At 43.0% G+C, this 288,358-nt stretch overlaps 5 protein-coding genes and 7 long non-coding RNA genes across 16 annotated transcripts; 6 read left to right on the top strand and 6 right to left on the bottom strand.

Annotated features, from left to right (window-relative positions):
- Positions 1-23,725: 23,725 nt before the first annotated feature.
- On the bottom strand, positions 23,726-26,742 carry LOC309380381. Its single transcript, XR_014172897.1, has 3 exons — positions 26,688-26,742; positions 26,417-26,538; positions 23,726-24,005 (listed from the first exon to the last, which is right to left on the bottom strand). It is a non-coding gene; the product is annotated as an uncharacterized lncRNA (long non-coding RNA).
- Positions 26,743-65,907: 39,165 nt separating this feature from the next.
- LOC309379915 lies at positions 65,908-70,596 on the bottom strand. The gene is made up of 2 exons (XR_014172670.1): positions 69,937-70,596; positions 65,908-66,111 (listed from the first exon to the last, which is right to left on the bottom strand). It is a non-coding gene; the product is annotated as an uncharacterized lncRNA (long non-coding RNA).
- LOC309380378 lies at positions 68,406-68,815 on the top strand. The gene is made up of 2 exons (XR_014172895.1): positions 68,406-68,476; positions 68,507-68,815. It is a non-coding gene; the product is annotated as an uncharacterized lncRNA (long non-coding RNA).
- On the top strand, positions 70,048-83,029 carry LOC309379917. The gene is made up of 3 exons (XR_014172672.1): positions 70,048-70,132; positions 81,345-81,572; positions 82,813-83,029. It is a non-coding gene; the product is annotated as an uncharacterized lncRNA (long non-coding RNA).
- Positions 83,030-85,439: 2,410 nt separating this feature from the next.
- On the bottom strand, positions 85,440-225,489 carry ARHGEF28 (Rho guanine nucleotide exchange factor 28). 5 transcript variants are annotated; one of them, XM_081929334.1, is made up of 37 exons: positions 225,364-225,489; positions 211,815-211,858; positions 197,580-197,721; positions 194,532-194,825; positions 182,761-182,944; positions 181,120-181,300; positions 177,821-177,893; positions 173,150-173,202; positions 171,626-171,674; positions 140,362-140,492; positions 139,133-139,356; positions 138,195-138,399; positions 137,680-137,791; positions 136,790-136,832; positions 136,341-136,464; positions 135,088-135,220; positions 133,604-133,659; positions 132,238-132,304; positions 130,723-130,870; positions 130,515-130,636; positions 129,201-129,347; positions 127,982-128,232; positions 126,544-126,666; positions 124,834-124,951; positions 123,956-124,210; positions 121,947-122,023; positions 120,895-121,073; positions 119,917-120,005; positions 119,102-119,284; positions 118,183-118,314; positions 116,733-116,818; positions 115,738-115,776; positions 115,592-115,639; positions 113,054-113,536; positions 111,384-111,684; positions 89,301-89,414; positions 85,440-86,718 (listed from the first exon to the last, which is right to left on the bottom strand). In XM_081929334.1, the coding sequence occupies exons 2-37, from the start codon at positions 211,845-211,847 to the stop codon at positions 86,558-86,560; spliced, it is 5,160 nt and encodes a 1,719-aa protein (XP_081785460.1). In that variant the 5' UTR covers positions 211,848-211,858; positions 225,364-225,489; the 3' UTR covers positions 85,440-86,557. The 5 variants fall into 5 exon arrangements, with proteins under 5 accessions (XP_081785460.1, XP_081785459.1, XP_081785457.1 ...); XM_081929333.1 differs by lacking the exon at positions 225,364-225,489 and adding an exon at positions 217,285-217,371 and having other exon boundaries at positions 129,201-129,341; positions 132,250-132,301; XM_081929331.1 differs by lacking the exon at positions 225,364-225,489 and adding an exon at positions 217,285-217,370 and having other exon boundaries at positions 132,238-132,301.
- Positions 218,064-220,732, top strand: LOC309379925. The gene is made up of 2 exons (XR_014172682.1): positions 218,064-218,127; positions 220,599-220,732. It is a non-coding gene; the product is annotated as an uncharacterized lncRNA (long non-coding RNA).
- A 1,955-nt stretch (positions 225,490-227,444) lies between the features above and the next one.
- On the bottom strand, positions 227,445-229,463 carry LOC309379930. The gene is made up of 2 exons (XR_014172687.1): positions 227,819-229,463; positions 227,445-227,607 (listed from the first exon to the last, which is right to left on the bottom strand). It is a non-coding gene; the product is annotated as an uncharacterized lncRNA (long non-coding RNA).
- Positions 229,464-231,066: 1,603 nt separating this feature from the next.
- Positions 231,067-245,894, bottom strand: UTP15 (UTP15 small subunit processome component). The gene is made up of 14 exons (XM_081929409.1): positions 245,846-245,894; positions 245,458-245,621; positions 243,450-243,628; positions 242,869-242,961; positions 241,709-241,893; positions 240,851-241,029; positions 239,584-239,709; positions 238,703-238,838; positions 238,010-238,094; positions 236,857-237,006; positions 236,179-236,280; positions 234,650-234,783; positions 233,405-233,463; positions 231,067-231,910 (listed from the first exon to the last, which is right to left on the bottom strand). The coding sequence occupies exons 3-14, from the start codon at positions 243,537-243,539 to the stop codon at positions 231,717-231,719; spliced, it is 1,533 nt and encodes a 510-aa protein (XP_081785535.1). The 5' UTR covers positions 243,540-243,628; positions 245,458-245,621; positions 245,846-245,894; the 3' UTR covers positions 231,067-231,716.
- A 47-nt stretch (positions 245,895-245,941) lies between these two features.
- ANKRA2 (ankyrin repeat family A member 2) lies at positions 245,942-254,678 on the top strand. The gene is made up of 9 exons (XM_081929448.1): positions 245,942-246,054; positions 247,196-247,584; positions 247,972-248,130; positions 248,921-248,986; positions 249,877-249,974; positions 250,834-250,959; positions 251,118-251,184; positions 251,279-251,359; positions 252,314-254,678. The coding sequence occupies exons 2-9, from the start codon at positions 247,293-247,295 to the stop codon at positions 252,367-252,369; spliced, it is 945 nt and encodes a 314-aa protein (XP_081785574.1). The 5' UTR covers positions 245,942-246,054; positions 247,196-247,292; the 3' UTR covers positions 252,370-254,678.
- A 2,541-nt stretch (positions 254,679-257,219) lies between these two features.
- Positions 257,220-263,667, bottom strand: BTF3 (basic transcription factor 3). Its single transcript, XM_081929458.1, has 6 exons — positions 263,514-263,667; positions 262,980-263,048; positions 260,379-260,492; positions 260,018-260,219; positions 258,716-258,772; positions 257,220-257,515 (listed from the first exon to the last, which is right to left on the bottom strand). The coding sequence occupies exons 2-6, from the start codon at positions 263,046-263,048 to the stop codon at positions 257,469-257,471; spliced, it is 489 nt and encodes a 162-aa protein (XP_081785584.1). The 5' UTR covers positions 263,514-263,667; the 3' UTR covers positions 257,220-257,468.
- An 8,987-nt stretch (positions 263,668-272,654) lies between these two features.
- Positions 272,655-275,932, top strand: FOXD1 (forkhead box D1). The gene has a single exon (XM_081930881.1). It carries the CDS (start codon positions 273,154-273,156, stop codon positions 274,501-274,503), a length of 1,350 nt encoding a protein of 449 aa, XP_081787007.1. The 5' UTR covers positions 272,655-273,153; the 3' UTR covers positions 274,504-275,932.
- Positions 275,933-279,365: 3,433 nt separating this feature from the next.
- On the top strand, positions 279,366-287,847 carry LOC309380456. The gene is made up of 2 exons (XR_014172941.1): positions 279,366-279,771; positions 286,562-287,847. It is a non-coding gene; the product is annotated as an uncharacterized lncRNA (long non-coding RNA).
- The last annotated feature ends 511 nt before the right edge of the window (positions 287,848-288,358 follow it).

Below are 288,358 nucleotides of genomic sequence, written 5' to 3'. Positions count from 1 at the left end.
CATTCACCCAGCTCTGTGGACAAGTAAGGAAATGGGGGATTACAACCAACTACAGCTCTCAGGTCAGCCAAAGTTCACTTCTTGATTGAGCCTTCAGCTGATGGCGACAATTCCCAGATACTTGTGGAGGATCCGTTTGGGAGATAGATGTTCTACAGACATTGCATAAGATGGTGCTGCAGTATGGAGTTCAAGCCAGTTTGAGACATAGGCAAGGCCTATGTTTTTGAATATAGCAAGCCTTTGATAACTACTCAGTAGGTTGTCCTAAGTGGATGAAGCACCTCCTTCTTTGAGAGTAATATTATATTGGTAGCAGTAGCCAGTTTCAGATAGTTGAGGGACATGGGAAAATCAAAACAATGTTTGTTCATCAAAGGATGAGTGCTGATAACCATTTACCACTTGGTAACTTGGTAGTTTGGAGTGTTAAGATAATTATTCAGCATTATCACCATCATATTGGATCCAGACTAAGTCAGTTGAACTTAGCCTAGTTACAGTTACAGATAGGTAGCCGTGTTGGTCTGCCATAGTCAAAACAAAAAAAATTCCTTCCAGTAGCACCTTAAAGACCAACTAAGTTAGTTCTTGGTATGAGCTTAAGTGTGCATGCACACGAAAGCTCATACCAAGAACTAACTTAGTTGGTCTTTAAGGTGCTACTGGAAGGATTTTTTTTTGTTTAGCCTAGTTAGTTATGACTTAAGTTGCACTGAAACCAATGGGACTTAAGTACACCTAACTTGGGGTTAGATTAAGGTTACCAGATTTTTTTCAATGAACCCGGGGACACTTTTCAACTTCAGTGGATTTTGTATGGGGACTGATTTGTAAATCTGGGGACTGTCCCTGGGAAACGTGGACATCTGGTAACCTTAGTTTAGATTCAACCAAGTTCTGTTCAGAATAGAATTATAGGGTGGGATTTGACTAATGAGTCCTACTAGTGGAAGACCACACATGGACTTCCGTTAGCACAATGGGACTCACTTTCCTCCTCTGCCCATGCACCACTTGGCGCCCTTGAAATTGGCTTGGGTGGGTCAGAAGAACTTTCTGACAGTAGGAACTGTCCAACTATGCAACAGACTTCCTTGGGAAGTAATGGACTTTCCTTCATTGGAGGCTTTTAAGCAGAGGTTGGATGATCATCTTTCATGCATGCTTTAGTTAAGATTACTGCATTACAGGGGGTTGGACTAGATAACCATTCCAACTCTATGATTCTATGAGTGTTAAATCACTCTAATAATTGCAGCTCTGTGAGGGGAATAGGGGTTTTCAGTTCCTGGGATTTTTTTGGTGGGGTGAACCATGTATGTTTAAAGTTGCATGATACTGCTTTAATGTAGAGTACAGATGGGGCCTCTAATTGTGCAAGATTCCCCGACTGCATGAAGTATTGGAAGCGACACCCCCATGCCATGTCCCCTACCCAGTTTGAGCCCTCATGTGTACTTCTGGACACCTGCCATGGGTTCAATTCAAGAAAAAGAAACTGGTTAATGATTGACAAGTTGCTTTGTGAAAACAATGCACTGTCAATGTGCAGAACACAGGTGGGCTTTTTCTGTGGGGAGAGCCCTTTCAACTTTTTCTTATATGATAGGAAGTCTAGACATGATGTCTCACAAAAGATAGGTGAGATATTTAGAGCAGTTCTGGTCAAAAACAATGATAGCCTGTTCCAAGTTCCTGCCAATTAATTAGCAGCTAGAGAGCTGGAAACATCAGTATCGAACAAGCACCTCCAAGGACAGATGGAATTGCCAGGAAACTCAATTGAAAAACTTGGACAGCAGCAGAATGTCTCATTTGTTTTGAGTTCATTAGTCTGAAAACTTGGCATCCAGCTTCTCTTCCCAGGTGTGGATTTTTATATTTCAAAAAAGATGGCTGCAACTTGGCAAACAGTAAGCTATAACACACAGTGTGTTGTGTGGACTTTTTTTGGGGGGGAGGGGGATTTTTTATCCAAAGGTTTGTGTAAACAGAAGCTTCTTTATTTAAAAAGCATGACTTTTTGCAAACAGTTAAGCAGCTGCACCATTTAAAAAGGCCAAAGAAAAGAGGGGAGAGAGGAAGAAAGAATCTTATCTAGCATCATTTCTCATTTTGCCGAATGGATATCATGTTATGTAAAATGGATATCATGTTATGGTGTAACTAATTCTGACCTGAAGTATATTCTCCATTTGTCATGGTTTCCTACTGTAACTTGGCTACTGAGTATCATATTGACTTACCACTCAATATATAACAGAAGATGTTAGGCAAGAAGAGATCCACCCTTTACTTCTCTTTTTATATGTGTATATAGCCCTGTTGATGCAAGATATTGTGAGATATAATAGTATGGATGTCAGGGGCGGGTGTAGTGACTGCAAACCCATTTCCCAGTATCTCTTCAGGGCTGTTGATATACTAGTGTATTGATATGCTAGGCCCACAAGACATCAAGAGGCTCAGACCCTGAATTTCTTCCCCTTTTTCTTTCTATCTTAGAAATAAAGTTATGAAGCAAAATGTGCAGGCACTCTTCTAAGTGATGCCTGTGAGATGAGCCAAGCTGGCTGCTCCCATATTTCAGTATTTTTAGCCACTAAGTGAAGTCAGAGCTGTGACTGCCAACAGAGGTTTTAGACACTAGCAAGAGGAACCCCTAAATTCTTAAGAAGCTGCTATTTCCTTTCCCCTTTCCCTCTTCTGCGTCATTTTCTAGTCCTTGGAATCTCTGTAGTTCGCATCTGTTTTCCCCCCTAATATCCAGGATGCATCTTTCCTGCGGTGGGTTCATCTGAGATCCAGTACTCCCTAGAGTTTAATTTCTCCAAATGCTACTACACAGTGAGTGCAGGTGGGTGCTAAAGATCCGCCCCCTTAAAAAAGGTGGAATATGAAAACTTTGCAAAGAGGCTTATGCCTGTCTCCTGCTGAGCAGCAGCTACAAACCAGGTACAATGGTATGCATGCCTTCTCAAAAGTAAGTCTCTTTGTGTTTAGTGGATTTTACTACCAGGTACAGTAAGTACTTATAGGATGGCAGCCTAGGCTTTGGTTTAGGGTTGGAATTGGGGTGGGTGGGTGACAGGGTTATTGAGCCTTTATTAACTACTGTGCCAGGCAGAAATTCAGCTTCACTTGTTCACATTCTGTCTGTCAAACATTTTATTGAGCTCAGTGGTACTTCCAGGTTAGAATGTAGAGGACTGCAGCCCTAGAGCAGCCCAGAATTCAAGGAGAAATTCAGATGAAGAGAATTTCAGAAGCAACCCTAGAAATGTGGGAAATGGAGACTTAAAGCAAATGGCAACAAAGTAATGAGATAAGCAAATATTATTTGGAACAGACGCTACAAATGACCAAACATTGGTGGTATTTTTTTCTGCACTAATGAAGATGTATGCAACCACAACAACAAAAATGGGGAGTTGGTTTGGCTCAGCTCCACTTTTGTTCTTCCAGCAGCACCACCCTAGGAAGGTTTCCTCAGAAGTCAGTCACTGAGTTCAATGGAGCTTTCTGCCAAGGAAGCATGCATATAGACTTGCGGCCTAAGTGAACTCTTTCTTACTTACAAATGATTTGGACTGAGGTTTCTGGTGCCTTAATCCTAATAGATAACATCTGTACTGCATAAGTACAGCCATGATGCAAGTCTGTGATGGAGTCCAAGCTGTGGGCGAGATGTCTGTATATTGTTTCATAATATGAATAGGAAGTAGTTCTGTGCTGGGTATCTGGACTGCATTTGAAAAATAACCCAGCCAGGTACTGTTGTAAATAGAGGGCAGGCCTCTCTGTTGGCTTTCCATTGGAAGCGTGATAGCGGTTGAAGTTTTATTAGCCTGCTGGTGCGATCGACATGGTTTCCAGGTTCACTTTCATTGCAGAAGAGCAACTAGCCTTTAACTTTTGCTTCTAGGTGTCCCTTCACTTACAGCAGATGGAGGCCAACTCTACATCCTAATAAAGCCAACCCCGAGGGACTTGTTAAGTAAATCGATCCCGAACTTTGAAGCCGTAAAATAATAAGGTGATTAGGAACAATCTAAAGCCACTTGATAATGTGATGTTGATTGGATAGAATTGGCTTTCATTACTGCACTGGCAAGAAAACGGGTTTCTGGGCGGAGGGAAGATGTAGAAAGAAGGAATTTCCCTGTTTTATATGCAACCGTTGCTTCTCCCCTTCCCCCTTTTGCATCTCAATCTCTTCCAGATACTCTTGTATTCAAGATGAAACTGTACCACGCTTATTTTAAAGTGTTGCAAGGCAGACACTTAATTTCTTCCAGCTGTTCATCTCTGGTTTAAACTGCCAAGATGAGGCTGAGAAACAGAAGGGGAGGGGTGAGAAATAACGGTGCCTGCCTCCCTCTGAAATGAGAAGGACATGAGCTAGACCCCAAGGGAGTGAGAGGTACAAGCTAGGACTTCAACCTGCCTTTTCTTTTCAGCACAGCTCTGTTGAGTTAACATCATTCATGCTGTCATGGCAATAGCAGTAGCTGACTATTTTGGGCTAAGAATTTACCACAGAAGCCCCCAGAATAAATTTGCACAACATTGCAGCTCTCGTTCTGCTTCTCCAAATGTGGTAATTATTGTTTCTTGCTTGTGACTTTGTAAAGACCCAGTATATGTTTGATTTGAGTTCCAATGACAAATATTTCAGTGAGAAAATAAGCTCCTCAGAGAAAAACCATCATGACTTGGTAGTCATTCCCCCTCCCCTTTTATTGGTGACATTAAAGGGGCAGGAGAGGACTTGTACTGCCCTCAAATTGCACCAGTTGGATGCAGTCCTTCCACTCTTGTTAGAATCTAGATGTTCAGGGCTGCTTCACAGAGTATGGAGGACAGGTACAGCCTTCTTCACAGTGATCCCAGTGGGTTATTTACCTGTGGTGTGAACACAGTTTTTCACCCTGCTTTACATAACATACATAAATGCAAATCAAGGGCTAGATAAACTCACAATATTTCCCTTCCTCTTGCACCTCAGACCGCCTTTCCATTTTAAAGTGGCATGTGTATGTTCTTATAATCATATATATTTTATCCTTTGCCTCTTCCCTGATAAGAAACACAAATTAAAAACAGTTGCAAAACTGCCTTTGGGTTTAAGAGTGTAGAGGTGTGTTTGCAGTGCCATGGACACTAGCCAGTAGATGCCAATCACACCCTTCTAGCTTTGTTTGGGCTGGATTCTTTCAGCAGCTGGGCTTACTGCTCCCACAATAGAAGCAGGCTAGTTGTGGAGGAATGCACTGCTTATCTTGGGCTAGGAAGCAGTGGGTGGCCTGCTGCCACCTTCTTCTACTTCAATATTTAATAAAAAGCCTTGCAGCCAGCCATGAGGCCGGGTTGCTATCCATAGAGTTGACCACATGTGTCCCCAGGCAGCTTTTGAGGCCTGCAGATAATTTCCAAAGCTGGCAGATATCACAGACCCTGTCGCCTGTTCCCCTCAACACATGGGTTGAGCAAAGCTTCACAAAGTGTCTATGGCTGCAGCCAACCATGGTCCCCAAACTTATCGCCAATAATTCAGAAGGGTTGCTCCCAGCTAGCCTTGCCACCTGCCCTCTACAACACAATGGTCCCATTTTGGTCCATGTGTCTCATCATGCCACTGGAGGGGGGAGGTACGGGGCATTGCAACCCCTTCAGCCACCTAGCCTTGGGAGTTTTGTGTAAGTGTGTGTGCGGAGCCATAGAATCCTAGAACTGTAGAGTTGGAAGGGACCCTGAGGATCATCTAGTTCCACCCCTTGCAAGGCAGGAATATGCAGCTGTCCCATATGGGGAACGAACCTGCAACCTTGGTGTTATCAGCACTAAGCTCTAACCAACTGCAATTTAAAAATTGCAGGTTCCTAGGTCAAGTCAAACATGCAAATCGCAGCGGCACTCTTGCGAATGACACACAAATGGATCCCGCAGCAGTGAAGGCATGTCAGAAATGGATAGTGGAAGAGGAGAACAAAAGAAATTGAGCATCACTCTTGTTTTGAATCCATCCATCCATCCACTGTTACATGCCACCCCAAACTCTGAGCAGTGTGAGATTCCAGGGGTTCCAGGTGCTTACCCAGGATTTGTGTTTGCTTTTGGAAATGAGGCACAGCAAAGATTGTGGGGTGATATATGCTTTATTCACACATATACACAACCTGAGCCTATGGTGGAGAGGATCACAGCATTAACACCCCAAGAGGATCTTGCTTCTCCCATAGCCACAGCCTTGGATTCCAAAAGAAATCAGGCATCACTCTTTCTTCCAGCTGCCCGGCCTGCAGCCAGCCAGCTTCTAGCTTCTACCACACATATCTCAACTTTCTACTCTGTTTTTGCCTTTCTAACTACCAGGAAGGGCAGCCCACCCATTTGCTCTCTGGCACAGAGCCACTTCCTTTGTTAACTTAATGGTCCATACTTAGAGACATCACCTCACCAGGAAGCTAGCCTGACTATTCCAGGAATTGAATTGGTGCTGGATCCAGAAATCAGAAGGGGTCTTGAGCATAAAGCCTACCACCAGGGCATTTTTTCAGCCGGAACTCACCAAAACTCGGTTCTAGCACTTCTCAAGTGAGTGCCATTTCCATTATAAGAGAACAAGGGAGATGTTTATGATGAGTTTCTAGACAAATGGAACTGCCCACCACCTACCAAAATTCCTTAGCCTGGCTGGAGTGCCCAACACAGCATCAATCCAGGGCATTGTGGAAAATTAAAACGGAAAGTTGCATACCCAGCCACCCAGCATGGATGGCCCAGGACAGGTGTCAATGTTGATGTTTCTGCCCTGTTGAGGCAGTGGAGCACCATCAACTGCACTAGAATTCCAGGCACTGGTGCTGAACCTATCAGGATAAACTTTACTGCAGGCTAAGTTGTCCATCCCTTTTAGAAATCAAGAACATTCCACATGGAACTGCCCATACTTTGCATCAGCCTGATTTTATTCTACGGGGAGGAAAAACAAATCCAGAATTATTGCTAATAATGTACAGCACATGCTATAGTGCGGAAAATGAACCTGAAACTTAATCAAGTGCTGGCGCACTCTCTCTCTCTCCCTCTCTCCCTTTTCTTTGGCTATGGCAAATTAATGTTATTACATTTCTTTTTGAATGTGGGTGTTCTCTGGTCCTATGGAACCAGAAACATAGGGAGGTTTTGTAAACAGCAAAGTAACAAGAGACCAAAAGAACCAACTGGTCCAGAATAAGAGGGATTTTGAATTACAAGAAAGAGGGCCAGCTGCTCTAGATGGAGAAAATTAAATTAGCCCTCATCTGCTGCGATAGATGTAAATTTTGGCATGCCAGTGGTGTTGCATTTGACATCAACAAACACATCAGTGCCAGTTCACTAGCGAGTAATTCAATTCCTAACAGCAGTGATTTAATCTGCCAGAATAAGGCTGGTGCTGGAGAAAGCTCTGAGCAGCATATGGGGGTGGGGGAGTCTACGCAAAAACAAATGTGCCAAATACTTTGCTAATTTTGTTATAGAAGAGTGGAGAAAAACATGCAAGAAGGAGATTTGTTTCTCCTTTGTGCCAGCCTTAAGACTTTGATATAACACATAAGCATGTGCATACTTTTCAGGATGTCTCTCAACTGACTTCAAACAAACCACATACAAACCACACACACGCTATGCTATGACTGTGCAAGTCCCTAAATACTTGGTCTGATTAGGACTCTAGAGCTTTTGAATGCATTTTGCAATCAGGCCTGTAATTTAAAAAAAAAAAATGACTGTGCATGAAACCATAAAGCCACGGAAAGTTTAATTTTCATGTCGTGTTTCTGCAGAATACAGGGAATGACTCTATTCATGAAAACAAAGGCGATCAGTGGTGTAATGCTGGTTTAGAATTTCCAGTAATACTTGTTTGTATGGTATTGTAACCACTAGCAGATCTACCACCTTGAACCAGAATCTCTTCTCAAGCATTGTCCTTTAAAGTGTTACCAAGGTTACTTAAATATCAGTCCATGATTGGCAATTAGGGGAAAGTTGGCAAGAGCTGGGCTGCAAGATCAAAGCAGAGCTCCCCGTAAAAGCTCCACCCTCTTTGGATAAAATTTGATGTTTATCATATTGTGGAGAACAATGAAGTGAAACCAGTAAATATGAGAAAACAGAATGGTTTAAGACACCTCATCAGAACAACACGGGTTTTGTGTTGTTGTTTCTTGCCAAAACATAAGTAACAAAATTATGGTTTGTATTCCAGTTAGCCCTAATAGAATGATTTAACAATACTTGAACAATCTTTATGATAGTACATATCACAGCCATTAAAAGGATGAAAATAAGCCAAAATGGCTGCTGATAAGGCAGGAAAGATAAAGCTAGAATTTATAACTCTCTTAATAGAATATAAGGATCCAATGCATCTTGTATTTTATTGTTCCAATATAAAATAGACTCCCATTACTCTATAAATTTATTGTCCTGCTGCCTTCCTTCTGTGACTTTTACTGTGTTTGTTAATTTGGTCATAAATGCCATATCCCAGATTCTTGTAATCCATTCATGAATAGTAGGTGGACTAGTTACAGCCCCTGCCCTGCCACCCTGTTAAAGGAGAATGCCATGCAGGCTGCTGTCAACAAATGAACACTCACTTCTGCAAATAACAGGTTGAAGAACCTCAGGCTGTGGGGTGGGGGAATGTGGACCTCGAGGCCACTCTATCTGTCTCTTGAGACAGGCCACATCCTACCCTAGCAACTCCCTCATTGATCATCATTATATTCAATCATCATTTATTACTTACATCCCACCCATCTGACTGAGTTGCCCCAGCCCCTCTGGGCAGCTTCCAGCATAATAAAAACACAGGAGAACATCAGATATTAAAAACTTCCCAATACAGGGCTGCCTTCTAATCTCTTTGGAAAGTGTAGTTGTTTATCTATTTGACTTCTGATGGGAGGGCGTTCTACAGGCAGGGTGACACTGCCAAGAAGGCCCTCTGCCTGGTTCCCTGTAACTTCACAAGAGGGATCCGCCAGAAGGCCCTCAGAGCTGGACCTCAGTGTCTGGGTGGAACAATGGTGGTGGAGATGCTCCTTCAGGAATACAAGGCTGAAGCTGTTTAGGGCTTTAAAGGTCAACATCAACACTTTGAACCTCCAGGAGATACATCCTTCCTCAGAAATCTTTCTGCTATGTGGGAGCTCAGAGTTAATGCTGGCCCAGTGGCAAGACAGAAACAATGCAGTATCTGTCTCTCTATCTAGATTTGAGATACCAGCACTCATATATGGATAAAAGTGCTGTGGGTGCCAGCACAAAATGGCTGCCATGGTGCTCACTGTACCAGTGAGGACTTGATGATGCTGGCAATCTGAAGCTGCCGTCATGATTCAAGGAGCTTCTAGCTTTTAATCACTTCAAGTTTTTGGGTGTTGTTTTTTTTAAGGCTATTCCTATTACCAAACAGTTGCCAATCATTGTTGAAAAGAAAGCAGACCCACTGTGGAGCATGAAATTAAATTTTCCAGATAGTAGCAAGTAATTGATACCACAGTGTGACCTTTGCCTAAATGAGCCAATTTAGAGCAGCGTGGGGCTGAAAAGTCAGGCAGCGCATAGGCCCACGTCCCACAGACGGCCTTTTGTGTGGGGCTTTCTAAAGAAACCGTTCTATTACTGCTGCTGTTAGCTTTGGGCAATTAGCACAGCCCAGCTATTGATTAACAATCTAGATTCATATACCGCCAACATACTTCGATAAAATAGCCTTGTTCACTTGGACCACACAAGAAATAAGGATAATTCTCCAGGCGGGTGGGGAGGGGAGCATTTTATTATGGACCTCATGGCACAATCCTTGGAAGGAGCAGGGGCTGAGGGTCAAACTAAAGGTAAAGGTAAAGGGACCCCTGACCATTAGGTCCAGTCGTGGCTGACTCTGGGGTTGCGGCGCTCATTTTGCTTTATCGGCCAAGGGAGCCAGCGTACAGCTTCTGGGTCATGTGGCCAGCATGACTAAGCCGCTTCTGGAGAACCAGAGCAGCGCACGGCAATGCTGTTTACCTTCCCGCTAGAGCGGTACCTATTTATCTACTTGCACTTTAACGTGCTTTTTAACTGCTAGGTTGGCAGGAGCAAGGACCGAGCAACGGGAGCTCACCCTGTCGCGGGGATTCGAACCGCCGACCTTCTGATCGACAAGTCCTAGGCTCTGTGGTTTAACTCACAGCACCACCTGCGTCCCTGAGGGTCAAACTACACAATGCCAAAGATGGCATTAGAAACGAAGGGTGAAATCCTAACACCTGGCTGGCAGCAGCAGCGCTGGAGGGAGTAGCATAGCCAGGGCTACATTACCTGGCCAGGAGCCCGACAGTAGGGGAAAATAATCCTTCATTGTGGTGAAGCTTAGATGCCCAGATTGAGTCCATTGCCATCATGGGACAGCAGTAGGGTCCAACAGATCTTGTGCCAGCTCAACCCTGTCTCTTCCCTGTCCATAAAATGCCCCACAGTCTACTGCCAACCAGTAGTGGGAATGCTGCTTCCACCCACCTACTGTTCAGGTGGGCCCATGGGGATGCTGTTCCCTGGCAGAGCTCCCCCATGAAGGGCATTGATTTCTTTGGGAATGCGGCATATAGGGAGGGGTGTTATAAGCCTGCCTTCCTCAGTCACAATCTTTCTCTGCTCCCTTTGACACCCCCCGGGTGTTACTGTGATCCACTGAAAAAAACTGGGGTCTGTTTTTCTAAGGCTGTGTATACACCAGAGCAGTAATGTGCATGTGGGTGCACAAATCTAGTTTTTCTGTGCACTTTTGTGCATGAGCATTTTCAGCTGGACTCTGTCTCAGTGCTTTCTGTCCACACTAGTGGACAGTGTTTCCTCCTGACTCAAAAAGTTAACATTGTCATTATGTTGTTATTCTGGTTTGAGAAACTGTATACATGCCAACTAGAAACATCCCAGCTCCACACAAATTCTTCTCAAAGCTTTGATAGCAGTATATGAAATATATGAAGGATACGCCTCCTTCATTTCATTTTGCTTGCCATCAATCTGTAATCCGGATTTCAATTTAAAACCCTACTGAAAGACTGAAAAAGACAAACACTTCAAACCCTGTGATTTAAAAAAGCAACTAGAAATAATATTGGACCACTTGTTTGAGGCTACATTAATGATTCCAGCTGTATGCTAATGATGCATGAAAACTGCGGGGTGAGGGATATGATTTCTTTTGCTCAGAAAATTACAAATTGTGAAATTTAATTTTCTCCTCTGATTTCCCATGCTTCCTTGACTTTGCAGCATGTAGTCAAACTATGGAATCTGCTCCCACAGGAGGCGGAGCAGCCATTAACCTAGATGGCTTTAAAACATTAGACAAATTCACGGAGGAGGGCTATGAATAGCTACTAGCCATGATGGCTGTGCTCTGCCTCCGTAGTTGCAGGCAGTACACTTCTGAACACCAGTTTCTGGTAAGCACAGGAGGGAAGAGTGCTCTTGTGCTCAGACTCTGCTTGCTGGTTTCCCACAGGCATCTGGTTGGCCACTGTGAGAACAGACTAGATGATCCAGCAGGTCCTCCTTATGTTCTCATGTTCTTTTCTTTCCTTTTAGGGTTTTTGTTTACTGGCTGCTGGTGTGTGCGTGCAGTACAGTGGTACCTCTGGTTGCAAACGGGATCTGTTCCAGAGGCTTGGTCGCAACATGAGCAGAACCCACATCTGTGCGTGCACGGCTAGCGATTTGCTGCTTCTGCGCATGCGTGTGCCATCATTTTGCACGTCTGCGCATGCGCGAGTGGCAAAACCCGGAAGTAACCCTTTCTGGTACTTCCAGGTTGCCGCGGGACACAACCTGAAGCAAATGTAACATGAGGTTTGACTGTATATCTTAAAATAGTTACTGCATCTTCTTTCCCACAGCACCACACCAAATGTCACTTGCTTTATTCCTGTCTGCATCTATCTGCAGAAAGAGAGAGAGAGAGAGAGAGAGAGAGAGAGAGAGAGAGAGAGAGAGAGAGAGAGAGAAGGTAACATCACTACTCAATTTCAAAGATGTTTGGGATGACTCCCACTGATCTTTGAGGTGACCTAACCTTTGACTTCTTATTTGTGAGCTCTTGATAACTTTGACATAACACTCAGTGCTGTAGACTCTGTAGGCTCTGGGGTCTTCCTTCAGCCGCCTTTGACTATATTCCTTCAAGTTCCTTTTCAAGCGACAAAATGACAGTATTCCATCTGTACCACACAATCGATGGGTAGGTGTGGGAAGCAAACAGCCTTGCTGCAGCAGCAGCAGCAGGAGGAGGCAGCAGCAGCCTGCATGAGCGATAATAGCCATGCACTTCCAAACCATCATGCCAGATACCCACTAAAGCACTGGCGTGAGGGAGTGCACAACCTGTCAGGTATAATCCATAAAACAGCAGTAAAAGGATAGGCCTGGTATTTGCAGCTTTATCTTATACTCTTTGTATAAGGAGCTCATAGTGACTCAGGGAGCATATGGTTCCCAGGCTGGTTTTCTATCCAGGCAGCTTACAGGGTGAGACATGCTCGGTTCCCACAGGGTGCTTGTTCGACCAGAGCTTTTTCTGTTGTACTCCTCCTTGCGAGGCCAAAATCAAACAGTGCCTGGGGGCTGTACCCAACGCTAGTTCTACTCAGAGCAAACCCACTGAAGGTAATGGAACTTAGGTTCATTAATTTCCATTAATGGGTCTATTCTGAGTTGAACTTGGTTGGGTGCAATCACTAGTCAAAAGTACCATTTTGAAATGAGATGTAGAAAAGGTGTATAACAACTAAGGAGCGCACAAATATTCGTGCATATATAAATATACTTTCTAACAGCAAACTCAGATGGAGAGGGTCAACAGGATTAAAGGTAGAATGGGCCCATGAAGGAAGAAAAAAGATTGAAGCAACCTGATTCTACATAGGGTTGACATACAGTGGTACTTCGGGTTAAGTACTTAATTCGTTCCGGAGGTCCGTTCTTAACCTGAAACTGTTCTTAACCTGAAGCACCACTTTAGCTAATGGGACCTCCCACTGCTGCTACGCCGCTGCCGCCGCCGCCTGATATCTGTTCTCATCCTGAAGCAAAGTTCTTAACCCAAGGTAATATTTCTGGGTTAGCGGAGTCTGTAACCTGAAGCGTATGTAACCTGAGGTACCACTGTATTTCAAAAAGTAACCACTGAAAATGGATTGACTTGCCTAAGATCCAGGACAAAGCGCCACCTTTCAGAAATTCCCCCCAGATGTCAATTCTGCCTTTGAAATCCTGGTAATGTCTGGGGAAATCCAGATGTATGGCAGCCCTATTCTACAGCTCTCTAAACCAGCTATAATATTGGAAAAGGCAGTGCCTCAACCTTACAATGGCTCTTGGAAGCGTCAACACGTGCATACATAGAATATCTACAGTATAACCTAACTGGTCACATTGCAGCTCTGACTGCAGATTGTTCTGAGACTCAAAAAATCAGCTTATCTGCAGATTTAGCAGGGAGCCTTCTGGCCAACTTGAACTATAGCTGAGCAAGGTCTTTTTTCATAATTAACCTTTGTTCCGATGACTGTATAATTAAGCAGGCATCTGTTTTTAGATTTATTTTAAGTTCACTGTGGCTTTCTACTTGTTCATAAGAAGTCTTAGAAAGGAGGCTTAAAAAATTCTCATGCTGGTAATGAAAAATCAAGAGGGCCAAACAACATACAAATGGCACAGCTACTTATCCGTTTAATCAGCCTGACAAGACAAGAGGTATTAACTACAGAATAATCCACAGAGCATTGCTAGTGAAAACTACCCCCGAGATATAAGGATGGGATTCGTTGTTAATGAAAGTGACCCTGCAGACCTACTATGCTGTCTGTCCCCACAGAAATTCAGGGATTACAGGTGGTGGTAAAGGGTTCTGAGGGAAGTGGTGGCAGCCTACAGAGCTTTGACTATGATTGACCTAACTTGAGAGGCTGCTGTTTTGGAGGAAGGGAGGAAGCAGTTTCTTTACCCCTCCCCTTCTGCTGCACTGTACAGTCGAACCTTGGAAGTTTAACGGAATCTGTTCCGGAAATCTGTTCAACTTCCAAAATGTTCAGAAACCAAAGCAGGTTCGGATTGGCTGCAGGAAGTTCCTGCAGCCAATCGGAAGCTGCGGAAGCCCCGGGGGATGTTCAGATTCCAAAGAACATTTGCAAACCAGAACACTCACTTCAGGGTTTACAGTGTTCGGGAGCCAAAACGTCAGAGTACCAAGGCATTTGGTATCCAAGGTACAACTGTAGTCTGTTAAGGGTGCTGGGAGTTATTAGGAGACCACCATTCCCAGCATCCTTAACAAACTAAGTTTCTCAGTATTCTTTTGGTGGAAGCCACAACTGTTAAAGTGCCATAAGAATGCTTGAAATGTATGTTGTGGATTGACCCCAGTTCAGTTGCAAGTGATATTCTGTCAATTGGCCTTTGTTAATTTTGACCTTTTTTAGAGCCTGCTGTCACTGAGATTGGCAGCAAGTGCAGAGCAAAAGCGGTTCCAGTGATACCAAGTGAAACTCACATAAAGAGTCGCTCAATATCCAATTAGGAAGACAGTCATCACGACAAAAACAAACATAAAGGGCATTTTGCATTGGATATAATTAATTCCAGGATAACATCTCAGAGGCAATGTTTGAATGACATCCAAGATATAAACTGTCATTCAAGCATACAGCACTTATCTGTGTATTCTTCCATCAACACAAGTGAAGGGGGGGAGGGAAGCCTTAAGGAAATCTTTTTAAAAATGAGGAAATTAGACGTGAAAGCTAAAACTCTATAACTAAGCAGTTGTACAGCATGCAGTTGATTCTAAAGGGCATTCAATTATCATTTTTAACCCTGCCAAATGCAAGTGTGGCTTAATTAATTACTCTGTGATTGACATGTATTTTGAGTTATGAAGTTACTTTGAATATATTGTAATAGAAGCAGAACAAGATGGTTGTAACCACATAAAAATGGAAAGGTTGTTATTTTTCAGTTGCAGCTCCTTTATTATGGTGAATGGGGCACTGCTCTGCCAACCTCAGTCTGCTGCCTGTCAGCTCCTACCTGCCTGCCTGCCTTCTTACAACCAACCTGGGGGGGTGGGGGTGGCCCTGGCTGTGAACTTCCTCCTCTTTAGTCTCAGTTTTACCCTTGTAGAACTCAGGAGGAGGAAGGGGACAAAACAAGACTTAATACACATCCACACCATCTCCAACACCTGCTTCTCTCTCTCTCTCTCTCTCTCTCTCTCTCTCTCTCTGATGAGCCATATATCATTTCAGTTTATTGGAGGGCATGATGGTTTTTACATGGCTAAAACCCAGCTTGCATCTATCCATCAGTGATACAGTCAGGTTTTAGAACCAATTTTCCAGGCAGCATGTATTTGCCATTTCACAGTTCTTCCACTGGTACAGTTTTTGCCCCCACCTTCAAACCACGCCTCGTTCTTGTTATGTGCACCCATGTCACAAGGTCCTGCCCTTCTCCTCCTTGTTTTTATTTTGTCTTGGTTGCTGTTCATTTCTGGCAGAGCCTTCCTCTAATTTCAGCCACTTCCAGTTCCTCTGCTTGTCTAGATTTTGTTCCCTTTGGTGTCTTGCATTCTGATGTGACCATTAGTGGATTAGTGTCTTTGTGTGCACTTTGCAATTCCCATTCCTGAATTAATTTTTTTGGTTGCAGAAATGTGTTTGTTTGTGAAGGTCTAGGGAGAATTAATGGATTGATGATTCAGAACCTGTAGCAAGATATGCAAAACAGGCAACAACACAAAAAATCTCCCCCCAGGTAAAGGAGGTGTGTGGTTCTTCTACAACAGTATGGGAAAATATTGGATAAACAAGATTGTGGAAATGTGTATCTTCCATTTTTTTCTGATGCAAAACCAGCACACACAACTTCTGGGATGCACTCCCGGGAGTGTCACATGACCCACACTCACTCTCACCCTGAAAAAAGCATGGGGGAAGGAGTGTTCACATGGCACCCAAAAACGCATGTTTTTCAGCACGCGTAAGATCACAGTCCTGAAAAAGTGTCTTTTCAGTCAAGAGTGTGTGAGAGCGCAGCACCCAAAAAGGCTCCCGAGATCTCCAGGGCCTTTGGAAGGTATAAAAATGTCCATTTTTAGCTGTGGTGCAAATATGCCCAAATCTAGCTCCATTTACCATTGGCTCTGTCTCCCCGTATTATTAGCTTTGGCTCCACCTACTGTTGACATGGGTGGCGCTGTGGTTGAAACCACTGAGCCTAGGACTTGCCGATCAGAAGGTTGGCGGTTCGAATCCCCACAACGGGATGAGCTCCCGTTGCTCGGTCCCTGCTCTTGCCAACCTAGCAGTTCAAAAGCACGTTAAAGTGCAAGTAGATAAATAGGTACCGCTCTAGCGGGAAGGTAAACAGCATTTCCGTGCGCTGCTCTGGTTCGCCATAAACGGCTTAGTCATGCTGACCACATGACCCAGAAGCTGTACGCCGGCTCCCTCGGCCAATAAAGCGAGATGAGCGCCGCAACCCCAGAGTCGGCCTCAACTGGACCTAATGGTCAGGGGTCCCTTTACCTTTACCTTACAGCTGATTACAAATTGTGAAAGGCATTGCTTGAACTGCAGTGGGGCAGGCATCAAAGGGGAGCCCTGTTTCCTTACCTTTTGTGTTGTCCCCTTAGTCACTGACTTTTGAAGGCTGGAGGCAGGGGGCTACGGTGTGGCTAAAATTGGGGGAGGGGGGTGTCAAGGGGCCAAAGTTTTGCTCCCTATCAAATCAAAGTTGACATGTGCAAACCATCCAGAGGGCTGGACCATAACCCTGCCTTTTTGTGTGTGTGTTTGTTTTAATCCAAAACCCACACTGCGGTTTTCTGAATCCCTGCAAAAGCTGCTGTAAATTAGCTTCATGAGGACCGAGGTCTACGTGGTGTGCCCGGCGCAATCAAAGGACTGAATTTTCTATTATTCATCAGCCATGAATCTTTAATGGCTCCTCTTCTGCACAGAGAAGCCGCTTCCCTCCCACCACCATCATAAAAAGCTGCACGCAGGCTGCCAAAAAAATTCGAGCGGCTCCAAGTGTGCAAGCCAGCAGCACTGCAGACATGGAATTCATTTGGAGAGGGATGTTGTTTTTATATGCGCACGAGGAGGCTGAGGCCTGGAAGGCACTGTGGCACAAGGAGAACAAATGAATGCAAAAGAGAAAAGGGAGGGTAGAGAGAAGGCGATTTCAACACCAAATGATGTCTCTTCAGTTGGTGGCTAGTGGGTACTATTATTATTATTATTAATGACCCAGAGACAATTTGGCTTCTCCTTGCACCTCCTGCTCCTCTGTAAGCTTGCTGTTGGGCATGATGCCAGTCACCAGCATGGTTGGTGGCTCATACAGGGCATACGGGCAGCAGGAGCAGCAGCTTCCAAGTCCCTCTGGACAGTCTGTGCCCACGAGGCAGAAAAACCCAGCTTCTCTTTTCCAGAGCTTGACGCTCTCATTTTATTCCCATTTTGCATTCCCTGCTGCACTTGACACATGGTGTCTTAACCCATCGGCTTAATAACTGCCTGCGGGAGTGTCCTGCTCCCTGTTTCCCAAGTGTTTTTTGGTGTGTGTGTTTTAAGAAGCTAATATTTTAAACAGTTATTACTAGGTATTGTTTTCGATCTAGCCCACATGCTCCATTTTAAGAGTGATCTCTGTGTTCCATTTGCAGGGCCCCCTTCTGCCCCCAGTCTGACGAAAGGTACTGACACAAGCCTTCATCAGTTCTTGGACAGGCAGATATTCTATGGGCAACATTACCACGTTTTATTTCCTTGGGCTGAGAGAGCACACAGACACTCCACAGGCATGCCATCTATGTGGGGCCATGGGAGCCAAGCACCCCCCCTTTTCACTGTGGGGGCCCTCCTACAGCTGCGACTAGGCCCCATCATGCATTTCGGAGGGCAAGATAGGCCCCATCGGGTCTCCTTCTACTGTGTGTCAGGGACTGGACTGAGGAGGAATGCTGGAGACCGCCGCCCCCTCCTACACTTCCCAGAGAAGAGGGAGACAGTATAGATTTCGAACAGTGGTTTGCAGAAGGTCACAGTTCAGAGGCTGCAGAGGGGAGAAGCTGGGAAATATTGGGAGAGGAGCAGGAGGAAGAAGAAGCCCCAGGGGAGAGACAGCTGACAGACGGTGTCTTTAGAAAGCATTCCAGACCCCCCCCCTCTTCCAGGTACTGGCAAAGCTTCATGCTCCGGCACCGGGGGGCAGAGAGCAGGTGGGGACGGGGCTGGCGCTTGCCCTGGGTGTGGCATGCATCCTGGGGGCGTGGGTGTGCCGTGGGGCATGGCGTGCTGCCTGCAGGGGCGTGGTGCCCAGCACGGGCGGGGGACAGCCATGATGGCACCCCACCATGATTGCGCTGCCGGGGGCGGTGTGTTTTCCGCCCACACGCCTCTTTCTTTGCCAGTGCTCCTAGGACCTGGTGGGCATTGAAAGTAGGAGAACAGAAAGCTCAGAGGCAAAAAGCACAGATCTGCCAACGTAGAGATGATGTATAATAGGACAGACGGAGGGGACGGGGCTTTACTTGGAGTAACGCCATTACTGCAGTAGAGGCACTTTTCAAAGCCTCTCTCTGTGATTATTGAATAAAACACTTGGTAAGAACTCTTCTCGTTTACCTAATTCTTGGTTGCCCACCGTGGGAGGGATCAGATTCCCTGAAGCCTGACACCGTATGACATCACACACCAGGGCCCCGCAATGTTGGGCAAAACCTGGCGCACCTGCACTCCGGGTGCCTTTGTGATATTGGCTTCATTTACAAACATACAAGAAGACAACAACTGGAAGCAAGTGGGCCCTCTTACAAGGCAGAGGATCCCATACTCCACGTCTGCCGTCTGCCCTTCTGGTCATTCAGTTCAATGCTGGCATGAGGAGGCACTCTCCTGTCCACCTATTGGCTGTGCACATGAAACAGGGGGTGGAATTGTGCCTCTAGCAGCTGGTTCCAGATGGCTGGCTGGATCCTAAGCTCCCTCCTACCCTTGTGGGCTACTTGGACAGGTGGGCGGGGCCATCCGGCTGCCAATCATCTAGCATCACCACAACATAAGGTGACGGAAAAGGAAAGAATCAGGAGTGCACTCTCAGTTCTTTCTTCTTATTTATTTCAACAACTTAGTGTTTAAGTGGTCCTGAAGGGAGTATTGATTCTTAATCTTGAAGCGAACCATGTCTGCAAAGGAAGAGCTCTGCCACAAGCAGGGGAGGCATTTGGCCCTGAATTTAAATTCAGCCAAATTTGAAAAGTGCTGAATGAAAGCCCCACTGCTGGAGCAACAGTCAGGAGCTTCCTATAATGCTCCCTTTCTTTTGCAGGCACAGCTTTACCTGCCTCACACCAGATATCAGGTGTGATGTCAGAGGTGGGGCAGGTAGGCATGTCTGGGAGCAAATGACCTCACGGGCCAAATTAGGACTCCTGGTCACATGAGCAGGAAGCATAACCAATCAGAGTTCCCATTCACTAATCGAGACATTTATTTATTTATTTATTCATTCATTCATTCATACATACATACATACAGACAGACAGACAGACAGACATACATACCCCATCCATCGGGTTGGGCTTCTCCAGCCACTCTAGGCAGCTTCCAACAAAATATTAAAAATACAGTCATACCTTGGGTTGAAGTTGCTTCAGGTTGAGCTTTTTCAGGTTGCACTCTGCAGCAGCCCGGAAGTAACGGAACACGTTACTTCCAGGTTTCGCCGCTCGCGCATGCACAGATGCTCAAAATGACGTCACACACATGCGCAGAAACAATGAATCACGACCCGTTTCAGGATGCGAACGGGGCTCCGAAACGGATCCCCTTCACATCCAGAGGTACCACTATACAATAAAACATCAGACACTAAAAACTTCCTTAAACATCCATTTGTGTATGCATAGCGTCCCCTTTTAGACTATCGCCAACCCTGTGGCCTCTGCAAAACATGGCCACTGGGCACATCAGAAATGGGGCTGTTGCTGGCTGCATGAGCCCGCTCCCTCTTCCATGCATGCAATAACCAAGTGGAGACAGTTGGGAGGGCCATGGCTTAGTGGTAGAGCACATGGATGACCCAGGTTCAAGTCCTGGCATTGTCAGGTAGGATGGGGAAAGATTCTAGCCTACAGCTCTGTTGAACCACTGCCAGTTGGGTCGGTGTAGACAATCCCCATGGTTAAGCATCCATCTTTTGACTTGCTATAAGACAGCTGTCTACGTATCCTGGATATTGAATATTTATAACTGCGGGAGGGGTGCATTTGCCTGAATAACTGAATAGGGCTAATGCTGTTTTGAAACTGCTGCTTTTCATATTCTGCCAAGCAGTGTCTGGTACCCCACCCCTGTAAGTGAATAGCCCATTCAGCGAACTATCCACAGCCATTAAGAAATATTAACATTCTTTTGTCAAATCCCAGACACTAATCAGGCATCCCTTTAAGGCAAACCCATCACGATTAGACCCATTCACAATTATCAGTCAGCGGAGCTCATAACACTCCTCTCCGCCTATTTAATAGGCAAAAGTACTCATGTTCACTGTGGGCACAAGCCACTGTGGTTACACACATAACGTCAGCGATAATTTACAATTCCCAAAACTATATGAGAACAAAAACACTGCTACCCTTCAAAATTCGCACTTCTCTGAATTTTGCGATGCAGCTCCCCAGCCAACCAATGGGTACAAAAATACATATAGTGGGGCAAAGTGTGCAAAGAATGCACATATTTGTAAAAGATAGCATACAGAAATGCATTGTGTTGGTGAAACTTGCTTTGCAAAGATGCGTATAGTAGGCAAAATTGCATACAAACGTGTGTATATTAGGATAAATCTGCACTAAGCGCTAATGGATTTTTGTAAGGACTTTCTAAAAATTGCAATCTGAAGTGGAAACAGAGAACTGAATTTAAGGCTGAAAAAATGAGGTTTGAGAAGCAAAGGCAGGGGAAACAGACCTCACCCCCATGGTCAAAATACACTTGCTACTTGTCATTCTAAGTATGTCTGTGTGCACCCCAAATCTGTGCCTAATGTTGGAGCTTTTCTGGGGGGCGGGGTTACAAATTGCTGTTTCCCTTGATTATTATTTTTTGTTTATTTTTATTTTGTTGGCATTTTTTCACCAATCTGGCTGGCTCACCTTACTTGAGAATTGAAATTCACAATTTTGCTAGTGCACAGAGTCCTGAAGTTTGTTATCAACGTAAGAAACTGTATGACAGCAAAGAACAAGCAGCAGCTATTTAAAAGCTAGGTATTCTGGCCTACAGGGAAAAGCATCTCTGAAGTGAACATTTAATCACAGTCCAAGATATGGGAGTTGCTTGCTCTAAGCTGCTGGCCACTATGCTACAATGCTCTTGTTTGCTTAATTGAAACCACTATACAGTGGTACCTCGGGTTACAGATGCTTCAAGTTACAGATGCTTCAGGTTACAGACTCCTTTAACCCAGAAATAGTACTTCGGGTTAGGATGAGAACAGAAATCGTGCAGCGGCAGCGGGAGGCCCCATTAGCTAAAGTGGTACCTCAGGTTAAGAACAGTTTCAGGTTAAGAATGGACCTCCAGAACGAATTAAGTTCTTACCTGAGGTACCACTGTACCTATTTCCCCCTGTTAAACTTTGGAGGGTATGCCAAAATCTAAAGTGAAGCAAGATGTTCAGTATGAAACTCATTGCCATCATCTCCTAGTTTTACAAATTGGCATGTCAATAAATAAAAAGGCTGCTGTAAAGGTTACAGAAGCGCGCTCAGAATTCACCCTCTTTTCTTGAGTTGCCTGAGGTAACTCTGTTGGAGTTTAAAGCAGTTACTGACCCTCCTTTCCAGTACACCTTCCTCATTCCCAGTCTGTATCAGCTTCCTTGTTCAATAAGTCTTCAAGGGAAGGAAGTGTATTCCACCTGGATGGAACTTGATGGAAGCCAACCAGCTGGCCTGGTCTTGTCCTTTTCTCCCTCTCCTGACACCTTCTCTGCCCTCCCCACATCTCACTATTGCTTCCAGAACTGGCAAGTCTCCCCAGAGGCCTTGTCCTTTCACAGTAGGAGGAATTAAAGTGTCAGACAGTTAGGGAGCAGAACCCAGCACTTTTTGGAATATTAAAAAATGAGGCAAATAGCAGATTTTGGACAATTATTGATGTAGAAACAATGCAAAGTTAAAACTTTCCAGGATAGCCATCCAGATGTTGTTTTATTATTACAACTCCTATCAGCCCCAGCCAACACAGCCAATCATCAGAGATAATGGAATTGTATTCCAGCAACATCTTCAGGGTGTCCCATTGGTTACCCCTCATTTTGTCGGGGTATTGGTCATTCATTTTCAGAACACTGTCTTTGTGAGTTTCTGCATGTAGGATGAAACTCTGGCTGTGAAGCTGGATTGTTTACACAGGTGCAAAGATAAGACAGTGAAGTCATGGACATGCACAGTGCGTTGTGTGCATGTAACTAAGAGAGAGTTTCGTTTTTGATCTGCAAGCAGATCTGCTGCTGTGGGGATCCACAGCAGTCTCTGTAAATAGCAACCATTAAGCTTAATGACAGGCAAAAAGATAATCTGCTTAGAACAGTCATCAATCAAGACTCAGGGCCAATTTCCTCAAGCTTTGCTGTGGTCTGTATTTCAACTCTGCTAATGCCCGGCACAGCGGAAGCAGCTTTCACGCCACACATTTATACAAAGGCCAGGTGAAAAAGAAGTGTTTCGCCCTGGTGTTCAAAACTAACCAATTGTCTGTGCAAATCTAATCTCAAGGTGATGGGGGTGGGGTTGCAGAGAGATAGTATCCTACAGCTAGGGTACTGCCACTGAAAAGGCCCTGTTTTGAGTACAGGCCTGTATGGTGATGATATAAATAAAAGGGCTCCATGGTAGATCTCAAAACATGGGCAGGACAATATAGGAGGAGGTCTCCTTAAGATAGAAGGAACCAAAGCTGTTTATGGCTTCATATATCAGAATAAGCACCTTGGGGTGAGCTCAGGCACCTTGGAGATGTTGTGTCGTCTTGTACAGTCGTGCTAGTCAACACCCTCATGGCTGCATTTTGCACTAGCTGTTTTCAAGGGCAGCTGCACATAGAGTACATTACAGTAATTTCCATCTGCTGGAGGGAGCAGAGGCTGACATTAATCAGTCACTGTAAGCAGACTGGATCGTTTGCTCAACACTCTTCTGTCCTGTGTCCAGGACTGACTCATTGATCACTACTCTCCTGAAGTGTTGCCTCACCCGTGGTCTTTATGACTGCATCACTCATTGAGAAAGGAAGTACCAGGAAAATAAAAGGATGGGTAATCCCATCGTATAGCCCCTGATTCCCTACAATTTGATTCCTGTACGCAGATTTAAGTCGAATTTTTTGCCCTGGCACACATGAAGATGTTTGTACAACATTTGCATTTCAGAAACACATTGAAAGCAGATTTGGTTGCCTAAATAACATTGCTGTCTTCTGTTCTGCACACAAGCTAGGAGAAGGATCATAGGCAGGGCTGTACATCTGTTTTGACTCCATGCACATCTTATTCCATTTAAAAACTGTTTTTAATTTTTGTTATGATTTATATATTTATTTGTAGGCCATCCTGAGTTTGATTTTATCACAGAAAGGCAGCATACAGATCTGCAAACGAATCTCTGGGAATCCTTTCTTCTCTGGCTAAGCAAACTTATTGTCCTAATTACAGTGGAGATAAATTGAATGGGTAGTACGGTATCTATGGGTGATAGATAGCTAAATAAGTCATCTTTGGAGTCAACTCTCTGTATGACTAGTGTTAGGCATCTATGCCAGGGGCTCCCAAACTGTAGTCCACAGGCTACCAGTAGTCCAGAAGCTTCATTCAGGTGGTCTGCGGCATGTCTGTAAAAATAGAATTAAAAATCCTACAGCATTACCATAGCACATTACAATTGATATGATAGTTAGAAAAATCAGCAAGTGGTCCAAGAAGACCCTCAACAATGTTCAAGTCATTCATGGCGGGGGAAAGCTTTGGAAACATGCTTAAGGAAGAACTTCTGGCCAGGAGTGGGAATGACTGTTCTTGATCGCCACATGGCTTCCATCTATGCCTCTCTCTATATATAGATATCTGTCTCCCATCATATTGCACTGCTGCTGTTTTCACTGTTGACAGAAGCAAATGAAATTTGCAGGCAAAGGAGCCTCTCCAAAGCTTAAGCTTGCCAAACTGTGATGGAAGCAAATGCACATCCAGGGACTTTTTGTGTGGTTGGCCCAGAAGCTGCAGCACAATTGCTGACAAGGGTTGAGATCCTGGAAGCACATTTCTCTTCTGCTTAAAGATCTGCACCAACTGCTGATATGCTACCAAGCCAAGTTTAAAGACTTACTATTAGTGTATCAAGTCCATAATAGCTTGGGATCAGTGTTACTGGAGGGATTGCCTTGCTCACTATGTGCCCAGTTGACTGCTTTGTTTAGCAGAACTTGCAAGTGCCAGATAGTGCTTGTGCCACATCTGTGAGGAGTGGAGCTTTCAGAGTGGCAGCCCCAGTGCCCCATAACTCCCTTTCTCTTTGTGTTTCTTTAAGAGGCTTTTTGGCCTCTTCTAGTCACAATCGTCTCTCAGAGTGGTTGACAACCATGATTTAGATTCCCTGCATCTTACGTAGTTCCTCAATATTTTCTTTCCTCAGCCCATTCTCGCAGCATCTGCCCTTACTCTGTCACAGCAGTCATTTTCACTGGACCACACTGCTGTGGGACCCCAAGAAGACTTCGTCAAGGCTTACAGCTTGTGTTGACTTAGGATTATACCTCTGGTTCCACTATCATGCTTCAGAAGCTCTAAGTGATGAGCTAACTTGCTGTTCAGGCAGTAAAACCTCAGAGGCCACGATGCTTTGTGTGGGAAATGAAAACAAGGTAGCATCTTCCCTTCCCTTATTCTGTACATTTTCTTCCCGTTAGGGGTACAAAGACCAGCTGAGTCCCTGACACCTTGTTTGGTGATGTGAAGACAGGAAAGAGATTTCTCAATTAGCTTTAAATTAACTGCCTCTTGCCATTCTGGGTTCCCAAAGGATCAATGTAGGGGTGAGCTTGAAAGGATCTTTATGCAGCCTGCTGGGGCGTCTTCTATGTGGCTATCAAAAAGCAGAGGAGAGAGAAATTGGGAGCTGCTGTTTCTCAACCCCTAGTTTAATGGTTTAATTAGGAACCCTTTGCAGTTCCAGTCTCAGCAAGCACCATCTGGCATTTGGCTTCAGATATGCTCCATATTCATTAAAGAGGGACTGTAGAAAAGTGGAGTTTTCTATCATCTCATCTCCTTAGGGCCGGAGACTTAGGGGAGAGAAGAGAGGAAAGGAGAGGCAGTGAGATTCATCTTCAGAACTGTAATATATTTGTAGCTCGGGGTACAAACTGTGAAAAATGTAGTTTATTTATAAAACACACTTTTGCAGCAGCAACAGCAACAACAGCTGTGTACATAGTACAGAAATAACAATAGCAATAGAAACATTTTTTTAAAAATCAGTAAAACAGATATTAGTCTACCTGAGTGATGATTGATGTTTCTAGGATAGATGTTGTGGTTAGATTCTTTAAACTGGGGGCTGGGGTAATTGTGATTAACTACAATTCGCTTCTTCCTTGACCACTGGCCGTTCTGGCTGGGGTTGATGGGCATTAAAGTCCAACAACATCAGAAGAGCCACATATTAGCCACCTCTGCTTTAGGCCTGCTAGTATTAAAATGTCTGTGTTGTTTTCACCATCCTGTCTTACACTGCTCTTTTGGCCATCATTCTCTGTATCTGAAGTTTGGTGCAGTGATTCAGATATTGCAAAGAAGGGAGGGTCTTAGTGAAACCCACAAGTGCAGTCTTTGACTCCCTTCCACTTGAATACAATGGTACCTCTGGTTACGAATTTAATTCGTTCCGGAGGTCTGTTTTCAACCTGAAACTGTTCTTAACCTGAGGTACCACTTTAGCTAATGGGGCCTCCCACAGCTACTGCCGTGCCACCACTGCGTGATTTCTGTTCTCATCCTGGAGCAAAGTTCTTAACCCAAGGTACTACTTCCGGGTTAGCAGAGTCTGTAACCCAAAGTGTTTGTAACCCGAGGTACCACTGTAATGCCCTCCCTTGTAGCCTTCTATAAACAGGGAACTGATACAAAATTATTTAAACTCTGTTTGTTTGTGGCACAGTTTGGAAATGGTATGCTGTTCCCAACTTTGCTACATCTGTGCCCTACTGTGGAAACCACAGAAAACCCCTTGTATAAATTAGCTTACCTGAAGTTGTGGATAAAGGCATAATGGTGAATTAAAAATCATGCTCTCAAAGATGTCATCGTTTGCTCATTTAAGTTGACACCAAGCTTTCCTCCTGTACATTTGCACAAGAATCCATGACCCTGCAAGACAATAATAAACCATAATCCTGAACAACTCCTCTGTGGCTACTGAGGCACAACTTTAATTAACAAAATTGGGAGTAAAGCACAGGCTCCCGATTGACTAAAATCTTTAAAGCCTATTAAAGTGTGATCCCTTTCGGTCTTACCGCAATAATTGTCAGGCTAAGCGAGAGTGATGAAATTATCCTTGCTGTATCCTGCTAACCTTTGAGAGGGTAAAGAAAATGTACTATGATTTGGATTTGTAGTGTCTCCTCCTTTCACAGTGGGTCATAGAACATAAAATGTGATTGTCTAGGAACTTCATGGCATTAAAAAAACAACTCATTGTTGCAAAGAAAATAACTCCGGATTGCAACAGGCTGTGAAATTGAGAGGACTGCTACATGGCACATTCACAGAGACAAAAAGTGGGAAAGGAAGCAGCCAAGAAGTGGTTGCAAAAATATAGATGAAAAGAATGCAGCTGTTTAACAAGTCATCCAACCATCAAAAAGGAGGGGTATAAACTCAAACCCGTGTCTGCTTTTTATTTTATTTTTAAAGCAAGTTAAGTTTGACTTATTGCTGCTGGTGCCTGGTGCCTGCATTTTATATAACCAAAGAAAGAAAAACATAGTCTAATGTAGTCCGATGGCGGGTTAGGGATTATAACATATGAAACAGGAATGGCATGGCCTGAAGTTGGAATGCCGTGTCGTGAACTACATGAGACTGTGCAACATCAGCCCCTGTGATTGGCAAACAGTATGCAGCTTCCAGATTGGCCAAGTATAATAGCTCCTGCCTTTGCCTGGTTGGCAACAGATCAACTCTTCCTATATGCTGAAATCCAGATCTTGGCCACCTGTTGTTTCCAGCAAGTTCACACCCTCCAGATTTGGGTACAGCCATATTATGGCATTGTTTCAAATAATACCTAGTTCAGATGGGAAATATGCCTATTAATCCTCAGAGCCCCACGCTGTACACTTGCTGTATTCAATACAACACAGTGCATGTGAAGCTGGCTTGGGGCAAACTGACTACCTGAATAGACTATCCCACACCAATAAAATATTAAACCAGGCTCAGACCAGTACTAATTCTACTGCTTACAGATGCTTGCAACAGACTTGTGCTAATCTCTCTGAGCTCTACATGACATGTCTACATTAATGGATAGGTTTGCCCCGCTTTATCCCGGAAGGAAATCTGCTGGTGCAGAGACAACAGGATAAACCTTCTAGGTTATAAGTGTTCCGGCTGAGAACCTTTGGGCACAATTAGAGGTCAAAGTCTTTGTGTCCAATCTTGACACCGTGAAGTCAACAAACAGTTTGCCCTCAGGCATTAACAAGGATCTCTGGTCATCCCCCTGAGCTGAGTTCAAGAGTACTTTTATGGGCACATGACTGTTATCTTCTAATGAATGACTCTTTAGAAAATAACAAGGCAAATGCTTATTAATGGTGAAGGCTTCATCTATTATCAAAGTCCAGGCCCCTGCAGAGGTCAGAAAATGACTGGAGGAGGAAATCTTATTTTAACCATCTGTCTCAATAATTCAGCGTGTCAATTTTAGTTGAGAAGACAGACTTTGTTTAGGTTTGAGTCATTTAAGAAAAAAGGAGAAGGAGAAGGAAGAAAACAGAATTTTATAAACTCCTCAGGAAGAGCCCTTCATCAAAATCCAGGAAAAATCTAATCACATGTTTAATTTGATCAGTGTTCAATTTTAAAACTTTTTTTTCTACTTGTGAAAAGTACGGCTGCCTGGCTGTATATTGAAAAAGCTTCATACACCCATTTATTTTTAATTTTATTTTTAATAGATTTATTTCCACCTTTTCTCCACAGAGTTGGTGGTGTGCAATCTTCTCCCCAGCTCCATTGTATCATCACAACAACCCTGTGAGGTAGGCTAGGCTGGAAGGCAGTTGACTGGCCCAAAGTCATTCTGTGGGCTTCTTGACAGATTGGGATTTGAACCCTGCTCTCCCAGGTCCTAGTCCAGCACTAGTCCATGTAGAATTATACACAGTAGTATTTTGCTGTTCTTCCCCAAGAACAAAGCCCAGGTTGTTGAAAACAATTTTGAGGAGGAAAATGCTTCTCTGCACGATTACTGCCTCACAGCCTCCGACACAAAGCCATAAGCAGCATGCAGCTTGAAGTCTCCAATGAGAGCCAGTGTAGTGTAGTGGTTAAGAGCAGTAGTCTCGTAATCTGGGGAACCGGGTTCGCGTTTCCGCTCCTCCACATGCAGCTGCTGGGTGACCTTGGGCCAGTAATACTTCTCTGAAGTCTCTCAGCCTCACTCACCTCACAGAGTGTTTGTTGTGGGGGAGGAAGGGAAAGGAGAATGTTAGCTGCTTTGAGACTACTTAAAAAGGGAGTGAAAGGCAGGGTATCAAATCCAAACTCTTCTTCCAACACGCAGCAGCGGCTGGTACACAACAAAGAGGTGCCAGAACTCACCAAAGAGGTAGCAGAACTAAATTCTGGTGAGTTCGGGCTGAAAAAAGCCCTGCATCTACCAGGCATGTTTTGAGATACAACCAGGGATGAGTTTCATAACTCCTCTTCCAGCAAATCTGGAGGAGCTATTTTTAAAGCTACAATTCTACATGCACATATCTGGCAGGAAGTCCCACAGGGTTTAGTAGAGTTTATTTCTGCATCATATATGATAGCATCATCAGATGCTCTTTGAAGGCTCCGCAGTCTCCTGTCTAGCTTCAGTGTGGGAGGACTGGAAGATCCACAATTAATTGTCTCGTCATTTGGAAATATATTCTTCTCTTATTCAAAGAGTGGGGACAATGATATAATTTGCAAAACCCCAAACCTGCTTGCTAACTGTGATAATAAGAATTTAACACCCCAGACAGCCATTATTGCCTTTATGACGTTCATTGAGAATCAATTGTATTTTGAAACTGTTGTACTGACTGTTGTCGGGATGAGAAGATCTGTTTTTGTGTTTATACATAAATACAAATATTATGGAGTTTAATTGAATGATAATTGGATTTCTAATGCTGTGCTTTTATTGTTTTCATTTGCCATGTGTTTGGTGTTGCGTTGTATGGCTTATGGCCAAACAAATAAAATAAATTCAAACCATCAAAAAACAAGAAATCCAGACTTTGTTATATCCATCTGCTGCTATTGTTCTCACAAAGACAGCCTGTTGCGTTAGTTTTAACAACACATGCATGACAGATATTACTGGTTGCCATATTTCAAAAAGGGAAAAAACCCGGACACAGCCCTACAGATATCCACCAATTCAAAAATGAAGGTTGGCTAATACTTTAACTGGGTAAAAAGCCAACTCTTTAAACCATACAACTCCCATGTTACAGCAGCTCCACTGCTACCGGTCTGTTTCTGGGCAGAAACTGGTTATCACCCATAAAGCCCAATACGGTTCAGGTACAGGCAATTTGAAGGACCATATTCTCCCATATGAATCTGCCTGGTTTCTGAGATCTTCAGGGCTGATCTTAAGGCAATTGGAGCAATTGCACCAGGGCAATCTAGATGGATTTTATTTATATCTATAAGATTTTGCAGACTTTGGCTGTGAACTGGGGCCCTACAAAAAAAAGAAGAAGTTGCACCCCACTGCTTCAAATTGGGCCCCACTGGCTAGCCCTAAGAGCGGAAACTGCGGCACTGGGGAGCGAGCAGGCTGGTGAGGCCCCCTAGATTCAGAGGCCTGAGTTGCCCTGCCCTTGCATGAAGTCTTAGGTTTGCAATTTTGGGAGAGGGGAGACTGCCCGCTGGGGAGCAGGAGGGCTGGCGAGGCCCCCTAGATTTAGAGGCCCTACGCTTCATTCTACTTAGCCTATACATAAGTCCGGCACTGGGCTAGGCCCCTCCTTGTTGTCCTTCTGCTGGCTGGTGAAGACTATTTTATCTCAACAAGGTTTAGAGAACAGCTTGCTTTTAGTATGCTGTGCTGTCATCACCCCCCACACCTGCATTTTAGTAAGATATGTATATTTTCTGCTGTAGAAATTCTGCATTGCTTTAATTCAGACATAGGCAACCTTCGGCCCTCCAGATGTTTTAGCCTACAACTCCCATGATCCCTAGCTAACAGGACCAGTGGTCAAGGATGATGGGAATTGTAGTCCAAAACATCTGGAGGGCGAAGGTTGCCTATGCCTGCTTTAATTCTAGATAGTTTAATTCTTTTTCTAATCATACCCTTTGAAATGTTTTTAGTTTTGTATATTTTATTTTCATTTGTTTTAATTTTGTGAGCCACCTTGAGTCCCAGTTCTGGAATAAAGGCAGTATCTGCATTAACTACCACAACATAACAATAATTTATACTTCTAGAGAAATAGATTTATTTGCTCTATAGTAGCAGGCAACTGATCTGTTGCAGGGATCATGCAAAATTTCACATACATATGATGCAAGCCATGACCTAGATACTTGACTTGAAAATAACACAAATCTTGGTTGTGTGTGTGCTTTTAAAGTTGAATTATAACTATTATAACACAAGTTTGGCTCCAGCTCCACCCTTTCCTAATTATTTAGGTGCCAAGCAAAAAGATTTTTTTTCAACTAGGTTTTTAATTTGAAGAGTGTTAGATATTGTGCCCTCTTTTAGTGGATGAAATATGTCAGAATTATTATTTTTTAAATGTATATTAGTGCTTTTCGCTTTTATTTTGTTTTTGCTTTACCACTTAACTCTTGACTGAGTCAAACAAAACATGTAAAAATGGCAGCTTGGGTCCTAATTGCTGCTCCATTCGTGTGAGGGGAGGGGGTGATTTCCACCAACTCTCCCTTTTCAGTGTTCAACCTTCCCTTTTCTCCCCTTTCAGTGGAATTTCAAAAGCATTTATAGAAATTGCAAGATTGCATAAAGAAGCATTATTACAGTCATGCTGGTAGCAGCTACATTAGCAAATGTTGCAAAAACAGCTCTCGCAGTAAAACTTGTTTCTTTCTCCTAGATGTTCTCAAAGCTTTAAAAATTCCATTCATGGCCCTCTTTCAGATACATTTCTTTGCTTAAATGAATTTAAGCAAAAAAGGCAGCATTCTCAGACAGGTGCTAGGGACCCCACAGGGCTCACTGCTAACATCTGCCCTGTTCCCCTTAATGCAGGGCAGCTGGGTCTGGGAAACCAACACTTAATTTCCCACAATGCCCCCAGCATTTCCCACAATGCCTCCAGGCCTTTGGCTGATTAATATTCTAAATGTTTTTGTGGGAGGTGGGGCTATTGTTTTGTTGTTTCTATTTTAACTACCGGTATTTATTTGTGCTATGGTACTGTATTTTTCTCTTGTGAATCACTCTGAGTTCTTTTGATGAACAGCAGTACTGTATATAAATCTAATCAATAATTATAATAACAGTAATAGGTGCATTGTGGGAAATTAAAATGGTGGATGCAAGCACCCCGTTATTACCAGGTAAGCCAGCACTACTATACAGCAACTGCCTTTGTTGCAAAGCAATATATAACGCATGCTTAGAAGAAAATGTTCCACCGATTTCAGGGGAAGCTATTCCCAAGTAAGGACCACAGCCACAGGCAAACATCTGCAGGGCTAACTGACATTTATGAAGTTTGCAGAGTTATGAGAGGAAGCGAGGCAGGGTATGAGTCACTGTGTCTCCAGCAGGACCAATCAAGTTTCACGATAATTGGTCTCGGATGAGTTTCTGCCAGGATCCTGCTGACTTCCTCTTGATTCCCTTGCTCTAGGCCACCTTGAGGGCAGCTACTATCTATAGCCTGTTCTATCGTACTAGTAGAAGGCATCAGATCAGAAACAGAGTAAATGGGAAAAGTAAGGGATTTCCACCAAACAAGGGTAATGTCACAGCAACAAGTTTCCACACTGAGGCCATGTTACTAAGGTGCGATAAATGAAGGTTGGGGATGCTAGACCCGCCTGCCCACCATGGTACTGGTATGTTATGCTAGTGGGAAAACAGATTATGAGTAAACATGCAGAGGATTGGACTGTGGAACTTACTAGCTGAAAAAGACAAGTTCATGGGCGCAACTTTGCGCAGACTTGAGTATAGAAGCCATGTACAATTCCATCTGTTTGTTGATCAGGTGGCTTATGAGAATTTCTTTCAAACCAACAGAGAGATCCTGTAGGTATGTTTCCCACAATCTCTGTAAAGGTGTCAGTGGGAGAACAATCCCAGCTCCCAGTTTGGGAGGAGTAAGGGTGAATACAGCAGCAAGACCACTACTACTGCTTCTGAATCAGAGCCCTGCTGCTCATGCCAGCTGGGGTAGAAGCTGGGGGGCAGTGTTTTTCTGAATGTTTGCTGTGCCACCTTCAGATTACTGCAGCAAGTCCCTTTCCAGCTGCTGGACCAGTTTAGGATCCAGTGGTTCCTTGGCTGCCCCCACCCTGTTCTGGGACCTTATGCCAGATACCGTTGGTGGTAGCTTATTAACAGACCACACCACTGACAGGTGCAGTGGGGATGTTTGCAGCGACAGCCACCTCCCCGCTACCTGTGCATCCAAGCAGCCAAAAACATTTGCCAGGTCCAAACTCCCTCCAGCAAGGGATATCAGAGGTTAGGATTGCTCTGCCTGCCTTTAAAATATACAAAGGACTTGAACTGCAATCCTTAGGATGTTTACTCTGAAAATGGGCCATTTGAGTCCAGTGGGATTGCAGCTTTCCTTGCCATTGTCTGTGATAAAAGACCTTTTAGCTGATTAATCAATTACAATATTTATTACCAACGCAAAATCCTCAGGCAAGGTGCCTTTTACAGTGGCTGAAGGAAGTGTGAAATAACCATATGAGGGAAGGCCATCTTTAATATTGTTATGAAGGTTGCACACAAGTTACAATCTCTACTGAGCAGCAGCAAGTTTCCAGGGGGTTCCAGGCGCTTACCAGGGTTGTGTTTCCATAGGGAATCAGGATGCAGCAGAGACTGTTGTGTCTTTAAGAATGGCTTATTAACACATATTTACACCTGTGTTAACTTTGTAGAGACTTCAGAGCATTACATCTCAAGAGGAGCTTGTTCCCCCAGAAGTGCAGCACTGGATTTCCACACCTGGAGTACTGTGTTCAGTTCTGGGCAACACAATTTAAGAAGGATAAAGGAAAAAGGAGAAAAATCTTTCACATTTTAAAAAAGGAACATTTGGACATTATTTGCTTACAGGAAACACATGTGATCAGGCTCCACAGAAAAGTGTTAATAAATAAAAGACTTGGTCAGGAATTTATATCTTCGGATACAGTTAGAAAGAGAGGTGTGGTAATTTATGCAAAAGAGAGCCTTTCACCTAAATTTCTGTTTAAAGATGAGCATGGAAGAATTTTGGCGATAGAAATACAACATCAAGGGGAAAAAATATTGATATTAGGAATTTATGCTCCAAATGAAGGAAAATCGTGTGCAGAGGAGGGTCACCAAGATGATCAAGGGTCTGGAAACCAAGCCTTATGAGGAACAGTTGAAGGAATTGGGTATGTTTAGCCTGGTAAAGAGGAGACTGAGCGGAAATATGATGACCAACTAAACACCAGGAAGAACTTTCTGACAGTAAGAGCTGTTCGACAGTGGAACTGAATCCCTCAGAAAGCAGTGGACTATCCTTCATTGGAAGTTTTTAAGCAGAGGTTATCATGGGTGATCTAGTTGACATTCCTGACCCTTGGGCTCCCTTCTGACTTTAGATTTACAGCATATATTAAAACACCACAAAATACAAATGCAACATTGCAACATATCAGAACTGAATATTAGAGAATAGAATAAAATACAGAAATAAAAATCCACATTTCAAAGCAGCATAAAGGTAAAGGGACCCCTGACCATTTGGTCCAGTCGTGGCTGACTCTGGGGTTGCGGCGCTCATCTCGCTTTATTCGCCGAAGGAGCCGGCATACAGCTTCCGGGTCATGTGGCCAGCATGACTAAGCCACTTCTGGCAAACCAAAGCAGCGCACGGAAACGCCGTTTACCTTCCTGCTGGAGTGGCACCTATTTATCTATTGCACTTTGACGTGCTTTTGAACTGCTAGGTGGGCAGGAGCAGGGACCGAGCAATGGGAGCTCACCCCGTCGCGGGGATTTGAACTGCCGACCTTCTGATTGGCAAGTCCTAGGCTCTGTGGTTTAACCCATAACGCCAATTAGCCGCAAAAACAGAAACATCAAAGACATTACAAATAAAAATCAAACACAAAAGTACAATAGAAATCCCACATGTTAAAGCATCGTTAGCAGCTTTGCACTTACTTCCACAGTAACATTTCCAAAGCACATCCTTAGTGGTCCTTCTACATACAAACCTCTCCCATAACTATTCCCCCCAACCATGCCCATAACAGTTAATCCCCAGCCATCCACTTATCACAAGATAAACAGCATTGAACATAATTTACAGCCAGCTCATTCACCCACCTACAATGCATTAGCAATGATGAAATTGAATACATCTATGCAATCCTGAATCAAAAAAATATTTGGAGAATGAAGCAAGCATGTAATAGTATATATATATATATATATCCATAGATCTATTTGTTTTTTAAGTACCACTAGTTAAGCTGGGACACTTGGATACCTGTTCCTTTCTCTTCAATGTCTCCTTTCATGATAAGCTGTTCTAGTTACTGAAACAAGTCTACTTCAGGGGATTAGCCTTGATTAAGGTGTGCAGTTGTGATTGAAAACTTCTCTCAGTCATAACAGTCTAGACTGCCAAGGAAAGCTGAAACTGAATACTTACGCAGGGCCCAAAAACGTCTAGTGAACTTTCAAGAGCAAAGATGAAACGTGCAGTAAATAACAAGCATTAACTTTAAAGGCTTCCCTTCCCCTTATTGATTATTAATTCTCTTGAAGTCACTGGCTAATTGTATCAGTGATATTAATGACCTTCTTTCAAAGGAGAATTCTGAAAACAGCACATTATAAAGAGACACTCCAGAGTTCTATCTATATCTTTTCCCCATGGGGTTTGAAGACAGTTTGATAGATGGAAGATGTCTCTCAAGTTGATCCTCAAATTGCAGCACTAAAGTGATAACTGAATACGGGTTCCCATAATTGTGGATCCCCCAATTCTGGATAATAGCAAACCTCCACATGCTGTGTGGTTTGGGTTTCATGTCCAGGGAGCCCACCACAAATACTGATGCCAACTTGTCAATAATCACTATGGTGGCTGTCTGCTGGTTATAGGACAGCAGTAAGTGCCATCTGTGCTCATGTTTACCATATGGCTGTAGAACTGGACTTCAAACACATAGCACGGGGGTCAGCAACCTAATGCCCATGGGCCACAAGCAGCCCATGGGGGTTGTTTAACTGGCCCATGATCAGCCCCCAAACTGAGACGCCTGCTCGGCAAGTCCCCACATGCTGCGCTAAACCACTGGGTTTAAAACATGCATACACCATCTTAGAAAAATATTGTACAATCTTTTTTTGAATAGTGAAATCATTAGGCTAATAAGCACCAACTTGTGCTGTGCGCCTCTGTTAATGTGTCAGCTAACGGATATGATTTCCAGAGGGCCAGACATGTTTCTTGTTTTTACTGCAGCACAGACTTAGGCACAGTGTTAGGACCCTGACTTAGGACACTGCCTCTCTCCATAAGAACCAGCTTAGACCCTGATATCATCTTCTGAGGCCCTTCTTTGTGTGCCTCCTCCACAAGAGATCTAGAAGGTGGCAACACAAGATGGGCTTTTTCTGCAGTGACTCCCCGTCTGTGGAATGCTCTCCCCAGGGAAGTTTGGCCGGCACCTTCATTATACACCTTTAGGTGCCATGAGAAAACATTCCTCTTCAACCAGGCCTTTGGCTAATTAACAACTTATACCCCTTTTAAATGTGTTCGTGGCAGGGTGTGGCGGGAAGAGAAGTTAGTGATTTGTAGGGGTTTTTGTTGTTGCTTTTTTCGTGTATTTTGTGCTTTTATGTTGTATTTTTATGTTGTGCACCGTCCTGAAATCTGTGGGTGAAGGTTGGCATACAAATTTAAGAAACAACAACAACAAATCTTATTGGGAGTCTGCTTCATCAGATGCTTGAAGTGTTATTCTCAGCTGCAGTGAGGTCATTCCCTCTTACAATCTTACACGCCCCTCCCCACCTCTATGTATCTATACCTGCAACTGACGATGGCACTTCTTGCATCATTTGAGGCGGACTGTACTGGTATTGAAGAAGAAGAAGAAGAAGAAGAAGAAGAAGAAGAGAGGAGGAGGAGGAGGAGTTTGGATTTGATATCCCGCTTTATCACTACCCAAAGGAGTCTCAAAGCGGCTAATGTTCTCCTTTCCCTTTCTCCCCCACAACAAACACTCTGGAGGTGAGTGGGGCTGAGAGACTTCAAAGAAGTGTGACTAGCCCAAGGTCACCCCAGCAGCTGCATGTGGAGGAGCGGAGACGCGAACCCGGTTCACCAGATTACGAGTCTACCGCTCTTAACCACTACACCACACTGGCTCTCTTAACCACTACACCACACTGGTATCTTCCATCACAGTCCAGCAGTAATAAAGGCAACTGTTGTAGATTTTGTCTTGCCATGTTTTGATTAGAGTATGGTCCTCTTAGTCCTACTTGGCGCTTAGAGCACACATGTGCTACTGGACAATTTATTTATTTTTTAATATATTTCGACTGCGTCAGACCAACACGGTTACCTACCTGAATCTAGAAGCATTTTCAGCTTTAGCACAGAGCACCGTGAAATACAAATTCATATGAAAAAATGTGTTTGTAGTTGCAGAACAGGGAGCATGGGGGGTTCATGGTGTGCCTTCAATCTTGCAGCCATCAAAAAGCTCCTCCAAGCTGACACAGTTCCACTTCCAGGCTTCTCATTTCAAATGCAAGCTAGCTCAGTTGGTACAGCATGCGACTCTTAATCTCAGGGTTGTGGGTTTGAGCCAAACATTGTGCAAAAAGACCCCTGGATTGAAGGAGGTTGGACTAGACAACCTTCCAATCCTACAATTCTATGCTTCTTCTGAGGTGAAGAGGAGGAGCTCTGCATGAATCCAGAAATATGTGATTTTCATCTTTATCTTCAAAGGTGTTGTCACCTGCCTAAGGTTTTACCTGCCAATTAAAGCTGAACAGACTGGCTTTGATATTGTAAGTTGACTGGAAGCCTAGAATTGTCATGCTGCTTTCATACTGGGTTGGGGAAATGCAGAGAACTCAAAGCCTTTGAAGGAAAATTGTTGCAGGCCCAGCTCCCATTTCCCTGCCCTGGGAGGCATTCTGGGTTTAGCATCCCTTTGGTGAAAGAGCACCGGCAACTTGTGGCGCCTTTGTAATGCTTGCCTTATTTACAAATACTTTAATTTATTTGTTTATTATGTATTTAATTATAACAATATATACATGCTGCTATATCATTTAAAATATCAAAGGGGTTTGAAATTATATCTATATATAAAAACAGATAAAATTTTGAAAACAGAGACTATCAGCTAACCATTATGGAAATATGTATTATTAATTGACAATGTAAGATTTAAAGTTTGAAACAGAAGGGGACTGTTGAATCTCTACAAACAAAGCACAGGACTGGGCCGATGACACTAAAAGCTCTATTTTGTGTTGACGTCAAGTGAGCCTCGCACCCCCAAATCAACTTGCAGCTTGTCCTTAAAGCTGCCAGCTCCTACCAACACACTATGTCAGGAGGGAGCCAGAAGGAAATCAAACTGTGCAAGCTGGAGTTAACTCTTTACAGTCATACCTTGGTTTTCAAACAGCCTAGTTCTCGAACGTTTTGGTTCCCGAACGATCGAAACCTGGAAGTGACTGTTCTGATTTTCAAACATTCTTTTGGGAGCCTAACGTCCAATGGGGCTTCCACGGCTTCTGATTGGCTGCAGGACCTTCCTGCAGCCAATTAGAAGCTGTGCTTTGGTTTTTGAATGCTTTGGAGGTCAACTGGACTTCCGGAACAACTGTATTAGGAAAAACACAATCTGCACAGATGTAGTGGAGTGTCAGATCTAATGAGCACAGCATTATGTAGGTCTTGTCCCATGGGTCAGTTGCCGAGACTAAAAGTCCCCACAGCCGTCTTAAGTCCCCTCCTCTCCAGAGTTTTCTCCAAGTAACTGGAGAAAGCTCTTGCATGTAGCCAACCTCTTCTCTGCCCTCTTCATACATTTTCTGGTTCTGGGAGAAAAGGAGAGAGGGGAGTTTTCTTCAGTGGGGGATGGGAGGAGAGAGACACCTGTGACTCTTCACCAGTCTGACTCATCTCTCCCTCTTGGCCTCCCTCCTCTGACTTCAGATTCTGCCTCTGATTCTGGACTTCTGTCTGCCACAGACTCTCACAGCTCACTAAGCCCTGTTATCTCTTCAGCTTCTGACACCTCTTTTTCCTAGTCTTGTCCTTCTTCTCCCTCTGCTCACTCCTCCCCCTCTTCTCCCTAATGCCACCACTCCCTGGGCTCTGAACCTTCTTCCATTGGTGGTTCCCAAGCTGGTTCGTCCCACCATTCCTCGGAATCCAACCAATCCATGATACACTATATCCCCTCATGGTCAGTGGACTTTGTTCCATTCCTTCAGATGAATTTATTTTTTTCATTCATGAAGAGCCTCAGCCAATAAGAAACACTAATGTTCTTTTCTCAGATCTCGAGATGGGTAAGAATTTCATTTGGTCTGTATTTTTAAGTGAACTGGCCTAATTCACACCTACCAAATTAACGCATAGAACAAAATATATATTTTGGTTTCACAATTTCCCAAAATTTATTCTATAGTTCTGGTTAAATGAACATCTCAAGGTATGAATTTCTGGGCATATTTTATTTTAGAATAGGCACCTTACTATATTATGCTATAGGATATGTATTTAAATATGTATTTTGTGATAATATGTACGTTTAAAAACATAGAGCTCCAAGGTTGGCATATTTTGTAGATCCTTCTCAGGAGGTACTGTATCTGCCCCATAACATGCCTTTTTTGACCTTACCAACATCAGAGCTCAGTGATGTTGGTAGAGGAAGGGCTGTAAAACCCCAATTGTGGCATACATTTAAAGCAGTATTACATACCCTCCGACATGCTGAGTCCCAAAACTGGGACACACATCTTCCCGTCCGTGCTCCCGCACAAATCACATGACCCACACAAGATCACAGAGCCCCAAAGATGTACTTTTAGGGGGGGCCATTCTCCCACGGAACTCAAAAGCTTGCATTTTGGGGTGCCGCATGAGATCATGGCCACAAAGAAAGTGAGATCTAGGTGCGAAATTGCATGACATTATGGCGACCAAAAAGGCCATCATGCTCTCATGGGGAAAAACAGGAAATCCTGATTTTTCCGGGACTCATGCGGGGTATAGTATTACAGTGGTACCTCAGGTTACAGACGCTTCAGGTTACAGACTTTGCTAACCCATAAATAGTACCTCGGGTTAAGAACTTTGCTTCAGGATGAGAATAGAAATCGTGCGGTGGCAGCAGGAAGCCCCATTAGGTAAAGTGGTACCTCAGGTTAAGAACAGTTTCAGGTTAAGAACGGACCACCAAAACAAATTAAGTTCTTAACCCAAGGTACCACTGTATACTATTTGTAAACAGTCATGACTTCTCCCAAAGAATCTTAGGAACAGCAGTTTGTTAAAGGTGCTGAGAGTAGTTAGGAGACCCTATTCCTCTCAAAGAATTAGTTCCCGGTGTTGTTTTAATGGATGTTGTGTTTTTTCTTCTACTGCTTAGAGAGTTCTGAAGTATTAAATAGTTTAAAATAAATAAAGTTCCTTAAATCCTTGGCTTTAGATACTGTTCACGTGAATTTCCTATGGCTTCTTTATTGCATCTACACTTCCTGTTTACAAGAGAGGAACTAGACAGAATGTCTAAGTTAAGCTGACAGCATTCTGCTGGGAGACTGGTAATGCACTTTTCTCAAAAGGAAGATCATGGTCTAAAAGTTTGTCTCTTGCTCAATAGCCAGTGAACTTTTGAGACTGGAAAAGAAAAGATGGTCTGAATTGTAAAAGATCAGGCAAAGATTAGAAGAAAACAGCAATGCCTTTGGGACCCACAGCAAAGCCTTAGATCAAAACTTCAGGCATAAGCACTACTAAGATATTTTTGGCTCCTGGGCTCACAGATATACTCTTTTTATTTGCCTTGGAGAATCCAGATGAAGGATAGGTCCTGTAAATGGTTATCTAATCTAACTCAGCAGCCTGTATATCTATCTGAGCTGATACCGATTCAATATACTTAGTAGTCTTAGAACTACTTTATGTTGCAACACTGTCTTTGCACCAGAAATGATCCCAAAAGGAGTCTAAGTGGCAGATTCCTCAGAGGAAACAGTGGCGGGGGAAGGGGGGTGCAGTCCGCCCCGGGTGCCATCACTGAGTGGGGTGACAAAATGACAAAAGTATGAGGGAGTTTTTTTTTAAAAAAAAAAGGTTCACGAAACTTTTTAGTTCAGTCAACAAATGTAATGAAACGTGACTGGCACTGAGCCTGCAGCATACCCGAACCACGCGTCTCTCCTGGGAGTAATGTGGTGGCTTGGGTGCCTGGGTCTCCGTGCTGCCTGAAACAGCAGCGTGGGACTTGCATCTGCCCACCACCTCTCCCTCAGCCGCCCCACAGCTGAGGGGGAGATGGCGGAGAGGCTTCATGCAGCGCGCCCCACCCCCATGAGTGGCTTGCCCTGCCCCTGGCTGTAGGACGCGCACGCCGCACCTGGCACCCAAGCGGCTAGCTAAGCCGCTGAGAGGAGATACTCCAAGAAAACCTCATGATGGATATGCAGAAATGTGAAAAACAATTTCTCAAATCTCAAAGCCAACCTGGGATATGAAAATATGACATCATATGACATTGGAAGAATCTTTTGAGGTGACCCAAATTTCCCAAACATTCTTCTGGAATTTTCTTTTTCTTTTTTCCACCTTCCCTTTGCGTAATATTCTCAGAAATTTCTCCACCAATTATTTTAGGGAAGCTTGTATTTTAGGGAAATATTGTATTAGGGAATATTGTATTTTAATATTCTGTTGGAAGCCGCCCAGAGTGGCTGGGGAAACGCAGCCAGATGGGCAGGGTATAAATAATAACTTATTATTATTATTATTATTATTATTATTATTATTATTATTATTATTATTTTGTCCTGACTCCCATTCCCTTCCCCACATCCCACACTAAGGTCCTGGAATAACACAATTCCTGAGGCATTATGGAGGTTGTAAAAATGGTGGCCAGACAGCCAACAATGTTAGGAAAGTTAGGAAAAAAGGGGGGGGATTGCTGCTCCTGTTAATGGTGATCTTTACCTGTGAAGAACTGTTGGGATAATTTCTCCTGCCCTAAAGAAATATGGTTAAATGGTTCTCCACACCACTCTTCTCTGCCCACAAATAAAGTGGAAATTTTTGCTCACAGATGATGCTGTAATAGCTGTTATCAGCCTTTGAAATCTGCCAAGTTTCAGGCTCCATGATCTCTATATTGCTTTTGACTTCCTTGTGAACATTAGGTAAAGTGTTTTTTAAATATTATTTAAAAGAAAATTCTGAAGTCTAGAGAGATTAAAGAAGCATTTTCATTCCTTAATACCTTTTACTATTACAGTTTAGTCAAATTACTCGATAATAGTTCCCTTGAGACAGAAGAGCTACAGTTGCAAAAAGATCTTTGTGTTCCTCTCAGCATTTCTTTCCTAGGGCGGAAGCCCAAGGATTTTTGTTGCTTTTTGTTAACATTTCCCCGCTGAAGCTCTTCCCTCACTTGCCAACATTTCTGAAAGCCTCTACAAATAAAGAGCTGATAATATTTAGTGAGACCAGCCATTAAGGCCTGGAGGTCGATGGCTTCTTCCTGTGAACACAATAGCCCTGCTCATCTGGGCATGTGGTGGTTTTCTGGAAAGCCTGTGCCCGGTTTAGGTTTGCTGGCTATAAGGTGAAGATTTGCTATTAAAAACAACTGCTCTGATTCCAGCTCCCTGTGACCTTGCTTGGCTTGTAGACAAACACCAGAAGAAAAGTGTTAGAAAGACAATGAAGCCACTCTGGACAGTTGTGAGGTTTTTCGATACTGGGATGTATAAACCATCTAGCTGGTACAGTGTGGTGGACTGACCTTGGTGTGTAAATCCTGAACAGCAAATACCAAATGAACTGGTCATTTGGGGGTTGCCCCTTGGGATCACCTCTTCCTTTTTTCATTTTATTTTGTTGACACGTGTGTGTGTGTGTGTGTGTGTGTGTGTGTGTGTGTGTGTGTAAGCTAAGTTATTATGCAGAGTTGTATGGGATGTTTCTTATCTGTTTCTGGACCAGTAGTAGAGGGAGAAGGTGTTCCATGTTGTTGATTTTGCCTCTCGTCCTGAGAAGGAGGCAGTAGATGGGCAGGTGTTGTATGTTAGGTTTGTAGGATTTTCTTCTTTTTTCTCCAGGTTCTGTTTCTCATAACATAGGGCTAATGCCGGCTTGTGGGCTGCAGTGGGACAGAAAAGAAAAGTGGTTTCTGCCCCAGGGTGTGAAAGAGAAGGACAGTGTGTTTATGCTAGGACTGTGCATAGGATCGTGCTGAATCCCAAACTAAATCAGGCCAATTTGTACCCTATCCAGGTTGCGTTGAAGCAGCTACAAATCACTACAGAGTGGATCAGGTCGTCCTGAATAAATTTGCATAGATTTGTGCTCATTTGTAGCTGAAAACATCCTTTGTTTAGTGTTGCAAGCCACGTGGTGGTTGGGAAAGTGGCAGACAGATATTAAATCAAATCAATATCCAACCTCAGAGCAAAATATCCTCTTGAATTATATTCCCAGCACATGAAACCGTACAAAAGGACATTACAAGTTGATTCTCCGTGCCCTTACCACAGCAAAAAGACTGATACTGATGAATTGGAGAAATAAAAAATGTGGCTCCCTTCAATGATTGGATTGAAGACATATACAAACTCACAATATATGAACAACTTGCATATAAACACAGATTTGCCATGGACAAAATCAATGATATTTGGAATCCATTCTTACAAATACTGTAATAAGTTAATATCTGGTGAAGTACAATAACAACTTTGTAAAGTATACAGTTTGGGGGGGTTTCCCCCTCCCCCCTTTATTTTCTCTTTTAAACAGGTGCTGTTTCTTCTTTCTTTCTTTCTTTCTTTCTTTCTTTCTTTCTTTCTTTCTTTCTTTCTTTCTTTCATTTACGACTCACCATATTTAGGGCACATATAATTATGTACTTTTTGAACTTTCAGTAACGATGTCGGTGGGTGGGTGGGAATCAATATCCAACCTCATGGCAAGCTAGTGGTGTGCATCCATAAGCATCTGCCAGGTTTGCCTTTCACTATATGTTGGCAATTATAATTTTTCTGACACCTTCCATTGGAAGCAGCAGATCGTATTGGAATAATGCAGCATTTTGTAATGAGATTTTCCTGCATACGGGGATTATCTTTCATTGCAGACTCTCTTATGTGAAGCAGAGCTTTTGGCATAGGTTTCCTATTATTGACCTCTTCAAACAGCTTCAGAGTCAGTGCTGATACAGCTAATCCTACCGTGAAGGACGAAGTTGGATTTGATCACCTGTGTCAGTAGTCCTTCCTTGCCCATGAGCCTGTGACTCTCTAACAATATCTCTACATCTTTTGACAAAAAACCCCCCAAACCATAGTCAACCAAGCAAAGCAATTTAACAGAATGACACAGCTAGAATTTTGATTTGAATAGATGACCAGACTCTTTTTATTTGCCTAGTTTTATTTGCATACTTTCAGCTCACAAGGGAATAAAATAGAGATCTACTTCTGCGCATCTATTCTTTTTGCATCACTCTGGCATTACAAAACATCTCCATTGTTTTGTTGCACAGCTGTCAACATTCTACACAGATCTAGCCTGTGTTTCCTGGTGGAAATTCCTGCAATGGATATTCTGGTTGTTTCTATGTAGTGAACTGCAGGTGAATGACAAATGCATAGGAATACACTCCAGGGACTCAGCTATACAGCTGCAAATATAACATTTAAAGTGTGTTATACAAATGTGACACTAGATTGCGCTGATGAGCTAATGGCATATTCCATATACATTTTAAAACTTTTTTTTAAAGCATCTTCACACCATTTTTTATATCTGTGTTGATTCAGCCCAGATTTGCATTCTGGCATATCTTGATATTGTTATTATATAAATTCAGTGCCTATAGTGTGGATATGTTTCTTCCTGATTTAAATGATAATGGATGATTTAACACCCAGCATATTAAAGTGGAATCCATACCCCAAAGAAGCTAATGGCAGAAATCCCATTGATTTTGTTGGTTTTGGATTATTTCCTGTGTATGCTCTGCCTTTTTATTTTCTAGCCTTCACAAAAGACTATAACTGTCAAGTGATGTGCATTTTACCCCGGTTCATATATTTATTGTATCAAATTTGCAATCATTCCCATGATAGCAATAATTTAAAGAAAGCTACCATTGGGAAGGGCTCCCCTGTAATTTTGCATGCCCTACAGAATAAATACATGTCTCAGAAAGTTTTTTCTCTCTCTCCTGTCTTAAATTTCTTTCTCTGAAAACAAGCCAATAGTTCAGTAACATTTTAAAACAAGAAGTTCAAAAGTAAGTTCAGTTGAACTCCTTTCCTCATCCACAGATGAGATTCACTGACATTTCAGAGATGTTCTACCAAGTCAGTATCTTTAGTTTCAAAGCCCAGTTTGAAGAAAGAACTGCATTTGTGGCTACTGCAAGACGCCATGAGCATAAACCAGCACCACACTGCAAAGGATGTCATTACTAGCATATCACCACACGCAAGGATGTCTTAAGCCGGCTGCACCCTTAAAAGAGGCTTTAGATGTCTACATGAGTGAGGGTTATGACATCTTCACTTCCGCTTGATTAGATTTTCTAGGTGTAATAACATGAGAGTATTGTGGAAGCCAAACACAAAGCTTATCTATTTGCTGAATGGGTGTCAAAATACCTCATATATTTCTATAATGAGATAATAACAGCCGTGTCCCTGTTCCCTCTGTGCTCCCTTATTGTATCTATTTTTTAATAATGACATTCTAGCTAATGGTTTCCCCCTCCACAATCTGCTTCTGTAATAGAAAGTCTGTGTGACTGACAGAACACTGCTGATTCATTAGTAAGTTCCAGTTCAGACACAAAATTTGGAGCATAGTGATAATGGACTTGAAAGCTATTTTTCAGTTACTACTGTAAGGTGATGTATATTCACACCTAACCGCTGCATCTGTCAGATTGTAACCTTCCCTGTTGTTGGCTTCAAGAAATGATGTATAAATCTCTCTTCCCCTCCCTTTTGCACTAAAGAGTGTTTATTTTCAGAATGAAGTCATTTTCTTGCTCCTTTTTAGCATTCAGCGAGAGTTTGCTTTTAGCTAATTGAAATTAGTGCCTTCCTGCACTAATAATGCTGTCGTGTTATAAAATAATTTTTGCACTCATGACAAGGAATCTTACTAACCATCCAGAAAGGCTGTACATCTTTATGGGAGAAAGGTGAGGCGGGGGATGTTGCTAATTTTTCAGAGTTGTTTTTTTTTTTTAGTCTGAATTTTTGATAGAGAATGCAACTTAAACAAGCATGGCCATTCTCCAAAAGTCCACAGTAGGAAAATCTCTCTTTGAATTTCCCATGCATCTGCTAAGATCCGATTTGGTGGATAAGGCTGGGCACAATCAGGCACCCCTTTCAGACCTGTCACAACTATGGCATTCACAGTAAGCTTCCAGAGGTTTAAACATCCCATTTGCTGAAACATATGTCAATAAAACTCTCACTACTTTTCTGCCAGACAGCTTGCTGAGGATGCAGTGGAATTTGCGAACTAAACTTCCTTCACTACCACAAAATAGTTACGCAGGGAGTTGTTTTATATAGGCGATGCTCAACTTATGGGGGGTTACTTTCCAAGGAACCGCACATAAAGCCAAACTGCATATAGTCAAAACACCTTGGGTGAAATGGCAGGTGGGATGGTCAGAGTTTTTTCCTCCTGGACACCCATTCCCTTTTTGCCCCTTTTTAATTTTTATTTTATTTTTTAGGGATGCGGGTGGCGCTGTGGGTAAAAGCCTCAGCGCCTAGGGCTTGCCGATCGAAAGGTCAGCGGTTCGAATCCCCGCGGCGGGATGCGCTCCCGTTGCTCGGTCCCAGCGCCTGCCAACCTAGCAGTTCGAAAGCACCCTCGGGTGCAAGTAGATAAATAGGGACCGCTTTCTAGCGGGAAGGTAAACGGCGTTTCCGTGTGCAGCTCTGGCTCGCCAGAGCAGCGATGTCACGCTGGCCACGTGACCCGGAAGTGTCTTCGGACAGCGCTGGCCCCTGGCCTCTTGAGTGAGATGGGCGCACAACCCCAGAGTCTGGCAAGACTGGCCCGTACGGGCAGGGGTACCTTTACCTTTACCTTTAATTTTTATTTTAATGGCCAATCCCTTAAAGCTGAATGTGCGCAAGTTAAATGTGCCTAAGTTGTGAGTTACCTGTACTGAATCAGGTAAAAGGCGATCAATGGTCCGTCCAGCTCAGTACTATTGATACCATCTGGCTGTCCAGGATTTCAAGAAGCAGCCCATCCCAACCTCACCTTAGGTGTGTAGGTGGAGGATATTTGAGGTTTGAGTGTGTTAACCTGTTTGGAATTTGTATGGGTATTGAGCGAGTGCAATCCTGTTTCATGGATTTTGTGTTTTTTCCCCCATAATATTTATTGACAGTTTTATTTTAGTTACAATACCAATAAACAATACAATATAACACATCTCTTGACTTAATTTTCTTAACTTCTTTGGACTCCCTCACATCTCCCGCTCCTGCGTTCCTGTCTATAAAATTTGTCCAGCAAATTTATCCCCTTGTTTCTATTCTTGTTATCTAATTTTCCAATGTTATATCTCTAATTTTAAATACCTTTTATTCAAATCTTAAAACATTGAATATAACCTAAAGCTTCCAAATATTTATCTTTTCTTAAATTTAGCTTATCTTCATAATTCACTTCATCTAACTTAATGGTGCCAAGTTGTTTATGCTCTAGCATCCTTCAACATTCATACAGTTTACAATATTTTTGTAGATAAATCTTGAATTTCTTCCAATCTTCTTCTACCATCTCTTCTCCCAGGTCTCGGATTCTGCCAGTCATCTCAGCCAGTTCCATATAGTCTATCAGTTGCGTCTGCCATTCTTCTAGTGTGGGTAGATCTTGGGTTTTCCAATGCTTAGCCACAAGTATCCTTGCTGCTGTTGTTGCATACATGAAAAAAGTTCGATCCTTTTTTTTTTTTTACTGTTTCATGGATTTTGATGTTTTCATCTGTTTTATCATCACTACTGTATCCATTGGTTATTGGTTTATACACTGTATTTTTTTCTGATTTCCTTTGTACGTAAACCACTTTTCACTCTTTTCTTATGAAAACTAGTATATCAATCATTGAAATAATAAACAAACTCAGTGTAACATATCCACCAACTTGGAACACAAACCAGAGCCCAACATAAACACCCACCCTATCTCACACAAAATACCTCTCGCTCACACATCCATGCTCTCTCTCCTACACTCACCCCTAACCTGGGTTTATTCACTCTTTATCCTCCCAGCTCTCACCTGGGGTTGTCACTCATCTCTTACCTGCAGCCAATAATTGTGCTGTCCCAGATCCCACCCCCAGGCAACCCCCCAGTTACCTCACATTGAAAAGGCACAACACTCTGCTCAAGGAACCATTTGGTTATGGATGATATAGAGATATGTTAAGGTCAGATTACATGAAACATTTAGCTATGATTTGGTCGTTGTCAAATCAGCCACAAGCTGTTTTTGCAGTGATGAATCTCAGATCGCCCATCCATCACCAGACACTTGTCCCATGCATCCATCCAATTTCTCCATCGCATGACAAATGATGTATTGGACACAGGCTCAACTGTATCTGTTTGGTCCCATTATCAAGGCACAGGCAGCACACAACAAGCAAATTATAGAGATAAGGATTCACTGTCTACCAGCTTCCCAAGAAACACAAGAACAGTCAAGTATCATTTGTACAAATATACACACAAGAAGGCACCCAACATGTAGACATGTAATATGTCACCAGAGAGATACCTATCGATTAATCCTACAGCTTTGCACCATTAGCTTTTCCTGATTGCAACTGAACTGTTGGTGAAACCTTACCCCGCTTTGCTATGCAAGGGATTGGCAAATTTGTCAATTTCAGTTTCTCTCAAGTTCTGATTTTTGAGTCTTGAGTTCAGTTCTCCATGTTGCTATATCAGCATGTGATTTCTTTAAGTCGTCATGAAAATTCATCAGCATTTTAGTGTGACTTACAGCTTATATTCTATACACACTTTTGTATGTACTTTTGCCTAATATGCACATTTTTGCAAAGCAATTTCCCCTAATTGAATGCATATTTGTATGTCATTTTCACAAATGTATGCATTTTTATGCACACTTTAGCCTAATATATGCATGCTTTAACACATTACTTGGCTGGAGAACTGCATTCTCCTCTGTCCCTACACTACACACAGCAGTCATGGAATATTTACACACATGTCTCTTTTCATGGTTACCAGGATCCTTGTAAGACTCACTCCCTAACACCTTGCTTGCAGGATTTGCACTGGCCCCCAATTTGCCACTGAGCCAAGTTCAAGGTGTTGGCACTAACTTACAAGTCACTATACAGCTCAGGAACAGGTTACTTAAGATACCCTCCCTATCTGTTATACACCCAATAGATTGCTGTGGCCCTACAAGTTCCAAACATATCAGAAACCTGCTCCACAGTATCTCAGTTTGGGGCTTTCAGTGTGGCTGCCCATGTTCTGTGGAATAGCATCCCCTTTGATATTCAACAGGTGCCCACGATCGGCACTTAACAGAGCAGCTGGAGATATTTTTGTTCCAACCGATTTTTCCAGCAGGATAAGTGGGTTTTTATTACAAGTGTCCATTTGTTAAGGTTCTAGTTTTGGCTCAAATGCATCTGCTATTTTTCTAATTGTTTTATGTGTAACATTGCCTTGAAATGGTGGCTTAGAAGGTGATGAACAAATCTACAACAATAATGGCAATCATAACCATCAAACTTTAGCTCCTTCTCTCCAGGGATTTTGCCCCCATCCTTCCAGCAGAACAAGTTGTCTTCTCCAGTGATGCCTTGGCAGGCGTTTAATAAGGTTGAATACTTTCAAAGGGAAGCTAATCCTCCACTTGTTATCTTTTGTCTTTCCATTTAGTTCAAAGTACTATATAATCACTTCAATTTTCTTTTCCAAGCGATAAGACTTGACTATAAAACCAGGAGGTTAAACACTCAGCCGGTCTCCATATTTTATCCTGGCCTTATCTCCAGTCATCATCAGGTACTGTCTTTCTCTCCACAACCTTCTATGGAAACTGGCCTTCAGTCTGGGCTCAGGCATTCACGTCCATGCTCTTTTGTGCTGAAATGCTTTTCCTGGAGAGATTAGATAAGCTGATTCCCTTTCATTTCACATCTGGCCTAATAGATTCTTACTATGAAATCTGCTTTCAAGTTGTTGTTTTTTCTAGTCTATCTCAAGGTCCCTAGCTTTAGAATGCAAACGCTAGCCTGGCTATTTATATTCTGGCCGTAGTCAGGATGGAGCCTTATAATTCTCCTGTGTGGTGGAGGAATATGATTTTATCTTGAAATAGCATATGGAGAAGAATATTGTTATAGACAGCCTGCCTAGAGGCTTTGAGACTGTCTGCTCGGCCTCCCAATTGCTTCCAGTGTAGAGTAGCCTTCAATGTGACCTACAAGTAGTGTCATTCTTTGCTTCCTATACATATTGATTCAAAGACCCGAGGCCCTCAAATCCTCCTGGGTATTCTGGGGTCCTGGGGGTTGTAGCCAACATTATGTGGATGGAAGGCAGCTCACACAACTGATTGGGGGTGGGGGTGTCAAAGTGTCCTTTTTGTGCATTCATGGTTATTTGTGCTCATGGTGGTATCAGGGTATACACAATCCTGCTTTCAATGTTGTTGTTGTTTAGTCATTTAGTCATGTCCGACTCTTCGTAACCACATGGACCAGAGCACACCAGGCACTCCTGTCTTCCACTGCCTCCCGCAGTTTGGTCAAACTCATGTTGGTAGCTTCGAGAACACTGTCCAACCATCTCGTCCTCACTCATCCCCTTCTCCTTGTTCCCTCAATCTTTCCCAACATCAGGGTCTTTTTCAGGGAGTCTTCTCTTCTCATGAGGTGGCCAAAGTATTGGAGACTCAGCTTCAGGATCTGTCCTTCCAGTGAGCACTCAGGGCTGATTTGGGTTTGATCTTCTTGAAGTCTATGGGACTCTCAAGAGTCTCCTCGAGCACCATAATTCAAAAGCATCAATTCTTCGGCAATCAGCCTTCTTTATGATCCAGCTCTCACTTCCATACATCACTACTGGGAAAACCATAGCTTTAACTATACCAACCTTTGTCGGCAAGGTGATGTCTCTGCTTTTTAAGATGCTTGTGTCTTTTAATTTCATGACTGCTGTCACCATCTGCAGTGATCGTGGAGCCCAAGAAAGTAAAATCTCTCACTGCCTCCATTTCTTCCCCTTCTATTTGCCAGGAGGTGATGGGATCTTTAATTCCTCCTCACTTTCTGCCATCAAGGTTGTGTCATCAGCATATCTGAGGTTGTTGATATTTCTTCCGGCAATCTTATTTCCGGCTTGGGATTCATCCAGTCCAGCCTTTCGCTTGATGAATTCTGCATATAAGCTAAATAAGCAGGGAGACAATATACAGCCTTGTTGTACTCCTTTAACTAAGCTATCTCCATGATGGAAGTTACAGGTAAGCAGTCTCCAAGAGTTAAAATGCAATAATTACCTGTTTGTGTATTAATTAGGCAGCAAACACAAAAAGTCTGCAAAAGACAAGCTCAGAAAGAAAGGCAAGACAAAGATAGCTACAAATGAGTGCACCAGTGAAAAAGAAAGGCTGTGTGGTTTACTGGATAAAGCAATAAACCTGGAAATCGCAACTTAGCCAAAGAAACTGGGCCCAACACAATCTCTGATCCAGTCATAATCTCTCTATGTAACTTATCTCACAGGGAGAAAATGAGGGAAATGTAAGGGTGAGATGCAAAGATGATAAATAAGTAATAAAAAACCCAAGCTGTATTTGAAGTAGGATCTGTATTTCACTATCACATTTATTCACTGCTTCTATGATTTTATACCCCGCAAGTGTCTCATTAAAACAGGATCCTGGGGGTGGGGGGTTGTGCGAGAGCACAGCCATTTTAGACACTGTGATCTCGAACGATTTCACACTTTTTAGGGGCCCATGCTCTCATGTGAGAGCACAGCCCCCCCCCAAAAACGCATCTTTTGGACTCTGTGATCTCACATGGGTCAGATTACTTGTGTAGGAGTACAGCCAGGAAGACGTGCATCCCAGTTTTGGGACTCAACCTGTTGGGGGCGAGTAAGTGATTTGTTTGTTTATAAAGTATTTATCAGCCCCCTTTTGTGGCACAGCCCATGCAAAGTGGCTTGCATATCAGAAAAGTGTAGGACATTTCAAAACAATTAAATCTCTTGGCACACCACTCAAAAGTTTATTAAATGGCAGACCTGCCTACAGGCTTACAGTGTAATGATATCTGATCAAGTGGACTCTCTTCCATGAAAGCTTTATGCCATAATAAATTTATCAGTCTTTAAGGTGTCACAAGCTGCCTAATAATAGAATACAGTTGCTGCTTGAGGTTTTTAAAGGTGTACTTAAAGTTTGCAGCATTTCAAGGAATAGTGGACTTCATGCGCTGCAATTTTGGTATAATAAAAACAGGGCACGGAGAGATATTAATTACTGGGTTCTAACAGGGCAGATATTTGTTCCTGTAATCTTGGTTTGTTCAGGTTGCTCCAGTACAATATCCAGTGCCTAATGCACCGATACCCAGGGTGTGGTTCCTAGGCAACGCAGCCTAATTTAATATTTGCAGACATTATTGTGCTGAAACCTTTTAAAAAAATATATGCATCCCCTCTATTCTTCATTTCCTTCTATTCCTTCCTGTGTGCTGGAATAAGTATTTCATATGTGTCTTTTGTTTCAGCTGTGTTTTATGACTGTACCTCCCCGCTCCCTCCCCACATGCTACAAAAATACATTATATATATTTTTATATGGTTTCTTAAATTGTTTCTCCCCTATCTCTCTCTGGACACCAGGGTTTCAATAAATATGGTATGTTTAATGCTGCTCTCACAAGGATCCCCATTTTTATTTTCTTGCCCAAGGAAATAAGAAAAATGGGTCTGGAAATTAAATAACTTGTTGAAGAAAAAGACAAGGAGGGACAGGAACAGGGCCAACACTACCAATTCCGGCTTGCAAATACAGTGGTACCTCAGGTTAAGTACTTAATTCGTTCCGGAGGTCCGTACTTAACCTGAAACTGTTCTTAACCTGAAGCACCACTTTAGCTAATGGGGCCTGCTGCTGCTGCCGCGCCGCCGGAGCCCAATTTCTGTTCTCATCCTGAAGCACAGTTCTTAACTTGAAGCACTATTTCTGGGTTAGCGGAGTCTGTAACCTGAAGCGTATGTAACCTGAAGTGTATGTAACCAGAGGTACCACTGTACTGACGTTCCAAAGGCTAGACCTTTTGGGATACAATCCTGCCACTGCTTTTTGTGTTTAAACTTTCTGCATTCAGGAATTATTCTCTACAGAGACTTGTCACCAAAGCCCTGGAAAGGATTCTGGGTGTTTTAGGACACATGGTCAGTTCACTCTGTACATTCAAGACCAGAGAGATTGCCAGGCACCCACTGAGGCTCATGGCGTACTATAGAAGGGGGCCTACGGTTAATTCATGCGGCCTCCTCAGTTTCTGCTACCATAAGCAGCAGTAGAAACAGGGAGAAGAACCAATACCCTTGTGACATTAGCATATGAGAGTGCTGGAGGTGAAATAGTTAAACAGGTTACCCAATCAGAACCCAGGGAGGTGGAGTCAGAGGGACTATAAAACCAGCTCTGGGATACCGTTTATGAAACCACACGCTTGTTAAACTACAATAAATAAACAGAAGTTTATGTTCCAATTTAACCCTGACTGGACTCAGTATTGTACGGTGGTACCTCAGGTTACATACACTTCAGGTTACGTACGCTTCAGGTTACAGACTCCGTTAACCCAGAAACAGTGCTTCAGGTTAAGAACTTTGCTTCAGGATAAGAACAGAAATCGTGCTTCGGCAACACGGCAGCAGCAGGAGGCCCCATTAGCTAAAGTAGTGCTTCAGGTTAAGCACAGTTTCAGGTTAAGAATAGACCTCCGGAACAAATTAAGTACTTAACCTGAGGTACTACTGTACCAGGTAGAGCCTAGGTGGTGGCAGCGATAAATAAAGTGGTGGCACAGGGATCAATAGATGGTGAAACGTCTAGGGACCCTGTGTTATCGCCACAACCATCTCCATACCTTTTCTTCCCCACTCTATTGAAAGTGGTACCTATCCAGGTACCTTGTGACAGTCCTCTCCTGTAGGGAGTACCAGCAGCTCTTCTTTTTTGTTACCCATTGGCAGCCATTTTGTGTTGGCACCCACACCAAAGGAATGAAACAAAGGAGCAAAGCAAGAGAAAATAAACCAAATATCCCTTTACAACAGGTCTGAGAACATTGATTCGAAAGACTACACACATGAAAAGGAGCTCATATTTATGGAAAATAAAAATGGTGCTGTTTGTAAGGAAGACATACTGGGCAGCTGCGAGAATGGTTTACATCTAGCGAAGATTTTAAGTGGATTTTAGGGGGGGGATGAAGTGGCAACAACAGGCAGAGATGGACATGTGTTTGCAATGGGAGCAGGAAACCTGGGGTGTTTTTTCTTTTAAAAAATTGTGTTAAATTAAAATAATTTGGTTTGTTGTTGTTTAGTCGTTTAGTCGTGTCCGACTCTTCGTGACCCCATGGACCAGAGCACGCCAGGCACTTCTGTCTTCCACTGCCACCCGCAGTTTGGTCAGACTCATGTTTGTAGCTTCGAAGACACTATCCAACCATCTCGTCCTCTGTCGTCCCCTTCTCCTTGTGCCCTCCATCTTTCCCAACATCAGGGTCTTTTCCAGGGAGTCCTCTCTTCTCATGAGGTGGCCAAAGTATTGGAGCCTCAGCTTCACGATCTGTCCTTCCAGTGAGCACTCAGGGCTGATTTCCTTAAGAATGGATCGGTTTGTTCTTCTTGCAGTCCATGGGACTCTCAAGAGTCTCCTCCAGCACCATAATTCAAAAGCATCAGTTCTTCGGCAATCTGCCTTCTTTATGGTCCACCTCTCACTTCCATACATCACTACTGGGAAAACCATAGCTTTTACTATACGGACCTTTGTTGGCAAGGTGATGTCTCTACTTTTTAAGATGCTGTCTAGGTTTGTCATTGCTTTCCTCCCAAGAAGCAGGCGTCTCTTAATTTCGTGGCTGCTGTCACCATCTGCAGTGATTATGGAGCCCAAGAAAGTAAAATCTCTCACTGCCTCCATTTCTTCTCCTTCTATTTGCCAGGAGGTGATGGGACCAGTGGCCATGATCTTCGTTTTTTTGATGTTGAGCTTCAGACCATATTTTGCGCTCTCCTCTTTCACCCTCAATAAAAGGTTATTTAATTCCTCCTCACTTTCTGCCATCAAGGTTGTGTCATCTGCATATCTGAGGTTGTTGATATTTCTTCCGGCAATCTTAATTCCGGCTTCGGATTCATCCAGCCCAGCCTTTCGCATGATGAATTCTGCATATAAGTTAAATAAGCAGGGAGACAATATACAGCCTTGTCGTACTCCTTTCCCAATTTTGAACCAATCAGTTGTTCCATATCCAGTTCTAACTGTAGCTTCTTGTCCCGCATAGAGATTTCTCAGGAGACAGATGAGGTGATCTGGCACTCCCATTTCTTTAAGAGCTTGCCATAGTTTGCTGTGGTCGACACAGTCAAAGGCTTTTGCATAGTCAATGAAGCAGAAGTAGATAATTTGGTTTAATTTGTAATAATTCAGAAAATCAATAAAATAATAATTAAAAATAAAATATTTTAGAATTTTCAACAACAACAAAAATACCTCATTTTTTACCCCAAAAGCACTGGTTGCACCAACTGGGTCCAGAGGGAGAGGCAAGTGAATGGGCAGCAAGAATAGCTGTGAGGAGGAAGAGGAGGACCCGCAATGGGAGCATCTTGCCCATAGCCCCTTAAAAACAAAAACTCTGGTGAATTGTGATCCTGAATAGACAGGCAGTACCTTACTTGGTGTGGTACAGAACTGACAATAAGAGCTAGCACTGAACCACAAGGAGGTCTCCATTGTTAGGGATGTAGCATAGTTACCTTTAGACAATAGAAGAGTTACTATTAACCCAGTGCAGCAGTCTCTGGCACTCATTAAGATAACACTGCTCCAGAGTCACCCCATATGAACTCCGGAACACACCCAACATCCCCTGTGGCTACACATTGCAAGGGAAGCTCATCATTGATGAATGAGTTTCCTTTTAGGGAAGCTTCTCTGCCTATTACTATTTTTCTCACTGAGGATTCCCTTTTCGTAAGCCCAAAGAAAGAACACAGATGGAGAACCATGTCTTTTATTATTAATAATAATAATTTTTTGTTTACTTATTAGATCTCTATCCTGCCCTTCCTCTCAAAGGAGCCGGGGGCAGCAAAACACAACCAGCAAAACAAGACACTTAAATATAAAATCAAAACAAATTTAAACATTTTTTCTTAATCTAAAATGATTAAGAACACCTGCACTTTACCCTTCAGCACTGGAAACTACCAAAGCAATACTATCCAGTTGGATTAACTATTTTTAGAGAGGAACACGTCTTTAGAGAGGATCAATGGGAGAGGGTTGGAAGTTTGAGTGCAACTCTCTTTGTAGTAGGGGGGCTTCTGCATGGACATAGTTAGGGACCTCCAACTTCCCATACTATTGCTGTAACTATCACCTCTGGAGCTGACCTCTCTATCTCTTTGACATTTATACATGAGTCTCAGGTTGCATCCTGTTTTGGACCTCAAGATGAGGGGTCACCTTGAAGCCATTCTCTGAGAACAAAGGAGCAAGCATGACTGTTGTTTTCCAGACTAGTTAGCTAGACCAGGACTAGAAACTCTCCTATCTGAGTTATGTATTTCCTGTAATATAAAACTTTGTTATTTTCTTACTCTACAACCACCTCTGGGGGGGGTGATTGCAAGAAGTAAAGTCTACTCTTTAACCAAGATTTGGGTGCTCACTCTGCACCCAAAAGGGTTTCAATAGGTAATTGACCCAGTTAATCCTAATGGAGACCAGCCAGCTTTCCTTGTGATTCGGCTACTGGGTGGTGAGCCAGAAAAAAGGAAAGCCCCTCATTACCTACACTAACAGTATTTTCCCCGTACCCAATACCGTGTCCTTCCTCCCATTCTACTAATGGAGGACATCCACCAGCTTCATGCCAGTGCTACCCTCACCAACTGTTGCCTAGCCCTTGAGCTTCCTCCGCCTAGGCCTAAAAAACCACAAATGGCAAATCAGTAGCAAATTATAGTCAACATAAATCTCAAATTGGGTCAGGGGGAGGCAATGGGCCAAGACACTACATTAAGCACAAAGGAGGCACCTTTGTTTCAGAAGGCGGAGACCAAATTATTCTGCAATGCTCAAACTTTCAGCAGTACTTTTTAATAAGAAATTCTTGTCTTATTGGCACCTCCCAGGGCCTTGCTTGAGCCATCATTTCAATTGTTTATCTCACAGATGATTGATCGCCAGATTGTGGGCGGGAGGAGAAAAGGGAGAAACAGAATTTCCTTTCAGTTATTTTCAAAACCCTGCCAGGAATAACTGCACATACCCTGTATTTTGCAAATGCGGTATCCTCCTAGAGGCTTTCCAGAGTTGCCCTTTTTGTTATGCTCACTCATATTGGGAACAATAGATGCATATTCTCAGCACAATACAAGCTTTCGTATTTCATTGTATTTCATTACAGTGGTACCTCAGGTTAAGAACTTAATTCATTCTGGAGGTCGGTCTCCCGCTGCCGCCGCACAATTTCTGTTCTCATCCTGAAGCAAAGTTCTTAACCCGAGCTACTATTTCTGGGTTGGCAGAGTCTATAACCTGAAGCGTCTGTAACCTGAAGCGTCTGTAACCCGAGGTACCACTGTACTGCGGCCATCCAGAACACAGGATAGATTGTCCTTGTACACATCTCACCTGTCGGCGCAGCTTTTTAAACAGAGAAGAAATCATACAAAGAGTAGCTCTTGTCTGAGTTGATTTGATAGTGTATGACAGGTGTAAACTGCAGATATTGAGTGATGTAGAGCTCCAAACCCTCGCTCTGCGTTTTCTTATAAAATATAGAACATTTAATTATAGTGAGTGATTGCTCTCATTTCTCTTGCACCCCAGAGCTGTGATAAAAAATGCACCACAGAAATTTCCCCGTGAAGCCCAGCACTTTAAAGCCCAACTTAGAAGTGATTCCAAAGGAAGGAGGTTCCCCACCAAAGGAGCAAGATGGGTTTTAAATGTCACTGTGAGATTAATATGCTTCGTTATCAATTTGCTGTTGCTGTTCTTGAAGATTAATGCTGTTCAGCACTGGTGAAATACAATGAGTAACAAAGTCAATAATTAATCAATATTGTTCACATGGAAGTTTCGGACTAAGCACTTTGGTTTTCTTTCGTGCGGGATGAATACCAAGTCAGAAATTACAATGCAAATTGTGGATGGGGGACTTGCTAAGTATCCAATGAAATTCTAGCCTGATCACAACAAAATTCACCTGGCTCCGCATTTTCTTGTGTTCATCATTTTTTAAAAAGCAACTGGCTGGTTAAGGAAGCAGGCTAACAAAGCATGAAGGATTTGCATAGGCATTTGTGATAAAGTGGTAGAAGTATTTCAAAGAACAGGTTTCTTCAAACTTTTCAGATCCAGGACCCACTTTTAACCCAAATAAGCACCAGGGGACCCGTTTCTTAATCTTTTACCATCTATTTGCATGATGGTAGCGCTCCTGTTCCATCCCACTTTGGATCACCTGAAAACCAGAGCCATAGAGTAACAAGGCATTTATCTAGTCCAGGGATGGGTCAAATGTGGTAGGTAGGCCTCTTTGCCTGACCCTAGGGACTCTGGCCACACCATACACATGTCATGGGCCAGGAGTCAGCTTGGCCTGCTGAACAGCAGCCTGAAGGGGGAGAATGGCTCCACCTACAGCTGATCATCCTTCAAGGACACAGAGGAGAAGGCACTGATGAGAACCAGCTGGCTTCAGCTCTCTTAAGCTGAGCTTCCAGCAGCAGTCTGATGTTGGTAACAATGCTTGTAGTTTCTGGTCCTACCTTGCTGCTTCCTACTCATCTAGACCCCACGATCATCGGATTCCCTAACTCCTGGACCATCTGCCCACATGGACTGCTGTTCACCCAACCCTGGGACTGAACCTGACTTTGGATGCAGACTCAGCCTCCAGGCAAGTACACCTCAGAAACCCTTCTGGTTGGCTCAACTTCCACTCCACTCAGCTCTGCACATTGCTGCTCAGCAACGAGGCTATGAGAACACGGCTTACCTCTCACCAACTTTCCTTCATACCATCCCTAAGTGTTTTTGTCTGGCTGAAGTGTGTCCTTGAACTCTGATATTGCCTCTTAGTTCTTTGGATGGAGGACAGAGAGGGTTGTGTGAATGTGTGTAGAAATTGTACAAAGGTAAACTTTTACATGCATTACTCCACCTGCTTTTGCCTCTAGTCCTGCCCACCACCTGGAAGGTGGCTCTGAATGGAACGTGACATGGCCCTCACTCTGCAAAGGGTCCCCCACCCTCATCTAATCTATCCATCTTTCAGTATGGTACACTGGGGCTAGCAGAGGTTCTCCAGAACCTTTCTCAGTCTTTACACCCATCAGTACAGCTAGGTAATTTTAGGCTATGGAGATAGTAATATTATGTGGCTCTTTAGATGGTATCACCTCATTTACTTCAGAATGTTGTCAGGCTTATTTCTGGTCAGCTATCCCATTCTGCTGAGTGGGGCCTTAGGTTTGTGCCCTGGGCTCTGCTGCCAGCACCTAAGTTTTTAAACCGGAAATGGAATCAGCTTATGCACTCAAAGCATATGTTTTGTTACTGGGCCATAGCCATTACCTAAGGAAGAGTTAAGTAAGAAAATAGGAAAGGTAACTGGAGCCCCTTAAAGCTGAATTATTTTTTTATTTTTTATTTTAAGTTGGAAGCAACAATTGCAGATCTCTGTCACATCTGCTATGGCCGTCAGAGATTTGAGCAGTTTTTCAAAAATCATTCTATAATATATTTTTGCTAAGTTCTGCCCTTTACTGTGACATTCATGTTTCCATAGTTACTAATATAAAACTGAGAAAAGAGCAAGGAAAGTTCAACAGCAGATGAAAAAAGGAACACTACGAAACTCTGGTCAGTGGACATGCTAATGAATATATAAAAAAGGAAAAGGACCCCTGACCAGAGTCGTGGATGACTCTGGGGTTGCAGCGCTCATCTCGCTTTACTGGCCGAGGGAGCCAGCATCCAGCTTCCGGGTCATGTGGCCAGCATGACTAAGCCGCTTCTGGTGAATCAGAGCAGCGCACAGAAATGCCGTTTACCTTCCCGCCAGAGTGGTACCTATTTATCTACTTGCACTTTGTGCTTTCGAACTGCTAGGTTGGCAGGAGCAGGGACCGAGCAAGGGGAGCTTACCCCGTCGTGGGGATTCAAACAGCCAACCTTCTGATTGGCAGGCCTTAGGCTCTGTGGTATAACCCACAGCGCCACCCACGTCCAATGAAGATATAGATGGGTTAAAAAAAACACCAACCCATTTCAGGTGGGCCTCAGTGTCACAACCTACCCAGGGTCTCCCCATCTGCATGCCCCATAGATTGCACATGCATTTGCATACAAAGGGAAATGAAGCAACGCCTGATAATTGAGCTCTTATTGCACTGTACCTCTTAGTGCATTGTACAGGCCCACCAGCAAAATTTATGTATGTAATTTAGGTGGCCATTTCTAGAGAGAGGGGAAATCTGTGTTGATGTACAGCAGATAAACTTGAGAGCATGCATTAATAATTTGCATTTCAGCACAACCAAGGAATATATTCTCTGCTCCATGTGAACGGCCAGATAACTCAAATGTAATTAGCTGTTGTCAATAATCTCCTTAGTCTGGAATTATCCTACCATATTAGGGAAGTGGCAGATCATGTAGTAGGGTGCTTTTCAAACGTTATTGAGCCCTTTACTGAAGGCTTTCTTCTGGTAACTGTTTATTCCGTATAGTGAGCCTCTTGCCTTAGCCTATGGACCAGGGGTCAGCAACCTTTTTCAGCTGTGGGCCAGTCCACCGTCCCTCAGACCATGTGGTGGGCTGGACTATATTTGAGGGGGGGGATGAATAAATTCCTGTGCCACACAAAAAACCCAGAGATGCATTTTAAATAAAAGGACACATTCTACTCATGTAAAAACACGCTGATTCCCGGACCGTCCGCGGGCTGGATTGAGAAAGTGATTGGGCCGCATCCGGCCCCCGGGCCTTAGGTTGCCCGCTATGGACACTATGGCCTTGGAAGACTTCCAGCTTGATCCTAATCCCATTCTCTTGGTTGTAGTGCAGACCTGGAACCATCTTCCTGATCTGCCTTCTTCATTGGTTGCCCTGAAACAATGCTGAGGTATCAAAGCCAAGTACAAAAAGGGTGTTGGAGTCAAGCCTTTCAGAATTAGAGATAGTCCTTTGGTGTTTGAAAGGGACCCTGGTGCATCTGTATGAGCACCTCAGGAAACTCCATTCCAAGCTTTCTCCCAGTATTTATGTCCATGCAACCTCCATACCCTCCAAGTCCTGATTTTCCAGGGGCAGTCCCAGAATTATAGACGCCATCCCAGTTTCTGATTTGAGTCTCCCACTTTCTTCATTTTGTCAGATATGAGGGGGTCATATGGGGCCCATCTGAGGAGACAGGAAGCAGTAGCAACAGAGCCTTTTCCTATGAGCACCAGACAGGTGCCATTGTAATTGCCCACAAGACACGGGACTGCTGTTGACACCAGGCTGGGTGTTAAGTCATTAAGTGGCCATTTTCCACACTGTGCTTTTGGCTATGTACTTAAGAGGTTGTAAATGTGTATATCTAAAGATACAGAGGGATGCAACAGATGTGTTTGCAAACTTACATACCATGCACAGTGCCGGATTTACATATAAGCTAAGCAAGCTGTAGCTCAGGGCCCCACTCTCTTGGGCCCCCCCCCCCAAAAAAGAAAAGAAACCATGGGTGTACATTTCCAAAATATAAGATAAAAAACAAATAAAATAAAACCTGCATACAGCAACAGTGTATTTTGTTATGTGCAAGTGGCTTTAGATACCTATTTGGTCCATAAATTACCATTCAACATATATTCAACACAAAAAAACAGCGATAATTTGTTGTTTTCAAAGGACAGCTGGACATATAAAGGGCCCCACTACCTTCTATAGCTTAGGGCCTTATCAAACCTAAATCCAGCCCTCACCACGCAGATACCCTTGTCAGAGAATCAGGACTGACCATTATTCCCTGCTAAGGAGACATTCAGTGCAAACCTGGATTTGCTTCTGTGTATTGTGTGAAACAGTCGTGTAGTTCTTTTGAAGGGAGTTAGTAGATTAGTGGGCCACATTTCACCTGACAATAATATTTATGCTGCCTGCATCCTTGAGTAGAAACAAGATCTCATAGATAAATCATGCTTCTTCTCTCCTGCCCACTATTTTCTTTTCTTTTTTCTTTAGATAATTTCATACCATGGGGCATGTGGTGTTTAATGGATGCAGCAAATGAACCTTTATGCAAGGCACATGTTGTATGTTTTTCAGTAAAGAAATATGGGGTGTATAATAAATTTAAAGCATGAAATATGAACAGCATGAGAAATGCAGCCAGCTCCAGGGTTCCCTTGCTTTAATGATCGCCTGCTTGTCACAAGTATTGGAAACATTAATTAAAATGAATTAGTAATGATTTTAAGCATGTGATTGGTGTGAGCCTATTTCCTAGTCGAGAGGAAATGTAATTTAATAGAATAGTTTATTATACAAGTTGCTTTCTTGTTCAGACTCAGCAACTTTAGGATTTTTCATGGATGTCATCATTTATTATCTCTGCGATGCTCTGCTGAATAGCATTCTGTTGGTCGCCATGAATAAATTGATGTGATGTGTATTGTATTCAGGGAGATGATTCGTAAAGGAGGTTAAAAACTTGTGGTGCAATAAGCTCCAAATTTCTTAGAGTGGGGAAGCTGTTTCTGGTACAGTGGTACCTCGGGTTACAGACGCTTCAGGTTACAGACTCCGCTAACCCAGAAATAGTACCTCGGGTTAAGAACTTTGCTTCAGGATGAAAGCAGAAATCGCGCGGCGGCAGCGGGAGGCCCTATTAGCTAAAGTGGTACCTCAGGTTAAGAACGGACCTCCAAAACGAATTAAGTTCTTAACCTGAGGTACCACTGTATATGGGGGGGAGGGGTTGTTGTTGGTTAACAATGGAGTTAACCTCTCTAGTAGGCCACAAACCTGGGCAGTGTATATGGAGGTCCTGGGCTGCCCAGACCACAAGACCCTCCCCTTGCTGATCAGCCTTGCTAATGTGGGCCAAAGGAAAGCAGAACAATACATTTGGCACCAGCTTGGCTTCAGGTGTTGCCAGAAGGAGGCATACAAGGTGCTATCCAACTGTCCTAGGGGCTCCACTCTGGATTTCTGTTGGGTTTACCCTTTGGCCTTTTCTTCTCCTGAAGATGCCCCACAAGGCAGTGGGTATATATTTTTCCTCAGGGTATACTTCCAAACCTTTCTCATGAAAGAATAGAGCCACAAGGCACATTTATTTGTTTGTTTTTCAAGTGTTTGTAGTGATTTAAGAATTATGAGCTACATCCCATCCACCCCCCAGACCCAGTTGAAAGCCATTGGACTGGGCCAACATTACTGTGAAGTCTCCTGGTTGGCTATAACATATACAAAGCCAAAACACTTTACATGTATGGTAAGGTAAAGCTGAATCTAATCCTCAAATCGAATGTTGTCAATCTAAAAAAAACCAACAACAACAACCTGCAAGATTATGCCACAATAATGGACATATTGCTACTTCAGTGGTATATCAGGGCAGTAAACTTTATTTTGTAAAGACATCTTCCATGCTTCTCTCTTGATTGAAAAACAATCATTTTTCATAGCTCCCTCTTGACTGAATTTCCATATTTGCTCCATTTAAATGTTATTGTTCTGGTCACCTCTGGCTTTTTCATTACCTTGAGCCATGCAGTTATTCCCTCCTTTATTAGTATGAAATTGAGCCTTAAAACATGCACATATTAAGTACCATATAATATCATTCTCCCTTCTTCTAAAATTGTGCTCTGTCTGTAGATTTGCAGTAATATCATTTAGCCTGCAAATATATATTTTCTCAAATAAAAAAAAAGGTATCTGTTTACTAAATAGGATGCACAGCTGGAAAATAACTAAAGAGGAATGAGGCAGGTGTGAGCACACAAAATTACTGTGAGATATGGAAATCGTCTAAAGCCCCACAGAACAGCTGGCTTTTATTTATAGCTTGACAAAGGAATTAGCTCTATGAACACCTTTTGAAACTGTTGGCTAGGTTTCAAATGGAGTTAATCCTCTGAGAGTCATAAATCCCTGTCATCCAAGTCCAAGGAGAATCCTTGATGTCTAAGAACTTCCTCACTTAACAGTTGTAGGTGAACCTTGGATCAACATAATGAGAAAATAGATATGGGCACCGCTCAGCTGAACGGAGAATGAACAGCACTCTTGTTCCTAAAACTACAGAGAAGAGAAGACTCGGTAGAAGAAATAAATACAAAATCTCTGCTATAAAAGTTAGTCAAATATATCTTGAATATTTGGATTGGATAGGATTACATTGTTTTGGAAGAAGCAATACCAGTACTGGGACAGACCCCAAAGCAGAGCTTGTTAGAAATAAAAGTCAAGACTTGCCACTTACAGGTGAGGGCCCATTGGTAAAGGGCAGGAAGCCTACAGAAAATGCTTTTGTGGATGCTTGCAAGTCCCCAACTGCCAAGTGATATGTCCAAGTGAGCCAGTGTGGTGTAATGGTTAAGAGTGGTGGACTCGTAATCTGGGGAACCAGGTTCGCGTCTCTGTTCCTCCACATGCAGCTGCTGGGTGACCTTGGGCCAGTCACACTTCTTTGAAGTCTCTCAGCCTCACTCACCTCACAGAGTGTTTGTTGTGGGGGAGGAAGGGAAAGGAGAATGTTGGCCGCTTTGAGACTCCTTCGGGTAGTGATAAAGCGGGATATCAAATCCAAACTACTACTACTACTACTACTACTACTACTACTCTTCTTCTTCTTCTTCTTCTTCTTCTTCTTCTTCTTCTTCTTCTTCTTCTTCTTCTTCTTCCATTCCTAAGCATCAGGGTGGTGTAGTGGTTAGAGTGTTGGACTAGGGTCAAGGAGATGAGGGTTCAAAATCCTACTTGGCTGCAAAGCTCACTGGGTGATATTGGGCCAGTCATTGACTCTAAGACTAACCTACCTCACAGAGAGTTGTTGTGGGAATTAAATGAGGAGGAGGAGGAGAACCATGTACTCCACCTTGAGTTCCTTGGAGGAAAACGTGGGAAGTTGTGGAAGTGACACGTGGGGGGAATTTCCAAAAAGCGGTGGTTAGTCCTGGAAAAATCATGGTGTGTTTTTTTCCCCAGAAGAAGTTCAACAACTTTGGCATTTTTCTAAAGAAAGCTCAACAACGTGAGGGATTTTCTAAAAATTTCTTTGTGTCTGGACTTTCACTTCTTGAAATATGGCAGCCCAAAGAACCGCATCATGAGCACAAGGCAAGAATTCAAAGTGCATGCAGAGCACATCACCCAAGCAGGTGAGCTAAGCCAGAGACTTCAAGTCAGTGTTAGCTTAGCAGAGTGCCATTTTAGAGAGAATGATAAACATGCTTTAATAAGTCATTGACAACACATGGGCATCTATGGACAGGATCAGGTATAGGAGTGATCACTCCCAGAAAATGGCTGCCACTGGCTTCCCCTTTACAACATCTTAAGTGTCAAGCTTAGCATGGAGTTGATAAAGCGAGGCTTCTTTCCCAGGTACAAAAGTTAAAAGTGTTGTGCAAATGAGAAGAAAACAGGAACTGGGTGGGGTGAGGAATGTCACTTTTATTTTGCGGCATCAGGGAACAGTCTCATGGCACTGAGGAGGTATAGCGCTAGACAAGCAGCCCTTCGCTTCCCCAATAGGCACCCAGCGGCCAGTCAACCAGCCACTTAATCATGGCCCTTAAACTCTGTCGACAGAGGCTTGTTTCTCATTAAGCACCTGAAAGCAGACCAAATGACAGTCCTAAGGGGAAAATAAAGAAGAACGGTATTGGTTTTCAGACACAGTTCAAAGGCAACAGAGCCAAGTCTTGGCCAAACAGAAACAATTGTCATTAATTCTTCACCCCCTTCCTCCCTTTTTTTCCATGGAGCAGTCTGAAATAAATTCCCCAGGCTCTGTTCTGCTGAGACAGATCCTGGAAATGGCTGAATGAGGAAAATGACAAGACTGTATACAAATTTATTGTTTCATTTCTACCAGATGGGTTTCTGGAAGGTAATTGGAAACTGGAAAGGGGTGTGGGGAGGAGATGGAGGAAACCATTGCTGTTTCAATGGTTGATGCCTGGCCTATCAGGCTTTGTCACTTCCACCAATGTAACGAAGTTGGATCTGGCCTTACTGTACCTTTGTGATTTATTTTTAAAGGAACAATATGCTTTTCTAGCTCAAACTACATTGTTAACTGTCTAGGTTTTCCCCCACCCCCAGAATGAATCTTTGTGAAGAAATGTAACTTTACACACTTGTGGATAGAAAGCTGTATAAAGAGATGCTTTGTGGTGTGTCCAGCAAATGGGAAGAAAGGGCTTCATCTTCCCTCAATAGTCAGGGCAAGTCAACTGTTGAGAGCCATTGTTGTCGTGCTGCTTCTGCTTGATGGGCAATTCATGCAGGAAAATTGGCTGCCATCTTAAGCATACAGATTAGCTGGATCTCCCCAGAGCTTGGTTCGGGTTGACATGATATGGTTGCTAGGCAACCACAGAAAGCTCTTCCTAAATATCTCCAGGTTTGGAAGGAAATATTGAGAGGAAGGCAGGGTGGATCCTCAGAGCAAAAAAAAAGATAATGTCAGGAGAAAGGGGCCGTGTGGGAACTTCAGGGCTACTTAGGGGGCAGAAAGTATCATGGTGTCAAAGGAGGGTTTGGTAGGCCTGGGAGAAAAGCATTGTTACTCAGCACAGGGAAGAGGTGGGTGAGAAGGGAAGAATAGGAAGGAGAAATTGTATAGGGTGGAGAAAGGCATCATGGACACCATGAGAAGATACATGGGGTGGTATTCAATGAGGTCTTACTCAGAGTATACACATTGAAATGAATGTCCGTTCATTTCAGTGGGTCTACTCTTATTTGGTCTTGCCACTCAAGTGCAGATTTCAGCTGCTGTCCAGGGCTCTCATGTTCTTTGGGCTGCTCCTGAACAATGTTGTGCAGAGACAGAAAAGTTCCTTGTGCCTCATTGCATATCCCACAAAATGTGGATGTTTCGTGTGAATGATCAAAAGAATATACACAGTGCAACTAAATAAGTGTATCAGCAAACCTAGTGCCCTACATTTTATAATCTTCTTGAAGCTGAATAAAAAGAGGCGCTTGACAGAGCTTCTCTACCCTCCTTCTCAGCAGAAACACAATAATTTGCATTTCTTTGCTGAATATATTGAGGTAGCGATGGGGGAGGCTGTCAGCAGGACAGGCCTCCTACATCCTGACACCAGAAATGTCTGAAGCACCGGTGACATTTAAAATGCCAAATGAAATGAACGGGGAAGTCTTCTTTAGAAGTGACAGATGCAAGAAATGCCTTGCTCTTTATTTTAACAATCCTGAAACAAACTGTCACCATTAATGAGAAAAGAAGATAGGGAAATACAAAGCTGTGCCTGATCCGCAACCCCAGCATATCATCATGATTCTCATACAGAGAATGGAGGCATTTGTTATTCTAATTTCCCTGGAACTCTTATCTGTTGGTACCATTCTTTCAGAGTGTTCATTACTTTTCAATATGGTTATAACCTTCAGTGCTTTGAGAACACACACACACACACACACACACAGTTCACACCTCTTTGTCTTTAAAATACCAGCTACATTTGGAATTGCCTTTTAAGTCTTTGTCAGTATATATCCATATGTTTACCAGTTTAGCTACCCACTTTCACTTTCCCAGTATGATTGAACTGTTTTCTGAGGGAAGAGAAATGTGACGCTTATTATAAATAGCACATACATTTTTGATCCATGAAGGTTTTAGGAAATATTTCCATATTCAACAGCACTTACTCCAGTGGGATAATTTTCTCTCTCGCTAGAAAATATGTATGTATGGGGGGAATCCTAATGGATTTTCCCCACTCCCTTATTATTCTCTTTTATTGAACTGCTTGTGTTTAGGCTTCAAAAAGTTTAACCATATAAATGCAAGAAAGAACAACTGCAAACCACTAAATACACTACAAGCTTCTCCCAAGCATCCAAAGTCAATGACTCCAGTGCTGTGGTCCACTCCGGATTAATCGTCACAACTCCCTCCTTTTTAACAATCTCAGCCTTTGTTCTGTCCTATAGATGCCAGCAGGTCTTCCTAGCCTTTGTATTGGGTGCTTGAAAACAACCCCCCATGGTATTAGGTGCTTGAAAACAACCCCCCATGGTTTGTTAGAGTGGAAGACTAGTGGTAAAGGGGCTGCTTAGCCCTTTTTACTAAAAATTACCGTATTTTTCGCCCTATAGGACGTACTTTTTCCCCTCCAAAAATGAAGGGGAAATGCGTGTGCATCCTATGGGGCGAATGCAGGCTTCAGGAAGCTATCCGCAAGCCTGGAGGGCCCGTGGGAGTTCCTGCATGGCTCCCTAGGCTTGCGGATAGCAGCGTGTTCTGGGGGCTGGCGTCGGGGGAAGCTCGGGCTTCCCCCGCCCCAGCCCTGCGCCTGGGGGGGGGGTATTTTTTTTTCTTTATTTCCCTCCAAAGAAAACTAGTGCGTCCTATGAGCCGGTGCACCCTATGGGGTGAAAAATACAGTACATCCTCTCACTAGATGCTATCCTGTTTGGTGAGGGGAAAATAAGAAGTCCCATCTGGTTTGGTGCTTATTCCACCCAGTTTGTCGCACTCCACTGTACAGGCCATCTATATGTAAGTGGGTGTTAACACATAGTTTCCATGTGGCTTTAAGGTTGGGGTTCCCGAACCATGGTCCACAGGCTGCTAACAGTCCATGAGCTTTATTTAGGTGGCACGTTGCATGTCTGTGGATTTGTGGTTGAAGGTGAAAGTCAGCACATCTATTGCTTTCCAAATTCACACTAACTTTTAATTGCATTTTATTGCTTTTTACTTCTTTCGTTGTACTGCATTGACTGCAATTTCAGCTCTGTGAATTTCAGATTGCAATACATAGCAAATAAAAGAAGCAGTGAGAATGCAGATTACAATTGCTACAAGAGGCAGGAAAATCATTAAGTGGTCTGCCAAGACTCTCAGCAATTTTCAAGTGGTCATTGATGGGGTAAAAGTTGGGAAACCACTGCTTTAAGGGACACCTGATGATACAATCTTTTGTGCAATATCTGGCAAGCCCTCTTCAATGGTAATTTGCTGTAATGTAGTTACAGCAAAATATTTGTTCAGAAAAATGAGTGGAATCCTTCCAGTTCACAAACTGAAAACATTTTGTACTAGCTGACAGGGGATGAGAACCGCTGCATTTAAATTCATTTAAAGAACTTACACTGGGTATTTGAAGGGAGCAGATGTGGTATAACAGTAGGATGGCCCCTTCTGCAGGGCCACAATGTCATGTAGCCTAGTAGCCCAGGGGGGGTGTCCCATTTCCCCTTTCTCTGCTGCCATCACCCACTTATAGTAAGTGTCACCTCATGGTGGTTTCTTCAGGAGTGAGGAAACTGCCTCAGTTTTAATTATCACTACAACTCTCTGTGTCACTGTCAAACAACCTATCTTGTTGGTTGTGGATTGAGGGGACAAAGCGACTTGTCCACAAGACAAAATGGAGAACCAGAGATCAAGGGTGCCTCACTACAAATAATATCTACTGACCTGATTTGGATGGCCAGAGATGGTGCATCAGTCAGGGTGGACTGCTTCTGCCAAAGAGCCGTGGTGTCAATGAGATGTGTTTCATTCTCTTCCAGGGTCTAACGGATTCCCATATTTGTGGTCTGGAGGCTATTTTCTCCAGGATAAATTGGCAGCTTACCTGGTAGTTATGAGGTGATGCCCCATATGGAAGTGGGTAAGTCTTGTATGAGTTATTTGAGATCTTCCAACTCTTCTGTACAGGACATAGAAGGGTATTTTTCAGGAAAGTGGGTTGTAAAGAGAGGCAGGGCATGAATGCTAAGTAAACTCAGGTTCATTCTTCTCTTCCCAAATTTAAAATAAGACCTTTGAGGTTAATGCCTCTGCAATTGAGGTAACAATCGGAGGGGGAAAGAACTTCTACGTACTGAAAACAAGTGCCTTTCACTGAGCATTTCTCCTGTTACAGATCCCATCAAAACAAACACGAGTTGTGCAGGATCAACAATTGGTGCATTGTGCTGTGCTTATAGTATGTACTTTGTGGAATGAATACAGAATGGGATGCGATTGAGTGGGTTCGAGCGTAACGATTTTGATGCAAACACAGCTCTGCAGGTGTCCCACCCTTGATTTGTGAAGGCCGCTTCACAAATATATGGCCATCACTTCACTGGTTACAGGGGAATTATTGGACTATGTTGAAAAGCATTTTGTATAAGATGCTGTGTAAATTCTATGGAGCTTAATCTGTGATGAGCCATTGACACTTGCAGTTTCCAGCGATGCCGCACAGCTGCCCAGTGAGGAGCAAGCGTGTGTGAACCAGTCTTCAGTCCCCAGCCCAGTCAATAACTCAAAGCTGCCAAAAAACCCACAAAAACATTTATGGCTAGGCTTTAACAAAAGCATTTGGAGTCCCCCACCCAACTCCTGTCTTGTATTATCGCCCTTGCTTGCAATTCCTCTTTTTGTGGCAGATTGTACTTTTTTATCTTGGTTCAGTGAGGAGCCTTGGAGGAGAATAGTTATTCAAATCAAATGAGAACAAGCAAACTTCTCATTAGCTAGAAGAAAAATAGAAATCAATCTTGCCTCGCTCAAAAAGCAGACCATAATCTCTTCTAATTATTCCATAACCCCAAGGAAGCTGTCCCATGAGAGGAGCCAAGATAATCCTTGAATATTAAGGAAGGGGTAGAAAATGCAAGCAGAATTCGTAACATGGGGAGATGTAAGGCAAACAGGCACATGAGCAGGAGGCATGCTTCTGCTTTCATTGCATTGTTCAATGGCCATTTCTCACCAGCTGAACGAAAGCAGATCGCCTTTCACCACAAAGCCACGCAGAGCATGGAGACAGATTTCTAAGCTGCAGATAATTCCATTTCATAACTTTTTTTTCAACACTACGATTATTAGGTGGGCAGCAAATGCTTCGGGTTCAATTTCACTGAAGGGGGGCTGGGATTGAGTCATTCTATGGAAACAAGATGAGAATAAAAGACACTACAATATTCTACAGTTTATGAGCTTGGAGTTGGGTAGGATTCTTACTTTGCCCCCATTATGCGCTTCCCCACTGTGTCAACTCCCAAGAACAGCTAATTTTGTCCATTTGTTTCTACCTAATCCTCCAAGTCGTCATTGAGATGATTAATCCTCTTTGGCCAAAGCTGGTTGGAGTCCCCTAAACAGAAATTACTAAAATGGTTAAGGCCACAGTCCAGCACAAAACAGGACATGTTTAAACTCCCTGAAATCAGTGGACCTAAACCTGTATTTGATGATGACTTAAATGTTTTATCATTTTTGTTTTATATATCCCAGTTTAGGAATGGAGGAAAATGTTGTTTGATTCAAAGTCACCTAATTTGCTGTGACAGACTTGCATGTGAATTTGAACAAAGGTGTATATCGGAATGCACAATCCTCTCAATTTTCCATTGCTCACAAAAGATATGGGGAAATGCATGCAAAAATGTGTATTTTAGGGGAAAACACTGAAAAGCATTCCAAATTGTGCATTTTCAACAAAGAAAATACAGAATAATATAGTGATAATATAATATGCATACAAAAGGTTTAAATACATTTTATACATAAAAAGAATCAGCAGCAAAATGGGAATGGGATGGGATTGAGTGTATGTGAAACTAAGATGGAGAGAAAATAGGTCAGTTTGTCCATACCTACATCTCTCTAAAATACAGTATGAATCTAGGAACTCTGGTGGGTGTAGAGGAAGCTGGTGCTTCAACATTCATGAATTGAATTGAATTGAAGTTGAAGTTTAATGTACCAGGAATCTTTAGGAGGATTTGCAGAACTATAGAATCATAGGACTGTAGAATTGGAAGGAACCCTGAGGGTCACTGAGTCCAACGCCCTGCATGGTAGGAATCTCAACTGAAGCATCCAGGACAGGTGGCCATCCAACCTCTGCTTAAAAACTTCCTACAACCTCCTGAGGGAGTCTGCTCCACTGTCAAACAGCTCTTACTGACAGAAAAAAATCTCCTTTCTTGTAATGTGAATCCATTGTTTCAAGTCCTACCCTCCAGAGCAGGAGAAAGCAAGCTTGCTCATCTTCCATGCAACAGCCCTTTAGATATTTGAAGATGGCTATCACATCTTCTCTCTGTCTCTTCTTTCCCAGGCTAAACATACCCAACTCCCTCAACCAGTGGCGTAAGCTAGCCACTCGGGTGCCTGGAAGAGGGGCAAGCCGCCCATGGGAGTGGAGCAAGCTGCCCACAAAGCGTGGCAAGCTGTGCAGAGCCTCCATGGAGTTCGCCTGCCGCCTCCCCTCAGCGCAGAGCATGCAGGCGACCAAGCCACCGCGTCTCTCCCAGGAGAGACATGTGGCTCGGGCACATTGTGAGCCCCACAGTAAGTGCCGCCCCCATGGTGTGGCATCCAGTGCGCCCCACCCGCCCGTCCCAGCTACGCCTCTGCCCTCAGCCGTTCCTCATAAGACTGGTTTCCAGACACTTGATCATTTTTTTTGAAGATGGGGACAGCATTTGCCCACCTACAGTCCGTAGGGACCTTACTTCTTCTCCAAGAATTCTCAAAGATTATAGACAGAAGCGCTGAGATTACATCAAACCACCAGTTCTTGGCTACAGAGCTTTGGATTGGGATATGTGATAGAACTCAACAGAATTGTGCTGCTCTTTTTAAATCTGCACAAAAAGAGCCCACTTTCATATCAGGCACACATCACCCAAAGGAGGGGGGAGCCCTTGAAAACCAATAAATCCAATTGTCTGCTTAATGAATAACAGACTTTCTGCGAAGCTCAACTGTAGAAATCTTTCTGCTGACCTTATAATCTTGTCTATGTCAGTGCTGCTATGTTTGGATCACTCAGGTCTTTATCCTGTTCTAAACACAGGGGGCTTTGCTCCTGGGGAAAACACACATACACACTGTCATTCTGACTTTGGCATTGAGATCTTCCTCTTGTTCACATCACAAGGGCCCTCTATGAAGGGAAATAGAAGGGAAATTGTGGGAGACATGTTGACAATATGGCATGGCCAGTTTAGAATGGTTGCCGCTTGTAGATAAGGGACTTCAAAAGACTTGTTCATGACTGAAACAAAAGTGGGAGGCAGCACCATGAAGCAGCTCCTGAGGCAGAGAACCTTGGGGTGATACTCTTGTTCTTATCACCATGTCTACTTTCAGGTGTTGTAGTGGGAGCCAAACTCTCCAAACAGATTTTTGCTGGCTGGGCAAATTTTCTTCTTGAACCTGAAAGAAATAGAGGGTGCTAGTGTGATTTTTCACCAGCTGCACTTATTATTTCTTCCTACTTTTCTTTCTAACATACTGCTTAGCTAGTGACTCTAGTCAGCATGAATTTGAAGCCTCTTCATTGAAAGCAGCAGCTGGGATCTAAACCTTCTCAGGCACCTTTTAGCAAGATGGGAACTGATGTTGCTTATGGCTGGACCCTGCCCAAATACAATCTAGTCCACAAGATTGTCTTAGTGCAGTGCTATATTTACATCCTTTTTGACAAAAATGTTTTCATGTGTTTCATGGGAACAGTTTCCAAAGTCAGCATGGGGCTGCTGAATGCCAAATGGGAGCTGATCCCAAGGGATTTCCTTGCAAGAGTAGGTTTTAAATGCCATCTTCTGATACTTCCTGTGGTGGCATCTGAGGATTTATCACACCAGGGCCCTTAGTAGTGTTGTAAAATACAAAGCCCACCTGTAGTTGCCTAAGATAGCTTCTTTGTGCAGGAGGGATTTTGTCCCAGATTTTATCTTGAGAACCACTCTAAGATGTATTGATGAAGGGCAGTATATAAATCTAAAACAAACAAACTCTAGCCATGGATTTAATTGCTCCAATCCAATGCACTCATATCCACATGTGGATATAAACTACACATGCAAAATGGTATTGCATGCATTTTTCAACTCCACAAATATCTAACCATGCCTAGAGCTGGTCTGTGATAGAACCCAATCAGACCACAGATGATTATTCCTCATGAATACCTTTCCTTATTGTGAACAAATAGGGACAATGAATGATCATTGTTATAAGCAGCTGCATGGGCCTAGGTACTGGGAGTCAGTGCCAAAGGCTTTCCTTTTAAAGGGCCGGGGGGACTGCTGTGCTGATAGTATCACTGAAATTGCTATAGTAGCATTGCTGTCAATATGATGAGTTATGGAAAAATAGCCACAGCAAATGCTCTTAAGTAAATATGCTGCCTTTTTGCAATTTTTTTGTGGATATATTTAACAGCCAGTCTTTTACCTTGCTAAGAAATCTTGCTTCTCCTCCCTAAAATCCAGTACCACTTCATCCATCACCACTTCATCCAGGATCATCCACTATCACTTACCAGTGGAACTGGTGGTTATAGACATTATGCGGGGGGAAAGACAGGAATTTTCTCTGTGTGTCTTTATGTCCAAAATACAAAAACAAAGAATCAGAAATACAACTCAGAAAGCTTGAGGGCTCACTATGATGTTCAAAATTCACTTGTTTATTTGATTTGAATCCCCAAAATTTTGATTTCAAGTGAGGAGAAATGCAGAAAGAACTTGATTTTTCTTTCAGCTCATATGGTAGCCTTGTTTTGAACTCAACATTTTGGCCACATTTCTCTTGAGGGAGTGTGTGTGTGTGTGTGTGTGTGTGAGAGAGAGAGAGAGAGAGAGAGAGAGAGAGAGAGAGAGAGAGAGAGAGAATAAATGACTTTTTGCAATTGCTGCTCATTGTATTTGCAAGTGCATGAATGATGTCAGATTTCCACCTCACACGCTCCTGAGTGTGTGTGTAACACATCTATACTAATTACAAGTAGAAAGCACAAATGATACTACATAGTTCACAGCATCTGTTAGGGCCTTAATTAATTCAACCTCCACACCGTCACCATAGCAACGATGCTTAACAGACTATGCTGACTCAGAATGTTCAATAGAAAGCCTTGCACTACATATTTATTCAAATTACAGTCATTACTGAAATATTTCTGTATTAGCTCCATAATGGCAGGGTTGATGGTAACAGAAGGATCCCTTTATATAGGTGACCTTATTTCATATATTGCCTTATTGTCATGCAGAACGGCATTCATGCTTGAGAACATAAAAGCAGGCACACTCTCTTTAAAGACACCTTGCATTTAAAATTTGCCACCTTTTCTTGATGTCCAAGGAATATTCCTGGGAGCAAATGAAACATCATCTTCATTTTCAAAAATGTATCATCATTTTCAAAAGTGTGCCTGAATTATAGAAATTCAGCAATGCATAGAACTCTAAGGACTGTATCTCATATAACCTTTTGTTTATGAATCAGAAAGTGATACCTCACTTTGTATCAGCCTCATAGTTTTGAACGAAAAGGGGATCACAGAGTTCAGCCGAAATAGACTTTTTAAATTTAGGGATTTAAAGAAGCAGAAAACTGAAGATAACTAATGTGCACATTCCATAAAATGAAGCTACTGTAATTCTTGCATATTGCACCACCAGAAAATTGTCGAATAAAAGCATACATTTTGCTGGTTTTAGCTCTTGTTTTGCAAAAAGAATCTGGGAAGGTCTTGTTATCTGACAGTTTCATTTCTTCACTGAGAACATTTAGTGTCATTATCTCATCATTATCTTCTTGTCCCTAGCACCTTGCAGACACAGAAGCTTTCCTAAAGAAAGGGGAATCCTATTATGCAAACAATACAACTTAATGCTTATGCAAATCTACCTGCTTTGCATAATTTATGTCAATTAACAAAATAAGACTATAGGGCTGATCGTGCAATTGCTACAACACTTCCTCTTAACTAGGGAGGGAGAGATCGCTCCATTTCCACTGTCATTTTTTGTACATACTTTGTACCTAACCTGTTTCCATTTGCATTCTCTTAAAAAAATGCACTGAAATTCATATTTAAAATTAGCAAAGCCTACATTGTTATGTGGCAGTCTTAGGGCTGCCTTTAAATTGTACAGTTCTTTTCTTTTTTTAAAAAAAGGAAGAGATCACTCTAAGCAGCTAGAAAACCCACCTGCTGGCACTGATGCTGCTGCTACTGCTGCATGTTTTCAAAGATGGGATTCTGAGAGTGACAGGATATTATGACAACCTGTCCTCACGGGGACATTGTCCAAAGAAAGACAGCATTGGCTACCCCTACATACTCCTTGGGCACTAGTAAGTATTTATGCATTCATACACTCGCAGAGGACATTCTGATCCATACATTAGGCAGAGGGCTTTGGTCAGGTTGGTTTGCTTCAAAATGCAGACTGACAGAATTTCTCAGGTTCCCCAGCTCTGCAGCTACTTAATTCTGACAGGTTTCCTATGCAAAGTAGTAAAGAGTGATTGTATCTGTGCGCTTGTGAACACATATGTATCTGTAGAAGAATGTGGTTCTGGTATAGCCCTGAATTGGTCCTGGCTACCTCATTATGTCGCTTGCAGACGGATGCAATATATCTTGCTGAGAAACATCCGTCTGCATGAGGCTTATTTATATAAGAAATGAGTTTCCCAAAAAGCAACTTGAGGGATGCTTCCCCCTCATCCTCCAAAATGCCTCTGGTAAATAATGTAGAGCCCAGGTGGGTGTGTCCTATCCATATCATGAAGAACTCAGGTGTCCTGGGCAGAGAACTCCACTGGTTCCCAAACTTCTTTCCTCTTGAAAATTGTTGCGGGTCTTGACAGACCACTTAATGATTTTTCTGCCTGCTGTAGCGATTGTTAATTTACTGTGCTAGATGCTGTATGGCTTTCAGTCATATATTTAGACACGTGAAACTTGCCAGCCAATGGTGATGTGTGGACCACAGTTTGAGAACCCCTGCACTCATGGATGATGTTGTCATAAGGATGCTGTGCCAACTGAGATTTCTAAAAAGACAATATTAATTTTTCAGTGTCAGTGGACAGGCACTAGATACTTACTCTCTCTTCCTCTTATTAATCTCAAATCGGTGTGCCTGGGAATCTGCCAATAAGTAACTAGTAGGACAGAAGTACGGTATATTGTGTCACTCTGTACAATGAAGACTAATCAATGCAAACCTTCTGTGAGCTTAAAGATCACGCCTAAAGATTTCAGTCTTGTGCTCTAATAAGTACAATAGGACACTGATTATCTTGATAGGGAATATCAGAATGGAAAGTGCATAGTCTTTGCAAATCTGGAACTTGCTTGCATTGAATAAATAATATCTCTCTTCTGCTCGATATTTAATTATTTTCACTGAACAAGTGCACCGTGTCCCTGAACTTGAAAAGAATGTTATACTCCTATTGTACTAAGACAAAATTGCTACTCCAAAGGTATGTACAAATTCTGTTAATCTCAGCTGTAGGATAATCTAATTATTATTTTTTCTTTTGAAGTATGCAAAACAATATTTACTGAATGGATTATGGAAATTTCAAGGTAAAGCTAGCTTTGAAGATTAAGCAACTTACATGCTGTTAATACTATACTACATTTTATTTTCTTTGCTTTCGTTCTTTTTTCTCCCTCCCCCTTTGAAATTAACAAGGAAGCTTTATTTTGCATGGCAGATAAAATCTACGTAATGCACTTTAAAAATGGGAATGCCGAGAGAATCCTTTGAATACGTCTCGACTTAAGGTGAAAGTTAGTAGTGCAATGTAGCAGCAAAACATATTGTTCCAATATCTTTATGCACTAGGGTTTGCTTGGGTTTTTTTGACCTTGAAAAATGCCCTTGATTCTACTGCTTTAATAAAAAGGTGATCATAATCCTCCTGGTGCAATGTGACTTCTGCAGGGGAGGAGATGCCTGCATTCATAGCCATCTCTAACAGATGGTCTTGTGTTCCTCTATAAATCTTCATGATGGGGAACATCAGTTACTATGGCTTAGCCTGGAAACAAGGCCCACCCTGAGCACTTGGGTATTTTGGATGTGGTGTTGGCTCTGCAACTAGTATATACAGTGGTACCTCGGGTTAAGTACTTAATTCGTTCCAGAGGTCTGCTTTTAACCTGAAACTGTTCTTAACCTGAAGCAGCACTTTAGCTAATGGGGCCTCCTGCTGCTGCTGCACCATAGAATCATAGAGTTGGAAGAGACCACAAGGGCATCGAGTCCAACCCCCTGCCAAGCAGGAAACACCATCAGAGCACACCGCCGGAGCACGATTTCTGTTCTCATCCTGAAGCAAAGTTCTTAACCCGAGGTACTATTTCTGGGTTAGCGGAGTCTGTAACCTGAAGCGTATGTAACCTGAGGTACCACTGTACCCTGCTTTTTTGTACAATTCCCCTGTACAGTGCTACCACTGTAAGACAAGCAGCAACTTTTTATCTCTGAACTAGTGCCCAGCACCATGTTCTTAGTGCCAGGAAAAGCTAGTGCTACTATTTCTCCAAGTTCTAAACAACTGTAGCATGTGGTTTCCAGATCCCCTCCAGCCAACCCTGCCTTCTCTATGAGTCAAGATGAGAAATGGGAACGGGTGAGGAGAGCACCAGTGGCCACATTGTGTCATGAGCCTCCTGATCCCAACTGGCTCAAGGCTGGTGTGGCAGTTCCTGTCAGATGAGGAAGACAAGGAAGAGGGTACAGAGTGGACCATCAATACAGAGCAGCCCAAGAGGGGCTCCCTTTGCCTTTGAGGGAGTCCTGCTGGCTCCCTCTCCTGCCTCATCCGTGGAGTGGAGAGCTTCCATAGCGATGGGGCAGGGCATGGACCAGACAGGAGAAGAGGCTGGCCAGGTGGAAGGGAAGGAGTCAGAGGGGCTGACCTCTGTTCCATCACCAAGAACTTGTTGGGGCCTCCAGCACTGGCAGCAGACCAGCGCACCACAAATGCACCAGTCTCCTCGGAAGAAAGAGTCTTGCAAGTGAGTGTGCCATTTCTCACCTTTAAAAACTGCTGAGAGGGTGTGACCCTTTGAGACATCTTCACAGCTTTTGCCTGGCCTCAGATGTTGTTCTTAAACTCTCTGGTTTGTACCTGTACCATAGCAAGCCTTGAATGAAGCTTTCTTACTTACTCTCAGGTAAGAGTCTCTCTTGTAGCATTTGGGACAGGAGCCAGGACACATGGGGGGGGGGACCACTCGGGGATGGGCACCACTTGAGCAACGAAGCTTATGCAATGCCTCATTTCTCACCTATCTATATAAAAAAAGTCATTCTGGAAAGTGTAATGAAATCAGAATGAGGAAAATTTCCAGTAAGTCAAACCATGCATTATAGCATAGGAAAAACAAGACTTAACAGCAAAGTCATTTGTCAATCTGACCCAAGGAAGAATTCCTTCCCAACTCCAAATATGGACATTAGTCAGTTTCATAAGAACGTCAGAAGAGCCCTGGTGGATCAGAAGACCCAACTATTCCAGCATCCTGATGTCGCAGGGGTCAATGGGAAGCCTGCAAGCGGCACCCAAATGTACAGCAATTTCCCCACTTGGGATTCCTAGCAACTGGTTTTCAGAGGCATATTTCCTCCAACAGTGGAGGCAAAACAGAGTCTATGTGGCTAGTAGCCATTGAGAGTCATATCCTACAAGAATTAATCTACCGTATAAGATGGTTCACCACACCACAAACCTCCTGGTGGGCCAGAGTGTGTGCGCGCACACATGTGCACATGGCAGAGGGGGCTCCTCTCTCCCCCCCAGCCCCTCCCGTCCCCCTGCCTATCTAGGGTGCTGCCGAGAGGCAGCGGCTGGTGGCGGCAGCAGCGGAGGAAGAACAAGCAGCCCAAAAGGGCTGCTTTCAGGCTGCTCATTCCTCCGCCGCTAACAGCGGCAAAGATGGAGGAGGAGGAAGGAGCAGCCCAAAAGGACCCTCACTTGAGTATAAACCGAGGGGGGCTTTTTCAGCATAAAAAATGTGCTGAAAAAGTTGGCTTATACTCGAGTATATATGGTAATCCCTTTCTAAAGCCATTCAAGTTGATGACCAACCCAGGATCTTTTAGAAGCATTTCCCATAATTCAGGCATTCCCTCCCATTCACAAGTAAAATAAGAGGAATGAGAACTCCTACTTTTGCCCATCTTTCCTTGCCATCCCTTCTCTTCACTACAGAGACAAATTATCTTTCTGGGTCTACGTCCAGAAGGTACAATGCCAGATTGTAGCATTTGATTAGAATAGGCCTGCAGTCTGCTGCCAGTTACATCCCCCACTCAAATGTTCTCACTTGGGCTTGATGTTTTTGAAATAGAAGTGAAAAAATGAATTCAACACCTTAATTGGATGTTGCTGAGATAGCCTGTTCATGTGAGTTTTAGATTATGAGAATTAGTCCAAAATAGTCCCAAGATACAACATTTGGATTTACATCTGAATTTTTCAAAATGCTAAGGTCTCTGGGACTTTGAGACCATCGATGTTGCTTTTCTGCATGTATCTGTAATTGCGTGGGAACTAGAATTATGAAAACCAGAAACTGGAAATAAAATGACATTTGATTGAGATTTTGCGATGGCAAGAAGTTATTATTTTTTTTGTAATTTCAGCCACTTTAAATATTTCAAGTTCCAAATGAATAACAGGACATTTGGGGCTCTACTTCTTTTACATCTGTTGGAGATCATTTTGTGCACAGGCTGCATATGAATGAACTTTTCAGGGAGGGGGAATGCAGCAGAGTGTTTGCATGCTGTCATTTTCAAAGGCTTGTAATGAACCATGAAAATTTGCCAGCATTTCAGTAAGAAACTGTAAAGGACATATAGGACACAAAACAGCTCTTCTGATAAATTTTGAGCTAAGGCATTTTGTGAATTCGGGAGACAGGCTAGGAAAAAAGCCATGCTAAAAAAGTTAAGATAGCCAGTCATTCTAAACGACTGGGGGGATGGGGTGGTTTGGGGAAAACTTTCTTTTACCTCAGGAGATTCATCTGACATAGTTTCTGTTTATCCATCTAGCCAGGGCCTGCCCAAGACAGTTTGGTACCTGGGGTGAATCACAAAATTGTGCCCCCCTTTCCTGCCAAGGAAGAAAGGGTGAGTGAAGATCTACATCAAGAAGAGGGGGGAAATCAAGATCTACATCAGGATCTTCTGCTCCTGTGGATCCTGCCGCCTGAGGTGATCACTTCACATTGTCTCATGTGTTGGCCAGCCCTGCATCTAGCCCAATACTGGGTACCCCAGGTATGTGTCCCTCCAAATATTGTTGGGCAATAATTCTCCATTTATGGCCAAGCAAGATTCAAACCTAAGTCTCTACAGGATAAGACTTGTAGCCTAACCCACAGCTTTGTTGTTGTTGTTGTTTAGTCGTTTAGTCATGTCTGACTCTTTGTGACCCCATGGACCAGAGCACGCGAGGCACTCCTGTCTTCCACTGCCTCCCACAGTTTGGTCAAAGTCATGCTGGTAGCTTCTAGAACACTGTCCAACCATCTCGTCCTCTGTCGTCCCCTTCTCCTTGTGCCCTCCATCTTTCCCAACATCAGGGTCTTTTCCAGGGAGTCTTCTCTTCTCATGAGGTGGCCAAAGTATTGGAGCCTCAGCTTCAGGATCTGTCCTTTTTTTTGGCAGGGATACTGGAGTGGCTTGCTGGTTCCTCCTCCAGGTGGATCACGTTTGGTCAAAACTCTCCACTATGACCTGTCCATCTTGGATGCCCTGCTCGGCGTAGTTCATAGCTTCTCTGAGTTCTTCAAGCCCCTTCGCCACGGCAAGGCAGTGATTCATGAAGGGGAACCCAAGCTAGCCAACATGATTTTCTCTAGATGTTAAGAGACTACTACTACCATTATTCCTCATCATTGGCTATGCTGGCTGGGGCTGATGGGAGTTGGGTCTAAATAGGGTTGCCATACATCCGGGAATTCCTGGACATGTCCTTTTTGGGGGGTCCTACACCCCCATGCGGGGGGGGGGGATTTTACATTTTAAAGCAAATGTCCTGGATTTTGTTTATTTATTTATTTTATTGTTAGTGGTGATAATTTGTGCGTAGGTGGCTCAGGCTCTTAGAATCATCTCTGTGCAATGCAGGAATCTGAAGCTGCAACCTTGGCATGATCAGCACCATGCTCTAACCAACTTAGAGGAACTGTGCAATATAGTCCACTTTTAATACCTGTTCCTATATATTTGAATAACTTTATCAGTAAATGGGGCTGGAGGCTAATTTTGTGATATGTAAAAGTAGCCGAAGTCAGGGCCTCCGGCTATTCCATCGTGCTTTTACAGGTGGGTAATTACAACGGACAAATTAATTGAAACACATTAAGATAATACACTGGGGGCTCCAGCTGGAGACAGGATGAGCATTCCAGATGGAAAAGGTCATTAATTTGTCCTTCAGGGACCCGAGCATCAGCCTGGTAATTACTGTAATATTACCCCATAGCTGATTTTGTACTGCTGCTTCCTTTGATAGGAGGATGGCATATTGTGAAGCAACTGCAGCAAGGAACAGACTTGGATTCTTTATTTTAAAAAATACAGGAAGCAGTTGATTCTCTCTGGAATCCCAGAAAACTCGATGAAGGTTAACAAGAAGCCATTCCCTGAAACCTATTTGAGTCTCATGAAAAGACACATTTTCTTTTTGGTCAAAAATTAAAAATCCACACCGATGTGGATTTACCGTTTGACCTCTGCTCTTGTCTTCTTCCCTCGCCCCCAGTAAATGATTGCATGAATACCTTTTTTTGCAGTTGCTTTGTCAAATTGCTACTCTCACACACTCCTCCTCCATCCGAGTGAAATACCAAGAGAGAGCTTCTCTCAGTTTTGCTTGGAAAGGATTTTGCACAACATGACAGACAGCAGCAAGTGATTTCAAGAAAAAAATGTGGGTCAGCTTTCTGGGTCTTAAAGCTGGTTAGTACCACAAAAAAACGTGTCCGGGGTCAGGCAGCAAGGATTCAAGGTAGGCTCATGTTTAGATTACTGCAATGCATGCTATGTGGGGCTCCCCTTGCGTTTGCCCAGAGGCTGCAGCTGGTACAGAACATAGTGGCTACATTGGTTGTGGGGGGAAACTACCACTAGTATGTAGCTCCTTACTTGCAGGATTTATACTTGCTGCCCATTTGCTACCAGGCCAAGTTCAATGTGTTGGTACCTAAGATATCAGTCCCTGTACAGCTCAGGACCAGCTTACTTACGTGACTGCCTTATCCCTTGTACACCCAGTAGATTGCTGTGGTCAGTAGGAGAGTTTCTCCTGCAAGTTCCAAAGATCTCAGAAGCCTGCTCCATGGTAACTCAGAACAGGGCTTTTAGTGTGGCTGCCCCTGTTCTGTAGAATAGCAGCCCTCTTAAGACGCCCACAATCTGCACTTTCTGGAAGCAGTTGCAAGACATTTTTGCTTCGACAGTCTTTCCCTATGCCCTTAACCCTGTGCAAGTGCACATGCCAACCTATCCAGAGAGGGATTGCATGAGTATATATTGACCATATGATGGGGGTATTTTCTAAGGCAGCAGCAGCAGTTCTGGGAGAGGGGAAGTGCAAGAAGTGCAACTCTTATCCTGGGTTACTGAATCCTTAATGTTTTCCAAAAGCTCATGTTTAATTCAACTAAACATTAAAAGTGTCTAAATGATGGATAGAGTTACAGGATGCATGTTGGTTTAAGGACTGCCTAGCTTATTGGTTTACATTTTAAATCTTTCCTCCTCCCCACCCCCAGCCAATGCATTCCTAATACAGAATCTCCTTTATTCTGTCAAGATTTATTTTTACCAGGAATATGGGTGAATGATGTAGATAATGTTTTATGTACAAAGTCTGAAGATCCTTGAAAGTACAGTTAAATAAGAGTTTACTATAACCGCATGATCCAAAAGATAGCAACGTTGGCTTAGTTCAGAGATAACACTAAACCATGTTATGTGGACAGGCTTCAATGAGCTCAAATGATGCTTCGGCTTCATGCAGTGTCCCTATCCCTTCTCTACTGGGTTTTCTTTTGCTTTTACATAGCGATGGTTGAGCACTATGTTCAAACCAGAGATCCTGGTTTGAAATAAACTCTGGTTAGTTTAAGAAGCTAATTTCATAACCCATAGCTTGACTTGAAACCAGGATCTCTGGTTTGAACATAATGCTCAACCAAGGTTATTTAAAATCGAAACTAAACCCAGGGTAAATACTCACACCAAGCAAAGGAGGAGAAAGGAGGGAAGCAACATGAAGAGGACAGGAGGCCTTTGGTTGACTGACATTCAATGCCCCTTTAAAATGTGTTTGGGGGTATTGCATGGTTCTTGTTTTTATTTTGATTATGTATTGTGTTTTTATATCGTGATTTTATCCTGTGAACTGCCCTGAGACCTGTGAGTATAGGGCAGTATATAAATTTAATTTTTTTATTATTATTCTTGTATTAATAATAATAATAAAGGGAAGAAGGAATTAATTGAAGTCCATCCACACAGTGCTAAACCATGCTTTAGCATTACATCCAAAAACAGCCACTGACTTCAAAATCTGTCAGTCACAGTATAGTGTAGGAGGAGAGGTTGCAGGGCAGGCTTTACATCTTTAATCAGAAACTATGTAGAAAAGAAACACTGTACTGATACCATCAGTAAGTTCCAGTAATGTTGCCTTTCAGTGCATGGAAACTGATGTTGCTTGGTTGTGTTGTGCAGCGGCAGCCACCCCAAATTTATTATAACAGCCGTTGTGACTATTTGCACTAACACAGATATGGCCAAAGAGAGTTCACTAGTAGCAACTGCTAAGAGGTAGGAGTGAGTAGACGTCAAGTACCTACTGACTGTCACTATCAACCTAAGGGGAGACTGAAACCAACAGCAGCCTGCATATAACTCCCTCCAATCACTAGCACTGGTTTGCTCTGGCCCCTGGAAACTCACCTGCAGGAAGAGTGTGAGAGCATCTGCACTGAGCAAGGTCCTTCCCCTCTGCTGAACAAGAACTATCATATGCTTCAAAACATGGGTCAGATCATTGTAGCGATTGTAATAGTGGAAACAGCAATGGGCCAAAGTAACACATTTTCTGAACGCTAGGAATTATGAAGAGCTATCTTGGAGATATAGAATATTTATTAAGTTCAAAAAAGTATACAATTATGTATGAAAAATGCACAGGGGAAAAAACAACTTCATTCATTACTCTATAATGTTATCAAAGCTCTGTCCTGAAAGAAGCACACTGATTTGTAGTCCATGTGTGTGTGTAAAAGCAGTGGATTTGGGTTAGACGGGGAGGGGGGGGACTTTACATTGTTCTCACTATCCTCCTCTCCGTTCCACAGGGATAGAAATGTCTATGTGATGAATCTCAGTGCTTTGATAAAAAATGGGGGCACTTGATGTAGCCAAGAACAAGTTATAAAGCAATACATCACAAAACTGACCTCGAAGGCTTTGAAAAGAAAGTTATATACATGCTAGGTGAGACTTAGGTCTCTGATATAGACATCTGCCAAGGAGTAATCTGAAACCACCAAGAATCTAGCTTGCAGATGTGGATCTGTTTCCTGAAGCCCCTCACTTTTACAATAAAATCTTGAGACAACGCTGGGCCACTAAATTGTTCACTGTGAAAGGAAAGTGTTAATTTGGCAAAAGATCTTCGATAGTGGCAATGCATCATTTAAGGAGGCCATAGTGAGACCAAGGAGATCCAGAAAGTCACCTGAGAAATATTTCAGGTATGCTTTCCTATCTAAAGACAAAGGCTGATATGGTGGTGAACCCATGACAGACACCCATGTGGGTAAGAATGGTCTACTATGATGCATCTACTGTTTTGAAAGTCACTGAGTTGCATTATGAAATCTCAAATGTTCCTATTGCACACACCACTACTTTCACAAAGACTGTGCAGTCTTAACCTGGGAACAGAAATGTTTCCACCCAAGGTCTAATTGTGGTGTTCACATCACATACACAAGTCATTGCAGATTTTAGTCCAACAATGTTTGATGTTGCTTGGAGAGCATTTCTGATGTAATATGTGTGTCACAAGATAAATATTAGACACATTTTTTAAAAATAACTTAATATGCATCCTATGAATCTGGAAAACTTTGCTTTTTTACAATAAATAAGATATCTTCAAAGTAATTTGCACAAAGACCAACTATGAACAATGAGAAAAGCCATCCTAAAGTGCTACTGGTAGTAAACAAGGAAAGGTTTTAGAGATAAACAATATTTTCTTCCATGTCTCCATTTTCTGAATCTTGTCCCCTATCACCAGGTAGACTGTGCAGCAGAACATCTGATGGGTGTTGAGGCTGGATAGTGACAAGACTTGAACTGTGTGGTCTTGGGCACTGGCTCTGCAATGCATTCATGTCTAGAACACAAAAACACAGACAAGTTAAAAGCTGTATCTCCACTTACCACATGCCCCTAGCAAAGGACCCATAGAGAGAGAGGCCTGAATTTGTCATATACCAATACTTTTTTGGTAAAAAATAAAATGATGACTACAGTAACCTTCCTGGGAAGGCCTTTAACTATTCATTTCCACAACACCAGTTTCTCCTTTCAATGCCACCATTGCGCCTACACTACCTGCAGCAAACAAGCACAGATTGTTGCATCCAGTGCTGAGTGAGCAACATTCTGTTTGCACAATTTGACTTCCCCTTTCCTCTCCTCTCCTCCAACCCTCTGGAGCAGATTTTTGGCATTACAGGGGGCTGCAGGGAGGAGGTGAGGGTTTCCCTGTGGATAGCATTGGATGCACCCCAGAGTTGTGTTCTAACAGTGGCCATTTTATATTGCTTAGCTAGTCATTTAAGGCATTTGTATACTGCCTTTCCTAATATTTAATCTCAAGGCAGATTGCAACAACAAAATCCAATCAGTAGGCATCACCATTAAATTTCCATTAGAATGGCAGCGCAAAAGCTTCACTTCCACAGTTCAAAATTATATGCTCTTTCCAGTCCTTACAATGCAAACCATTAACATGCTTGAGAGAATAAAAGCAGCATAATCTGGCACCTGAAAGATAATACAGCAGGTGCCAGGGGAGCGAGAAAATAGGTGGTGCGCTACAACTGGGTCATGTGGCAGCCTCCCAACACTCTTCAATGGGAGCCTTCAGCAAGAAGTCACCAAGGGATTCAGATATTGGTCCCCTTCCAAGCACAGAACTGCAAACGCTGAATGCTGCCCAAACTTGCTTTTACTAAGCTTGTCATCCTTGGGCCACTTCAGTGGAGAACCACTGTTATGGCAACACTTCCCAGGCAGAACTATGGAGGGCATAAAGGCAGAAGTCCTGGAGTCTTTCTGACACTCTGCTGGGTGCAATGCTTTTGGAGGAAGGAGTTGGGAAAGGCGGTGTGCCAAAAAGGGTGGGAAGAAAATATGACAGGGGTGAACACTTTCCCTGGGAAATTCTTTGTAAGGATTCTCTCTCTACTCATAGTCCAGGGCAGGTTGCTGAGCATCATCCCTGGTCATGGTGGCTGAGACCGATGATAACCGACATCTAGAGGGTTGCAGGGTATAGCAATGTGCATGCTATAATCTGGTCCTCAACATCACCAACATCACTATAATGTGGTGGCAGTCTTTCTGTATCACCTATATAATTAACTAATGATTGCATTAGTTGGAAGCATTTTTATGATTAAGGAAGCGATATACATTTCTCCCCATACAATGGTTCTCTCTCTTTTTTGGTTACTAGTGTACAAAACGTCACAAGTACCCATCACATAAGTGCAACCTGAGAGTAGGTTTTAAAATGTATATACCTTTTTTTTTCAAAATTAGGACTAAATTCTAGCCATGGTTAAGCCTTTTTATTTAAATATGAGAGCAAAGCACATAAGTTAATCTTTCCTAAGAGTTAAAATCTTTTTGGTTAGGCAGTGAACTGAATATTTCTCACTGAAATCAAGAAGAATTCAGGCACAAAGTGTAGTACAGCACAATGTGAGAGCCTAAATACAAAATAGAGCCGCAACATATATTAAAACAAGCCAAAGAAACTGCAATAGATCATGTCACTAAACCGCTTCAATTGCCAGGACTGCCAGATCAAGTAACAGGTATAGTGTTACTCAGGGCCGTTCTTGGCCTGGATTTAAGAAACCCTGTCGTAATGCTAGAATGAGTGAAGAAAATAATCAGAAAAGGTCAAAAAACACATGCTTTTTAAAAGGAACACTATAAATGAATAATAAAATCAGACTGAAGGATTTAGGAATCATTTGGCTACGTTGCTCAGCTTTGTTGGGTTTCTGAAAAGTTCCAAAAACATCCCTCCTAAAACTTTGCTGTTGTACCCAGACTATACCACTCTGGAGTTCAGACAGAGGAATTGCTTCCTTTTGTAACGGAAAAACCCTGCACATAGAAAAGCAGAATAAAAGGTTGAAGGCTAAGCTAGGACCCTTCTTCCTGGCATGATACTTTTCTATACACAGGGACTATTTTATATGAGGGGGAGTTTAAACGCTGGATCCCCGTTGTGCAATCTGTAGCAGCACAGCCTAGAAACAATTTTACTGGAAGATAAGCTGTTTACCTAGCAATGCTCTGTAGGAAAGTTCCCTCTTAGAATATTACTTAATGATTTCTCATCCCCCAAAATGAGCTAGGAACCAGTGATCTAACCTTAGGGCAGTGTGGGTGGTTTGCCATGCTATTTGCAAAGGGGAAATAAATGCAAGTAATATGGACAAATGGGACTCTTTGGGCTGGGCTGGACTGACAGAAGCATAAGACAAAAAATTCCTTGCCATGCGTCCTTAGAGAAAAGGACCAGAAGCCACTGCCTACAGTGCCCAAGAGTCTGCCAGTCACAATACAACTTAAGAGGTATGTTCTGGCTTCTTACAACAGCAATTGTGAATTGTGTGTGTGCATTCCTCAAATGAGGTTCAGATGCAAATTGCCTGGAGTTTCACACCTCACCTTGATATTTGGGTATTTGGCTTTTTAGTGATAGTTCTGAATTTATTCCTGGATTCCTAACAAAATCTTCACTGGCCGAGTTCATCCTGCTGTTCACGGCTTCTGTGCAACTGCCTGTGAAACAAAGCAATGCTGTTTTAATTGACCAACATTTTCCTTGACCATGATTTCAAAAGGGCAGAAAAGTAAGAGAAATTCCAACAGTGGTGTCATTATAGCATTGCTTTACTGCATTCACAGCTATTTCTTAATCCAAGGGAATGAGAAAAAGATTTGTGGACATTAATTGCACTCATCAATTAAGAAACACTCTTACGACTTAAAGTTCAAATATCTCGGGGAAACAAAGTTGTTTGTTCTCCCCAAATCATTGAGAGCAAACCTATAGACACTGTCCTTGGAATAACTACAGTACCATCCTAAGTTTTTCAGGTTCATATGGCAAAAGAACCAGGGTGTTATATCTATGAAGTCTGGCCTGTAATTTAACTGAAAAAATATATAGTTATTGCAGAACTTAACACTATCACCATTTTGGAAGACTGCCTGTAATTTAAAAAGATGTTACCTACTTTTTAAGAAAGGTGTCCCAATATTAATCTGGAAAAGCAACAATAAATGGGTGAACAATAGTGAATCTAGTACCCAAGCTATGGAGGAACTGTGGGTTTAGTGGAATCCACAAGCTCCCCTCCTGTCTTTCCAATCTTAGCTATGTCATGTGTACCTCCGGGGTTCTCAAAATATTAATGCAGGGAGCCAGGAGAAAAAATAAGGAAGCCAGGTCTCCCCCAACCCCGCTCATCAGAGTACGCCATGAATCAATATATGGGGCAAGTAAGAGATTTAGGGTGAACTTTTTTCGCACAAGGCTCAACTGAATGATGGACCAGTAGTGGCAAATGTTTATGTGCTGGCCCAAGTTATTTTGCTGCTTGAGGCAAAGGACAAATTGGCGCCACCACCCTCCACCTTCCCACATATAGAACTTGACCAGAGCAGAGCTGGCCCTCCCATAAGGCAAGCTGAGGCAGCTGCCTTAGAGAAGAGAACACCAAGAGGCAGTGGCCCTGTGGGCACCCTGCCCACCCAATTGTTGGTGGAGAAGTGGTGGCTGCAGTTTCTAATGAGATGAATTGCTGGGATAGATCAGTCGGCAGAGCACAATTGTCACAGCACACAGCAGTGTCCTATTGCACTATAGCTGGATACTCAGATTCATAAAATTGCAAAGCAGAAATCCTATGCACACTAGTTTTTTAGGTGCATACTGTGTTTGCATTTAATGGCACTTAAAACCTGCTTCAAAGACCTATTGGAAATCTGCCTGTGTATCTTTCCAGATGTAATATATTTTTCCCGGGAGGATGCTGTCTGCATTTGCTAGCGCTTTCTTCCCGCTAGTCCTAGAAAATTATATCCCTGGTCCTGACTGCAAAGTCCTCTTGGGAAAACCTCAGCACCTGGGAAAGGCACTATGCTACAGTGTGCCTTATCTTGTGTTCTCAATACCAGGGCCTCCAAAGGGTTAGCGCCTGAACAAAGTCTGCGCAGGTGCTTTTCCTTTGAGCGTTCATGCTTCTCTTGGGAATTCCAGTGAAAAACCTAGACTCCATTATGGCCTGCAGCATCTAAATGCAAAAAAAAGGACCTCACACCCTTTGTTTTGCACGCTTTGAAGTAAACATCCAGCAACCTCCCGGGATACGGTAGTGTCCCAGACAACAGCGCACTTTCCCAGCGATACCTGATGAACTGATAAGCAGCACAACCTGCGCACCTTCTGCAAACAGGTTGAATGCACATCAGAAGAAAACGGATCCAGCGAGGCCTGTATTGTATCTTTCCTAGGGGTTGCCATGGTAACACCTCTCTGGATAACATGATCTGAAGGAGGTCCTGGCAGCATTCAGAATTTTCATATTATGGATTGTTGTTTTTAAATGTGTGGATTGAAATATGAAGGTGTCACCAGTCACTTTGATGTCGGGCAAGACCAACAAAGCTAGCCCCAGATTAGAATCAGCTCCTCGGGCAAAAATATTTCTGCGTTCTACCACCCAAACACCATTTAGGAAGAAGGGCTATAGCTCAGTGTTCATCCACTCTGCGTGCAGAAGGTCCTTGGTTCAATCCCCAGCCGCTCCAGGAAGGGCTGGGAGTGTTCCCTGTCTCAAACCCTGGGAGCCACTGCCAGCCAGTGTAGACAGTATAGGACTAGATGGACTAGTGGTCTGAGCTGCTATAGGGCCGTTTCCTGTGGAAGTAGACAGTATTCCGTTTTTTTGCTAGAACTTAATACGTGCAAAGCACATAGGAAGATACCAGCCCGGACTATGGCTCGATCTTCACTATACAACTAAGGCAGTTTCACACCACTTTCAACAGTCATGACTTCCCTTCCAAAGAATCCTGGGAACTGTCGTTTGCTAAGGGTGCCTAGAGTTGTTAGGGAGACTCCTATTCCCCACGCAGGGCTACAATTCTCAGAGTGGTTAACTCTCAGCACCCTCAACAATGGGATTCTTTCGGGGAAGCCCTGCCTGTTTAAGTGGAATGCTCTCCCCAGGGACGTTCACCTGGCGCCTTCATTGTACACCTTTAGGCGGCAGGCAAGAATGTTCCTTTTTAACCAGGCCTTTGTTGTTGTTGTTGTTTAGTCGTTTAGTCGTGTCCTACTCTTCATGACCCCATGGACCAGAGCATGCCAGGCACTTCTGTCTTCCACTGCCTCCCACAGTTTGGTCAGGCTCATGTTTGTAGCTTCGAAGACACTATCCAACCATCTCGTCCTCTGTCGTCCCCTTCTCCTTGTGCCCTCCATCTTTCCCAACATCAGAGTCTTTTCCAGGGAGTCTTCTCTTCACATGAGGTGGCCAAAGTATTGGAGTCTCAGCTTCACGATCTGTCCTTCCAGTGAGCACTCAGGGCTGATTTCCTTAAGAATGGATCGGTTTGTTCTTCTTGCAGTCCATGGGACTCTCAAGAGTCTCCTCCAGCACCATAATTCAAAAGCATCAATTCTTCAGCGATCTGCCTTCTTTATGGTCCAGCTCTCACTTCCATACATCACTACTGGGAAAACCATAGCTTTTACTATACGGACCTTTGTTGGCAAGGTGATGTCTCTACTTCTACTTTTTAAAAACCAGGCCCTTAGTTGACCTAATCAACATCCCATACCAATTAAAATGTGGCTCTTGGGGGGCATTATTACAGTATTGGGTTATTGCTTTTTATGTGGACCGCCCTGAGACCTCCGGGTATAGGGCGATATATGAATTCAATCAATCAATCAATCAATCAATCAATCAATACTGCTTTAAATCTATAGTGCGGATGGGGCCTATTAGCCCAGTGTTATCTGTCTGGAAATGCCTCTCTAGGGGCTTGGATAGAAGCTGTTCGCATCACTTGCTCCTTTCGCTTCGCTGGAAGTGTCATGGACTGAACCTGGCTCCTTCTACATGCAAAGCAGCTGTTCCACAATTGAGTGACATGTTCTACCCCCCCCCCCCCAAAAAAAAACCACACGCTCTACCACATAGCTGCGGCTTTTCCAGTAAAAGCATCACACGGAAGGCACCCAAGGGAGAAAGTTGAGAGCATTTCAAGGAGACTGAGGAACAAAAGCACCAGACAAGCTCTAAGCATCAAACCCTTGGCTGCCGTTTGAGTGAGCAAGTACAACTTTGCACTGCCTGCCTCACAAAAAAAAAGCACAATGTGTCACCCAGACGACATCGTCAGCCTGAAAGTGGAGCAGGAAGGCCTGCTGTCACCACGCTTTCCGCAGTCAGCTTGGACGTGCTACAAGGCTCTGGGTCCGATCCAGGCAGCGGCAGCTGGTCGCACAGCAGGCTGTTAAATGCCACAATGAAAACAGATAGTTTGACAAGCCCTAACTGGGAGCAACAAATCAGCAGCTCAGGTGTGGGCAGTGCTCAACTTATTTCGTATCTTTATATTTATGAGCTATGAAAGCCACCAAGTCCAGGGTTTTCCTGGCTCTGCAGCTCTCTCTCTCTTTCTCTCTAAGGGCCAACTTTTACAACCCATTGTCACTCGCATTGCAGGCATAGCTCGTAACAATGCAATCTGCCTGAGCCACGCAGGCCAGAAGTTTTGTACATTATGAAAATGCCTTGGGGAGCAGCCACAGCGTAGCAGCACCAATATTTGTAAATAGTGCCTGCGATTTTCCTGGACAAAGTGTCATAATAATCGGTTCATATGTTTCATTTATGGTAGCTTTGCCCCCCCCCAAAAAAGTCTGAAGATAATTGGATTTCCATTTTATACCTATAAATTGGTGGAAAGCATTGTGCAAAATACAATTATCAAGCATGAGGAAGAACGTTTTCTGCCCCCCCAATGGTGAATGTGGTTTCTGAATATATTAAGTCTTGTCTCACTATCCTTTTAGAATTGTTTGGAAGAGTTAATAATTGGGGAAAACTATTCAGGGATAGTATGATAAGATTTGGGAAATTTTAGTGACAAAGTTTATCTATACTTAAATGAGTTTCAATTTTATAGGACCAGGTATTTTTAAAATGAAAGCAATTTTCTATTCTTCTTACATGATCAAATATTTTATAAAAAGCATTCTCAGTTGGTTGTTAAATTTTATTATTACTCCCTATTGTGTACAACATGCATTATTAGTCTTGTTACTCCCATATTTCCACTGTAATTGTTTAAATGTTCTTACTATTCTTCTTTTACATCCCTTTTTAAAATTTCCATTATTTCCCAAACTTGAAATAAAGAGAAACATTTGTGTCATTTTCTTCAAAATGTTAAAACAGTTTTACAGGTAGCCTTTCATCAGCTCCCTCCCTCCTGCCTCTTCATAAGCTTAGTACAAACTTAAGACTATACAATTCACAAAACTCCCAGTAAAATACCACTCTCATATCAAGAAGCAAGAGAAAAACCCAAATCGATGAGAATTAGCACAACTAGCAGCAAAAGCTTTCCTTAAAAAAAAACAAAAAACCCAAAATGATCTCCCTTTTTTTAACGTTCAAAGGGGAGGGTTTCTTGATATTGTTCTTTCGGGACAACATTGCATAACCTCAGGACAGAACACGGAAAATCACTACACCGTTTCCAAGCTGTTCCAATCTCTGTGATCAAGGGGATTTGATCAAGGCATTTAAATCAGGCCTTGGTGGGTGGCACCCATTGTCTGTGTTAATTCTGAGCTCCAGAAATATTGCTCAGAATAGTGCACACCTCATCATCTCATCTGGAAACATTGGCATCAGGCACGCCTCACAATCCCACTTTGTAGAAACATAATGCTACCTCTGAGGAGAAGGGGTGGGTAGGAAAAGGATGACCTGGGTAACGATTTTCTTTTTCTTCTTCATTTGAGGCTTAAAAGCAGGAAAGGGGGGAGAGAGACACCCACACCTCTTGACTATGTTTCCTAGGAAAATGCTTTCCTTTCAAAGGCTGATGAAATGCTGTAACTTTGTTATCGGGTTAGTATATAGTTCCAATAACCATGTGGCCTGCAATTAGTGGTTTGTGATTATAAAACTACAGCTATTTCACATGCAGCATCGACAGACAGAAGGTCGGCCCAAGACATGTTGCCACCTGCAGTAGAAAATCCTCAAAGCACCTTCCCAGCAAGAATTCATAAACATCTTTGTTGTGATATAACGCAGTAGTAGTCAACACCTTCCAGGTGTTGTTGGGCTACAAGTCCCCCCCCCCCCAGCTATTGGCCATACTGGCTGGGTCTAATAGGAGATGTAGTCCTTGAGGACACCACATTGGCTACCGCTCATGTAATGTCATCCATAACCTTCTGCCTGAGCTGCTACCTCCAATCTAGTGGGATTGGCTCTAAAGAAAAAGCCATTCTTGTGTTCTAGTCCATCATGACCTTAAAGAAGAAGGAGGGGGACCTTCATTCCTGTCAGAAGTTCTAGAAGGATAACCAATTTGTGTCTTCCAGATGCTTTTCCAGACTACAGCTCTCATCAGCATGAACTAGCATGACCAATAGCCAGGAATTATGGGAGCTGTAGTGCAATGAAACCAGGACGACACCACATTGTTTACTCCTGTGCTGGAAGGTTCAGAGATGTGGTCTATGTGTGCAAGGCTCTATATGTGAGATGGCACAGAGACGGTAGCCCTGTTCAGTTCATATGGGCAGGGGTGTGCATATATAAGCCTTGCCCATAACTTCCCTGGGATCAACAGCTGCTCTTGATATCTGTGTGTTATTAGTGCAAATTGTTCAAACCCACTTAGAAGAAATTCATTTGTGTGGGGGAACCTTGGCTTATTGGGGTTTCTGATCATGGAGAGAGTTTCCAAGTGTGTTCAGTGGAACATGCTTATTAAACACCCTTTTCATGCTTTCACGCTAATTTCACAAAGGTCTGAAGAGGTGCTAATGCGCTCAAGGATGTTGTGGGCTGGGCTTGTATATGTGTCCCTGTTCCTCATGCTAGCAGCTTTGTGTTTTGCATGTTCAGGCAAACACTTGAACATGGCTAAGGAAGAACTGTGAAATTAATCATATGTCTGGGTACAGTGGTCACAGCCTACATATGGGACTATGATAGGCCAAGCCATCTTCCCCTATGCATTCACTGGTTGGTTGGTTGGTTGGTTGGTTGGTTGGTTGGTTTTTTAAAAGACTGTTATAAACCTTGAGTACAATAGCTGAGATTTTTTTCAGTAGGAACAATATGCTTGCTAGCTTTAGGCTGCAACCCTAAGCACACTTACTAAGGAGTAAAATCTCATTGAACTAAATGGGACTTTGTCCTGAGTAAATATGGTTAGGATTGCATGCACTTTGCTTACATCGTCTGTTAGGAATGAACAATAGATCCCACCCCCACCCCACCCCCATGCCAAATCTTGCTACAACAGGGATTAAAGTCGGAAAAGGCTACCTTGCCCTTTTTTAAAAAAACTAGCTGTTAATGCCATCTTCTCTCTGCTCATCTAACTAGTTGCAAAACTGCTTGTGGTTTTATTTAATCGTTTCCAAAGTTACATTTAGATTGGATTTTAATTTTCCTCAATCTGCTGTAGACTACCTTATTATTTTGTTGCATTATAGAAATGGAAATTGTCACATGTCATCTAGCTCAACAGTGCCCCCAACAGCCTAACAGAAAGAGCTATACAAAGCTGAAAGCAATTCTTTCCAGTTCTGTATTTTAGTATAGCCTATGAAGGTTGGGAAAACCCTCATGTTCATGTTATGGGCTCAGCCCAGCTAGCTAATGCTTATACTAATTCCAAGATTTGTACAGAAAGGTGACAGAATCTTGTAGTCAAATTTTCTTTATTAATTTTAAGATAACTTATATTCCCCCCCTTCTCCTTCCTTACTTCCCTGTTCTAACCTAGTGGTTCTTCCCACTTCAAGCAGGTTAAGAGTGTGTGTGTGTGTGTGCGCGCGCGCGTGCAGAGTGATCCTATGTAGGTCTGCTCAGAAGTAAGTCCCACTGAGTTCAATGGGACTTACTACAATACGATAATCTTTATTGTCATTGTCCCATACAGAACAACGAAATTGAAAAAATCTACATCAGACATTCAAAAACCCAACAAGCCTGCTATCCCAGCTATCCCAGCCTGGTTAGCCGCCTAGAAACTCTGATACCCCGTAATTAAATACAATATACTCCCATAGAGACTACCTTACACTGCGTTTAAAGCCAAAATCGCATTTGGATAGAAACTGTTACTCAGGTGGCTAGTCCTAGTCTTTATAACCCTGTACCTTCTTCCAGAAGGCAGAAGCTGGAAGAGATCATTTCTGGGGTGCACACTATCCTGCACTATCTCTGCAGCTTTCTTGTGACACCTGGAAGCATAGATTTGATGCAAGGTGGGAAGAGTGCACCCAATTATTCTCTACGGAGTCATTACAACCCTGGACAGCATTGGCTTTTTTCCCTGACCGTGCAGCTCCCAAACCACACACACAGACCATAAGTTAATGCACTCTCAACAGTACCATGGTAAAATGCCATCAACAGGTCCTTTGAGAGATTATTTTTCCAGAGAATACTACCAGGTAAATGTGGGCATGGTTGAAGCCTTAGGAGGAAAGAAGGCAAAAATTGGTGGCTGAATGGTATAGGAAGCTTTTCTAAAGTGCATCTGGGCAGCAAAAGGTCCTGGGATAGCACTGCAGTATACAAACTGAGTTGTGCATCCCAGGATCCATTGTGACATTGCATAGGATGCTGGAGGAACACCCCTCAAAAGCTGCACTGGCCTTGGTGGCTGTGCATTCAGTCCGAGAGGTGCATCTGGGAGGATGATGAGCATCACCTATAAGGTGGTTGCTGCTGGTGAAAGAGCTTATAACCTCCCTGAACACTCCAAGGAAGGCAAGGATATAAATGTCATAAAGCTAAGAATATGACAGTTAATGAGAGGGGGATGTCAGGTTGCTTAAGTCCACCTGAAGCTTATATGTGTGCATGTTTTAATATTTCTCAATTTACTTTTAGATTTCACTCTTAATTTGTCTTCCTCCGTCAAGCAGCTCATTATGACTTTGAGACTGCGGAGATCTCCTTCCAGCTCAACAGCACACCCATCAGCTCGACAGGCGGAGTTGCAAGAAGCTTAAAATGTTTCAGCTGTTGCTTACTTCAATACCATCCAGGCATTACTACCACCAGGCAGCCATAAGTTGACAGCATCAACTTTATGCTTCCCCCCACCCAACTTATCAGAAACTGTATTTGAAACTTCGGAGAGTTTAAATAGCATCTTCCAAAACTGTACTAAGAAAGGGGAAGAGGGTATCTGTGCGGAGAAGAAAATAAACATCTCCACTGTACATATGGCTCTTCCCACATGTCACTGGTACCGTGATTTGCACAAGGCTTATTTTTACTTCCTAATTTTAACCATTCATGGTGAGGGGCAAGACAGCAGCCAAATCTCATAAGGGAGAGATGCCTTCCTGTGCAAGAGGCCTTGTCACTAACTACACATTAACAATTACCGTATTTTTCCAAGTATAAGACTAGCTTTTTTCCCTTTAAAAAATGTCAAAAATTTGGGGGCGTCTTATGCATGGATACATCCTCCCATTTTCTTAAATCTGGGCCCCCCAAAACAGGAGGCATCTTATACATTCTTATACACGAAAAAATACGGTGCAGTTGTACCTTGGGTTAAGTACTTAATTCGTTCCGGAGGTCCGTACTTAACCTGAAACTGTTCTTAACCTGAAGAACTTTAGCTAATGGGGCCGCCCGGCTGCCGGAGCACAATTTCTGTTCTCATCCTGAAGCAATGTTCTTAACCTGAAGCACTATTTCTGGGTTAGCGGAGTCTGTAACCTGAAGCGTATGTAACCCGAGGTACCACTGTATATGCCATTTTCTCCCTTATAAAACCCAGGTTGACTGAGAATGTGGAACGGGAAGAGGAACATGCCCAGTGACTCCACCAAAACTTATCATGATCAGCCAGAGGTAAGAATGGATTCCACATGCATACAGGTGTGTATGTGAATACTCTGTAGGCATTAGTGGAAACTCTTGATAAAATCAAGGTTCCAAATGGCACATAGGTTCTTGCCTTCAGCTGGATGCATGGTCAGATGCCGACATCCTCCCAGGGGCTCCGTCACCCTGGAACATGCAAGAAGAGATTTCTTCTCTTACTTGGACACAGTAGTGCTGTCAATCAGGGCAACAGTTTGGGAAAGAAATCCATGGTCCATTCATCAGAATGAGCAAGGGGGTCTCCAAACGCAGCAGGGCTGTCTAAGCACATTGTGAAGTACATTGCCATCCATAGAGTTCCCCAGAAGATCCCCATTCTAAAATTACCTAATGGCACCACTAGAGATGAGGGAGAAATATGGTTCATTCCTCTCCATCACCAATTAAAATACCTGATTTTCACTTCCTGAAACTATGCCAGAACTGAATCATAACTATCTTTCAATATTTACACTTCTAATTTTACAATGCAGTTCCTCCCATCAAAGAAATGTACAAAGGGTACATAATTAGGGGAAAGTGTGTGTAAAAATGCAGCTATTTGTGGTGAAAATAACAGACACAGATGTATTTATATTAGGGGAAATTGTTAAGATTTGCCCATCCTTACGCAGCACTGTTTGGGTCTAGTGCTCACTGAGGTGAAAGACTTCTGCCGGGTCTGTTCCACTGGGATCACATGACTGAATGCTCCTTCACACAAAAACTAGCTTGGGTTCAAAGTATCTGAGATAATGCCTTCCTCTGAGTCAACCTGCCTGTGCATTAAAGATCAGTGGAGGAAACTCCTGGCAGTCACTGTATTTAATGAGATGCATAGTGTGGGGTCATGTGGATGAGCCTTTTTGGTGGTGGCTCTGCATCTGTGCACCTCGCCCTAACTAGGGCTTATAGTCAGATACGTCATTTTTACTAATGCTTCTAATAATGTTTCTGCAGCTTGGTGCTGATAACGGCAAGGTTTCAGGTTTGATCCCTGTGTAGGACAGCTGCATATTCCTGTATTGAAGGGGGTGGGACTAGATGATCCTCAGAGTCCCTTCCAACTCAACAACTCGATGATTCTATGATTAGAATTATTTAAACATTTTGCTTATAATGCATTATATTTCATATTATCTTATTTTTGTAAACTGCCCTGCCACCATTTTTAGTAAATAAATAAAATACTAGTTTTCCAAGTGCATGGAATTGAATAGCTGCAGAGACACTTTCAGTCTCTGATCACATTCAGCGATCCCTCTCCACCTGTAGCCTTTAGTGATATAGCCCACATGTAATTCACAGACTGACAAGCTGGACCCTGTTTTATTGCATGCTTTTGGGAAAAAAGCTTCATGGCTGCTTTCTTTACTTCCCATTTATTTAGAAAACTAGGTCTCTGGGCCAAGTCTTTAGCTGGCACAAAAATAAATGGGGTCCCACTGGCTGTAAGCCTGGCAATGATCAGCCTTTTTAATCTTTCACTGCTAAACAGATGGAGTGTTTTTGGTTTTTTAAAGAAACTATTAAAATATCACTGTTTATAAAGGAATATTGGCTTTTGATGTGGTTTCAAATCTCTGTTAACTTGTTATTTTAATCACGCAACTGAACATTGCTGGATAGTGTGTTTTTTTATTTCAAGCTGTGGCTTCTCATCTGGAGATGAAGCTCTATTTATGAGAAATTGTTAATATGTGAGTAATAATGCATCCCACTCTTGCCATTCCCACTGCATTCCTGAAAACCCATCTCCCATTTCATCTCCTCCACAGTCAGCTTCTAGCCTCGTGTGAGTGACAGAACGTTTTTCTCCCTCTGCTGGCCATATTGCATTAGGAGCTCTTATTATACCTAACAGCCAAACAGCACATTGGAGTAGACACTAGGGTCGCGCACAGTGTGTGGTTTTTTTCAGCCAGAACTCAGTTCCAGCACCTTTCAGGTGGGCACCATTGCCATTCTAAGAGAACAAGGGAGGCGTTCATGCTGAGCTCCGGTGCCTCTTTTTCTAGAAAAACAGCACTGGTCATGCACATATGTTACACTGCACTGCAAACATGCATATGTGGTGGGGAAACAGCACTGATCTACTGGCCCTGCTCCCAGCCGAAATGCATTCAGCATAATTTGCGTAAGGGCAACAGACATCCATACAGTAAGCATGATCAAGGAATTCTGCTTTTGGCAGAGTTCTCAGTTGTGGAGGTTGTGCTGATCAGTCTTAGGAACAGGGGCACCATCTCATTCTCCTTATGTGCATTCAACATACATACTTGTAATCCGTGTGCAATCCCCAGGTGACAGCCTCCCTGTGTCACGTTCTACTCTCTTTACCTAACAAATGTGGCTTCGCTTACCCATCACGCTGTCAAGCCCTCTGGCAGCACCAGCAGCTAATGATGTTGTGCAGGGCCTGGGAAATGCACAGCGTGAAGATATCACATCACGGGCAAGAGCCGGGGAGGAGGGGGAGGGAAACCACACATTACAGGGGAGAAAGTGCAAAACAGGTGTGCAATTTTCAAGTCATTCCATGTCTCCCGCAATGTGCCGTTTGGCCCTAAGGCTGTGTAGGGACCATTATTTCTGTGGAGAATTGGAAGCAACTTGCCTCTTGCCGTTACCATGACAACAGCCCCCATCCTGGTTCAGTAACAATCGTAGAAAAGCAAGCCAGGCAGGTGGGAGCCTCGCTGCAGCTAGAACAAAATGCAGCTAAAAAATGGGAATCCCAGAAAAGGGATTAGAAATACAAGCTAAAAGCTTTGGGGGCAAGGCCGTCCTAAGGTAGCGTGAGAAAAGAAAAGGCAGCACATCTAAATGTCAAATCTTTATTTCCTGAATTGCCCTGAAAAGGGGCCAGTAAGGTCCAAAGCATGTTGGAATGATAAATATGTTTTCACCCTTGCTTTTTTGCCACTACTTGCAGGACAGCTATGGCAGGCTAGTTGCAATGGGAGAGAGAGGAGAGGTGCATGTGTGTGCTAGAAAGGGGAGTGCATTAATCAAACAAAAATGAATGAAAATAAATTATATGTTCTTGGAATGGAAGGGCATTGCTGTGGACAGTCGCAGCACAGTGAGGAGTGACTTGATGATTAGAGAGCATGGAATTTGGACAGCATTCCAGATGCAAATGTTGAATATTTTCTATAGGATCTAGAGAAGATCCTTGAAAAGAAAGAAAAAAAAATCCATTGTGTAAGTCTGTAATGTTTGAAGTTCAGTTTCCCACACAATGCTTGCTGTGGATTTTGATGCCACTACCATTTGGAGGTGACCTGCAATTAAACCCCATAGCAATTGTTAAAGAGAAATTTACCAGAGCCTAGGCCCAAACCAATCTTTCCGCAATGCGCAGATTACAAACGGCTCTTCGGGGAATTTGGAAATAGGTTTTTAAAGAAAAGTGTGTTTCATCCGCACAATGAGCACCAGCAAGAGCAATTTAAGTGTTCCTTGAAACCCTGCTCTGCTGTGACGTGACTCACCTTTGGCCTCACCTTCATATGGGACACTGCCCACCAGCTGGCTTTTTCCTACTTCCCAAAATTCATTAAGTATGACCCCCTCCATTAAACTGCCTTTATATTAAGCTTTGAAGTTTTGGCTGTGCAATCACACGCATGCACATGGTCCAATTGCTATTCTTCTAACAATGAACACATGTTTTATTGGCTTGCTTCATTTCCAGCTCATTAAACACAGCTGGGCTTCAATAAGGGATAACAGCAATAATAAAGGAAGGAACTGCGGAATCTTTAAATGCATCTCTATACATTTATCACAGAGTGCGGGGATGGCTTTCCCTGCCATGGGATGCCCTGCTGATCACAATACCCAGCACATAAGCTTTTCTGAGTCTGTGCATTAAGGCAGAAAAAATAAAGAAGAGAGAACTTGACCCCCTGATCAGAAATCACAACTGTTGACTAACTCTGCAGCCACAGACATTGTTCACGCTGCCCTGTATCTCAACATCCGAACTTATGGCAGAGCTGCCAATTCCTTGTCTGGAATTGGGGCAGCTGAAAAGGATTGGGTTTTATTTCCCAGTAGTAGAACCTGATCGCCTGAAGGCTGATCGCCGAAGAATTGATGCTTTTGAATTCTGGTGCTGGAGGAGACACTTGAGAGTCCCATGGACCGCAAGAAGATCAAACCTATCCATTCTGAAGGAAATCAGCTCTGAGTGCTCACTGGAAGGACAGATCCTGAAGCTGAGGCTCCAATACTTTGGCCACCTCATGAGAAGAGAAGACTCCCTGGAAAAGACCCTGATGTTGGGAAACATGGAGGGCACAAGGAGAAGGGGATGACAGAGGACGAGATGGTTGGACAGTGTTCTCGAAGCTACCAGCATGAGTTTGACCAAACTACAGGAGGCAGTGGAAGACAGGAGTGCCTGGCATGCTCTGGTCTATGGGGTCACAAAGAGTCGGACACGACTAAATGACTAAACAAGAACAAGTAGAACCTAAATCACTGCCATGGTAACAAACAACCCTTAGATCATAGTTTCTCCCAACAATATACATAAGCCCTCTAGCCTTCCATCATTATATTGAAGAGGAAATCCTGAAACAAGCAGGGGCCATGAGAAGACACATGCCATGACCCAACAACATCCCTGTCTACTCTACCACTACCTTCCTGGCACTGAGCTGGAACACCTGAAGGGGGCATTTGGCCAAGGCCATCTAGAAATCTCCCCACGATCAGAAACCCTGCATTCCCTATGGATTTGAGTCCAATAGTTACGTGTTTAAAAGGATTTAATCACACTGGGTTACCTCTAAGTTCTACTCAAAGTAGACCCACTAAAATTAATGAAGCCGATTTCAGTACTCTTTGCAGAACTAATATTTGATAGAACCCAAAGTTTGTGCAAATGCAGAATTGCTGGCTTGCACCAAAATCCCATTATTCTAGTATCTCCATGAGTCTCCAATTACTCCAGCACAGTCAAAGGCCAGCAGGAGGCTCACAAGTAAGAGATCATCAGGTCAGGAGCTACCCAGGGAAGATTTCAGGTCAAGGTTGCGATATGGTTGCTGCTGATACTGGTCCAGGTTTTACGAATGCTAATTTTTCACTACTGTTTTCACTACTTATTGAATGGCTGGCTGTTTAACACTGCATCTTTTTGTAGCCAGCCATTTTTAGTGATGGTATTTTGTACCATTTTTTATGGCACGTTTGTTTGTGCTGCTCCTGTTTTTTTATGTTTTTTATGGGTTTTAGTGAAAAATTATGTTGGGTTTCTCCAAGTATGGAAGTAACTCATAAATGTTAAGACACACATACATACCCCAAATGTCAGTAATAGTACAACTTTCTCATAAGTGACAATAAAAAGTGTTCTAACTTTAATGACGGGAACCCTCAACCCTATGGTTGAGGTCAGTGTGGCTGTCATAAAACAAGGTTGTTCAGGACTCCAGCCAAATAGTAAAATGCACTGAAGTCAACAGGATTGCACCCAAGTTCCTTATTGTATACTGAAAACAATAGGACATTTCCTGGAATATCCTAAAATACTAACATAAATAATTGAAACTGAACGGCATTTTTTAAAAAATGAGCTAAGTACATTTTGTGACTAAGTATCATGGTTTTATTATTATATTGTGCCTACTTGCTATTTTCTAAAATTTCATAGTCCACAAAGGGTTTCCCCAGCCATTAGGATGAATTATTTATTCACCGTATATCTGTTCCAAGTTCTAAAGTGCATTATGAAGTGTGCATAAAACTTTGATAAACTATTAAAAGAAACCTATGGATGCTACTCCCATTAAAAGGTGTAATATCTGAGAAACCAGTTTCCACCGTATCTTTCTATCCCAACAATTTGCATTTTTACAGCTTGCTTCCGGCATTCTCTCTAGCTTTCCCATAAGATGAGTCTTATTTTCACTGATCGTGAAGCTTTTTATGTTTAAAACAATTAACTGAAAGACAAAATGGCAATCGGGTGGTTAAAGCAGATCCAGAAAGATCTAGAACAGGCCAACCGGCAAACTGAGTCCTTATCAAATTTTATTGAAGACATGGCCAAAAAAAAAATCGCTCAATATTCCCCCGTTGTTTTCAACAGTTACGTAATAGAGGTTCTCAGGCAATTGGTCATCTAGGGCCCAGAGCCAACCACCTACATACGAATACCACTCAATTTCTATTTTGAGTTTACACACAAGAAAAACAGCAATTGAAATCCCAGCACTGGGAATATTCAGAGTCACTTTGGTAAACTGCAATAACTTTCACTGGCATTATCAATGAAACCTAGCAGGCATATTCTGTAGGCTCAGAAGGTATTCATTATTTAGCAATCGACTAGAGACCTCAGTGCCAACCGACACTTCATAACACTTTGTATAAGGGACTCAGGAAATATGAAATAAGTGGAGCAATTGCCCAGCAACACAGGACACTGGGGATTGTCTGTCCGTAATTTTCAAAAGAGTGCTGCAGGTTTAACCTTAAAAACCGAATAAATAATGGTAATCACACCCTTGAGTTATGTAACTTTCATATTACAAAAAAAGTACAGCTTTACCTATGGCACTGTCCAAAAAGGGCTATTTTGCACATACGCGTTTGGAAATTTAAGTGATGGTCTACCACACAGATGCAACGCCAAAGAACTTTCATATCTACCCTGATGTATCTACAGTGGTACCTCGGTCTACAAACAACCTAGTTCACGAACTATTTAGAACATGAACACTTCAAAACTGGAGGAAGGTGTTCTGGTTAGCGAACGTTTTTTGAATCCGAATGTACTCTGTTCATTTCTGGGGTGCACGTCTGTTTTGAGCGCCACACTTTCATTGTCCGGCAGCAGAGAAGGGGGTCATCACGGCGTTTCCCACAGCTGCTGCGGGAGGGAAGCTGCGTACCCACAAGCCAGCTGGTTTGCGGGTGCACAACTCCTCCCCCCATGCTGCTGCGGGAGGCACAGCTCTAAGGAGCATTTTCCACATTGGGGGAGGAATCTGTGTGGATCCCAATTCAGCTATTGATTTATTGATTGTGTGACTGCGGAAATGGATAAAAGCACCCCATCCAAACAATGACTATCATCAGTGCAGGTAAGAAAAAAAATTAATTTTCATTTTTATCATCTACAATACTGTTTTATTTATTTTATAGTACAGTATATTGATTATTGCTTTCATTTTATGGATCAATGGTCTCGTTAGATAGTAAAATTCATGTTAAATTGCTATTTTAGGGGTTCTTTTTAAAAGTCTGGAATGGATTAATCTATTTTGCATTACTTTCTATGGGAAAGTGCACCTTGGTACAGTGGTGCCCCGCAAGACGAATGCCTCGCAAGACGAAAAACCCGCAAGACGAAAGGGTTTTTCGGTTTTTGCGACGCTTCGCTAGACGATTTTCCCTATGGGCTTGCATCGCAAGACGAAAGCCCATAGGGAAATCTCGGGGACCTTTTTTTAAATGCTGGCGGTGGGGAGCAAAGCCTTTTCCCCCCCTCCGGACTTCAGAAGAGGTCCAGGAAGGCCGGCGGGGGCGAAAGGATTTGCTCCCCACTGCCAGCATTTTAAAAGCGGTCCGGGATAGCAGGGAAGCGCTTCCCGCTATCCCGGACGGCTTTTGAAGGCAGGCTTTTGAAGGCTGCCTGCCTAACCGGGGGCTTTTAATTCGCCCCGGGACTGTCCGGGGCGATTTAAAAGCCCCCGGACGGCTTTTGAAGCCTCCCCCCGCTGCCCGGCTTCGGGGCATCGTCCCGATGCCGGGCGGCGGGGCAGGAACGCCTCCCCCCGCCGCCCGGCATCGGAACGATGTCCCGAAGCCGGGCGGCCAGGCGGGAAAGCCTCCCCCCGCCGCCCGGCTTCGGGGCAGGAACGCCTCCCCCAGCCGCCCGGCTTCGGGGCATCGTTCCGATGCCGGGCGGTGGGGCAGGAACGCCTCCCCCAGCCGCCCGGCTTCGGGGCATCATTCCGATGCCGGGCGGTGGGGCAGGAACGCCTCCCCCCGCCGCCCGGCATCGGAACGATGTTCCGAAGCCGGGCGGCCGGGCGGGAAAGCCTCCCCCCGCCGCCCGGCTTCAGAACGATGTCCCGAAGCCCGGCGGCGGGGCGGGAAAGCCTTTGTCCCCCCTGCCTGCCTTCCCAGGGGCTTTTAAATCGCCCCGGACAGCGGAGAAGTCCTCCGCTGTCCCGGGCGATTTTAAAATGCCGCCCGCCAGAAGAGGTCGGGGGAAGGCGGTTTCCATAGGAACGCATTAATTGATTTTCAATGCATTCCTATGGAAAACCGTGCATCGCAAGACGAAAAACTCGCAAGACGAAGAGACTTGCGGAACGAATTAATTTCGTCTTGCGAGGCACCACTGTATAAGAACCCTTTGGTTAAGAACAGACTTCCGGGACATATTAAACTCGTAAACCAAGGTACATGCTCAGGAATTAGTCATCAAGATTAGAGAATTTGCTGTGTATTGTGAACTGGAAAACATAGACAGAAAGTTAACCTAGGAATTCTTTAGTAAATTCTCTAGAACTATGCATGCCTCTTTCCTGTGCTGTGAGCCTTCCACAAAACACAGCTGATTAAGTAGATCATGCCACAGCCTAGTTTTATTAGTTCTGTGACAAAGAACAGTTCTGAAATGATCACAGAATAAAATCCTTCATCTTGGTTGTGTTATTTTTGTTGAAGGTTATAATACAACCAGATATATCAAGCATGCCAATCGATTCACCCGTAATTTAATAAAACCCAGAAGTGTGAAAGGAAGGGATAAGTTAAGTTCACATGATTCTTATTTTTCTGGGTGGTTTTTAAAATATGTAGACTAAAATCTGCAATGTAAGAAAATCTGAGGGGAAATGAATAATTTCTATGCGCGCCCACATGGCTCTTCTATATGCGATCTTAACAAATGTACATGGTTGTAATACATTAAAATATAGGGTTACCTTTGTTTCTTTGGCCTAAAGGGCAATTAATGATTCCCTCTGAAATACTGACATCATTGAAACTGCTGTTGCAAATGCACTTGAGGCAGCTTTGTCTCATTGTGCTGTTTTTTTTTTTAAAGTTAATAGTTCATACCACATCAATAAGTCATACATTTTGCAAACACCTAATGGGCTGCTATGGTAAAGAGGCCAGAAAGCATTTCAAAAACCACAATATGATCATTCAGCCCCTTTCCCTCCAAGAGAAACAAGATACTAGTTTAACTTTCTTTCTTAGTTCTTTTTTTTTAAAAAAATAATGTTTTAAAAGTCTTTAGAAAATGGAAGGTTAAAATTGCACAGGAAATCCTCTATTTACATAAGCCAAGTCTATGCAGCTAACATGTCGTTCAGTACCATAATGATAAAAGCTGCATAATATTGCTTCATCCACTGAGGCTAACCTGAATGACTAAAGGAAGGATTTTCAGTGAGGGTTAGCATAAAAAGCAGGATCCACTACAAATTAACACCCTATAGAAATAGTTTTGCTGGTTGAAATATTCCCAGTGCATGTGACTATAATGTTTCTGCACATTGGGACTGAAATGACATATGACTTAATTCAAATTGCCATCTGTCTTAAACAAACAGGGATGTTATTCCCCAAGAAATGTTTCCCCCAATTCGTTTCCACTAAAAATCCTGCGATTGATGCTTTATTACAGCTGAACATGAAACATTGTATTCTGAGGTCTGAGACGTGTCTCAGATTTACCATCACCAATAAATAATACAGAGATACTTCCAGAGTGCTCTATCTGTGTATGGGCAGCATGAACAACTGCTCCTTAGACAGCACGTTTGCCTGCAAAATTTTGTACTGTTCAATTAAATGCATAGACAGAAAGACATACTGCCAGGGGCTGCATAAAACAATGTTGTCCTGTCAGTGCAAGGAATTCTGCCTGTGCAATGGGACCTTCTGCCTGCTGTCTTCATATATTCCCCAATCGGCTCTGGGTACCCCCCAGAACAGATTACGGGGTGCAAGGAGACGAGAGGATGCTCCATTGTGTAGGCAGATATCCTGGTGCTAATGGGGACAACTTTGTTGGGTACAACTCTAGATGTTTTGGACTAAAATATGCATAAGCCCCAGAAAGCATGGCAAATGGTCTGGGTTAATGTAGTCCAAAATATCTGGAGAGTACGTGGGTTGAGGAAAGCTACTTTAAGCTGCACCACATTGGCTAGAAAAGGTGGGATCATGTTAACATTAGCTGTGCAGCAATACACAACTGACTTGTACAGTTTTGCTTTGCCACAGCAGCTACATGCCACCTCAACCACAGAACTGCTGGCATAACCACCATCCCATGACTTGCAAAGTTTCTGGGCTGGGACTGGCACAACCTTGTCTTGCAAGTCCATTTCCCTGGTTTGAAAGTGCATCCCAGAATCCTTTCCCCCATTTCTTGTTGTTCTAGGGCAACAGCACTGGAAGAAACAGGAAAAATGCAGCAGAGGACACATTGCACAATCCCAGAAATGAAAGAGCATGTCACGGGATACTGGGATACACGGGATACGCTGCTATACATGGATTTAGTAGCATACATTTTATTTTTTTTTAAAGAAAGTCTACAAGGAATTAGGGACGCGGGTGGTGCTGTGGGTAAAAGCCTCAGCGCCTAGGACTTGCCGATCGAAAGGTCGGCGGTTCGAATCCCCGCGGCGGGGTGCGCTCCCGTTGCTCGGTCCCAGCGCCTGCCAACCTAGCAGTTCGAAAGCACCCTCGGGTGCAAGTAGATAAATAGGGACCGCTTTCTAGTGGGAAGGTAAATGGCGTTTCCGTGTGCAGCTCTGGCTCGCCAGAGCAGCGATGTCACACTGGCCACGTGACCCGGAAGTGTCTTCGGACAGCGCTGGCCCCTGGCCTCTTGAGTGAGATGGGCGCACAACCCCAGAGTCTGGCAAGACTGGCCCGTACGGGCAGGGGTACCTTTACCTTTACCTTTACTACAAGGAATTAGATGCCCTCTTTGAAAAGATGCCTACATGGGGAGAGAGCTCTCTTTCAGCCTAAATTGCCTTATTCAGTTTTACAAAACAAAATGTATGAATTCTGTATGAATTATTCTGTTAAGGGTAAAGGTAAAGTAAAGGGACCCCTGACCATTAGGTCCAGTCGTGGCCGACTCTGGGGTTGCAGCGCTCATCTCACTTTATTGGCCGAGGGAGCCGGTGTACAGCTTCTGGGTCACGTGGCCAGCATGACTAAGCCGCTTCTGGCGAACCAGAGCAGCACACGGAAACGCCGTTTACCTTCCCGCAGTACCTATTTATCTACTTGCACTTTGACGTGCTTTCGAACTGCTAGGTTGGCAGGAGCAGGGACCAAGCAATGGGAACTCATCCCATCGCGGGGATTCCAACCACCACCCTTCTGATCAGCAAGTCCTAGGCTCTGTGGTTTAACCCACAGCGCCACCCACATCCCCCTGTTAAGGGTAGCCCTATTTAAATAGCTTCCATCCCCTTTCAGCACTGCAGACCTCAACTCAGCTTCAGAAAGCTGCACGACCAACACATGGAGAATTCCTTAGGCATTGCAACACTGTGTTTATGTAATTCTGAAAATCTAATTTATATTACTTAAATATTTCCATAAAGCATTTCTAAAACCCATACTTCACAATAAACTCTCTCTCTTAAGCTTTCAGTTCAAACACCATAGCAAGATGCTGAATACCGATAAATGTTAAAGTTGTTCATTTGGCAATCTGAAAGTACCAATTTCCATTATGTTTTTAACTATGCATGTGAATCATTTTCTGCCCATGTCTTGGCTAAATATCTGGTTACTGCACTGAGCATCCAGCCAGACATGTCAATTGAATAGAACTTATTCTGTTTTCAAGCCACATTGATATAAGCTTTCGTTTCCTTCCTTCTTCTAATTATCCAAATTGGTTGTTAATTTATCTGCACAAGAGAAGACAATGATTAGCCTAGCATGAATGTAATCTCCTTTCACTCATTTTCTGTCCTGCTCTTAAGTTGACTGACATGCCTTTTCAGCAAAGCGTGTAATATCTAGTATTCCACTTTGCAGTTGTAGAAACTTGCCCCAAGGCCCTTCGTAAAGTTTCTGTACCAAAAACAACAATTTGCCATGAAGTCAACAACTAATTTACTTTTCTTTAAGCACTCCACAGTCACAATCCGAATTCTTCTTATGCATATCGAACAGTTTTCTCCCTTTTAACAGCAACCAGATACTTCTTAAATTTGATGGGAGTTTGAAGTTCATGTGAAACACTGTCCTACACACAGCTACAACCTCACACCTCAAAGCAGCCTGCTATTAAATTACATTGCTACACCCACCCTCTGAATCCAGGGGCCAAGCATTGCCCTACAAGGACCTTCAAGTGCTGGTCCTTAGTATATCTCTCACTTTGGGTGAAAGGAGTCCTGAGTTCATGCTTCTCTCAGCAGCCATAATAGGCAGAAGCTCGACGTAAGTAGGTTAAGTAGGGAGTCTCGGGATTTTCCAGTCTGCGCAAGACCACAGAACATTTGGAATACGGCTTTTTGTCTAATGTCACTCACCAGATATAGCAAATTAAATGATCACTTACAATTGTTACAAGCATCCGTGTGACCTGCGCTGAAGGAGAGAGTATGATGGCAGAGTCTACTGGATTTTGAGGGATCACCCATGAATGCTTGCTGGGAAGAAATGTCCATGTTGAGCTTGACCTGGTTTTCAGGAGTCCTTGTTAAATCTGAATTTGGCAGGTTCACGCCGCGCATACTGTCCTGATAAACTAGAGATGAGTTCGATCTGTTGAGGCGGTTTAATGACATCTGTACTATGGCTTCATTTAGGAAGACTGAATTCTCACCACAAAAACAGTCCGACTGGTTGTGCCCCATGATCTGTGCAAAGAAAATAAAAAGGGAAATCTAAGCAACTCAAAGCTCTATCCTATCCTCTGACAATACATCCCTTTTTCACACCTTGGTATCATCAACCGGCTTCCCCCAAGAGCAAAGGTTCGGAAGAAAAACCAGTCATCCATCTGCTTCCAGGAAGAGAATAAAGAGAAGCAAAGTTTACATGATGCAAGAGAAAATATAACATATGTCCATGGGATCCTCCTTCTGCATTGACGTGTTAGGATTGTTCTCTGGCTGCTCCCTGTGACGTTAACATATGAGAGTGCTGGAGGTGAAATAGTTAAACAGGTTACCCAATCAGAACCCAGGGGGTGGAGTCAGAGGGACTATAAAACCAGCTCTGGGAGAGGCGAAGGGGGGAGTTCGTTGGGAGTTGGGTGGTTGGTTGGAGTGGAAGTGAATTGGGATAGAGTCTGTGGGTAGGTTGAGTTAGTGTAGCGAAATAAGCTGAGTCAGGAACAGTTAGGGGCTAGGAAGACAAGTAAATATCTGAGAGGTGGTTTAGTGAGTGAGAGCAGGTAGCAGAAGTTATAGGTCTGGATAGGCACCCCATGATTGTAATTGACCGATACAGTTTATGAAACCACACGCTTGTTAAACTGCAATAAATTAACAGAAGTTTATGTTCCAATTTAACCCTGACTGGACTCAGTATGGTACCAATTAGGGCCTGGGTGGTGGCAGCGAGAAATAAAGTGGTGGCACAGGGATCAATAGACGGTGAAACGTCCGGGGACCCTGTGTGATCACCACACTCCCCATCACCCTCTCTTCTCTAAACAGTGAGGCCTATCAGAGTGGTACTACTCATACTTGCATAGATGTAGGGATACTGCAAAAACAGCCTTGGCCTCGAATCAGTCATCTCAACCATTAGTACTTCCCCAATATCCTTTTGTGATTTCCTGTTTCACTCTTTTATTTATTTACTAAATTTCACAGGGCGGTTCACAACATAAACTAGCCTTCACCATCCTGGCGCCCCCCAGATGTTTTGGACAACAATATCCATCAGCCTCAGCCTGCATTTGGGTCCAAAAATATCAGGAGGACACCGGGTTGGCCAAGGCTGCCCTAAACAAGATACAGTAAGTGGGGCAAATGCAGTAGAGGAGAGAATGAGCTGAGAGAGGAGAAGTCCCTGTTCACACCTCACCTCAGCCATGAACTCGCTAGGTTGCTTCAGAGGCACATGGCTCTCTCTCAGCCTCAGCGTCCCCTCTGCAACGCAGGGGCAATGAAACTGTCCTCCCTCAAAGGGCTTTGGTGATGATCCCTAAGCTAATGTGCAAGTAGAAAAAGTGCTAGATAGCCCAAGTAATGTTCTTCTGGAGAAGATGCTGCATACCTCATTGTTCCCTGGGGAGATCACTGCAGGCAGGCTGCTCTGGCGGCTGTGCTTCCAGTGGCGCAAGATCTTCTGCTGCAGCCTGACTGTGTCCCTCTCCTTCGCCACCATCCTCTGGCTCTCCCTGAGCCTCTCCAGGTTCTGCTGGTAATCCTGCAGCTGAACGTCCAGCTCTCCCTGGTTCTTGCAAAGCAGCTCCTCTCGGTTCAGGCACTCTTTCTCCTTCTCCAGCAAGCAGGTCTCTCTCGCCTCGTGTTCTTGCTGCCGCTGCTCACACTCGCGGTGCCAGCGCTGCTGCTCTTGCTGGAACTGGTGCTGCAGCTTCTGGATATTCGCGAGTTCCTCTTTGGGCTTGAAGTTCCGGTGCTTTTCTTGCTCCGGGAGGGAGGTGCTACGGAAGCTGGGACTCCAGCTGGACCTTTCGTGTTCCTGCAGGAGCAGCTTATGGAGCTCAATGTGGCTGTCCTGGATGGTTACGGCTGCCTTTTCCCCAAAAGACAAACATAGCATCAGTTTCCATTAGACTTCAAGGTGCAAATGGAAGGGACATCATTTAAAACCTTACTCCCAGTGGACAGGTGCAATCAATGTCATGGGTTGACCCCAGCTGGGGGGGGACCCTAGGAAAGACTCCAGAGGGCTTGGGAGGTCACTGCCTGATCCAGGGGCACTTGATACTGTCAATTCTGGGGAGGATACAAATGGGGGTGAATTTCCCTCAACCTGTTCTTACACTCCATTAGTCGCCGAGGCCCTACATCCCTCTGCGCAGCTGTTAGGGTCTGGCTCTGAAGCTCCCACTGTGCCTCCTGCTCCACCTTCCCCACCTTTGGAGTCAGACGCAGAGTCTATCCCCGTCTGTCCAAAGAAGGATGTTGTGCTTGACCCCTCCACCTCTCAGGAGGCAGGGACACCTCTCCCATCACCTGCATCCCCCAGACATCAAGAGGTGTGAACAGATGGTCCAGATTTCAAGCGAGGCAGGTTGCTCGCTAAGAAACAGAGCTGCTTTCTGGCTAAATTGTGCCCGCCTCGTTCCTTTACAACAGGGTTACACCGGGCATATCGTTGTCGGATCAGCGTCTTCACCTGAGAAGCCATCTCACCTGCTATGTCGTTGTGTATAGAGATGTTTATTGCCTGCTATGCCTTTGATTTGCAAATGTATTGTACTAATTTGAACATTAAAGCTTGGAGAAAGAATCAGCCTCTGAGTATGTGTGCCTCTTCCAAGGGGAGCCGGGACAATGACATAACTATCACATGGATATATGTCCTGCTAGCTCAGGTGTGGGAGGAAGGCAGGGGAACTTCCATGTGCCTGGCCTCCCAGCTGTGGTGTCACGGCTGCTTAACTGGAGAGGAGAGGGAAGGTGAGGTGAGGTGAGGTGAGGTGGCAGGGAGGTCAGCACTGTGCAGGCACATCCACAGGGCCAAACTAGGCTTCTGCCAGTGTGCACACATAGCACCAACCTCCCCATCACCTTGCACACACACCCCATACATGGCAGCGATGCTGCTTCTGGTAGTGTACAGGTGTGCTGTGGTTCCCCCTGTTCACCAGCCACTCCTGTGTTAGACGCGGATTTATGTAAGAGTAAAGACAGACACTGAGAAGTGTGGTGGAAGTGGTGACTTCAGTTGGCTGGCATCTGTCTGTCTTGAGGGACAATGGAGTGCGCCTCCAGGAGCTGAAGTCAAACTGCTGCATTGACAGCACCAACGTGAGCTCCCTGGGGTGCAAGCTTGTATAGTGTGTATGGAGGCCCTGGACTGCCCAGATGACAAAGACTCCCCTCTCAGTGGTCCACAAGAAAGCAGAACAATATGTTTGGCTCTAGCTCAGCTGCAGGAGTTGCCAGAAGGAGGCATACAAGTAACTTTAAATTAGTACCCAAGTTGAAATGAAACGAAAATAACTTGACATTTTTCTTCTAGAAGGGTGGAGGCAAAGTGGAGGATAGCCCAGTAGAAACCTTGCATGGGTGGCAGAGAAGGCTGTTGCCGACGTGAAGCATCTCTGGGTCCGGAAAATCATCCCAATTTGCCTCACAGTTCGGCCGGCCCTGAGGCCTCTTGCACCTTTAATAGCTGTGTAGAAGAGGGGATTTCAGCAAGTGCAGCTCACTTTGCAAACTGCTCCTGCTGCAATTCTCTTTTCTGCACAACTCTTAAAAGATACAGGTGTCCTCTTGCATCTGGTCACACCACTTCCAACAGCAAGACCAAAGCAGAAGCAAGGGGAGAAACGGAATGGCAATGGGATGCCCTCTGCTCTGGCCAGCAGGACATCCGGCAGTAGCCCATGCATGAGCTACTTTTCCCCCTGCCTGCTGCAACTAGCAAGGAGCCATTGTACAGCTCTGTACCTCCATTTGCTGGGCCCTGCACAGCGAGGATGGGATCAGGCCCATACTTTCCAGGACCAGTGAAGGTGATGCTATAAACAGACAGATTTCTGCCAAAATATTTGTTTCATTCTAATTCTCAAAAAAAAGATAGCAGTTGTGGGCAACAAACACACAATTTTGTCAATACCTGGATGCTGTACAAGAGGCGGGTTAAATTCTGGATAGTCTGTACAATCTAAAGAAAGAAAAGAAATGCTTGTCGTTGTTGTTTACAACATACAGTAAGTTCCAAGGCAAACAATACTAGTAGATTTTGTAATGGAAGCAACTCACCTCAGTTTGCGCAGAAGCAGCAAAATGCTTGCCTCCTTCCTACAAACATACAATGAGGTTAGCTTTTTTTTTGTAGTAGACCTAGACTGCCACCTTCTGGTAAGTCTCTTACAATGTCTAAATACTTGCATTTTGCAAATGTCAGGGGGTTGTGGGGTGGTTTTTTTTTAAGCAATGGAGTGTGCTAGAAATGGTGTGCTACAAAATTAATCATGCATTCTTGGTACGAAAGAAGTAAGTGGATTTAAGGATTGTTTAAGGTGGTTGCTTATTTAAATTGCTCAGGCGATGAAAGTGCTGTGGCAAGGTGAAGTAGGGGGTCTGGAGAAGGCATAGCTGTCAACCTTCCCTTTTTTGTGGGAAATTCCCTTATTCCAGTGCCGTTTCCTGCTGCTTCCTGCTGCTATCCCGGATTGTTAGATATCCCGTAGACTGTCCCCAGGACAGGTGAGGTTGCTGATCCCTTATTTTCAAATCGAAAGTTGACAGCTATGGGAGAAGGTGGCAATAGGGGTATAGTATGGGGGGGACTCAGGCCCTCCAGGCTGCTCTATCTGGCCCTTAGGATTCCCCCAGGTCACAAGCTTCCCAAGCTGCCTCCTGCCGCCGCCCCCATCAGCCCTGTTTCACACCCTCCGTGCATATATTTGCCTGGCTGAACTAACCTGGAATTGTCACAAGGCTTCTTGGCTGCCTTGACAGAGCATGGAAAGGAATGGGCGAATATGGAAAAGAATAGCCTCATGTGCAAACACGTATTGCTCTTCCCACTTTTGCCTCTGGCTCCGCACGCCGCTGGCATGTGACCCCTGGAATTTGCCTGAAGGGGAGGGAGTGTGGCCACTGGCCCGAAAATGCTTCGCCACCTCTAGGGTAGAAGGTGATAACCAGGGGGAAAGGACTGGGCACTGCGTGTATCAGATTTGGCGCCTTGATATTCCTGAACAGAAACACCGTGTGCATGGCTCTGACAGAATGTTCACCAAGTAGCCTACCTGATCCAGCATGTGAGCTTCTGTGAAGCTGTTTGCATCATTGATATCTGAATCACAAGGCTCTCTATCCTTCTTCAATTCTGTATCTAACGATTAAACCATCAGGAAAAGACAGGAGTCAGATGTACAAAATTAAGTGTATAACACATGTAACCATTCAACATAAATTATTCCTAGTTCTTCCCCTCCCAAATTATTCCTAGTTCTTCCTCCTTTTTCTCCTTTTTTGTTCCACTTCTCCAATTCATTTCCTTAAGTTCTAATATCCCAGTTGTGATACCTGCATTTTCAGCTTTTTATTTGTCTCAGTGCACAATCTTCAAAAATCAATAGTATTTTACATTTTAAAACCAAATTAGATAATAGATAGACAGATGATCTATTAAAGCCATCCAATTAGACTTTAATTTGATTTTGACCTGTTTTTAGGAGGTAATTTCATTATTGTTTGATTTTATACTAATGTTATATACTTGATGTTAGCCGCCCTGAGCCCGAATTCGGCCGGGGAGGGCGGGATATAAATAAAAGTTTGATGATGATGATGATGATGATGATGATGATGATGATTATTATTATTATTATGATAGAGGCAACTGAGGACTGAGCAAGCTCTCTTGATTTTTGGTTGCTGTTTTTTTTTAAAAAAACTGATATGGTAATTTTGTGATGTGCAAAAGTATGCAAATTAAGAAAAGATACGCAAATCTTTATGTTTGTTTTTGCATAATTTTACTTTTGTTTTTCAAGGGTGGAGGACAGAGCAAAGAACTATGCAGACTACTGAGGCATCCGTACCTAATATTGGTTGTGCACCTGATTTACCAAAGTGTGCTTGCAGTTTGTATGTAGGATTGTAAACACATTCATGACTCCTACAGCACCACTCTCTATAAATCGTGGCAGCTTGTGCTTGAATTGGAGACTAGCACATCAAGTGTTTAGAGGCCTAGCAGACATTACTAGGACAGCTGCAGCCCACAATATAGAACTGGCGGAACTGGCCCCATCCTGTAAACTGTAACATTCATCAGAATATCAGTCCTTTAAAAAATAAATGTTAATAGAAGGTATTAAAATATAATGCCATTCACATTTTAAAGGGATGGTTTTAAATATCTAATATGAGTAATGTCTCTCAAGCAAAACAGAAAGTCGCACACTACACATCAGATTATTTAGTGAAGTTGCAACACAGAACAAGAGAAAATACTTTAAAAGCAATATAAATTTGCCAGTGATTTATAGGACAGTCCTGAAAATGTATTTCCACAAATGACTCCTATGTGGAGATTCCTCTTACTGGATGAACTGGCCCCAAGTAAGTATACAGAATATGAAGCACTTTTCTTTGCTGATCCTGTTTTGCATTACATTTTGAAAAGGATTAAATAAATAAGCATGGTAAATTTAGCACTGGGACAATTAAAAGGTATTAGTGCTTACTAACAATCAGTGAAAGATTCGCAGTCTTCAGCTTCACCAAGACGTTCTGTCATGCTCGATTCTTCAGTACTCTCTTCTGTTGAGAGGTCTGTTTCATTCATCTGTGATAATCTTACAGCCGCATGGAGGTTTTCCGCTGTAGAAAGAAAGTAAGTTTAGGCTTTCAGTCAATAATTTAGGGTATCCCCCCTAATTAATGCTGGTGAATGCATGTTTCCCTTATATCAATTATGAACTATTTCTTCTTCTCCATGTGAAACAACTATGAGTGACTATTGGAATCATTTAAAGTTATTTTTACATTGCATTCCTTAACCTTTATTGGTGTATCGACTTTCTAATGAGCAACTTATAAGCATGATGTTTTTTAAAAAAATCTGAACAAACTTAGTAATGAATCAGAAAACTCACTGTAGAAATTTGATGATGTGACAGATTTAGCAAGAAGGCTGTTCTCCCGAACCTTTTACCTAAAACAGCTGCTGCTCTCCAGATGTTGTTGGACTACAACTCCCATCAGTCCAAGCCAGCATGGTGAATGGTTATGGATGTCAGGAACTGTAGTGTGATAACATCTGGATGGCCACAGTTTAGCCAACCATCTTTTAAAGCCTGGGTCTAGAACACCAGAGGTGTATCAGGTCTTTCTCCCATACTTTCAAGAGGTGCATATTAAGAAAGGGTCATGAAGAGAGAGAGAGAGAGATCTTTTTTGCACTTTGATGCTGGCTCCCCAGGTTTGGATTCTCGTAACTGGTACTTTGAGCCACAGCTTAATAGGAGCTGTTGTACAATAGTGACCAACTGCACAGTAGTCACTGAATGTGGTGATTTTACAAGAGACATGTAGGAAAGTGTGAAAAGCGACAAAGGAGAGGACATGCCCATAGGGAAGAGTGGGATGCCCATGGATGAAGCCTTACCTTCCTTGAGAGCAGCTGCCAGGAGTGAGGCCACTTGAGGTGTTTCTCCGGAGTCAGGTTTTATCAGCAGGTGTGGTTCTACATGGACATCTTCAAAGCCACTCATGTCTCCAAGCTTTGCATAGATATTCAGCTTATCTTCTAAGTAGCTACAGATCTGTTGGTCCTGGTTACTCAAAATTACTGCCAAGATACAAATCCATGCATTAGGCCAACAACCACCATAGTTATTGCTTACTACTCTGTATGCTGAATCACTATTGGGAGAGGGGACCCCATCTGGCTTCTGTAACATGAAACTGATCTCTGACTGTTCCAATTTTTTGTCTACTTCAGCAAATTATCATTATAACGTTGCTTTTCAACATCTGCATCACACTAGTATGCTAAGCCCAGAACACTAAAGAGGCATGGTTGTTGCCAGAGTGATTGTACAGCTACGTCAGAATACCTTCCCACAGAGCCACAGCCATTTCTCAGTGGTGCAACCTCACCTAGTTGTCATGTGGTACCTTACCATGAAGAAATGGCTCCCATGTGGCGATAGGGGCTTGTGAAAGAGTCCTGTGAAGGTAGACTAAAGGGTCTAGGTTGTCAATTGCCCGCATGCCAGAGGTTCCCCACTGCTGGAATGCTGAAAGTTGCCCCACAACCATTGGCAGCTCCTATTACTCAGAAGTCAGGGTGAACTGAGGGGTGGCGGCAGACACAGGTGTGAATGTCGGAGGCCCTCAAGGTAGATGGGTGTTCTTTACACCAAGTATTTTTTATTTTTTTTTTAAATTATTTCAAGAGAACTAGGGCAAATATCATACCTTGACATTTTTGAATTTTGGCTGCTCTGGCTTCAGCTATTCTTCGGTCATCATCAGATTCGCTCATTTTTCCTTCTTCCTCTGGACAACTGGGTGAAATGTAAACAAAGAGAATACAGCCAACTCTCTCTCTCTCTCTCTCTCTCTCTCTCTTTCCTTCTCAGGCAATTAATGTATAAATAGAGGTGTGTGTGTGCAGACACACACGCAGCACAAGAAGCAAAACATATGCAGACAAACTCCCATTTTGCACTTAAGAGTATATGCAAAATCTCAATTTGTGTCATTCCACAATAGCTATTCCTGGTCTTGACATGTTTAGAAGAATAACCTCAGAGAAAATGTATTTGATCAGATTATTTTGTTGCTGTGAACCACCTTGTATATAGTAATATAGAAAGGCAGTATAGTGGTACCTTGAGTTACATACACTTCAGGTTACATACGCTTCAGCTTACAGACTCTGCTAAATCGTGCTTGGGCGGTGCGGCGGCAGCAGGAGACCCCATTAGCTAAAGTGGTGCTTCAGGTTAAGAACAGTTTCAGGTTAAGAACGGACCTCTGGAACAAATTAAGTACTTAACCCAAGGTACCACTGTATATACATTAAAAGTTAAGTGAAGTGAAATGTGACAATGGATTCATTTATTTATTTTTTGAACAGAGCACAATATGAAGCAAATAAGTTTGCAGGACAATCCTATGAATGTTTACTTGGAAGTAAGTTCTACTGTATTCAATGGAATTTACTGGCTCTTAAGCATGCTCAGGATTGCAACAGTATTTTCTATCACTAGTAACTACAGTTTAATGATCTCCCATGCTACCTGTATATGTCTCCTTAAGAAAATCACATCGATAAAAGAAAATCTGCCAAACCAAAATCAAATCTGAACCAGCATTTCTAGGCATGATTTACACTCAAGTAAAGAAATAAATAAATGTAAAAAAAGCAATGCAGAAAGGGTCTGCCTGTACCTTTCCACTGCCTCTTGAACCTGCCTCATCCAATGACTGCGTTCCTCTTTGGAACTGGTATGAATTTCATACATCTCAGGCCCAGTAGACGAGGCACTAATCAGGAACATCCCTCTCTCCTCATTGGCTACTTCTCTGACAATAAGTTTCTGGAGGGCTATAACTGCAGGTTTCTGGTCCTACACAGAAGGAACCACGAAGTATTTATTATTACTATCGTCATCAACATCATTACTATTAGTACTACTACTACCTCTACTACCACGACCAACCCTACAACAGCAGGTCTCAGGGCAGGTTACAAACATCTAAAATTAAGAATTTAAAACAGATTAAAGTCACAGGAATAGGGCAGGCCCTGAAAACACACATTTCAGGTGTCAAAGGCCACAGTAAAAGGGTGTGTTGCCAGTAGAATGTCAGAGCAATTTTTAATCATGGAAACTTTGGGAGAACAATTATGTTTGAAATGTACTGCAGGTCTTTGCAGATACCAGTATCAATCAGGACTAGTATAACTCGCTTTATTCGGGAAAGCACATGGTCTTTCATGTTACTGAATGTGCATTGCATTTTCCTTTAATGTGACCTGTGTTGCAGAATAAAATCACTGTATGCACTGGTAAAATGTCTCTTGCATACTAAAAACTCTGTTTTATTACTGAATGGATAATAATGATCATGTTCCAAGACTTCTGGGGTGAGATACTTAGGGTACTCTTTATTTAAATGCACTGGGCTTTAAAATACATAACTTTGGCTGGATCATGCCCAGTGTTTATTATGTTCAGATATTATAAATAAAGTATTTAACCCTTGTGTAAAAAAAGTATTTATTCACAGCATACTTGGGATTTTGTTAAACTACACAGCAGCATATAAATGTTTGAAATAAATAAAGCTTGATAAAAGGTTTTACGATTAGATCAGATACCAAAAAGAAACCCAGATATAACTATCAGGCAGGTACCAAAAGAAGAAGTCTGGATACAGGCATTGTTACATGATATAATACAAAAGTGCAATTAACATTTTTAGATAATCATACTTACAACAGCCGCAAAAATATATTTTTGATCTTTTTCTTGTAAAAACAACATCACGTCATTTAGAAGGAGGGCTAATATATCTTTAAAAAAAGAAAGGAAATAAGTATCACAAATTAATTTCTTACTTCATCATAACAAATAAAAAAAATGGAAGCAAACACAATTAAAATACATAAATAAAAATGTCTGAAAGGTACCTATATCTAAATCACTAAGACTAAATTAAAATTCTAAAAATGCCTTTAAAACATTTCTTCTTTTATCTTGGGAAACAAATAGAATGCTTGCCTTACAATTGATTTTCCAGCACTAGGCTCAAGATAAAACAATATTTACCAAGGTCTTCACCATTCAAGGAAATTCTCCCCTGCCCTCCCCAGCAAAGGCCTCGGCAGAAACTTTACTTTAAATAAGTAAATTGCACATGAATGGTTTGGGACCAGATTGCTTAAAACAAGGCTGGGAAGAAGGTAAATCATTATCTACTAATTGCTAGGAGATTTGTAGTAGATCTCCTATAGTAGAAGGGTTTCTGACTCAATTGTCCAACAGCAGCAACAAATAAATAGCCTTCTCTCCCCATCCTGCAAATAGCTTGGGAGTACATTTGTGTGGAAATAATTTGTGAGCTTGGTTCAAGTATTGATCACATATTTCTAGGCTGCACATATAGTAGGCTCAGAAACATCCAGTTATGTCAGGGAACTGCCATCGGAGCCAAAGGGAGAGGGAGGGCTCCAGAGGGGTTCCGGAGAGCGTCCCGGGAGGGAGAGAAGCAGCCCATCTTCTGGGGAAGGAATTCAGCGTAGCACCAGTGGAGAAGGGGGGCAGATGGGGGAATCGGCGAGGTGGCTCCATGACTCCTCGCCAGAGACCAGCGGGGAGAGCACGGGTCCTCCGCTGCCCACACCCTCCCTGCGCAGAAGGCTTCCGCGCAGGGAGAGTAGGCGGCGACTAGGCGTCAAAGAGCTTATTTGCTGGAAGAAGCTCAAGAAATGCCCACTGACGAATTCTGCCAGCGAGTGAGACAGCCATGGGTGAGTGGCTGTCCGGACAGAAAGGGTTCACCCAGGTAACCCAGCCAGGTGTGGTGTCGATTTACGCACGAGCAACCCCTAGAACCATTACAAGTTACTTAATACTTTTATGTACTTCTATCTTGTCTTTGCCACTGCTAGACCTGGCTCAGGCTGGTGGACCTCAACCCAAATATCCCACTAGCCTGGTCTGGCCACGTTGACTAGAAGGACTGCCTGCCCTGAAATCAATCTCAGAGTTCCTTGATCTCTGGCCCACCACTAAGAACCATGAGATTAGTGGGCACCATGGACAGGGGCTTTTCAGTGATGGCCCCACAACTCGGGAATTCCCTTTGCACGAATTCCAAAGGAAATGCCTGCTTACTGGTGGCTTTTAAGTGGATTTAAAACATATATATATTTAATTTGCCCCGCCTTCCATTGATGACTTTGTTTGACTTTATTTTTTATAATGCTATATTGTTTGACATATTGTATTTATTAACTCCTGTGAGCTGCCTTGTGAAGGCTTTACTCTAAAATACAGGATATAAATATGTGAAAAAATAAATACATTTAAACCCCCAGTTTTGAGGAGGTTTAAAGCTCTTCAAAACTGTGGTTTAAGAATCACGTTAGAAAGCAGGCCACTGATGTAAAATATGTTACAACTAGAATTACTTTTGTTCTCATTCCTTATTTTTGTGGAAAGAGATAAATGATCGAACAATCTTAACTTTGGGGGAAAATTTAATGTAAGAAAATGGTGTATCTGTTTAATACTCAGTGTTTCAAATCTGTAAAGGCAAACCAGAAGACTGTGTTCTCTTTTCCATCATGTATATGGATCAGTGCCTAAATATGAGACACCTTTTCCTACAGAATAGTTTTTTATGCCAGTGTCAGAAACCCATGTCTCTTGTTTAGAAGCCAAAGAGAGATAACAATACACAATTCTTCAAAAGCATGCAAGGAACTTAAAACTGCAAGGACCTTTGAAGCGTCCCGTAGCCGTTTTCCAATAGACTAAACCTTCGTGCAGAAGTGTCCTCTCTTTCTTGATCAGATCCTGCTTCCTGAAAACATGGCCATTTTTCAGCTTGGTATATGTTTTGTTTTCAATCTTACTGAGAATCTCCATCAATTTCTGTTTTTTCTCATATTCATTGACTTGCAAATCAACTGCTGCAATCATATCCTTGATTAGGCAAAGGGCTTTACATAAGTCTTGGTGTTCTTCAGTTCCTTCTATAGAAAAGCAAACAAATATATATACACAAATATAAGAATATATACACACACTCTCTGTATAAGCAAAGAAGGGAAACCATTTCTCCTTAAATAACTGGAGTGGATTTTCACAAGAGATGCCCAAGCGCATGTTTTTCAATTTATTTCTGTACATAGTTCATGGCCTATGAATTCCACCCTAAAAAATTCTAATTAAATATATGGTTCTGAGGCTTTCCGTGTATGTGGTTTGAGACGAAAGCACATATAATGATAATAACTGTTCCAGAATTAATATCTGCATTCTTTTTCCATGCAAAATATGCTTGCTTTGTATTCCTGAAAATATGGCTTCTGCCCTTCTGGGTCCCAGTAATAATCAATGTGACGAAGATATAATGGCCAGGCCAGTTCTTGCCACTGCTTTCATTCAAGAAAAAAACACCTTGATGAAATAGGTTCCTATAAAAGCAAATGGAAGGGAGACGTGAAATTCTGATCCACCTGTTGTTTACTTTAGGTGGATATTTTCCTGTTCACAATGTGAGAAACTAGGGGAAAATCTTTGGTGCCCCTAGTGTTATTCAACAGAGCAAACCTTGAGAATTTCTGATGGCATGTGAATTAAAATTATGGCTTACCTTTGGAATACTGCAATATTCTCTCCACCAGAACTGGGTACTTTGTGATTCTTTGAGTAACAAGCAGAATACATTCTGGGATTCCTCTACGTCGAGCCAAAAGATTACTGTTCCGTAGCTTTAAAAACAGATGGAATTTTTAAATACAGCCCTTGTTTGATGTATTTGATGCGCAGGTTATGTTTAGCCTATGTTTAACAGGGTCCTCTTTTTCTGATTAAATCCAATGAAAATTCATATTATTCTTTTTATCTAGCTACAACATTTGTATGATGCAGTCAATAAGATAACTAACTATATAACTGAATTGTTCAAGTTCCCCAAGTCAGTGAATGATTAGAGCCTAGCCATCCCTAACCCATTGCTTCCCATCTGCATTGTAATACAACACCCATCATCCTTGACCATGGACCATGCTGGCCGAGGCTGATGGGCGTTGAGTCCAACAACAACCAGGGGGGAAGATGCTTTCTGGAATGCAACTATAACACTTATGTAAATAAGCATTCCTACCTGTGATACCTTATTTTTCCTCTTTTTTACATTGTGAATCTCTCCTGCCAGATTAAGGTAATTTTTACTTATCTTAGTTTTAGGGTTTGCATCATCAACCTGGTCGATAGAAAACAAGGTCTTCAATGGATTAACTAGTGTGAATTATTACTTTAGTTTGAAAGGTTATTGTGGTGGTTTTGAAATAAAAATAATCCAAACGAAAGAAGACCAGCACTAGTGGCTGGAACACCTGGGATGCTGAAGAGGACAACTAACTATCGTTGGTGGTGTCCAACATATCTCTTTTGCTCCTTCTGAGCCTAGTGAGAAGACCTAGCCCTGAAGATCTTAGAACTATATTCAAGCTAGGCTTCTGTGGGTCATCAGAATACAGCAAAATTCAGCACTAAGGGGGTCGGGTTAGCTTCCTTTCTTTGTGTTGCTAATCTTGATTTGCATTTGTTATTAAATTTAGATTTTATTGTAATATTAAATACGTTGACTTTGTTGTATTTGAATTTGTTGTTAAGTTTTGTAAGAAACTATGTGGGTTTCTTTGGCAAGGGGGGTTTCCCCCAAATCTGATACTGTATTTTGGTAGTAAGTTGAAATTCTTTGTAAGCTTTAGTAAACTGATTTTACACTCAATTTGTTAAATTTTACATTTGTTAAAGCCTCACTTACAGCTATGGGCCTGTTTTTAGAATAGAATTTAGCTCAACAACATAAATGACCTATGCCGATTAATTTTGTGCCTGCACAAGGTAATATATTCAGTTCTTTAAAAGAAACCTCTGTTAAAGAAAAATTAATTATATAATAATTAATGAATAATAATAATTTGCATAGGACTTTCAAGTGTTCAAAGTGCTTCACATACATGATTCAGTATCCCCATGATCATTATCTCTCATCGTACAGACTGAGGAGAGGGAGATTGAGGATGAGAGAGAATGACTTGCTTAGGGCTACTAGTGAATCCAAGGCACACAAAGTTCTGACCAGCGGCTTCCAGATTTGCAGCTCAGACTCGAGCCTCTGTGCTACACCAGCTTTGTTCAGGCATGTTACTATTAAGGATTCATTCATTCCAGCATTTTTTCTACAGAAGTAGCTGAGATTCCTGGATTGCAGGGGGTTGGACTAGACAACCTTTGGGGTCCCTTTCATCTCTACAGTTTTATGATTCTAACTCACCTGCTATTGCCAACTTACTTTGATGAAGTTCTGAAACTTTTTATTCTGTTGCAGTTCTTTGAAAAGACTCACTGCTTCTTTCTGATGACTACAAAATTCCCCATATATCATCTTCATTTTGTTTGCATTCTCTTCTGAAAACTGATAAAAAGCAGCAATTAAAAATAGTACTCATGGAATATCAAATGCCTTACATTGAAAATGTTACTAAGCCATACAAAGCCACGCAGATCAGTCAGATTAATGGCTAACCTCTGAAGGCAGTGGGAATCAAATAAAGTCTACACATGTCTGACTACAATTTATGTATTCAGTGGAGAGTTTTCATGTAAGTAATAAGACTAATATGTAGGGGCCCCCCCTCAAATATTTAATTGTCGCCAAAGGTATCCAAAGGATTATTTTTAACAAAGACTAATTCACTATATGAGGAAATAAGTAAAGCCATTTATAGGCCAGAAGTGAAGACTGATTATGTTCTGCATTATTAACGTAAGCAATAAAATCCCATCCCACCCCCCAAAATTGTCATGAAAATTCATCAGCATTTTGTACGCTGTTTTGAATAATATTCACATTTTTGCAACCAATTTCCCCTCGTGTGTGTGTGTGTGTTTTCAAGGGGTTAGTCTGGATGATACCGGACTCCCTTGTAATTCCTGGGGTTAAAATCTAATGAGGATTCCATTGCTGAATTAGCTAGGCAGGTTTTTTGTGATATATAGAGGTCATAGTTGTCACCATAGGTACCACCTAAGTATGGTCTAACAAAGGAAGTTGCTCTGTGCCAGAGGGCAAAAGGGTGGGCCCCTTCCCTCACCTGGCTTGTAGTGAGAAAGACATAAAATCACAAAGTTTCGTGAGCTAAGAGCTGGGCTAGAAGAAGGGAGAAGCCAGGGAGACAGAGCCATGCTTGACTTCTGTCTGAATCCAAGGCTGTGACCAAGGAAGACACAAGACCTTCTGAGGTGTTAGTGCTGTGAGCCTCTCCATCTTGGGGGTCAGGTTGTATATATGTGTATATATGTGTACATAAATCATATATCAGAAATACACCACAGTCTCTGCTCTCCCCCATTCGAAGGAAACCAAACCCTGGAACCTCTGGGAGTGGCGTGCAACAATATGTTATTTTCACTAATACATGCATTTATTGGGTACACTGGTATATGCATTTTGGTACACATTACCGGGCAGGAGAAAGGCATTGCAAAATTTGGAGAAGTGAGAATTTTGAAATATGGCTGTTTCGGTTGACATCTTGTTTTGCAAAGTACAAATTACGGAGGTTCACTTCACAGACTGGATCAAAATTCTCCTCCCATTCCTAGTTAGATATTCAAGTTGTAAACCTTGCAGATTACTAATATTGAATTAAATTTCTCCTCCGTCCCACTGAGCACAGTAAAGTTAATAAGAGTAAAAATGGATAAAATTGTTCAGCTCAGTGCCTTACCTGCTGCACAAGGATGTCTCCAATTCTGCTAATTACAAAATTTCTATCACTGCCCTCCTCACATGATTCCTGTCGTCTTTCCTTCATACTGCAGAAGAACTGCTGGTGAAGTTCTAGCAGTTCATCTAAACAGGGGAATATTTTGTCCACAGTGCTGTGATCCAGCTGCAATTCTTCTTTCATTCCTTTTCTGAATATTTTAGACATAATGAATAGGGTATGGATGTGATGTACTTCTGTCTGCATCAGCTCTGCAGTGAAGAAAAAGAAAATGCACAATTAAATAAATCAAAACTGACTTCCAATAAACTAACAGTCCCATATTTTAAAAAACGGGGGTTAAGGCCAGCATACAAGGACACTATACAGTCATACCTTGGTTTTCGAACAGCTTAGTTCATGACTGTTCCAGTTTGCAAACTATTTTTGGAAGCTGAATGTCCGATGGTGCTTCCGTGGCTTCCGATTGGCTGCAGGGGCTTCCTGCAGCCAATCAGAAGCCGCGCTTTTGGTTTCCAAACATTTTGGAAGTCGAACGCTTTTGGTTTCCGAACACACTTTTGGTTTCCAGACTTTTGGAAGTTGAACAGACTTCCAGACTTCTGGAATGTATTCCGTTCGACTTCCAAAGTACGACTATATATGGTAAGCAAAGTAGAAGGAATGTATCCGCTATTACAAGGCATGTACAATGGTACCTCAGGTTAAAAACTTAATTCATTCTGGAGGTCCATTCTTAACCTGAAACTGTTCTTAACCTGAAGCACCACTTTAAGCTAATGGGGCCTCCTGCTGCTGCTGCACAATTTCTGTTCTCATCCTGAAGCAAAGTTCTTAACCCAGGGTACTATTTCTGGGTTAGCGGAGTCTATAACCTGAAGTGTCTGTAACCTGAAGCGTATGTAACCCGGGTATCCACTGTAGTACATGCAAGCAGTACTCCTGAATCATCAAAATAAGTACAATTTTAGCAATTAATGATACATTTTCATTATCTCCGGTGCAAGAAAAAATGTGGGTACATTGTGATGAATACACTTGTTGTACTTTGTTTGCCATATATTGTGTCTTTGTATGCTGGCCTGAACCCCTGGTGTGTTTTTTTCTATTTCATACAGCGGGTTCCTTATTTTTGTGCTCACCAGCAGTTCTGGCATGGTTTACCTCATCATCTGTATCTAGTTATACAGAACATGAGACTAAATCTTAGAATACTGACCAAAAATCACATCTTGCCGTTTGATAATGTCCTTTTCCTGCTTATTGCAAAATGAAGGGTCGACAACAAGACTCCAGGATTCTGCCTCAAATTCTAATGCATCGGTGCTGAGGTCGCTCCACAGTGAGGCATCAACGTCGTCTGTAGCTATCAAAGTAAACAGTATTTAATATACCAGCCACATAAATATGAGCATGTGAAGGTGGAACTCAGGCAGTGATTAGATAATAACATAAATCAGATGTAGGGTTGATTTTTTGGGTGCACACAAGCAACACTGATGGACCTCAGTTATGAGATTGCATGAGCACATGACGCGAATCGGGAAGTTACAGATAGGGCTGAAAATGTGTGATTCTGCATCTCAGGCCTTCTTCCATATATACGGACTCAAATACAGTGGTACCTTGGTTTAAGAACAGCTTAGTTTATGAACAACTTGGATTAAGAATGCTGCAAACCTGGAAGTAGGTGTTTTGGTTTGTGAACTTTGCCATGGAAGCAGAACATGTTCTGCTTCATGTTGAGTGTGTCCCATTTGTAAATTGAGTCCCCCGCTGCTATGGGAAAGCAAGCCTTGGTTTAAGAATGCTTTGGTTTAAGAACGGACTTCCGGAATGGATTAAGTTTGTAAACCAAGGTACCACTGTAATGAGATCCTGTTCAGAGACCCTGCACTTTGCAAACACATGCACCAAGTGTGTTGGCTGCTGGTAGAGGGCCCTCCGATGATAGAATTCATCCCTAGAGAGGCTCACATAATGCTTTCCCTATGATTATTTCAGCACGAAGACTTTTTAGTTTTACCAGGTCTTCTTAAGAAATCTGTGATCTTATTGTTCTGAACCATAGTTTATATGCTTTTGCATTTCTCTCTGCTGGAAGAAGCATTATGCTGGAAACTGAAATTTTTATGGTGTTTTATCATTTTTATGTTGTGAGCTGTCTAGGAAAGAATGTTAGCAGGTAGGCATACATAAATATGTTAAATTGTTTTTAGTGTTAAATCACTTTGAGGTGTTTCATAGGAGGTGGTGCATAAATAAATAAATCCATATAGGCAAGAAAACCACTAGAAAAGAGATAGATATGTATTTTTAGAAGCATGATGCTGAGATGAAAAGGGAGATGGTCCTTGCAACCAAGAACTATAAAGCTTGCAACGCTCTTGTGATCCTCAGGAATAATGAAAATGGAAATGGGAGCAAATGTTTACTTGTTCGTCATTACAAGTGGACTAATTTATACACACTTCTTGTTAATATATTACACATTTACACATGTCAATAGTATCACACTGAGATCCCCATATACCTTCAATTATAAAAGAGTCAACTGACGAAGCGGACCCTATTGATTGCAACAGCTCTTCAGAGTGAGACCGAGATCTCCAGCTACTGGTATCGGTATCTGATTCCAAAGGTGACATGGATTTCCTAGGGTAAAGCAAAACCATACAGGTGTAGTGACTCATTTAGATAGCATCATGTTAACTGCAAGGCATCAGAGAGTGCCATTTTACCTTTCAAAACCGGTACCTGGAACACTTTTGGATAAGGGGTTTGATGGCTGCAATACATCTTTTTTTACAGTAGATAATCCAATGGGTGTTGAGGTAGAAGGGTGCATTGAGGACATTGTTGGCTGTGGAACATCTCTGAATGATGGATCTGGAAGGTCAAAGTTTCAGGTATTTCAGATATTAGACAAGTTTAACAAAGTGCTCTGTATCTGTGTCTTTGGAGAAAGCTGCAGCTTAGAGGGTGAGCACATGATTTGCATGTGAGAGGTTCCAGAATCAACTCCCAGCATTTCCACATAAGGCTGGGAGGGACCACTATCCGAAACTTTGGAGAGCTGCTACCAGTCAGTGTAGACAATACTGAGCTAACTGGACTAATGATCTGATTTATTATAAAGCAGTTTTCTATCTCCCAATGGCAAACTATGGCTATGATACCAAGAGCTCTTATATTTCACTCAGCTGATTTAAATAATAATACAGTGGTACCTTGGTTGTCAAACAGCTTGGCTCCCAAACAAATGGGCTCCCAAACGCCGCAAACCCGTAAATAAGTGTTCTGATTTGCAAACATTTTTTGGAAGTTAAACTTCCAATGCAGCTTCTGCAGCTTCTGACTAAGTGCAGGAAGCTCCTGCAGCCAATCAGAAGCCATGTCTTGGTTTTTGAACAGTTGAATGGGCTCCCGGGACAGATTATGTTTGGTGACCAAGGTACCACTGTAATAATTTTGAGTTGCAATCCACTACAACATATCCAAAGTATCATGGAGGGCTACTGCACAAGGAACATGTTGAAGCATCCCTGGAAGAATCTAAACGAATCTTTGGATCCTTGCCTATCTAATTAATGATGATCTCAGTAAAAATATTTTGCAGATTAAAATACACTTTTGATAATATTGTTGTAGGATTTAGAATTTTGAAAGGGTGAATTGCACCAGAGGATGAAGTTAAATTACTTCTCATAGCTATGATACTAAGTGAATTATGTTCTTAGACACCATATAACCTCCATTATTCATATTTCACAGGCTGATAGTTTTTAAAATAGAATTTCACACAGTTTTAATTCAGTCAGGCTAATATTTCTAGCAATTTCAACAAAGCTCAAAACTTTTGAATGGTTCATCCTGACGTTAGTGCATGCTCAAATAAACCAATATCTGTTTTCCTCAGATAATGTCTGCATTTAAAATTTTATTCTAGTTCGTAAGTAAACAATGGTTTGATGAAACCAAGAAGTGATTCATTAGGTACAAGGGGAGAAGGAGGAAAGAGCCCACAAGCCCAAGGCCTATACCCAATTCTCTAAACCATGGTTGAGCATATTGGTTGAATGCAGCCATTGAGTGCATCTTCACAAGTATTCAGGATAAAGTTGTATGCAAGGGCAAATTGTGTAGAAGCTCAGTTGTATCATTTTAAGCTTATTTTGCTAGTATTCAACAATTTTAACTGACAGGTGAACTGACAAATGAAAAAAAAAAGGATTTACATCTCTTAGCTTTCTTACTAGAGTGCTTACTTGTCTGGGCAGCTTGAATCCTGTTCTTAATATGGCACCTCTCTTGGGATTTCTGGTAAAGAAGAATGCTTTCTTAATAGTATGAAAATTTGAAGACGTCATTTAACACTCCTAGGCTTTAGGGCTGCCCCTCACCACATTCTGCCACTTCACATTCTGTGCTTTCCCTATAGCAAGTATGCCAATTGCTGGCATAGACTCAAACCTCAACATACATACCCATGAAATTTTTCTTGTTAAATTTCAGAGTGTTGCACTTGAATGCCCATTAAAGTGAATAGAGTCCCTTCTCCCCACAACTCACAATCTCACCCATGGTATTCTGTCAGAATGTCTTAATACCATGACATGTTGCCGTAGCAATTTCAGATAATTAAAATAAATCCTTAATATATGCATTTGTTCTCAATGCAATTATGCTTGTATCTGTGTGGCAAGTGTTCAGAGGTAAGCGGGAAGGGGAAGCTTAGGTCTGGGGTGGGTGGGGAACTGGAAAAATTAATGCTGGGGGTCAGTAATGTTGAGTGGAAATCTTGCTATTGCATCCTCGTTGGTGCACACCAGGAGGCGCTATTCCCCTTGGTACTACTTGAAGACATTGGATTCAGCCGCTGGATTTCATAGATGAAGGGAAGCTGTACATACTATGAGGGCTTATCTTTCATAAATAGCCACTCTTGTTATTTGTTACCAGAGATGAAAAATAGAGCAGATGAAGCTACAATTCAAAGGCTCCACTTGGACCTCAGTTCCCAATCAGTGGGCTTCAGCTGCACCCTTCTTCTTCCTCAGTTTTCCATTTATTGTGACCAGAAAAGTCACATATAGCAAGGTTCTAAAATGATCATAAGAATCAGCCCTATCGCAACCACTTTAATCCACACCTCTTCCCAAGATCTAACAACAACAACAACAAAAGATAGTAATATAGGAAGCACAAATCGGTGTGAGGAAAGGCAGGGAAAGGCGAGGGGAGTTGAAACAGACCTCGTGAAATTACACAGCCTTCAGTGCCTAAACAAGCTCAACAAGTTTCTGCCAAATAAGTAGAAACAAGAGGCTATAGGAAAATGCTAAATTTAAGTTTTCCCACTATTTTTAGACATTTTCTATTACCCCAAGAACGCCTTGGTTTTTCTACGGATGAATATGGCATATCCCTTCATTAGTTGTTTATCTATTTTGAAGTAACATATGAAACGTCATTTTGAGACACGACTCTCTAAGCTTCATCACCCTATGGATTACATGAAGCAAAATGACACAAGAGTACAGAAAAACACAGCAAGGAGGGAATTTATATAAGGCAATCAAACAACAAGCAGTGATATCTCCAAACCCTTTCAAAACTTACTTTTGGACACCCAGGAGCACTTTCTCTACAATTTTTATGCACAAGTGCATTGCAATCTACAAGAAAGAAATAAAAAAATCTCTCAAAATGTAAAGTTTATGACTTATCATCCCAACATTAAAAGGTTTATTTCTAGATAATCTAATCCAGGACACAATCTGTTCCCCTGCTGTGATGATTGGTAGCTTTCTACGAAAGGGGCCAGCAAAAAGGCAGCTGCTTGAGCAAAAGGTGCAGCACATATTCCATCTTATACTGAAATAGTATTTTGCGGACAAGGCCAAAGCAGCACCCACTGCGTAGAAGAGACTCTCTTTCCCGCTTCTCCCCAGTAACACTTAGTTTAAGCAGATACATGTTGGAATGTCACCACACACAGTGCTTCCCTGCCTCATGCAAACATTAGCCAATGAAGTGGAACAGAAGTGAGGAAGCACTGAGAATTTTACGTTCACATCCCTCATTTTCTTTAACTAAATGTTACCCGGGAGACATGGGGAGGAGAGAAGCCACACATTCCTTGAAAAATATGTTTCTTGATCTTCAGGCCATCATGTGCGTTTTATCCCATGGGTCCCAACTAGATGGGATGGCAGCAGACCTTCTCTTTAAATTCATGTTTGTACCGATCACATATGGAAACAGTGGTTCATTTCTGAGCACAACACGGGAGCATTATTATTAATTTGACCTACCACTCTAGGTGACTCACAAACTAATATAAAATGCACAAAAGATTAAAAAAACAGTAACAGTCATCAGTAAATTAACAAGAAACAATAATATCAAAAAAATACATTAATAACAGCAGTAAAGTGTCACCAGTATTTGGACCAGGCTAGCCAGCACACCAGATTCTATAAAGGTCCACCAAATGCTGGCAGAAGAGGTAAGTCTCAACCAAAAGGATATTAATGCCACCACCAGGCAGGCCCTGCTAGGGAGAACATTCCAAGCTCCCTTGCAAGGTGGTGGGCTTTCATTTGTTAGAGATTCTTAAACAGAGGCTGGGTGGCACCTCTCATGAATACAATTGGACTAGATAACTTTTGAGGTCCCTCCCTATTGTATGATTATGTGGGGTTGTGTCTGATGGTGTTGCTCAGCTGGCAGCAAGGCTTCCACCCATGGAACAGGGAGGAAGCATTCTTCATCAATTCCTCCTCCTCTGCAACCACCTTAAAACACCTCGAACATATTTTGCGGTGAGGCCTAAACCTCTGGAACAGATTGGGAAGGCTGCAGGGGGAGAATCTCCGAAAATTGTTTCCCTTCTCGTTCTGTTGATGGAAGCCTTACCATCAGCCTAGCAACACGATTTGGTACAACCCTATGATTCTAAGGATGTTGATGCAATCTATACAAGTGCTACTGTGAGGTATAAGAACCCTATGATATGATTAAGGCTATTTTCAATCAGAGTTATGGAATATGGGGGAATCTGTGGGTGTCAAATGTCTTCAGCATAAAACGTAGGTACTTACATAAACACTGCAATGCCTCTTTCCCCAAAAGGGCTTTCTCACATGAGAAGCATGGCATCACCCCACCAAAAGTTCCAGAAACAAATTGGTGCCTGTTAAGCTTCTCCTTCTCTTTGGCGTCCTTATTTTTGGCCTTGATAAGCCCAATGAAAAACAAAAGAATTAAAAGTTCATTAGCTTTTGAAATGTTCCAGTATTATTAAGCCCAGCAGCGGTTTTATCTTTCCCATGTCACCTACTGCCTTGTTCTTTAGAAGTGGAGAAATTAGCTGCATCTTATAAAATCTCCCCAGTCTTCTATCTTTTATATACATTCATTTTGTTAATTTTGCACAAGAAAGCATCAACAAGAACAACAATTCAACAAATGCAGATCTCTTGTCATCATTCAGTCGGACGATGTGCATAAAGGCAGTACATTCCGAACACAACGTTCCAAATGCATGCTTCCATTTAACAGACATTCCTTGCACCCCTCCTGGTTTATGGGGGTTTTTCAGGTCTCGCTCCTTCTAAACCTTGACTAAACACCCATTATAGTTACAGTGATGCTTGCTGAAGGCTCCTTCATTTACTTCCAGAAATGCCAACTCATTAGACAAATTTGCCTGTGTAGAACTGTGATGTCATCCTATTTACTATGTAATACCTGATTGGCTAGGATCCCCCATGGGATTATCCCCAAAAATAGAAAGATTCAGAGCAAACACAATAATTATAAGAACAATGGGACCAAAGCAATTTAAGCTGGCAGTGAACAGGCTGGGGGGTGGGGGGAATAAGCATTTCCATGACTGGGAGATGGCAGAAAATACTTTTCCCCAAAGTGCTACTTTCACGTCAAAAAAAAAGTCAAAAGGGGAGGGATGTTTTGTGCAGCTGTACAAATAGTCCTATTATTGTTGCGACTTGTATCAAACCCTGTCCTTTTCTCTCTTTATCTTCACTTAAGGCAGAAATGAGACATGTAGCCGACTAAGAGGGTAGAGTCTTGAGTTAGTGAAGAAGATGGTATGGCTTCAGATTGCAGGTGGGGAAGGCTATTTTTAATGTTACTAACATAATAAAAACCACGCAAGGCAACCCTCTGCATCAAATGCAGAAATGTCTCATTTCCCAGGAAAATACGTGTTTACAGGGTTACATCTGCAAACATTTAGAAGCCGTTCTCATTTCAAAATCTATTCCGCATTCTTAAGATATATATATATATATTAAAAACCTGTCATCTCGCACACATCATATTGAATTACCTTGGATTTATTTCGTGTACTGGCCATTCTATTCATCAGAAAGCTAAAAGTACGGCTGACTTTATATTTCTCAGATTCCGATTTTGTAGGTATTATATACTTTTCCCACTCTTCTTCCGGAATCCTAAAAATACACCAGGAAATCTTTCATTATGCTATGCATGGTTTCTTGAAATCAGGTAACTAATTAATACACTGTGACGGTGCTATTGGAGACAAGAAGAGAACAAATATATTTCCTAAAACTGAATTCAGAACCATAATTTTACATAAATGAGGTGTGGTACTTTACATAGCTATCACCAACAAATACTAATCAGGTTGGCACTGGGGTGGTTTAATGATGTAATAAATCTAGCTGTAAAGTAAAACAGTTGCAGTTGGTTGATGGCTATTGCTAATAACCAGATAACTATTTATTCTTAAATATGCCCTTAAAAAGTCCATACCTTTTCTCTCTTGACTGTTCAGGCAAGCTGAATGCACGTTGTTCTACAAAACAATAATAAGTTTAAAGCAGCAATATCACAATATTCACTCAATTACTGCAGGCTAACATGGCTGAATATTTAAAAGCAAAAAGTGGGGGGGGGGGAGATCTATCAAATATTCATTCTCTTTCTCTTTCTCTGTAATCAACAGTAATTTATGCACTCATTCGGTATATAAACTTTGTGAAATAAATAAATAAATGTGACTTATTTTGGCTGACAGAATTTGCTTGGGAGGAGAAAGAAAAACCAGCACATGGTGGGGAAGGGGACGAGGTCCACCTGCATCTATTTTGCCTCAGCTATTGCAGATTCAAGGTTTATTCCCATTGCTTGTAGGCAACCTTCCGGGAGGGCTGCATGCCAATCTTTGGGCAGAGCCAGATTCGCTGTTCAGTGTGTTCAGCAAATAAACTTGTTTCAACACACACACACACACACACACACACACACACAAACACCCTCTGTCTCCTCCACACAGGCAAGCAAGAAGCAGAGTTCAAGGCTCCTTTCAAGCCAAGCAAGAACACTCAAGGAGGGTGCTAAGGAGGCCCAGTGACAGGCATGGGCTTAGGGGGAGGGGAGGGGCTAGGGAGGGGCTGGAGCCTGGGGAGAGACTCAGGGTCCAGATACAGAGGGCTGAAGGGTCACTCAGAAGGAGCCTTTCTCCTGACTGTATTAAACACCAGGGTTTTTCTAATCACCCCCAAGTTTTAAGCAAGTGCACCTGCATTCCTAAAGATCTAAAGGAAGTTTAGACTTGGGCTGAATAAAGGACACCAACTTCATCCTTCTGCAGGGAATAGGGGAGGAGGAACATGACAAGTGAAAACAGGGCTAATGCTTACCGTCATTTGCATCAGCTACTATGAAGTCCCGTGCACATTGTGATTTCCCTAATAAGACTTTGGGTGACGTATAGGAATATGAACGAGACCGAATTCCGGACAGCAACGATTCCTAAAAAACACCCAGTGTTTTAGAGAACTGATCTTCAACAACAACAACAACAACAACATAAGTCCAGATTTCCTCATCCTTTTTCTAACTGCTAGGTAGGTGTTGATGTTTTTCAAATAAACATTTGCTAAGCCAGATGAATGCTCAATCCAATTATTTCATTTATGGCCACTGTAAGTAAAGGTATTTATGTGCAATTCTTTTCCTCTAGACTTGTCTATTGCTGAAAAGATGGTGTGGCAAATTTTGGGAAATACGATCTCACATCAATTAAAGGTTGCAGCCAACCCCATATTTAATAATGAGTTTGAAGAAAAATGGTACCCCGCCTAAATGTAATTGATTTGGCTAACTGGAAATAGAAAAGATGAGTTACTAACTTTGTAGGAAAACAAGCAAATACCTTTGACTGCAGATTGCTGGACAAAGGAAGGGATTCAGCCCTGCTCATGTTAAAATCCAGTTCTGTTGCTGTCTCTGAGGAACCTAACCCATCCCTATTGGCCAAGGCTGCAGAAGAGTTGAAGGACATTGAAGGGTAGCAGTTATGGGATCGGTTAGAAATTCTTTCATCTCCATTGTCTACATCCAAGTCATCAAGACTAGAACTAAGCAGAGAGAGAGAGAGGGACAGCAAATTACAAATGCAACTTAAGCAGAGGGTGTTACAGACACTGTCTATGATCAGTATCCCAGCCACCTTCCAAAGACTTCTGCATGGCTCAAATATCTAAGAAATTAGAGGCATGTGCTAAGCCAGGAGTGGGGATATGGATATGAAGTTGAAGTGCATCAGATTTTTATCTCCCCCATATCCGCTGTAGGCCATATTCGACAGGAGGGGCACCAATCTGTCGGGTGATCCAATTTATCTCACAGGGTTTGAAATCAAACCATGAGGGGGCAACCCTTTATTAAAGTACCATGAAGGGCTCTCTGGGAGCAATGATGATTAGCTGGTAGTCAATGATTGCAGAGAGCCATGTGTGGCGCTGTGCAGTCCTGACAATCAGCTGATTTCCATCCAGAAAACCAAGGTTCAGAAAAATACAAGAATGAAGGGCAACATTTCACAAATCTAAGAGAAGACTATGGATTAGATTGGATTGGATTGGAAAGGGGGGCTTGCAGACAGCCTTAGGTTGGAATCATAGCCCCATTTGCATTCAGTGGAATTCATTTCTGGGTCAACATAGTTAGCACTGCAGCCTATGGCTATCTTTTTATATCCTCAGGAGACAATTTTTTGACATTCATTTTTCTCTCTGTTTTTTGAGCAAGACATGTTTGTATGGGGGGGGGGTTCTTTTCGAAACAACACTGCTAAAATTAAATCCACACCTCCTTTTTTTAATGATGGAATAGCGTTGATTCCGTTGATTGCTAAATGCATGTGTCTTCTTGGGACCTGCTGCGTCCAAATTAGGCTGAATGATGGGGGAGGAGTTTCTGCTGTCCCCGCTATTTGCTGATGCTTCTGGATCTTCATTTGAGTCTGCGCGGTCTCTGTACATTTCAGGAGCAGACTGGTCTACCTTCATGTACTTGACGCCCATGTCTTCCATCTAAAGCAAGAAATCCAAACAAGTTAGGTGATATTCAAAAGCTGCAAAACAAAATGAAATGAAGTTGAATCCAGTCTGTAAAGACTAGTATGAGGTCCTCACATTCCAAATACAAAACTGGCTAGAGAAACACAACCTAGGATGTGTTCTAGGATTGCTTCCAGATTACCTGTTTATTGAACATTTATCCTGATTTGTTTGTGGGGAGGTTACATGGCCTTGTATCAAGCAACCATTATTCCACCCTTTGGAGTGCACTTTCCTGTCATTTTAATTATTGCTAGAAGTCCGTTATTTGGGGGGAGACGGAGAGCAGCTAAACAGAGGCCGTTTGAAGAATGATCTCCCTGTAGGTTTCTTATTTTGTTATACTTATGTTTAATAAGCATGTCACGTGGCTAGCGTGACAAGCTGCATCTGGCGAGACAGCGCAGCACACGGAACGCCGTTTACCTTCCCGCTGGTAAGCGGTCCCTATTTATCTACTTGCACCCGGAGGTGCTTTTGAACTGCTAGGTTGGCAGGCACTGGGACCGAACGACGGGAGCGCACCCCGCCACAGGGATTCGAACCGCCAACCATGTGATCGGCAAGTCCTAGGCGCTGAGGTCTACCCACAGCGCCACCCGCGTCCCGAGCAGACATTAAGATGCTATTAAATATCATCTGTAACCAACAGAAGCAGAAAGAAATGGAATATAAACCCCAGTAATGCAGAGAAAAGGAAAGCTAGTTTTGTTAATAATCATCTTCGTCGTTAAATTTGGGGTTTTTTTAGAACCACAACTAAGATCAGACTGTTAATTTCACACACCCCTAGAAAACTGAAATACAAAAAGAAAGAAAGAAAGAAAGAAAGAAAGAAAGAAAGAAAGAAAGAAAGAAAGAAAGAAAGAAAGAAAGAAAACGGCCAAGGCAATTGTGGGGTTCCTCCAACTCCTGGGTCTGGATGTTAGTGTGCCCATTTTACAAGAAGTCAGCAGAGTCCATGTCTGCCAGACTTACCTGATCCACCACCATGCGGTTTGCATAGACTTCTTCACTTCCATTCAGCATCGCAGAAAGTCTGGCTGCGGCAAAGAAGGTGGAGGGATTTGAGGTTTTCCGATAAGCCTCAAATGGGGAATGTTGTTGAACTGGAATAAACCATATAATAGACACATAGAATCATAAATACAAACAATTTATTTCCTGTATAGTCATTCAGAGTAAAGTGGGGCTGGTTTCATTATGAGAATTAAAGAAAACATAAAGCCATTTCACAATAATATCACTTCTGTCTGTTTATTTACTTAGTATTTTATTTCCACATAGTTATATCACACACCTCCTCCCAGTGGGAGCACAGGGCAGCCAGCAATAAATAATACAACCTTGTTTTATTATTAAGAAGTACACAGTTAAACGAATATTCAATGAATATTCAATGAAACAAAGAGTTAAACGAATATTCAATGAAACAAGATAAACAAGACAAAATATTCATCATTGCTAAAAGCATGACCTTCAGCAGCTAAGTGAAAATGTGCCTGATAGATTTCCAGTGGGAGGGTAATCCATAATTGTGAATTTGAATCTACCTGTCTAATTTCACTTTAGGAAACAGAGTCAATGATGGTTAGGAAACGATGATGGTTCACTTTAGGAAACTGGGTCAACTTAACTGAGGGGCAGCTCATGTTGCAGCAGGTCCAAAGTTATCTGAGCCTTAATGGTTAAAACAAGCACTTTAAATTGAGCCCGGAAATGAATAGCCCAGGTTGTCAACCTGGTCCCTACCGCCCACTAGTGGCCGTTTCAGGATTCTAGGAGGGCGGTAGGGGGTTCTACGGCACAAGGTGAATCGTCCTTCCATCGAGCACTGGTGGGAGGTATGGAAATTTTACCATCAAGAAAGATGCATTAGTGGGCGGTAGGTATAGAAAGGATGACTACCCCTGGAATAGCCAATCAATGATGATCCTGTAAATTCGGGTTGGTGTGAGCTGGTGTTCAGGTCCCAGATCTGGTGGCTGCATTTTGGACTAACTAGAGTGTCCAGCCTGTCCTTCAAGGCAGCCCCATATAGACAAAATTCCAGCAACCTAGCTTGGAAGTAACTAGGGCACACATGGAGTATGTGTGGTCCTCCAGTTGCTGTAAGGATCTGAGCCCTGGTCTCCCAGGTCCTAGTCCAACACCCTAATCATTACACCTCACTGGCTCTGCACACACAATCTCAGTATGTGTCCTTCAAATTGTAGGCGTGCCAAGCAGAGAGTGTTTGGGTTTACCAGGTTTTTCTTTTTTGTTCATGTGACAATTTGCCAACTAAATGAATGGAGTAGGACCAAGGAATCTGAGCAGCAGCCTGCCAGTTTCCTCCCCACTAGGCATCTTCCAAAAGAACTATAGATCCTGGTCTCCTGCTTTCCCTTGCATGTGCAAAAAAAAACACTTTGTTGGAAGGAAGAATGTTTCCAGGATCCTGCTTTGTAATCTAGCCAAGCTTTTGTGCCTCCTTGATCTTGGCTGTTCCAGCTCTTTGCATCACACACAAAACCTTCCTGACTATGTCATGGTGTGATAAAAGGATACAAAAATACCACCATTGCCTCACCTGCCTTTTTTCCCCTATAAGTATTTCAGAGAGGAGATGGAAAGTGAATGTGGTTTTAAAAAAATTACACAGAAAAAGGAAAAGGAGGTAAAATATGTAGCAGCAGCTCCTGATAACCTCAATTCCTCCCCTACCAAACACATTTTCTTTCACAGTTCATTCAGGATGCAATCAACACAAATAAACAGCAAGCCTCCATCTTAATTAGGCTCTGTAACAAAAGGACATCTTTCTTTGGAGCAGGAATTTACTTCCCTGCCACCCAGTGGTGTAGCGTGGGTTGTCAGCACCCGGGGCAAGGCAAGTAATTTGCACCCCCTAACCCGTGGATTTGCGCCCCCTAACCCGTGGATTTGCGCACCCTAACCCTAACCCCCAGATGTTGCGCCTGGTGCGTCCGCCCCCCCCTGCACCCCCCCACGCTATGCCACTGCTGCCCCCTTCTCTTCAGCTCCTCTGAGAATCAGGAGGACCTCCTGAATGCTGTGATTCAGAGGGCTGAGGGGGATCCCCCAAAACTGGGTGGAGACAACTTGTGGTTTTCTCTGGTTCCAGCCAATGAAATGTTCTAAATGCAACCTATGGAACTTAAATCAACAATATGTGGTCTGCATTTAGAAAATATTGAGGAGGAGCCCAAGCTGCACCTAAGAGCCTCAATTCCCCCATTTTCCAAAAAAAGCTTTCACAATGATGGCCTGTTTTAAACTACAGAAAGAAACATTCTATCAAACTCCCTTTTGATATCTGATTTCGTTATTTTTTAAAGATTTTTTATGTGGCCAATCTAGAAGCCTAAGATGGTAAACAAACAAAAATACAAACTGACATATTAACACTATCCAATAATGTAATAGCAGCAAACACAAGTCTTTATCTTGTTGACATAAGCAAATCTGGATAAAACCAGCATGAAACTAACCAGATATAGAGACAACATCAACCTTTCCCTGAGAGTACCCACATAATAGAGTTAATAAGTGATCATGTACTACGTATTCCAATAAATTAAGATCTGAGCTAACTGTGAGATGCTAGGAGTGAAGGTTGTGCATAGTTCTCCTTCCAGAAATGACTTCAAGTGTAATTATTAATTTTTTTAAAAGCTATTAAAATGCCAAAGCCACAGGCCTCCCTTACTCTAGCTTGTATCACACGACATGCTACAGACTTGTACACATTTGAGTTGTCCAGGAATACGAAAAGCACAGTCAGCTTTAAATGGCATTTGCTATGCCTCATCCCACAAAATGGCATCATAAGCAAGACTAAATACTATGTTATTAAAGAAGTAATTGCAAACACCATGTTACAACCTCAAATGTGAGACATTGCAAGTGCTCTTCCCTGTTGCAAGTCTGTGCCGCCTGCCCACTTGCTAAAATTTCCACCGCTCCTCTGGACTTCTGGTTAGATACAGCTGAGTAAAATCATACACCCTGTGAGTGGATTATATAGACCCCTGTCTTTCTACCTGTTTGGGTGCTCACCACAGGAAATTATCAGTTGGTATTTAATGGTTGTCTGTTTCTCACTCTGTTTCTGACCCATTAGATTTGGGGACTACTATTGGTTAAGTACAAAAGGTTGGCCAGCCTGTTAACACACAGGGCTACTCCCAAAGACAAAGAAGTCTGGACACAGCATAGATATCAAGAGTAATGGTAGGTGATGCCTTTTTTAGAACCAGCTAAAACAGGTGTGGGGAACCTGTGGACCTCCAGGTATTGCTGTACTCCCAGCTCCCATCAGTCCCAGTCAGCATGGCTAATCATCAGGGATAATGGGAGCTGGAGACTAAGAGGTCACAAAGTGAGCAGGTTTTTGAGTTCCAAATAAGTCTCCCTCATGTTGGATATTCAGCAGAAAGAAAGAAAAGTGGGCTAAGCAGGATGGAAAGTCTGCCTGTCTTAAGATGGCATATGGAAAATATTATCGTTAGGATACATTTCATAGGTTATTGAAAAAGAGGTCAGGTTTCACCAGGTTACTATCCTACTATTAATTTTCCAATAGCTGCTTGCTATATGTGTGAATTTTGGAGAATATCAAATTTAGCCATCATGTAGACGGAGCCTAGATTGGGAGGAACATGATATTCTACAACATAAAGATGTGGGTTTATGCCCACCAGCAGCTAGGCAGTAAAACTCAATTCTGCTTGTATTGACTCATTATTTAGGACATCACCAATAGTTAATCTTCAGCTTTGTTAACATGACTTTTCCTTTACTTCTGGCTCTTAGCCTTGTGATGAGCCAATGTATTCAACATAAACTGCTCACTCCTAGTTTCAGAGGGCCCTTTCACACACACCCTTCCCAGATTTTAGTTGAAAGATGTCCGTAATGAACTTGCTTTGGCTCACCATGACCTGGATCATTATAAACATCCTTGAAATGCAAAGGGCCAAGAGAGCTCTCTGAGAATCAAGTTGCAAGCATCTTTTAATAAAGGAGTAATTCACTGTAACTGAATACAGTTGGAGCATCATAAGAAACCTATGCTTTTTGTTGGTATCTCTTCAAAGCTAAAATCACTGACAGTTCCAGTAGACTTTGGCAGCTGTGTGTCTATAAGAAGATTCCTTACACTTTCTAATACACCAGGAATTCTTTTGCAAAGAATGGCTCACAAGTTTCCGATGCGCATAAATAACTTAAGACTAATATTGTAACTAGAAAGGTATTTCAAGACTTCACCAAACTCACAAGACAGCACACTTAATTATATATTGACTCCATCAGTTATTTATTTCTACCAAAAGACACAACGCAGTTTAAAAAATGACAAAGCAACATCAAACATACAGGTTATAAATCACATTCCTACAGTTCCACAAATTCCTTTCAGCATGACTCCGGCAAAATCGTGACTCACAGACTGTACTTTATCTACATTCCAATGAAATCAATAGAAAGCTCCAGATTTAAGGCGAAACCAACTCAGATGTTGTCTAACTCCGCTTACTAACACAAAATCTGCAATCATGAAAAAAAGAACAAATATAGCAGGCATTTTAAGCAAGACTCCCTGGTTGCTTGCAGCTGAAATGCTGGACTAGATGGACCATGGACTTATCCAACAAGGCATTCTTAAGAGGTTAAAGTGAGGCAAAAAGAAACCCTGTAGCTGTAGCTTTAGGTTGTGCACCCTGTGCTACATACATATATGCCCCCCTGTGCATTTGTATGAAAACATACAACATAAAGAGAAGGGAGATCAACTATTGTGGTTGATCTGCATGCTCTAATAATAGAGAGAAATATTTTCAGAATATATATATATTACCTGTGCTATGTACAGGTCTAGGTATGTGCATGCCCAGGCATGGCCAAACTTGGCCCTGCAGCTGTTTTGGGACTACAACTCCCATCATCCCTAGCTAACAGGACCTGTGGTGGTCAGGGATGATGGGAACTGTAGTCACAAAACAGCTGGAGGGCCAAGTTTGGCCAGGCCTGCCCTATGTGCATTGGTACCAGAATATCTGAAAGACTGTCTTCTTCCTCACAAGCATCCTCACCTACTGCAATTTTCTTCAGAGACCTTGCCTTGCATCCAATTATCACTGGAGGATGTAGGACAAGGCCTTCACAGTTGTGGCACCAAGGCTTTCCCTCACTTTGTTGTCTTATTGTCATTTTACCACTGCATCTTTGGCTTGGTCCCTCCCTCTCGCCCCAGCTGCCTTTTGTGATTTTAACATCTGGCTCCTGGTGTATATTTGTTTTAAGTGATGCTGTGCGCCACTCAAGGCTGAAGGGTGGGACATAAATATTTTAATGAAGAAACAGAACTATAATTCTATGCCTCTTTGCAGTTTTCATATTTTGCATTTGTCATGGGGGATTCTTTAACATCTGCCCACAACTATGATGTAGTGGTATTAGCAGAAAATAACTACTAAGGAGTAGCTGATGTCCAATGAACCCAGGAAAGATGCTTCCACATTCCTAGGGGAAAAGGAAGGCAAACTGCAGAGATTCCATTGGCTAGTAAATGAAACAGAAGCAGGAAAAGTACACCAAAGAGGAATGGGAAGTGGCAGCTCCTTAGGATCACACAGATTCCTATTGCCTGGCTTCCAAACAGCACATTCATAATTCACAGCTCTGACTTCACTCATTAGCTACAGAACACCAAAAGGCAGGAGCAGCCAGGCTGACTCAGTGCTGGATTTATGTATAAGCTAAACAAGCTATAGCTTAGGGCCCCACTCTCTTGGGGGCCCCCCAAGAAAATTAAAGGGGAAAAACAACTGGATGTACATTTCCAAAATATAAGATAAATAACAAATAAAATAAAACCTACATACAGCAACAGTGCTTTGTGTTGTGTAGGCTCCTATGATGTAAGTAATGGGCCCCATATGCTATATAAAGGCCCCATTACCTTCAGTAGCTTAGGGCCTCATCAAACCTAAATCCAGCCTTGGGCTGACTCATTTCACAGAAATACTTTGAAATCATTTCAAGATATTTTATGTGATTAAAAAATGGAATCATAAATACATGAATCTTTGTGCCCATTTTTAAAAGTTTTAAAATGCCACATATATTAACAACTCAGTAATGAATACAAACATGAGCAAATCAGAAGCCAAGAAGGAATATGACTAATTCCCACTTGGAGGAAGCGGCAAATAGTTTTCAAATAGCTTCCCAGAATTGCTTTCAGTACACTGAACATGGGTTAATATATAACTTGAAATAATGAAAGCTATGAAAACAAAAAAGGGAGAAATCCTAAATATTAAGCACACTGGAAAAAATGTATGAGCTGTTTAAGTTTGGGCCTGGTGATGGCTTTTTCCCTCTGGACATTGATGGTGAAGGAGGCAGCAAGGGCAGCTCCAGCTGTCATCAGATTACTATAATGTGGGAGTGTCCTCAAGGACGACGCAGTTCAGAAATGTCAGTTGGTTCTGAAAGTGGTGGTCAGATTTGGGGTTCACAGGTCAGCCTGCTTAGGTTGACTTTAAGAGGACTCCATTGGCTTCCAATTTGTTTCTGGGATCAAACCAAGATGCTGGCTTTGACCTTTAAAACCCCAAACAGCCAAGGAGCAAGGTTAACTCAAGAATCACTCCCTCCCATATGAGCCTGCTAGAGATCTGCACTTGGTTGCTGAGGCCCTCTGATTGTCCCTTTGGCAGCAGATGTGTCACTTGTGGGTTCAAGCAAGAGGGCCTTTCAGTTGTGGCACCGAAACGATGCAATAGCCCTTCAAGAGAAACTCACCAGGCTTCCTTCTCTGCCAGCATTTAAACAGGTTCTTAAGAACATTTTATCCCAGTGGGTATTTTTAGTTGAGCCTTTGATACATTTTTCATTTGCTACTGTTGATATATGGTTTTTATTATGCTGTTCCATGACAGCATATTCCAGCAGTCTTTTGTTGTTATTAATTTTGTTTTTCATTTTGTTTTGACTTACATTTTTATCGCAAGCCACCTTGCGTTTGTCACAGAAAGACCGGCTATAAATAAACATAAATATAAATTAGTTCAGTGTCTCCAAAAAGACAGCAAAATTGCTTTCCAGAAAGAGAAATTCACTCAAATTATCTCCATTACTCCATTATCTCCATTACATCAAGAGGCACACCTGCACCAAAAGGAGAGAAGCCATCTACCATTAGTCAAAGGAAAATTACTGACTTCTTTAAATTTGACAACCCACCAAGATCAGCGTTCCCCCCTTCCCCATTGTGACTACCCAAACCTCAGTCAAATCTTCCCCCGTTCTCCCTTCTAAGCTGGAACATAGCAGGTTGGAAGGGGGAAAAATCTGACCCGGACTTTGTAAAACTAATAAACTCACACCAAGTAATTCTCTTGCAGGAAACATGGGAAGAGGGGAGAGTAGATATTAATGGTTTTGATGTTACATCATTACCGGCATGCCCGTCTACTAAAGGAGGCCGGCCTAGTGGAGGATTAGTTATAGCAATTTCCTTGAAAATACAGGCAAAACTCACGCTTGTAAATGCTTCCACCTTTGCAATTACAGCCCTGGTTACGGGGAAAAACTTTGAACTTGTTATAACAAATGTTTATCTTCCCCCTGGAGGCAACATTGCAGACTTACACAATAAATGGGGAATCTTGGAGGAACATCTTACTCTTTGTCACTCCAAACACCCCAATACACCCAATGTTATAGCAGGGGATTTCAATGCTCGCATTGCAACAAACTGGGAGTCCTTAACCAAAGCCAAATGGTGGATAACCCCTGAATTCATTAATGACCTCTCCCTCCATAATCAAAGACTCTCCAAAGACAAAAGGGTAAATGAAGCAGGAACCCTTCTTTACCAATTGGTACTACGTCTAAACTTAGTGATTCTAAACGGGAACTGCCCGCCTGACATACCGGGTGAGTTCACACACATAAGCCCCTCTGCAAACAGTGTCCTGGATTATATGCTGGTATCTCATGATATATTCCCCAAATTTTCCCATTTTAAAGTTGAAAATATTCAACTGAGCGACCACCTACCGTTGGTCGCCACAATGACTATAGACTGGACCCCAGATGGAGACAGACATCCAACACATTTGATTACGAACTCAGTACTGCAAGTCAAAAGTGTAAAATGGTCCGAACTACAGGCTCAAAAATTCTCAGCATATTTACAACAAGGACTAAAACAAGCATATTCAGGCTTAATTGAGGATTATCATGATTATGACCAAACCCTAAGACTATTCTCGAATCTGTCGGAAGATCTAACGTCTTTTTTCTCTGTCCCGACGCATATAATAAATCGAACACAAAGGAAGACAGGTGCATTGTGGTTCAACAGTGCTTGTAAACAGGCTAGACAACTTCTTGGTAACATCTACAAAGAGTATAAAGCCTCTGGGGCAACGGTCTTGCCAAAAGAATATTTCCAAGCAAAATCGGCCTACAAGCAAATTCAAAAAGGTGCCAGACTGGAATGGCAAGTGAATCAATGGCGGGCAATTATAGAAGCCTCATCATCACGGAACACCAGACAATTTTGGCTCCTGGTAAATAAAAGAACTAAAAGATACCCTCTAACTATTATTCCCGCCCCGGTTTGGGAATCTTATTTAAAAAATTACTTTGCCACAACTGACTGTATCGTTAACACAAGAGACGAATTTCAAGATCAGCTTCCCCTCTGGCCCCCTACCGATCCGAAAGACATCCATGACTTGATCGTCAACCTTAAAACAGGGAAAGCGCCTGGGCCAGACCTGATCCCGGCAGAAGCTATAAAATACCACGCGGACTGGTGGGCCAAGGTCCTGGCGAACATCTTCGATGCAGTTAACAACTCTGGAATGATTCCGGACGTATGGAAGGACGCTGTTATCATTCCAATCCACAAAAAGGGCTCACCAGATGACCCGGGGAACTACAGGAACATCAGCCTGCTCTCAATAGTGGGGAAACTGTATGCCCGCTCCCTGTTGAACAGACTAATCCAATGGGCCGAAGAGAGAAAATTAATTGGGCCCGAACAAGCTGGATTCCGCCCAAAACATTCAACAATTAATCATATTCTAATTTTACAGCATCTTGCCTGGAAATATTCCACCCCAAAAGGTGGCCAACTCTGTGTGGCATTCATTGACCTAAAGGCAGCATTCGATAGTATCCCCAGGAGCATCCTCTGGGAAAAACTCACCCGCTGGGGCATTGACAGAAGGCTTCTCTGGCTAATAATCAAACTCCATGAGAACTCAGCGGCCAGAGTGAGATTCACCCTGGAGGGTGATCTCACGAATTCAATTCCCATTAACAGAGGTGTTCGACAGGGTTGTATATTGGCTCCACTCCTGTTCAATTTGTTCATAAGTGACATGAGGACTCCCCTGATAGAGGCCCAAGAAAGGATTCATGCACCCCGCCTAGCACTTTATCGCTGCCCCTTGTTACTATATGCGGATGACGCAGTCATTCTTTCTTTTTCTAGAGTAGGTCTCAGGAGGGCCCTAAAAATTTTTGGATCATACTGTCACGCAAATTCCCTTACAATTAATTATGGAAAATCTAAGATCCTGATTTTCTCAAAGAGCCGGAAACTCCATAATTGGAGAATTGATGGGAGAATCATCGAACAAGTCTATAGATTCCAATATTTGGGAGTCTGGTTACAACATAACCTCAGATGGAAGGCCCATGTAGCCTATGTTACAAATAGAGCCAAATCTATCTCCTTGGCGATCTTGCGATTCTTCTTCACTGATGGGGCCCTTCATATCCCATCGGCGTTGAAAGTCTTCAAGGCCAAGGTGATCCCGACAATTGCTTATGCCATCTCAATTTGGGGGACTTTTGCCAACCTATCTCACCTGGAGGTCATTCAAAATCAGTTTTTAAGAGGGATATTGAAACTGCCCAACTGTGTAAGTAATACAGCGTTACGCATGGAACTTAATATTGTATCCCTGGAAAATGCTCTGTGGAAGCACATTCTTTGTCACTGGTTATCTCTATGGCACAATCTCCCAAACTTGTACTTGATACAATGTATGTGGAGAGATGATTTCCAGAGCCCATGGGTAAAAAATTTACAGCTGAAAATAACGGCAATGGGAATCTCCCCATCCAAATTACTAGAGCAGGACATAGTTCCAGCTAAAAGAACAGTAACCTGTAAGCTAGAGGAGATGGACTTGCAGCAGAAAATGATCTTGGGCAATGGTACCTGCTCACCTCTAAATCTTGGTTTATTACCCCTCTTAAGGCTCCCAAACTATTTGAATTCTTTAACTTCCTCAGCTCATAGATATGCCTTTGTAAAGGCAAGATTCAACACCTTCCCATCGAACGTGCTGAGAAATAGATTCTCCAATGGACAGATATCGCTCTTATGTGATTGTAATTGTGGGGCACCGGAATCGTTGCATCACATAATTCTTGATTGTGCTTTTCACTTATCGGCCAGGAGCAAGTTTCTTGCTCAATATCTTAAGGGAATTGCCGATGATACGACTGAAACCAAACTGAGATATCTATTAAATGATGATGACCCCCTAAGATCACTCATGGTTGCCAGATTCTTGGTCAGCGTCCTATCCCTAAAGAAGAGAAATGGACTCCTGTGTGGCTCGGATAATCCCTTTAAACCATGATCTATGTTTAGGATGTAATTAGGTGATATCACCATTGATGTCTTCTATTAATTTATGAGCAGAGGGCGATGTTTATGCTACAAATTTGTTGTAATGTATGATGTTGGTCTTTTGTTTTTGTTTTGCTTTGGTTCTTGTCTGTTTTTTTGTAAGTTTTGGCGGTTTTAAAATTGGAGGTTCAAGTACATTATGGTGGTGTGACGGGCCAATGGCCGTAATAAAGATCAATCAATCAATCAATCAATCTCCATTACTCTAAACATGTGGAAGACACAAGTCCACCCATGCTAGACTGATATTCCAAGCCAGAAGCAAACAGGAAAGGATTAAGGATGAACTCTAAGTGTGTTAGGGGGGCAGGGGGCTTGAGGGAATGAGAGGTTTTATTTCACATTCCCTATTTCCCAAACCATAAGAAGCTCTAGGACAGCCTTAAAGGTAAAGGTAAAGGTACCCCTGCCCGTACGGGCCAGTCTTGACAGACTCTGGGGTTGTGCGCCCATCTCACTCAAGAGGCCAGGGGCCAGCGCTGTCCGGAGACACTTCGGGGTCACGTGGCCAGCGTGACAAAGCTGCATCTGGCGAGCCAGAGCCGCACACGGAAACGCCGTTTACCTTCCCGCTGGTAAGCGGTCCCTATTTATCTACTTGCACCCGGAGGTGCTTTCGAACTGCTAGGTTGGCAGGCACTGGGACCGAGCAGCGGGAGCGCACCCCGCCGCAGGGATTCGAACCGCCGACCTTTCGATCCGCAAGTCCTAGGCACTGAGGCTTTAACCCACAGCGCCACCTGCATCCCCTAAGGACAGCCTTACAGATACCATTTCCCTGTTTAAGAGAACTGTTATTATTTCTAGAGTGCCAAAATTAATGAAGTGCTGGGCATAACTCAAAATAATACACAGGCCCTATCCTGAGGCTTCCAAGCTCAAGCACAGGACACATGAGAGAAGATGAGTAGAGGAACATGGTAGAAGAAGGAAATCAGTTTGAAAATGCCAAAACCAGAGCTGAGTTATTAATGGGCACTGACATCCAATTAGGGTTAGGCTGATCTTCTCTTGCTTGCACACCTGCGTCTGGCAGTTGAAGAGGTGGAGCCCCCAGCCAAGTGCCTTGAGGCCCTGAAGGGGACTTCACCAGCCTGACCCAACCTCGTCATGCCATCATTCACTGCCCTCTCTGCCAGAGCCTCCTCCGCATGCTTTTCAGCTATTTTCCAACTTCATAGTAAATTCAATTACCACATTCCATCAGTGGAAGGATTTCCACTTGTGCAACAGGACTTCTTCTCCCCCCAAATCCTTCTGAAATCTTACTTCACTGAGTGACAGTGTTGCGAAGAATCTCTCTACTGATCAAGTGTATGGTATCATATCACACAGGCCATAAAGACAGGAAAATGGCACAGTGAGCTATTCAAGGTGGTTCACAGCAGCAAACATATGGGTTTCGAAACACGGCCTTAAACGCAAAACCATTGATGACCTAAGACCAATAGTGGAATACATAATTTATGTGTACTACCCCTGCTGGTTCAACATCAAAGTAAAACACTATTGGGCAGACGGCTCAAGCCACATCTTGCTTCAACTGTGGCAAATTAGGCTCCAAAAGAAGGCTGCAATGGATGCTGTTTTACCAACCATCCAGCACTCAGCATGGTATGCATTCAACGAAATGACAATCCAGACACTACTGTGTTAAGATAACAGTGAAGAGAGGAGAGCTGGTATCCAAAACATTGTTGATGGAGATGATGACCCACTGGGATATCTTTCCGTACATCAAAAAAAGACACCTTCCATCAACCCCAGTACTTCATCCCTGTTGCAGCTGACAGACTGATCTGATGGGCTTTATGAATTTCCTTTGGCATGTAAACTTACTATACTAGAAGGAAATAAGTTCATTGATGAGCCATGCAAGTTCAGTGGCAACCCTGTCATGCTCAGTCTATAGAGGTGTGTGTGAAACTAGTCACAGAGGCAGCAGACATGAGAAACATGAAGGCTACATCAGAGGCCAAGAAGCAAGTCGGCGGCTGCTGTCCAATAATGAATTCAAGCAAGACTTAATTAAACGTCTTGTTTAAATTCCTTATTAACCGATGGCATTGATGTTTTATTATTACAAGGTAATGCTATATGTTTAGTGGGATATGTTTTATGCAGAGAATCTTAAAATTTTTATAGCATTGCCTGACATTTTCATAAGGTAATTTTTTTCCTCCAACAACAGTTGATATGCTTTTTAGTCAAACGTAGATTTACCAAGCTGGACGTTTTCTAATCACAAAAATAATCACAGATTTGAATTCCTCAAACCCAAAATTGTACTTTGAAGACCCCCTCACTAAAGAAATTTGCAAAAAAATAATAATCCTCTAATACCAGATTCAATTTCAGAGCAACAGGCAAACCCCATGTGCTTTAGCCAGACACCTCCAATGACTTCATGCTGCTTTTTTTGCTCTCTGTCCAAATGCAAACCTCTTTCTTTCCAGGTCTCTTGCCTTATACATCCCGCACACAACCTGGCTACACTATTTTTGCAGCCGCACCTCCTTACAAGTGAGTGTGAGCTGACCATCTATACAGCCAAGATTATCTGCTGCTTTGTGTATCTATTAATTGGGGTATACTGTGGCTAAGCCAAGGTGAGGCACACACAAGCTACAGAATTTATGGGTTGGATCCCAAGAACTGCCAGCAGACATGCAGTTGAAGAAGAGGCCTTTGTTCACTTCTACTCTAGCCCATTGTTACATCCCACTGCAAAACAAACATATATACAAACCCCCAAACTGCTATTCAGGGTAGGAACCTCCAGAATGGTACTTAATATGGTGCTGATGAATAAAGAGTTAGCAGAAATCAGCAGCTTAAAGAGTGCCTTTCTGCTCATATGGAAACTCATGCTTTTACATTAAAAAACCTTGCTTGTACTACTATATGGCAGATAATTTCCTGAAAACTCTCTCCATCTCTACTCGCTCCATATGGATAAACTAGATGTGTGACAACAGGAGGTCTAAAAATGGATCTCTTGAGGGGTTTTCCCCACCCCAGCAGCAGCCACAGTGCATGTTGCATCTTCCCATTATTTTCCATATCCACATTCAGAGTTGATATATTGGTACTTGTTAGTTTCCCATAATGGGATGACTGGCGTATGGGTTGGGTAGCCAGGAGATAAAACCTGCCACCATGGCCCAGTTCAAATCTCTCTCACATAGAGAGCTGCATTTGCCCTTGCAAAATGCTTGGGAAATCCAGCTCTGGATCTCTTGATCAATCAAGGTCATACCTAGTTTGGCCGGTAGAACCTTCATGTTTCTGATGGAGACAGAAGCTACAGCATCTAACTAAAATAACATTATGCTTTTGTCAGTGTCTTTTTAATCTATGCTAACATTCACATGTGAAGGTCAACATTCAAAGTTTATTCACTGCAACAAACATATTTACACAACATATTTATGCATGGGTGTGTAGGGTTGCTTTCTTCTTAATCTTACTTTTTAAAAAAATCCCCAAGAGTTTGTACTCTTCATTTCTATCTTCTCATTCTATCACAGTAAAGTAGGCTTTTGGTATTTTGGTATTCATCAGCTTTCGAAAATACATCTTCCTATAAAATTGTCATTATTTCTATGCAAAATACTTGAGAATTACAACAATCTAGAACCCGAATTTCCAAGTAGAGAAAGCAGCCACCAGAGAGACAGAAAGAGAGAATACATTGATTGTTTCATGTATTAGGTATTCTGAAAATTAGGTGAGATCTCGTTTTAGCAAACCCTGTATGCAACACAAAGAATAGTTAAAACAAAAAGTCACATATAGAAAACTTTCCACAAATTGTATCTGTATGGAACATCCTTTCCTAAGACTTCTGGCATATGTTTTGTTTTTGCTTTCTTTGTTCAAAACTGCTTACTTTTAAATAAGTTCCACTGAAACTGTGGAAAGTTCCTTCCAAATAAATATGTTTATGATCAGAGTGCATGCATAGCAGAAATATCAGAAGCTAAAGAACTAGCAGAAGACCAATTCATTTACTTGCTGAAAAATGAAGCAAAGAGCATCCATAAATTCATAAGGATAGAGGTATTTTGTTCTTCAAACCAATTTGTATCTGGGACACAGACAATCTCTCAAAGCCTTTTCTGAAAAGGAAAAATGCTAAACTCTTTATACCCACCTGCATGTGACTAACAACAAAATGAACCAGCAAGAAGAGTTAAACGATAAGTAAATTAATAAGTAAAGAAGTTTTTGTCTACCTTTTGGTCTGGATGTCCGTTTTCTAATTCTCATTTTAGGTAAGGATGGCCAAGAGTAATTAAAAGGTGCATCAGAATCCGAGTCCATTTTTTACTTTTATTTTGGCTAAGCAAACACCTCTTTAGAGAGTGCTGCTGCTGCTGCTCCTGTATTGAGCAGCAAGTCAAGTGACAGAAAATAAAAAGACCCAAGAAAGAAGGATCAAATTGCCCACTAAACCAAGAAAGAGAGAGAGGCAGCTAGGGTCTGTTCTCTGCAAGCATCAAGTATGTAGGCAAATATTAAGGCAGACACAGCCAAGTCAAAATCTGTACAGCCTGCAGTGGGGCTACTGCATCCTGGACTGCAGTTATAGGAAAGGTCACTGTGTGCCAATGAATCATTAACTCACCTTTTCATTTTCCAAATGTAAATGAAGAATAATGTGAGTTGCGAGAGAAGGCGAACTCTCTCTCTCGGACTCTCTCTCTCAAATAGATAAAAAAAGACAGAAGCTTTTCTTTATATTAAAATGTTAGCCTGTATTTGGTTTGCAGTATGTAAAATTATTTTAAGCCTTGAGGTTTATATAGAATCAAGGAAGTCGAAAGGCAAAATCTACAGTCAGTCTGTGAAAGCTACAGTTTTCCCTGGCTTCTGTTCCTGCCACACACATAACAATTTCCCTTTGGAATTTATAGCATTGGTAGATCAGAGACATTTGTGGGTGAAGCAGCAGCTAAATGATGGAATTCTTATCCTTCCTAAATTTAAAGAGGGGGCATAGTTCCCTCTTATTATTACAAGGACAGAGGACCCACCTGAGACATTATTTCTCTAAAAATGCATGCCGTGAAAACGATTGCTTTCTGTTCACAGTAACTCTGTTTGACAGTGAACCCGAAAGATTTTGGTAAGGTTGGCACCTTTACAGAACTGGCCTGCCCTCCCAGCAGTCTACAATAGAGCTAGTGACTAATTTACAACAAGTCTCCCATTCTTACTGCAGTCTCCCTGAACAACTCATCAGCAATTAGTATTCAGCAGAAACTCATTACCCCTCCCCCATCGTTAACGCTACACAAACTGCATGTTTTGTTTTGGGGGGTTTTTATGGTTTGAATGTGGAAACACAAAAGCAGAAACAAAACTAACAAGTCCACTGCTTGTTATTGTTTTTAACCAAAGTCCATGGAAAGTCAGCTCACGTTGTGTGCATTTTTGTGTTCTGCCTAACAGGGAGGAGAATGTGCATAGGGGGATCGATTCAGAAAAGAAGGTGGCATATGAACTTGTTAACATTCCTCTACCCCACATCAATTATTTTTACAACCACCAAGATATGCAGCGGCCATAATGGATCAAAGGATTCCCCAATTTGCATATTGTTAACAGATCAGTGAAACATTCGCTGGTATCAAATAATTGAGATACAGTTAAAAAGATGGTTTGGAAGGCGGCACCAGGAATTAAAATCTGTGTTAAAAACGGTTATTATTACATAAAATTGATTTTTTGTTGTTGTTGTTTTAATTGTCTCAGTTCACTCTGCTTGTTTTTCACAGGTTCACTAAATGCACCTTCAGGCCATTCTCTGAGCCACCTGACAGTGGAGGCAAAGCACAGCCATCATGGCAGTAGCCTTATACTCCATCAATTTGACCAATCCTATAATAATCTTATAACAATAATCTAATAACCCTATAATAATTATGGTGCTGGAGGAGACTCTTGAGAGTCCCATGGACTGCAAGAAGATCAAACCTCTCCATTCTTAAGGAAATCAGCCCTGAGTGCTCACTGGAAGGACAGATCCTGAAGCTGAGGCTCCAATACTTTGGCCACCTCATGAGAAGAGAAGACTCCCTGGAAAAGACCCTGATGTTGGGAAAGATGGAGGGCACAAGGAGAAGGGAACAACAGAGGACGAGATGGTTGGATAGTGTCTTCGAAGCTACCAGCATGAGTTTGACCAAACAGTGGGAGGCAGTGGAAGACAGGAGTGCCTGGCGTGCTCTGGTCCATGGGGTCATGAACAGTCGGACACGACTAAACGACTAAACAACAACAACAACATAATAATAATAATAATCTACCTTGCTCCCTTCAGGGAAGAATGAATCTTTTATTGAAACATATTTTGGGGGGGGGGAAATATTGCAAAACAACAGATACAATGTATCAAAACAAAAAACCTTGTTACCAAAAATAGTACCCTACTGACAATACATCTCCAACATTTTTGTTGGCATTGGGACTATTTGGTTCTAGCAGTATATAGTAAATGGTCTCCACTGATCAACCGAGTATCCCGTCGGTTTTGTTCCTTCCCATGGATGCTTTGCCGAAAGGTCAGCTTATTCATTAACATAGCTTGCCAGACTCCGTACAAGTATTCTTCTATTGTAGGTAAAACTTTCCTCCTTCCCCCCATCCACTGCTAAAAGAATACGTGCTGTTATCAGCAACTTGCTCAGAGTTTTATGTATTTTCAGAACATAGGGCTTCAGGTAACCAAAGAGATTTGCTGGAGAGTTTTAATTGCATACTGTGCCCCACTATGTCTTTGATCTTTCTAACAATGTTCCTGTAATATAAACTCAGCCTTGCTCTAAGTCTATGATACGTGTACTGTATAAAATATGCACTCGTTTGAGTACACCTCTAGCCGACACAATCTAACTGATCCCAGAAAGAGCATACAACCATTGACACAGCTATTTGTAAAAGTTGTCTACTCTTTGGCCCAGTTTCACCAAAGTACATCTACTGCAAGTTTAAAACCACCACTTGTCAATCCCTTCCTCTTTTGTCTTTTTGCCTGTAAACACAATCTCCATCAAAATATTCTTTACTTGCAAAGGAAAGTAATAGGAGCTACTCAGATCTTCTAGCAAGGTCAATACTTATTTATAGTTTCCTGAACTTGACTTGCAATTTGTAAATACTTGGGGAGGGATGGCAGGGAGCAATTAATCCATGTTACATTTTACATTATATAATTACGTCTACCTTCTATAACTAAATCCATAAGCATATATCGCCCCGCCCTCATATATCATATTCAGTCCTTTTCCTACTTAAATGGAGCATAGAGCCGATGTTAATAATGAAATGATGGGAGTTAACTGTTCCCATTGTTAATCCCAGAATTTTATAAATTCAGTGTGTCCCAATCAGCATGGTTTTCTCAACAAGGTTCATTCCTACTTGTAGTGATGTCAGGTGATTATGTGGTCTGAGGGCCTGGGGGGGTAGGACTTCACCTCTCCCTCTCAGCGCTGTGCTCTGGATTCCCCTCCTTCCCCTCCATGCTCCAACCACCCATCAGCTGACTTGTGGTGTAGGACAAATAAGCCTGGCTTCCTGAAGATGGTCTCATGGGCCAAATGGAGAACTGGCGAGCCAAGTGTGGCCTGTGGGCTGGAGGTCCCCCACTCCTACTTTAAAAGAATCATGGCAAGAACACTCTGGTCCAAGTTAACAAATACTGTGCTCAAATAATTTCTTGTTCCGGGCAGGATATTTTTTTTTAACACAGAGCACCTTGCTTCCACCACTCTCTTGCTGGTTGCATTATCAAAATAAGCTGCACCATTACTGAACAACACCTTGAGAAGGCAGGGTGAGAAGGTAGGTTACAGCATTAAATATTAAATCAGTAAATCTGTGGAAATTAAGTGCACAATGTTGTTAAATGTGCAGCATGGAGGATCGTGCCTTGGGGCAGAGTTTCAGAGTGGACTAGATGATTTTCAGGTCTGCATCAATTATTGTCACTCTCTGATTCTATTCAACAAACTCAAGATTAACTAGACATCCTGCGAACAAGCCTTGGCATATTCCACTGCGGTTACATAATATTCTCAGCATGAATTAAGGGCACAGTTGCATAAGCCATCCAGTCTCTAGTTCAGACCAGTTCCCTGTAGTTTCAGCTTTAGCCTCATTATGAGCATTTTGCTATTTCCAACAACAGGAAAACCGCTTCCAACATTTCCCTAGACCCCAATTCAACATCCTAGACCCTAATTCAACATCTGCTTCCAGAAGGAGGTGAAAAATGTAGGATCAAGTTGGTCCCACTCATGAAGCTAATTCAGCTGTTTTAGCTGGTCCTGGCCTCCTTGCATAGGCGCCAGCTCTATAGGGGCCAAGGGAGTCTCCCCCCTTGGAGTTTTTTTTTTAAGTGGGTGGGCCTTTTTGCTGACACAGCCAGCTCTCTAGAATAGTGCAGCTCAAAATGTTAAGGTCAATTAAAAAGAATAATTTATGTATATTTAATACAAGTCAGCAAGTCAAAGGTAAACACAATATGAACAAGTAGAAAAGATAGGGAACACGAACAGAAACACCTCAGCTACTATATACAATAAAGGTATTGGCTCTGTTCAGATGACCCTCCAAGTCAAGGTTTTGAAATGAGCTTCAATTCCTCTCTCAAACTGTGCCTCCACCTTCAGTTTGCAGCTTAGTGCTAACCAGTGTTTGCTGCAAACCATGGTTAACATTTGTCCTTAAGTTAGAACTAGAAGCCCATTTCAAAGCCTGGATTACAATTCTGGTTTAGAGGGCAAGCACTAATCATAGCGGCAAACCCTGGTTAGTGCTAAACTACGAACTTGACACGAAGGAATGACTGAGAGGGAAGGAGGCTAATTTCCATTATTTTATGATATCATCAGAATTATGGATTATCTATTTCCCATACATTCTCATTTGGGGTATTTTCACATATGTGATGGAAGGAGAGAGGGAATGAAAGCCTGGCAAAGAAGTGGACTGAATTATCTGACTAAAAGGATTCTTTATGCAACACTCCTGAAGTTGTTTTTAGTAAAGTTCTGGGAACCCAAACTGTGCATGGCTACAGTTTCTTCATCATTTACTCACCTCTCTTTTCTTCAGTGTTGAGGTTTGAAGGAAGCCAAGAAAAGAGAGAACATAAAGTGCCCACTTAATATTTTTCTTGGAAATAATTTCTTTAAGCTCTGTTTACGCTTGCATAACCATAAATTTTCAGACAATAAAAGAGAGCATTTTCTCCATGTCTCTCTGCAATCCAAAACTTGCTTTCTTGCAACCCAACTCCCCATATTGATTATTTTATATATAGTACAGCATAAGATTCACAAACTCCACTGTAACATTCTGGATTTTATGTTTTTTTTTTATAAATATTTTATTAGGTTTTTAATAAACAAATTTCCACTTTCAAATACATACTTCCATAGATCCAATGGACTCCCCCCATCTCCCGAGCACTGCATTCCCTGTGTAACCAAAACCTCAGCAATTTGTTAACTTATTTTATACATAACAATATATCTTCCATTTTATCGTGTTATCTGATGTAAACATTTCAGTACAATTACATTAATTTTTAATTTCCACACAATAAAAATATTTCATTATTTCACTTCTGTCTTATAGTGTCTTATTTATCAATTCAGAAATTTGCCGATACTGAAGCTATACCTTCCTAGAAAGGAGCATTTTTTAACATTCATACAACTTATAATGCTTTTTCAAATAGTCCTTAAAATTTTCCCAAACTTCCTCCGTTTCTTCTTCTCCCGAGTCTCGAATTCTGCCAGTCATTTCAGCCAACTCCATATAGTCCATCAGCTGCGTCTGCCATTCTTCCAATGTGGGTAGATTTTGTGTCTTCCAGTGCTTTGCCAACAAAATCCTCGCTGCTGTAGTAGCGTACATAAAGAAAGTTCTATCTTTCTTGACCATCCTCTGGTCTACCATGCCCAGAAGGAAGGCCTCCGGTTTCTTAGGTAAGGTGAATCTCAGCACCTTTTTTAGTTCATTATGTATCATTTCCCAGAAGGCCTTCACTTTCGGGCAGGTCCACCAGAGGTGTAAAAATGTCCCTTCCTCTTCCTTACATTTCCAACATTTATTATCGGACAGGTGATATATCTTTGCAAGCTTGACTGGGGTCATGTACCACCGGTATATCATTTTCATAATGTTTTCCTTCAAGGCAGTACATGCCGTGAATTTCATTCCGGTGTTCCATAACCTTTCCCAGTCTTCAAACATAATGTTATGCCCCAAGTCCTGTGCCCACTTTATCATAGAGGATTTGACAATCTCATCCTGTGTGTTCCATTTAAGCAGCAAGTTATACATTCTCGAAATTAGCTTAGATTTTGGCTCAAGCAACTCTGTTTCTAGTTTCGATTTTTCCTCCTGAAAACCCACTTTTTTGTCTGCTTTAAAAACTTCCTGGATTTGAGCATAATGCAACCAATCTCGCACCTTGTTTTTTAACTTTTCCATACTCTGTAACCTCCATTTATCTCCAATTTTTTCAATTATTTCCCAATATTTAGGCCAGTGGGCCTCCATATTGAGTCTTTTACGTGCTTTGGCCTCCATCGGTGAGAGCCACCTCGGAGTTTTACTCTCCAATAAGTCTTTATATTTTGACCAGACCATGAAAATTGCCCTTCTGACAATATGGTTTTTGAACAATTTATGAACTTTAACCTTGTCATACCACAAATATGCATGCCACCCAAAAGCATTATCAAATCCCTCCAGGTCAAGGACATCGGTGTTCTCCAATAAAATCCAATCCTTCAACCAGCAGAGGGCTGCAGCTTCATAATATAACCTCAAGTCCGGCAGGGCAAACCCCCCTCTTTCTTTCGCATCTGTTAGTATTTTAAACTTTATTCGGGGCTTTTTGCCCTGCCAGACAAATTTAGATAAATCCCTCTGCCATTTTCCAAAACATTCCACCTTATCCACGATCTGGAGGGCCTGAAACAAAAATAGCATTTTCGGCAATACATTCATCTTTATAGCAGCTATTCTGCCCAGCAAGGAAAGTTTTAATCTTGACCATATTTCCAGATCTCTTTTGATCTCTGACCAACATTTCTCATAGTTGTCCTTAAATAAATTCAAATTTTTGGAGGTCAAATGGACCCCTAGGTACTTTACTTTTTTGACCACATTTAGTTCTGTTTCTTTTCTGAACTCCTCTATTTCAGTAATTGTCAAGTTTTTTGCTAAAACTTTAGTTTTTTGTTTATTCAGCTTGAATCCCGCCACCCAACCAAAGTCAGAAATTAATTCTAACGCTCTTTTAGTACTAGAGGCTGGCTCCTGTAATGTTAATACCAAGTCATCTGCAAAAGCTTTCAGTTTATATTGTTTCTCTCCGACCACAATTCCCTGTGTCAACCGGTCATTTCTAATCATGTTCAATAGCACCTCCAGGACTGAAATAAACAACAGAGGAGATAGAGGGCACCCCTGTCGTGTCCCTTTTTCAATTTTGAACTCCTCTGTCACCACGTTGTTTACTATCAATTTAGCTTTTTGTTCTGAATAAATTGCTTCTATTCCATTTTCAAACCCCCGCCCTACTCCCATCCTTTCCAAATTTTTCTTCATAAACAGCCAAGAAATGTTGTCAAAGGCCTTCTCCGCATCAATAAAAATCAACACCGCTCTTGTGTTTGAATTAATCTGTAAAAACTCCAAAATGTCAATGATGTTTCTTGTGTTGTCAAATAAGTGCCTACCAGGGAGAAAGCCTGCTTGGTCCTTATGAATCACTTCATTTAAGACTTTCTTAAACCTACTTGCCAAAATGTCTGCAAAAATTTTGTAATCCACATTTAGGAGTGAGATAGGACGGTAGTTTTTAAGTTGAGTTTTTTCAGATTCTAGTTTTGGGATCAACGTGATGAAAGCTTCTTTCCACGTTTCCGGTGCCTTCCTCCCCTCCATAATCTGGTTGCAAACTTCCAGCAATGGTTGTATCAATGAATCCTTCAGTACCTTATAATATTTGGAAGTAAGCCCATCAGGTCCCGGAGATTTGCCCAGTTGAAGGTTCTGAATGGCGCATTCAATTTCTTGAGTTGTAATATTACAGTTCAGGATTGCTCTCATTTCCTGGGGTATTTTTTGTAATCCATTGGTTATAACAAATTGGTCCACCTCTGAGCTTTTTTGTGGCCTTTGAGAATAAAGTTCTTTGAAATATCTCTGGAAGGACTTTCTAATTTCGTCGGGTTTCTGAACCATTCTCCCTTCAATCTCTAGATTTGTAACTGTGTTAAGTTTTTGTCTCTTTTTCAACTGCCAAGCCAACAATTTTCCACATTTGTTAGCAGATTCAAAGGATCTTTGTTTCATTTGTTTAATTTTCCATTCCACCTCTTGATTTATCAGTTTCGAATATTGTGCCTGGAAAAACTTCACTTCTCTCAATACTTCCTTTGATTTAGGCCTGGATCTCAGTTTTCTCTCTCCTTCTCTTATTTTCTCCAAGATCTTCTCCTTCTTTTCATTCCAGAGTCTTTTTTTAATCGTGTTCTGTTGTATTAGAAACCCTCTTATAACTGCTTTGCTTGCGTCCCAGATTATTCTTTTTTCCACATTTGTCTTTAAGTTTATTTCAAAATAGTCCTTTAAAACTTTTTGGGCCTTCTTAACAATCTCCTGATCTCTTAACAAAGCGTCATTCATTCTCCATCTGAACGATCCGGTTGTATTTAGTCTCAATTCCATTCTCAAGGCGTTGTGGTCGGAGCAGGTTTTTGGGCAGATTTCCACTTTTCTAGTCTTAGGTGCCAGCCCTCTAGTTATCCATATTTGGTCGATTCGCGTCCATGTCATATGGGCCTCAGAAAAAAAAGTTCCTTCTTTCCCTAGAGGGTTCTTGATCCTCCATATGTCAATCAAATCCAAATTGTCAGTCATTTCAAAAAAGGTTTTTGGTAGTCTGCCATCTTTCATTATATTAGCACTTTGTGACTTATCCATATTCACTGAGGCGACACCGTTCATATCTCCCAACATGATAATGTTGTTATAGTCCAAATAGTCCAGCATAATCTCGTGCAGCTTCTTAAAAAATTCCGATTTTCCATCATTTGGGGCGTAGATTCCTAGAATTAAAAACTTTTCTCCTTGTGTCTGGATTTCAATTGCCAAAATTCTGCCCTGTTCATCTTTAAATACAAATTTTGGGGACAAGTTCTCCTTTGCATAAATCACCACTCCTCTTTTCTTAACTTTATCCGATGAAATAAATTCTTGGCCTAGCCTTTTATTGATTAACACTTTTCTGTGGAGTCTTGTCACATGCGTTTCTTGCAGGCAAATAATGTCCAATTGTTCTTTTTTCAAAATATGAAATACTTTTCTGCGTTTTTCTGGAGAATTCCCGCCATTTATATTCTAACTAAGAAGCTGTAGAGACATCCCGGCCTACTTCTTGGGTATCACAGTTGGGTATCTAATTTGTCGTCCTTTTCCGGAAGCTGTGGTGCCGGGCCGCCTCCAGATGGTATGGATCCTGGTGGTAATCCCGGTGGTGGAGGCCAGGAATCTGCAGCTCTCTTTTGGAGGTCCTCCTCGTTGTCGTGTAGGAACTTCTGGTGGTCTTCTGGTGTTTTAATTCTTACCTTCTTTCCTCTATAGGTGAATGACAGACCTTGAGGAAATTCCCACCTATAAGGGATTGCGTTGTATCTTAACAATTTGGCCAAGTCTGTGTATGTGGCTCTAAGGTCCAACAAATATTTAGGAATGTCTCTATAAATTTCTGCCCTTTTGCCTTCAACTTCCAGGGATTTTTTAAAATGTTGGCCTAATATCTTGTCTCTTTCCTCTCTTGTTCTCAAACAAACCAAACAGTCTCTGGACTTATCTTTCTTAACCGATCTTCCCAGTCTGAAGGCCGTCACAATCCTGAAATCTTTATCTTCTTCAACCCCCCAAAATTTAGAAAACAACTCCGTCAAGAATTTCTCTAGGTTGCCCTGTTCCAACTCTGGGACAGCCCTCAGCCTAAGATTACATTCCTTACTTTTCAGTTCCACCATTGACAGGTAGGCTTGCTGTTCTCCTACCTGTCTTTTCAAAGGTCTTACTTCCCCTTTGATCTCTTCCACCTTCTTGCACGCTTGCTCAGCTTTTTGATTGGCTTCCGCAGCTAGTTTGTAGTTCTCCGCCGTAGCTCCTTGCAGTTTCTCAATAGCCTGAGTGTGCTGCGAAACCTGATCTGTTAACTTGCTGATAGTAGATGTGGCTCTATCAATTTTAGATGACTGATCGTCCACCTTCTTATTCAGAAGTGCCAGTTGTTCCAAAATTTGTTTCAAGACTGGATCAGTTCCTCCAGCTGCCATTTCTTCTGTAGCAGGCGTTTCAACTTCTTCCTCCTGCGCCGTCAGCACAGTTGGCACCGAGGATCTACGATGATGAATCAAGGTTGTTTGGACAAGCTGCCCAGCTCTCTTATCTTTTTTCTTTTCTTTAGCTTCCTCAGCTAAAGCTTCCTTAGCTTTAGCTGCTCTTGTTTTCGCTGGGCCACTCATTCCCCAGCTGCTGTTCAAGGTCAAATAGTCTTTCAATCCATGAGAAAGGCAAGCCCAGAGTATAAACAATTAAACCACAAAAAATCCCAATAAGATACAGTTCCCAGACCTCAATGCCTCCGCAAATCCACTAGGGGGGGTTTTCATAGGAAAGAAAGTTTCTTTTCCACCATCAAAGCTCCTATTTCAACTGAAGTCCCCAAGTTCAGAAAGGAGGCTTTCAGAAAGTTCTGTTTCAAATTAGTGCCACAAGGTAACGGAGAGGTTTCAATGACAGTATTAAAGCGATAGTGTATCCATCAATGCAACAGTTTATGTTAAGAAAAAAGTTTCAGCAGCCTGACAGTACTCCTTTACAACCCTGGCAGTCCAATAACTCGGTTATCCCCTTCAATTCCACATCTCTTCACAGTAGGAGGAGGATTCTCTAACACAATGAACCAAAAAATTTACTTCTTCACTCTTTTCAATTTCTAGAAACACACAGTCTATTAATGCCCCTTCTTACTTCTTTCAAAGTCTCTTTTTAGCGCTTCAGCCCGCATCGGGTTCTTTTGCTTTGCTCTGATTAGCAGGACCGGAAGGCGGACTTCCTGTTACTCGCCTCCCGTTTTCAGCCGAAATAGACAAATTTAAATTAATCCTTAATCAGTTCTTTGATACCCCTTACTCACGGGTAGATTGCAGCCAATTTCGATGTTTTTCAAGAAGAAAGGTCGGCGCTCATCAGCAACAGCAGCGCGGCTTCACTTCCGCGAAAAGAGCGATGAACTCACAGCGCCGCTCCCCCGTTCACGATCCGGAGCCTCTTACGAGGTCCCTTCCTCGCTTCTGGGGGGGCTTCTGGCACCCGCCGAGTCCCACGGCCACAGGCTCGCTCTGCCTGCGGTTTATCTGAATGGGTCTCCGCTTCGCCGTAGCGGACGACCCTTTTTCGCGGAGCCCCTCTTCACTGAGTAAAGAGGACCGCCATTGCCGTTTTGCGCCGCCTCCGGAAGTCCAACATTCTGGATTTTAAAACAGTTTTCATTGTTTTGAAAATATAAGCATGTCAGGACTTGGAAGCTCCATTAATAACTCTGAAACAGGACCAGTGTGTAAGAGAAGCGAAAGATGAAATCCGAATGGCACCAATGCAGGTGTCAACATCTCTATGTGGGGAGGGGGGGTATCAACATACATTGAACTAAATGTGCTACAGAAAGACTCTTGGCACAGACAGAGCAGGAGCCTGTGCTCAACAAGCCTATTTTGCTCTGCTGCTTGCCAATTGCAAGCTCACTGCATTAAGATAAGCCACGCACATGAAGATTCCTCTTGGCTTGCTAGCTCTGCCCTATACCCTAAAGGAAACCATGGAAATGGCCTGTTCTAAGCCCCTTTTCAGCCATCTGTTCCCAGTCTTGTTCTACAAAACAACTTTCCACACTATCTGGACTGAGGCACAGCTATCTAAGTTTGCAGTTTTAACTCCAGTTACCTGGCAGTAAGCCTCACAGAATTCAGTGTAACCCATTTCTGAGTAGCTCATGGTTAGAGCTGCAGCCTAAAACTCTCTTCCAAACCAAATGAGAAGTAAACAAGTATTTCATTTGTGTAAGGATGACACAGGACTTCTGTGTGGAGTGGAGACAGGGAAACCCATAACATTTTAAAACGGATTAACTGATTTACTCGAAGAGGAGAGAAGCAGATTTAGTTTTTTGTATCACGGGTAGGAAATAAAGGTAAGAAAATACAATATAGTACTGAAACCATGAGTTTACACAAATTTCATTGCCACCCCAGAGGTTCACAAAGTGTAACAGACCATTCTGTTGAATAGCTCAGAGTGCTGAGCGATTAAACTAGAATTACTGAGGAAACCAAAAAACTCAAAAGACACAATCCTTTACGTTTTCTGCTGCTACCCTGGTCACACCATGAAGCATGCCAAAAATTTGGCCTCGGTGCTTTTTATCTTCTGGAGTGCAAGCTGTGGTCGGCAGACTCTCTCACCTCCTCGGTAATACAAGCCAGGGAGCTCAGCAAAATAAAAACATCAGCTGCCAGGTCACTTGAACAATGTAACTCTGTACGCCAGGCTGCTATTATCTAAAACTGTGCGCTCCCCCAGATACTTCAATTAACACATTCTATTTTTTTAAAAAAATGGAAAATGAATGTTTTTCCAGTTAAAACAAGCTTTTGCAACTTTGAAAATAGGTATTGTGCATACATCCTCAGCCTTAGGATGGGGCGGGAGAGGGCAGTCATTTTTTCTTTTAAAAACATATTGCTCTTATTATACTGTTACGTATAACCAACTGTGCAATCTTCCACGACACCGAGTCTCAAGCACTTAGATAAAAGTTAGTAGTAATTCAAGCCACTATCCAAACTCTGACCTCTAGATCTTCCTAGGAAAGGGCCATAGCTCAGTGGTACAGAGCATATGATTTGCATGCAAAATGTCCCATGGTCATTCCCTGGCTGGGAAAGGCTCCTGTCTGATACCACAGCCATCTGCACAGTAGATCAATATTCTTACTCAATATAAGGCAACTTCCTATTTTCCAATACTGCAGAAATGCCATTGTGAGGTTGTCCATTTGTGAATGCTACCCAACTCTCTGCAAGCTAAACTAGTTCAACGGGGGAAAGAGTTCTTGCTCAGCCACTGTGTTAGCAAAATTCCCTATCCACAATCTATTACCAGGGGTAGAAAACATGGTGCCCTCCACATGCAATGCTATTGGCCATCGGCTATCCTGGCCGGGGTGGATGGGAGTTGTATCTGAGACATCTGTAGGGCACCTCACTGGCTATCTCAGTTCTAAATGGATGCAGTTCAATGTATCATCATCTTATCTCACATGTAATCTGGGCTTCAGAAAGCACACACCAAAGAAGCACTGACCATAGCTCAGTGGCAAAGCATGAACTTTGCATGCAGAGGTCCCCTGCAAGGAAGACCGGTAAAGTAAAGGGCTCCTGGACAGTTAGGTCCAGTCAAAGGTGACTATGGGGTTGTGGCACTCATCTCGCTTCAGGCCAAGAGAGCTGGTGTTTGTCCACAGACAGCTTTCCAGGTCATGTGGCCAGTATGACTAAACAGCTTCTGGTGCAACAGAACACAGTGACGGAAACCAAAGTGCACAGAAATGCCATTTACCTTTCCGCTGCAGCAGTAATTATTTATCTACTTGCACTTTGACGTGCTTTTGAACTGCTGGGTTGGCAGGAGCTGGGACAGAGCAATGGGCGCTCACCCCGTTGCAGGGATTCGAACCACCAACTTTCCGAGTGGCAAGCCCAAGAGGCTCAGTGGTTACGATCAAAGAGCCACATATGTGCAAGGAAGAGTAGTCCAGCACTGAGCAACATGGCCTATCCTACACAGAACTATTCATGGCAGGAAGCAATTCTGATGAAGAGATCAATGCAATTCAATGTATAATGGACCCACAGAACAGAAAAATCTCACCTATACGTTATAGGTTAAAAAATACAATGGAAGAAAGTTTCCTAATACATCAATTAAGAGCAATATTCACACTTTGCTCATTTCGGTGAATTAAATCAGAAATTAACGTCTTCTCTTTTCCCTCAGTCTCTGCAGAGCCCTCATGAAAAAGGGCCCACACAAGATACCGTCTTATTCTGTAGTTATGGATTTGCAACAATCATGAAGGGGTTTGCATGGAATCCTGCTGAACTGAGCAAGGTTTAAGCCCTGCTCCTCCGCTGATGCATGGGAGTGTAATCTTGCTGCCTTGGCTGCGCATGCCTGTTCCTTGGTGAGAAAAAGGGGTGTACAGCTCATGCAGGAATTAACTTTATCCTCCTACACATCAGCTGGTGTCACAGGTGACATCAACAGATGGGCAAGTGGGAGTGGTTTGGAAAAAATGGCCCCACAGGCCTATTTTGACTCCCTGGCGAGTCAAGGTTGGCCCATAGGCTGGATGTTCCTCGCCTCTGATCTACACTGATTGGCAGTGGCTCTTCAGGGTTTCAGAAGGGGGACGTGTCCAGTCGTGCCTGGAGACACCAGGGATTGAATCTAGGGCCTTCTGTGTGCAAAGCAGATTTTTCTACCACTGAGCTACAACTTTCCATATATGTGCAAAAGCAAAGATATGTCACTAAAACAATTGTACATTTATGACTTGATTCTTTACAGAACGTAACTTCCTGCATTGTGTAATGGCATAACAATGTGGCAACAGACTACAGGCAGTGATGTCGCTGCAACAATCAGAGATCATGAGAGTGTCTCTGTTTTGGAGAGCTAGCTCAAGATCTTTTGCTGCCTGAGGCCATTTTTTGAAAAATTGTGTCTTATTCCAGATTCCTACATAGGAGGAAAACAACCCTTAAAATAAAGGACCTGAAGTAAAACAAAAGGGGCTTCTTGCATTTGTATAAATGAATAGTGCCCTCCTTGTATAAAGAGTTTCCTTTTGGCAGAAAAGTCTTGCTGTTGTCTGCGACGGAAGGTCATAACAGCAGACTGTTAATCCAATGGAAGAGATCTTGACAAGCTTTTCAAAAGATGCCTTCATTTCCTAATATTCTTTCTAATTCCTTCTAATCAAAAAATGTTCTGTTAAGTGAGACAGTAATGCAGAAGAAGAGGAGAGCCTTATCTGCTTTACAATTTATAATAACTTGACTTGTAATATTAATTTTATGACATAGACACAGATACTTTGTCCTATCCCTCCCTAGTTTATTTATTTCTCTTGTTCCTTTCTCTCTGGACATTCCCCTGATGCCATTATCTCTCATTTTCCTCATTCCTTTCCCCTGATTATTGTCATCTTTCCATTCCCCCCCCCCCAGTCCTGTCGCCCGCTGTGCTCTTTGCTTGCCAAAACAATAATGCTTATTTATATAACAATGCCCAAAGAAAGAAAGAAACCCAAAACAATATTGTTTTTTAAAAAACGTCAAGCTATTTGGTGCGATAATACTGCAGCATTCATCTTTTATTAAGGAACAACTCAGTTTAAAAGATGTGTGGCAGATTTTCCATTACAAATAAACCATCACCATGCCCTACTCCTTTGCAACAGCTCAGTTACTTTTAAGAACTTCTACAGACTGCCTTCTGCGCTGCTTGCACCAGATGAGTCCAGGGATGGAGAGGTGTTAGGAGACAACTCTTCCCCTCTGTGTCAGGCCTTACCATGGCCGGCCTGCCCATGAGGTAGACTGAAGCATCCGCCTTAGGTGGTATAATCCTGAGGAGCGGTGCACCCACAGATGCCCCCACCCCCCCTGCTGCCATTGCCATGCAACCCCAGCAGGCAAGGCTTCTGCAGGCAGAGAAACCTTCCCAATCCGCCTCAGAAGGAGACACAAATTTGCAAATATATTATACCTTCAATGAATCTGATCTCTCAAAACTGAAAAATATGTAGAGCATTTATGTTAATATTTGAAATGAGCCATTAATATGTTGCTTAATACCACACTGGTCTCTTGTGACTGAAAATAGCTTAAATAAAAAAAAAAACCAATGGTCTAATCTTACATGCTTAAATGTGAGATTGCACAGAACTACTAAATTAGCATCCATAAGGAGGCATTCAGCTCATGCTCTGTTCGAGCACCTTATTTCCCATATGATTTCTGTCTTGGAAGCAGAGCTGAGGACAGAGCCGGCCTCCACTTTGAACCAGGAAATAAAACAATGGAGGCTGGAAGTCGGAACATGAAGAGGCCTGGAGACACAACACCTTCCCCCTGGTGGTCAGCCCAGAAACATATAGCAAGGTACTGGTCCTTTAAGGCAGCTGGAAAAAGTGGGAGACAGACAGAGAAGGGAGACAGGTCTCTGTAGTGCATCTCCAAACCTGCAACTCCTTGTCACCAGAGAGAGTGATAACCAGAAGATTATAAGGCATTGGGGGGGGGGGGCTGAAAAAACACAGCTGTTCCTTACCTAAATCATCTTCATTTTCACTTGGCTGAATCACATGATCTTTGTAAAACTACAAAACAAATGGGAAATAGATTTTGTTCCAGCTTGGAAAATTTCAGAATGCAATGTGTTTTTCAAAAAAACACTCACCGTATTTCAAAAACACTCATTGTTATTTTTTTTTAATGTCATGCAAAACCACCTACAAAGAACAAAAGACGATCGTCTGTCTTAGTAAGCTCCTAATTTTCCCAAACAGCAAAAATCAGGGCTTCAACCATTATTCTGGGCCACTGGGAATTTTTTATTTCAAATAATGCAAGGGGCTGTCAAATAATGCAGGGGGGTTGACATTGACCAGCTCTTTTCTTTTATAGGCATCAGATAAAGAAAAAACACATCCCAAAGCTTTTAGGCGAACAACCTATAATTTACTTTCAAAAAGAAAACAAAATCAAAGCAGACCACAGAACATCAGAGCCATCTGCTCCCTGTGTAGTCTAATTCATTCCCCAGTGTTATTTAAAGACATGGGAGCTCCCCTATGAACCACTCACTCCCATGTCAGATGCAAACACATTGGCCAGAATCCAGCCCATAGAATCCAGCCTGCTGGAGATATCTGTTCTGGTTAACTAGGGGCAACCATCAAATGACCATAAATGCAAGCTGTGAAGGCTAGTCTAATAGGGCAAGTCTGGTGCTGCCCCACCAACCAGTCTCCCCTAAGCCAGTCCCTGCCTGCTTGCCTTCCTTTATCACAGTGTTGCCCTTGTAGAACTCAGCAAGGAAGAGGATGGAAGATGGAACTAGAATTAATTGGCTCAACCTGCCATTGGCTCTGGCTCAATCTACCGTCTGGGCTCCCTGCCTTCTGCCCCACCAGCCACCACTGAAGGCAAGGCACTCTTACAGAAAATAAAGGACTAGAGCTGAGTGACAGAACATGTTGTTTGCAATCACCAGCAGAAAAAGGATCACAGGTAACAGGGAAACATGTTGAGCTTCAAGACAAAGGAGTGCCATTGAGGGGGGTCCAACTAAATATAAAGCAGCTCCACAGAGACACGTATTCTAAGACGCATGGAATAAGATGGTTGTGTTTCATTAGTTCTCCCACAAAGCAGAGTTAACTGCATTCATCATCAGTAAGACAGCACGTTTGATTTTGGACATAGTAAATTATTGCCATCGACTTTATGTCACAACAAGATAAATAGAAGTCTCTGCAGAACAGAGCTGCAGTCATAAAAGCCCCTAGTTCTCAGAGGCTATTCCTGCAGCATATATGCCCAACTAAAATATGACTGGTCACAATTATCGTAGCTTTGTATCCCAGGCAAAAAATAAAAATAAAATTACTTCTTCCCCCATAGCAAACCTGAATGTTGAAATTACTCAGGCAGCTTAGATATTTCTCTTGGAAGAAGAATAGAAAGAACTGCTGTTTGGAAGGCATAAGCCAACTTCATTTTCAATCCTGGAAGGTGCTGTAGAAGAACCTCCGTGGATTTAGCCATTCATAAAATGATAATAGAACTGTACCGTTGAATCTTCATTTTTGAAAGCTGGCTCTTCAGAAACAAAGTCCATGGGATCTGTTTAAAGAGAATCCGTTCTTCCATTAGGATTTGGGGGTTGCCAATTGCGGAAGTTGATTCTCCGCCCCCCCCCCCCAAAGACAATGAAAGTGAGAAACAGAAAGATATACATAGACCTAACAATGTTCTTTTACAATATACTGTATGCACAGCTCCCAAAGTAGCATGCCTGTGGTTGAAATACTAGACATTTCTTAACAAGCTGTTGTGCTGTTTTAATGGACTGATTGTAAACAAGCTCTCTTTTTTCCTTTAAAGGGGTGTGCTGTAAAAATACATGCTGAACCCTAAACTAGCTTTATGGATTAATATGTACTTGCCGAACTGCACAGACTGCTACAGGCATTTTATAATACACATGGGATCTGATTTTATTATTGAAGGGGGGGAAAAGGGAAGGCAATTTCATGCATTTTAAAAGCTCTTTCTCTTTGACTACAGGGAACAATTGTGACTACAGTATTATTTTGTTTCCTGGCTCCTTTTCAAAACTCTGAAGGAAGGACATACTGCACCAAATCCATATTTAATTCATTTTCCTCCAGCCACAGACAGTGCCAGCATTATGAAAGAGAGACATGAATATTCTGTGCCTAAGCACATTTTTTCAGGGACACAGGTGGCGCTGTGGGTTAAAGCCTCAGCGCCTAGGACTTGCTGATCGAAAGGTCGGCGGTTCGAATCCCTGCTGCGGGGTGCGCTCCCGCTGCTCGGTCCCAGCGCCTGCCAACCTAGCAGTTCGAAAGCACCTGCGGGTGCAAGTAGATAAATAGGGACCGCTTACCAGCGGGAAGGTAAACGGTGTTTCCGTGTGCAGCTCTGGCTCGCCAGAGCAGAGATGTCACACTGGCCATGTGACCCGGAAGTGTCTCCGGACAGCGCTGGTCCCTGGCCTCTTAAGTGAGATGGGCGCACAACCCCAGAGTCTGTCAAGACTGGCCCGTACGGGCAGGGGTACCTTTACCTTTACCTTTAAGCACATTTTGTGTAATCTCCTGTTCACCCTACAACCTATGTGAGTAGGTAAAATAAATGGAGTTTTTAAAAATAAATGAATAAACTTCGCTGATACCTTGTTTAATGTTTGGTGGGGGTTTTTGTAAACCACTATTTACAATCAAGTGGTATATACATTTTATTAAACAAACAAATATTTTTTCTTTTAGTCGTTTTTTATTATACTTCTCTTGTTTCATGGGATGGAAATCTATCATTAAAAAAAATACTCTTAGCAACACTTTCAGATATTATATAAAAGCAGGCAGGGGGAGGAAGCCCAAGTGAATCATACTGATTCTTTGCAACTTCCTATGCAATATCCAAGGGAAAATGCTGGGAATTCAAAGACCTGGGAATTCAAAGACCTGGAGAAGACGGGGGAGTTCTGCCTGTAAAGCTGCTCTAAAAAATATCTGAAATGTGCTGCTTTATAAAAACAGGTGATCATTTTAGTGCTTTAGTGTCTGTGTATGATTTTTCAGCCCTTGTTTGATCCACAGTAACAAGGCACTCATACCTTTCTTTCAGAGGAATACTACCTCCATTCTTAACACTGCTTCATTTTACATCAACTTCCTGGCCTACGTTTTTGCAACAAAATTAAATATTCATGATAGTGTATTCAATTTTTCCCTACAATGTGTTTTTATCAGAGCCAACAGCCAATAGCATCATTTCTAAAGACTAGACCCTTTTATAGTGTCCAAGAACTCAAGGCACCACAGTCACTTAGCAATCTCCTGCTACAGGAAGATTTACATCTACATATTCTACAATGTAGAAACACCCAGCTAGCATGCAGAATGCTCTGCCATCCATATCCAGTGGACAGAACACTTGTTATCTTATTCTATGTTCAGGCTTCCCTCCTAAACACTGACAGATTCAGTTTAGCTCTCCCACCTCCAGAAGCCTGAAGGTGGCAGACTAAGGCAGGATGCAAGAAAAGCACCGAAATGAATTGCTAGTGACAAATTGCTGGAAGTGCAACACAGGGCAATGCTGAAATGCTTCTGAGCATTAACAAGCTTTTTATTCTTTTTCTTTTATATCCACCAACTAGACGGGGGGGGGGGGACTGCAAGAGTCTGACACAGTAATATACAAGTGCCGCAAAAAGTGGATAAAATGAGATAAAGAGTGCTTGCAGACAAAAAAAGAAAATGTTAAACTTTAAAATTAATGAACAGAGAATGGTTTACTAAGTTCTTCTAAATACTTTCCTGAGGACTAAATTCTAAACCAAATTGCTATTTGTCGTAGATTTCCTCTCCCTTAAAGGACTCATTTAGCAAACAGAGTGTTTTGTTAATTAAAAGTGTATGACTGGAATTTCAGCCTCACTCATTTTGGACGTGATTAAGTTATGGGAGATTCACTCTCATAATAAGGGGGGAACAACTGCTAAGCATATTACTTCTGTGTTGTTTCTAAGAAAGAAACAACACAGAAATGATGACCTTGAAGCCTTCCAGATGTTGCTGGACAACATCCCATAATCACTAACCATTGACCATACATGTTGCTGTCATCGTCACTGAAATTTGTATACTGTCTTTCATCTGAATATCACAGGGTGGTTCACAACATAATACAAAATGAGGACACAAAATGCATAACAAAACAAAACAATAACGCCCCCAAACATATTTAAAAGGCCATAGAATGTTAATTAGTCAAAGGCCTGGATATAGAGAAAGTTATTCACCCGGTGCCTAAAGATATGCAACGAAGGCGTCAGGCAAGCCTCCTTTACAACTTAGACTGACTCTCTGCAATAATGCTTCACATCTCCTTTGATCCAAAATAGTTCCTTTATGAAACCAAATGAAGGACTATCTCTAGTTAGAACATTTAAAGCTGCCCTTCTATAGACACTTAACCCAAGTAAATTTAAGTCCCACTGTGAGGGCTGCTTCTGAGTAACATGTGATGTGTTGTGTCTATATCAACAGGCTGAGCTTTACATGTCCTATAATTTTTTCCTGCTGCATTAAAGGAACGTAAAGTGAAGAAGATTCCTATGCAAATGATGAGAAATGAATAACTATGAATTACTTTCCCCTCTTAGTTTCTACATTATAATATTTTGTGGATATCAGTCTACAAAAACTCTGATGTATGACAATGCAGCAAACACCCAGAATCTTGTCCCGGAATCAGGAATCAGTCCTGCTTTGTGAAAATTGAGTTTCGAAGTGATAGGGGTGAATCTCACGAAATTACAAATATGCCCTCAAAATTAGAGAGGCAAAATCTTCATTATCAAAGCTACCTGGAAAAGTGCTATATATATATATTACACTGAAATAGCATCAGTGGAATTCTGCCCTCTTCTGGCATTTCTGAAGAATTTACAGATGGCTAGTATACAGAGTCAAAATATTTAGATCCTAACTATCTTCACACTTCATTCAAGGGTATAACATCTACAGATTTCTGTGTAGAGCAGAGCCCGTTTGCCTTATCCAAAAATCTGTCCCTTACATCCCAGCTCTGTCTGAGTGTCCCTGGTTGTCCCTCAAGTTGGTGAGCTTCATTTGACATCAACATGAAACCAAGCCTTTAGTTCAGTGGGCATCTTCTACCATCACCTTTAAACATTTGCCAAAAACTTTTCTTTGCAAACAGGCTCATTTTCTGTGGTCGCTAATTTTAAATATTCATGTGGTTTTTCTGTGGTCGCTAATTTTAAATATCCATGTGGTTTTTACTGTTATGTATATATGTACAGTATGGCAGCCATTTTTTATGACAGTTTTCCATAGTACAGAGTACCAGCACCTCTTCCTTTGCTGCCCATGGCAGCCATTTTGTGCTGGCACCTACAACACTTTTAGTAACGTACAAGTACCGGCACCTCATTTTTATTTTTACCAAAAGGAAGCACTGTGTGTGTTTATGTATTGTTGCAAACTGCTTTGGTGGTTTTTATGAAATCGTGGTGTATACAAGTATTTTAATTAATTTATAAATATAGGAATCACAAAGGCGCATCAAAACCCCTCACCCCTTCCCTATCAGGGGAAAGGGGAAGAACGTATGTGCGTGAAATTCTCTCTCCATACATACGGGAGATTCAGTTCCACAAATGCAACATGAGAAATGTAATTTTGGGGTTGATAAGAGACCAGCCAATCCAAGCCAAACTGCTGGAGATTCTCCTCCCCCTCTCTGTCCCACAGCTTTTTTTGCTCATATACTAGCATGATCTGCACTCAGACACATATTAGCTTATGTTGGTCCCCTCTACTGGGACTGGGTCATAGTTAATAAATCTTATCAGTTATATCACAGAGTTCAACACCTGGTCAGCTTCAGGAAACTCAATTTTCTCAAAAGAATGTATATTTTAATGACTTTTTAAATATTTTCTATACACAAAGTGCTTTATAACGCTGTTCTCCTTTCTTCCTTGTAACCATCCTGCAGTCAAATTCTTAAAGGCTATTCAGCTCAACAGCAAGCACCTTGACATTTACTCATGAGATTGCTTTCACCCCACATTGCCTATGTACTGAACAGTTTTCTGGCTGCGCATGAAACAAAAATCATTTCAATGTATTTTACACACCTAATTCGCGAAAATGCCACAGTAAGGACAGAAAACCCGTACCTTCTTCAGAAGCTGTAGAATTGCAAGGCATCTGAACTCTTTTCAAGGTCTCGGCTTGCTTTGGAGGAAGATTCTTTAAAATAAAATATAATAAAATCATCTTGTTATTTATTTATTTAGAGATGCACATCCCACCTTTAATCCGAAGACCTCAGGATGGGTAACAACAAAATGTCAGTAAGATACCATAAAATCTTAAAAGCACAGGAAACAAAACAAAACAAAATTTATTGTGTGCATGCATACTATATACATTTTAGATAAAACAAACTGTATCTCCAATATCACATACGCAAAGCAAACTTGGAGAATAATACTTTTAACATGCTCCAGAAGGTCATGGCCATGATCTGAAGGCCCAGGATACAGCAACCTCACTGAAGTTAAGAGCAAAAAGAACTTACACAGGAAGCTGGCCTTTACAGAGTCAGACTGACAGTCCGCCTAGTATTGACTACATTGATTGGCAGTGCATCTCCAGGGCTCCAGACAGGAAATCCTTCCTAGCCCTACTGGAAGATGCCAGGAACTGAATGTGGAACCTTCTGCATGAAAAGCAGATCCTCTGACACTGAGCTATAGCCATTCACCTGTGGCCAAATGTCATGTTATGAGAACTGCATGTAATGACAGCCAGACTGCAATACAGTGCTACCTAGGGTTAAGTACTTAATTCGTTCCGTAGGTCCGTACTTAACCTGAAACTCTTCTTAACCTGAAGCACCACTTTAGCTAATGGGGCCTCCTGCTGCCGCCGCACCGCTGGAGCCCAATTTCTGTTCTTATCCTGAAGCAAAGTTCTTAACCTGAAGCACTATTTCTGGCTTAGTGGAGTGTGTAACCTGAAGCGTATGTAACCTGAAACGTATGTAACCCGAGGTACCACTGTAGTTGAAAAGACAAGCTATGTCAATATGATTCCAGCTCCTATTTGATATACTTCAAATTTAAATATATAAATAAATAAGTATCTTAAAACATCCCCCCAAAGAATGCAAGTAAGTAATTTTACAAGGATGCTGCAAATTTTGTTAGTTCTCTATGGCTTCCCCAGGAGCCCCACAAATTAATTAACCCATTCATATCATAGGAATGGATATGAATTTAATCATTTAAGAAGTTTGTACAATAGCAGTATTGGCCCTTGTCCATTAGCCAGCAAAAGGCCATTGGTCTCTCCATCCTTGAGGGATGGAAAGTTAATGCCTTTGGAAAGCAGCTTTGCCTTTTGGCTGGAAAGACTGGACTCTTCATCAGGATTTCTGTGTAAATCTGTTTATTTACAAGCTGAGGAGGAAAAAGGATGAAAGCACAACTGGCGCTCTATTCAAAACCGAGGGAAGCAACCACCATAGTTACATAATGCCCTGAAAACAGCCTCTCTCTCTTTGAAGCCTTTCCAAGCATCTTCACTTCGAGGAGCAAAAAGGAGAAAGTGTGTTGCCCCAGATCTTGCTTACTTGAAAGGAGGCCTCATTTGGCATAGTTCAGGGGATGTCCGAGCCACTCATCACATTACTCTTATTTTTAAAAAATGGTAATGTTTGGGAAGATGGGAGAAACTTAATTTGGGAATGCTAAAAATGTGCTTTGTTTGAGACAAGTACTTTGCTGGAAGTCAGGGTAGATTCAGATCGCTTGGATCTGGTACACTCCTCCCTCTGAGATTGCCTATGGCAATGAAGAGGAGGTAACACATACAATCAATCAATCAATCAATCAATATTACATGGCATTGTACTCCAAATATCTCTGATATAGCCAATATTCAAGGATGATTAGAACTGTATTCCAGCAAGATTTGGAGAGCTACAATTTCCCCATTCATATCCTCTTTGCCTATTCTATCCCAAAACCATTTTCACCCGATTCTCCTGCCAGCTTTTTCTCAGGGGCACTCTTAAACTTAGGCAGCCAAATGAGTGTTTATTTACCATCTCTCTCTTCCAAATTCTGAGCAGCCTTTGCTGCTTGTCTGCCCAGGACATCCTGTTTATTCTTTGTACTATGGACTCAGTCAGACATTTCCTACTAATTTTCTTGAACTGTATTGTAGAAGTCATATTGCTGGCTAGTGTAGCTCTTTTTCTTAAAATATGCATGCTACACAAAGTACTTTACCTACTTTACCTACATGAGGGGCATGAGTGCTTTATTTAATTTGCATACCAACTTCTCAGCCTTCCATTAGCAACATTTTCAGCTATGCTGCAATTATACTCTCTGTCAATAGCTGTTTCAATATTTACCACAGTACCCAAGAAAAATTCTGCATCTAGCCTATTTTCATTGAACTGTTTATTATGAAATGTTTATTGCTTTTCATTTCTGTTCCAATTGGAAAGATCTGTGCAAGTGTAGATAGATATGGTAGTCCAGGGAAAATCAGGCTCTCAACTGGAATCAATAGGATTTATGCCTAAGTATCACCTACTTCTCTGGGAATTAATTTTCTATGGCTTTTATGCAATAGATTAATCATGAGTGATCTTTTGAACCCTGGCCATTGAATTCAGGCTCCACACATACATGTTTGTAACTTAGCTAGTTAACACATCTCATGACCCAAGTCAACAAACAGGGTTTCCCCTCATCTAAGGGACAAGAGGAAGGGAGAACACACAGTTAAGTCACTGTACCTGACTACAACAGAAATCTCATCTACAGTATTCTGATTTGAGGATACATTGCAATCATTTTAGGATACAATTTTCTGAACATCCGCAAAAAAACAACAACCCAAGAAATCACAGAGGCCAATTGTTTTTAATGTATTTTATATGACAATTAAAATGTTGCAAAGTTAAGCAAGCACTGGGCTACAGTCTCGTGAATTACCATTTGTTTACTTGCCTAGGATGTGTCGCAAAAGCCTCTCAATGAGCATCCATGTAACAAGCTAAGAAATGCTTGCTTGTTACTGCTTTCCCTCTCCCAGGTTTGCATGGAGAAGGAGTGTAGACTGACAAACATCCAGCATTATGCTCTTTCTTCCCTCTGCAATAAGTGCTACTGGCAGTTTAAGGCCAAAACAGTCAACGAATTTTTAGGAAGTCTAACATAACAGCTGGTATGGAAGTCTCCACCGTTGTTGTCTCTGGGTGAAAGAAGAAACCAGCAAGGAAACTGTCTCTTTGCCTAGTTCCCTGCAGCACTCTGCAAAAAAATTACAGGAGCTAATTCCTACCACTCCGTTACCTAAGGAAGAGCAATTCCACTACCGTATGTGAATAAACAAATCTTTTAAAATTCTACGAAAAGAAAAACACGCTTCTCTGTACTGCTGTTTTGGCACTTACCTTGTGGAGAAAAGCTCTATCCCATAAATATTTCCTGAAGAGCTGAACATCAGATTCTAGCAAATGGTCCGACGCGCAGTTAAGTGTCAGTGTCAGAGTTCCTGATGAATGAGCAAATTGTAGGAGAGCAGTCTCACCAAGCTCCACTTTAGAAATCTCAGATGGGTGGCTGGGCTGCCTCCTGAAAACAACACATTCAGTAGATTAAAAGAAGAGTGCAAAGCTCAGGAAGCATGTAATGCAAAAGGCACGAAACTCCTCACTCTCCGTGGCTTCCACCTTTTCAATGCTTAACCTATTCATGGCAAAAAATCTCAGGCCAAAATAGCATGAAGGAACCACAGTGAGCACTGTTTTTCCAGGAAACCTTTCCCCATGAACCCACAAACTGACCTTTACCCTAACAGAATAAAATAATAGGAGGTTTGACGCCTGGTTTTCTCTATTATTTGTGAGAATACGCAGCTCACTTTCACATGAACATTGCCATTTACAGCAATCAAGCTGAACTGGCAGCCAGGAGGCTTATTAGCATATTGCAGTGCACAACAGAGAGTCTCGAGGGAATACAGCATTGTTTGAATGTTCCAAACAAGTGAGACATTCATAACAACATGTGTGATAACAGAATTAAGTCATTTTCTCATGCAAATAAAAGTATGGATAACGACTCATACAAACCGTGTACTGTGCAAAGCCAGAAATAAAAGAGCAATGTTGTTGAAAGAGTGGGGGGGGAGCAACTAAATTACTTTTCTTGTTTTTGTACGTGTGTGTTTTGTATATATTTCCTAACAGTGTCATGTGACGATTTACCAATGGACAGAGGCAAATATGTGGCAGACCAAATCAGCAGCAATACATTGCGTGGAGCCTAAAAACTATTCTGTCCCAATGTCTTTTGTGAACAGCTGAGAGGACTGGATAGAAATGGAAGGAGGCAACATAAAGTGACAAAAAGAGCTGCATAATAACTGAGTAGTCAGTAGGGTGAGATTGTGAGACAGGCTAGCAAACATCATGCTAATCTGCTGCAATAAAATGAAAGGGTCTTAATAGCACCTTAAAGGCTAAGAAATGTCAAATCGGCATAACCATTTATAGACTAGAGTCTACTTCAGGCATAGGCAAACTCCGGCCCTCCAGATGTTTGGGACTACAATTCCCATCATCCCTAGCTAACAGGACCAGTGGTCAGGGATGATGGGGATTGTAGTCCCAAATATCTGGAGGGCTGGAGTTTGCCTATGCCTGGTCTACTTCATCAGATGCTAAGAGCTGATAATGAAATTAAAAAATCCAATCTATTTATCCACTTATCATGGTGAGAAAGTGTCCATAAAAACTCTAGATTTCCTGTAGGAACATGCGAAAATAAATTAAGTGCAAATCAAGCACATTTGCTAGGGGGTTAACCTAAAATAAACCTCATCTGCCTCTCCTTTGTCGCCCCCTTTGTCTGCCCTGTTTCCTAATGTGAATAGGATGGGATCCCCCCCCCCTTCTCATTTTTATACTTGTTTCATATTATGTACTATCCAATCCAAGGTATTGGTTGAACATGAAAAAAGCATACACATGATAGAAGCTATTAAATCTGGCCCATAGCATTAAAAACTCAGATGATGGCATACCACTTACCTGGAAATCAGCTCAACAAGCCTCAAGTGCCCATTCTGTAAAGCCAAGTCCAAAGGTGTGAACCCATCTTCATTAGGTAGAGTGATTGCAACTGTCCCACCTGGCTGGCATAACAGGAACTGGGAAAGTTTAACCAACCCCAGTCTCATTGCGAGATGAAGAAGTGTTTCTTTGCATTTAGATTCTAAAATTTAAAAATGCACATGAACGCATAAGAAATCAACTCAGGTTTGTTTGTTTTTATTGATCATATGCATGTTTCAATCGAACAACAAGCATCTACTAAGACTCAGAGTAGTTATAAAAATAAAATTCCACATATACAGAATCTCCATGCTCTGTTGTATTCCTATTTCGCTGGGACACTTGAGAACATCATTGAGTACAGCCACCACATTTCCATCCCCTTTCCAGTTGTTGTTTTTTTAAATTGCCAAGCGTGTAAACCTGAATGCAGGTAAGTTACAGGTAAATGCACAAAAACAGTGGGTTTCCTGTACTGAAACTGCAGTTGCAAATACATAAAATTTAAACATTACTTTCCTAACTCAGAGAATAATCCCTATGAGAGAGCTTGTACACTTTGCAGCACCTGAATGGCAACTTTACAAAGATTTGTATCCAGTTGTGTCTACACAACCATAGAAGACTCTTTCCTCCAACAGAGACATCAATGGACAGAAGGATGAGGAATGTGATTTTCACAATCACCCCTTTCTGCTGTAGCTCCATCCCAAGTGTTCTGTGGAGTTTCCCAAGCTACCAGAGTAGATTTTGGGAGGGTGCAGTGGACACTTCATCCCCATCCTTAAAAAAAATGGCTTATCTTACTTCCCTTCACAGAAACCTCCCCAGGACTAAAGAGCCTTCTGTGAACAGAGGGACACAACTGGATACCACCTAGAGGTTTTTGCCACATGTACATAAATCAGGAAGATGCTGCATCGTAATCAGCACACCTGAGGCAGGAAAAAAAAGTTGCTCTGCACCACCTCAAATCACATTTGCAGAGTTAGGTATGCACATTACATCATACTGTTAAAAAAAAAGCCTAAGAGAAAATAAGTTAATAATGGCCAGTGAGAGGGGTGGAGGGAGCATAACATCACAGGCAAGCATGCAATTGTGCCCATTCTTCATTCTTCCAAGATTCCCACTCACTTCAGTGGGTGTATGGGGCCACAATAACTCTAGGATGAGATCTTTAACTAGGGTCGGTTATAATTTATACTGTATTTGTTGAGAATGCTTCCTTTTTCCTGTTCATAAGAGTTCATTATATTCATTGTTTGCTCTTTATACAGAACAAAGGGGCCACTTATTTATTAAAATAAAAACACCCATGTCAACATTAGCTGGCAACTCGGTGCTGTTTTCCCTAATGCCTCCTATCCCAGCCTTTAACCAAATTAGTTTGGTGGGCTGTCCTTGTTATGCATGTGAGTAATCTGACACTTTAACTCGTCCAACGAGCCCTTCCTCAGTCTCTAAGGTTCCGTTCTTGCATCTTTCTTGGCTCTTGCATTCATGAGGCTTCTGCACTGTTTACAATGCTAAATCAGGGTTGCCCAACTGGTGGTGTAAAACGAATAGTGGACCATATGCTTCTTTTCATTCTGCTCTGTCTGCCTGTGTCCTTTTAGCCTTCCACTTGCAAGCATGGCCTGAGGCCCAGGAAGCTGAATGGGAAGCATAGAGGCTCGCACAATAGACTTGTGTCAGAGCAATGAAATTCCACTAGGGCTAGATGCCGAACTTCACCCCAAGCTCCCACACTGAAGCCAGGAACAGGCTAATGGGATAGGTCTTTGTGGATTTAGAATGCAGAATAACTTCAAAATGGGGAAAACCAACCGCAAAGGCACCCCTTTGAGTTAAGCACCCCACTATCAGTCTTTCCTGGCAGAAGTGCATGGTATGGAGACAGTTACCATTGCTCATTGCCGATTCATGTATTAGCTTTGCAGGATTGAGGTGGTTAATACTGCAAACATAACAACAATCTCAAAAGTAAGGTGCAATGGAACATATTCCATTGTTTAATTTTGACTACAGATATGTTCTGTGCTTTCCTAGGTACAGCAATATTTAAATTTCCATGTCTCCCAGATATGTTATGGGGCAGTTCCTCAGCTATTATAAGAAAATATAGGTATCAATAGTGAAACCGTACATGTGTTTCCCTCCCAATTATATAGCTTAGTAATCAAAGCTTCTATGAAAAATAAGGAGGTTTCGCAAGCTGACCTTGTAACCAGTGTAACAGGCATGTGCTAATATTAACAGTAACAGTGACGTTACAAACACAATACATGGGAAATGAAAGGGCAATTTTTATTCTTATCCATGCACACCGTTCAACACTCTCTCTTTGGCACTGTGCCACTGCCTTTTCAACTATATTGTATTATGCCATTGTAAAGCAAGCCAGATAAAAGCTGCAGTCAAATAAGGTTAAGTCTAGCATATGGGTCTTTTCATGTGTATTCCATGGACATAATACAAATCATCAATCAAACCTGGTTTTCCAACCAAACAGAACCTACTCAACTTTTATGAAAGAAAACTGCATATCTAAAAGAACATCCAGAAAGTTAACATAACACAAATTAATTGTTTTACATTACAGGCATACCCGCAATTTCTCCAAGGTATGCCTGTATTCATTTCTATATTGCGCCCATTCCAGCCATGTATTCTGCAGTACCAACAAGGTATCACAGTTTACACCTGGTTTCATCGCCATATTCCCCACTCAGGAAACCTGGGGAACACACGGTTGGTTTACAGACTCGTGTCTTGAAAGGCCTTTGGTCAGACTGTTCCTTTCAGGGTGACTTTAAGTTAGCTAGAGCAGTGGTTCCCAATTACCTAAGTACTGCAAACCCCCTGTTTTTCAAAAGCCAAGCCAGTGAACTGCTACTTTTGAAAATTTTGATATCTCTGTGGTAGTGTTTGTTAAGTGAATGGTGCCACAGACGCCCTGGGTGGATTACATGGGTTACCCCCTTGGGGTCCACGGACCACCAGTTGGGAAGTACTGACCTAGAAACTATTGCAAATTTCAGGACAGAAGTATAGCAGCCCAGCTCCCCTTGATCAATAAGTTTCCAGGCACCTGCAAAGTACATTTTCATCAAAACCATAAGAGATTCAGTGAAAAGTTACAACAAAACAAGGCAGCAGTTCGGAGCTGGCAGTGAGAAAAAGTAAAAAAGTAAAAACATAAATAACCATTTTGGAAAGCTGGAGAGTTCCCCATTTCAAAGCACTGTTTCTCATCAAACAGTTCCTTGGGAAAATAAAGCCAGCCACTTCTTATTATAGAGGGCTGGAGACACTGCAAGGCAATGTGCAGCCAGGCAAGACTTTAGTAGCTAGACGTTGCTTTGCATCATTTCTCAAGCCTGTAGCCAAAATATACAATTCAAGTGATAATATCAGCTCTAAAACCAGTCTGTTTAACCCATTACACAAATCTTTCTATTCTTTCTTGCACCTGAATCCTTTCCCCTGCCCAACACAATTGAAAACCAAACAAATATTTCTCCTGACAGAAGTGACTAAGATTTCCCTGGATGATTGTAGCTCATTCATTTCCAGGAAGGAAGCTGAAAACTCTGGATGTGTCTTGGAGGGAAGACAAGACATCACAGCAGGCTGACAGCTCCCAGTTGTTCCAGGCTTAAATCTTTCCTTCAGACTGTGTCGACAGGCTGTACCCATCCAATAACACATTTTTAATCTGGACATTATTTAACCCACAGATTCTACAGGCACCCAACCTGCTACTGAGACGGTGCTGTTTGTAGTTGGCTGCCTTTCCTCATTGCTCACAGCAAACAGGTCGTCTGAATGGTTTGCTATGAGAACAGGCTCTAAGTTTGCATGCCAGCACTAAGTCCTTCTATTTTGAAAGGTTTATGTTGGTAGTCAAAATGGCAGAAGAGCATCTGGTGAGAGGTTTAGGGACCTACGTGGGCAACCTAATGACCAGTCTCCTTTTACGGGCCCTGCAAAAACCTCCTGAAGCGGCCCCATTCTTCCATTACACCCCTTCCTCCCTTCTGGGTCAATTATCCCCATTTATCTAGGCTTTCAAAACTGTTTCAAATAAATTGTGAGTAGTGTTTTATTAGAGAGAGAAAATAAAAATAAAACCTTTTTTCCTGTCAGTATGGCTTGGGGAAAGGGGGAATTTCTCCCTACACATGCATGTGTCTCTGTGCATAGCACACTGAAGTCAGAAAGGAATTCATTTCACTTGCTTTCTAGGACAGCAGCTGCACTGGTCTGCCCAGGGGCAGCCCATGCATTAGGCAAGATAGAGCCAGTTGCAGATCTGATCTCCTCCACACACCTGCCAATGTGCTGTTGCCAGCCCCACCCATGCCACCAAAACAGCCCCGCTGCACTCACTGCTATACCCTTGCTGCTGCTGCTACTACTGAATTGTGGCAGCAGCGTAGGCACAGGTCATGGTACAGTTGCAGTGACAGGGCTGGAAGCAGTGAGGGTTTGATGATGAGGGCAGGGAGTGAGGGACTAGGATCTGCTGGGGGGTGCCAGGGGAGCAGGGAGGGTATCGGGGCATTTTGCCTACAATAGCAAAGCATCCTGGGTTGGCCCTGGACCTGTCATATGAAAAGGATCATCTGTATACTTATTTGAGAGTAATCCCATCAAGCCCAATGGAGCTTACATATGAAAAATCATAGAGTCATAGAATTGGTAAAGTTGGAAGGGACCCTGAGGATCATCTGGTCCAACCCCCTGCAGCTGTCCCATAAGGGAACCAAACCTGCAACCTTGGCATTATCAGCACCATGCTCTAACCAATTGAGCTATCCAGGTAGACCTGGATAAACCTCCTAAAACTGGGGGTTCTGAGCTGATGTAGCCATGTTGAAAATGGAAGGAGGGAAGTCTATGTTCCAGATTAGTTAATTCATCACACACCATTGGCTCTGGCTCCACTCACTACCAGCATGTAACCCTGATAAGATTATCCCAGATATATGGCTCTTGACAGAAAAACAGCTGGCCACCCCTGTTTAGGATGACACGTTTGCCAAGAACAAGGGCGGGGGGAGAACAATCCACTATAAGCAGCATGGCCTTTTATAAAGCAGCATGGCCTTTTATAAAGATAAACATTTGCAAGATGAAAGCCTTTATTTACACGAAGTGGACGACGTAGAGTATATATTATCCACGCTTCCTCACACCCTCTATTTATTTGAGCCAACTCACATTCTTTTTTCCAGTTTCTGAGTGCAGAAGTAATGCTGATTAGAACATCAAAGTATTTGTGCCAAAATAATTACTTTTGAGCAGCTAGTAATTAAGCCTAAGAAAACATGTCAACAGCCTTGTCTCGTTGGAGCCATTAATTTAGTACTAATCCGCGACGAACAACAGAAGTTGGCACTCAGATCTCATAGCTATGAACTTAGCAGATGCTCTTCACCAGGCTCCTTCCATGGACCTGAATCTAAATTGGCCACCAGCATCATATGTTGCCTCTGAGTCATGAAGGATGCAACTGCCATGTATGTGGTCTTCCTAGATCATACAAACCCAGGCAGCTAACCACAAAGCAGCAGATCTGGCAGGCTGGTATGTCACGTATATACCTGAGGCCATCCTCAATCTGCTCTTAAACCCCCGTCCCAAGAATTCTTAAGAGTGCTTTAACATTGGGAAGATTTCCACTGATGTGCCTGGCTTGGTTGGCCCATGTCTGAATAATCCACAGCAACTGCAAATCGCATTTACTACTATTTCTGCCACTCTCGTTTCCTATTTTGCACTTCACAGTCCTACATTATACCTATAAACTGTAACTGGGAGTGGTGGACCAGAAATTGTAGTTACTCTATTATTTTTCACACACATTGTTCTAATGTTGCAATACAGTTCTCTGCTCAAAAAATGTACCCAAACATGTATTTTAGGATAAAATGCATGCAAATAATGCATATTGGGTGTGGGGGGGAGACTTATGACCTTCTTTAAAACAACAGCTTGGTGCCGAAACAAGAACAAATGGATGAACATTTTCAAACCTGACACAGACCAGAAATGACCCATCTGTTCATATGCTAGAGAACGTGGGGTAGTGCTTAGCAGAAAGGGGAGAAGAGTGCAGCTGGAGGTCAGGGATTTTGCAAGGGAGAGAAATAAAAAGATAGGCAACAGAGACAGCATATAAGGAGATTCTTCCACCATTCACTGATGTCAGCGGGCATTGTGTGCATAGAAGCTGCAGGATCTGGTTTCTTATTTAACGAAACATGGTGGAAGTAAGCCAGATTTCAAAACTTGGACTAAAAACTTGTTATTACATTAGAACAATTAAGCTACAACAGAATGGGTATGTAATGATATGGAGAAACTGGAAGAGCCCCACAGAACCCAACGATAAACACACTCGGCAATGATTTGCCGGCAGCGTGCTTTAAGAAGAAATCATTATGCTGTATTAGTGAAAAACAGGAAGTCAATCGAATTTCTGGCAGAAAATTAAATAAGAGGCAGCATTTCCTACTTACATTTTTAGTTAGAGTCTATAATTAATTTTAGCATGCATTAAAACTCAGCAAAAATCTAATTTTGAAATATTATAAATTCCTATCAAGCATGAATCAACATCCTAGGATAGAGGAAACAGCAAATGCTTATCTACTTGATTAGCAAGCAGTTGCAGCCACCCAAATAATCTTAATGTAGAGCCAGCTGACATTGCTACGGTCCGCAATAACTACTTTGCAGCAAAGTTACTGAAGTATGACAATAAAGTAAGATTAGTTGTGATTAGGAGTGTGGGGCCTGATGAAGAACACTTATATGCTACAAGAACAGATGTGGGGAACCTTTGGCCATCCAGATGTTGCTGAACTACACATCCCACCTTGGGCTGATGAGAGCTGCAGCAACATCTGGAGGACAAAAGGTTGCCCTGCCCAGCCCCAGCGGTTTTGCCTCCTCCACCACAACCACAGATACCACCGTGTGACCACAGTCTCTCCATGGGACTCCAATGACAACAAGTTCAGACAGCCACTTTTCTTAAAGCAGAAATAGTTCGCTACATTTATCGACTTCTGAAATGAATAAGGCATTTTCTAAACATGAGGAAAAATTAAGCAGTGTTTTCTATTATTTTTATTTTTAAAAACCCAGCCTTCTAATACCTTTTAACACTTTTATTAAATTTTTACCCTTATCATACTCAGATAGCTCCATCAGCAGAGTCTGGGACTCAGAGTCATGGATTCAAGCCCCACGTTGGGCAAAAGATTTCTACATTGCAAGTGGAATGACCCCCAAGTCATCTTGGGTCCCTTCCAAGTCTACAACTCTGTGATTCCATGCAACATTCATAACTGAGGAAAAGAAATCACACAATCTAGTACGCTCACCTTCCATTTGCATCTACTCTCTGCGGCAAACATTCCTTACAATGAATAACAAATGGCCTCTTCCTATAAACAGTGAGGATTTAAAAGGTTATAGCTAATACTTTAAACTGGGCCTGGAAACAGACTAGGAACTAGTGCCCTTTGTACTTTGGATGGAGAACTCAGCAGGAACAAAAGTCATGGCTGTATTATTACTGCTCCTTTACATTGTTTAACAAAACAATGGGTGTGCATTTCATAGAAGGGCAGGGGTGTGTCCTACTCGCTAGGTCCATCCAACCATGACACCATAACTTTCCTGGCCTGGCCATCAATAGGTGTCCCATTTTAATCCTATTCAATGTCCCATGACCAAAATAAAACCAAGCAGTATCTTCACTGTCTCCATGACAGGATTGCCTGGCCCTGAGCAGGACTCAGAGGGTAAAAGGGACGCCATGCTCTCCTTTCAAGGGAACCTTTTGCTATTTTGCTGGCGTGGTGCCTGAAACAAAGACAAACACCCACCCAGAGTCCATTGTAGTCTACCATGCCACTGTACATAAAAATATTGGCTTCAAATGACTTTCCACAACAGAGGCACAGCATATACAGAAGGAGGCAGAGCCTCTTGGTTCAGTAAGCTTCAAAAAATATTATGGACTTCAATAAGTGCCCCAGGGGTGAGGAACCTTTTTGAACCCAATAGTGGGTCAACCTTTTGGGGGGGGAAGGAGAATAGATGCCAGTGATGCATGGATCAAGAGGCAGTGAAGGAACACAAGTGATGCTTACTTTTTCAGAGGTTGCTACACATACTTTGACAAACCTACACATACACATACACATGACAAACCTAGACAGCATCTTAAAAAGCAGAGACAACACCTTGCCGACAAAGGTCCGTATAGTTAAAGCTATGGTTTTCCCAGTAGTGATGTATGGAAGTAAGAGCTGGACCATAAAGAAGGCTGATCACCGAAGAATGGATACTTTTGAATTATGGTGTTGGAGGAGACACTTGAGAGTCCCATGGACTGCAAGAAGATAAAACCTCTCCATTCTTAAGGAAATCAGCCCTGAGTGCTCACTGGAAGGACAGATCATGAAGCTGAGGCTCCAATACTTTGGCCACCTCATGAGAAGAGAAGACTCCCTGGAAAAGACCCTGATGTTGGGAAAGATGGAGGGCACAAGGAGAAGGGGACGACAGAGGACAAGATGGTTGGACAGTGTTCTCGAAGCTACCAGCATGAGTTTGACCAAACTGTGGGTGGAAGTGGAAGACAGGAGTGCCTGGTTTGTGACCATGGGGTCACGAAGAGTCGGACACGACTAAACAACTCAACAACAACACACATACTTTCACATGCCTATCGGGCATCACCATGGTAGGAAAGAGGCATTATCACAGGCCAAAAAATACCCTAGCCAGGCAAAAGAACTTGAGGATGCTCATGAGGCATGTGGCCTGGGGACAGGCTCAAGGGCCAGAAAGACAGGCCTGGAGGGGTTTGGGTTTTCCCCCCCTGTAGGCTTGCAGGCTTATTAGTTGACCTAATCTTTGAACACTCCCACTCCCACAGGGGGGAAAACTCCACCAACACTGCTTTTCATGAAAAACATGCCAGTCTAGTTTTACAGAGCTTCCATTGAAAACCTTAAGGGCTTTCCCGCACACAAGGAGTCAAAGCATGCCCCACCAATCACTTTTCTCTTTCCCCACTTGACAGGCCCACAAATCCCCACAAATACAGATACTTCAGGGCCTATAAGCCATCCGTGTGCCTAAATTAGGAATAGAGCAGTTTTGCTGCGTGTGGTTATGCAGGAGAGCTCTGCCTGTCCCTTTCCCAGTCCCTTGTACTAGATTTGTGCAACAGAAAAAGCTGGCCGCCTCCATAAGGACATAAGCAGAGCCTGCAGGATCAGACCAGTGGCCCAACTAGTCCAGCATCCTATTCTCACAGTGGACAGCCAGATGCCTGTAGGAAGTCTGTAAGCAAAACCTGAGCACAATAACACTCTCTCCCCTCCTGTGGCTTCCAGCAACTGGTATTCAGAAAATGGAGAGGGGGAGAGAGAAAGGCAAGATAAAAGGATTCATGAATAAGGACACATTTTACAGGCTGGGACTAGGAAGAGCAGATTTGGCACTGGTGGTGTTTGGCAGATGCCAAGAGCACTCCTGTGGTGGCATGCCACTGCAAGGAAAGGGTTTGACTCATATCACCACCTAGATTTTGCCTTAAGACTTCTGCCAGAGAGCCTCTGCTGAAGCAAAATTGACAAAGGGCTTACCCAGACTTTCCTTGGGAGCCTTGTCAGTTTCATCTCTCACCACAATATTATACAGCACAAGGAACACACCACTTCCAAATGATTTAAAAACCAATTTAAAAGTGAGTGTTGCAGCATGCCATGGCAGGGGGGAAACTGTGCCATTCATAACTAGTCACATCACACCCAATAAGGGTTTAGTGAAACTTGCGTAACTATGCTCCATATAGCAATTTCGACAGAATTGAGTGGTCTACCTAGGGAGAAACATCCCATTTAACCTGGAACCAGACAAGCTTGACCTCATGTTTATTACAAAAGGCACAGGATCCAAAGACTCCTGTGAGCACCCGAGTGCTGTCACAAACTCACAAAAACTTGTGCTTCTCTTTTTCCATCCACAGCTACTCAAACTGCATCAGGTGTCACTCCAGATAGTCCTCAAATCTGAAAGCGACTTTTGGGGCAGCATAGAGAGCTGGAAACTTCAGAAACCCAGTTCCATAGATTAATCTCACTTTGAGTCCACCCACGTTCTGTTAGATGTTGCCTGTTAGAAGCGTAACTCCAAAAAAAAAAAAGAAACACACTTCAAATGTTTTAAATTCTACTTCCTCTAAAGCAAACAAAAATATAACCCCAAACTTATTTACATAAGTATAAGCCTTTAATTACATTCCATGCCTTTGTTGTAACATGATTCAATGTGAATCATATCCAATAAGGTTAAAACAACCAGTGCGGAAGATCTTTGGGGGTAGTGTTGTAGTAAATAAGCTGCTAGCTAGCCAAAATTCCTGTACTACAACATTCCCTTGGCTATTTCAAAGACAATAAAGGTCTCCTTTTGTTTGTGTAATCACAATTTTTGAATAAAAACACTTCAACTGCTTGGAATCAAGGTGGAGACATTTTATTACCAACATCTTCATTCTGTTTGGAAGCTCAAAGTTTTCATCAGTTGTTGACAAGCATTATTCATAAACTGAATAAAATCCACTAAGGAAACAAAGGGTGGTTGTTGCTTTTTTAAAAAAGGAGAGAGACTAAATTACAGTAGTAATTATAAAGGCTTTGTAATACACAACTAAATTTCCTTGTCTGAATGATAATATTCACATAGTAGCAGAAGCATAAAAGACAGTCAGTTTATAGTCTTCAATTTCATTTCTAAATGTTACCAATTCACACTTCAGCAATGCTGGTATGGGAGAGGAATTATATGTCATTTGTCCAACCACAAGGAAACAGCTACCCCGCCGCTATGATCAGCCAACCTCTTCAGTGTTAGCTGAAGATAGTTCCTCATTAGCTAGAAGATGTTTCTTTGATGAACATTTCTGATTAGCTGCTATGATGCACACACATCACACATTTAAAGCACATCCTCTTTGCCCAAGAAACCTGAGTAATGTAGTTTACCTTTCACTGAGCTACAATTCCCAACACCCTTAACATGCCACCATTCCCAGGATTCAGAGCGGAGAGCGTTGCTCTAAATGTAGGCTGTGTACATGGGCTATGACACATCCCACATGACCAGCTTTTTTGGGGGGGGTTAGAGAAATAACAAATTGGGCGTTACAGAATGCAACCAGCAAAGCAGAAAACTGTGTTTGGTAAGTAGCTGGCAGCTCAGGGCAGGTGTGGGAAACCTTTGACCTTCCAGATGCTGCTGAACTCTTATCCTCCCTGGCCATGGTCCATGCTTGCTAGGGCTGATTGGAACTGCAAATTAGCATCTCCAACTATCTGACCTTACAACAAAACAAAACCCTGTAGTGGCTGTCCCTGAAGTTCTTATTGTTTGAGGATGTAGCCATACGAAAAAGTATGACTCTGACATTAGAAACTCAGGAAGCTGCCTTATATCAAGCCAGACCATGGACCCATTTAGCTCAGTATTATCAACACTGGCAGGAGCTCTCCAGGGATCCACTAGGGAATCACCAGGAAACTCAACCCTCTGGCTATGTCAGAGATTGAGAATGGGACCTACTCACACAAAGCATGTGCTGAACCCCTGAGATATGGCACGTATTATAGAGAAACAGGCACAAAGTTGGAGAAAGAGAGAGAAACACTTACCCTCTCCAGAACTATTCCCAACAGTGCTCCAAGCAGGTGGAAAATCTCCATGAGCCATAGCTAGCATGACATCATGATCCAGGGTCTGAAAATCCTCCTCCATTAAACCAAACCTGCTGAGAAGTGTCTGGTGACTGGAGGGAGTGAGGCAATCAGCTTGGCTCATCAGAAAACATGCTAACTCATAAGCTGTGTCCCGTTTGAAAGTGACAGATGCAAAGCCCAGAGTCACAAGTATGCCTTCTTTTGTGTACATGACCGCAGAGACAGAAACATTTTCCTGTTCTCCATGAGCTGGGGGGGAAAAGTACAAGAAATATTAGCCATTCAACACTCAATGGTTTCAGGAGATAGACAAACAGATTCATTCCTACACACTGTCTTAAATAATGGAAAGTTAAACTTATCATGAACTTCTAAGCAGGAGAACAGGCAAGAAAGTTTTGACCCATCCTCTGGTTGAAAGCAGGGCCAGCAAGTCTGATGTCCTTCCTGAAAAGGAGGCTCTTCTCATACTCAGGACGTGACCTCAGCCATACAAAAAACAACAACAACAAGCAGCTCAGAGACCTAGATCCCCAAGGACCTCATTGTTCTAGTTTCCCTCTAGGCCAATAGAGAGAATAATGGGTGGTAGAGAGGGCCCACTTACAACCTCTTCATGGACCAGAAGGCCAATGGGGTGTGTGGACTGCTCAAGTCAAACAAAGCAGCTACAGTTGAGGTGACAAAGGTTCCAGAGTCTCCCCAAATGGCAAGCTTTTACTAGTGTGACAGGGATCTCTCCTGCAAGCCTCAATTCCTTAACATCCTCCCTTTCCTGGGTCTATAACCAGACAGCTGCAGAAGTTGCAGAATCCTTGAAAACGAGGTCCCAGGGCAGAACATCATACAGGAAAGCATTAACCCAGGGACAGGAGACTTGTAGCCCACCAACTAGTGCTGGAATACAACTCCCCTCATCTTTGGTCTTGCTGGCTGGGGCTGATGGGAATTGGGATCCACAACACCCAGAAGGACATCCCTGGGTTAGTCCATTCTCCAGTCAGAGGTGGAACAAGAAATTATAATGTCCCTTCTGTGGAAGTGGCTTCCCCCATATCCAGTTTTGTTTTGTTTGTTTTTTTGTCTTAGCCTTCAATGAGAACAGAGACTCTTTGTTGTTCTCGAACAGTGCTTAAAAGTGAAGTCAGTATTTTTATTTATTTTTATTTTGTTCATAAGGTTTTTGTCTCTCCTCCCCACCCAGTTTCTAACATTTCTAGCTAGCTGGAAAAGGGGAAGTTTTCTGGATTTTTTTACTGGGACCCAGATACAGAGGGCTCACTGCTGCAAGGTTCATGAAGGGCTCCTTGCTCATTCATTCTATAATTTTGTTTTCATATTGAGGAAGCACAAAACTTTGTACTCAGCACAAAGTCTCATCTTTTCATTTTTTAAAAAAACACAAGAAATAAATAAATCAAGTTTCTATCCTTTAAGACTATAACAATATGCTTCAGAGTATGCAGCCAATGCTTAGGGCAATGAGAGACAGTGGAGAGAGCAAGCGGAACAGATTTTTCAGTGGTTTCGGGAATTGGGTCCTCAATGCCTCAATGCTTTCTTTTCTCCCAATGATTAGCAGAAGCAGCATAGATTTTATAAGATTTGTAAACCCATTAACTGAGTTTGCAAAATGCATGCTACTCACATGACAGTTCGCATGATGCAAACTAAGTAAAGAGCAAGAAACTTCTAAACAAAACAAAACAAAAATTCCTTCCAGTAGCACCTTAAAGGTAAAGGACCCCTGACCATTAGGTCCAGTCGTGACCAACTCTGGGGTTGCGGCGCTCATCTTGCTTTATTGGCCAAGGGAGCCTCAGAGACCAACTAAGTTTGTTATTGGTATGAGCTTTCGTGCGCATGCACACTTCTTCAGATACATGCACATGAAAGCTCATACCAATAACAAACTTAGCTGGTCTCTAAGGTGCTACTGGGAGGAATGTTTTTTTAAAAAAATTGTTTCAACTACGGCAGACCAACACGGCTACCTACCTGTAAAAAGAAACTTCAGTTGCCTTGGCACAGTTTTTTCCCCCCTTTGAAATCAACGCATACTAAACCATGATTAAGAGAATTCTGTCAGATATTTTTATTTCATGGATTAAAGCAGGCTATAGAAATATGTCTTTCTACAGGTGTGAGCAGTGCTTTTTTTCGGGGGGGGGGGATACAAGGGTACGCATACCCCTAAACATTTTGTGAATCTAAGTTTGGCCTCATTGAGGGGCAGTATTTCAATATGAATAGGAAAATGAGAGTACCACTAAACATTTTTTTTTAAAGTAAAAAAGCACTGGGTGTGAGTGTGTAACCAAGAAGCATGCAGAGCACACAAAAAGTTGCAGTAGTGATGAGGATGCTTCACATAAAAACAAAAGCACCTTCCTCTTCTTTGCTCAGCAGCAGCAATTACTGAAGAGCAAGCCAACCTGCTCCAGGCAACAGGAGGCTGTCTAGCCATCCAGATCAGAACTCTGCCTGCTTCTCAGCTCACCACCATTGCATGAGGCAAGTGAGGGCAGAGGAGCCTTTCCTATGATTGCTTCAGCCAGAAGTACAAGAGAGGACAACTGAAGCCAAAAACATTATTTGTGGCAGTTCTGCAGAGCTATTATATCCTAAGCAACACTCAAAGCCTACCTCTGAGTTCTTGTGAGGATACAGAGATGAGCCATGCATTCCCTTGGAGGGATGATAAGATCAGTATTCATAGTAATAAATCATATACTAGAAGCAATACTTATTATCAGTATTATTAATAACAACAGCAACCAGATTTGCCTGTTTGCCATACACAAACTGAGTGAAGTGGAGTTTGCCACAGTGGCTTTGCTATGTGAGGAGAAGCCACAGCACCTCTTTTTGTGGCAGCTCCCTCACTGCCTTAAGGCTTCTGTCACGATAAACATAAAAACATCAGAATTCACTGGCTATCCCTTGTAAGAATAAAAACACTGGGAAGACAGTCAGAATGTGTAGTGTAACTGCAAGACTCACCTGGAACAATAGATTCGAGGGACTTATCAGTAACGTGCTTGGCTAAAACCACATGTCTCTGGATTGAGCCACTGTAAACAAAGTAGAATTCAGCATCCTCCAGGAGATTTTTGTCAAATGTTCCATATATAGTGCTCTGTCCCTAGAAAAGGAATGCAACTTTGTTGAGCTGTATCATAGAGTATAGGTCTGCCTTTCTTTCAAACCTACATCATGAAAATTATTCTTATGAAAAGTGGGGTCTATAAATATTTAAGCAAATACATAAATAAATAAATAACCTATCAGTTCAAAGAAAAGGTAACATGTGTGAGGCGGCAAAAATCTACTTTGAACTTCCACTGATATAATCGGAAAACTCAAAACACTTGCATAAATCTTTCCTATTGAAATAAATGGGATTTCAGATAGATTACGCCCCCTCACAGGTAAACAATTTTAATTCAGTTCAAACCAATTCCTGCCACTGTAGTTCAAAGCAGAATTTTTTTAATTAAAAAAGTTAAACACATATAAACAAGTAAAAACAATATGTTGGCTCACCTAGTATAATAGCTTCAGCATATACATTTATATAAAAAACATATTAGATTTATTCCAAATGATTTGATTAAATCCTAAACATTTTGTTGATAAAATTTGTGTTCACTGCTTTTATATTAACACTTCTAAATTTATGCTAGTTCTAACAGAGATCAACGCACACATCTTCTAAGCAACTGAAATTAACAAGTCAAGACAAGCCCTTCATGCAACAACAATAAAGCACAGTAAAAAGATTTATTTAAAAAAAGAAGTCAGAATACAACAGCAAAACATCTGGTATATTTTAGGGAGGAAATTCAGATGGAACTGTGTTTCCTTAAGGCTTAAGGGAAGAACTGCTTGCTTCACAAAAAGTTCCTGGTTGCTACAGTTACTTTTAATAAACCTCAGACAGAATTGTCCTGAAGTGACTGAAGCAGCTTGGTCAGGAAAACAAACTGCGTAAAGAGTTGACAAGGCATTCACTGTTAAAAATAACATTTTAGCACATCCATCCCAAGACAGGTCTCCTAGGTAAGGGAAGGGGAATTTGTGGCTCTTCCATTGTTCTTGGGGCACAATGCCCACCATCCCTGACCATTAGCCAAGCAGGCTAAGGCTGGTGGGAGTTGGAGTGGCAACATCTAGAGGGTTGCAGGTTGCCCATGTGCGCTGTAGGTCAATGAACCAGAAAAGAGCTTGCATGAGAAACTTAAGGCAAAACACTAGCTTGCATCTCAATCCAACAAGATGCTACAGCAACACAATGAACTGAATGCACTGGTATTGCTATTGTAGCATCATGCCTGAGGCGTAAGAAATAGATCCATCTTGTGATACACCCCAAATCTATAGTGAAATCTCTACTAAAGGTAAAGGTAAAGGGACCCCTGACCATTAGGTCCAGTCGTGGCCGACTCTGGGGTTGCGATGCTCATCTCGCTTTATTGGCCGAGGGAGCCAGCGTACAGCTTCCAGGTAATGTGGCCAGCATGACTAAGCCGCTTCTGGCGAACCACAGCAGCGCACGGAACCGCCGTTTACCTTCCCGCTGGAGCAGTACCTATTTATCTACTTGCACTTTGACGTGCTTTCGAACTGCTAGGTTGGCAGGAGCAGGGACCGAACAACAGGAGCTCACTGTGTCGCGGGGATTCGAACCGCCGACCTTCTGATCGGCAAGTCCTAGGCTCTGTGGTTTAACCCACAGTCACAAGCTATCAAGGAGAATGTTGAGCAAAATGAGGGAGAGGAAGGGAAAGAGCAAAAGTTGGCATGATGCTAAAGCAGTCTTAACATGGGGAGAGTTGGGGGAGTTGGGTAGACTTAATCCGATTAGCCTCTGCTAGGTGATAGCAAATTTTGGGCTGCACTGCCAGCTGCTGGAAGAAACAATCTTGGTAGATCCCTCCATTTGGGGAGAATATTAAGCTTGGAAGGATCCATTTCCACCATTAATTATAATTTATCACATTGGATGTGTATTAGTACTACATAATTGTGTTTTGAACATCCATGAAGCCCAAACCATCTCCTCAGGTCTCCTGAAAACATCTGGTTAAAAATGCACCACATCACATCACTGCATCCAGGGTTTCCAGGCCTCTTCCATGAAACAGCATATCAAATAAATTGAAGCAAAAAACAACAACTGTAAAGATGTCACATCTTGCCACCTTTAAAAGTTTGCTGAAAAGATACAGGTGAGCAGCAGCCACAGATTCCTTGCAATCTGTAGTTTGGGCCTGAGGCCATTGGGTAAAGTCATCAAAAACATGGTGGAAAGTGCCACACCAAGGCAACAGTCAGTTATAACTGCAATTTTTATCCAAACTTGGTCATGCAATCTCATTTTCTATCTGTGTATGATTAGGAAATAGGATACAAGTGCAGTAATGTATAATGAATCAGACTCAACTCAGGAAATGATGACTGTAAACTAGTGCAGAGGATACAAATAATGTAAGCCTTTCCTAGTACGTATCTCAGATACGCATAACTAGAGTGATTCTTCATGCACACTGTACCTGGATGTTAATCTGTGGAGAAGTGCTTTTTCACCATGGAAATTCAAAATATTCTGTGTGAGTGTGCGCACGTGTGTGTTTAGCTTTCCCACACCAGTTTGCTGTTTCTTTGCAAGCCAAATGGCTACAGCTTTGGTATTATTTTTGTTTGGAAAACAGCTTTTTTCAACTTTCTAGTAAGAGAGCTATCAGGCAGCTAATTAGATTTGTCTATGTAACAGCATCATCAAACACAACCAAAGCTAATTCAGAGCCACTGGATACAATCACATGCCATGGTAAACCATAGTTACTATTTTCTGTTTACACCTTTCTTGACTGTTGATACAGTTTTCTTTTTGGGTTCTGGCTACTACAGTTGCTGAAATTCTATATCATGAGCATGACTATCTGAATGTTTTTTTGTTTTTAAAGGGCTATATGTATATTCTGAAACGAAAAGCAGTATGTAAGTTTTTAAAATAAACAAGTAGTGCCACTCTGAACGCTACAGGACACTTTGCCCAAGGCTTCCTCAAACCTAGAGTCAACCCTGGGCACCTCACTAATAAATTTAGGCAATACATCTCCCAAATGTCATCCCACAGTGGTACATGGTTAACTGGCACACATAACTCAACTGCAGTTCTTTCTTTTTCTAGTAAGTGCTCACAGTATAAACACCAAAGCACCACACAATCATTTCAAATATTAACACACACACACCCAAAAAAACCACAAGTGCAGCAAATTATAAAACAACAGGACAAAAATTAAGTTTTATATCAAAATTCCTACAAGTATTTCATAAATGCTGGCATCTGGCATCCAAACAGTAGTAATAAAAGACTTTCATAATTAGAATGTATGTGTGTGATATGTGTGTGTGTTTGTTCCTGGCCTGGAGGTGACACCTAACTCCATTTGTGTCAGTCTGACACACCCTTGCACCTGGAATCAGCTTTCTCCCTACATCTCCTTCATATCTGTGTTTATACACAGGAAAAGGCTTCTGAGGCTTACAGGTGAGCAAAGCACATCCTGCCACTTTACGTAAGAGTACTGTAACTCTACTTCATGTACAATGATACATCCCAACCTCATGCGCTCCAGGTTTTTTTGGACTACAACTCCCATCAGCCCCAGCGATTGTGGTCATTGTTCAGGGATGAAAGGAACTACAGACCAACGCTGCAGGCTGAGAGAGGCTGATCTAAATCATATTCAACTCCCTGTTCTTGCCATACCTGTTTTAACCTGCACCTCCTGAGGTTGTTCTGTATTCCCCTCAGGACTTCTCTGGGCCATAAGAAAGACTCCTACAAGTAACCATCCAAAGTAGCACCTTCTCTCACAGGAACCTGCCCATTTCCAGTCCTTCTGCCCTTGGCAGCCAGGTGGGTAATGAACCTTCTTGGTTGTGGTGCCTTTTCTGCAGGAAATTCTACCCAGGGAGGCTCACCTGGCAATAACCCTCAGTGGCTTTTAAGAAACAGGAGACAACTATTTTATCTATTCTAGGCCAATAATCTAGCCCAGTATTGTCCACTCTGACTGGCAGCACCTCTTAGGGGGTCTCAGGCATTAAGAGCTACCTAATCTAACCCTTTTAACTGGAAATGCCAGGAACTGAACCTGGGACCTTGGCTAGCTTTTTCTGAAAAGGGGGCAGTAGGCCAAATAAATTTGGGAACCTCTGGACTATATGATCTTCAGAGTCCCTTCCAATTCTACAATTTTATGATTCTATTATTCTGTTGCGTCTCAGGGGGTCCATTTAGATCTCTCTGGGTCTACAAACCCAAATTCAACTGTGCAGAACCCCACCAGTTCAAACTTTAAAAGGAAAGGAAAAGTGGGTTCAGTATAGTCAGCCCTGTTGTTGTTGTTGCTGTTGTTAACTGAGTAAGTATACAGCCTACCCAAATTCCCAGGGGGGCTTACAGATTTCAAAACCAGAAGAATCTATAAGAACACCACGTACCTACAGGACCGCCTCTCCTGGTATGCCCCGTGGAGGACCTTAAATGACCAAAAATGACAACATTTTTGAGGTCCCAAGTCACAAGGTTGGTCTCAACCAAGGCCAGGGCCTTTTCAGTACTGGCCCCGACTTGGTGGAACGCTCTGTCACAAGAGACTAGGGCCCTGCGGGACTTGACATCTTTCCACAGGGCCTGCAAGACAGAGCTGTTCCGCCAGGCCTTTGGTTTGGACTCAGTCTGACCCTTATGTTTCCCTCCCCTTATGGTTTTGACTTTTAAAACGTGGCTGCATTTTAAATTGCATTTTAACCTGTATTTTAAATTGGGATTTTCTTCTTCTTTTTTCCTATTATATTTTTACTGAAATTTTATTGGTGTTAGCTGCCCTGAGCCCGGCTCTGGCCGGGGAGGGCAGGGTATAGATAAAAATTATTATTATTATTATTATTATTATTATTATTATTATTATTATTATTATTATTATATAAAAACCTTCCAGCCAAAGAAAAACAGAGCAAATCAAATTAAAAGACCAGAGAAAACTAAAAGGGTTTTGCCTGCGGCTGAACCACACTGAAGCAGGCACCAGACAAGCTTCCCTATGAAAAGCATTCCACAATTGGGGCACCACCACTAAGAAGGCCCTTTCCCCGGTAAAGCACACCACCATGACCATATGTCTCAAAGAGCAAAACCCTGTATGGTCCAGTTTCTTTCTTTTGCTTATGATGAGATGTTGAAGCTCCGAAAGGAACAAAAAATAAATAGCAGCAGCAGGAAGTAAGAAGGCAGAGAGCGCCCCTTCTCCCTCCTCCTGCTCCTGCTTGGTCTGATCAGTGTTTGCCCTTTCTCCCTGCTTTCTCCAGCTTCACACTTTGTCTTGATCTTATCTTCACCAAGTCTCCAACTGCCTCATCTGGCATCTGCTTAGTATGTGTCCACCTGGTTTTCATTCAGCTTGGCTACAAAGACTGGATTGGAACTGAATTGTGTACACTGGGTTTCTGATGCAACTTTACTTTTGAGATCATAACAGAGTCCCAAGCCAGATCTTGATACATCACACCTCTGTTATAATTAAATTATAATTAAATCTGAGCTCCAGGCAAAGTAATTTCAAAGGCTGAGTTTAATTGAGAACACTCTTTGAAAGTGATATGTCTTAAGAAGCCTATTGACATCTTCCTGCTTGGAAAAAAAAATCACATAGTCACAGAGATTGCTGTCGCAAGGTCTTCCCAGATCTAGAATAAAAAGTTTGCAATGCCTAGCCAGATGAAGACACGGAGAGTTTGCCTTGGCCAAACAGATTACCTGGAATTTCAAAACCAGCCAGGGACAAAAGTGGCCTTCCAAGTTTTAGGCTTAACAGCAGATGGGCAAAATCTTTCAGTATTCAATACTGTCATATTTGCCTGACACGTTTAAAAGCTAATGCCTACCCCTTTTGCTCAACCAAGGGCTGTGTGCTCTGCCAGATCAAAATTTAGCAAACATTACTATGGAACTGCAGTGTCTTCTCTATGGATCTCTGTTGCTACAGAATAAAGGACATTTCTTTCAAATAAGGGCAATGCAGGATTAGCAAATAAAACACACACTATGGCTTTAGCTTAGAGTTACCTATAGTTACCTAAACTGCTATGGTAAGACATCTGTATGGTAGACTTATTTGTATTGAACTAGGACTTAGGAGACAGCTTCAAATACACACGCAACTATGAATGTGAGCAGCCTTGAGCAAGTCACTATCTCATTGCCTAAACCTCCTCACAGGGTTGTTGTATTGACAAAAGCAAGGTGGTTATAAACACTACCATGAGCTCCTGAGAGGAAATGGAGAAAACAAACAGAACAGGACCAGACTATCTGAAAGACACCATACTTCCGTATGAGCCTGCCCAGGTTTTAAGATCCTTGGAGGAGACTCTTCTGTTTGTCCTGACAACTTATAGCAGGAATCCAGAAAAGGGTCTTCTCAATGGTTGCTCCCAGGCTCTAGAATTTTGTGCTAACTGGTGCCTGGACAGCCCTATCTCCAAAGCCCTTTTGCCAGCATGACGTTGTTACTGAAATACACCTTTTGCCCATAAGCTGATTTGTAAACATGTTGAAATTGGTTTTAACTGGTTGCTTTTATTGCCTTTAGTGATACTTTAAAAATAATTAGCTGTTGTGGTTGTGTGCATGCGGTACATATGTAGACTTATCAATGAACAATTTAATAAGCCCAGCGGTTGCTATGAGCAAGAATAGAAAAACCTGAACCATCAAAGACGTGAAATAAAAGAAGGAAGGAGTGGAAGTTTAGTAACCCAAATCGAGAAGCAACCGTGCAGCCTGTAAATATCACAGAGAAGAAAGAATAAAACAAAGAGAAGAATTAAAACCAAAAGGCATCTAATTTACAATTGTGTGTCAATACATGGGAAGATTAGAACATTTGCTGATGTTTTGTTTAAGGAAAGTCACGTGACTACTTGTATGAATAGAGTGAAATATGATCCAGCAAACCTAAGCAGGTATTGAAACAACCATGACCTAAATGGGGTGGTGATGAAGAAAACACTACCAAGCCAAGCCTAGAGAGTCACAAAGAGAAGGCAAAACCATTCAATGCTTTAACTGCCATGACACTTAATACCTACTGTAATTCCTTTCAGCACAAACTTTCATAGGGAAGAGTACACTTATCATTCAGATATGGAGAGCTGCATGTCCCCATTTTATTTATTATTTATTTATTTATTACATCTATACCCCACCTTTCTTCAAAGGAGCTCAAGATGGCATATATGGCTTCCTTTTTATCTTCACAACAACCCTGTGAGGTAGGTTAGGCCAGGAGACCATGACTATCCCACATCCCAAGAGGTCACCCAGTGAGCTTCATGTCTGACTCAATATTTGTACCCTGGTCTCCCATGTCACAGGGAACATGGGTGGCGCTGTGGGTTAAACCACAGAGCCTAGGGCTTGCCGATCAGGTCGGCGGTTCGAATCCCCGCAACGGGGTGAGCTCCCGTTGCTTGGTCCCTGCTCCTGCCAACCTAGCAGTTCGAAAGCACATCAAAGTGCAAATAGATAAATAGGTACTGCTCCAGCAGGAAGACAAATGGCGTTTCTGTGCGCTGCTCTGGTTCGCCAGAAGTGGCTTAGTCATGCTGGCCACATGACCCGGAAGCTGTACGCTGACTCCCTCGGCCAATAAAGCGAGATGAGCGCCACAACACCAGAGTCAGCCACGACTGGACCTAATGGTCAGGGGTCCCTTTACCTTTACCTCCCAGGTCACAGTCTGACACTCTTACCACTAAACACTGAGCTCTTATATATCTTATGAAGCATAGTGAACAGTTGAATATAGTAATAATCTGGTATTGACATGTGACACTTGCCAAAAAGGGTGGGCCAACTTATAGTAACTAGAACTAACTAGAGAGAGGTAACAGAGACCAGCCTACTAACTGCCCTCCTTACCAGCTGACAATAAGGAGAGCTGTAGACCACTTGAGACACATTTCTCCCTAACATGTGTAGTTGAGGACAGAGAGAAACCTTAGGGTTTGAAACTGGTTATAAAACTTAGTCTGTGTCAGTGGCGTAGCGTCGGGGGTGCAGGGGGGGCCGGCCGCACCAGGCGCAACATCTGGGGGTTAGGGTTAGTGGGCGCAAATCCACAGATTAGGGGGCGCAAATTACTTGCCTTGCCCCGGGTGCTGACAACCCATGCTATGCCACTGGTCTGTGTGCATATAAGAAGAGTCTAATAAATGAATTGCAATAGATGTTGGTTTTCTGCAGTTTAAGATTTGTATTTCTACATGTTTGTTAGGATCTTCATAAAGAGCAACAGGGGGGAAATAGTGCAATAATAACTGCCACACCACAAAAGAACTCTGCGTAAACTAGAACAGAGAGATCAAATGAAAAGTCCAAGTGAAGTTTGACAACTCCATGACTGAACTGTACAAATACTCTGATAAGAATATAGTTACAATTCTAATTTGCCAACCAAAACCAACAAGGTAGGTAAGTTATCTGCCAAGTACAAAGGGATCAAAAGAACTTCACAATGCCTGTACAAGTACAGGAGGGAGGAAAACAGATTAGGCATATCAAGAAATAGTTCACTAAAATAAATGTGTGCCTTTGACATTGTAGAATAAATGCATATTGTCATCTGATAAAATAACCTTTCTAAAACTAGTTCACACATTTCCCACTGCTTGATAAGCCTGCTTGCTGCTAGCAATGACACAGGGCTTAACCAGTCCACACGAAAAACTCACACCTCTTGGGAGTGCCAGGGCACTCTTTAGAATTTGTACAACTCACATTCATTTCAATAGGACTTGAACAAGAATGGCTGCCCAGCGGACAGGAGCTGCTTATATTTGTTCCATGAAAGTTTAACATTATTCTGAAAGGGCCAACTGCATTCTCTGAAATGTGCGCCAGTGCCCATGACTGAGCTTGAGAATTAAAATCTAACTTTGTGTGAGATGAACACAAAGCCTTCCTAATTCCAAATGTGTAGGCTGAGCTGCAGTCACTCAGTAGTTAAGGAAAAGCACTTTGCACAGGCTCAGAACAGATTTTAGAAAATGCTTCTTCACTCAGTTAAACTACACAATTTGCTCTCACCGGAGGTGGTGGTACCTACCAACTTGGAGGACTTTAAACGAGGTTTGGACAAATTCATGGAGGGACAGGGCTACTGACAGCTTCTAGCCATGATGGCGAAGTCCTACCTTCACTGTCAGATGCAACATGCCTCTGGATACCAGCTGCTGAGGAGTGCTGGTGAAGAGAGTGCTGCTGCTACACTCATGTCCAGCTTGCAGGCTTCCCACAGGGATCTGGTTGGCCACTGTGTGAACAGGATGCTGGACCTGGTTGCAATCCAGCAGACTCATTTCATGTCCTTAAGAACCCTCCTTTATTATTCATACATTCCAGGTCTTGGACATAGCACACTGAAAGGTTGTTGGTGTTGGCATCCATCCGTCACTGGTAAATGATTATAGTGTTTACATCAGCCTTAACTCATATTAAGGCCTGTCTACGGTGCCAGTTCCCTACTTACAGTATATAACAGAAATCTCTCAGTGGAATACTTTGGGTTACAGATGCTTCAGGTGGTGTGTTTTCGGGTTGCGCACCGCGCCGAACCCAGAAGTACCAAAATGGGTTACTTCTGGGTTTCGGCACTCGCACATGCGCAGAAGCGCTAAATCGTGCTTTGCGCATGCGCAGAAGCGCCAAATCGTGGCCCACACGTGTGCAGATGCGGCGCTGCGGGTTGCAAACACTGTGGGTTGCAAACGTGCCTCCCACATGGATCACGTTCGCAACCCAAGCGTCCACTGTACACTGATGGTCTTTCTCTGCCTCTAGCTCCTCTCCTGTAAGGCCCAGCATTCAAATGACCTCCCCAACCCTGAGCCAAATTTTATCCAAATCCTTGCAGAAATAGTTTTAGAGAGCTTAAAATGGGGTGGTGCTGTTTCCAAAACAAGGTGAACATTGCTAAATGCAGTGCAAGTCCTCTTACATAATAGGCATTTTACATAATAGCAGATTGGTTTTGGGATTCAAGCATGCCAAAGGGCTTGTGCTTACCCACTGGGATGTCTGATCTGTGTGGAAAGGCCAGAGGTGGCCCAAGGCTTTTTCATTACAGTCAAACCTCGGTTGTCGAACATAATCAGTTCCGGAAGGCTTCCGAAACGCTGGACAACCAAATCGTGGCTTCCAATTGGTTGCAAGAGTTTCCTGCACTCAGAGGAAGCCAAGTCGGACATTTGGCTTCTGAAAAACGTTTGAAAACCGGAGCATTTACTTCTGGGTTTTCGGCGTTCAGGAACCAAAACGTTCCAAAACGGAGCCGTTCGGGAGCCAAGGTCTGACTGTACTCCTCTTGTCTTAAAGAGATTTGAAAAACTATATTAGGTTTCTCATCCGTCTTACTATGCCAATTGACTCTTTTAAATGACTAGGACCTTGGGGAGGGACCAGAGCTCCATTGTAGAGCTAGTGGGTCAGTCATGGGCATCTCCAGCTAAAAGAGGTGGCAGCAGGTACCGGTAATCTACAAGATTCTAGGCCGCTGGTGACAGTCAGAGTGATACTGGAAGTGCTGGGGTACAACTCAGTTTGTACTGGACACTGATGTGTCTGTATGGGAAAGAGTAGAAGAGAGAAAAGGAAACCTCCAAGTTTCCTAGACTGTCCTTTCTGACCTTCCATGAGGTGCTAAACTGATACTCTTACTGACCTCATTTTCTACTTCCATCTTTATCCTCACCTTGGGAGAGGAGACATTTTGTGTGTCTCTGCTGCTGAGATGCAAGAGAAAGCATAGCTCAAGGAATCTCCACCTCAGTTAGATACAACTAGGAACTTTTCTATCAAGCATGCCTTTCTAGTAAATAAATGTAGATTTCTTACTTTCCTAAACTCAGAGGCTCAGTGTGCTTTTATCCAGGGTAAAACACACTCCTCCAACAGGGAATCAGTATGAAGTTCAACTTCTGAGAAGAGCTTTAGCTCCAATGGCCAACAAGCAGAATAGGGAACCAGTGACCCTCAAAATGTGGCTGAATTACAGCTCCCGTCATCCTTGGTCATTTACTATGCTGGCAGAGACTGATGGAACCTGAAGTCCAACAACATGTGGAGATCTGCAGGCTCCCCATCCCTGCACTAAGCTATACTGAGCTAGATGAACAAGTAGTCTGACCAGCTTCGTCTGTTCCTATGAGATCAGTATTTATTTACAGTGACCACAATCGGGAAAACCTGTTGTATGCACTCAGATTCTTCCATGTGGCCAGTGGGAATGCACAACTTCCTTTCTTCCTTTGCCCACCGCCATGCTATATCAGGGAGTGATGTGAAGCAGCCAGGAGTTTCTAAAGCAATTTGCCACACAGCTTGAAGGGGAGGTGGAAGGCTATGATGAATTCAATACCAAAGAGATGGTTATATGTGTCTCCGGGTTAATTAGATTGTGGCAAATAGTACTGTCTCTCCTGAGCCACAATTAACAGCATGATATGTGATGCATAAGCAACTCCATTTAATTATATCTTTGATTCAATAATCCACTTGCACTGTGGCTGCAGAGCCTGCAGATGGAAGGATCCAATGGAGCCTGGTTGTTCTCTCTCTCTCTCTCTCTCTCTCTCTCTCTCTCTCTCTCTCTCTCTCTGTCTCTCTCTCTCTCTCTCTCACACACACACACACACACACACACACACACATAAAGGCCACACAATGGATGTTAGAAGGAATACCAGTCCATGCCTTCTATATCCCTCCCTTTCCATGCCTTACAAATTAATTGTTCTCCAAGGCAGGGAGAGGGATGGATAAAGATATGAAGGGTTTGTGCACAGACCTTAGACTGGTGTCCTCCAGCTCTTTTGGACTACAGCTACTTTCAGCCCCAGCCAGTGTAACCAATGGGCAGGAATGCTGGGAGTTGTAGTCCTAAACGGTTGTTAGCTATCCCTTCCTTAGACTCTTGTTTCTTCTCTCTCCCATCACACTGCTTCCATGACACACATATCCATGAACGTTTGTAGGTATAGATATAGTCCTATCAGTAACCTCTGCCTGCATGGTGGATTGTGCCCACTGTAACTACATGATTTCTGGAAAATACATTAATTCTATAGTGACAACAACAAAATCAGAATTTGACTACCTCAATAAGCATGACAGTTATAAAAATAAAAAGCATTGGTTTTTCATGATGAAGTTAATGGCTTTTATAAAAATATTTTATTGTCTTAATTATTCACCTCAAACACTGTCAATCTATGACACCAGTCCGTTGTAGATAATCTCCTTCAGACTTCATAAAATGATGTTTGTTTAAGGCTGAAGTTGACTCAAAACCAGTGCACTCCACATTCAACACAGTTCTCAACTTAAAACACTGAACTCAACAACTTTCCTTTGACTTCCATCTTGCTAGTTTTCAAGACAATATTTTTATTGACTCACCTGACATCGAGTTATGTTTAGGTCAATTTCTTCCTGGTGCAGTAAGTCAACATAAATAATCAGCCTCAACTGAAATGATCTGGCTCCTCTGAAAAATCAAATCTGAAGTCCTGTCTGCATCTGGTTCGAAAGTATCAATTTTTTCGAAGTTATGTGGATTCTATCCCACTTTACAAAAAGGATGGAAACTCAAGTAAAAGAACGTTTTCATCATCTGTCTTAGAAAAATATCGTGACACTTTGTAGTCTTCAGAAACCCAAATGTATAGAATTTCAACCAAACACAACAGGTCAGAAATCTATTCCATGAGAACGGACAAAGGAACCACTCTCAGTGCCTAATTTAAATACAGGCCTGATTGTGTATCCCATGAAAGGCACACTAATAAGGCAGGAGTTTCTCTAATGGAAGGAACTCCCAAGTGGTTTATATACTGCTTTAGAAGCCAGCAATGGGCGAGCCTTGGCACAACATTTTGCTGTTTCATCAGTGGGGCAATTGTGACTGATATTCTCTGCATGGACACCACTGCTTAATCCTATGCAAACTAACTAAGGAGCAAATCACACTGAATCAGTCAGACTTACTTCTGTGTAAGAATGCATAGCGTTGCACTGTAAGGTGTCTTTAACTCAGCAAGAGCCCAACAGAAAGCAAACAAAAAACAAAAAAAACCACTGGCAAACTAAACTGAAAACATGCATTAAAACCCAAAACTATTGATCAAAGCAGTTGTGTAATAATAATACAGACAACTCTTTAGAAAGGTTTTACTGCCTCTTTTTCCATCGCTCCATCCATTCTGGCTTTCCCACCACCACCTTCCTTCTGTCACCTCCTGAAATTAAGCTGAGGAGTGCATAAAATTGGACTAAGGACCACAGGCTTCCCATCCCTGTTCTAGTTAGTGAGAACAAACCCTGGTCAAACCAAGGTTTCCAATCCTGGTCTGTATAATAAATTACAGTTTAAACAAACCCAAGTTCCCAGAGTTTGAACACTATGGGAAACTGGGTTTAGCTTAAACTGGGAGCAGAAACTCTCAGTTTCCACTTCTGGTACCTAAAAGAAGAGTAGAAATGAGATTATAGTGCAGAATCTAAAGCCTTTCCATGGTGGTGTTTCTGGATGTTGTTGGATTCCAACTCCCATCAGGCTAATGGGAACTGTAGTACAGCAACATTTGGTTGTCACCACATTGGCTGCCCCATACTGTACAGAGAAACCATGGCTTCCCCTTACGTCTGAACAAGGCCTGTACGTTTAACAATTGTATGCCAGCCTCAGTCACAATACCCTTTACTTGTCACTAGCATGACATATAGAACTATTTTTTTACAGGAGAAAGAAGGAGAAAAACAACCATAATGGAAATGTTTATCTTCTAAAACCAGGGAGGCTATTTTCCTGCCACAGTTACAATATCCATTCCAAATTCTGCCAGCAGAAAGGATAGAAAAGTACTGTGATATTTATGTGAGAACGTGAAAACTATTTCAAAGCTACTTCAGAAACACATGCCCCAATATGCATGAAAAGTGCTACTGCTACACCAGCTCAAATGAGATAGTAGCATTCAGTGGCTTAAAGCCTCTGTCAAGCAGGGAACATAATTTCTGCTTCATTCACACTGCCTCTCAGTAAGACCTTCCTGAAAACAAAAGGACCTTTTAGGGCAGAAGCCTAACACATTGGAACTTACATAAAGAGGTACTTCAGTGCAGCTCAGTTCCATCGTTGCAGCATCTACAAATAGAGGAAACCAAAGTAATTATCACACACTTTAATTCAAGGCATTGACACTATTCTGTGCATTGTTCTGAATCCAACGCTCAGCCTATCACCATGGCATCTGAATTGCTTTCCAAGCAAGCAATTTCCGAGTATCTGTAAATGCCACTCCTCCTTGTGCATTTCTCCATAACCAAGGGAAAATGGCAGGTACAAAAGTAGGATTACAGGGAGAAAGTTATACCAGTTTTTAAGAAAAAACTGGTTAAATTTAAATGCATTTGCAGAGCATCTATATATATATATATATGCTTCAGTTTCCATGAGATTATTCACTATAAACCTGTACCTTGGCTTATTTCAGCTCTGTACTGTATATTGTTATCTATAGTTTAGAATCATAGAATTGTAGCATTGGAAGGGACCCTAAAGGATCATCCAATCCAACCCCAAGCAATGCAGGAATATGCAGCCGTCCCATATGGGGATCGAACCTGCAGCATTGACATTATCAGCACCACGCTCTAACCAACTGAGCAAATAGGATACTTTCAGTAAATGTGGCGAAAAATTCAGGGATCAATATTGTTTTGCTCTTGTTTTCTTTACCACAGGTGAAAAGTATGCTCAATCGGTTTAAAATTCCTCAGCTAATAATGCCATACATTTTTCACCTGTCATAATTATCCATTGGTGCTCATTCACATAAATTATGTTGCATTTTTTTTTAAAGGAATTGACCATATTTTTGATAGGGGTGCTTGTTTTTATTAATAGATTACGCGAACATATTTTGACTAAACTATTACTCTGAAGTTACAGTTTAAAATGAGTTGAGAGAAGTCGGTAGTTCTTCAGCAATTATCGCAACATACTCTGTCATTTCACCCTGCTGCCTCACCCATCATTTTGCACAAACTCTTATACTGCCCCCAGCAAGCTTCACCCTTCAAACAGCAAAGCAGGGTGGATGTTTGCAAGTAGGAATGGTTGAATCTGCCACTTCTTCATTTTTCTCCATATTTCCACATCTGTTTGTGATTTTTAAAAGTCCTCCTGAAAATTCATCAGCATTGTAGTGTGAATTTCTCCTAATATAACCACCATTGTGTGCGATTTTGTCTAATATACACATATTTGCAAAACAATTTACCCTCATATGATGTGTTTTTGTATGCTAATTTCAGTAACATACCTATATTAAGCACACACTAATCTAGTATATCCAGTTTTGTAAACATTACTCAGCAGGAAAACTGCATTGCAAAATTCAAATAAGGATTTAATTTCGAAAGATTCACATATTGTTTTGGAATGTTCACATTAGGTAGGCGCACTTTTCTCCCTTATCCCTATTTGCAAGTAATTCTACTCACAGTTAGGCTGAAGTAGGAACCTCCTGCTTCAAATAACAAGCTACCTAGAGTCCTTTCCCCCTGTTGATCTGCAAAGCAGATCCCCATACAATTGATTTCATTCAAGGGAGGGGGTCTGTTTCTTTAGACTCTTTCCCAAGAGAGATATTGGACTAGACCACAAGTTTCTCGCTTGCCAGGATCAGCTTACAGAAAACCTCTTTCATTGGAGGTTTTAAAGCAGATGTTGCAAGGCCATCTGTCAGGGATGCTTCAGTTGTGAATCCTACATTGCAAGGAGTTCGACTCAATGACACCTGGAGTCCCTTCCAGTGATACAATTCTATGATTCTAAGATTCCCAGCCTGCCATGCTACTCTATTCCAGCAGCTAATATACTTACAACTGCTACAGTTATACCTCATGTTACGTCCGCTTCATATTACGTTCTTTCAGGTTACGTCCCGCTGCGACCTGGAAGTACCAGAAAGGGTTACTTCCAGGTTTCACCGCTCACGCATGCGCAAAAGGCCAAAATGGCGTCAAACGCATGTGCATAAGAGGCAAATGGCAACCCATGCACCTGCAGATGCACCGCTGCGGTTGCATTCTTTTCATGTTGCGAACGGGCCTCCAGAACAGATCCTGTTTGCAACCAGAGGTACCACTGTACTTATAAGTTGTCGAGTCCCACAAGCTGAGCATTTACTCATGAGTAATTCCTGAGCTGCAAATGTTCAGAAAGCAATGGAAAGCAATCTGAAGCTCCTCACCTAATGGCAAGGAGTAGCATTTCCAGGATGTGTAGACCTGTTGACTCCAATACTGAGTTTTCAACTGAGTAACTCAATCTTCCCATTCGGCAAAAATATAAACAGTTATAAGACGTTGAACAGTTTGCCTTCCTTCTCTCATCACAGCCACAGTGGGCAGCCTCAAAAATATTTTATTTGAAATCAGTTCAGGTTGGGTGTGGAAACAAAATTTGGAATGATTTATCATTTAGCTGATAAATGTACTAAGCAAAACACTCTCACCAAAAGGAACAAAAATTGGACCTGAAACAAAAAGTCTGTCCTAAAGGAGGTCACCTTCATTCAGAAATGGATTTGTTAGTCAAGTTGAACATTTTCCAAAATAAATATGCTTCTGTTTTGCACAGTCTATTATTTCATACCATGTGGCATCAATGAGTCAGAAATTGTTTAAACATTTCTTCTCTTGTGGATGCAAATCTACCTGTGTCATTTCCACTGCAACAAAACAAAACCGATTCCTTGTTTCTATGACTAATTCCTTGTTCCTGTAAGGCAGTATTCACTAAACTGTTGCCCTCCAGATTTATTTATTTTTTACTACAACTGCCATCAGCCCCAGCTAGAACGCTACAAAGGGCTAATAAGGACTGATTCACACATTACATTACTTATGTACACAGAAGTAAGCTCCACACAGGGTGGAGGAAGCCCAGAGCAAACTTTCTTTTCACTGTGAGGGCATTGTCAAGCTAGCAAACAGAAGTAGCAGCTGCCCAATTAATGCAGTTGCAGCAAACAGACCACGAATGCTGTGCAGAACTCAAAAGTCGAAGAACAAACGGTGGTATTCAGTAAAGTCCTACTTAAAGTAGACCCACTGACATTAATGAACCTAGTTACAGATAGGTAGCCGTGTTGGTCTGCCATAGTCAAAACAAAAAAAATCCTTCCAGTAGCACCTTAAAGACCAACTAAGTTAGTTCTTGATATGAGCTTTCGTGTGCATGCACACTTCTTCAGATACCAGTATCTTCAGTATCTGAAGAAGTGTGCATGCACATGAAAGCTCATACCAAGAACTAACTTAGTTGGTCTTTAAGGTGCTACTGCAAGGAATTTTTTTGTTTTGATTAATGAACCTAGCGTTGTCATCATGTGCATTAACTTCATTGGGTCTACTCTGTATAGCTCTACTATTAAATATCACCCAAGCATGTGCCATGCCTCTGCTTTGATCACCTCCAGATATATTGACTGCTGGGTTCCCTATTCTTATGGTAGCCTATTGTAAACATTGCCCAAAAGAGAAGTGCCGCACCAAAAAAATAAGCAGAAAAGAGGGTGTATATTTGCATAAATTTTGCATGTGCTGCTTTATAGGTGTAGATGCATATTTAAAAAAAAACAACTATAATTTTTTAAAAAGAAAATTTTCAGACTGCTGCAGAAATGTAGAGAACCAATTTAAGATTGGAAAAGATGAGAAGTGGAGAGAACTGAAATTAACACAGATTCTTCCATCCGTGGTCCCAGTATAGCAGCTGAACACTAGCTGACTCTCACTGGCTCTCCATGGTTTCAGGCAGGGATCTTTCACCATCACCTGCTAACCTGAACTCTTTAACTGGAGATGGCAGGGATTGAACCCTGGGCCTTTTGTGTTCTCATCATGCACTCCACCACTAAGCCATGGCCCCTTCCCAGAGGAGATGGTTTTAGGACTGCAGCCTTAAGCCATTCAACCCAACCCTGTTCTTTAAGATATGCAACTAGGGACACTTTAAAATTATTGACAGCCACAGTGCTGCTCTGCCCAAACAAATTCCATACACAACAACAACTTTGCACATCACCCTATGTTTGAGATATTCAGAGTAGATCCACTGGGATTAGTGGACCATTAATTTCAATGGCCTGCTCTGAATATAGCTAGAGTTCGTTATCACCCATATCCTGGCAATGGAACAGACATGTGATAGCTGTTCTTACATTACACTCGCCTGCATCTCAAGCAGCATTAAGCCCCACAACCAAGCACTCTCAGGAACATATTATGTCTTCCTCGCAAAAGGACAGCAACCATTGTTTAAAAACATGCTCATTATTTCTTTTAAGCAAGCACCAGTAGTCACACATTAATAATGGTATTTCCTGAAAGGGACGTGCAACAGGACGCATAATTGATCCTCTTTGGCTTCCTGCTCTTGTGTAAGATCTTACTAACATCTGAAGAAAAACAGCAGTGTTGGTCTATACGCTGTTTCGGGGACATTTACAGCAGCTGGGGGGGCGGGAATTGCATGTGATGCCTCAGAGATGAAATGAAACAAAAAAATTCCTTCCAGTAGCACCTTAAAGACCAACTAAGTTAGTTCTTGGTATGAGCTTTTGTGTGCATGCACACTTCTTCAGATACAGATACGTGTATCTGAAGAAGTGTGCATGCACACGAAAGCTCATACCAAGAACTAACTTAGTTGGTCTTTAAGGTGCTACTGGAAGGAATTTTTTTGTTTTGACTATGGCAGACCAACACGGCTACCTATCTGTAAGATGAAATGAAGATACTCTAAAGAAACAGCTCCAAGACTGTGAAAAAAGATCAGGCTACAGAACCCTCAAACCACACAATTTCCCCCTGTGGAACATATGATGGAGAAACTCATGAAAGAGATGAAGTGGGAAGGACAGGGCAGATATAATGGGGGTCAATCATCCTCTGAGGCAACATGAAAACGGGCCTTTTCTGCAATGGCTCCCCATTTGTGGAATGCTCTCCCTAGGGTGTTGTGGCTGGCACCTTCATTACACACCTTAAGGCACAGGCAAAAACATTCCTCTTCAGTCAGGCCACTGGATGGTTGCCCTCCAATGCCCTTTTAAATGTGCTATGGGAGGGGGATTATTGGTTTGCTTCTGTTCATATTTTTATAAGTTTGTGTTTTCTATATTGTAATGTTATGTTGTGAACTGCCCTGAGATTTATGAATGAAGGACGGTGTATAAAATTAATAAATAAAAAACACAATAAAAATAAGTAAAACCACAGCTGAAAGGATTGTTGGCCACCTCTGGGGATGTACTCTCCCTCCTCTCACCTGCATTATCCTTTATTGCCGTTCAGGCTTCTTGAAACCATGAGACCACAGCTTGTATGGAGCAATTTAGCTGCCATAATTGCCTGCCTTTTAGGGTGAAAGTAGCCCCTTTCCCGTTAAAGCTAAGTTGTGGCAGGCCTGAACAGGGCCAGATCAAGCCATTTTTGCCACCTGAGGCAAGGCAGAACCTGCCAATGCTACACCACACAGCACTGCTGGTTGCTACTTACTGCACCACAGAGAAGCCACCCCAGGTCTCACAAGGTTTTGCCAAGATGCCCACTGAGGCAAGGTGCCGCCAACAGGGGAATTCCAGAAGCACAGCAGTGGCTGGCAATGAGGCTGGGGTCTGGGCAAACTGTCACCTGGGCAAACTGTCACCAAACTGCCACCTGAGACAAGTGGCTCAGGGTGACTTATGTTAAGGCCAGCTGTGGGCTGAGAAACTGCTCAGCAGACAACCAGTTTGGGGCTTGCTCTCAGGATGAAGGATTTTCAAGTTTTCTAGAAGCACTGCATATCAGGAAAGTTCCCCACTGCCAGAGCCCCAAGAAAGGGTACATTTTGCCTGGAAGTGTCAAACAAAGCCCATTGTGATGAGATACTAAATGAGAACCAATTTTTAAGGGAAAGAACGAGTTATAAGATTATTTTAGTTTGCGCACCATTAAAGAAATCAGATTAAGCAAAGTACACAACAGGGAAGAATACTTGGCTAAGTGATCACATGTACAGATTAACTTTATTTATCCTTCCTTCTTCCCCCTAAGAAACATTTATGCTGCTATTGTTTGGAACTGCACAACACCCGCCGCCACCTGCCAGCTGCTTTGTAAACCGAAAGGGAAAAGAAAACAGATATTTAAACACAACACCCCAGCGATGGCAAAATAACTTCAGAAGAGGGATACATGGAGTCTGGCCTCCTCTCCACATCCTGCCCATTTGGCGGGAACATATTGGGGCAACATATTGGGGCAGGAACATATTGATACCCTTTTGGGGGTACATAAGAAAAATGGCATTTGAAAATATATAAAAATAAAATACCTGTATTGCAAAAATTTCTAGAGGTAAGAAAAATGGAAGAGTAACTGAGTGGCTCTGTGGGCTAAACCACAGAGCCTAGGACTTGCTGATCAGAAGGTCGGCGGTTCGAATCTCCTCAACGGGGTAAGCTCCCGTTGCTCGGTCCCTGCTCCTGCCAACCTAGCAATTCGAAAGCATGTCAAAGTGCTAGTAGATAAATAGGTACCGCTCCAGTGGGAAGGTAAACGGCGTTTCTGTGTGCTGCTCTGGTTCGCCAGAGTCATGCTGGCCACATGATACGGAAGCTGTACACCGGCTCCCTCGGCCAATAAAGCGAGATGAGCGCCGCAACCCCAGAGTCGGCCATGACTGGACCTAATGGTCAGGGTCCCTTTACCTTTAACTGAGCTCCAAACTGCACCTCTGCCTTCTGAATTTTCACCAGGCATTGGCCACATGCATTCAACCCTTATCATCACAGGGTGTAACTGAACATTACAAAGGGCATGGGTTTACCATCAACTATGGCAGCCCCAGGCTGAATTCCATCTGCCATGCAATTACATCAGAGCATGGAGTCAACTGTACTAGACAAGTGGGAGGAGGCAGCCCCATGCCCCTTGTAGCATTTACTTCCACCTTATGAAGAAGGCGGGAGCTTGCTTTTTAACCAAAAATGTTCACAAAAGCATTGCTCAACATTAGAAATAAAGGATTGCTTCTGGGAATTAGGACCAAATTTGCTTGGCTATAGGTAGGAGTCCTATTCCTCACCACCACCACACCCAATAGGTGAATCAGCAATAGCTTCTTAGCCAAGGGTGTGGCATTTCATAAGCTCACAGGCTGCCACTAATAATAAAGATTCTGTAATCAGAACTTGACAGTCGCATTAGCAATATGTAAAAGCGGAAAGGGTTCTGGGGCATTCTCCCATGGCCACATTAGCAGGGGGGAAACCTGGCAGGAACATTTTTGTTGGCTAAGAGTTAAGCAGAAGCACTCCAATAGACACATCTTACTCTTTCTTTCTTTTCTGGTGTTTCACGTACTGTCATTAATGAAAACACAATGCAAACAAACAACACAAACACAATAAAAACACATCAGAGTTCACCTGAGGGATCACCTCAATGTTGAAAACAAATAAAAGGGGGGGGGGAATCTAAAGTTCAGTTCCTGAAAAGTTTAATAAGAGCTGTCCCAAATTACAAAGCTGCTAAGCACCAAACTACCCATGACCTGTGATTAGACTCCTGGCAACTATTTTTCAATGCTTAGCAGCAGTAAGAACTCACTTGGAGATGTGGCCTTAACAAGGCAAGACTTAGGTGCAGGAATCCAGAACCCCTCACTCAGCAGAACAGGGGGGTCCCCAAATGAACCAAGGCTGGCTTGCCACATTGTGAAATAATGTATGTTATCATCTAAAGAGCACCCAAGTCTATTAAGCCCATAGTCTATAATGACCTAACTGCACCATGGCTGCGGGTGAGGAGGGCAGTGTTATCCCTTTTCTCCTCCTCCTTCCTCCCCCCATTTTGAGGCTACTAATACTCTCACTGAAGGGGAGGAACAAGCAGGTGTATCAACTGGGACAATAGCATAGGGGTGAGGGCTAAACACCTCTCCAAGTTCTACTGCTTTGAGGCCATCCACCTGCTTGCTTTGTAGCTTAAAAAAAATATTGGGAAATCATGGCTATCCCACATCATGTGTTGGGATCATTCAATAAATGCCACAATTCTATCCATGCCAAAACACATGCATAGATTGACTTTCATATTCTGAACATACCATTCTAACGTACTCCATTGCTATCTCAAGTGTGCTGGAAGGAGTGGTTTCAATGACTCCCTGTGCTGGCAGTCTATATAGCAAATGTTTTGCTGACCTGACTCTATGAGTGGTTTCATATGGGAGATTTGAATGGTCTTTGAACATCTCGTGTGGTATCTATATGGGTGTCTGGTAGTCTTAATGTAATAGAGGTATCCTTTGCAATGCACAGATCAGCGTATTAGCACTGCCCACTTTCACTGGAGGGACGCAGGTGGTGCTGTGGGTTCAACCACAGAGCCTAGGACTTGCTGATCAGAAGGTCAGCGGTTCGAATCCCCGCGAGGGGTGAGCTCCCGTTGCTCGGTCCCTGCTCATGCCCACCTAGCAGTTCAAGAGCACATCAAAAGTGCAAGTAAATAGATAGGTACCGCTCTGGCGGGAAGGTAAATGGCATTTCCATGTGCTGTTCTGGTTTGCCAGAAGTGGCTTAGTCATGCTGGCCACATGACCTGGAAGCTGTACGCCAGCTCCCTCGGCCAATAAAGCAAGATGAGCGCCGCAACACCAGAGTCGGCCACCTCTGGACCTAATGGTCAGGGGTCCCTTTACCTATTTTCACTGGACTCCCCCCGCCCCGCCATAGCATCGTATTTCCCCCCTTCCCTGGGTCTCCTATAAGGGGATTCATGTTTCCATTCAAAGCTCTATCTTTTTCCACACTTCCTTCTTCTAGGTCAAAAAGTGATCCTCAGTGTGAGCCTGCCAAGCCACTTGTTACGCACATTGCTTCCTCTTCAAATCCTGCTACTTCAACCCTTCTTTTAACAGCAACAACAGAAGCACCACACATAAAAGCATTTTAAGTTATTCCCATTTCTGTCTCCCTGGGGGGTGGCAGCAGGGACAAGCCTTTCAAAGAGGAAACAGTTTTGCACGCTGGATACTAGAAATAACGATCAGCAAATCAGTCTGGGAAGTCTAGTCTGCTCAAAGGAACAAGCAAGCCAGAAATTTAAATCTTGCGAACAAGCCAAACAGCACAGAAAAAGCACACCAGGTAGACTGGGAGCTGAGGGTTGTGTTTTACGACTCTCTAACTATGATAGCTTCCTCATTTACATTTCCCCCTTTAACTGTGGGAACTGAACTTGTTGGTTCAGTAGCAATAATTCTCATTTACAGTTTAATGTGCTGTAACATAATCCTACGTTCCAACTAGCAATGCTTAGCGAACGTGTGCCAAGAGAATTTGCATAGCATTTAATTAATGGACCAGCAAATCTATAGACATTATGCAATCATTTTGATGTGGCTGACTCCTAAAGAAGCATGCATCTTTATTCTGTTACTCGATTTGCGTCATCTGAGCACCACCTCTTACAGTGAGCTTTTATACTTGGGTAACAGCAGGCATGCCTAAAGTCCGTTTCGTGGGCCCAATTCGTCCCGCCGGTCGATTCAATCCGCCCCCCGTGGCAGTATATGTCCTGGGGTAAAATCCTTTAAAAAGCTCAACAACTTTGGGGTAAAATTGTAAAAAAAAAAAGCTCAGTAACTGCAGTCGGCCCTCACGCATGTTCACTTCATCAAATCTGGCCCTCTTTGAAAAACGTTTGGGCACCCCTGGGTAACAGCAAGTGACCTCTCCTGGGAAGTGTTTGTGGAGGTCCTGGACTGCCCAGATGACAAGATACACACCCCTCTGGGCCTGTGACCCAAAGGAAAGGAAAAGCAATACAGTGGTACCTCAGGTTAAGTACTTAATTCATTCTGGAGGTCCGTTCTTAATCTGAAACTGTTCTTAACCTGAAGCATCACTTTAGCTAATGGGGCCTCCTGCTGCCGCTGCGCCGCCGGAGCACGATTTCTGTTCTCATCCTGAAGCAAAGTTTTTAACCCGAAGTAATATTTCTGGGTTAGCGGAGTCTGTAACCTGAAGCGTATGTAACCCGAGGTACCACTGTACATTTAGCATCTGCACAGTTGCAGGAGTCTTAGAAGATGCCTTCCAACTGCAAACTCTATAATAATAATTAAAAAAAACACATATACATTTGCATCAGTACTGCAGGGCACATCCCTTGTCTATAAATTCTCCCAAGGTTTTCATGGTACACAAGAGCTCCTGGTGGAAACTTCTATCTGCTGCTTTTATCTGCTGGTTTCGCTGCTTTATCTTGCTTTGCTAGCACTGCGTCCCAGCACTGCATAATGCTTTAATTATTATAAGCCTCCTTGAGGTCATTTTACAGTGAAAGGCGGGGGGGGGAACTTATTGATGAAAAAGTCAATAAAATTAAGAGCATTTCCCTTTTCAAACTGTACACGTGTGGTTGCTAATAACTTACACACACTTGAAAGGTGAAAGCCGCAAACACACATGTCCTGGAATTCAGTTCTACAGCAGGACACAGAATGCATCACCTTCAACGGATGGGTGCAAACTCTGCAGAAATGCAACATGTACAGTGGGTGGTTATTTTATATCGGGGGTAGGGAGCCTATGGCCCTCCAAGATTCTGCCAGACTACAATTCTCATCATGCCTGACCATTGGCAATGGTGGCTGTTGATGGAGGGAGTTGGGTATGTGGCATTTCTGGGCATGGCACTGCGGGGGGAGGGGGGCTTCTTGACTAGAATATGGTAATCTCAAAGCAGTGGCTCATACAGAGATACAATAGGTTGCCTACCCTGGAGGCAGGTTAGTCTGCTGTTTCTCTACATCAGGTACGACTGAACGATTCAATATTCAATTCAGAGCTGAAACAGAATGACCCAACCCATAGCAAATGCTGACTGGCAGGAGGCAACCACAGAGCAGTCACTCAGATATATAAGCTATGGGCCAAATGGCTCCTTATACAAAGGATACAGTCACCAAAATGGAATGTCTAGTTGTCATTTTTTGGGGTAAGACAGCTCTAAAGTCTTGTTTTTCAAATGATGGGCTGACTGTGATTGATTCTCAGTTAAACATCTGGCTAGTTCAGATGACAACCTTGAGCTCGCTTAAGAACTTTGAGAACTTAAAAGAAGAAAAGTCACTTCATCCAAGGACAGTCCACATATATATTAGTCTACGTCTACCTCTTTTTCTGCACAGAAAAAGCATTTCAGTGCCCGAAATTCATTCCAAGTGTTCAAATGAAATATAACAAATAGAATTCTACAGGATGTGTTGCTAGTGTGTGAAAGCAGCCAAGATCCAACAATCCTCAGGCATGCACCTCCAGATGGTGACCCACCCTGGAACCCAGGCATCTTCACTTAGTTGCCTGCGGCGGATAGACAGGTGCAAAAGGCGCCTGGCTAATTTCAAACACTGGTCACTCATAAAGAAATGCAACAGACCTCCTCCTCCTCAATGAGCAGTTGGTGGGGGGGAGATACTTCTGCTATGGCTTTGCACTGAGAGCCACTGGATGATTCAACTGGCTCTGCAAAAGGGACAGAATGGCCTATCCACAATGCTGACAGGAATCAGGTGGAGAGAAAGCAGCCACTCAGACATGCAGAGATGAAACGAGCAGCCTTCTCCTTGCAAGCTCCTTTAATAATTTAATTCATTTATTTCTCACGCAACGCCAGTTTGGAGAATGACTGACATGTCGAGTTTGAGGTCATGTTGAGTGTGCTAGAGCTTGACAGGTATCACCCTTTCTGAGTCCATGGTCAGAAGCAACCAGAAAGGGTGGCGATTGTTCTAGGTGGAAATCAGTATGCCAAATAAAATAAAATAAATTGAAACAACAACCCTTAGTTTGGCCAGCAACCTAGACTGCAAGATACTTGACAGGTGAGAACTCCACCCAAAGTAAGGAGGCCTAACAGTATATGCCTTTGAGGGACGGAGGGAGGCAAAGAGATAAGGGCATGGGATGGCCGGGCCCTGATCCTCCAACAAAGGTGACACCAGAGGAGGCTCCTTAGGGCTACAAGTTCATTTTGGTCAATTGCAAAAACTGTTTACATTTCAACTTGTTGCACTGTAAATTGTTCAACACCTCTTTGGGAAGGTGGTGTAGTGTTTTTAGCACAGGCATTTTGAGATGCCAGCTGCATTGTGCCGATACCACAGGTGAGCCATGCATGAAATTCACTGTGAAATCAAGTTTGACATGCTACATATGGCACCAGTGCAGACAAGTCCCAAGTCAGAAGAGCTAGGTTATATAGTACAAGACTGAGACCAGCTAGCAGATGTGGCTGTACTGGACCTGGAAAATAGGTGCTGCAAAGACATATGCATCTATGTATCCCTTTGATTCACACAGAACTCTTAATCAGACAGAAGGAAAAAGTAGGTGTTCACAGGAACACTGGCCCAAACACCACCATGACTATTACATGCACCTTGCCTAATCTGGCTTAGAGTAGGTCAAAGGTAGGGGATCTGTAACCCAGCCAGCCTGGCCAATGGTCAAGGATTATGGGAGTTGTAGTCCAGCTACATCTGAAAGGCCACAAGACCCCATTCCTAGACTAGGCAGTTGAGTTTCTCCTGGATCCGCAAAATAAGATAAAGCAATATGTTATTTTACTAGATGAAATTCGCCCTGTTGTGTAGATGTGTGCATGCAAGCCTTCAAATTATACTGAACATTTCATTAGACCTAATGGGAAAGTAGTTAATCCTTTTGGAGAAGAGTTGAGCAAACTTCAGGCTTCTCAGAGCTTTGTTTGTGTTTAACTTCAACCCCAGGAGCCACCAGCCAGAATCCTATGCAAAAGACACAGAGAATTAAATAACACCTCTGAGCAAATGCTAAGCCTATAAAGGTGTTTTAGTACTTGTTTTGAACAGAGCCGACTGTCCTTACACACAAAAATCCACACCTGCTTGGCTTTCCTCATTTCAGCAGCCTAATTTAGGTGAGGAAAGTTGCTTTTCTTGTTGCTATTGTTAATTGTTACTGGGAATCAGAAACCCTCCCCAGTCTAGAGCAGATCACCAGGCAGATCCCAATCTACCGTCTGCCCGCCCCTGTTTCAGAGTATATACACCTGGCAAACTTGGCTGCAAACACAAAATGCCACCACCGCACTGAAAACTTCAGCTAATCTTTTTGAAGTGAGTCCTTTTTCTCCCTGGCACCCCACACACTGACCTGGCTAGGTTGTGCCACCGTTTTACGTGACAGGCAGATATCCCAGAGGTGAGCCTTTCCCCCATCACGCCTTGCCGCAGCAAGGAGCTACATCGGTTGGATTTCTGCCTCTCACTGTCAACAAAGGCAGATACGTTTAGGGGAAGGGAGGGCGGGCGGGCGGAGAGGTACCAAACCACCAAAACACTGCCTTGGCATAGCAAAAAAAAAAAAAGCTGCGCCTGTTGAATTGCTGTATCTCACACTTATTAAAGCCAAAGGCGCCATGGGAAAGAGAGAGATGAAAGACACCTGCTGAGAAAAACAGCAGAAAGCCAGACTTTGGAAAAGTCCCTTCTCCCCCAGCCCCGCCAGAAAGCGGAGTCCCAAGCCCCGGTGTGGGCAGTACCTGTTGCTGGCTCCCCCAGAGGAGTCCCGGAGTGGCCCTTGGAGCGCAGCCGGGGGCCGAAGAAGCGCTCCGGCGCCACCTCCGAACTGGCGCGCCCTCGAGGGGTTCTGCCTGCCCGGCACCGTCGCCGGCTGCTGCGGCAGCTACTGCTGCTCCCGAGGGGCGGAGCCGGGCGCCGCCTGCCCGCCCATCCTTCCCTCCCTCCCTCTCTCCCTCCCCGTCCGACTTGTTGCTGCCGAGCGCCGGCAGGGCCGCCCCAAGCGGCCAGGGAGCGGCTGGGCTTCTCGGCTCCCCAGAGCGCGTGTGAAAACTCTCCCGGGCAGCTGACGGGAGCCGGGCAGCGCCCTCTTGCGGGCCGCCCTGCGCCACGCAACGGCTGCACCCGGGCGACGAAAAAGCCCCGAAAGGTGCCGGCCGGGACAAGCTGAGGCAAAATGTGGAGTCGCCTCCGCTGCCAAGATGGTGGCTTGGGAGGGAGACTCTTTCAGGCCAAGTGTACTTAGTGCCCGTGGATTAGGACCACGCCTAGAGTCAGCCCATTCACCCCTATACCTCCGTAATGCCGGCTCAGACTGGCAGTGGCTCGCCAGGATTATCAGACAAGCGTGTTTCCCCCCCCCCCCAGCCCTGTCTGGCGATGCTGGGACTCGAACCTGGGGCCTTCCGCATGCACAGCCCTTCTTCCCTGTCTGGGAATCCAGCCCTAGATAAGAAAGATGCAGGTCTGTGGCCATTTTCTGGAAGCAGGGCTGGCTTGGCTCAAGAAAGAGGCAGTGCAGTGTAGTGGTTAGCGTGTCAGACTAACCACAGACTGGGAGTCCCGAGTTCAAATCCACCCTGGGTGATCTTGGGCCGCTCACTGCCTCTCAGCCTAATCTTCCCTCACAGGGTTGTTGTGAGGATGCAAGGGGGGAATGGAACCATGTACACCACCTTGAGATATAAATGTGATTAAATTTGTTGGTGCCAGTTTAAACTTGCTTCCAATTCCTGCATTGAATCGCCCTTGGGGGCATCAGATGGTTTATGAGATACAGGGCATTAGCTTAAGGCCAGCCCAGGCTGGACTTCATGAGGATCAAGAATAGTCCAAAGAGAACCTGGAGGATTCTATTGCAGTCGCCCGATTGTTCCTGTTATTTGTGAAGAATATTTGCGCACCATTGAGGGTAGAAGTTAAATGACTGGGGAAGGGGAGACCACTGTGTTCATGCGCACAGGGAGGAAGAGGGAGTGGGGATACAAGTGTAAGACGTCCCATAATAAAGTTGGCTTCCCTGGTTTGATTACAGACATCCATGGGACTCACAACTTGGAAAGTATTAGGATTGTTCCACTGGATTGCATAGCATTGCTGCTAGCACGTAATTGCAGCCCTGGAGCAGTGCCACAAAGATGCACAAGGGACACTGATGCAGCTGTGGAAGCATTTATGGAGAAAAGAGAATTACCCTGCACTATGTACTCAAAGTTAAGGTAAAGGTAAAGGGACCCCTGACCATTAGGTCCAATCGTGACCGACTCTGGGGTTGCGGCGCTCATCTTGCTTTATTGGCCGAGGGAGCCAACGTACAGCTTCTAGGTCATGTGGCTAAGCCACTTCTGGCAAACCAGAGCAGCACACGGAAATGCCGTTTACCTTCCCTCTGGAGTGGTACCTATTTATCTACTTGCACTTTGAGGTGCTTTCGAACTGCTAGTTTGGCAGGAGCAGGGACCGAGCAACGGGAGCTCACCCCGTCACGGGAATTCAAACCACTGACCTTCTGATCGGCAAGTCCTAGGCTCTGTGGTTTAACCCACAGCGCCACCCACATCCCTTAATATGGCTTAAATTATGATCAAATAATTGATATGGACATGGATTCTCACATTATGACCCAATCAACCAGTCTCGTTATTATGGTCAATGACCAGTATTCACACATTATTTAAAGCACAAAAGAACCACCCATACCCATTTGTGTGTTCAAAGGCCCTTTCCACAGTTGAAAGTAACCACTTACCGTATTTCTTTTGGCCACTGTTACAGCTAATCAAACAGGTTGGGCCAGTTTAGGAAGCATTACCAAAAAAATAAGTAGTGAATAGCATTTAATCAAATGATGGTTTAACAAACAAATGACTACACGAAGCACAAGCAACAATAGCTCTATCATATCACTCTGTTTGCTTTACAAATAAACAAAAACAGTATCTTGTCTACTGTTAAGAGTTCAGCATTCTTAAATATACAGTTGGTACCTCAGGTTACAGATGCTTCAAGTTACAGACTCCACTAACCCAGAAATAGAACCTCGGGTTAAGAACTTTGCTTCAGGATGAGAACAGAAATTGTGTGGCTGCAGCGGGAGACCCTAATAGCTAAAGTGGTACCTGAGGTTAAGAACAGTTTCAGGTTAAGAATGACCCTCCAGAACGAATTAAGTTCTTAACCCGAGGTACCACTGTATACTGAAGTTCTGCACCATAAATTAGTATTACTCCATGTCAAACTTTTCATCTGGAAGCAAGTTATAAAAATATTCCTGGTCACATAGATGGTGATGCATGGGAAACATCAATCTCAATAGGAGTATCTCCTGCCTTGAGCAACTTAACTAGCAGTAAGTGTATGATTCTTAGTCATTCCATTTACAATTAATTTACTTTTCTCCTTCCTACTCCATCTCAGTTTATCTTTATTAAATCTCACTCCTGTTTTTCTATACTTCTGATTTCTATGAAACATTTCTGAAGCCATTTGGACAAGACTGAATTTCTATCACAAAAGACTTAGCACTCTAATAAAGAATCCTATCGGATTTATAAGCATCCCTTTCAAGCAGAGGCTATTCAATTAGGTATCTTAGGGGGTCAATCAAGCAACCTATTAGTATGGTTAGGACAGGGCTGGAGAACCTGTGGCCCTCTGAGGTTACTGAACTCCAACTCCCATCAGCCCCAGATAGCATAGCCAAGGATCAGGAATGTTGGGAGCTGTGGCCCCAAAACATTTGGAGGGTCCAAGTTTCCCCATTCCTAAGCTGGGACTTTGAAAATCAAAGTAGTGAAACCGACATCATGCATCTCTATATAAATTACTGGAAACAGACATGCCTCTTGAAGTAATGCAACTTTTTTATTTTTAAAAGGCTGCACTTTTCTCTAAAAACGTATGTAGTAGATAAAATTAGTAGCAGTTGTGGTTCAAAAAAAAAAACCAGGCCACTCTAGTTTATTATCTTTATGCAAATTATGGATCTTCATGACAGGTATCTTTTCAGACAGTGCAAGCAGTACGAGATAAATGTATGACTTTAACAAGGACCCCTAGTGATTGTTGGAAAGTAAGGTTATCATCACATTCCTCCCACCCACCGCCCATCTTGTTTCAGCAGTACACGGGAACCAAAATGGCCTGCTTGCAATTGCGCTCTTAGCTCTCCATTCCACCAACTAAAATTAGCCCCCATTGAGAAAGCAGCTAAAGTTTTGGTGGTCGATTCATCTGACGATTGCACCTATGAAAGCTTACAGGCCTCCAGGAAAAAAATGATACTTTCGCAAAATAAAACATCGTGTTTTTAAATACGTTTCTCTGCAAGAAAACCTCGTATTAAGTTTTAAGATTGTGTGTTTTGTAACTGTCATTAAGCTGTAGTACTGGAACAGCTAGTCCTGGTGCATTCACAGCCAGCATGCAGAGTCCATACACAAGCTTTCCCAGTGACCCTGGAAGCATCTTGGATTTCCTTCTCTCACTGAAACTGCTTGGGTTGTATTTCACAACCATCTCTCTGCGTTACTGCACAATGGAGTGGGGGGGGGGGAGAGAGAAGAGACTACACCACCCCTAACGAAACCAGTCATCTTTCTCCATGTTTCACTGCAAAGTCATAATTTTTAGAAGTTTGAAGGTTTCCTATGACAAGAATATAACGTTGTTGTGACCCAGGACTCGAGATTCATCTGGAGTCCACCTCATCTCATAGTTGTGCTAAGAATAACTCACCTTGAAACAGGCAATTAGGCTATGTGTTAACTATATCAGGTTACTAGCACCAGAAGGCAAGGTTTCAGACTTACCTGTGAGCCTTCTGTTTCTGCAGAAGTAGCTTCAGCACAAGCAAGGATGGTAGCAAACACATACAAGCTTCATTAGCAAAGAAAATACCACTGAGTTACAGCCTTTCAGTAAAACTACAGATAAGCAATAGACCACAGCACAATGGACAGCAAGAGCTACTTCCAGAAGCTCTATTCACATAGATTTTCTAAACAGATGTATAGGTTCACATTTAGTTCTCATCAGCCCTGCCTTCCAGGGAGAAAATCCAGATACAGTGGTAGCTCAGTTAAAGAACAGTCCTGTTTACGAACTATTCAGTTTACGAACTCTGCAAAACCAGAAGTAGTGTCCCAGTTTGAGAACTTTACCTCGGTCTAAGAACAGAATCCGAATTGTCGAAGGGCAGGCCTCATTAGGGAAAGCGTGCCTCAGTTTAAGAATGGCTTTGGTTTAAGAACGGACTTCCGAAACGGTTTAAGGATACAAATGAAGATTTTCCTTACGGCTTGCAGTTCTAGTTTGAGCAAGGCCTTTTTCAAGGGATCCAACAGATGAAAAAAATCTTCCATATATAAAAAGCATGTTTTGCTTTTAGTTTGCTAACATATAACTTGCTAACAGCAGGTGGTACTGTGGTCTAAACCACTGAGCCTCTTGGGCTAGCCGACTGCAATCCATGTGACGGGGTGAGTTCCCTTGGCTTTGTCCTTAGCAGTTTGAAAGCATACCAGAGTGAGTAGATAAATAGGTACCACTGAGGTGGGAAGATAAACGGCATCTCCGTGTGCTGCTCTGGTTCGCCAGAAGCAGCTTAGTCATCCTGGCCACATGACCCGGAAGTGCACTCTGGCATTCATCATGGTGTTCTGTTGCGCCAGAAGCGGTTTAGTCACACTGGCCACATAACCAGGAAAGCTGTCTGCGGAGAAACGCCAGCTCCCTCGGCCTGAAAGCGAGATGAGTGCTGCAACCCCATGGTCGAATTCAACTGGACTTAACTGTCTAGGGGTCCTTTACAATTACCTTTTTAACATAAATATACTAGACTAAAACCAGAACCCTGGCTAAAAGAGATGAGGATCCAGCCGGTACTAACTTGCTAGGTAGTAACTGCTTCTTATTCAGAGATCATGTGCCTCCACCAGCGTAGAACAGAAGCAGAAATAGCCTCTTCAGTTTACTAAGCTTCCAGCATCTGGATTCTTTGCACTGAAAGATGTTAAAAGTGAAGAGGCTGCTTGTTGGTGTGAAAGTTACAAGATGTGGTCCCATTTCTGAGCCTTTTCACCTTTAAAAAGGCACACATTTTTTTCCTGATAACGATGATATTCCTATTTTGGTAAAACGAGTATATTCAGACCTTAACTTATAACCTGCTGATTTGAAGCACAATATCATGGTACAGATCAAATGTAAACTTCTTACATATTTGGCAATTATCAACATACATAGCCACCATTGGGCAATCCTGGCATCACTGTACAAAACAGACTTGTCATTTGGATTAGAAAGAGTTATGAATAATCAGAGCCCTTCGTCGACACACTGCTCCTATTCCTATGATATGATACGGGGGAGAAATCAACCATGTATTTAGCAAATACTCAACATGTTTTAATCAGTTGGAATAAATAATGTAGCCAAAGTCAGTGTTGATGTTAAAAATTTTATCCTTAGGATTTAAAGTTTTTTTAAAAAAGGGAAATATATTCATCATAAGCAGCATCAGATGCTATTTAAACATGATGTCATTTTCATATTTAACACACATAGCACGAATTCTGTTGAAAAGCTGAGAACACGCATATAGTTTTCCAACGTGAAATCAGGCCTTACTGACCACCAATGGTTCCATGTGATAAATTTAAAATCGACGCCATCTAATTTCACTGAAACTGCCATATTTCTTTCTATTTGAATAGCTGAGTATTCCATAAATGTCTCTTCAAGAAAGCAAGGAGAAAAAGCTGAAGATACCTGAATTATCTGTCTGTGACCATATAATTGAGGGCCCAATGGGTTTGTATAAATAAAGTCCAACTTTACACAATATAGGCAGAAATATTTTAACAGTTAAATTGCTTTAAAAAAACAAAAAACCTTGTGGCAAAAAAAGATAAATCCCAAAGGGTCTTTGTTCTTCAATCACCAGTAATTTGTACCCTTCAAAAAGATACCCTGCCATTTTTCTCCTGCTTCAAAGCAATACTTTTTTGGGAGGAAAGGTATAGTGAAAATAAGAATCAAATGCAATGAACTCTCAGGTGAAGTTGTCCAGCAATGGACATTGTTCCAGTGCCCTCTATAAGCCATCAGTACTGTCCTTGTCCAGTCCCATGGGCTTTTTTCTTGCCATGGTAGCGAACAGTGCATCCATCATCCCCAAGACTTCTAGTAATTCTTCTTGGAGATCAATCTCTTTTTCAATGAGATTTTGAAGTTTTAGAAATTGCCTGTCAATAACCGAGGACTGTCCAACCACAGGCATGTAGATTTCTGCGAAGGAAGAGATACAAGTTAAAATGGAACTTCCCTGCTTAATGGGGTTTATCACATATTATAAGCCTAAAACGAGTTTCCAGCTGCACCTTTAAAAAGTCTAAAATCGTTTTATTGAAGACAGCAAGGTTTTGCAGGCTGGCATCAAATGAAAGAGGCAGTGAGAAGTTTAATAAATGCAATACAAATGCTATGATCATCCTGACGGTCATTGTTTTTAAAAAAAGGCAATACTTTTTCAATAAAATAAAATGAGGTCTAAAAGTGCTTTCAAAATTGTTCAATTAACAGTTACCCTTATAACTGTTATAAGCAGATATTTTATTAATTTTGCTTTTTAGAAGGAAACCTTTTATTATTATCAACACATTTATAAAAGTGCTTTGCTCAAGCTTCCAAAGCAGCTGGCAACGTAAGTCACAACCAGCTTTCAATTAGTCTCAGAGTCATTTTTTTTTATGGTAGCCCAAATCTCAGTTGTACGGGTGTATGTATATATCTCAATTTTAACTCATGAGCTATTGCTGCAATCTGTTCCAATTGTATTTTTTATCTTTATGAATGCTGTTTTTATTGTTATGTTACGTGAGCTGGTCTTTGACCGTAATAAATTATCTAGTCTCTGTGGAAAGCAAAAAAAGGACAGGACTGGCATGGAAGGCTTTCTATGAAAGAGCTTAAATCCAGCCACAAGCAAAACTGTGTGTGTCGACTTTAAAAGGGTCAGCTTCTCACACAGCAAACTGCCCAGTAACTATGATCTCCATCAGACCATCAAGGTGCCTCAGCCACCCAGAGATCGGGCGGGTGGCAAGTGAACTCAGCATCTTTTCAATTGAAGCACCCTGTCCTTGGTCTTCTGCTCAAAGAAGACCCCAGAGCCAACCACTTTTTACATACCAGGTGAATATCTTTTAATATACATAGGCCTTTAAGAAAAAGTAAAGTTTAATTATTGGTTTGCATCCAGAGGCACAACAGCATAAGGACATTCATGCAAGGGGATTTCGCCATCCCCTCCTCTCCACTGCGGCCCTCTGAAGATGCACAAACTATGGATTCAGGGCCCCCTGTGAAATGCCATGGGATGAAAAGTGGTGCTGCAGTGGGAGCAAGGAAATAAAAATCAGGCCCCTTGCACAAGGTGTCTCCGCTCAGTTTCAGCCAATTTCCTCTTTCCTACTGCAGTGCCCCTTGCCTGACCCCATGCCTTTTCCATCTTTCTTCCATAGTAGAATTCAGGATGGCACATGCAGTGATCAGACGACCTCTCATCCAGTCACTAACCAGATCCCGACCCACATCGTGCGCCTTCAGACCACAAACTTCTATTAAATTGGTTATCATGGTAGTGTAAGAAAGCCTTGTACACAAAGCAAAGGCCATACCAATACATAGCATGGGCATCCTTCTTTGTGAACAGAAAAAGGGTGTCTTGAGTTACCTGGGTATGAATCAATTCTATTAGTATTGTCAGATATTAGTACTTACCTATAATCATTTCTGCAATGTTTATCAGCACAGGAGCAAATCTTGCATCAGTCACATGTCTGCAAGTTAATAGCCAGATGTTAGCAATTTTCACTATTGTAGAAGAAACACACTGAAGGCTATGTTCTCTGTCATAGGGAGAAGGTGCTGTACGGAGATGGTGAGATGCAAGTGAGAAATAGAAGACAACTGCTGGCTACCAAAGTTCCTTCCCTTCCATCCTATTTCTGTTAACAAGAGAGGAAGTGAGGGTACTTCTACCAATCATATTTACCTCTCTTCTATGAGCTAGGTATTCAGAATAAGTAAGAATTAAGGATTATACCATTCCAACATCCATATTAAAGAATCACATACAGTGGTACCTTGGGTTACAGGCGCTTCAAGTTACAGACTCCGCTAACCCAGAAATAGTACCTCGGGTTAAGAACTTTGCTTCAGGATGAAAACAGAAATCACACAGCGGTGGCGCGGGAGGTCCCATTAGCTAAAGTGGTGCTTCAGGTTAAGAACAGTTTCAGGTTAAGAACGGACCTCCAGAACGAATTAAGTTCTTAACCCAAGGTACTAATGTACATGGAGGACTTGCACCTCTAAACAGCTAGATAGTTGGGCTTCATGAAACCAGAGGTGATGCATGAAAAGGAGAAGAGAGCCACAACTTTCAGGCAAAGGATTTCTTTTTAAGAAGCTTGCAAACGCAATGACTTTTGAAAAGAAGGAACAGATGCCATGTGCCAGGCAGGGAAAGGAAGTTATGGGGCTATAAAGTTGCTAAAAAGCAGGGGTAGCCAACACTATGAACTGCAGATGCTGCAGAGACTCAAACTTCCATCAGCCCTGGCTAAGATGGCCAACGACCAAGGATAAGGGGAGTTGTTGCCCAGTAACGTCTCAATAGCTCCTTCTGCTCCTCCAGTTATTCTGCCAGCTGCAGCAATCCGAAGAGGAGAGGTGAGAGCTAAAAGCGGGGGGGGGGGGGCTGAATTGCATGTGCCGATCTGACCTAACTTGCTGGCTCTCTGGCCGTAGGCATCTAGTTCAGATGTGTACATAGAAGCTAAGCAGTGCTTTGCCAGGACTGGGTTCCTGTGATCATCCCACCCAAACCTTCAGAAGCTGTCCTTTCTTTGCTCCACTTTGACATGAAAGCCTTGCTTTAGAAAGCAGAATGCCCAGTGCCATTTCTCCCAATCTGTAGCACAATTTTTTTGGCCCAGAAAACACAATTACGAAAGCAATTACCTTATCAAGAAAGAAAGGAGGACACTGAGCTGTTTTTCATCTCTCCCTGCGAGTGCGTTTTTCAAGGTTCCTCTGCGGTTTAATTCCTGAAAGACCGTGACTATAACTTCAGGTGGCTTTTTCCTCGCGGAATCCTAGAAGCACAAAGCAAGGGGATTGCATGAACTTAAGCAATTTGAATCATGCCTTGTCCATAAAGAAAAAGGAATGCATTCAGAATGTATCTAAAATTCATTAACGGGACAGCTCATTGGGCTTCTAAGCCTCCAGTTCCTGTCAGTCCTTTAATAGCAAGGAGCTACTCAAGGACCATCAAGTGAAACATCTACAACTCTGGCTTTTATTCCCAACCAAAATAAGATGTTATTTCTACAAATAGAGCCCATGCCCAGCAGTGGTGATAAGAGTCTGTAGATTTTGGCTGGACTAGAGCTGGGGAATGTTTTTCAGCAAGAAGGCTGCATTTCTTTCTGGGCAACTTTCTGAGGGCCACATATGAGCACTAGGTGAGGCCAGAGAGAAAAGTAGGGAGAGCAATGAAAAGTTTGACATGTATAGATTAGTTTTACACATACTCTCATTCTTCTCTCTCTGTCCAGGCATGTGTGGCATAATCAGGGTTCCAGGACACATTCTAGCAGGCAAATACACTCAAGGACACAGGAAAGCAGACCCAGTGAAGGATGTGGCCTGGGAAGAGTCCCAGGGACAGATGGAGAGGTCTAGAGGGCCATAATCGGCCAGACAGAAAGTTCTACTCTACAGTTACTCCAGGACTAGCGCTTGTGAGTTTTGCTTTCTGGTTTAAGTAGGTATATAAAACAGAAGAAAGCATGGCTCATCAAATATAAAAAGGCACCTGAGTCTTTTTTTAGTTCATTAATGCTCAGGAGTAAACCCTACACAAATGGAGTGGAGTCCCTAAGACAGTTGGGTGCCACCTTGTGTGCCTCCTTCCGACAACTCCTGCGGGTGCCAAATGTATTGCTTCGCTGTGCTTTAGACCACACCAGCAAGACTGAGAGGGTGGTCTTTTTGCCTGAGCAGTCCAGGACCTCCATACAGGCTTACACCCCGGGGAGGTCACTTTGGTGCCTCTGACACAAGAGTTTGACTTCACCCCCGAAGGCACACTTCACTGTCTCTCGAGACAGACGGGTGCCAACAACCACAAAAATACACAACAACCTTTTCATGAGATTTCCCACTGTTGGCAGTAACATCCATGCTGTAACTATGGGCTATATCTCACAGGATGACTACTGCAAACACAATGGAACAGCCTCTCCCTCTCCTCTCTCCACGTAGCCCCAAATCTGATCCAGAGCTGGAGGGACCCCAGAGCAGAGGAAGGGCAAGTTCTGTTGTACTTGTGGGAGTCATTCTGCACAATTATTTAGTTGTACACAGCCTTATGAACAATAGAAGGCCTTTGTTTATGGATCATTTTATGGCAGATTTACGGTACAATAGTGTAACTGAAACAGAATCATCCAATCTAAAAGGTGACTCAAGTCCTACTAGCTTACCTCAAGGACAGCATCAAGAGCCTTAGAAACCTGGAAGCTTCTCAGGAGCTTATCATATTTCTTCAAATAGGTTTTGACAGGCCTACTGACAATGAAATCCTCCTAAAAACCGAAGGGAGAGACAATCCATGATAAAACCCACAAACCACCATCCCACCTACTTCAATATCACCTTTGTATTGTTTGCATAGTTTATCCTGCCATAGAAATGCAAAACCAGATACATTTTGTTCTTGTCAAGTTTATTTTCCCCTACACCCAGTACAGTGTTACCTCGGGTTAAGTACTTAATTTGTTCCGGAGATCCGTTCTTAACCTGAAACTGTTCTTAACCTGAAGCACCACTTTAACTAATGGGGCCTCCCGCTGCCACTGCACGATTTCTGTTCTCATCCTGAAGCAAAGATCTTAACCTGAAGCACTATTTCTGGGTTAGCAGAGTCTGTAACCTGAAGCATATGTAAGTCGAGGTACCACTGTACACTAAAAGTAGGGAACGGTCTGATTCAATATACGGCAGCTTCCTAAGTTCCTCCAACTGATCAGTCAATGAAATGTTGCAGCCTAACTAACTTCCCCTTAAGTCTTTGTTACTCAGTTTCAAAAACATGATCTGTTAATGCTCCTCTTTTGCTAGTAGAAAACAGGACTTGCTCTGTGCATCCTTTCGTTCCATACCTGCTTCGGCATGTAGTTCTTTCCTTTCACAAAGGTCCTATACGCGGGCCTTCTCCTCTGCTGAAGAAGCTCTCTTGCACCTTCATGCTTCCGGTGTTTAACATTCAGTATTCCATTTGTCATGCCTACAACTAGAGATTCATCCTCAGGCTAAAAGGGAAGAGAAACAGGCTTGCTTACCCAGAAACTGTAACCCAGACACACATTTTTAGTTCTCTGTCTTTAGTTTAAAGCTTCCCATTTACAGCAAAGAAGAATTGCCTCGGGTAATATTTATTTTATTAAGAGATTATTATTTTTAGCTGCCCTTCAGCAGTTAGGTATCAGGGCAGTATATAAAATAAGGAAACAATGGCTTCTAATATTCCATTCTGAGCAGAGGGCAATTGTGAAAAGACATCCTTGGAAGAATGGAATCAAGTTAAAGCCTGTCCCTAATTACCTGGCCTAGGCTACATCCACAGCACATATTTAAGGCGCTCTCATTCCATTTTAAAAGTCATAGCTTCCCTCCTGCAAAAAACCTGGGGTACTGTACTCTGTTTAAGGGCCTCCTAACATCTCTCAGCTCCCTTAACAACAACTATAGCTCCAAGCATTCTTGGGGGTGGGGACGACTTTAAGAGGAGCAAGAGAGCTTTAAATGTATATGATGGAGCTGTGACCCAGGTGAGGTTAAGCCCCAGCTACGTCTTCTAGTCTAATAATGCAATCTTATGCATGTTTATTTGAAAGCAAGTTCCACAGGGTTTATTTAAAGATAAGCATGCATAGGATTGAGATGTCCACTGATTAAGGGATTGAAGTGATCGGCATTGGTGCCAACAACCTTTAACTTGCCAAATTTGATGGTTCATGTACCTATTTACAATTAAGGCGATCTAAGATGGCTTTGGGCAGTACTGTCACCTCACCTATTTGAAAGAAAGAAAACCTGGTGTAATACATTCCAGACAGACCCCTTTCGGGGGGGGGGTGTCCCACATTGCTTCCATACCATTATCGCAAGGACAACTGAAAGAAACCTCTTGGGGTACCTTACCAATTCTACAATTCTATGAAGAAGCCAGTGTGTGACTTAGTGTGTGTCTAGGCTCAATTTTCAAACTGTCAGGTAATCATTGCTTGCCAGAAGGTTTATTTTAGTACTTACTGCCAAGGCAAGACTGAGAATGGATGCTGCATAGTTAAAGCTGTGGACGACCTTGTAGGAAGTTGTACTGTAAACCTTCACATGCCTACGAAGAGAGAAAAAAAATACAGATTTCAGAGTACTCAACAGGTTAAATGTTTCATGAAAATGTGACTTGCATCCAGTTGCTGCAAAAAAAACCCCCATATTTAAAAAATATGTGGCTAAACCCATATTTTCAAGTCGTATCTTTTAGTGAAGGGGGGGAAACCAGAAGTAGAGTAAGAATGCATGCAAGTCAATATTCTTGGAACGCTGCTAAATTGTATATCCAGCTCTACATTCTGCAGTCTGCTTGTTTATTGAATTTATAACCCACCATTCCTCCCGAGGGAGCCCAGGACAGCAAACAGATCCACAATTTAAAGATAAAAACAAAGCACAAACTTTCTGAAAACAATTACATGTAAAAAAAAAAAAAAAAAAAAATTTATTCCATCCAGTGATTTTCGGGTTGCCAGGAGTAGAATTCCACCAAATTCCTGGGTAAAAAGGATTTTTTCTGAAATTCCCTCTGAAAGCTAATGGTGATAAAGGAATCTTTAACAAGTCACAAGACAAAACAGAAAACACACAGCTCTGTGTATGGAATTACACCTCTACACAGAAAGCTCTCTAGAAAAGCCAGTAAGAGAAACTGTGAAAAATACAAACCTGTCTAGTGAGCCGGAAAGCAGCCTCTGACCAGAGCTACTCAGACACAAACAGGTTACAGTCTTATGGTGATTTCTCAAGGACACTAGTAACTGTCCTCCTCTAAGGAAGTCCCAGACTTTAACATAACGACCACCTTTTTTGAAGAAGAAAGGATTATTTGTACACAAATAATAAACAAGGCATTTCATAGGCATGCATGAGTACTGCCACAATTTTCCCTCTAGGCCAGGGTTTCCCAAACCTGGCTCTCCAGCTGTTTTGGGGACTACAATCCCCATCATCCCTGACCAATGGTCCTGGTAGCTGGGGATGATGGGTGGGGGAACTTGTGGCCCTCTAGATGATACTTAACTGCAACTGCCATCAGCCCTAGCTAGCATGGCCACTGATCAGGGATGGTGGGAGCTGTAGCACAGCAATCTCTAGAGGACCACATATTGCCCACCCAGAACATATAATCTGATAGAAGATACAACATCCCCTTACAGTAGGAAGCAATTGTCTCCCATACAGACTGCATTACACAGAGACCTACATGAACAGCAGCAAAAGGAAAGACACACATCTCTCCCTATGACAATCAAGTCAACCTTGCATGTTTTTTTCTTAAAAAGATGATGGGAAACCAAGACTGAAAACAGCATTTCAATCTACCCAAGAAAAAAGAAAAAAGACTTAGAAGCTACTATCTAGCAAGCACAGGGCTTCAGCCACAAATGGTACAGAACCTTGCAGCAGCACACTCTTGTCACTCGGGTCTGCCCTCTCTATCAGTTACAAAGAGGGAAATAAATAAGAGAATAATTGCAGATAGAACTATAAACAAGCTGTATGGTTGGAAGGAGGGAGGGAGGGAAACTGCCCGTTTGATAAAATACCTGCAGTCACAAGAAGACCTCCGGAAGGAAAGAGATTAACACTCTCAACAGGCTGCCCATGTTCTATCGTCATGACGCTTTTTTCTGCCCGTGTATCAAACACTTTCACAGTATGATCATATGAACCTAGAAGGCATCCCAGAAATAAGGAAAAAGAAGAGTTTGAGGGCTGTAACAGTTGACATCATGACTACAAGCCTACTATTTCAATGAGTCTGTACTGCATATGACTTAGCTGGATGCAACCCCGAGATTTTAACATACACAGAATATTGGAATGTTGTTCTAGGTGTAACTTCCACCCTGCCCAGACCCAAAGCACAGTGTATTATTGAAAGAGCCACTGGCGTAATATAAAACATCAATGATCAACTCACATCTCGCCCCTCCACACCAAATCACACTGAAAGCTGTTCTGAAGGGACACACCACTTTACCCAAGCATGATTCCGGAAATTACTGTTAGAGTCTAAAATAAATCGCTCACTAAAAAGAGTGCAGCAAACACCTGTGGGTTGTTTTTATTTGATTTGTGATTTTAATCCAGAGAAAACATCTAGTGACTCCTCTCTCATCACCCATGTCTGGGCTGCAATATTTTTAAATGAGCCAACTACAATTATGTCTTCTTATGCAATGACTTCTACTTAGATCAAGCATGAAGAAAAGGAAGCGCAAATGCAAAAAAAATAAAAAATCATCTTAATCAGAAAATCATTCTGCCTGAACAGAGCCACAAAAATTTACAAGCAAAACAATATTAAGAAGGCATTAAATTAGAGAAGCAAATGGCGGTTACAGAGCAATAGGGAAAGCAAGCCTTCTATAGCAGGAATGGGGAAACTCTTTCAGCCTGAAGGTCACATTCTTTTCTGGGCAACCTCCCAAGAGCCAAGTGCCAGTGGGGCCAGGGGCAAAAGTGGGCAGAGCAATAAATGTACCTTTGTGCAGAGCAGGCTAGTTGTCTCACATATACACCTCTCTGTCCTCCCAAGTGGCCATTATCAGAGTTCAAGGACATATTCCAGCCAGGCAAAAGCACTCAAGGAGGGCATGAAATGGGGCTGGTGAGGGGTGTGGCCTGACCAGATCATGTCTGGAGGGGGGGGCATAGGGAAAGAGAACCAAGGGCCAAATAGAACAACATGAAGGGTTGCATTTGGCCTCCAGCCCTGATTCTCCAGCTCTCTTTTATGGTAAACCTGCAATATCTGCAAAGAAAGTGTGCCCAGCAGTGATACAGAGAAGTAGAAAGTGAACCACTAACCTGTTACAAAAAGATCAGCATTCAGTTTACTAGTACAGCCACATCTCACATAGTCTGTGTGCTCGTTGTAGGATACGATTTCTGATGCGGATGAAATGTCCCACACCTTTGATGTGTAATCATCTGCTCCAGATACTATTCGGAATTTATCGGATAGAAAGTCCACAACATGTACTGCTCTAAAAAGAAAGATTCAAAGTTCCCCAAATTAGTCCTTTGCAAATGTTTGGTCACATACGTGAATTTTCCATTAATCTCCAGTATTATTTATGGTGACGACGGCTACATTTATATCCCACTTTTCCTCCAAGTTCAAGGAGGCATACATGGGTCTCTGCTCCCCATTTTACCCTCACAACAAGCCTGTGAGGTAGTTTACTACTGACAAATCTCTAGAAGACCTAGACACAAAAGCTTTCAAGGCAAATCCAGGAATTGGGAATCCTGAGAATATTCTGCTGAGATGACCTTGGGTGTATGATTTGATGTGACGAATTCACCAGAAAGCTAAATGAAATTTCCTGCTTTTGTACATCATGAAAAAGAAAAGTAGACATGTTAAAGTGAGCCACCTGGAATAGACTGAGGTGTGAGCCAGTTTCCTTAGGTGACTAGTATTCCAGAACAGCAGGACCATAACTGACAAAGCCTTGCTCTCAAGACAAAGGCACACAAAGCTCAAGTTGGCAGGAAGGTCATCAAAGAAAAATTCAGTGCAAAATACAGGCTACAAGCTTGATGCATCGTGATTACACAAAAAGCACTCATTAAATGCATTTTCAATACCCAGTGATCTTACAGAGTGTAAAACAAATCTTTGCAGAATGGACCTGTTTTAAGTAAAATATGCTCTCTTACTTAGTATGGCCATCAAACTGTCGCAACGCTGCTCTCCCACTGGTATCAAAGAGTCGAATGATGCCCTCTTCACTGCCAGCAACCAGCAACTTCCCATCATCTCGATACGTAGCACAGTATGCTACATCTTTGAAGCGAGAGAATGTTTTGATTGGTTCTTGAGAATATCGACCGTAAATGTGGATCTAGAACAAAATGCAATGTGTACATGGAGAGCATGACATACAGATGCAACTGAAATACCAAGCTATCTCTTTTGCCCAATAGCAGTATTGTCGCTGGACTTCAGCCATTCCTTCCATCTATTGTTAGCACAAGGCCCTTCATGGATGGAGAGGGGGAGATTTGGCACCTCTAGGCTCTGTGCACAGAGGCTCTATGGAAGTTAAGCATGAAGTGTCAAAAAGGGATGGTGATAAGGGGCAGGCTTTTCCATTAATGCAATGACAGCCCTGAAAAATTCATTCCCCACCCCCACCCCACTGGTCTGAATGGCAACCAGTTACTTACATGGGAGAAAGTAAAAGTGCAACACTCAGGGGACTATTGGATCTTGTGAACCACTTCCAGGCTATACATTTGATTTGATTTCAAATCATGCAATCATCATTGTGATGTCAGGTGATTGACAAACATGTGGTCCCACCTACCTGTCAAATTTGGCTTGCAAGGGATGTGGGAGAGATAACAAGCTGGTCTACCAGTCAAATCCAGTCCCCCACCCCTGCTCTAAGCCACAATTTACCATTATATCCAAACCAGGTCAGACAGAGATGATATTATCATCAAGAATTACAATCTATAAATAAACTTTTGCAGCTTAAGTAGTAAGTTTCCCCCCATTCTTCCATTGCCAGACATGCTTTTTTCCTTCCAGCATACATTCCATCCATTTTCAGTTTATTTTCTAAATACCGCACATATCCCGATGCCCCAAACAATCAGGTGATCATTATCTGTATACAACAAAAATTTCAACAGGGCTTTATGAAGGCAAACAGGATACTAAAGGCCCTTTGCAGATAAAGGCAGCACAGTCCTATGGTGTTACTTTCGCAGCTGTAACACAAGCAGACAAAATGCAAGCAAACTTAGTAGAGCCCTATATAATACAAGTACAAGAGGCGGCTGTGAAAACTGGACTATATTTTAAACCTTACCCTTGATGAAGCTGTGACAGCATAGTTATATGGAGGAACTGGAGAAAAGTCTATTTTGTTCACTGCACCAAACTCCTTTATCTGAATAGGAGCCTAAAAAAAAGTTAGCATAATTAACATTGTGTTCTTAAGACAGTTCCTTTAACAGAATATTTACAAAAGTGAGAGAGAAGAACATCAAAATGTTAAAACATTTATTAGATTACAAACTTTTAAAAACCATACAAAAATGTACTAGGTTTTATTTCTTTTAGTGCTATAACTCCCATATGGAATTGCATGTACAGGATTTCATCTGATTATTTAATTCATGTACTCTTGATTCTTGCCTAGTTGTTTCTCTGTTTCATTATAGCTGTTTTATAAAGGTTTTAATTTTTTCTTTGCACTCTAGTGTCATAACAAAGCAGTATAATTGCGGCAGAGGTACATCTATTAAAAAAAACCACACACATATATATATATATATATATCACATATTATTTTAATATAAGGAAGTACAGAACTCAAATGCAAAGTTTCCATGCATTCTCTTTCAATCTCCAAGTCAAATTAGTGAGATTGAAACAATGTATTATTACCTTGAAATTCTTCCAGTACGAAGTATCCTTTGTTACTTTCTCACCAAGCTTTGGAAAAGACTGAACTTTAACAGGTTTGTACTCAGCCATTCTATCTTAAGTACAGTAAAAGTTCTTCAAGTAGCAAAATATAATCTTCCAGCGTTGCAAATTTCATATGGCAAAAGTAGACCAGGCTTCTGAGGAGGGGAGAACAAGAGTACACAAAACACTGAAATCTATCTATAATACTAAGCAAACATGTACTGCAAATTTTAAAGCAACTCACATACTATTTGTTACCCTATTTTAATCCTCATCTAAAACAAGTATTTTGTTCCTCATTATACAGCTTCAATATTTGGCAGTTTTCTGTATCTAAAGCAGACTAGAATAGCTGTCTAAACCCTTCTAACGGAACTCAGTACATATCAGTATTTTGCCTCAAAAACAAAACTTATATATCCTGAACGTGTAAAGCAACAAGTGGTTTCAAAATAACTCTGAACTGTCTTAAGTTTCTCCAGGATGACAGGATCTTGTGCAAAGCAATCACAAACTGAACTGACATGAAGTCTAGGGAGTAAATGATCATAGGAGTATAGAAAGCTGCCCTATACTTAGTCAGACCACTGACATATCTAGTCAAGTACTGTCCACAGTAACTGACATCAGCTCTTCAGAATTTCAGACCCTACCTGAAGATGCAAGAGGTTGAATCAATAACCTTAGGTTTCCATGCTCTACCACTGAGCTACAGCCCTTTGATAAAACTACAAAAAAGCAAAAACTCAGAGCACTGCCATTTGAGTTTCTTAAGGGTGCAAGCAAAGTCAATATTAGCTCAATCCAAACAAAACTCTCAGTCAATGTCAGCTATTAACACCATAGTTAATAAGCATGTTTAGGACTGCAGCTTACAAAGAACTTGATGTACAAGACAGAACAACATTCCTGACTTCACAAACCAGGAATAGTCAATGTGTTGGGATACTCCAGGTATTGCTGGACTTCAGCTTTAATAATTACAATTCAGCATAGCCAAAAGAGAAGCTTTGGGAGTTATTTCTCCTCCCCCCCCCAAAAAAAAAGGTAAGTGAGGTGGAGCAGAGAGAGAGAGAGAGAAAGAAAGAAACACATGGCACAAGTTATGTATAGCCCGGAGAAAGTAAATAGAACATTTTCTGCCTCTTTCATAACATTAGGGTCTTAGGATCACTAGATGAAGCTTATCACATGATGAAATTGGATTGGAGGTTCAGAATAGACCAAATAAAAGTACAGTGGTACCTCTGGATGCAAACGGGATCCGTTCCGGAGCCCTGGTCGCATCCTGAAGTGAACATAACACACGACTGCAGGTCGAGTTTCGCTGCTTCCACGCATGTCATTTTCAGCGTCTGTGCATGCGCAAGCAGTGAAACCCGGAAGTAATGCATTCCGTTACTTCCGGGTCGCCGCAGAGCGCAACCCGAACATGCTTAACCTGAAGCGTATTCGCTCCGAGGTATGACTGTACTTCTTTACGTGCTGGAGATGGTTACTAGTTCAGAAAGCTATCAATAGCAATGAGCCAGAATAGCTCAACAGAATGTCCACATTCAAAGGCAGTATTCACTTAAATATCAGGATACAGTGGTACCTCGGGTTACATACGCTTTAGGTTACAGACTCTGCTAACCCAGAAATATTACCTCGGGTTAAGAACTTTGCTTCAGGATGAGAACAGAAATTGTGCTCCAGCGGCGCAGCCGCAGGAGGAGGCCCTATTAGCTAAGGTGGTGCTTCAGGTTAAGAACAGTTTCAGGTTAAGTACGGACCTCCGGACCTGAAACTGAGGGGCAGCTTCGCCAGCCGATTTCCTGCCTCTCCTACATGTGAGAGAGACGTAAGAGGCGAGTGGGGGGGTCTGATGAATGCGATCGCTCTGCAGCGATGGCACAGAGGCTTTCCTCTGAGAGGAAAGTCACACGCGCGTGTTCCCTCCGGGACAAGACCTCCAGCCTTTCAACCAAGGGACTAATCTTACCTCAGAATTTGAAGATTTCTTCCTCAGCGCTTTAGAGTCACGTTGCCGCCTATGGAGGCCGCCATCACCGCGCTCAAGCTTCCGGATCGGATGCTTACGTCATGAGCAGCGCGCCGCCCCTGCCGCCAACAACGGCGCGTTGTGTGCTACTCACGATCCCCGTCCTAGAGATAGGAAGAAAATAACACCAACTAAACTTCGGGTTCCTATCGGAAAGAGGAGAGCCGCCTGACGGTGCCCGCATTTCTGTCCTATTCAGCTCATATCATCTCGCCATCGTTATAATTCATCCTGAAACCGGACTTTTATTAGGCCTTCCTTTTCCCGCCCTTAGGGACGCGAGAGGCGCTGCAGTCTAAACCACAGAGCCTAGGGCTTGCCACCTTACCTTATCTCTATGTCGGGAAAGCGGAGGGAGGAGCTTTTGTGGTGACGTAATCACCAGTCTCCTCCCCCTGAACTTAAAGCGTACTCCTCGAGACTGCTTGACTTTTTTCTTCCGGGTCTAAGCGGAAGTGACGCCATGGGCCGCACCAACACAACAATAACAGCGCCGCGGTGGAAGATGTCAGTGAGGAACGGCGCGAGACTAGGAAGGTAAAAGGGCGGAGAAGAGGAGCGGGTAGACTGGGGGTTGTGCAGACTGGAGCGCCAGTCTTGGGCTAGAGGGACCTGGGTTCAAATCCCCGCTTAGCCGCAAAGCCCTTCCCCTCTGCACCAGCATCCCGTCTCCCACCCTGGCCAGTGGCAGCATCCGAGCGAGACTGAAGCGCCCTCGCCCGCACTGACCCCCAGCAGCTGCTCTGCACGAGCAAAAGCGCCTCTCTCATACTGCCCCTGCATAGTAGTAACTGTAGCCATGGATTTATTCAATCCCTCTTTCGAAAGCAGTTGAAACTGATGGCCCCGCCTTGAAGCAGCAAATTCTATAAGTAAGCTCTGTGCCGTCTGAGGAAGCACGAATATAAAAAGCTGCCTTTTGCCGTGTCCGATTCCATTCGTGCTTGCAGCCTCTTTCCGCAGTCCCGTGCAGGGATCTTCTTCAGCACCTGCTACTAGATCTTTTTTAACTGGAGTTGCCAGGGATTGGATACAAAGCGTGCGCTCTGCCAAACTCAATCACGCATTTGTTTCGGTTTTCTGTCCCAAGGCTAGGAGCATCCATAATCATTCCATTAAAATCACTGAATTATGCACAATAATGTTGATGAAGCTTTAACAGTGGTTGGTGGTGAACTCCCAGTTTGGGGATCCAATCAAGCCCTCCCCGTCCCCACACAGCAAATTTTCTCTGGCCCTGCACGACCCCAACAGTTTGGTAGCAATGGTAAAACGAAATAAAGTATGCATAGCACTGGGGGTGCAAATTGCCCCCTAATCAAAAATTGAAGGCAATGTGATTTAAAGTTTTATATGCAATACAAAAAAATGTTTATATCAACATTTGTGTGGCTGTTTGGGGATTTTCTTATGCACAGAAGGTAGTTCTATGATAGAGGTAAGTAGATCTGCATCTGCTGCTAGATCTGTAGGTGATTTGCAATAGATCAGCATGGATCTCTGATTCATAGTTGTTTAACAGTAGCAGCAACAAGATGACTCACCACCACTTAAATATATATTACTAAAATTAAGAGCACTTTTGTGCTGAAGGGTTGTAAACTCATTATATGCATTTTCATTATATGTTTGTGGCATTATAGTCAATAGCATATTACTGTTTTATGTTCAATTGCAGGTGGTTGTAACCCTTGGCTGTTGAGATTTTATTTTAATATTCTCAAGAAAACTGAAGTAAAAGCCATAAGAAAACACATCATATAACTGAGATTTGAATGATGGAATCATCTACAAATCTAGATGTTGGAGCCCAGTTAATTGTGGAAGACTGTTCTGGCAGCTATAGCCTGTCTCACATGCCAGATATTAAAGTGGAGCCTCACCTCGATTCCAGTGTTGAAGAAGGACCAGCTCAGAGTGTCGCCATGGGAATGAAATTCATTTTGCCCAATAGGTTTGATATGAATGTGTGTTCTCGGTTTGTCAAATCATTGAATGAAGAAGACAGCAAAAACATTCAGGATCAAGTGAACTCTGACCTTGAAGTGGCATCTGTATTATTTAAAGGTTGTGATTTAAAACTTATCTTTAGCTTTAACTGTTACTGTTGGATAGATGGATAAACAGGAAAATGCTATATTGGCAAAAGAATGCATATGCACATATGAATATCTAACATTTTTCTTGTTCAGCAAGCATCTTCTGTATCAGCCTTTAACTGACTGCTGAGAACTTTTCTATGCCACCAGGCTTATGACAGCAATTAATAAGAATACATTTTCCCATAATGATTAGTTGATGACCTCTGATTTTATGTTGATATTATTATATATAAATATTATTGTACACCACTTTGATTTTCTATGATATAGTGATATATAAATCCTTTTATAAATAAAGTAAATTTGAAGAAGCTATTCTGAACACTACTTTTTTCTTGCTTTCCTCATGTAGCTGAGTGCAATATCCATACTTCTCCTTCTCCTGGAATTCAAGTAAGACATGTCTACACCCCATCAACTACGAAGCACTTTTCTCCCATAAAGCAGTCAACCACATTAACTAACAAGCACAGGGGAAATGAAGTTTCTACAACTCCTTTGCTTGTAAACTGTAAGTGATTCTTCGTGGAATGGTAAATTTAAGTTTTCATTTTGGGATCCTCCATTGGGATTACAGTACTACAAGAAACTGGTATTTGCATTCACTTAGCCAGTCACCCAGTCATTTATTTATCTCTAAATTGATTAGGGGTAAGATCTCTTTAACTGAAAACAGTGACTTTGTCATTCTGGGATGCCAAGCTTTCTTTCAAAATAGAAAAGGGCTAGGCATGTTAGTATGCTGGAATAGATAGGCAAAAGGCACCACACATAATGTCTTTGATATTCTGTTGCCTAATGAACGTCAAGAAATTGTAAACCAGTTCATCATTTGTACATTGAGCAAACCTGCATTATTTTTCATGCTAATCATGTTGGGGGAAAAGACATGTAAGCCTTATCCTCACCCAATGAAAATTTTATTCATGTACACTTCTGAAATTCCAAGTAAGGCATTGCTCATATACTTTCAAGACTTCTCATTGTAGCCATAGGGGCTGTGTCTATCTCATTGAAAGCTGAAATTTTCAGCAAGCTGCTTTTTCTAACCCCGGTCCCACATTCTTGCCTCTTTTGGTATCAGGGTCTACACACAATCCTCCTTATTGGATGACTGTGAAGGTAAATTAATTGTAAAGTAACTTTCTGTGCCAGAAATAGTAGCAGGCTGCTTGGTTGGGTCAGCTATGTGATCATCCTCTCTGTGGTACTTTTCTCTAACAACATGCAGTCAGTATTGTAGTCCTAAATCATGGCAGTATTGCACCACAGAAGTTGATATATTTCTGCTGTTTTTGCAGCTCTTTCCGTTCACCAGCTGGCAGCTCAAGGGGAAATGCTGTATTTAGCTACACGCATAGAGCAAGGTGAGAATTTATTTTGGTCTTTTTTTCTGCCAAAAAATGATCAGCTGCTAGGTTGGGATGGGTCCTGCAACTGGCCCTATTCACATTTGTGCTTTATTTCATACATTTCTGTTCTGAATTTACTGTGGAAATGGTTCTGAAATGTTTTTTGCCTCATAGATCATGAGGTCAAAACTTATATATCAGCACCAGAATATCTCTCTCTATATATATGTGTGTGTGTGTGTGTGTTTTATGTTTTCTAGTCACTCTTCTTTAAGAAAAGAATCATAGTGCAAACCTGGTTTTTTTAGTGCTGTGATGCTCTGGTTATAACTCTTATCCAAGCTATCCTGTGAGATTTGTTCTTTGAATTATGCAACGTTTATTGCTCATTGGCCAAACAGGCTAACGTTGAATTACGTAACAAGGCAAAGTGCATATTTCAGATAGTAGGAGGTGTTTACCCTGGCCCCTTATAGTAGCAAGCCTTGTCTTCATTTTTAGGGTCTATGGCATCCAGAATTTGCTTCCAAAAGTGAGTGAAGCTGACTCATTTCTTCCTTCTCACCCACTTCTGACAGTATTCACTCCATGGCATTGCCTACTTTGCATTTCCACCATAGCAGGGATCCACAAATTGTGTCTTGGCTTAGTAGTCAGCTGTTATTTTTGTTTGCAACCAATTCCACTCCCCTGCAAGACTCAAAAGATTGGGAAAGGGTGTCTCTCACTTGAAAATGACCTTTGAAAAGGATCAGAGGGCAGTATTCACTGCTTTTCTGCATCCCTCTTAATCCCAGCATAGTGAGTTGAGACCCAATCCCCCCCAATATTCATAATAACTTTATTCCAGCATCGCATGGAGACAACAGGAGTGAGATGGTTGATCTGTATGTTTTGTTAAATAGAAAATGTAATCAACCATACGGACGAAGAAGGCTTTACCCCTCTGATGTGGGCTGCAGCTCATGGGCAGATAGCAGTGGTAGAATTTCTGCTTCAAAATGTGAGTGAAAATATGTTCCCCCTCCCCCCCATGCATTTGTAGTGATAGTCAACAATTGTGGTGCTCTAAATCCATCAAGAACAACGCTTGTAGCCTCTGAAGGTTGTCTGAAGTCCTCTTGTGAAGCCTTACATAGATGGTAACAATGCTACACTATCCTTTAAATCCCAGGTTGTAATTTTCTGTCTAGACCTGGTCAACACCATGTTTTAGCCATGTTACAAAAGATTCAGAGGAGAAACACCAATGCATGATTTATGCACGAAGTCTGAAGAAAAATCAATCTGAGGGCTAATTTTTTATTCTTATCTAGCCACTGAGGATGATACCCATTTCTTCCACTTACAATTCCTGGCTGAACATATGTTGCTAACTGTTCTACCTCTACAAATCCTAGGTTCTGATACCCCATGAGCAGGGGCGTGGGAAGGGGGTGCATACCGCGCCGTGCCGACCCCCTGCGCCCCTGCCACTCCGGGTGCCAGAGCAGCGAGCTACGCCCCTGCCCATGGGCACTGTAACAGTCTTTCCAAAGGGCGTGAATGAACAAGTCCATAAGCAATGGAACTGTTTACCAGGTACAGAGAAAATAAGCAGTAGTTTGAGCCGCAACAAATCATGCTTAGGCTGTACATAAGGAAAAAAGAAGTGTAGGCAGTTGGTCATTTGAACAAATTGTCCATGGAACTTTTGGAATCTCCTCTTCTCCATGTAAAGAAGTAAATGGCTGAGCTGAGTCCAGGGTGATTTCAGTACCTAGAATCTGGACAGTATATAATTGGACACATGGGGTTCTACTCATCAGGGTTTTTGTTAATCTAACCCATAACACATTTTAAACCACTGCTTTTTATGTCAGGGTGCAGACCCACAGATCCTCGGAAAAGGACGAGAGAGTGCACTATCACTGGCCTGCAGTAAAGGATACACAGACATTGTCAAGATGTTGCTCGACTGTGGAGTTGATGTAAATGAGTATGACTGGGTAAGCCCTTTACGGGAGCTACTATTCACATTACTAACTTTTGGGTATTAAAAGAAGCCAGAATATATGGACCCCTGTTCATATACAGCTTGTTTGGGTCACTGAACTGTGCAAATGAATTCTGATATTATTATTGTTTCTTTTCATTTATTTTTCAGAATGGAGGCACACCTTTGCTCTATGCTGTGCATGGGAACCATGTAAAATGTGTCAAAATACTCTTAGGTAAGTATTATGAAGGCAGTAATTAGCCAGTAAGGGCTGTAAGAACTGCAGGATGTTAGCAAAGCAATGATTTGTTTCCTGTTGTTTAAACTAGAGCACGGTGCTGATCCTACTATAGAGACAGACTCCGGATATAATTCCATGGATCTGGCTGTAGCCCTGGGCCATCGTAGTGGTGAGTATTCAAGCACTTTAGGATTTACTTTAAGGGCTGGTGCTTTTTTTTGTATCAGCCGCTTTACCTGTTGGTGGTTCATAAAATGCACAGGCTTTTACCGTTGCTTCTGGAGAGGCCTTCTTTATCACCATTTACAGCAGTGGTGGTTTATGCAGATATGGGGAAAGACAGCCTAGTGCTGTGCATGCATTGCATTCCCTTCCCCCACCCCTTGATCATCTCACTGTTGTCCTTTATGCTGTAGATTGATAGCTGCTTCTTTTGTTACCTAGAACTTGGTGGGGGCAGGATAGGACTAACAAATGAGCTTGCCCCTATTTATGTATGAAGGGGCCAAGTTCCACTTCTTGGTCATGCCAGAACAGCAACAAGAACCAGAGGGGCCAGACTGAAATGTGGTCAACGTTCTGCAGGCCACATTCCAATGGAAGTTTTTGCCTTTCCTTAATCTGCTGCTTTTGGCAGTGATCAGATATACCAAAAGTGAATGGGGCCAAAAGCATTTTATAATAATAATAATAATAATAATAATAATAATAATAATAATAATAATAATTAATAATTTATTATTTATACCCCGCCCATCTGGCTGGGCTTCCCCAGCCACTCTGGGCGGCTTCCAAAAAAAATTAAAATACTGTAATACATCAAACATTAAAAGCTTCCCTAAACAGGGCTGCCTTCAGAGGTCTTCTAAAAGTCTGGTAGTTCTCTTTGACACCTGGTGGGAGGGCGCCACTACCGAGAAGGCCCTCTGCCTGGTTCCCTGTAACGTGGCCTGTAACTTGAATTTTACATATTCATACATACACACACACACACGGATTACTATTCTGGATTACTACAAACTCTATGCAATTTCCACTTTTTCAGCTCTCCTATTTACAGCTCCAAAATAGATCACCACTTAAGAGCTGAACACTAATCATGTTTTTTTTTCCCCTGATTCAGTTCAACAGGTTATTGAGTCACACTTATTAACACTCCTTCAAAACATCAAAGAATAATGACATTTTCGTCATGAGACAAGACTTTGTATGTGAAGAAAAACTGGGTTTTAGGACTGATCAACATGAAAAAGACTTGATTTTTTAAAAAATCAGCACCGTGATCCCACCATTGTTGGAGGACAGCAGGTGGGGGAGACTCTCATTACTTTAGGCAGTCCTAGTTTGCCACCCAAACCAGGGATTTTGGCAGTGTCTGTTGGCCTGCAAGTTTTAAGCAGTTATTGGTTGTGCAGATGGAAAAGTTAGCAGCACCAGAGCTGCAGTGTTGAGCATGGCCTGCCACCAGCAAGCCTTTCCCTTGCAGCAGTGCTGCATTATCATACCAGAAGACGACAGTGTACAAAATCACATGATGGGGACTGTTGTGTAAGAAACTTCCTCAGCCACATTTTTGGGCAAGAGTGCTTGACATTTGGATTCAGGAAAACTTTCTGAGGCTTTGCTCAGGCAACACTTCTCTCATTGGTAAGATTTTAACATGATTCAGTTTCATGTATTTGGCTGACGTTTGTCAAACACCATCTACCCTACTTGCAAATATTTCATGCAATATTGAATATTCTGTTTGACAAAGGAATTGGAGAGAATTTAACATCGTATAAAATAACATACCTCCTTATTCCTCATAAAAGCCTACTTGGAGCACATTAGTGCATATGCTACTGAAATGAGTCAAGCTGGTGCAGGGAATACAGCATATGTATTAAAATTTGCAGTTGAGAACTGGCTAGGTACTCTTAGGTGAGGGTAGAAAGGCTTTCTCCCTGATTGTACTCTACAGTCAGCTTGTATATCAACCCACAGATGTAACTGGACTTCAATATACGTTACTTGTTTGCTGGTGAATGGCAGAGGGGGGTCGAGAGTTTCATCCCATTTGTATCCTGCTTCTTTTCTGTGCTGGCTCATGCTTAAAATACAAGGCTGCTCTACCTCTGTATTTCTGACTTTGCCACCCAAGTCATCTGAAAATAAATCCCCCAATTAGCTAGTTTACTTGGAGCCGAAAGTTGTTCTGTAAGTAGTGAAGTTCTTTCGGGGTTATACTTCAGAATATAAGTGAGTAAATTTCCTGTTTGGATGTTTTGTTTTTTTATTTTATTTTAAAAATAAATATCAGCCAATAGCGAGAAATGTGTTTCAGTACTTTTCTCCAATATGCTGTGTTTCTATGAACCAATATTTTTTTGACATGAGAGAGGTTTGAATCATGTCCCTTTAATTCTGAAATGGTTAGATTCCATGAAACACCTGTGTTTTCTGAGCATATAGGGCAGATCTTAAAACTATGAGTGGAGAATGTAGTCTGGTACCTTCACACAAACAAGATAAACCTTTTAACAGCCTTTCTGAAAGGCTGAGAACCACAAACTTTGACATGATCCTCTGCTACAGGTCAAGGCTTATACTCAAAATGTAGACAAGTAAATAGTACTTGTCTTGCATTAGGACTTTGTCATACCCAAAGAGCCAAGACGTTCAAATGGTCAATACTGTGAACTTGTGATTACTGAGAATTTTGCACAGATTACCATGACATGCTGTATAAATGTAAATAAACCCTTCCCATTTCACCCAGTGTACCTAAAAGCTGTCTGAAACAGCAATGGGACTATTTTCCACTCCTACGCTTGCCTAAATAAGGTTGAAATGTGTAAGAGTGAACTGTAAATGTATTTAAACGAAAGTTAGGTAGCGCAATGTGCTCAAAGCCTAAGAGCTAGCATAATAATTAAAACAAATATTTATTTCCAAGTAAAAGTGTTTCAGACTTAGTATAAGGCAGATTGTGAACAGGGCATCCTTTTGTGGTTACAACTGATGAAAACGAGCCTGCTACCATGTTTGCCGTATCTCTATCGCATATTACACGGAACCATTATTTTTCAGTTAAAGAACAAAAACAAAAAAAACCTGTAGAAGTAACAATGTTTTATTATAAAGTTAAAAGCATTTAGCATCTGTTTAAAATGCATGTTTCCAGTAATGAAAATAAACATTTTTCTCTGAGGGGTAATTTTGCAATACTGAACATGCAATAGGTTCCCTGTTCTCAAAAATCTGATTAGCCAAAGCAGACTATTTAAATTCCTCCATCCCCCCCCCCCATGGACCTATGCAAGTGTACCCCTCTATAAATGATGTCTTAGATGCACTATGTATTAGGATGTGTCTGCCAAGTTTTTGCTCAAGCTGCTCAGCTAAACTATTGTTTTGTTCTTGTAAAGTTGTGTCTTAGGTGTTATTACCTATTTTGAGAGTTGCAAGTTCTTCATACAGTGCAAATAAACTGTTTTCAAATGAAATTGTTTACCTTGATTTCTTCTTGAGCATGCTAAATGAAAAACACACACGGTTTTTCCTCTGTAACTGTCAATGGTTGCATTTTATGCAACATTAGGCTGGGGGTGTCCCATGCATGTTTTATATAGCTTAAAGTTCAGATGAGACCACCCCTAGGGTCATAATTTGGCCTATATGGCCATTCTTCCCCCCACATCATATCCTCCTGCCTCTACATCTGACTTAAACTGTGAGGCAGGTAAAGCTGCAACTGCAAAGGATCCCCTTAAGAGTTTACTCTGAATTGTTCCTTTGCAAGCAGGGCTTGCATTCAGTGCATTTGGTGGCAAATGCAAGCCCTGCCGTAACTGGCTGTTCTTGGGAGCTCTCAGTCAGTACTGAATTTATTTTTAAGGAAGAAATATGAGTGCACTTAAACATGCACATCTAATTCCTTTGAAACTGAACCACCCACTGGGTTCTTTGTTTATTCCAGTAGGAAACAAATCCTGGGGCAGTTTAGGCTTATGTCTGAATAATCTGTGCTCATGCTGGTTTTCCCCAACCAGCCATGATGCAGAGGTCAGAATAAACCATAGCTTCAACTCATGGCTTGTTTGGAGGAAAATAAAACTACTGCTTTGGCTGCAACAGCTTGTTTCTCTCCTTGAGCAAGGAGTATGGGTTTGAGAAGAACTAGACAGCAAACAGCTCAGGCAGACTAATCACTTAATACTGGGCATAACCATGGCCAATATCAGCAGGGTGGGTTTTGTAGAATATTACTTAACTGGCAGTTATATCATTTTCACCTTTTCATTTACATTTTAATGTGCTCTTGCTTGTTGAAGATAATTGACATGTACTGCTTTTCCATGGGATATTCTTCATGTGTTCATGCTTTTGGTGTATGCAAGTCATTCAATTTATCCCTGCATGACTGTTATTTAAGACAATATACAGATAGGATCATAGGCTGGTATCTAATGGTGCAAGTCCATCAGAACAGAGTTGAGATGCAATTTTGATATATCACTACCTATTATTATGATTATTAATTGAATTTATATACCGCCCTATACCCAGAGCTCTCAGGGCCTAGATCTGGGCCTAGATCTGTTGCCAAAGTTAGGAGATCCACTGAGGCAGATTTAGGGATCTGGAGAAAATTGACACCCCCCCCCCCCAAAAAAAGCTCCCTTACCTATTATACACAACTGGATACCAACTTTTGTGTAAATTGCTTTCAAATGAAGGGAGCTGAATAAACAACAAAATGTCCGTACTCCATCTGATAAAGGGGTTTTAGCATCAGGGTGCCACAGCCTGGCTAACTAGTCCACAGTAACTTATTTGTTCTGCTGAAAAAAAATCAAGATCAATTTCTAAGGTACAGGAACCTAACTTGCATGGCACAGGTGCTCACTAGTAGCTCCTACTGTATGCATTTGCAGTTCAGACACAAGAGAAAAGTTATTATTAAAAGTTTTTTTCTATAAGGAGCAGTGAGTATTCTCCAGAGGCTCACAAAACCAGATTCCAGTTCTACCTTGCAGAAAAAGCACAATGAATCTAACTCCATTTCTGTTTTAACAAGCCATCTGCTGCAAGAAGAGCAGTCACTTGGCTACACTGGCCAAGGCTGATGAAAGCTGGAGTCCAACAGCATCAGAGGCCAGAGATTAGCCCACCCTTCATTTCCAGCTACTACCTTGTTGATAACATTTAACTCAAACTTGACACTCAGGTGCTGCCTTTACGGTTTAAACAAGGGGGGGGGAGGAGATGGAATAGGCAATTGTTCATATAATTTGACACTGGCAGTTACATTTGCATTAAACTGCAAATAAAGTTTACTATTTATTTCCACACTCGAAGCAATGCGGCTCCCACTAACAGAATTAACAATATGTTGCCCGTTTTTTAAAGTGACACAATTAAGTTTCCTAAGATTACACAATTGTTCTCTGCATGTGTGTACTGTAGAAGTCAACCTCCTGAACGAATTATTTTGTTGTGACACAGAGCTTCTTGTGCACTCTGTGAACATTTTGGTTGCTTCTGATAAGGACAAATTATACAGGTTAAACAGGGAACTCTTGTCATATGAATAAGAGAGTTCCTAAAGTAAATCAGAAAGGTAGGGTCCTGTGTTAATTAACTATATTCTAAGCCAGTCTTCATGCCTGTAACTAATGGAATACTATCTGCCAGCCTACTGTCAGACTATTAATGCTTTTACCTTTGACAATCTGGTTATGTTTCTGCCAGTGACCTGTATTTGATCTAGGCTAGATTTGGACCATTCTCCTTTATTTGCCGCCTTCTGACATTAAGCATACTTCACTTTTGAGCTCTGCTTGTACTACGTATACTGGCATATATATCCATCACTGAAAATTATACAAAGCAAAACAGGAATGGGGATAGAAGAACTTGGAATATTATGGTTATTCAGTAAATTAATAACACTTTCTGATTAGGTTTAAGCCAAGGTGTTCAATTTCACATCAGAACTTTAAATAAACACAATCTTATCTATGTACAAAATACTACTAAAAGTATTTGCCTAAACATTTAGTCTTTATTAGCATTTTTATGTAGTACTTTTCAATTTTGTGTATTTTCAACCCAGCCATGAATAATTAAATGCTCCGTGCACTAGCAATAACTGAAAAGAGCTGCAATTTGAAGGAGTTTCCAATTAGAGATCTTAGACTTCTTAAGATCAGTACAAAAAATGTTACAAATAAAAAGTCACAATATAAAATAGCAGCTCCATGTAATGTTCAAGTTTTACTCAAAGTGACAGTTCAGTTTGCTTCGTTCTTTGATGCCTCATCAAAGTTCTCCACAAGATCTGAAAAGGAGAGTTAACAACAGTCAGGCTTTTAACATGCAAAGAATCAGCACTGCCATTTCCAAGTCTTTCATCCTAAAATCCAGAGTTTGCTGAATTACCGGTATAAACAAGTTATATACCACAGAACATTAAGCATTAAAGCCCACTAGACAAGTACCCAACTATACCCATCTGTAACCTTCCAGTTATTTTCTGCAATCCAGGAAGTAGAAGTGAAACTTAAGCTCTATTCAGGTGTTTTAAATTTATCAGATGATGAGGGAGAGAGAGCGAAGATGAGGATCCTAGCTCTGCCCCTACCCAATCAGCCTCCATTAGCCATAAGTTATGTAGCAAGGATCTTTTCTATGCATGTAGACTCCCTATGTGATTTAAACCTGATTTTTCTAGGTCTCTAAAATCACATAGGGAGCCTACATACTTCAGATGTTATACCTCAACTCATGTGGGCCAACAGGAACAGCAAGAATGAGACAGATCTAGCACACTCATCCTCACTCCTCTCTATGCATGAGGGAACAGTGCTTTTGTATTTAGCCAAAATGTACTCCAACAGGTAAACCACCACCATGTTCTTGCCATCCTCCTCCTCAACCTGACAGATATCAGGTCTAAAAGACAAAGTAGGTTCTTGGGATCTGCTTTTGAACAGCCAGCACCTGGAAAAGTCATTGCCCCATAGACAGGCCTATTTCAGTTTTTCTATTGTAACTCACTGTCATCAGATATCCCAGGAACATAATGACTAGAAGTCAAATGTGTCCTGTGTGAGTGAAAAGGCACTTCCACTCATACAATTTTAGTGATTTCCCCCTTTTTACTACAGCCCCTATGCACCATCCAGGAGTTCCAACCCTCTAATTTTCAGACACTGCAATGAGAATGAGAAAATAAGGAAACCCCATTCCATGACCAGAACTCTGCTCTGCTCTCGAAATGCAGTGTGGTACCAGAAACTAAAAAGTCAACTACCCAAATCCATTAAGGTAAGCACCAAAGAAAACACATAAGCAAACACATCAAGACCTAGAGCGCTAGATTTAAGCATGAACCAGAGAAGTGACCATTCTTCCTGCACAGATGTATTTTGTTTCATTATTATTGTTACCTAAATACCACAACACTTTCTCTTCATTACCTTGTTCATTCCTCACACACATTACTTTTGTAAGAAAATAAATGAATACTTGTTTTTACCTGGAACTTCATCGTCATCTTCCTCACCAGTAGCAAGAGGTGCTTTTCCATCCACAGCTGTAATCACAAACAGATGGACACAAATGAGATGTTTCTAAGCCAGGCTTTTCCAAAACTAGCCAAATTTGCAGCAAAACACAGTAACTGATTACAACCCTGTGCCCACTTACTTGGGAGTAATTTCCACTGAACTCAGCATGACTTATTTCTAATTATCTTGGCTTCTACTGCATGTGCTTTATCCCTAAGTACCCACTCTAGAATATCGTGCTCATCAACCACTCCCTTCCACAGTAGTCCACAGACTTTAACTGTGTGTTGTTTGCTAGAATACAGCCTAAGCAGAGGACTCCAAAATGCTGTCTGACAAAGCAGAAACAAGCAGTCAAACTTCAGTCATGAAGAGGTTCCTTCAAGCAATAAAAGACATTAAGTCCCATATCCATCCCTTTGAGAGAAGGAGCTTCTGAACACATTCTCATACTCAGGGAAGTAACAAATCAAATGTTTTTGAAGAATAGCAATTTCAATCTAAGATTCTTTGAAGCACAGAATGAAGAGTACCCCATGCACCATTTGTTTCTAAATATAACAACTGAAAATATATTTTGCTTAAACATGACCTGTCCTAGCTACATGCACATATAGGTACTAATTAGCCAATTTAGCCATGGTTAAGCTTCTCAGTACTTGTTCAGGTGTTTCCCTATGGGACTGGCAGAAAACAGTTTTTTCCTACCCACCCCAAGCAAGTGGGATTTCCTCTAATCCTAGAAAATAAAACCCTTTCAATTGAGGAGGGATCCACTCTCTCCATGGTACAATCCCCTGGGGAAGGTTATCTAAAGGACAACATAAGCTTCAGCTGGCCACTGTGAGACTTGGGTCTCCAGCTGGTTTTGGATGACAACTCCAAGCATCCTTAACCACCTGCTAGCTAGGGATGATGGGAGTTGTAGTCCAAAAACAGCTGAAAACCCAAATTTGGGAAACACTTCTTTACACCAATAATATCCTTCTTAGTATAATTCAGGGCTATGACTCTATGACTAAGCAGCTTTGATATCATGTCTTGTTTCTGAAAAGCAACTGGCTGTCCCAACCACCAGCAACAACAGCACACACACACATCAAATGAAATTAGATGGGCTGATATTGTCTCAGTGGCTTCTCTAAGAGAGGTCACTCCTGTGGACACCCAAAGCCAAAAAGAACATTATAAAGCAAGCAAACAAACACTGCAAGCCCCATGTTGGTGCAAGAATTTTAATTCTCCGAGTGAGTCTTCCAAGTTCTACTCACGTTGTTTGGGCAGAGCCTCTGCTAGTCTCCTCAAGCTGGTCAGACTGTCAGCACCAAGCTGGTTTAAGATGCTAGGCAGCATTTCAGTCAGCTGCTTTGTCTCAGCATGGCCTGTGATTGTGAAAGTGTTAGCTGCTAAAGATGCTTGAACTTTAGGGTTGTTGAAGTGGATGACAGTGCCCTGGTTGGTAAACATGTTCACCTGCAAAGCAACACAATTTTTTTTGAGCAAGCAAACTTTTGCAATCACAATGAACTTTAATATGAAAACTACAGTGATAATATTCTCAAATGAGTTAAAACCAGTACTTCTCAGAAAAAAGAATTTATGAAAGCACCATAAAAACAAAAAAGTAGTTACCTCTTCAATACCAGAGATGTTATTTACTCCAAGTTTCTTTAATGAAAACTGAAGCTTCTTGTCATCTGCTGTTGCTGTTCTGTGAACCACCTTCTTCTTTCTACGAGCAGTACCCTATGAGTAAGGAGACTAAATGTTAAGTCCTCTCAAAATGTACGAATTCCAAGTAGCAAAATGGCATGCAACTCTATTCTATTCCTGGCTGTAACTTAATAACAATGTCTATTTCAGAAGCTAGGTAACAATACCAAACTGGCTACTAAAGAGAAGTGAGTGACCACTAACGAACTAATTTCTGTTCGCAGGAATTATGAAAGCAAGGCCTGAAGTAGATATTTGTCTGGTGGCCTCTGGCAAGCAAGAATCTACCCCCAGAAAGCAGGCAGAGTAGCTTTCAAACACTCAAGAGTCACTTACTGTTTTCTCAAGCAAGCAACATCCCACAAACGAGCAGCACAAGTATATCTAGGCAGATAGCTTAAAAAAATTTTCTTGGGATAGCAGGGAATTGTTTCTACAGATTTTGCTGCAACACCAAATTAAGATTAGAGTTTTGTTTTGTTTTTCATTTTTGGTCATTTACTTTAATTTGAATAATTTATCTGAGCAGATGTCTGGCTGGAGGGGGAACACAAACATTCTCTAGAGAAAAAAAGAATTAAGGATAACTGTTGCCATACACTATAGGTTTGTTTGTTTACTAACAATAGAATGCATCTCGTATACCACAGTCCAGAATTAGAAGATAAAGAGACAAATGTCAGCACAAGTCATCTTCAGGAACTTTAAGGAAAATTTTCAAGAAGTTACATCTGAGGTAAAGTTATATTGCCCATAAATATTTGCCAGGACAGGTTGTAGTGTTTACTAGCTAAAAAAATACAGGTTAACTGTTAAGAACAAAATAGTAATTATTAGCAGTTCAACTACTATGGCTTTGCTATAACTAATAAAAAATTTGGAAATGTTAATGTTAGTGCAAGCATAAGAAAATAGAAATTACTTTAAATAGAACAAAACCAACAAGATCTGTAGGTTGATGCATTTTTAAGCCTCACAACAGTAATTACTTGTACTATATTTTAAAGGCTAAGCTTGTTTTACTTCAATTACATTGACAGACACCTTAAAGTAGTTAGCATAATGAAAATTATAGGTTCCAGCAGTAAGGCACTTATGTTCGGACCTGAAATTCCACTGGCTCCACCTTGATTAAAGATAGGTTTCTGATGCAAGTTGTACATAATAAAAGCTGACAAAAGTATTAGGTAAAAAACTGGTGGCTGCATATACATTAGGTAGTTTAAACCTTTACAGCAGAATCCTAAGCATGTTTCCTCGAAAGCCAAGTCTGAGTTCACTCTCAAGCCATGTGTTTCATACTGCAGCTTTGTAAATTACAGGAAATTTTGCTGTTACACAAAATCCTACAGCAACCCTACACCATGAGTAAAAGCATTTTCATCGGCCAGCCTTTTACCAAACTATCAACATTGAGATTTGAACACAGTTACATTCTTTGTACTCATTCAGGCATTAATAATATTGTGAAAAGTGTACATTAGAAGAGCTATTATGTTTAAAGTCAGCTAACTAATAAACATTTAAGCACTAGTTATTTTGTTATTTCTTATTACCACCCTCCCTAGGGAAAACAGCTTCTTCCATCTCTTTTTGTTATCCTTACAAGCATCCTTCAATACAGTTTAGACTAACGGATGGTAAGTGGCCCAGATGCACCCAGTGAGCTTCACAGCTGTGTAAAAATTTAATACATGTCTCTCTGGCTCAAGTCCTGCATGCTAACCATTACTCTACATTAATTAATCAACAGCATTATGAGTTTGGGATGGAGGGAAGTAGCTGAGTTCCTGTATGTGAGATCCTTCTCTAAACCCTAGATCCAACAAGTGTTGAAATATAAACCAGGTTAGCTTCCTGTGCTGAGGCAAGTGCCTGAGTGATGTGTCACTAAGAGAACAAAGGAAATGGGGCTCAGTGTGAGACAACAAAATGGGTGGGGCCCCCACTGTCAACTCAGATGGTTAGAAGGGCAAAGCTTGAGTTGAGAGTTTGCAGAGATGTGACCTACAGGAAAAAGCAGCTAGCTAGAGAGAGAGTCAGAGAGCAATGTCTGATGACTGTTTTAACTCCAAGGTGCAGCTATGGGAGAAACATGACTGCTTTGGGTTGCTGATGCTGTTAACCTCTTCATCATAGGGTCAGTCTGTACACATGTGTTAAAAAAAACATATATCATAAAGATGCCAGTCTCCGCTATGCGCCCCAGTTCCAAAAGGAAACACAGACCCTCAGCAAGTGCCTGGAACCCCTGAAATCTCTAGGAGACTGGGGTGGGATGCAACAATATATTGCATATGCCTAAATTCAGGTATAACCTCCTCTTCCCCTCCAAACAACAAAATCCTAATTGTCTTCTTCAAAATACAGGGTACAGAAAAACTGTAAAAACATAAATGCAGCGTTGCTAGACAATAATAAAAAGGCCTGTACAAGTACTGTAAAATGCAGCAGCTGCAGCCAAGGTGAAAGGAAACACGAATTTTGGAGAGGCAGGGAAGATGAAACAGGCCACCTTACCTTCCCACCGATGCGCACTTGGGCTTGCAGCTTAGCTAGTTTTTCTTGATTCATGATAGTTTCTTTCATCTAAGGGAAGAAGAAGAGACGTGAGGCGATCAGGCGGACGACACCCAAGCAAAGAGGCTGGAGAGGGCGGAGAGGGCCCGATGAGCCCGGTTCTCGTGGCGGGCGGCGCCCCCGAAGCCTCCTCACCCTCTTGGGCCCAGGCGAGGGAAGAGAGGCCTCGCCTCACCCTCGGCCGAGCTCGGGCCGTGAGGAACTTTCTGAGGTGAGGCAGGCAGCCTGCGCCACCGCGAGGAATGGCCTTCAAGCCAGAGGAGCCGCTAGGCCGAAAGGGGACCCAAGACACCACCACCCCCCCCCCGGAGGCCTGGAGAGAGACGGGCGCACGCAGAGCCCAGGGCCCGCGGCTTCTCCCCGGCTCGAAGGCCTCAGAGGGCTCCTTCCAGGCGCACCAGGGGCCGCTGCTCCCACCTCCAGGCCCGTCCATCTCCCTTCCCCCACCTCCCTCAGGTGCCCCCTCCTTGGTACCTTCTCAGAAGGAAGCGGCCCGACCTGGGCAGGGCGAGGAGCTGAAGGGCTGCGGCCGGGAAAGCGCGGATCCTGACGCACGCACGCGGAAAAGGACGAAGATGGCCGCCGGAAAGGAAAACAGGAGGCGGCGGCGGGGCGCCGGCGTGACGAAAGCAAGACGTCCTTACGCGCTCGCGCACGAACAACCCCAGCGTTCGATGCGCATCCTCCGGAGGTCTGAGCTTTAGCGCGCGTGCGCGAGCTTAGTTAGCGCTCTCTGCTCCCGCTTTCAGGAGGGAGCAGGCAGGCAGGGCGGGCGGTGTGGCGCGTGGCTCCCGGGGTCCAGAAGGAAGCGAAGGTCCTGGTCGCGGCTCAGCTTGGTCGTGGATTGCCGCGCCGCCCAGCAAAACAACGACTGGTGGTGGCATGTCGTGGTGTTAACAGATTGGATCAAAGAACTTCTATGAATGGTTAAATTGTGCGGCGGGGGGGGGGAGCAATGGCTAAAATCTTTGGATTTGAAAAAACAGTTAAATTTACCTTTTCAAAGACTCCTTGACGATACCTGATGGGTGCTTATTTTTATATGTTTCATTACAAATATTGTGTATGTGTGTTTTAAATTCTGTTTTCCCTCTGATTATTTGCAGGGGGGCATGATTGAGTTGTTCTTGGTTGGTTGGTTTTTATTATGCATTTTGTGATTTTATTTTGTGATTTTATCCTGTGAACCGCCCTGAGACCTGTGGGTTTAGGGTGGCATATAAATTTAATAAATAAACAAATTACTACTACTACTACTACTATTAGGAAAACTGGTCGCCTAGCCTACCTATTTATTGTGAAGGCCATCTAGTTCTTATTGAGAGGTTTCTGTGTTAATAGAGCACAATTGAAGTATTTACAAAATTAACTTTGTCTACTTTTCTGTTTTATATATCTATACAATTTAACGCCTTTACTACAGCAGGGTTCAGAATGCTCCAGAATTAATACATTCATTTATCCTCCAGGAAGCAAAAGACATTTGCACAGGAGTTTTTTTCAGCCAGAACTCACTGGAACTTAGTTACAGCACCTCTCAGGTGGGCACCATTGCCCATTATAAGAGCACAAGGGTTCCGGCAGCACCTCTTTTTCTTGAAAAATAGGCCTGGCATTGCACATGGTTCCTGCCCTGCCCATTTAACCCTCACAATAATCCTGTGAGGGTGGGCTAGGCTAGGCTGAGAGAGAACGACTGGTCCCATATTGCTCACTCAGCTTCATAGCCTAGTGGGGATTTGAACCTGAGTCCTGTGGCATCTGAGGTGCCTTGGATAGTTGTAATGTCTTTGGTGCCTCATATATCACCACCTTGAGTTAGAATTCCATCCCTGTGGTAGATTGATTCACACCGCACAGACCTAAGTTGCAATAAATGAAAGTGGTTGTTGACATCATCATCAAGAGCTTGGATCAAAGCAAGTGTCAGAACTCTTAGAGCTAAAGTTAAAATCAAAGTTCAGTCCATAGGCACACTTTTTAAATATTTCCCTATGGAAAAAGAGCTCTCTGCAAGAAGAAAACAAGCACAGCAATAAGCAAACTGAACCTTCTTCCCTGATACTCCCTTTTTTCCTTGCAGGGAGAGTTGGGGAGGCAGTAACACCTGGCACCCCAGCATTACATTCAGAAGTAGTGCAGTCTGCTAGATCATACCAGGATCTGCCACCCCTTTCTTGTGCATGCTGGTGACAGCTCTTGAGGGTACAGGAACATAGCTGTCAACCGTCCCTTATTTGGCGGGAAACTCCCTTATCCCAGCACCGTGTCCCGCTGCTGTCCCTTATTGATGATGTCCCTTAAATTTCCCGGGTTTCAAAGGAAGCAGCTCCTCTCCCTCCCTCCCTCCCTGCCAGCCAGGGAGGAGGGAGGCTCCAACTGTGTTGCTTGCCCGGCCCGCCCCCATCTGGGTTCCTCTCACTTCCTCGGTCCCCGGGAGCCCCTCCCCGCCAGGACTGGCGGGAGCCTCGGGCCCTTCCGCCGCCATCCTCCTCACGGCCGCCGAACTGAGTGTCTCTGCCTGGGGCCTCCCCTCTTCCTGTCGCCGCCACTCCCGCTAGGCTGTGCTGCGGCTGCGCTGCTGAAGGACCCAGATGAGATGGGCAGCCTGGCGCGCCCTATGAATTGCTGAGGAGCCTTGAGAGGAGAGTGAGGGCAACCATAGAGAAAGCAGTTCAGAGTGAGGAGGAAGAGGAGGAGGCGGAGGCGGAGGAAGAGGAATGGGCAGGTGTTCCAAGGGCTAACCATAGAGGGGGAAAGCGGAGGAAGGACTGCAAGCACTTCTCCCATAGATTTGTAGTGGTAGACTAGCATAGATGGTCTGATCTGCGGGTTTACTTCGGGTGCTATTTCCCCCCCCCTTCCTCCCGCCCCGCTTGATGGAACTGAGAGCTGCAGATGGAGCATGAGAGAAAAGATACAGAACTGCAGCAGCATCTTTGTAGCTTGGACTTCGTTTTGCGCGATAAGTGGTTGCTGCTTGTAGTTATTTAATTGCAGTGTTTCATCAGCTGGTGTCTTGAGCAGCAACCTCTGGAAATGAAGGGCTAAAAACCAGTGCTGCTCTCCAAAATTATCTGGTCTCTTTTAACTTCGTATTTCAGCTGGTTGACTAAAATCCCTTATTTTGGCTGCTGATCCCTTATTTTCAAGGCTGATGGTCCCTTATTTTCAAATCTGTAAGTTGACAGCTATGTACAGGAATGTGGCTGAGTTACAAACTCACAAACAAAAACATTAGCCAGAATCAGCAGATGCAAAAAGTACAGTACTAATGAGACGCAATCCAACACTGGTACAACAGTTCTCAGTTCCTATTTGAGTTTCTGTTTTCCTTATATAAACATAAGATGCAAGTAACAATATCTACCAAGTGTTTCTGAAATGCTTATTTGCAAGCTAATTTCTGTGGAAAATAAATAGTACTTTCAGTGAAATGCACTCAGACTTGGAATGACTTCCAGACACAAGCATCAAACATGAATCATCTATGTATTAATGTTCCATACAGATAATCAAATGCACCTTTGGTTACCAGATGTTGATGGCAAACAAGGGAGTGCATATCTACATCCTATTCCTCTTTTGGGTTTTCTAGGAGTATCTGAACAACATTGCTGGAACTTTGACCCTAATCCTACAAAGCAATTAAAACTACTTGGACTATCTTTATCTTATGATCTGAAAACTTTGTTTTCTTTTCCTTACTATGAGCATCTTCCCACACTGTGAGTAAAACTTCATAGGACCATCAGGGTCTGCATAAAATGGCCTCACAACATAATTCTATGCATGTCTATTCAGGAGTAGATCCATGGGGTGGGGTGCATGAAGTGCTTGAAATTCTACATGTTTTTGTAACTTGGTTGTGTGTCAGTTTGTACATGTGTTCATCGTTGGGGTTGGCTGTGGTTGGGGGTTCCCAGGAAAGTTAATAGGGAAACAAGATCGGCTGGGGCTCCTCCACCCTATGTTCAGGTTGTATATATGTGTAAATAAAACCATTTATCCTTAAGACACCGCAGTCTCTATTGACCTTGTGTTCGAGGAAACCAACCCTGGAACTCCTGAAGTCTCTTGCTGGTAGGCGATTAGGGTGTGGACAGCAATAAAAGGTAAAGATAAAGGGCCCCTGACAGTTAAGTCCAGTCACGAACAACTCTGGGGTTGCTGTGCTCATCTCGCTCTACTGGCTGAGGAAGCTGACGTTTGTCTGCAGACAGTTTTTCCAGGTCATGTGGCCAGCATGACTTAAGCCGCTTCTGGCGAAACCAGAGCAGCACACGGAAGCACCATTTACCTTCCCACCGGAGTGGTACCTATTTATCTACTTGCACTTTGACGTGCTTTCAAACAGCTAGGTTGGCAGGAGCAGGGAGCGAACAATGGGAGCTCACTCCGTCGTGGGGATTCGAACCGCTGACCTTCCGATTGGCAAGCCCTAGGCTCAGTGGTTTAGACCACAGTGCCACCCACATCCCATGGACAGCAATACTTTATGCAAAAAGAATGGAATCAGCATACTATGAAGGACTGGTTGGATATTTATGGGACTACTACACTCTCATGGCAAACCTAACATACTTGAGAAGAAAAACAGGGTTGAAACACATTTAATGAAGTATTGCAGAAGCAGTGAACCCCAATATGCTATACTGTTTTTCGTCAGTTTGTATCATTTTTATATGCAGTAGGTTAAAAATTAGAGAAATTAAGTTAACTTTTCTGCTTCGATAACTGTCCTGTGAAATAATTGCTTGGAAACTTTGTGAAAACTCTGGAATGTCCTACTTTGTTTCTGCATCTCTATTAATAATAAAATATGTAGCTCACATACCTAAGGATGAAGGAGTAGGAAGCAAGTCAAAAGCAAGAAGAGACAAGGACTCACAACAACCTTGTAAGGTAGTTGGGGGGGGCTAGCCAGGTTTTTTGTCCTGGGTGAAGCCTCCAGAGGTTCCCCCTGCGTGTGGGAGGGTGCCAAACTGAGTCTTTGGCCCATGTGAAATAAAGCCTCGTTTCACCCCTGGTTTACGCATGAATATAGTGTTTAACCGGGGCGCGGGTGGTGCTGTGGGTTAAACCACAGAGCCTAGGGCTTGCCAATCAAAAGGTCGGCGGTTTGAATCCCCGCAACGGGGTGAGCTCCCATTGCTCGGTCCCTGCTCCTGCCAACCTAGCAGTTCAAAAGCACATCAAAATGCAAGTAGATAAATAGGTACTGCTTCGGCGGGAAGGTAAACGGCATTTCCATGTGCTGCTCTGGTTCACCAGAAGCGGCTTAGTCATGCTGGCCACATGATCTGGAAGCTGTACGCCGGCTCCCTCGGCCAATAAAGCGAGATGAGCGCCGCAACCCCAGAGTCAGCCACGACTGGACCTAATGGTCAGGGGTCCCTTTACCTTTTTATAGTGTTTGGCCGAGGGCAGCACTGACCATCTCCTGTTCCAACGCTGTAAACACCACGCCACTCTGACTCCAATATGCTAGGCAGACCCTCGGGTTACACTCCGGGACTAACTCCATCGTGCGTCTGGATAGGCTGACAGAAGCAAAACGGTTTTCAACAGGCGTCTAAAGCAATCTGCCGGTCAAGTTTCACGCAGCAGCCCGTTGCTCCCTGCGGGCCCGTGGCCTCTAGATGGCGCTCTTCACCTGCTAGGTCGGACCTCCGGAAAAAATAAGGGAAAAAGAGATTTGCTGCGCGAGGAGGAAAGGCGGGTAATTGCGCAAGACAACCACTAGAGGGAGGATGCAAGATCACTCGCAAGGTACCGTCTGAAACAAGCAAAGATTTAGCCCAAAGGCCATGACGACGCTGCTCCCTTCCTTGCGCTGGGAGTTTCTGGAGAGCCTGGCAGTGCCCTCCTTTGGGCCCCGGGGCTTTCCCCGTCTCCCCGCTCTCCCGCATCCCCCTCTGCTCGCCCCTCTCCTGGGGGTTCGCCTTGGGTGCTTGCCTCGCCTCCCCCACCCAGGGGGAGAGACAGATGTGATCGATGAGCTACAACAGGGAGCCCCCAAAGCAGCCTTCCTGGAGCTCTCCGGATGCTTTATAGTCCAAAACTTCTGGCGGGCGCCTGGTTGGCAAAAGTGGCTCTCCAGCCGCATTTAAGAGCTCGAAAGCTTCGCTAAAGCAACACAGCCTTCTCCTCCCCAGAAATACGACCCGGGGTGAGATCAGGCTTGACCTAAAAGTAAGATCTCCAAAGGAAATGGGCTGAATTTCTGTGTCTGATTGACTGAAGGCCTTTGGTGGGTTTCACCTAATCGCTCAGTATTTTAATCTTGGCTCTTCTTCTTTGGTGTTTGGGCTGCGATCCTAAGCACGCTTACTTGGAGGAATGTTTTGCTGAAATTGGTGAGGTTCGTGTCCAATTAAATGCTTTTAGGTTGAGGCTACGATGATGGGACTTGCGCCTGCCTGGCTCTCTTAGACATCTTCCACTTCCAGATGAACCTTTTCAAGTCTCAACGATGTGAATGAGAATAAGTTCAGGCTTCACTCTCAGGAGGCAAAGCTGAGATCCGCTTGCTTGCTTGGGTGTAAGCCCTATTGAGTGCAATGCGACTTACTGCCAAGCATATATGCAGCCGCTTCCATCCCAATTTAGATACATTCTTCAGTTGCATTTAAAGACTTTGGTATAATCTCCTTCTGCGATTACTTAGCATCCCATAATATCAGACATTTCCAACTAAATGCTTCTAAGTCTGCCTTCTCGCAGGTCACCTAATTCCAACCTAAACACTCAAACATTAGGAAAAGTGAAATCATCATCATCATCACTGTAGAATATTTTTCAACTTGGTAGATTTCTTTTTTTTAAAGCTGTGTAAGAGGGAAATAAACGTCTTGCTTTCTTATTCATCATCCTAAATAGTTATAAATTGTTCATTTCTCCATGCCCGCCTCCTTGTGAGAGTAGATGTTTTATTCTAAAATATTTGGTGATAAAACTAGTTGTCAAACAAGCCTGAGTAGAAGGACCTGATGTTAAAGCCCCGCTCCGTTAAGATATGTGGGACTTTCGCCACCGACTTTCGTGACATCTGTTAATTCTTAACTGTATTTTGACAGCCTGAGTTCTGGCTGTTCTACAGGCATCATTTGCAGTGAAATCAGTGGGACATGAACGCCCCATGTTTCTAGGCCCATTACTTTGGGGAGGGGGGGAATCCCACCACCTAGATGGCTCCAAATTATGGTGTTGTAAACCGCCTGGAACACTTTTACGAAAAAGCGGGACTTCTGTCTTTTCACTCATTTGCTAAATAGCTTCAGTGCATCTTCTTCCTACAGAAAGTAGTTAGGCTTCCCGCTACGAGGCGAGGGCAGCATTTCACTTCAGGAACCTTTGGTCATACGATAAGGGGCGGTAGGAATCTGTGGGAAAGTTTCCTATCATTATATTTTATTCAGGATAAACTATTTATATGCGAAACTATCACCCCCCCCCAAAAAAAAGGCAAATGGTTGTGCTGTGCGGGTAGTATTGTATTCAGTGTATTGTAAATAATGTTCTGATTTAAAAGAAACGTGTTACATATGTTAGTTATTTTTTGAGAAAACCTGAATAATCCCATTTGGCCATTATACACACACACACACACACACCCCTCTCGTGTGATAAATTATTCATTAAATCCCCCAAACAAACCATATTTTAAATCACCCTTGATGGACCGCAACGTTAAGAACAGTGAAGCAGCTATAATTTCTGAAGACTTCTGGTCGGAAGTAAAAGAGGCAAGGAAATAAATAAGATTTTCCGAGAGGTTTGTTCTAGGTCCTGAACTTTAGGATACCAGTGACGATCAGGTTTCTTCACCGGGCAGGAAAAATTCGCGGAAACAAGTGAATAAAAGGAATGACAATATCAGGCGCTCTCTGCTCTCCGAAACCTGTTCTGGCGGACTCTTTAATTCCATTGGAATTTCTGAGGGAATTCATTTAGGATCAGAGTGTGGAGCTCTTATTTTGATATCCTTCTATTGCGTTGTTTTGCTTTCACTATGGTGTAAAATAGAATGTGTGTGTGTGTGTGTGTGTGTGTGTGTGTGTGTGTGTGTGTGTGTGTGTGTAAACCAAATACTTTCATGTGCTTCACATAAATAGGATCTTATTCATCTCCCACATTCTCCGTTTAATTTTCTTTTCTTCAATTTGGAACATTTCTAGCTTCGAATCCCCGTCGTCTGTTTCTGCGGAGAAATAATTTGTTATTCTTTAAGAGCGGTTTCTTTCGGAACCACAAGCCCTCGGGAAGTTCTCCCGCGCACGTCCCCTCCTAGAAATGAATGGGAAGCGTTGCTTGCGCAGAAGTCCCCGCAGAATCGTGTCATTCGGCTGCCTACGCGGAGGACTCAGCTTGGAAAAGTTCTTGACGAATTTCACTGGAATTATTTGCACACGATCACTTAAGGGGACTGGGAACAACCTTTCAAATGGATGCTGTGGTTCCCCCCAGGAATCAGTTCCGCGGCGATTAGTTGCTGGACCTAAAACCTTTTCCCCGCTGGTGTGTTCGCGTGCGCCTTCCTCCTTTTCCTCGACAGCAAGCGTGTAGCTGGAGCCCTTGACAGCGCACCGGAGTCGCGGACGACAGTCCCCTCTTCCCCGGCGTAAACTCAGCTTGGCAGGAGGAGGACAGGCTTCTGAGAAACGCGGCACTCCGTCCAGCTTCCCACGACCAGGAAACCCGCTTGTCCGGTCCAGGGGTGGGACGACGAGCACCTCCGCGGGGCCGCCTCCTGCCTGCCTCCTTCTCGCCAGCTGCGTAACGCAGGGCGAGCCTGGAGACCTTTCTCACCTCGGTCAGATCCAGCGTTTTCTCTTTCTGGGGGGGGGGGGAGAGATCGGATATTGTCGGCGGAGTCCTGGCGTTCCAAAGGCGGCTTTAATAATAATAATAATAATAATAATAATAATAATAATAATAATAATAATAAATTATTTATACCCCGCCCATTTGGCTAAGTCTCCCCAGCCACTCTGGACGGGTCCCTATGGTTAAGAACAATACAGCATCAAATATTAAAAACTTCCCTAAACAGGGCTGCCTTCAGATGTCTTCTAAAAGTCTGGTAGTTGTTGTTCTCTTTGAAATCTGGTGGGAGGGCGTTCCACAGGGAGGGCGCCACTACCGAGAAGGCCCTCTGCCTGGTTCCCTGTAACCTCACTTCTCGCAATGAGAGAACCGCCAGAAGGCCCTGGCGCTGGATCTCAGTGTCCGGGCTGAACGATGGGGGTGGAGACGCTCCTTCAGGTATACAGGACCTGTATATTAGACACCCCCCCTTTCCAAGCCCGAAAGGTCCGTCGAGGTGGAGCTGGGGGGTGAAAGAGGGGATCAAGGCTGACTGGAAAGCAGTAGCCCGCTGGAGATGGAAGGGCTGCCTCTCCCGACTCCCTCCGCCACCCTAAAGCTCAACAATGGGGCTATTCAAGGCGCGAGATGGGCGCTTATTTATTTATTTGCTCTCCTCTCCCGCTGGCAATTCCGAGTCTCTCTCTCCCCCCCCCCCCCCGCGCCTCTTTTCTTTTTTATTCCTGGAATGTTTTCTCAGCGGCGGCTCTGACGTTTCCAACCACGTGACGGCCCCCTCCCGGGCGGGCGGGCAGGAGGAAAGGCCGCCCCCTTTCGGCCTCAGCCCGGGCGCTGCCAAGATCTTGCTCAAGACTTCGCGGGCGCCGCCCGCTCCTCCTCCTCCTCCTCTTCCCCCCACCCCGTCCCCGCCCGCCCGCCTCGCCCGCCGCTCTCCCTCCCCAATAGTAGTCGCTCTCCCTTTCCCACCCTGGACCCATTCATGTCTGAGGGAGGCGGCGGCGGCGGCGGCGGCAGCAGCAGCAGCGAGCGAGCGCCTTCTCCTCAGGAGGACGACGAGGAAGAGGGCAGCGCCGAGGAGGTGCCCAGCTGGAGAGGCTGGTCGCCGCCGGCCTCGCTCGCGCCGCTGTCTTCTCCGGCCGTGGCGTGAAGGCGGGAGCGCGGGCGGGCGGGCGGGCGGGCCGGCGGGGGGCGAAGCGTGTGAGCCCAGCCGGGGCGCCCTCCCCTCGCCGCCCCGCCAGCCTTGTGCCAGGCAGCCCCCTCCTCCCATGCCCGGCTGCGCCCCGCGATGACTCTGAGCGCCGAGATGTCCGAGGCCGCGTCTGCCTTGGCTGAGGAGACAGACATCGACGTGGTGGGCGAGGGGGACGACGACGACGAGGAGGGGGACGACGAGGACGACGAGGACGACGACGACGAGCCCCTCCGCCGCCGGCCTTACGAGGAGGAGGAAGAGGACGAGGAGGCCGCCTCGCTGCCTGAGGCGCCCGGGGCGCGCGGGCCAGGAGGAGAGTCCCCCGGCTCCGGGTCGCCTTCCTCCTCGTCGTCGTCGTCTTCCTCCTCTTCTTCCCCTCAGGGCTCTTTCCGAGGCGCCTCAGGGGGCGCCGGCGTCTCGGCGGGCGCCAAGAACAGCCTGGTGAAGCCGCCTTACTCGTACATCGCCCTCATCACCATGGCCATCCTGCAGAGCGCCAAGAAGCGCCTGACGCTGAGCGAGATCTGCGAGTTCATCAGCGCCCGCTTCCCCTACTACCGCGAGAAGTTCCCCGCCTGGCAGAACTCCATCCGACACAACCTGTCGCTCAACGACTGCTTCGTCAAGATCCCGCGCGAGCCGGGCAACCCGGGCAAGGGCAACTACTGGACGCTGGACCCGGAGTCGGCCGACATGTTCGACAACGGCTCCTTCCTGCGCCGCAGGAAGCGCTTCAAGAGGCAGCCGCTGCTGCAGCCGCCCGACCTGCTCCTCAGGGGGCTCGAGCCCGCCGCCGCCGCCGCCGCCGCCTTCCTCCAAGCGGCGCAGCAACACCCCAACCCGGCGCCCCCTCCGCCGCCGCCGCGACAGCAGCAGCAGCACCCGCCGCCCGCGCCGCCGCCCGCTCCCTTCGCTTACGGGCCCTATAGCTGCGCCTACGGCCTGCAGCTGCCGCCTTACCCGCCTCCCTCGGCTCTCTTCGCCTTCCAGCCCCCGGCGCGGCCGCCTCCTCCTCCTCCGGCCGCCGGGCCCGTCCTGCCGGCTGCGCCGCCCGCGCTGCTGCCTCCGGCTGCTGCGTCTCCCGCGGCCGACCTGGCCAGGACTACCAGCTTCGGCTACCCGGCGCAGCTCAGCCCGTCTCTCGCGGCCTCCTTGCAGGCGGCGGCCGCCAAGAGCAGCTCGGCGCTGGCCAGGTCGCCTTTCTCCATCGAGAGCATCATCGGCGGCGCCGGCGGCGGCGGCTTGAGTCCCCTGGCCGCCAGCAGCTGCGCCTCGCAGGCGGCCGTCCTGCCGGTCCTGGCCAGGTCCCTGATGGCCTCGTCGCCTGCGCTCGCCTCGCCGCCGCCTCCGTCCTCTTCCGTCGCCGCCTCGCTGGGGACTCTGCAGCAAGGGGCAGCCTTGGCCAACGTCGAGAACTTTACTGCTAGGATTTCCAATTGTTAAAAACAAAACACACACAAAACTGTCTTGCCGAAGGTAGGACCCGATGGGGCTGTTTTTGCTGTTTTTTTTTCCCGGCTAAAGAAGGCAAAGGAACTTTTTGTTTCTATTTTTTATTTAGGCCACATTTTGTTTGTTTGTTTGTTCTGTCTTTCGGCCCACCTGGCTCGGTCCTCTTCAGTACCTCCTATTTATGCAAAGCCATTTCTATATGCTGCATAGGCAGAAAGATTAAATGTCAAAGAAGTGGCCCTTAATTCTTTCCTTTAAACAAACACACGCGTTCTAAATAAATCATTCCAAGGCAGAGATTACCGGGTCCAAGGATTAAATTAAATTACATCTTAAACTACAACAATCCCCCCCCAAAAAAAATAACGATGAATAGGAGTCGGGGGGTGACAAAAAGAAGCTTTACCCATCTTCTTTCATTGTAGTTCACTTGTCTTATGTACTTTTATATATGAAAAAAAATTAACATGTTTACACAGAAGAAAGTCGAGATTATCAATTCTTATTTTAACCTGTGTTTGTTTTTTGTATCATAATAGGCTTGTGGAGTTTTTCTTTTCTTTTATACTTTGTGCATATTCTTTACCAGGAATATTGTTAAAATTACTGCCAAGTATTATTGTACCATTCTAATTGTAAAACAAAAACAACAACAACAAAACCACTTTTTTTTACACATTTTTAAAAATAAAGCAATAAATTTTCAACAAAATTAATTCCACAATTGGCTTTAGACCTTCACCTATTTAGTGCTTTGCCCTTTGAACTTCTATAATTATGATCCTTGGAATACGATTAAAAAAAAAAGAAATTAAATCCAGGGTAGATTAATAATTCTGTGGTTGAAAAGAAGGAGTGCAAAATGTTGTTCCACCAAATAATTAACTCAGAAGAATCCTCCACAGTCTAGCAATGCTGGAGGGCGCCCCTTTTACTTAAAAAAAACCCCCACCCCTTCATTTAACGTTGGACCCCATGTTGCTCAGTGGGACTGGTACCCTAAACATGCGGGTTTAGTAGGAAGAAAGTTTTCCTTTGCTTTCAGTTGGGCTTCTAAATAGGTACTCAGGATCGCCGCCATCTTGAAAATTCTCTCTGGGGAAGTTCAGCTGGAATGAAGGGGACTTGCTTTCTAGTCAGACATGACGCCAACCAGCTTAAATTCTGGACCATATTAAACTTCACTCACTCATGCAATCTGGTTTAGGAACTGCTATGGTATTCCAAACAGTGATAATACGATTCTCAAGCCTTCACAAATAATTTTTTAAAATACATGGGTAAACCCGAGCAATGACTAACCAAAGAAAACAAAGTAACTGTTTTGGTGATGGATAATTTCAGCCTTCTGCAGGCTATAATCTTCTATAAATACACCTTTTTTGTATTTGAATCAAATAAATGTAGATTCTTTTAAGAACTTCTAAAGTGTATTTTACATTGCAACCGCATCACAATTGCTATGGGTTTCCTCCCGCTCCAGGGTTATACAATAGATAATTGGGGGGGGTATTGTTTGTGGTTTTAAGGTTTTTATGACGGTGTCGCAAGTAAGTGCCCACCTTGCAAGGTAATCACACTAGAACTGCAGTCACCGCGCTACGTGGGCATCATTAAAGTATTGCATTAAAGAGGAAAGAAGTTATGCTATAGTTTAGGGTGACAATAAGTATCGCACATTTTGCTTTTAAATATTTAAAAGAATGGTAGACAAGTATGAGGCGGTTTGTCACTTATGAAAATGCTGAACAATTAAAACGTTATATATAAGAATCGGAGTTCATAATGATCGGTTTCAATACCCTGGTTCTACATTTTAGTTCCATTGCAAATAAGAATAGCCCCCCGCAAGTATTTTTTGGATTCTGACACTACTTTTCCCAAACCTGGAGAGGACTACTTTATTGAGGTGAAGGGAGTACTTCCCTTTAAGGATTTTGCGAATGCATATATTAGTATTATTATTTTACAAGATTGTAAGACAGGATTAGCCTTCTAGGAGCGCAGAGTTGGAATTATTATTTTGAATTAATGCAGTAATTGTCGAAATCCAACTTTTTAAAAAAATGTGCTAAAAGTTTTTGAGGCGTGTTCAAGATCAGCATATAGTGCTCCTTTCAGGAAAGCAAATAAACAACATTCTCCAACTAATTTCCTTGCAGAACAAAAACTTGGGAAAGTATTGCACATCATTATAGGTGATTTATGAAGTCGTTTTAAGAATGTTTACGCTCTACGTTTATTGCTTTTTTAAGTGCACAAATAGGTGGTGCGATTTAAGTTCTTTTTTGCATTGTGAGGTTATTGTAACCAATGGATAATGCAAAGGGCGCTTGGACAAGGCGTGTGCTAGGAGAAATCCTGTGCATGTCTACTTTGAAGTAAATCCGGCTGAACCCACTGAGACATACTCCCAGCTAGGTAAGGTCGCAGGGCCTGGAATCTTGCAGCAGCCACAGATTTTCAACGAAGCTTTCCATATCATCTCTGTAAAAACGTGGTGGCATACCGGAAGTGGCAGGTGCTCAGCCAGCGAAAACAGGAAGCGGACCCTTCTGCCTGCCCTGAGCTCGTTCTCCTGGAAGTGAAATTGCGCAGACTTCAACGCGGCTGACTTCCACCACCCTCCTGAAGGAGCTGTCCCGCAAAACTTCAGATATAGGTGCCTCTTTTGTAACGACTCACCGGGAGGATTCAGAGTTAGAAGGTGATAGTGATATTTCTGAAAATTCAATACCTCGCTCCGACACACGTTGACTTGGAAGTAAAAACATCCCGTCCTCTCCCTTGACACTTGCTTCTAAATAAGTTTTCGGTCTTAAGATGCTTCCCTGCAAGGATGTCCCCAACTGAAATCAATGCGACACCCCCCCCAAGTCATGGGTAACTCCTGTTTAGGATGCTCTATTGAAAAGCCCCGGCACCCCTTTCTTTGGGTAAATATTATTATTTCCTAAAGAGCCAGAGTACCGTAATAATCTGATTCCACACACATACACACAATCCCGAAAAAAGGCTTCCACAAGCCAGTTCGTTATCTTGTGATTTTATTTTATTTTTATTTTTTTGTTTACCAACAACAGGAACAGCAAAACAGCGAGGCCAGCGCCATATCTACGGGGGACTAGCCACTGAGGCTCCCAACCTGTGTGTGTGTGTGTGTGTGTGTGTACGCAAATGCACGTGGGTCTTTGACCCGAGTAAAATAAAGCCTAGTTTGCCCCTGGTGAGGCGGAGGAGGGAGGAAAACGCTCCTGGGTTCAGGGCGTGAGACTTCATAGTGATGCTCGGGATGTGCGTGCCTGGCGTTTTCCCCCGGGGTTCCTTAAGAGGCAAATCGTGTTCCAAGGTTTGTGGCGAGGGAGCTCTCTCTCCCCCCCCAATTCGCTCGTTTGCATTTCTGATATCAGCAATTGGCTGTGCAATCTGGACAGCGGCCTCCACCTGACAAGCAGCTCGGAGTTGGAAATATTGCTTTGCAATCGCTAGTACGGGGGAAACGAGGGCAGGCGAGTGTTTAGTCTGGTTCCAAACTGGCCGACGCAACATTGTCGTGTTTGTTATGTCTGAGCTTTCTGGGGGGGGGGGCCTCGGCTTCTCAGCACCGTTCTCTTTTGCCTTGCTTACTGGCTGGCGGCCCTGGGTGGGTAGTTTAGCCAGCAAGAAGGGCCTAGCTAGGCTGTGGCTGCTGCTGGCTGGCTGGCTGGCTGGCTCTGTTTGCCCAAGCAGGTGCTGCTGCAACAAAGGCCGAGCAGCCTTTGATGGGACTCCCGAGCAACCTCGTTTGAACAGGGGCTCCCCACTGGCATGCAAATGGACCCCGGGGTCCCCTTTCGCTTTGAAGGCGCAGCGAAAGAGATCAAGCTGGGTGGAGAGGCTTGGGCCCTAAAAAGCAAGCTGGTGGGACGGTGTCAAAGCGCCCTCGCAGCCCACCTTCCTCCTCCTCTTTTTTTCTCCCCGAAGTACAAAGTGCGGATTCATTCACCCGCCTTCCTCTCGCCGCCCACCGGCCCTTCATCAGATCCCCCGCGGGCCGGAGAGAAGGCGAATTACTGGGGCTGAATTGGGAGGGAATGGCTGGTCTTAGGGAAAGGCTAATGTTTCCATTCCCCACCCCCCACAAAGACCACACAAAAAGCCACGACTTCGTTTACGGTGCCATTATGTAGCGTTTTAATCTGGGGATGGACTTTACCAAATGTTATCTATTGGGAGCGTAATGAAGCCCTTCTGTAGGCAGGCAAGCATTTTACGAATGCCACACACGGCGCCTCTGAACCAGCAAGGCTTCTCTCCGCTTGTATGGATGCGGGTGTGTGTTTTTTCTAAATAGATCTGTGATTTATTCATGTTCGGTTAGGCTGCTGTTTCTCCCTCGACGCCCCCAAATATTGTTCATAGTTAGCTTTTAAAAACGCAATTCTCCCCAACGTGCCGGGCTCTTCTTCCCTTTTGTTACATCCGTGGATCTCTATAAAAAAAAGGTCCGCGTTATTCGCCAGCTGAGCTCCCACAGAAACGGGGTTTACGGCGAGCGAGAAACATTAGGTGGAATGGCGGGGGTTGGGAAGAGAGAAGGGAATGACTAAAAGTGCCTGGGATGTGTGCAGTTTTGGCTGCCATCAAAGTCACACTTCTTTTGGAAGGCTTTGCCCAGCTGTGGATTCGGGAGGTCTTCTTGTTTTGGAAGGAAAGTTCCTCAAAAATCCTTAGAGTTGACTTCCATTCTAGGTGCTTGGCACCGAGGACGGGTAAATCCCGACGTTTCTGGTTAACTTAAACGGGGTGGTTCTGATTTTCCCTAGCAATATGTGTATTCGCTTAACCGAGCAGGTGATTTTTCGACAAACGGTCTTTTTTATGAATATGGCGTAAACAGATAGGTTTGTCCTTTCTTTCCGACCCCACGCCCGCGAGTCCTTAGTGCTTAATCAATTTGCCGCTTCTCCTGAGGATTTAGGTGCCTTCTGGACGAGGAAACGGCCTGCACCTTTTAGCTTCTCAGTTATCTCCTCCATCCACGTCGGAGGGGAGCCTTCCGCCTGTGGATCCGGATCTCGCTCGGACTCGGCGAGGTCGCCGTCTTGGGACGAAAAGAAAACTGCGTCGCGGAACTAGGAGATCTCCTTCCTTCCACCACCGCGGCCTGAGGATCGCCTAGGAAAGCGCGCCCGGCTCCTTCAGCCCCCGCCGGTGAGAGAGAGAGAAGAGGCCCCGTTTCCGCTTCCCAGCCCTTAACACCTTCCTGCGTCAGTCCCCGTGAGTATTCCTGTCGCCTTCACTGAAAGGCGTTATCATTATTTAACGGGGTGGGTGTAAAACGCGATCAGGGCCACCATCTGTTCCTTCCAGTTTGGATTTATGTCCCCATAACTCAATCCCACTTTACCTAGCTTAGTTTGACTGTCGACTCTCTCGTTTGGAGACGCGTATTTATGATATGGCTAAGCGGCGGCGAGCGAGCCTATAAATAACGCGCGTAGGCTTGACTTTTTACAGTATTTCTTCGCAGGCAGGTGGGTTTCAGTTTGTGCTCCCTGCCTCGTTTGCGTCTGCCGGCCTCAGACTAAAACTCCACCATCTCCTAAATACACACCCTTGCGATTTTTATTTTTTAAAGTATTAAGCCGTCAGAACACAGACTTTCTTTGGTGTGTAAAACGCTAGGATCTCAAAAGCACCGTGCAGCATCGAGTGTCGCTGTGCAGGTTTACTCGGAAGTAAGGCCAACTGGAAACTCGCTTTTTTTCTAGTAAGCGTGCGGTGGGGCTCCACGTTAGAGAAGCTTGACCTGCAGAAAAAGTGACCCCCCCCCCACTCTCTGGGAACAGCCAGCTGCTTTTAAACCTCCCCTCACTTTGACTTTGAGCGGAGGAGGGAGGCACTCACAGGACCAGAGATTGTCAAGGTCCTGGGCGCTTTTCATCCTGGCAGCCTAGATAGAATCCAGCTGCGCATGAGCGAAGGTGAGTGGTTAGAGCCTCTCCTTGCTGATGCGCGACTGTAGAGACGAATCAGGCTTAGCTCCTTCCCCCTGACTTTGAACACGAGTCTCCTAGATTTTAGTGGCATCTTCCCACTCCCATCCCGGGCCCGTGAGAAAGGAAGAGGAAATGCGTCCACATCTGTCAGAACGTCTCTTCTCTTTGTTTTATTCTCAATGAAACAAGGCCTGATAGCTATTAATGTTGGATCTGCACCGCAACAATAAACAAGAACCAGATGCGGAGCGATAAGTGTAAAGATCGGCGTGTAGCGGGTGGGGAATCGGTTGATGAGACTAAGAGAAAGGCATGCAAACCGCACACTTGCAAATGGTTTATTTATATGGCGTTCAGTTGCAATCGTGTCGTGGTTCACAGCCATCGGCTTATGCGCCTCTCGCACAGATGCTCCTGCAGCTCTTCTTGTGGGTCTGTTTCCTCTGGGATTTTCCCCTGCTGCAGCTCTGCGAGCCCCTGAAACAACTCCCCCCGCCCCGCTTCTCCTCCAGAGGAAATTCACCAGATGCACTAAGAAAGCTGCGCCTCGTGTTTATTCCTGGCTCCTGGTAAGGGACTTCTAAAACAAAGACAGAGGCTCTCGAAAGAATGGGAATTGCAGGAGAGGACGATGAGTGTCCAGCAGGCATTTTGATGGGCGGGTGAAAGTGGAGATCCAGAGCCAGAGGCTGCTTTCAGAAAAGACAAAAACCCGCCTGCAGAAACAGGCTGCTGCTCCTGCGTGCGGATGAGCCGCGGCTCGCACGCAAGCGCCTCTGACGTCGAAAACTGTCCACATGCGCCCTGGCCTCAGCCGAGAACAGGCCTGGCCTTGCACCTATCACGGGTCTTAACTTACTGGGCTTGCCTTGGGACTTTGAGCCAGGCAGGCCTTTGCCTTGCCTTCTGTGACACAGACCCCGTTGCCGCCATAATAATAATAATAATAATAATAATAATAATAATAATAATAATAATAATAATAATAATAATCCCACCCTTCTGCAAAAATTAAAACACAATGCTGAAACCGTTCCAAACAACTTACAATACAATAAGGTGGTGTCCTAAAAATATGCATCTCAAGAGCCAAAAGCCAAGGTAAAGACTGCATAGGCGCCATACATTTAAAGCACCCCCGCAAGAATCCTGGGAACTGTGGTTTGTTAAGGGTTCTGGGAATGGAAGCTCCGTAAATCGTAGCTCCCAAGATTCTTGGACGGGGGTGAACTTTATAGTGAGTGAGCAGAAGGACGGGGCAAGAGCAGGCTGCCATCGCTCTTCCCATCGCACCGTTTGGGAAGTTAGGCAGAAACCAGCGAGCTTTATTTCCAAGTCTTGTGGCTCCGAAGAGATTTCAGTTTGCAGGCATTTCTAGCAAAAAAACCATATGTTTAGGGTCCAGTGGAAATATATTTCGAGTGCGGTGCCAGGCCCTTTTGAAGCTGAGAGGACTCACTTTTCAATTCGTGACTTCAACTTTAGGATGACATCAGGGGGAATGGGAGGGGGATTTCCTTCTGAATGCATAGGAGCCATGTCACAAATCTAAAATCCGCAACACTGCATGCCTCAGCTTCAGGATAGTACCCAACCTTAAACCCTTTACCTGCGAGTAAGTCCCGTTGGGAGAAGTGGACTGGTAAGGGACTGGTGTTTCCCTTACCTGTTGGTAGGCAGGTCTGTAACCTGTCTTCTAGAGACCTCCTGCCTATTATAGGTTGTCACGATCACCCAGCATTCAGAAATATTTTGCCTGTCATTTAACCCACACTTTAGCTATTATGGTTAACTGCTGTTAATAGCTGATCAGCCATTAACGTACCCTAACATTTTTTATAAGCCTGATTATCTCCACGTTTTGTTTTAGTAAATTCCATACAATAACTCTGCAGTACTTCTTCCTTTTGAACCCTAGCCCTACGGACCCCCGTGTCTCCGGGGTACTCAGAATTCTCTTATTAGGAAAAGGCATTCAGAGACGAGCAGATTTTTATCCAACTCCCTCCCTGAATGGTTCCTAACAATCTCTCTCTCTGTCTCCCACCGCCACCACTCCCCGTTTTTAATGTTGCTTCACGTGGAGAGAGATGTCCACAAACGACCTCGAGATCCTTTCCTCCCCCTGGATAGTCTCAGCCAAATTCAGGCTCCATTCAGTGCATCGCTGAGATTTCAGCAGAGGGCAAGATGACGTTCGGATCATATTGGTCATATCTGAGATTTCTACATAAAGAAAAAACAGTGCGTTTTAAGACTATTTTTAAAATTAATGGCTTTTAATTTTAGGCCTCAGATGAGACAAAGACACAGTGCTGTTCCCAATAAGAATCACTTATGGGTCGGAAATGGTTGAATGTTGTTAGCCTTCCTCAAAGGGGCGCCTTGTTTGTTCCCTGTCACAAATATTTTCCCTACAATGTCCTGAGGTGTACGGTTCATTATCCTTTACCTACAATCAGTCTGATCCTATGCGTAATTTTAATACACAGAGACCCCGATTCAAATTCCTGCTTAAGAAATGAAGCTCATTGACAAATCTTAGGCCAGTATCTATCTCTCTAACTAAACGACGCAATAGGGTTGACGTGAGCCCTTGAACTCCCCGGAATATATTTGTTTATTTGTTTGTTTGTGTATTTAATATACCGCCTTTCTCCTAATATAGGATCAGAGGGTGGGGCTTGCAGCATGAATTGCAGCTAGAAACATACAATCAATATGATTTTAAAATAATAATAAAGCACTTTAAACACAATCATTTAGCAGCAAAAGGGGAAAAAGGTACAACACCCTCCCTGCACCTTGCCACAGCAGCCAGCTAGTTAGTGGCCAAAGGCCTGTCTGAGCAAAAAAGTATTTTTTGGGAAAAGGGAGAGCATAAAAGGAACCAGCCTTAGCCTCCAGTGGAAGGGAGTTCCACAGTCTGAGAGAAGAGAAAGGAAAATGCCCTCTCCCATAAAAAGGCCCTCTCTCGTGGCCTCATCAAACGTGCATACATAATGGAGGCAGGATAGAAAGAAAGGTTCCCCAAAAGTCCGGGCAGGTTTATTTAAGGAGATACAGTCATTCAGATAGTCTCGACCCAAGCATTATTTGTATAGCAGTATAAATAAAATGGGACAAATAAATAAGTAAGAAATATCAGTTTCCAAAGCAGCATAATTGGGTTGCATGCAACCAAGTAACAGCCGAGGAGGCCCATTGGTATTAATGGGTCCGTTGGTCATATCCACCGAGTTCAATGGGTCTACTCTGAGTAGGACACATCCCATTTATTTCAGGGGAGTTTTTTTGTTATTGCTTCCATGATGCGTCGCAAATTCCTCTGGCACCAACGAGACTTTGCCCCCGCTTCCTGTGTCGCTATTCCTCCCCTGTGGTTCAATCTACTTCAGTCAGATTAAACGGGACTCCGGGGGCTGACGGTTAAGGGGTTAAGGGGCTCTTGGCGAAAAAGCTCCTGTGGCTCCAGCTGCTCCACTCGGAGTTGGGACTGGTTCTCCCGGGACAGGAGTTGTGAGGATTTTTTTGTGGGGGCAGGCAGAGCAGATGGGAAAGAGCCTCGAGGGAAGCCCCAATGAACGGGCTGCTTAGCAGCACCTTCTGGTCTTCAGGAAAGGCAAGGGCACGACATGGCTGAGAAGAAGGAGGAGCCTCCAAGACCAGACCTCACGAGTTGCCTCCGAGGCCTTTCCAAACGTTTTGGGGTCTCCGGGAGTAATCAGCCTGCCACGAGGCAGGAGTCGAAATCAAAACATCCCTCGCTTAATTCAAACCCCGTGACGGGTCCGCAGAACTCGGGTCTGGGTTCAGGAGAGAGACTCGCCTTTCCCCCGCCCTGGAAAAACCAGCAGGCCGTTCTTCAGTGGCATCTTGCCCTCCGAAGCAAGCCTTGCTCGCTTGCTCCCAGGTGAGAGATTGCCAAGGAGTGCAGTTTGAATCTGGCCCGTTCGCCAGATCGAGAGATTTCTCAGATTCCCAAAATAGAGAAATGATTAGAGAGGAAATGATTTCTATGGGGAACGGGGCTTGGCGCTGTTCAGTCATTCCTCTGGATAAAAGTGCGCTGGAAAAACTTTCCAAGGTCTGTATATACACTTGCCAGTAAACGTCTTCCATCGGAATGTGCGATCCGGTTCCTCTGTTTTAATACGAGACTGGGGAGCAAATAAAGACTTTATGTGCACGTGACAAGGGTTCTTTCTTGGTAAAGTAAGTCAGACACCCTTCCACTTCCTAGGTAAGGTGTTGAAATCCAAGTAGAAGGTTTAATATTATCAGTGGATAATCCATTAGGTTGGATTCCTATTATTAAAATTTATATACCGCCCTTCAAAAAAAAAAAAAGATCTCAGGGCGGTTCACAAAATAAAATACAAGATGAAGCACAAGTAAATAATTAAACCCAAACAAGAAAACAAAAGCCGCGCCCAGTAGCCCGCGATCTGCATATAATGTCAAGTACATTCAATATTGAACTGTATGCAGGTTTTAAAAAACAAAACAAAAAGGAAGTATCCTTTGCTCTGAATCAGGGCAACTCTTTACGTGTTTGTCCAGAGGTGTGCCATTGACTTCAGCACAATTTGACTCTCGAGTCGACGTGCATTCGATGGCAGCCTTCGACCGCTTTTAGTTGTGGCGTCTAGAATCGAAGCAGCGTCAGCTCACTTCCTTCTGTTCACCTTCTGCGTTGTGTGAATCTGGCTGATACACGGACGCAGGGCGATTGCCGACGTTACTCCTGCTCAGAGGAGGCCCACTGAAATCAATGGACTCGAATGATACCCGATGTAGGAGAAGTCAGTAAGAAATAAAGCCGGCCATCTGCCAATCTCATTTTATGGAGTACTTCGAAGCTGCTTCCTCCCAGGTCGCTTTGTGTACCTTGCCAACTGCTTCTGTTTATATAGTCCTTGTCTTGCCTTCTGCCATGACCTGTTAGGTTTGCATTTGGGGAAAAAGAAAAGAAAGAAAAATCCTCCGACTTTTATTATTTGGCAAACCTGCTCTGAAACGGTAACAAACCCAGCAAGGTCAGCCAGAGGAATAGACAGGAGAAGAAGTCTCATGGAAAGTCCAGCTGGTTTGATATAGGAGTGAAGTCCACTGGTTTCAGTTTCCCTACTCTGAGTATGGCTAAGGTCGGCGAGCACCCCCACAAGGCAGAAGAGAAGAGAAAGAAAAGCCTGGGGCTTCTGTCTTTAGCAATGAAAACAGAAAGGAACAGTCCTTCACTCCAGCGTCCAGTAGGTAGGTTGATAAGCACCACTACTAAACTGAGCGGGTCTTATTTCCCAGTAACCCGGCGTAGGTTTGGGCTGTGAATCCCATTGATTTCAACGAGAGGGATTCCTTAGGGCTGAAGGGCAATATATCAGTTGCCCAAAGTAGTAACCAATAAATGCATTACATATTGTCTTACCCAGTTAAGGCAAAACCATACATCATCATCATCATCATTGAATTGAAATCAGAAATATACACTAATTTCTCAGTGGATGTGTATATTGGAGCTGGACCGGCTTAATCTGGTGAAGGCACAAGCCAATTAAGGCGACCATCCAGTGCACATGGAACACAGTGGGATTTACTTCTGAGTAAACACATGCATGAGGTGAATGTTCCACTTGTGCCAACAGGTTTAACTGAAACAAAGAAGAGTCCTGTGGATCCTTAGTGTTTAAGGACTTTAAGGACACACATTTATTATGGCATAAAGTTCTCTGAAGTCTGGACTACAGTCCACTTAATCCGATGCATGATTTGGCAGTGGGTTTAAATTTAACTGCTCTGCGTTGTTGCGGAATAACTATTATAACTCCCCATAAGTACAAGAAATTGTACTGTGCGTTGTTGTTTTTTAAAAGACATTAATATTCACACGGAGTAAGTTGTTGTAGCTTCCCGAAGGGAACTGTTTAGTAAAATACCCAACTCGCCTTAGATAGTGTTTAAAGCGCACGCTGACAACTAGCGCTTTAAATCTCTGGAATCAGCCAAACCAAGTAAAGCGAGCAACTGAATTATTTTTTCTGCTTTTCAAAAAAATAACTATTATTTAGGCAAAGGAAGAAATATCAACATTAGGATTCGAGGTTCCTGCTGAAGTCGGAAGAACATCCCATAAGTATTGCTTCCAAACTAATCCACAACCCAAGCCTGCAAACTCAAGGGCCTCGACTTTCCCGCTGCACGAAATGGTACTTATGTAAGTATCAGACTCCTAAATTCACCCGCAGCATCAGCATTGCACGTGCGAGCTGGCCTTGATTTCTGCCTTAAGGTGGGGTCCACCTCTCTTAGAGGAAGCTCCTTTAACCAATGGCAACGGAGGAACCGGGGGAAATATCGCTCGCTCTTGAACTTTGGCGGCAGAAGAACGTTGGGAGCTGGAAAGCGGCTGAGCTCTCGCACCGAGGCAGAATCTCTGCTTGCCAACCTGCCTGGGCGAGTGTCTGCTAGCTAAGCATCGGTGGTATTGGTGACCCAAACCCACTGGGTGTTGTTACCTCTAGGCTGCAGCATCCGGCTTCGTTTCCTCTTCGCCCCGCAGCAACAAATCTCCCCCAGCAACCCCCATTAAGTCACCGGGCTGGGTTTAGCACAACGGCCTGAACTGCTTTTTCTCCAGCGCCAACTCAGTCCACCAGCCCTTCCCAAAGGACAGGAAGGATGGAAGATCTGGTCCGAGACTGGATGGATTAAGACCTTTTGTAAACCGCTTTGAGGTTTTCTGACAGTCAAGCAGGATATAAAAGTAGTGAATAATTTCGGGGGCGTAAAGACCTTTCCATAGTAACAACCCAAGAACACAGAAATTAAATCCTGCATTTAGTGGGACTTACCAACACTAGGAAACCGCGGTTGAATTATCAGGGCAATCTTATACATGTCTGTTCAAAAGTAAGCCCCTTAATTCTAGATGCATTTACCCGGGAGTAAGCGCCATCGAAGTCGGCTGGATTTGAATGGCATCGCGCAGTTACTCTGGAACTGGCAGATACTGGACTAAGCAGTCCATTTTGGACCTTAGGCAACTGTGCTGATGGCGGGTGATGGTAGCTATGGGAGTAGTGGTCCCAAACATCTGGAAGGCACCAGGCTGCCGAAAGCTGTTCTATGAAAATTATATGGATCGTGCAGAAGAAGGGCACAAACCACAGGGAAGTTCTCCTGCGAATTATCCAGTGAGATCCATTCTCTTGCGCAATGCTCTCTTGTGTCCCCAACTTTTTGTTTGTTTTAATTGCCTGGTTTCTGAGATTGTTACTTGGTTGACTTGAGGAAATCACCTGCAACTGTGTAACTCAATGTGTGTTTACTCGGAAGTAAATCCCATTTATGCAAAGGTCCTGCCTTAATTTTATTTCTTCATTTTAGAAACGATAAACCAAATAGTGCTTTAAACCAACAACTGCGAAACCATTCAAAAATAAATTTCAGGGTGGTATGGAGAAACATTAAAAAAAACCAACAACATTATACAACACAACACAAACCAGCAATATAATAAAACATTCAACAAACACCATCATCTAAAATATATTGGCAAATAAAATGCTTTTAACCTGGCACTCTAAAGAACACAGGGTTGGTGCCAGGAGCATTATTTATTTAAACACATCTCCAAACCTACAAAATACAGATTAGGAACAATGGAACTGCATAACATTCAAAATGCGGGCACCACCACAAAGAAGGCCCTATTTTATTTTATCTTATTTTAAAAAAATACATCCCTGATGTGCTCCTCTGACCATCTCAGGGCAGGAGCTCTCAGTCTACCAAACAACAGGGTTGCCACAAGAGGGGAAATGTCAGGTTGCTTTAAGCCTTCATTGATAGGGCAGACTCTACAA

The sequence above is a fragment of the Podarcis melisellensis genome (genome assembly GCF_964234715.1).
Source record: "Podarcis melisellensis genome assembly, chromosome: 11".
Classification (NCBI taxonomy): domain Eukaryota; kingdom Metazoa; phylum Chordata; class Lepidosauria; order Squamata; family Lacertidae; genus Podarcis; species Podarcis melisellensis.
The sequence above is the reverse complement of the archived record's forward strand: the minus strand, read 5'-3'. Positions and strand labels throughout refer to the sequence as shown.

Coding starts and splice junctions, on each gene's coding strand:
- ARHGEF28 (XM_081929334.1), bottom strand. CDS start 211,847: ATGGAACTGAGCTGCACTGAAGTACCTCTTTAT. Junction 129,348..130,514: donor TGACTCTTTTATAATTGAAG/GTATATGGGGAT, acceptor TTACTTTGATAG/CTACAGACGACGTTGATGCC. Junction 128,233..129,200: donor ACGGCAAGATGTGATTTTTG/GTCAGTATTCTA, acceptor TCTTCACTGCAG/AGCTGATGCAGACAGAAGTA.
- UTP15 (XM_081929409.1), bottom strand. CDS start 243,539: ATGGCTGAGTACAAACCTGTTAAAGTTCAGTCTTTTCCAAAGCTTGGT. Junction 239,710..240,850: donor TGCTGATCTTTTTGTAACAG/GTTAGTGGTTCA, acceptor GATGCCTTCTAG/GTTCATATGATCATACTGTG. Junction 238,095..238,702: donor CTTTCCGGCTCACTAGACAG/GTTTGTATTTTT, acceptor CTCTCTTCGTAG/GCATGTGAAGGTTTACAGTA.
- ANKRA2 (XM_081929448.1), top strand. CDS start 247,293: ATGATGGAATCATCTACAAATCTAGATGTTGGAGCCCAGTTAATTGTG. Junction 249,975..250,833: donor TAGAATTTCTGCTTCAAAAT/GTGAGTGAAAAT, acceptor TTTTTATGTCAG/GGTGCAGACCCACAGATCCT. Junction 251,185..251,278: donor ATGTGTCAAAATACTCTTAG/GTAAGTATTATG, acceptor TGTTTAAACTAG/AGCACGGTGCTGATCCTACT.
- BTF3 (XM_081929458.1), bottom strand. CDS start 263,048: ATGAAAGAAACTATCATGAATCAAGAAAAACTAGCTAAGCTGCAAGCC. Junction 260,493..262,979: donor AAGTGCGCATCGGTGGGAAG/GTAAGGTGGCCT, acceptor CCTTACTCATAG/GGTACTGCTCGTAGAAAGAA. Junction 257,516..258,715: donor AGATGACGATGAAGTTCCAG/GTAAAAACAAGT, acceptor TCTCCTTTTCAG/ATCTTGTGGAGAACTTTGAT.
- FOXD1 (XM_081930881.1), top strand. CDS start 273,154: ATGACTCTGAGCGCCGAGATGTCCGAGGCCGCGTCTGCCTTGGCTGAG.